Source organism: Furipterus horrens, unplaced genomic scaffold (genome assembly GCF_987537825.1).
Source record: "Furipterus horrens unplaced genomic scaffold, mFurHor1.1.pri manual_scaffold_1, whole genome shotgun sequence".
Classification (NCBI taxonomy): domain Eukaryota; kingdom Metazoa; phylum Chordata; class Mammalia; order Chiroptera; family Furipteridae; genus Furipterus; species Furipterus horrens.
The window spans coordinates 63,267,669-63,556,026 of record NW_028327171.1 but is presented as its reverse complement, the minus strand read 5'-3'; the positions used below and the strand labels follow the sequence as shown (position 1 = coordinate 63,556,026).

Genomic DNA, 288,358 nt, shown 5'->3' with positions numbered 1-288,358 from the left:
TAGTAAGGCTTTGAGAAAAAGTTCATGCTTTACCTCTGTTTACCCAACACTTTTAGCAGTTATTAACTTTTTTATTAACAATCTTATGAGATATAACTCACATATCACACAATTCACCCATTTAAAGTCCACAAGCCAATGATTTTTAGTATATTCGCAGATATGTACAACCACCATCATAGCAATTTTAGAACATTTTTATCACCATCAAAAGAAATCTCATAACATTTACCTATCACCTGCTTTTTCTGTTTTCTCTTTCACCAATCCATTTCCTGTCTCTATAGATTTGCTCATTATGGTTATCGCATATAAATGGAAACACGTAGTCTTTTGTTTCTGGCTTCTTTTACGTATGAAATTATTAAAAATATAATGTTTCCAAGGTTTATTCATGTTGTAGCTTGTATCATAATTTTATTTATTCCTTTTAAAGGTAGAAAACATTCCATTATGTAAATACAGCACATTTTGTTTATCCATTCATTAGTTGATGGGAATTTAGGTTGTTTTCACCGTTTGGCTATTGTAAATAATGATGCTATAAACATTCATGTATAAGATTTTGTTTGAGCACCTGTTTTCAATTCTTTGGGGTTTATAACTAAAGGTGGAATTGTTAAGTCATAGGGGACATCCAAACTGATTTCCACAGTGACACAGTCATTAATTCTTACACAAGAAAGTAAGATAATAACACTTCCCCACACTCTAAAACAGGCTATCCCTGCTTGGTTTTGTTGAGTGTCTAAGCCAAACCTCCAAAGAGGAGAAATGGTAGATATGTAACATAGACATGCAGTCTTTGTGAACTATTCTGCACTTACGGGATTTTCTCATCTGTTTTTTTGTTGTTATTGTTGTTACTGCGGTTGTTAAATGGTTCTTAGGTTGGCTTAGTAACCAAAACATTTTTAAAAGCTTGTTTCTATGGAGAAATGTATTCCGAGTTAAGATTAGCGGTCTAGAAAAAATGGTCACATATAGCACTTGGGCCGCCTGACTAGGAGGTTTCACCTATCCCATCCTGCAGCTTCAGATGCCATTTAACACCTAATGAGGGACTCTACCTATGCTGGAATTGAAAAGGTGACTAGGTAGAAAGGATTCTTCTTTCTTTACCCCCCCCTAATCTAACAATACATGGCTACCCACCAAATAGATGTGTGAAAGTTTATAGGCATACATCTAATTCTGCAGGGATTTCTGTTTCTCTTCCCTCTCCCTCTTCGATGGGATCACATACCATGTGTCTATCTAAGATACTCATCAAGCAAGTGTTCAATAGTGAGGGAGCATCTTGACTCCAAGTGAATTCCTTGGCTTGAGACTACTCTAGTGGAGAAACTGACCAAGTATAAGAGGCCAAGTGATGCCTCCAACTAAAGCAACAACAGCAGCCTAGGCAATGAGGGATCACTGTAGTAACCCAGGAACTCAAGGCCAAGGATTAGGAATATAGTAAAATCATAAATAAAATAATGGCCTTGAGCTTGTAAAAATAAAAAATAAAAAAAAACAAGTTGTGAGACAGAATGCATGTTGGGTCAGAATATGTAGCTTAAGACAAAGGCTATAAGTACTAGGGTGCATTCCAAGAGGGTTTGCCCAATTCCCTGTCCCCTGGTTTATATGCTTAATATAATTCTCTCCTGAAGTGCAGGTGGAAACTGTGAATATGACAAGATATCAGTCTTATAATTAGGTTGCTTTATATGGCACAAGTAAAGGGATTTTACAGATATAATTAAGGTTCCTAATGATTGGCTTTGAGTTAATTAAAAGGAAAATTATTCTGGGTGGGCCTGACCTAATCAAACCCTCAGGCTGTCCTTGAAGAAGTAAGCTGCCATGCTGTGGAGAGCCCTATAGGAGGAGGCCTCTGGCTATGGAAAGCAGCCTCTGGGAGCCAATAGCCATCATTGGTGAACAACTTGCCAAAAAAATGGGGGCCTCAGTAATACAGCTACAAGAAGATGAATTCTGCCAACCACCTGACAGAGCTTGAAAGTGATTTTCCAAGGTGAATTTCCAGAGGAGGATGCAGTCAACTGAGACCTTGATTTCATCCATGTAAGACACTAAGCAGGGAACCCAGCTAAAACATGTTAGACTCCAGACCAACAGGAACTGTGCAATAATAAATTAACTTTATAAGTTGCTAAGCTTGCAGCAATTTGTTATGTGGCAATAGAAAACAAATACAGCCAAAGGCCATAGTGTGTGTGTATATGTGTGCACATTTCATGCTCTAGGAGAACTTAGTGGCTTTGAAACACTGGGCAGGACCTAACACATATTCTTTCTGTAGTTCTCTCAGTCTTTTGTGCACTTATCCTTGACTTACATTTCACATCTAAATAGCTCTTTTCCTACTTATCTTAGATACACATCTTCTCTAATTAATTTAATATTTTTTGTTCTAATCTTGATAATGATGCAATGATCTACACAAAGGATTTGCATGTTAACTTGTTTCACCCTCAAAGGTGGAGTTCGAAACCTCAAAGCCTTGCAAATGTTTTTCTGCTTAGAATCCCAAGTTGTACTTACAAGCAGAATAGGAAGTAGGAGGAATTAGAAACTGACAAAATGAGATTTAAAGTTCCTAGGGAAAAGGTACACCTAAAAGAAAACCTGCAGTTTGTGTGTGTAATCACACAAACCATTTAGATGTGGATGTTATTGTTTAGTTAGGCCAGAATTCTAGAGGGGCCAGAAGTGATTTTATTTTGGTGATTTCAGTGTACAGACTGTATAAGTCTGTATCATTTGATTGTAGTTTGAATAAAAATACACACCATAAGATAGACTCAGAACCCTCTATTTCACTGCAGGGCAAGCACCGAAGCTCCCTATTTCATCCAAAGACAGATGAACACAAATGTCTTTCTGTTATTGGTACAAAGCTCAAATTGAATGGGGTTTATCAGGGTTTTACATCTAATCTCTCTGCTTAAGTGGTTCTAGCTGTTAGCTTTGGCAGGCAAGAGAAGGGGAACCAGAAGTTTGAATGCCAAAGGGCAGAGTTCCTGGGTTAAAAAAAGTTTTAAAATGACATCTATTTTTATGTATTTACTTGTGACATTTTAAGCATAAACATTTCAAATTGATATCAGTGGATTTTAATAATGAATTAATCTAAGTAACCAATTCCTTCCCCTCCAGATAAAGCCAGAATGTGTCAACTAAATCTTTAGCAATAGGCATTTTTGTGCTTATTACTGTCAGAATATGGCAGCAGCTGGACTGCCCGCCTGGACTTTTGACGTATGCAGATGAACCATATGCAAATTAACCTGGACCTAGCCTCTCCCATAAGAAATAAAAATGGACTTTGCTTGTTCCCAGAAGAAATGTAGATGGACCTAGCATGATATATTGACTGGCCTGGTGGGGGAACGCAGGGAGATATAAATAACCTGCTGAATGTGTTAATGGGTAAACTCACCCTAACCAAAATGTATGTTTGGAAAAGTGTTGAGACAGCGCCCAGAGGTACACACATAGGCGATTCCTATGGCCCCTTGTGAGTCACCAGGAGTTTCCACTCCCACTTCCTTCCCCCTTCCCCTCTTCCCATCCTCCCTCCCCATTGTTCTTTCCCCTCCCTCCTTCTCTTTCTCTATTCCATTCCTCCCTTCCTTTTCTCCTAGGGGCCCTTGAGTTGGTCCAGGAGTTTCCTCTTACCACTTTCCTTCCCTTCCTTCAATAAACCTGGTGTAAAATCCTAGACTGTTCTCTGGGTGATTTCTCAGAGCAAGGCTACCTGACAATTACCCCAGAGAGTAAAGCCAGTATTGAAATTTCTAAACAACACTGGTAAAAATATATTCATGGAGTAGAACATTTTTATTTCAAAATTCCCATAAAATGCATTCCCTCCTGGCCATGGGACATCCTTCTCATGAGAGTACTTGCAAAACCTCCAGCTGTTTCTCTCCATTTTTTTCCCCATCAATTCCACACTATCGTATTAAAAAGACCACAATAAGATTTTCTCAAATAATTACCAACTCATGATGAAGTTACTTCTCCAGATTTAAGAACTCCAGCAAATTGGTAGGGGATTACTATCTTATTTTCAAATAGTGCCCTATTCAGATGAAACTACAATCACGCTATAGAGCAACAATTTCTAGTTGTCAATATTTCCAGGAGGTCTTCAGTTATCTTAAAAACTGTCATGAAATTCTAAAAGACAAAATAAATTTGCTCTCATAAAAAAGACTAAAATGTATTCTGTTAACCTTAGGAGTTGGAGTGGAAGATGAGTTCTAAATTAAAAATAGGATAATAAGATCACAATCACAAAGGGTTTGGCTGTTTTAGATTAGGGCAATGACATCAAACCTGGCTGTTCATGAAAATCAATTAAAAACTGCTTAAAATCCATATTCTTAGGTCCACACATACCTCCTAAATCTGAATCTTCAGAGTTTTAACTTATAAAGCAATCCTCAGATATTTCTAATGCAGTTAGTCTATCGATCAGATTTTAAGAACCACAAAAATTAGGAGATATGTCAATATATTTTATTGATTTGATAAAATTTTAATTGTGATATAATGATTGAAAATAAGCTATTCTAATTTAAAATTCAAAAGAAAGATGCTTGGTCTAAATTCATGCATTTAACTTTTCAAGCTCCCAAACTCCCAGTGGGTAACCAAAGGAATTCAAGAATTATGGAAAATTTGTCTTGGCTCTGAAAATTGAGGAAGGAACCCGAACTATTGGAGGGAAAATCAAGAAATTTCTGCAGAATATATTGTAAGCTGACTAAATTGGGAGAATTGCTAGAAAACTCCAATTCAAAAACCTACCCCAAGTACAGACTAGTGGGGCCTGGAGTAAAAATGGGCATTAGAACAATGACAGGGGGTTTGGGGAGGGTGTTGCAAATCTAGAGCTAAAAGTGTTAGATTTCACTGCATAATTTGCTCTAGGTTACCTTTGAAGTGTACAGCAAGCCAAGTCAAATAGGAGCAATGTCACAACCGACCTCTGAAGAGACAGACTGTGCCAGGAAGAGAATAGGAATATTATCCTAGCAAACAAAGAGAGGATAGGTTGCGGACTTCCGGCCAAGATGGAGGCTTAGACGGACGCGCTAGGTCTCCCTCTACAACTAGAGAGGAATACAACTACTTCAAAACAAAGGATAACTAGAAATTCCAGAAAATAAAACTACACGGAAGCCCAACGTATGAAGTTATAAACCAGCGGCGCCCTTTGGGCAGGTAAGAGCGAAAGGGGGCAGTGCTGTTTGCGGTCGCACCTGGGACAGCGGCGGGGAGAACAACCCCGGCTGCAGTCGAACCCCCGGCAGCTCACGACCCCAACGCTGGGGAAAGCAGCCACCACATCGCCTTGAACAGTGAGGCCCAGGGGGGCGGGAGGACGGATCCCGGTCTCCTAGCAGAATAACTGTGTGAATCCATCTTGGACCCCCTGCCCCCAAAGAAAGCGCCACAGGGCTGCGAAATAGGTCGCGGACAGGCACCGGTAGCTGGATTGTGACAACAAAGCACCACAGCACAGCAAGAAAGGCTGCCGAACGGCGGCCGGTCGCTGGGTCATTACGAGTACACAGGCACTGCCCCCTACAGCCGGCCCAAGAAAACAAAACGCATCTGTCAAAATGAGGCAGACAACTATAGAAATCCCGGTGGCACAGCTCACCAGGCAACAGATGGAGAACCTGACAGATGAACAGATAAGAAACCTGTCAGATGATCAGTTCTGGGCCATTGTTATCAGGTGGCTTACAGAATTCACAAAAGATCTGGAAAAAGATGAGAAAGAAGCGAAAAACACTCATAACGAAAGGAACAAAACCACATACGAGACAGATGGTGAGGAAAAAAAATCCAGAGTTCATTTCAACAAACTGGAATATGGAGAAGGAACAAGCAGTCAACCAATGCAGGGAGAGGAAATGGGAAGCAACGATGAGAGGATCAGAAACCTCTGGGACAGCTATAAAAGGCCCAACATAGGAATCATTGGTTTGCCAGAGAGCGAGGAAGATGAACTAGAACTTGAAAAATTGAGTGAAAATATAATAAAGGAGAACTTCCCAGACTTGGGGAAGGGAATAGACTTACAGGTCCAGGAAGCAGAGAGAGTTCCAAAAAAACTGGACCCAGGGAGAACCACTCCAAGACACATTATAATCAAAATGTCAAAAATTAAAGATAAAGAGAGAATCTTAAAAGCAGCAAGAGAGAAGAAAAGAATTATGTACAAAGGGGTCCCAATTAGACTATCAGCTGACTTCTCAAGGGAGACCCTGCAGGCAAGAAGGGACTGGCAAGAAATATTCAAAGTAATGAAAATCCAAAACCTACAACCACGAATACTCTATCCAGCGAAATTGTCATTCAGAATAGAAGGACAGAGAAAGTGTTCCCAGGACAAAATAAAACTGAAAGAGTTCATTAGATCCAAACCACTGTTATATGAGATGTTAAAGGGACTGGTTTAGAAAAAGGAGGATCAAGACAATGAAATCTAAAATGAAAACTGCATCACAAGAAACAACAGAAGCTAGGGAATTGAAACAAAGGCAAGCTAACCAGGCAACGAGAGTGGAAAAAGAACTATAGGTACGGGGAACATATTTGGGGGAGGTCAACAGGGAGGGGGAATGGGGAGAGGGAGGGAGATGATATAGGAATTAAGGATCATGGTAGGAGGGAATGGAATAGACAGAGAGAGGTTGAGAAGAACTGTATGCACAACTAATGGACATGATCTAAAAGGGGGGGGACAACTGGAGGGAGGGGCGCCACCGGGTGGAGGGGAGCAGAGGGAAGGGAAATTGGCACAAATGTAATATTATAATCAATAAAACACATTAAAAAAAAAAAAGAGGGGATAGGTTGCTTTTGGCAGAGGGGCAAAACTTCCTGATGTGGTTGCCTGTGGCTTTAATTCACACCCTACTCTTCAGAAGTAATTGCCCTATAATTTAGCCAAGTAAAGTTAATCCTACCCTTCTTTTTTCTTCCTTCCTTCTTTCCTTCTTTCCTTCTTTTCTTTCTTCCTTCCTTCCTTTTTTCCTGCCAGCCAACACTCCCACCCTCAACTATGACATTCAGAATATTTACTTACATTGCCAAATGTCCCCAGGAAAGGCAAACTCACCCTAACTGAGAAGCACTGCAATAGTTAATAATGTTAAAAATATTTAACTCTACACTCATATAATTGAACATTTGAGTGAAAAAACAATTTTCTAGAAAAATATGCATTACCAAAAATTGATTTAAAATATAGCTTAATACACAAAATACAAAGACATTAAAGTTTTGTTAAATTGTCATTATTCAAAAAAAATGAATTCTGGAATTCCTTTTCTATTGAATTTATTAGGGTTATGTTGGTCAGTAAAATTATATAGGTTTCCAGTGTACAATTCTACAATATATCATCTGTACATTGCATGGTGCACTTACTATCCAAAGTCTACTCTCTTTCTGTCACCATTTATCACCTGTTTACCCTCTTCTACCAACTAAATTCTGCACTTTCAATGCATTATATTACTTGTCTGTCTATTCATGCCCTGGTCTCACACTGTTTTATTTTTTATTTTTATATTATAAACATATTTTATTGATTATGCTATTACAGTTGTCTTAATTTCTCCTCCCGCTTGCCTCTCTCCACCAGGCATCACCTTCCCTCCAGCAGTGCCCCCTTAGTTCATGTCCATGGGCCATGAATATAAGTTCTTTGGCTTCTCCATTTCCTATAATGTTCTTAACACCCCCCTGTCTATTTTGTACCTACCAATGTGTAGTTCTTAATCCCTACACCTTTTCCCCCATTCTTCTTTTTCCTCCTCCAAGCTGATAACCTTCCAAATGATATTTAAATCTATGATTGTGTTTCTGTTCTGCTTATTTGCTTAGTTTCCTTTTTAGATTCAATTGTTGATAGTTGTTGTGAATTTGTTGGTATTTTCTAAAAACTTCTTAAAAGATTTTATTTATTTTTAGAGAGAGGAGAAGAGAGGGAGAAAGAGAGGGAGAGAAACATGATGTGGAGAGAAACATGGTTAATGGATGTATCTCTCGCATGTCCCCATCTGGGAACCTGGCCTGCAATCCAGGCATGTGTTCTGACTGGGAATTGAACCAGTGACCTTTGGTTCCCAGGTTGGCGCACAGCCACTGAGCCACACCAGCCAGGGCTTATTGTCATTTTAATGTTCATAGTTTTGATCTTTATCTTTTTCTTACATAATTCCATTTAACATTTCATATAATCATGGTTTGGTGATGATGAACTCCTTTAGTTATACCTTGTCTTGGAAGCACTTTGTCTGCCTTTCAATTCTAAATTATAGCTTTCCTGAATAGAGTAATCTAGATTATAGGTCCTTGCTTTTCATCACTTTGAGTACTTCTTGCCAATCCCTTCTAGCCTGCAAAGTTTCTTTTGAGAAATCAGCTAACAGTCTTATGGGAACTCCTTTGTAGGTAACTATCTGTCTTCCTCTTGCTGCTTTTAAATTTCTCTCTTTATCTTTAGCCTTTAGCATTTTAATTATGATGTGTCTTGGTGTGGTCCTCTTTGTATCCAACTTGTTTGGGACTCTCTGAACTTCCTGGACTTTTATGTCTATTTCCTTCACCAAATTAGGGAAGTTTTCTTTCATTATGTTTTCCAATAAGTTTTCAATTTCTTGCTCTTTCTCTTCTCTCTCCTTCTGGCACCTCTATGATTCAGATATTGGTACATTTGAAGATGTCCCAGAGGCTCCTTAGCTTATCCTAGTTTTTTAAAATTCTTTTTTCTTTTGCTTTTTTGATTGGATATTACTTTCTTCTTTATGTTCCAAATCATTCATTTGGTTTGTGGCTTCATCCCCTCCACTGTTGGTTCCCTATAGATTTTTCTTTATTCACTTAATATAACCTTCATTTTTTTCCTGGGTCTTTTTTTATGCTATTGAAGTACCCAATGAGTTGCTGGAGTATTCTGATAACCAGTGTTTTGAACTCTGCACCTGATAGGTTATTTGTGTCCATTTTGTTCAGTTCTTTTTCTGGAGTTTTATTCTATTATTTCATTTGGACCGTATTTTTTTGTCTCCTCATTTTGGCAGCATCCCTTTGTTTGTTTCTGTGTATTAGGTAGAGTTGCTTTGACTTCCTGTTTTAGTACATAGCCTATTGTAGAAAAGCCACCTGTAACTAGTGTGGGGCAGGGCCTTAATTAATCAACAGGGTGGGACAACCCATGTGGCCACCCTGTGGCTCTGTGTGGGGGAGGGCTCAGAGACAGGTCATGCTGCTTCCTAGTCTCTAGAGTTTTTCTTGGGAGGAAGCTGTCTTCTGGCACTCACCCTGATGCCAATTACTTCAATTTCTCCCTATATGACACTGGTGCCCTTCCAGCTGTTGCCCTGCTGCTGAATCCCAGAGAAATTGGATCTGTGTAAGTCCTAAGTTCATTGCAGGCCCTTCAAGAGGAGTCATCTATGAATCCCTAAACCTAACTCTAGTCTCAACCTCCACTGGTTTTTACAGCAAGAAGTTATGGGGACTTATCTTCCTGATACTGGAACCCTAGGCCGGGTGGTTTGGTCTGGGGCTGAGATCCTTCATTCCTGGGGTATTACCCCTGATTTTTATTCACCACACATGGACATCAGACCACCCATCCTGCATCTCTGTGCCTCTTCGTGCCACTCTGCATCCCCATGTATCTCCACTCCTCTCCACTCCTCTCCATATCTTCTGCCTTCCTACCAGTCTGGATGAATGTGGCTTCTTTAAATCCTTGGTTGTCAGACTCCCATACAGCTTGATTTTCTGATTTTTATGGGTGATATTTGTTTTGTAGTCTAGTTGTAATTTTTACTGTAGTTGTGTGAGAAGGCAAGGTGTGTTTACTTATACCTCCATCTTGACCAGAACCACACTGTTTTCATTATTGTAATAAATAATTCCTTTCAAACTTCTGAAAACTCTACCATTTATCTTCTATTTAGAATATTATAGATAAAAGTATGCAATAGGAATATACTGAAAGTTACATGTAAGTAATAAAATTGGAAAAATTTTAATTGAATAGTAGATGAAAAATTGAAATAATAATTAGGAATAAAAAATTAGATTTTATAAATGCAATATATCTGAAATATTAGTCCAACATATAATCAAAATAAAAATGAAATATTTGCATTCTTCTTTTCAGGTTAAGTCTTTAAAACCCAGCATATATGTTACACTTACTATCTACTAGATAGCATAATTAAAGAATATATTTCTCAGATTTATTTTTCTGGTGATATTAGAAACATGAGTTTATTAAAAAATATAATCTCATTTAAGATTTTAGATATAAAAACTCCAAACAAAATATCAGCAAAACACTGAGCATTACCTTAAACTGATAATATTTTATTTGTGACCAGGATGGTTGTTCCAGGAATGCAAGATATAATTCAAACCTTGACTCTATTAATATTATTTATTCTATACTATGTAACAGAAGAAAAATCATATGATCATCTTGATACCAGAAATGCATTTAGTTAGCATTTCTAATTTAAATAAAACAACTCTTAGATAGCTCTCAGATACTTTCTTAACAGACTGCAGACTACATTTTAAATTCAAAAGCTGATATCAAAGAAAAAAGTAAAATATAAGTGTCATTTTCAATAAAGCCAAGGCTAAGAATAAAAATATCTTAATGTTTGAAAGATACATATTTTATGTCAATTCTCCTCAAATTAATTATAGGTATTTTTAGGTCTAATGTGTCAAATTATTAAAAAATAAATGAGAGAATGGCAGAGTTTTTGAAAATGTGGTGTGTTTTGGCCTACTAAGTATTAATAAAAAAATAGAAAATAGAAAAATAATTAAAATAGAGTGGAATACGTATAGGAAGAACAGACAGGACAATGAATCAATATAAAGTCCAGAAAGGACTCAGTATCAAGGTGTGGTAAAAGTTATTTTTCAATTCCAGTAGAGAAAAGATAGATTCTTCAATAAAGTTTGAAGATTTAGCTACAACAAATATCTATTGAAACACTACTCATATGTGAAAAATAGGAGACAATAAAAATGCCTAAGACTATAAAATTTGTTATATATATTATGATACATATATGCAAATGAAAGCATTTTGCCCTTTAAATTTATATTGTAGAAAAATACTTAAATATACAAAAATATTTATTACATAGTGTTAATTTAAAATAAAACACTACCAAATATGAAGAGGAACACCCAAATATTTGAAATTATCTTTTGGAGGGTGGGCCCATTTTAGTACAGGCTTCCCCCACTAGGTGAGTGTTCTAGGAACCCCTCTGTAACACTGTACTAATTAGTGTGCTGTGAGAGGCTGTGTTCAGCTTCAGTGAATTTTTTTGAAGATTCTTTCAATGTGTTTGCCCATTTCATGATGGTTGATCTACAAGCACACATTCCCATACCACACTGAGTGTTCAGCAGTTTTTCACCAAAAAGAGCATGAGTCTTATGCCCCACCCTCTCTATTCACCTATCTCACTATGAGCAACTTTTTCTTGTTTCCCTAGATCAAAAAAATTTTCAAAGGGGAATGTTTGGCTGATGTAGAAGAGGTAAAACAAAAACAGCAGAAGCAATAATGGGCATCAGAACTGATGAGTTCAAAAATTGTTTTAAGCAGTGGAAAAAAGTCTCAATAGGTATATTGCATCAAATGGAGAGTACTCTGAGGGTGTCTGAAGTTTAAACATGTAAGAATAAATACACAATTTTTACAATATAAATGAATCTGGTTTTGGGGGGGTCCCCCGTCATAATAAATATTGTGAGGTTCCCAATTTGTATTCTTTCTGGTGTGTGTATAAGAAAGTGAGAGAAGACCAGAAGGATATACACTAACTAAAATAAATGATTAGTTATCTATATATAGTAGACATTTTTAATTTTTATTTTTTCTGTGACTGCTCTATACTTTCTAAATGCTCAATATAAAAATGTATGACTTCTATAATAATTTAAAAGGGGAACATGGAACACATAAAATTATTAATATAGTTTGTAACACAAAGTCTTCTGAGAAATATTGATGACCATTTTTGTCAGTATTACTAGCCAGCAAACTTGCCTGGACAAAAGTTCTGTTTTTTATCCAATGCTTATTCCTATATTTAGAGCACTCTATCCATCCCTGAACTCTACCTGTCAGAATCCTACCCAAAAACTCAAAAGTCAAGGGTAAGGAAAACCTATGAGTAATCGATAAATATGTGTAAAAGTCTTAAACCTTGTTAGTCATTAGAGAAATGTAATGTAAAACTATAATGAAATAATGCAATATACACATAAGAATATTTAAAATTAATAAGACTGACAATACCAAAAGTTGGTGAAGATATGGAGAAACCAGAAACCTTATATACTGCTAATGGAAGAATAAAATAGCACAACCACTTTAGAAGGATATTTGGCAGTTTCTTATAGTTAAACATATGCCTATCCTATGACCCAAAAGCTCCACTATTACCCAAGAGAAGTAAAAGCATATTGTACAAAAGGATTTGTACAAGAAAACTTATAGCATCTTTGTTCATTAATGCTAAAGACTATAAACCATCAAATGGCCATCAAAAAATAATAGATAAACTGATATGATTAGCGTGGAATACTACTCAGAAATGAAAAGGAATGAACTACTGATGGATGTATACAGCAACATGGATGAACCTCAAGAGCATTCTGCTGAGCAAACAATGCTACTAATCATCAGAGAAATGCAAATTAAAAATATAATCAGATATCACCTCACACCTGTCAGAATAGCTGTCATCAATAAATCAACAAACAAAAAGTAGTTGTTGAGGATGTGGAGAAAAGAGGAAACCCTCATGAACTATTCGTGGGAAGGCAGATTGGATTGGTGCAGCCACTGTGGAAAACAGTATGAAGTTACCTCAGAAAATTGAAAACAGAACTGCTTTATAACCCAGTGATTCCACTTCTGGGAATATGAAGAAACCCAAAACACTAATTCAAAAGAATATATGCATCCCTATGTTTATTGCAGCTTTATTTACAATAGCCATGATTTAGAAGCAGTCCAAGTGTCCATCAATAGATAAATAGATAAAACAGCTATGGTACATTTACACTATGGAATACTTCTTGGCCATAAAAAAGAAGAAAATTTTACCCCTTGTGACTGCATGGATGGATCTAGAGAATATTATGTTAAGTGAAATAGTCAGAAAAAGACAAATACCATATGATTTAACTCATCTGTGAAATCTAATGAACAAACTGAACTAACAAGCAAAATAGAGACAGATTCATAGATAGCAGGATGACAGCCTGGGAGAGGCTTAGGAGGGAGAGATTGAGCAAAAAGGAAAAATAAATAACTCATGGATAGGGACAAGGACAACAGTGTGTTAATTGTTGGTGAAGGAAATGGGTGGAGATGGGAGAGGTATAAGGGAGATAAGTGGCAATGAAAAATAAGTAAATAAATAAATAAGTAAATTTTAAAAAAGAAGACACAAAAGAGTGTTTATTTTTCCATTTAGATGAAATTCAAAATTTGTCAGTGATGACAGAAACTGGAATGGTGGTTTTCTCTAGCAGGAAGTAAAAAGATTGGAAAGGGATGTGAGAACTCCCTAGGTGATAGCAGTGTTACATAAGTGTGTGGGTCATAGCTTTGTCAAAAGCTTCTCATCTGCTCTTCTCTCCCCTATTAGTTTATAAACTGTCTTCAGGCAAGGATGCAGGGACTGGGTCTTATTTCCTTTTCTGTTTTTTCTTTTTAAAAAATTCAAATCTAATGTATTTTGCATGGTATCTTAATGATCCAGGCAATAGATGGATGTAAGAAGAGCACTTAACTAATACTGGTCCCAATTTTCTCAACCGTCACTGTTCAAAGGAAGTGCATTCATACCAGTTCTGTGCTATAAGCATTCTCAAGACCCTATTTCATTCCAGTAATATACAGGTTTTTATTGAGATTGTGGCTTGAGGTTGGAGAAAGCCACTCACTGTTGTTCAGAGACACACACACGCATTCACTCACCGCACACATCTCTTCCAATTGCAGTCTGCTGAACCCATGAAAAATTCCCTAACAGCTATTTCATTGTAATCTGCTGAACTGGTGTTAGAAAGAATCTAAACTGGACTGGGATAGTGGCACAGCACTGAAAGAGTTCAGAATATGCCATCCCAAAATATGCTGGGGTACTGGCTATTTTGACTTACAGGCACTGAAGGAACTGCAAATACAGAAAAACTCTCTGACGTTCTTTCTTTTTCTTAAAGGCATAAGATGAAATTCCTATATGAGACATACTTTCCCTGTACCAGAGGAAAATAGCATTCAAGGACAAGAATTTGAGACCTAGAGAATTCTGTTGAAAAAGATCTTGTTAAAATAATTATTACCTTCCTTTAGCTTCCCCACATAGTTCAGTCACTGTCCACAATTGGTTTTCTTTGTGCAGCCTAATAAAAAGCAAGTAGATTTTGCCATTTCTTTCATTCCTTATGAAGGCTTCCATGCCACGTAAAACTTTTATTAAAGGTATATGCTTTTTTCATGTCGATCTCACTTTCATCAATTTAATCCTCAGGCTCCACCAAAAGAACTCTAAGAAGATAGATAGAAAGTTTATATTTCTCCTATTAACCAATGTCACCTCAATAAATTTAGTAAAACAAAAAGTTTAGGGTAGAGATCCAAGATGGTGGAGGAGTAAGTGGAAGCTACATTAAACTCTTCCTAGGACCAATCTGGAATTACATCTAAGTTGTAGAGAAATCATCCAGAATAACCAACTGAACACTAGTCGGAGAGAGGCCTTATAACAACAGAGAAACAGAAGAAACCACTTCACCACAACATAACTGGTAGGGAGAGTAGAGGAGGAGCAAGAGGGCTGGCTGGGCTCCCACAGGTGGCATCTAAAGTTCCAGAGGAATATTTCAGTGACTGGAGGGTTCCCCCTGAGAAGTGTGTGGTCTAAACCCCAAAAGGGGCTCCTCAGCCTACAGCACCAGAGCCAGAAAGGAACCCATATAACCTCCAGCTGTGAAAACCAGCAGGGTTTCTGTCTGCTTAGGAGAGATGGCTGAAGACTCAGTGAGCCTCTTAAAAGTCACCGCATAGTGTTTCATTTGCAGCCACCTTCCCTGGGCCCTGAGAGGGAGGGCAGAGTGTACTAAAGATGCTTGAGGAGAGTCTGGGTTTGGTGGCTCTGGGGAGAGAACTGAAGGAACAGCCTCCGGTATCCCTGTACTGAGTCATTTCCCACACTGCAGAAGTCATCTTTCTCAGGCAGAGCACTCCTCTCCAAATGGCATCAGCCTGAGAAGAACCAATAGCCCCTCCAAGAGGAATCCCTCTACTCTACCCTGTGGATCTAGAGCTGTTGATTACAACTTGAGGCTATATCACTGATTGGTTTAACAACTAAGGCAGATCTCTAGAAGTTCTATGAGATGTCAGCTAACCCTCCCCCTGGGCCCGGATTGATGAAAGCTGTCCTTAGTGTGTAGCCTGGATCTTTATGGACAAAAACAGGCCCAGCAAAGGGAGCCACATGCTGTTGATCACTGATAGCTCCAAACAGGTTGACCAGGGCCAGTCACAAGCATCATCTGACAAAGGACTACACCAGAGGCTTTGCAGATCTACCTAATAAATAGAAGCATATACAAAGAAGCAACCAAGATGGGAAGACAAAGAAACAGACCCCAAATAAAAAAAATAAGGGAATTCTCCAGAAGGAGAGCTAGATGAAATGGAGGCAAGCAACTTATCAGATAGAGAGTTTAGAAGAATGATTACAAGGATACTCAACTGCATTAAAAAAGACATAGAAACCATAAAAAAGGACCGGTCAGAAATAAACAATGCAATATCTGAAATAAATAATACACTGGAAGAAATAAACAGTAGATTAGAGGAAGCAGAAGATCAATTCAGTGATTTGGAAAACAAGATAGAAAAAAACACTCAGGCAGAGCAGCAAAAAGAAAAGAAGAATTTTTAAAAATGAGGAGAGCTTAAGAAACATTTTTGACAACATGAAGCATAACAGCATCCACATCATGGGAATACCAGAAGGAGAAGAGAGCAGGCAAGGGATCAAGAACCTATTTGAAGAAATAATGACTAAAAATTTCCTTTATCTGGTGAAGGAAAAAACACATAAGTTCAGGAAGCTCGGAGTCCCAAACAAGTTAGATACAAAGAGACCTACAATGAGACACATCATAATTAAAATGACAAGGCTTAAAGACAAGGAGAGAATTCTAAAAGCTGCAAGAGAAAATCAGGTAGTTATGTACAAGGGAGCACCACTTAGACTGTCATATTTCTCAAAAGAAATATTTCAGGCCAGAAGAGAATGGTGTGAATATTCAAGGTGATAAAAAGCAAAGATCTACCAACAAGGCTACTTTACCCAGAAAGGCTATAATTTAAAATCAAAGGAAAAATAAGAAACTTCCCAGACAAGAAAAAGCTAAAGGAGTTTCTTAACACCAAATCATTACTGCAGCAAATGTTAAAGGGCTTGTGTTATGTTAAAAAAGAAGATAAAGAGGCAGAAAAAAAAAACAAGAAGTTATAGTCTAACAATAAAATGCCACTAAATACATATCTATAACTAATCACCTTAAGTATAAACAGCTTAAATGCTCCAACCAAAACACATAAGGTAGCTGTATGGATAAGAAAACAAGACCTATATGTATGCTGCTTCCAAGAGACCCATTTTAGATCAAAAGATACACACAGACTAAAAGTTAAGGGATGAAAAAAGATATTTCATGGAAACATAAAGAAAGAAAAAGCTGGGGTAGCAGTACTTATATCCAAAAAAACAGACTTTAAAACAAAGGATTCAGTGAGAGACAAAGAAGGACCTTGAATAATTACAAAAGGAAGCATCCAACAAGAAAATGTAACCTTAGTAAACATTTACACACCCAGCATAGGAGCATTTAAATATGTAAAGCAAATCTTGATGGACATAAAGGGAAAGATTGACAGAAATAATCGTAGTTGGGGATTTTTACACCCCATTTATGTCAATGGAGAGATCATCCAGACAGAAAATCCACAAGGAGACAGTGGCCTTAAAGGATACACTAGACTAAATGAATTTAATTGAATATTCAGAGCATTTTACCCCAAGCAGCAGAATATACATGCTTTTCAAGTGCACATGGAAATTTTTCTAGGATAGACAACATGTTAGGACATAGAACATGTCACAGTAAACTAAAAAACATTGAAATTATACACACAATGCTATGAAACTAGATATCAATCACAAGAAGAATACTGAAGAACATGCAAAAACATGGGAACTAATTAACATGTTATTAAGCAATTAAGGGGTCAACAATGAGGTTAAGGAAGAAATAAAAGGTACCTTGAAACAAGCGAAAATGAGGACACAACAATCCAAAATCCATGGGACACTGGGAAAGCAATTCTAAAAGGGAAATTCATAGCATTATAGGCCTACCTCAGAAAACAAGAAAAAGCTCAAGTAAACAATTCAACTTTATACTTAAAGGAACTTGAAAAAGAAGAAAAAGAGTCCAATATAAATAGAAAAAAGAAAATAATAAAGATCAGAGGAGAAAGAAATTAAATATTCTAAAAAAATGATACAAGTGATCAATAAATCCAAGAGCTAGTTCTTTGAAAAGACAAAGAATGACAAACCTTTAACAAGACTCTTCAAGAAAAAATAAGTGAGGATTTAAATAAATACAATCATAAATAAAAGAGGAGAAATAACAACTGACACCAAAGAAATACAGAAGATTGTAAGAAAATATTATGAACATTATGCCAACAAACTGGACAACCTGGATGAAATGGATAAATTCCTGGAAACACAATTTTTCAACACTAAATCAGGAAGAATCACAGTCTGAATAGAAAGATTACACTTAGTGAAATTGAAGAAGTAATCTAAAAACTCCTAACAAACAAAAGCCCTGGACTGGATGGTTACACACATGAATTTTACCAAAGATTCCAAGAAGAACTAACACCTTTCCTTCTCAAACTATTTCATAAAATTCAAGAGGAAAGAAGAATCCCAAACTGATTTTATGAAACCAGCTTTATCCTAATTCCAAAACCAGATAAATATACTACAAAAAAAGAGAATTATAGGGCAACATCCCTGATGAACACAAGATGTTAAAATCCTCAGCCAGATATTAGCAAACCAAATACAGCAATGCATCAAAAATTTATACACCATAATCAAGTGGGATTAATTCCAGGAATGCAAGATTGGTACAACATTCACAAATCAATAAATGTGATTCACCACATAAACAAAATGAAGGATAAAAACCACATGATCATATCAACAGATGAAGAAAAAGCATTTGATAAAATCCAGCACCTAATCATGATAAAAATTCTCAGCAAAGTGGGATTAGAGGGAACATACCCAAATGTAACAAAGGCCATATATGACAAACCCACTGCCAGCATCATACTCAACAGGTAAAAACTATATGTGATCCTCTTTATATCAGGAACATGACAGGGATGTCTGCTTTCACTTCTTTTATTGAACATAGTACTGGAAGTCCTAGCCACAGCAATCAGACAGGCAGAAGTAATAAAAGGTATACAAATTGGAAGAAGTCAAACTGTCTTTATGTGCAGATAACATGATACTGTACATAGAGAACCCAAAGATTCCACCAAGTAAGTTCTAGAACTGATAAATGAATTCAGTCAAGTAGCAACATACAAAATTAATACCCAGTATTAAGTTGCATTTTTATAGGCCAATAACAAACTAACAGAAAGGGAAATTAAGAAAACAATCCGATTCACAATTTCTAAAAAAGGAATAAAAGACCTAGAAATAAACCTAACCAAGTACGTAAAAGATATGTACTCAGAAAATTCTAAGACACTGAAGAAAGAAATTGAAGAAGATACAAACAAGTGGAAGCACATACCATGTTCATGGATAGGAAGAATTAACATCATTAAAATGTCTATACTACCCAAAGTAATCTGTAGATTCAGCACAATTCCTCTCAATATTCCAAAGATGTATTTCACAGAACTAGACCAAATATTTCAAAAATATATGGAACCATAAAAGGCCATGCATAGCAACAGTGATCCTGAGAGAGGAGAAAAAGTTGGAGGAATCATACTACCTAATATGATACTATACTATAAAGCCATAGTAATCAAAACAGCATGGTACTGGAATAAAAAGAGGCACATAAATCAGTGTAACAGAATAGAGAGCCCAGAAATAAACTCACCACTTTATAGTCAATTAATATTTGACAGGGAAAGCAAGCACATACCATGGGATAAAGGGTCATTTATTCAATAAATGGTGTTGGGGAATTGAACAGATACATGCAGAAAAATGAAAGTAGACCACCTTCTTACACCACACACAAGAATAAATTCAAAATGAATCAAAGACTTAAATGTTAGATGCAAAGCTATAAAAATCATAGAAGAAAATATAGGCAGCATAATCTGAGAAATTGCTTGTAGCAATATTTTATCAGCTATATCTCCCCAGGCAAGGGAAACAACAGAAAAACTAAACAGTGAGACTAAATCAAACTAGAAAGGTTTTGCGCAGCTAAGGAAATCATCAACAAAATAAAAAGACAACAAACAGACTGGATAATATATTCACCAATATATCTGATAATGGGTTAATATCCAAAATTTATAAAGAACTTACAAAATTCAACACCAAAGAAACAAACAATCCAATTCAAAAAATGGTAAAAAAGATCTGAATAGACACTTCTCAAAGAGGACATACAGATGGCCAATAGATATATGAAAAGATGCTTAACATCACTAATCATCAGAGAAATGCAAATTAAAACCACAATGAGATAGCATCTCAAACCTGTCAGAATGGCTATCATCAATAAATCAACAAATAACCAGTGCAGGCAATGATATGGAGAAAGGCAAACTCTTTTGCACTGTTTGTGGGAAGACATATTAATACAGCCATTGTGGAAAACAGTATGGACATACCTCAGAAAATTAAAGATGAATCTGCCTTTTGACCTATCTATCCCACTTCTGGAAATATATTTGAAAGAACCCAAAACACTAATTTGAATAAGCACCCCTGTGTTCATTACAGCATTATTTACAATCATAAGGTCTGAAAGCCGTCCAAGTGGCTAAAACAACTATGGTACATTTACACAATGGAATATAACTAGGCCATAAAAGAAAAGAAAAATTTACCTTTTGCAACAGTATGGATGGTCCTGGAGAACGTTATGCTAAGTGAAATAAGCCAGTCAGAGAAAGACAAATACCATATGATTTCACCAATCTGTGGAATCTAGTGAACTAACTGAACTAATAAGGAGAATGGGGACAGACTCATAGATGGAGAGCAGGATGACATCTGGGGAGGGGGAGGTTAGGGGATGAAGGAATTGAGCTAAAAGAAAAAAAAGGATTCATGGACATGGACAACAGCAGGGGTCAGGCAGGTTTAAGGGGACTAAATGGTAATGAAAAAAATACAATAAATATTAAATTTTTAAAAAGTTTTTCTTTTCCATACCACTATCCTTTTCTCTAGTATACCTGCTAATGGTATCAGCATACCCCACTGTTAACCCAATCAATGGGATCAGACCACCCAATTGTTAAACACTTTATTCAAAATGTGTGGATTTTATAAGTTCCTTAATTGCTCTCATACAACATATTTTTATATTGAAACTTTTTTCTAGTATTTTCCATTAAAATTTGAAGAAACAATATTGATCAAAAACATTTAGGTCCCGGTTCTCTGCTCCTCCAATTCAACGGACTGCTGCGTTTTCTTGTGCAGTGCCAGCCTCAACCCTGAGACACGATGGTGAAGGTAGGAGTCAACGGATTTGGCCGTATTGGGTGCCTGGTCACCAGGGCTGCTTTTTTACTCTGGCAAAGTGGATATTGTCACCATCAATGACCCCCTTCATTGACCTCAACTACATGGTCTACATGTTCCAGTATGATTCTACTCCTGGCAAGTTCAAAGGCACAGTCAAGGCTGAGAACGGGAAGCTTGTTGTCAATGGAAAGTCCATCACCATCTTCCAGGAGCGAGATTCCACCAACATCAAATGGGGTGATGCTGGTGCTGAATATGTTGTGGAGTCCACTGGGATCTTCACTACCATGGAGAAGGCTGGGGCTCACTTGAAGAGTGGAGCCAAGAGGGTCATCATCTCTGCCCCTTCTGCCGATGCCCCCATGTTTGTGATGGGTATGAACCAAGACAAATATGACAACTCCATGAAGATTGTCAGCAATGCCTCCTGCACCACCAACTGCTTGGCATCCATGACAACTTTGGTATCGTGGAGGGGCTCATGACCACAGTCCATGCCATCACTGCCACCCAGAAGACCATGGATGGCCCCTCTGGGAAGCTGTGGTGTGATGGCTGAGGGGCTGCCCAGAACATCATCCCTGCTTCTACTGGCACTGCCAAGGCTGTGGGCAAGGTCATCCCTGAGCTGAATGGGAAGCTCACTGGCATGGCTTTCCATGTCCCCACCCCCAATGTGTCAGTTGTGAATCTGACCTGTCACCTGGAGAAAGCTGCCAAATATGATGACATCAAGAAGGTAGTGAAGCAGGCATCAGAGGTCCCCCTCAAGGGTATCCTGGGCTATACTGAGGACCAGGTTGTCTCCTGTGACTTTAACAGTGACACCCACTCCTCCACCTTTGATGCTGGGGCTGGCATTGCCCTCAATGATCACTTTGTCAAGCTCATTTCCTGGTATGACAATGAATTTGGCTACAACAACAGGGTGGTGGACCTTATGGTCCACATGGCCACCAAGGAGTAAGAGCCCCCTGGACCACCAGCCCCAGGGACAGGAAGAGAGGCCCTCAGCTGCTGGGGAATCCTTGCCCCAAACTGATCCCCCAACATACTGAGGAACTCCTGACCTCTAGTTGCCATCCTAGACCCCTAAAGAGGGGAGGGGCTTAGGGAGCCCTACCTTGTCATGCATCATCAATAAAGTTCACTGTACCCAGCAAAAAAAAAAAAAAAAAAAAATTTAGCTCCCAAACATATACAAAAATAATAATCTCTAATAAAGCATGTATTTGAAGAAAGAATAACCACTATAATTGTGATGTGTCACAGATATTTCAAATAGTTACAAAGTAGAAATAAAAAAGTAAACATACTGGGAACTTGGTGTCAATTTGAGGAAGTAACAGTGTGGCAAAAGTAGAAGTAAGCCACAGAGCTTTCACCCTTTGATTTATATTACCCTAACACTGCTAAACTTTCATTTCATATAATTTTTACAGATTTTTTATTCCTCTTAATAACTTTTCTTTTCATTATTAAATCTCTATTATATAATAGTATCAAATATAAGATTTTTATCCAGTCTTTTAGTCAATTATTTCAATCAAATTTTGATATTTTTATTTCCCTATCATTTTCTTTCCTTAATCTGTTTTGTGACCCTGTTGGCTTTCAGCAAGTTTTATGTAGTCTTTCTTGTTTTTTTTTCCCCATTGTCGTTCAGTAAATTGGGAGGATTTCTGAAAAGCATTTTAGAAGTTATTGCTTACTGGAGAAAGTATTAGCACATAATTTTTATCTTTATCACTACTGGTACCAAGAGCTAGAAAGCTTCTTTTGTCTATCTCAGCTGCCTCAACACCCATTTCCCGATCTGGGAACCCCAATTCTGCAGGGTTTTCAGGATCCATTGCTCTGCTCTAACCCTGCTCTGACTGTGCTGCTCAGTTCTTCACTGCTCTCTGCAGGGGCATCTATAACCCACCAATGGACCTCCTTGTCACCTGTATGCTGCCCTGTCCAATTCAAACCTCAGCCTGAATGACCTTCTAGAATACTGATTGATCATCCCATGTATCTGCTGTCAGGGATGGGAAAAATTCCACCCCTCTACACTTTAGTCCTTGTGGGTAGACTGGTGATAAAACTGACACAAGACGAGGTTATCGGGAGGAAAAAGAATTTAAAACATGCACAGAAGAGGTCATAATTTGATGCTCAGATTATACAATGAGGCTCAAAGAAATTATCAAACCAGGTATCTTTTTATAATTTTCAAACCAAAAAAAAGAAGAAGAATTTTGTAAGAGATTGTCGGGACAAAAAAAAGTTAATGCTTATTAGAAAGGACTCTAATTAAGGTTTGAGTAATCATTAATGAGGAATTTAAACAAAGGAGTAAATTAGAGAAGAAGCAACAAGATTTGTTTATACAAACTTCAGCTTTAAGTCTGTTAACTCTATTGATAAGGGATGTCTTCCAGGTGCAGGGATGACATCTTTCATATGAGAGACTTATTTCCGGAATTCAAGGGGACAAGGGAGGCACCAGCTGCTTATCAAGTAAATTTAATTCAAAGTATGCCATTGTGGGTTATTTTGGGGTATTGATTTGGGCCTTGACACTGCCTTTAGGAGGAAGTGTAACTGTACAGAAACTTTGTTTCTTCACTCTGACCTTTCTCCTCGTCCAGCCTAAAAGTACTCTGACTACCTGCCTCCATCTCCCTTGAACATCCACTCCCTTAATCATTAAGCCCTCAGGTCAGCATAAACAATCTTTAGGAACAAAGGCTTGGATCTGTGGACTATAGAGAGTGATAACATCTAGGCCTCGGTTGTGTTTCAGCTCAGGACCCAGGAAAGCAGAATGACCCCATCAACCACACCCTTGTGAAAGCAGACAGGCAACACCAGGTCGACATCAGGACCAGATGCAACAATCAACTACTCCCTACCCTAGCACTGACCAATCAATACAGACCACAACCCTAACTCCCTTAGTCACCATGATTAATGATCTTTGCCTATGATAACCCATCTCCTAGAAGCCATAAAAGGCCAGGCCTTTGAGGATGAGCTCACCTGTGAATCTGGGCATGACATTTCCTTTTAATTAATAAACCTTTGCTTTCTTGGCTGCAAACTCCTGTTGGCATTTGATTAGGCTTTGATGCATGCAGGCAAATGAACCCCTTTAGTTTGGTAACAAAAGTTAGAATTCCTGAGAATGACCTTTAAGACCTGTAACTCCAACTGACTTTCCAACCTTACCTGAGTTTACCACTCCCCACCTGCCACACAAATTTCCATCTAACTCAGGGAATACAGGACCTTTTGAAGAAGTCCTTCATCAGAGATAAGATGAGATCGGGCTCGTTCAGGGTGGTATGGCCGTTGACAAGAAGTGCTTCTGATAAAACAATTTAAACACCATGAACATTTTGTCAACTATTGTTTTGAAAGCACTAAACATTTTAGAGTGACATTCCATTTTTCACTCAACTATTTCTAAACTTTTTAGTAATAGTATTTTCATCTTTAATTTCTTTACAGACACCAAGTAGTATTAAATCTTCCCCACACAAACATGTTATCATCTTTGTAACTTGTGTGGCCCTTCCTCCCTTCTATATTATTTTCCTTTTGAGAAGAAAGCATGTTTAGTGGTTTTACTCCTATTTTGTTTTTTAAAATGTTCCATGTTTTTAAATAAAAGATTATTCTTCCAAATGACCTATATTCTTCATAGCTCTCTCTCCCTCTCTTTTTGCTTATGATACTACCTCTCTAACTCTGTCACCTGACAGTTTCTTGATATTCTTTTCCACCTAACAAATCCTACATTTTATTTAAGTTGAGGGGTACCAGAACTTGCCATCTCAAATGTGTCTCTTTGGCATGTGGACTATTTTGAGCTAAAGGGAACTGAAAACCAGCAGACCATAAGAAAGCTCTTTACATACTTCAAACTGTCTTAAAAAATAGAGTATAAACTCCCCCTTTTGTAAAGAAAGTTTACATTTATAAAATAAATTTCCATTTGTTGTGATACCTTCATACCAGAAAAAGAGCTACTCAAGGGAGACAAATCATCACCGTGAGACTCTGTTTACACCTTCCATAACTTGTCTCCTCCATCCAGATCCCAAAGCCTCTTTTCCTTGGCTCACTCAGCCCATTATGGTATGTATATAAGCATCAAACATCTGAACACCTCATTCGGCCACATTTTGATTTGCAAAGTCCCATGCATATATATGTAAAACTTGTTTCCCTCTTGTCCCTCTGTCTTTCATCAGTTTTATTTTGGGACCCAGCCATAGAATTTAGGAGGGCAGAGGAAGAAGGTTTCATTCCTCCTCTACAAAGGCCCACTCTAAACATTGCTTCCTTTCCCAAGTTTCTCTCTTTTGATGTTTTTAAGACATCACCTCACACATGAGTAAGAAGTTGGATTTACTTAATCTGTTCATTATTTCTACTAACAGAGGTTCAAAATTGAGGATGTATCCATATAAACTTTTACTAGAAGTAAAAGTTTTAACTTGAAATGGTCCACTTTTGTTCCCAACTTGTAAGTTAGTCTACTTTGGCTCCATTCTTCCTTGTACTCCCTATGCCCTTTGTGACAACTCCCTTGAAATTTGAACATACTTCTTGTCTCTTACTAAACACAAAGCAGGTATAACTCACCAATTACTTTTCAAGCCCTGATTATTATTCAGGGTTTTTGAAAAGAGAAGGGAAGGAGGGAGGGAAGAGAGGAAGGAAGGAAGAAAGGAAGGAAGGAAGGGAGGAAGGAAGGAAGGAAGGAAGGAAGGAAGGAAGGAAGGAAGGAAGGAAGGAAGGGAGGGAGGAAGGAAGGAAAGAAGGAAGTTGTAAAGAAAAAAATGTAGAAATGAGAAACTGTAAGGGAGAAAAAATCTTCCCTCAACCCTCTTAGGGCCCTGGCTGAGTCTGGAAATTAAACTAACAAAGATTAATAGGAGAAAAGCATACAACTATATTTAATATAAGTTTTATGTGACATTAGAGTCTTCATAAGGAAAGGAAGACTCCAAAAAACAATTAGACCCAAGTATATTATGCTAAGTTTAATGAAGAGTGCACAGTCTTGGAAGAACATGACAAATTCAGGAGTGTGAGGTAAATTTAGCAAGTTTGGGAAACTTAGCAAGGCCTGTTTGTTAGGATTCTTCTTGGTGCCCCTTTGTCCTCGGAGATTAGGCTATCCCTTTCCTCTGGGTACAGAGAGGACACCTCTCAAGTGAGAATTTTACAGCCTGTTTCAGGGGAGAGGGATAAAGAGGTGGGGAAGGTCAGAGTGACCTTTCTGCTTCTGCCATTTTCTCAAATGCCTTTAGTTTAAAATATTCAGTATGTCAAAGTGCCATTTGGGGGTAATGTGTCTTAAGCCCCATAAAAACTATTCTATTCAAAATTCTAAATAGTCTATCCATCTAAACTCTGAGTTGAGAGAATAAATGATCAAGAAGGGAAGAAAAGACCATCTGGATATCCTTAAGCTAAAAGTAAATTCCTACAAAGAGGAAAATATATTATCAAATTTCCACCTTAAAAAAAAAAGTTAAATCATTCTCTTCCAAGAAACTTCTGTTTATTAACTAGCAGCAAAATTTTGTATATGGAATTACTCTTAACAGCAGGAAACCTGCTTCTCTACAAACACTGGTTTGTAGGTTCTCTTTCATTTTATTAACTAAAAAGTCAGCTCTGTCAGTTGTTATAGATGTTCAATTAAAAAGAGCTAAATTGTGAGCTCCCTGAGGACAACTTCTCTTATTCAGTGATATTTCCCTCATAAATACTAAATGGACAAGATTACCTACATTTAACCAAGACTACATTGTTGCTAATTCTCTTAAGACAAATGTGCATCCATGTGGCAAAATTGTGGAAAGAAGAACGAATCTCAAAATTGTGAATTTTATGTTTTTTCCTAGCACATGAAAGGACAAGAGCCTCAGAAAATACTCTCTCCTCTGAATGCTATTTGCCTCAGATCAATAATATGCAGAAAATACAATCACAGTACAAATGAAAGTCATCTTGCCTTCAACAACAGCACAAAAGGAAGAGATATAATAATACAACTTTTGTTATTGACCAATCAAACATTGATGTTTCTCTCCCTCTCTTTCTCCTTCCCTCTCCCCTCTCTAAAATAAATAAGTACAATGTTTTAAAAAAGCATTCTCAGTTAAAATGCACTGCTTTGAAAATGCTGTCTTGGCTGCCTCCCACAGTTGTTTCTATCATAGTCTAGCAATGGCTAAGACTGAGATGTTCTAAAGTGAGATAGAATGTTTAGGGAAAACGGACCTAGATGGCCTTATGATCCGTTAACTTATTAAAGGTACTGTATTTCCTGGAAAAACAAAATGAGGACTCTGACATGCTCCTAATGTTTTGTGGTTCATTTGTCAAATTGACTCAGGGCCTCCTTCACTTCTTGCTTTCTTACCCTATGTCTGGCTTTAATCTCAGATTTAGTTTAAGTGGCTAATTGCCTTAGAAGGCTGGTAAATTAGATTTAAAGTTTCTTAAATACCAAATATAAGTGAATTGCTCTCTTAGCCCTTAAACAACCCTTCTGTGGCTTATGTCTTCAGTCCTATTTTTACTTGAGAAAACTAAGAGTGAGGATCAAGTAACACCCCCTACCCTCCTGCCCACAATTTCCAGGAAAACAAATCTGAAGTGGCATATTGAAAATCCCATCTGAGTTCATGATCTTTCCTTGTACCAGACCTACCTCCATGTTGATTCAACCCATAGTACCTTCAGATGACATTTTTTTTTTACAAAACATGGTCAAACTAGGTATTTTTCTTCACCTAACCTCTTCCCTGACAAGAATTCTAAGGTACAAGAGCAATTTGCCTTATTCCTTCAGTCTCCCAGGTGAACCAACCTCAAAAGAGGTCCAACCAAAAACAACTTTATTTAGTTAAAAGCTCTGTGCCAGCTGAGGAATTATATGATCTGAGTTCCATCCACCCCTAACTCTAACTGGCTGTGTACACTGTGCCCAAGGCTCAACTTCTCTTAGCCTCATATCCCTCATCTTTGAATGAGAAGGTTAGCCATCCAATGTCATAGAATATTTTAGTTTGATTTACGATGGAATTCCTAAGAGAGTAGGGATATTTTATAAATTTTTTGAATTAGCACTTAATCAGTAAATCGCAAAGTAAAGACATTGCCTAAGGTCTTAAACAAGAAAGTGTAGTCTCTCAACTAGATCTCATGTCATTTGGATTATGTTCCCCAAAATATTCCTTTTTTTAAAGAATACAATTATTTTAAAAACTCATTAATATGTTTTGTTTATTAGTTGGCATTTGAAGTGTTCTGCTCCTATATTGTAATACCTATATCCAAAACCTATCAACAAAAGAGTACATTCTTTAAGAAGCACAGCAGCACTTTTAACTATCAGACGATAATAAATTGAGAATGACAGATAGTGCTGATCGTGGTGATTTCATGGTGGGAATGGTAAGGGCTTAGCAGCTTCCCATTAAATTAATGAGAATCCCTGGCCTTTCTGCCAGCAGGAGTGAGCAATGCAATGGAAGCATCTGAACACCTTTCAATGACAAGAAAGTTAAGTGTTTGCTTTTCCATGCAGTTTATCCTCTAGATCAGACTGTTACTCCATTAAACCCTCAGCTTCGTTTTCAACATCAGCAGCAGAGAAAACAGCCTTTTTAAGGTATGTTGGGTTGTTTACAGCTTGTTTTCTGAATAAATAAGAAATAAAAGACCAGAAATCCCTCCAGATCTCTAAAACTGCCTAATAAAGGTATCTTTTTTATTTGAATTCATAAAGCGAGATCTTTCTCATTATGGCCTGTCTTCTTGCTTTTACCATCAGCAACTCTTTGGTCTGCTATGTAAAGAAAGGTATCACAGTTAGTTAAAGATAAATAAATAAACAAACAAACTAGAATGTAACTGTGGGTTTTATCTTGAGGTAGGATGCAAAGATCAAAGACATAGCGGACGAGGAATTAGGTGAGTTGTGCTACCAACAACCCGTGCAGCCAGGAAAAACTCATTTCCCTTCTCAAAGCCTCAGCTCTTTGTCCATGATATAATTGATTTGACCAAATTATAAGTTTTTCCAACATTTTGAAATAGACTACTCTCTTTGAAAATAAAAAGAGAGAGTGAGCAGGTAGTTGATACTATTATTGAAAACAAATATTCCAGAACTTATCTTTTGAGGGGCATAGATCCTTTTCTATAAATGGGAAGAGTATTCTATACTACCTATTTTCCTGTTATATATTGAAAAGGAGGTGCACAGAATGTTCCTCACATTGCTGCTGTTAATATTCTTTACCACGACTTGTAGCACCTGTTTAGTCAACATTGATCAACCTACCTTGACATAATTTGCTTGTTTTCTGACTTACTTTAGTCCACAATTCAATTCTCTTAATCCCTTGGGAAAAAATCCTTAGACATCACTTTGAAAGAGTTCATCTTTTATAATCTTTTAAAATATAGACCATGCGGTGACTGCATTTCCATTTAGTGAATTAATCCTCTATGTCTTTTCTAATTCCTTAAAATTCCTTGTCTTGTCTTCTCAATACTTATTAACATCTTACCCAGAGGACAGAAGTTTAAGAAAAACTGTTGAAGATTGAAAATAATTTATATGTTCAGAAAAAAAGTTTTTAAATTATGAAAACCTGTAGCATTAACATTTTCATGAAGAAATATAAAAGGGTTTGCTAGATCTGTATTTTCTATAGACTTCTGAAAGAGTTCGAGCCCCCAAAACTAGTAAAATCAAAATTTAATATGCTAAGTTTCTTTGTAGGTTTTTTTGAAAGTCTACAAAGAAAGAGCAACCTTGAATGCCTACTATTTGCCAAGCATTTTACATGTACTAGCTTGTTTGATCTCACATTAGCCCTAAAAGTGTTATACTATGAGTTCTGATTGAAAAATAAAGGCACTGAAACTAAGCAAGACAACGGAATGAATGCACAGCCTCATAGTCAGTACGCAGCAGAATCAGCATTCCAGCGTTGGTCTTTTATGGCTCTAAACCTGATGCTCTCTTTTCACTGTATATCAGTGCTTCTCCTGAAAAATCCTGTTAGGTAACCCCCTTTCTGTTATGTTTTGTACCTTTCTTTCTCTCTCCCTGTTTAATCTCAAGGTGAATATTTTTATTGCAGCTCTTCCCCACCTGCCAAGACTCTGAAACTAATAATAAAATGTCATTTTATTAATAAAATTAGCACTATGTGGCCTAAGCCTTGGCAAACATTCTATTATTTAATACATGACAGGAGTAGATGCTATAATAAGTGTTCACAAATTCGAAAACAATGGTTTAATAAGATTTAGCAATTTGTCTAAGATAAAATTGTTGAATTTTCTGAAGAAAAAACTTAATCCACATATCTGTCTATTCTGAGGACATCTAAGACTGAAGAACAAAATACATGGTAATATTTAATTTATTTCAAATAGGGTTAATTTAATTATATAAAATTACTATTTTTAATTGTTTTTCTATCTTCACTCTAAAAAATCCCTCTAATATTTTGCTCTTCAAAAAACTGCTTGTTCTAACCCTAGAAGAAATAAAAAATGTCAACCAAACCAAAAGCCACTGGTATGATACACCACTGCCATCCAGTGGCTATTGAAGGAAACAAATTGTAAATGCTTCATGGCTGCAAATGACCACTAGTGCATTTATTTAAATATGAAATAAAACGTCGAGATTGAAGGGAAATGTTTGAATAGCAAAGTTCAATGTTATTACTTATCCTGGACATGAGCTTTTTCAAAGTGAGTAAACTGGCCCTGTGTGTCATGTTGTAATATTAGTGTTAGAGGCCTTTAAACAATTTTTAAAAACTTAAATGAAGGAAAACGAATGCATGGTGTGCAATTGTAAATTTCTCTTTAAATTTTGTCAACTTTTTGGTTCAACACAAGGTTTTATTAGCACATATGTTTCATAAACATCATAAACCAGAGCTTTTGGATTCAAATATGTTTAAAATCGTAAGTTGGAAGAGATCAAAATTATAACTAAACCACACAACAACCATAATTCAGAACCACCTGACCTGGATGAATGGAAGTCCTGCAACTAGAGACTTAAAGAAGCTACCATATTGAGATTAGAAAAGGGGGCAGATATGGAGAATGGGCTGCACCCAGGTCCACTTGTGGTGGTTAAAATCAGGTGGGATATTTAGGCTTCAGAAGTTCCCCCTGAAGAGTGAAGGACCCCAGTCCCACACCAGCCTCCCAGCCCAGGATTCCAGTGTTAAGAAGAGAAGTTCCCATAACCTTTGGCTGTGAAAACGAGCCAGAATTGTGGCTCAGTAAGACTGAGACTTCCAGAGTTCCAGACAGTTCCTCTTAAAGAGTCTGCACATGGACTTACTCAGACTCACTTACTCTGAGCTCCAGTGCTGGCAAAGCAGCTCCAAAGGCTCCAGGGACATAAAAAGATGAACTGAATTGTCAGGCATCAGAGCAAGAACTGGAGGGGCAGCTTTCTCCCAGGCAGAAGTGCTGGCAGAGGCCATTGTTCTTTGATGAGCCCTCCCCCCACACAGCCAGCAGGCAGGCTCCATATCTATGTTTCTATCAACCTGGCTCACCCTGTTTGTCCTACCTTGGTGATTGCCTGAAACCCCATCCCACCCAAACTATAGGCCGGCCACCCAAGCCATTTCCAGTGCCTTTTCCATACAAATGACCTGTCTTGGCTCATGACTCAGACTTTTCTAGCATTTCTCAAATAAGCAGCATCTGACCTCAGCATGCCCCATATCTCACAATGAACCCCAGGCCTGGCACTAGCAGCAATTGGCCTTGGTTCACAGCTTGGCCTCACCAGAGCACCTCTAACCTAGCATAAGTAGCAGCATCTGCAGATCACTTTGTAGCTCATACCTAGGCAACACATAAGTAGCAGATGCACACTCCATGGATGGCTGCAGACCATGTGGAAGCACCACCCAACTACCTCCATAAGTGATACACTCAAGGGGTGAACTCAACAGGCACCAGAGCACTGCTGAAGCAAGTCCTACTTCTTGGGGTGGGCATCTGCACAGCTGATGCTCCGCAGTGGTCTGTGACCTGTGGTTGCAGCCAGTCCTTGCAGCCGATAAGCCCAGGGGTAAACACCTCCCATTAACATTCCAACAGCGATCAAGGCTCAACTACAGCAGGACAGTGCACACAGCTCATACAGTGGGTGTGCCCAGCTTGAATGATCAAGGAGGCTGTGCCACTGGACCCACTATATTGGGTACTCTACCAAGCCCAGGAGGTGTAGCTGCTCTATTTAGTACATTGAAACAAACACAAGGAAGCTGCCAAAATGAGGAGACAAAGAAACATGGCCCAAATTAAAGAACAGAACAAAACTCCAGAAAAGGAACTAAACTAAATGGAGATAAGCAATCTACTAGATGCAAAGTTCAAAATGCTGGTTCATGAGGATGCTCAATGAAATTAGGAGAACTTCAACAGCATAAAAAGGACATGAAGACAATTTTTAAATAGGCAGAAATGAAGGATACACTAAAAAATAATTTACAGGAAATCAACAGTACAATAGATAAAGCCAAGAATCAAATCAGTGATTTGGAATATAAGGAAGCAAAAATAACCCAATCAGAACAACACAAAGAAAAAAGAATCCAAAACAATGGGGATAGGGAAGGAACCTTTGGGACAGCTCCAAGCATACTGATAGTCACGGCTGGTAGAAGAGAGAGAACAAGAAATTGAAAACCTATTTGAAAAAATAATGACAGGGGGACTTCCAGTCAAGATGGTGTCATAGGTAGATATAGCTTGCCTCTTCGCAGAACAATATCAAAATTACAACTAAAATATATGACAGAACCATCAGAAACCAAGCTGAATGGAAGCCTGACAACTATGGTATTGAAGAAACGACATCCATCCAGACTGGTAGGAGGAGTACAGACATGGAATGGGCTGGTCTCTCACCCACATGTGGAGGATGAAAATTCAGGATGGATATCTCAGGAGCAAGGAGTCCCAGCCCCACACCAGGTCCCCCCAGCCCAGGGTTCCAGTGCCAAGAAATAAGTCCCCACAACTTCTGACTGCAAAACCTAGTGGGGATTGAGATGGTGGAAGAAACTTCTGGAGCCCCAAGCATTTCCTTTTAAAGAACCCACACATGGACTCACCTGCTCAGACTCACCCCCTCTGAGCTCCACCACTGGGGTAGCACCTTGAAAGGCACCAGTGGCATACAGGGAGAAGTGTCTGGCATCAAGTCAAGTGGAGGTCATTGTCCCTTTTTGATGGTGGTCAGATGGGAGGGCGGTTGTGGGGGAATGAATGAAGAGGTGAGAGGATTAGGAAGTACAAATTGATAGTCACAGAATAGCTATGGGGATGTAAAGTACAGTATAGGAAATGGAGTAGCCAAAGAATTTAAATGCACAGAAAGATACATGAACATTTATACAAATATATGGACTGTTGTTTGTTTTCTACAAATCTGTTTCACCCAAAATAAGAAAAAATACATAATAAAATTCTTTATTTCTGATATAATAAAAGACTTCCCCTCTCCCCTCTGTTTTCTTCTCTCTCTCTCTCTCTCTCTCTCTCTCTCTCTCTCTCTCTCTCTCTCTCTCAAAATATCTGACCTTACAAAAAGCAGAACTGGAATTTAGATGGCATGAGAAGAAAATAGACAAATAATATCATAAATTTAAAGGGTGCTATTGGAAAAAATGTCTTGTATAAATAAATAAAGAATGCTGCTATGGAACAAATAGGGCAATTTAGCTTTTTCCTTCTAAAACATAAAAGATGTCAGAATGAGAAAAGCAGTAAGTCATCCTTAGAAATTGAACCACAATGAAAATCACCATAAGCATTCACAATATAAGCTCCCTTTGAGGCAAAATATTTAGAGAGAAAATTTAGAGATTTCTAGACAGAATTTTTTTTAGTTATAGTATTCCTTCACTTATCGCAGGTATTATGTTCTAGACCACCCCGCGATAGAAGAAAATTCACAAAATAGGAACCTTACATTTATCTTAGTATTTATATATATTTTAAGGCTTTATAAATCCTTCTCACACACTTATAAACCATCCCCAATCCCTTATTAACCTTTTCCACACTTTCATAAACACTACTTATGGGTCATGAACAATGGTGAAGGATTGCCTAAGGAAGTGGGCGAGCAGGCTGGATGGAGGGGGGCAAAGGAGGAAAATTAGGACAACTGTAATAACATAATCAATAAAAAATGATTCAAAAAAAGAAAAAGTAATGACAGAAAAACTTCCCTAACCTGGTGGAAAAAGGTTGACATATAAGTCCAGGAAACATAGAGTCCCAAACAAGATGAACTCAAAAGGGCCCACACCAAGACACATCATAATTAAAATGCATCTGATGGTTGCCAGATGGAAAGAGGATTAAGGGGATGTATAAAAAGGTAAAGGAATTAAAAAGTACAAGTTGGTTGTTACAGAATAGTCAGTCATGGGATGTAAAGTACAGCATAGGAAATATAGTCAGTTATATTGTAATAACTATGTATGGTGTCAGGTGGGTGTGAAATTTATTGGTGTGATCACTTAATAAGTTATATAATGCCTAATCACTGAGGTGTACACCTGGAACTAACATAATATTGTATATCAACTGAAATTTAAAAATTAAAAATAATTTATATTTTAAAACAAGTATAAGTTGTAGGAGCCTCTGAGTACTTTTTTTAGCCTATATTTATTGAGTTTATTGGAGAAATGCTTCACATGAATAAATACAGCATAATCTTGCCTTCAAAGTAATTACTGTTCACTATAGAAAACAGAAACACAAACATACAAATACAATACAATATTCACAGAGTTAGGAATAGGTAAGGAACAGTGTATCTTTATCCATAATAGGATAGCAAGTGCTTCACATATGGTAAAGACCCAATTGTTGTTAGATGAATGACTGGAGTAGTATAATTGAGGTAAGACAAGGTGTTACTAGAACCTGACTACTATCTGAAAGGTTGTAGAAGGCCATCTGGAAGACGAAACTGGGCCAAGGTGTGATTAGGCATAAGTAGTCAAAATAGGAGAGTGGAGTGAAATGTTTCAGAGAGATCAGTGGGTGGAAAGGTCTGGAGTTGACACTGGAATTATCTAATTCAAGTCATTTAAAAAGTAGAGAAACTACAAGTAAATAACTTGATAAAAGTCACATGATGGACAATGTCACAACCAATTTCAGACTGGGTCTTCCAACCTCTTCCAAAATTTTTTAATTTTAGTAGTACAACTCTAAATTACTCTTTTTTTTGGCAGGAAGAGCAGAAAACAGAAATAAAGGAACTAAAAAAAGTCATGTTAAAGGAAGAATTTACAGTACTCAACTAATAATGGGACAGAGATGAACATTGAGATGTTCTCCTTACAAGTAAAGGGACAGAGAAATGAGAAGAAGCAATGAGAAGCAATCTACAGTACTCAACTAATAATTGGACATAGACATTGAGGATGTTCTGCTTACAAGAGACAAAGAAATTAGAAGAAGCCGAACCTTGAGTGTTTGGCCTGTTACCTATATACCAATTCATTAATGCTACTATGTCGGCAGCCGTCCATCTCGAGAGACGATGGTGTAGCTTCTTAAGAGTCTATCTGCACCGCCGAGAATGGCTGTGCAGTCCGACTCGGGAGTGACACGGTATCTGTCTCCTCCCGTGTTGAATCGACATCTTGCGATGACGCTGGAGTGTCTTCTCCAGTGAAGCTGAAGCTACAGAGCCTGGGCAGGGTGATATGGAGGGTCTGCTGTTGCCCATGCAGCAGACCCCCCCTCTCTTCGCAGCTGAAGGGTCCAAGGGAAAGACGGAGTCAATACAGCTTGGCTTCAGGTGCGCCGCAGGAGTTGCCGGTGTTGACTACAACGTCAAACCGCCTTAGGGACTCCGGCTCCGGATTTTCTGTCGGGGTTTACTCCCTTAGCCTTTCCCCTGAAGAGGTATGCCGCAAGGCAGCGGAGGTTTTTTGGAGTCAGAGTTTTCCTTCTCTGATGTGCCCTGACTGGAAGATCGAACCAGCGACACTTAGCTCGCAGGCCGATGCTCAATCCACTGAGCCAAACCAGCCAGGGGTTAATGCTACTGTAGTTTATCTATTCTTGTACATAACTTTGGAGAGAAGTTCACTGTTGGTGACCATAGGTACTGTTTTCTTACACAGTGAAACATTTTAAAGACTGACTCAAGACAAAACTAGTTGTAAGAAAGTCCTCATAGGAGGACTTAAAAGATAAAACAGAAAGATTAAATTGGAAGGTAAATCACTGTCATCATCACCAAACTGTTAAGGAGCTTCTACTGTGTGCTGGACAATGTGGTGGGCACTAGGAAGAGGAATAGATTAAGTATAATCCACCCTTGATTGCCAATATCTGGTTCGGTTCCTGGATGTGCTCTCCAACACAAATTATATCAACTTAAGCTATAATTTATTAAGGGTGTCTTCTGTGTCAGTCAGAGTTCTACATATTTTACATATATTATCTCATTTAATCTTGGTAACAACTACATAAAATAGATCCTCATTACCATTCTACAGACAAAGGAAACAGAAAGGAAGTATGCAGAAAGTAATTGACATAGCAGGAGTGACTCCTAACCTTTGAAAGGATAATATCCTGTTTACGTAGTTGGTTTTTGGCTATCATAGGCAAACTTGAATTTCAAAAGTGTTCCCACCATTCCCAGAACTGATGAGTGACTTACCATACCTAACTGCTTATACAAAATATGTGGTAGATGTTGAACATCTGCTTTTCTTCTGGAAATCTGAATTTTGGTACATACTAGGCAAAGGGTGCCTACACAATCAGTCCCCAATAAAAAACCCTATGCAATAGATCTCTAAAGAATGTCCCTGGCTGGCGACAATTCACATGTTGTTGCAAGGAGTTGCTGCAGTAAGTTAGCTCATCTTCCCTGACTCTCCTGAGAAGGGACCTTTGGAAGCTTGCAGCTGTTTTCCTCCAGACTTTGACCCAGATGCCCTTTTTCTCTGCTGATGGTGCTTTGCATCCTTTCACTACAATAAATCATAGCTATAAGTACAACTATATGCTAAACCTTGTGAGTCCTAGTGAAGTATTGAACCTGGGGGCAATATCCAGGATCCCCAGGCCAGGAGAAATCTAGACAAAGTTTCCAGAGAATATCACAGTAGTTCATGATCCTTTCAAACGTGGGATGCTAAGAATTAGAATGACTTTTTTGTTGAAAGAGAAAGAGCAGGTGCTGAGTGCTTGGTTGAAGATATGTAACCTAACGCCTCACTAAAACAAAATGGTCTTTCCTTCATAAACTCTTTTGATTTGGATTTTACCTTATGAGAGGTGAATGTGAACCTAGTTTCTGTAGAACATGGTCATATAAAGGAAAAGAATCATGTACTGTAGTCACTCCCAAACGTTAGCATGCATTAAAAACACCTGGAGGAGTTATAAAGACACTACTGAGCCCCACATTCTATTAGTATCCTGATCAGTAGGTCTTACATGGGGCCAAGAATTTGCAGATTGATAAGAATTTGCTGATGCTACTGATTGGTAGATCACACTATGAGATCCATGGATCTACTAATTCTGTAGCATCTCTGAGCACATATTGGCCAAGAGATTATACCCTGCTTTGGAAGAAGAGAAGTTCATATAACAGATGCTTCTTAGAATACAAACCCACAGAAAACTGATTCTGTCCCCAGTTAAGTAGGAACTTATTTATTTGATTTTTTAAATTGGACTTTGAGCCCTTTTAACACAAAACCCTTTTCCAGAATTATTTTCAGATTATAGCATTTGGATGTGGGGTAAGCTTCTAGGAATAAGAATCACTCAAGGAAATATTGTTATTCCTTGATATTGTTTACTAAAATTATTATATATTAAATTTTGCATGTGTGGAATATTTAATCATTCAAACTTCAAATATCAATAGAACTGGTTCTCAAAATCTGTAACATTCTCACTTTTAGTATGTAATCTAATAACTTCAAGTTTGAGGAAATACAACTTAAGGTGAGATATTAAAAATTGGAATATTTTTTCCATTTTTTTTAGTTTCAATGTCTTAAAATTTATAATAAAAGCAAACCTTATATTGATGTAGTTTCCTGATGAGAAGGTTGGAGACATGAGAACTGTCTTGCTTACTTCAAAGGAGCTGCCAAGGTCCACTTGCATGAACAAACCCGGATTCTATCTGACTGAATCTGGGATGGATGATATGTTAAGCCATACCTACAGGAACTGAAATTGTTTTTCAGAAAGAATTATTTAGTGATAAAACTACATATTCCATAAGTTTAACTGAACCCAATTTTTCTACTACTAAGAACCATCCAAGTGAATCCCTGTCAATGATTTGAGGTCATATCTTCAAACACCTTAAGTATTGATGGATGAGATATAGTTTATCACTTAATGTAGGCTGAGTGAGTGACCAGATACAGTGTTTTTCTTCCTTTTGTTCCTTAGGTGCACAATCCTTTATCTGCTCATTGAGATGCTTATTATTCATTAGGTCTACGTTACCCTAATCATATTTGCAAAACCATAGATTTTAAGTTTTATTTTACATGCATTAAAAGTCATAAGCATCCAAAATTGAAAGAAAAAACACTATATTTAGTCAAAATTCTCTCACTAAAAACACAGTGTATAAAAATAATATTCAGAAGCTTTTATGGGATCCACAGAGCTATAAAAAATCTTCAACTTAATTAAAGCGATCTCTCTAACAAGTGCTAGATCCCCCGTTGTATGTAAAGTACTCAAATTCAGAGGAATATACTAAGAGCTTAAACCTTAACTCAAGAAAGTTTATAATCCAGGCTGGCAAGCAAAGTCATCTTGCCTGGCACACTTGCTAACATAATGAGTAGAAACACTATGTGTGTCACACAGAGAATAAATAGAATGATATTCAAGAAAAAGAAGTGATCAAATGGAGAGAAGAGGTAGAAGATGTCATGGATAGACTTGGCTTTGAGCTGACCTTTATTATGGATAGAAGAAAAATGAGCAAACTTGACATAAGGGAGGTTTTTTAAGTCAGAAGACAGCCCCAGCAAGAGGCTCAAAGGCAATCAATAAACAATCCTAGTTTAGGCTCAGCAAAATGAGATGATGTTAAAACCAACATTACCTACATTACAGTATGTAAATTATATTATGTAACTCTTAGCTTTGATCTTCAATGTTGTGGTCATTGTGTACTACCAAATTTAAGAGAGACAAGGGAGGATATAAGAGCTGAGAAATGGGAATGGACTGTACTTCTGGTCAGGTGGGGCTGCATATTTTGAACCAAAATAAAGACAAGGAGAAAAGCTGACTACAATATAAAAGTCATTAGCTAATGGCACTGGAAAGCTCACAGAATGGGTGGAGAATTACCAGGTCAAGACCTATACAGAAAATGAAAGCTCAGAAAGGTAACATCAGCTTTTGGAGCAAATTTTCCTCTGGAAACATTAGCTTCTAAGAGCCATACCAGCACTTCAGATAGCCTCCCAGGCATAAAGATACCAAAGGTTGAAACCTGGCTCACATTTTAGGTTGGAGCTCTAATGGCTATATCCTGAGTCAAGGTCAAGTAAAAACTGCCCATTCGCAGACTATATGGCCCAGCTTCAGAGCATCTAAATCTTTGAAATAGAGTTATGGTGTTCCAGGGCCTACAGCATTTTAGAAATTTTGTTTTTAATTCTAATTCATTTTCCTTTCAGCTGAGTGCTCCTACTGCTGGACAAAGACAGAATCTTGATGAGAAAAGACATCCATGAAAGTACTAAGATAATATAAAATGACTTACCACATTTGCTGTAAAGAGAATTTTACTTGTCACACTAAAATATCAGAGCAAAATGTTGCATCTTTATTCATTATAAAAATAAATAAAAATAAAACCTTTTCATTGACTACAACATAAGTCATTCATATACGTGGTTCTCTTTTGTTATCTCCTTTACCTGACAATCAGTTTAGATGAATTTTTCAGGTGCTTTATGTAACAATTGGTTGTAAGATAGAGAATAAAAATAATTCCAAGTAGCACATGAATTATCAAGTTATATAAGAGAAAAACAAAACAGTTTCTGTGGGAACAATACAGTTACTCTTGTGCCATTAGTTTTGATGAAGCTTGATTTTTATGATAGAAATTTTTAAGAAGTCCTTAATACATGATCTCCAGATAGAACTAAGAGTAAGCTCTGCTAAGCAACAGAAATGACTTGTAACACAGGACAGTATGTAGATATATAATCTGCTACTCAAAATATCCCAGTATATCATCCTGTTTAATTTATTTTTCTGATTCTCAAATATGTCAGAACAAAATGTTCTCATTCTTTTGTTTTTGGGAACATGATTCTTTTTTGCATAATTTTCATTAGCATTTGTCTACTCTGTTCTATACTTTTTTTTTTTTTTTTTTTTTTTTTGAGGGCTGCTGTGTTACATCACCAAGCAAAGCAGGAGCAATCAGATGCTGACTTGTAGAGGAGAATGGACCTAATGTATTAAGCATATTCGGTGGTAAATTCTCATGGCTGAATCTTACATTACAATGTACTGAACAGGAATCTATAACTAGGATATTCAAACTAATTTCAAATACTAAGTAAATCAATTAAGAATGATGACCATAAAAAACTGCAGGAAATTATAACCAGATTAGATACAAAATGTTTTCTCTCCACGCCTTCTTTGATAATTAATTTTGTGGCTCAACTTGGCTAGACTATGGTGTCAAGTTGTTTGGTTAAACAATAGTCTGGGTGTTGCTGTAAAGGTGTTTTTTAGATGTTATTAACATTTGAGTTAGCAGACTTAAGTAAAGAAATTTATTCTCCAAAATGTGGGTGGGCCTTATGCGGAAATACTGAGGTTTCCTAAAGTAGAAGGAATTCTGTCGCCAAATTGCAATACAGAAATTCCACCAAAATTTCCAACCTCCAAATGTAAAATTGCAACATCAGCTCTTAGTTGAATTTCAAGCTTTTCAGTCTACCTTATAAATTTCAGATTAGCTAGCTCCCACAGTCAAGTGAGCCAATTCTTGAAAATAAATCTTTCTCTCTATATGTATATGTATATACCCTATTGATTCTGTTTCTCTGGAAAACTCTATTATACCTTTCAAGATATACAATGAAGTTACATGCAATAAATTTCAAGTAGCCATTTGCAGGACTTTGGGAAAAGTTATAGGATGTACCTAGCATTCATTCTTAGAGTAATATCTTAATATTAAATCCTTATAATTTTTTATACAAGTGGATAGTAACCACTTACCACAGCCAATTTATTATGTATAACTGTTTCATATTCCCCAAGAGGATGTCTTCTTTTTGACTCTCCTAGATTTCTTCCCTCAGTCTTAGCCTACTGTTGCTTTCATACTAATGGTTAAAGAGCATTCAAGTTTATTCTTTGCCCTCCTGAATAAAGGAAAGAATTGTAAGAGTGCATCTAATGGTCCTTTGAGAATTCCAAGCCAATATTTTTATTTCTTTCATGAAAACAACTGCTGTCTTTAATTTTTTTCTATTTTGAAACACAATAAATGACAATATATTTAAATCTACAGAAAGAAATATTGCCCATTCTATAAAGCAGTTCCCAGAAGATTATTATTAAGAGCAATTTACCAAAGGCAGGAGTATAAGGGCCATCTTAAGGACAACTTCTAGGAGTGGGAAGAAAAAATAATAATTTATTGAAAATAGTGAATTAGGAATGGAGAAGTCTGGAAGAAAATTATTTAATGAATGTATGAAAACAAATTTTAATAGTCTTATGCTCAACTCTCTCTTCCCACTGTGGCTAAATGGGAAAAAAAAGAAAGTTAAATAGGAAGAACTCTAAAAGGTAAACATAAACTTGTTCCTTAATCTATTATCTAACCTAGTGAGACAATCTATCACTGATAGTTGTGAAAAATAAATTAAGTGTAGGCAGCTAAGGAGAGGCTATGTAAGGATCAAAGAGAGAACTGTTGACAAAATGTACACTATTGCATAATCTATTAAATTTATAATTTTTCAAATATGTTTCTTTATATAATCACTTGGAGATGAAGATTAACTACATTAGTTTCTTCAAAACACACATGAAAAAGGTTTTAGCAAAGTTACATAAGTACCCATGTTCACAGCATGGCAAGAAACAATTTTATCTTAGCAACTGATACCAGTAATCTAAAAATGTTTCAGCCTTTAACGTGCACCAAAAAATCTGTTCTTATACATATCCTCTAGATTTTTCCAATGTAAATCAACAAGTTTTCTATTCCTTCTCATGGATACAACAGCAACCCAACTGGCAAGGTTTTATTTGTTGTGTATATCCTTCACTATAAAGACACATAATTCTGCTTACAGGTCTGGATAAAGTAGGGTAGGAAGATAAATGTAGGTAATGGGCTTCCTCTTCAAGGAAATTACTAATGTAAGAGAGTAACAGAATAACCTTTAGTCAAGTGAGAAAGAACCATCAGAGGTGAAAAGGGAATCTACTTCTGAGGGCAGAGGATGCTTAGTGGAAGGTGGGCGAAAGCCATCTGTATATTCTATCCCTAGTTCTTGAATTTAGATTTGAATTAGTAATTCCCTTCCTCTAAGCTACCTAATCAGAAGGAGCCAGGCAGCTCTTGAATTCCTGCTACCACACTTTGGTGGCAACAATGCTGTCTCTCAGAGCTTGTTCCCGGGTGAACACAGAATGACTGAATTCAGAGTTTCACTACCAGTGCCATGAATTACTAAATTCCCAGAATATTACAGGACTTTTCACTGGATACATCCAAACCAGATAATCAATCTCATTTCTCCATACTTCCCCAAGGGTATTTTGTTTGTTTTGGTATCAGTTAGGACATTGTTTATAATAAGTAACAAATACATTGTGGCTAGCTTAAACTGACACATGATAGATAAATATTGATATATTTAAGGATATATGAAATCTGTCCAGAAAGTATCCAGCCACATACTATGAGGAAATAGAGGAATTCATTGAAGAAAATGCAAGCTACAAGAAAATTGTACATAGGACAATGATACCTCAGCCCCCCTCAAAATAGGCACCTTGCAACATCACACAGTTCTCCCAGTCACCATCAGCTGCCTTATTGTATTTTCCTGAATCTTACGACAATCTGAAATGTCTTCTCTTTCATAGGTGATTTTAGTTTAAGGAAAAGCCAGAAGTCACAGGGGGGCCAAATCTGGGTTGTAGGGGTCTGATTCATCTGGGTGATTTGATGTTTCACAAAAATCTCTGCATGAGACGTGATGCATAAGCAGGCACATTGCTGAGATGAAGCTGCCAATCACCACTTGCCCAGTTATGGCCTTCTGAATTTTCTGAATAACTTCTGCAGAAGAATATTCAAGCTTAATGCAAAATTTGGTGCAGAGTGATTGCTCTACTTGTTCAGTCATTTTGAATGCAATTGTCACAAAGTACACATGCTCATTCAAGGGAATCTACCACCCCCACTGACTAGTACAGTGAAGTCATCATTGTTCATGCATGCGCATTCCAGTCCACTCTCCTTGGCTGTTAGGTTGCACTGATGTCACGCCAAACATTCTCATTATACTAACAATGGTTGGACTTTTTCTGGACAGACCTCATATATCTGTGCATTTATAGGTACAGATAGATGATAGATAGATGGTGATGATAGATAGATAGATAGATAGATAGATAGATAGATGATAGCTCATCTGAAGGGGCTTTTCTTAGCACCTCATCTGACTCAGACATGGCTACTGCTGTTCACAAGGAATTACTTCTCTCCTTGTATGGCTCATAGAGTAAAGATTCCAAGTCATGTGTGGAAAAATCCAACTGTGGGAAGGAACTACATCATTATCACTACCTGGCTGCCAGGGTCTGCCTCCCAACAAGATTACACACTGAGGGAAATTACTCACAAATTGTATAACAGACAACCTCAAAAGGAATGTGGGTACTAAAGCTTAGGTGTCTTTTTTCACAGCATAGTCTCTACATTGAATAAAATGCACTTTAGCATAACTAACTTGTATATGCTTCTGAGAGTGCTGAATTACTTCCACCCTGGACATGTCTTGGCCTTTTTTTCTCCTAGCTAGGATCAAAACAGATTTTTTTTATTGTAATTGTTCAGTCATCATGAACCTATTAACTTGTATTCGTTTGCAAGGCAGCAGTCAAATGGCTGTCACAATAGCAAAAGCCAAGTCTCCTTTGATCATAAACTCGTCAATAAGCTTCTGTCACTGTTATCTAGCATGTGACAATTACTTTTTACTTTGGACAATCCATCTTAATTGAATTTGTATTTTCCGTTTCCCAGGCATTTTGAGTAGGAGGAGGGTAGACCTTCTCTATGATCTAATGCAGTGATTTGCATCATCTTAATTTGGTTGGAGCCTTACACCCCCTAAATCCTGATTGTCTGCATTCCAAGCTGTGGGGCGTGGCAAACAGCTCAGTTGTTTTAATTCCAGAAACTGCTTGATGAGGTTTTGTTAAGCTGCCTTTATTTTACACCCTCAGGAAGAATGGGACAATTATGAACTCTGTGCTTCAGTTTATGTGCTATATTCATTGATTACGTAAGTGTTCAAAGCACTTTTGTTTACTGAGTTTTAACATTTCCAGATTTCCAGACACTTACTGATCTAAGTTTTCTCAACATGGAGAGATAGAATACCAGATGAATCTTGTTCCCAGTAAAATTGCAGAAACAAATGTTTGAGACATTACAGAATAATAAAGACTATGTGGTAGGTACCAAATGAGTAGTACAGGTACCAATAGGAGCAAGAAAGAACTTTGGTGGTGGTAGTAATGGTGGGTAACTCCTCCCACAAGTTCTGTTTCAGAGAGAGACGGTTTTTGTTTTTTGCTTTTTTTTGTCTTATGTGGTCAGGTATAACTCAACCAAAATTTGTTTTGATTTGTGCTATGGCTAGATAAATGTTTCTGCCTTTAATACCATGGAGGAAGATATTTATTTGTAAACTTATTCTGCTATTTCTAGAAATATGTGTTCTAACCCAACTTTGAGTAAAGTCGTAGCCCTGAAGCTGAATCTATTGCATGTTGTCCCATAGTTGTCTCCTTAAATATGTATGACTTGGCCCCACACATCAGGTTAAGATCTTGGGGGGTAAATCCATGAATTGCTATATCCAAGGAAAATGTCTCTGTATGTAACATATAGAGCATTAAGATTTTTCTGCCCGAAGTCGAACAGGAACTACATGTGTTTTTAGATCGTATCTTCATGTGGTAGTTAATAATTCTTATAAAATGGATGAGTTTATGGGACTATCTGTGTTCAGAGCTAAGCAGAACTGTTGAGTTATACAAATAGAGAAAGAAGCAGCTTTTTAATAAACTGGTGTTACAGGATTTTCCAGTATGAACTCCAAGGTATGCTCTCTATAGCCTCTCTGGGTGAGTTTTATGAGTGTGAAAGTGTGAAAGAATGAACAAGTCCTGTTGAACTGGTTCAACTCCATCTCCAGCACCTAATATATTGCTGATCTTAGGAGATTCCTAAGTGCCAAGCACATAAGCACATAAAGGAAGGGAATTCCTCAACGTGGGGCAGAAACCTCCATTAGGACCAGTACTGGGAAGGAAAACCTGAACTACAATTTTGTGAATACTACCTCCTAGAGCTCTACCAGTTTCTCATGGTGACTAAAGGAGAAAAATACCCTTGCTGCCAGCAGGAAGGGGGAAAAGGTAACCATCAGGAAATAAACCACACCATTCTCTTTTTGTTAACAAAGTCTGCACTCAGGAGAAACTATCTAGAGCCTACCTGCTACCATTCCATCACAGCCTATCTGACCTGAGAAGAGGAAAATACCTACTCTAGTTCACTCTAGTCATTCTGTTTCACCTAAGAAATCCACATTAAATTCAAAGCCATATATAGAATACAAATAAATGAATAGATAAAATATACCACACTAATACTGATTGAAAAAAAAGAGAAAGTCACAATATTGATTTCAGACAAGCAGACTTCACATCAATTAAAGTTACCAGGGATAAAGAAAGGCCTAATATAATGATGAAGCTGTTAATTCTCCAAAAAGACACAACAACCCTTTATATGTATGGAACTAACAACAGAACATTAAAACATGTGGGGCAAAAATTGATAGAATTGCAGGGAAAAATAGATAATTCATTGTTATTGCTGGAAACCTGACTATTTCTCTATCAGAAATCACTGAGACAGGCAGAAAATCAGTGACGGCATAGCTAAGTACGACATCAAACAACTAGATATAATTGACATCTGTAGACTACTTAATATAACAATAGCAGAACACATATTCTTTTCAAGCTCATATAAAACATTCACCAAAATAGAACACATTTGAGGCTGTAAAACACACCTTAACAAATGCGAAAGAACATAAATTATACAATGTCTACTCTCAGACAACAATGGAATTAAATCAGAAATCAATAACAGAAAGATAGATGAAAAATCGCAAAAGACTTGGAGATTTAAACACACACATTTCTAAATAGTACATGAATCAAAAAACTCTCCAGAGAAATTTTAAACTATTATGAACTAAAAAAAAAAAAAAAATGAGAATACAACTTCTTAAAATTTGTGGATATTGCAAAAGCAATGCTTACAGGAAAATTTATAGCACTGAATACACATATTAAAAATGAAGAAAAAGACTTCCAGCCAAGATGGAGGCATAGACAGATAAGCTGCATCTTCCTCCACAACTAAGAAGGAATACAACTACCTCAAAACTAGAAACAAACAGAAGTTCCAGAAAATCAAACTGCATGGCAGTCCAGCAAACAAAGAAACAAAGAAGAAATACTCATCCAGAGAGGCAGGAGGGGCAGAGCTGGGGTGGAGAGGATGCGGTGTGGTGGCAGTGGCAGCAACGGCAGGCTGGCAGAAAGCACAGTTACATGTTTTAAAAAGTCAGGAGGGACACCTGGGGAGCATTCCCAGCTCCTCACCGCACCTCGCAGCTCACAGTCCCAGCACCAGGGAAAATCAAGCCTCATTGCTTCTGACTGTGCAGACCAGTGGGGATTGGGGCAGAGGCAGAAACTGCTGGTCTCTCAGCAGAGTCTGCTTGTTTAAAGGGCCCCCATGGTCCTAGAATGTCCGCAGACCTACCCACTCTGGGAACAACAGCCAGGGCAACAGCTAGAGAGGCACCAGTCCCATATAGAAGTGGGAGAAGTGCCTAGAAAAGGGGCAAGTGCTGGGCAGGCATCATTGTTCCCTCTCAGACCCCTCCCCCACATACAGCGCCACAATGTAGTGAAACAGGTGGCCTTGTACTGACGAATCCCTAAGGCTCTATCCCTTACAATGTAACAGGAGTAACAACTCTACCTGGGATGCAGAGGCAAACAAACACAGGAGCCTGTCAGAATGAGGAGACAGAGAAGTATGGCTCAAAAGGAAGAACAAATCAAGGTTCCAGTGAGAGAACTAAGCGATGAGGAGATAGCCAACCTAACAGATGAAGAATTCAAAACACTGGTGATAAAGAGGCTCACAGGCTTGACAGATATGCTTGAGTATAGCAAACACATAAGAGAAGAAGTGAAGGATACGCTAAGTGAAACGAAGGAAAATCCACACAAAACCAATGGTGAAGGGAAGGAAACTGGGGTTCAAATCAATGATTTGGAACATAAGGAAGAAAAAAAAAGTCAACCAGTGCAGAACGAGGAAGCAAGAATTGAAAAAAATGAGGAAAATTTCCAAAATTTTGTGAAGGAGATGGACATACAGGTCTGGGAAGCAAGGAGGGTCCCGGGCGAGCTGGACCCAGAGGGGACCATACCACGATGCATCATGATTGAGATGCCAAAGGTGAACGATAAAAAGAGAGTCCTGGGAGCAGTAAAAGAGAGGTGGAGAGTTGCCTACAGGGTGGTGCCTATAGGACTATCAGCTAATTTCTCAGAGGACACTTTGCAGGCAGGAAGGGACTGGCAAGCAGTATTCAATGTGATGAAAGGCAGCCTGCAACCAGGATTACTCTATCCAGCAAGGCTATTATTTGGAATGGAAGGGCAAATGAAGTGCTTCCCAGAGAAGGTAAAGCTAAAGGAGTTCATCGTCATCATGCCATTATTATAAGAAAAGTCAAAGGAGTTTACTTAAGAAAAAGAAGGTCAAAACTATGAACACTAAAATGACAACAAACTCACAACTATCAACAACTAAATCTAAAAAATAAAAACAAAATCCAACTAAGCAAGCCAGAATAGGAACAGAATCATAGGTATGGGGATCATTTGGAGGGTTATCAGCTGGGTAGGGGGAGGGGGAGAAATGGGGAAGTGGTGCAGGGACTAAGAAGCATAATCGGTTGGTACAAAATAGACAAGAGGAAGTTAAGAATAATACAGGAAAGGGTGAAGTCAAAGAACTTATATGCACGACCCACGGACATGAACTAAGGGAGGTGGGATTGCTGGAGGGATGGGGGTACTGGGCAGAGGGAAGAAAGTGGGAAAAACTGGACCTACTGTAACAGCATAACCAATGAAATATACTTTTTTAAAAAATGAAGAAAGATGTAAAATCAATAACCTAAGCATTCACTTAGATTATTGGAAACTAGAAAAAGGAGAGCATATTAAATCCAAAGTAAAGAGAAGAAAATAAGTAAGATTTAGAGCAGAAATCAATGTAATAAAAATAGGAAATCAATAGAGCAATCAATGAAACCAAAAGCTAGTTTTTGAAAAAGAGCGATAAAATTTATAAGCCTTTAAAAAGAATAGAAAAAAAAAGAGAGAGAACATAAATTACTAAACCCAGAAACGAAAGAGCAACATCACTACAGATATGCTATAATGCACACAAGAAGGAAGACAATCTGAATAAGCCTATATCTATTAAAGAAATTGAATCAATAATTGTTAACCTTACAAAATAGAAAATACCAGACCTATTGTACTTACTAGTGCATATACCAAACAGTTAAGAAAGACATTAGACCAGTTCTCTACAATCTCTATCAAAAGATAGAAGCAGAGGGAATACTTCCTAATTCATTCTATGAGGCCAACATTACCCTGTTAGTAAAACCAGACAATGACATTACCAGAAAAGAAAACTACATGCAAAAATCCTAAACTAATATTCGCAGTGAACCCAACAATGTATGAACAGAATTATACACCATAACAAATTGGGAAATTTAAATGCATATTGCTAAATTAAAGAAGACAATTGAAAAGTCTATATATCATTCCACCCATATGATATTTCAAAAAGGAAAAAAAAATCAGTGATTATTAGTAGAAAAGGATAAATAGGTGAAGTGCAGGAGAGTTTTAGGACATTAGGACTACTCTGTATGATACCGTAATGGTGGATACATATCATTATACATTTGTCCAAACCCAAAGAATGTACAACACAAAAAGTGAATCATAATGTAAATGATGTATCTTAGATTATAATGGTGTGTCAGTGTAGGTTCATCAAGGGTAACAAATGTGCCACTCTGTGTGGGATGGAGGTAATGGGGAAGGACAGGCACGTATGGGGGAAGGAGGTATATAGCAAATCTCTGTAACTTCCACCCAAAATTACTGTGAATTTAAAACTGCCCTAAAATATAAAATCTAATTTAAAAATATAAAATCTATTGTCTACTATGTACCACAGACCTGGTCCCTGGGGACCATGGATGAAAATTTCTTTAGGTGAACTTTTCATCCATGCATTAGCTTATGGTAAACTGAAGTACTTGAACTGCTGTGCCTATCTCTTCACATCTACCCTTCTTATATGAGTATTACTGAGCTTTCATCAGAGAAGGAAAACTCTGATTCCAAAAAACCTCCGCTGCCTTGCGGCATACCTCTTCAGGGGAAAGGCTAAGGGAGTAAACCCCGACAGAAAATCCGGAGCCGGAGTCCCTAAGGCGGTTTGACGTTGTAGTCAACACCGGCAACTCCTGCGGCGCACCTGAACCCAAGCTGTATTGACTCCGTCTTTCCCTTGGACCCTTCAGCTGCGAAGAGAGGGGGGGGTCTGCTGCATGGGCAACAGCAGACCCTCCATATCACCCTGCCCAGGCTCTGTAGCTTCAGCTTCACTGGAGAGGACACTCCAGCGTCATCGCAAGATGTCGATTCAACACGGGAGGAGACAGATACCGTGTCACTCCCGAGTCGGACTGCACAGCCATTCTCGGCGGTGCAGATAGACTCTTAAGAAGCTACACCATCGTCTCTCAAGACGGACGGCTGCCGACGACGACTGAGCTTTCATGCAACAACTGAAGAGTGAAGAGAACAAAAAGGGAGAGGGGGAAAAGACATAAGTTAAAGTGTTAGGAGCATAAAATGTCTGAAGAAGTAGAGGAGGACCCTCTTCATTTCTCAATGAGTTTTTCCATGAAAAATCCAAGGACTGAGCCAGAAATATAGTGTTGCACCTGAGTGGCTTAAGCTTCTTGGAAAGCATTTCATTACGTAAACCAGAGAGTTTTGTAGCCCTGTGTTGTGGACAGAAGCCTGTGGAAGGTAATACTGGTGACTTGTGTATATATTTGAACTTCTGGACTTGATTTCCACCTGAGACAGCATCTCAGGCCTAGTGAAGAAATACAACTGTGATCAGAACAAGTCAGGTAGTAGTGTTACCAGAGGAAGACCCATCTGGAAATAGATTCTTGTAGTGTCACACACACACACACACACACACACACACACACAAAGCATTTCAGGAACACCCACGAAGGCAGATTTGAGCCATAGTGGTATGATTTCTTAGAATACAAAAGCACAAATGCCCTTGAAAAGGCTGCCACACTCAGCCAGGTACTTCCTCCCAGGTCCTTCTCCCAAGGTCCGGCAGCAGAAGCTGGTCAACTAATCAGTCTGCCCCCAGATGCACCATGCTGCGTGTCTCACCCACAGCCAGGTGGTTCAGCTCCATATCCCTGCAGAAGTCTAGCTTCCCAGGTCGCAGGCCTGCACCCGTGCCCACCAGGCCCAGAATGGTTAGGCCCCAGAGCTGCAACTGCAACGCCATCACCCATGGCATTGAGGTTCCAGTAGTCCAGCTCAGTCTCTGTCCCCAGCTGGCATCAAAATCCTTAGCTGTGTGACTTTAGGCAAGTTTCTTAATTTCTCTGTGCCTCATTTCCTCATTTGTATGCCTACTGCCAAGGCTCCACAGCTGCCACACTGCCATCAGCCCTGTGCTCTGGCCCATGCACAGTGGCCACCATGGAGCCAGGCCATTGCTTTTGTCTCACTACATTTTCTGGGGCTTGAGAAAAAGAGCAGGCTTCATTTCAAAACTACACAATCTCTTTCCTGGCTTTTCCAGGCCTGTGTCTGTACCCTCCCCATAACCAACCTCTTTCTTGGATTTGCCTAGGCTAGTGCCCTCCCCCTTTTAGGGCTGCCTTTTTGGCTCCTACTGCACATAAGCTTAGTAAAGGCCAATTCCCCCCCCACCGCCCCACTGCCAACCTAGTGTGCCCCTTAGAGTCTGCTGGGACATTGGAAGTATTAAGAGGCTTGGCCAGTCGGGGAATAAAGATGAGAAGAGAAAGCTACTAAAATCATATTTGCTATCATTTTACTCTGGCAAGTTAACTAAAAATGAAATAGTTCTAACACAATTGTCTCATCATTCTTGCCTGAAGGTTTTAAAAAAGCCTTTCATCTTTTCCATTTCTAATCAATTTTCTATAATTTTATCTGTAATTATTCTAATTTATTAATAGGATTAGTACCTTGTCATAATAAGCATTCAAGGGTTTGCTGAGTAAATGAAGTTTCCTCTCATGGCTTCTAATTGAGTACAGTAGAGTCCAAATTCCTTAGCATGATGTTTAATACTTGAAGACTTGCTGCATCCTCTTGTTTTCTAAGTTCTTTCTATATGTACCTCTTAACACGTGTGCCTCTTTCTTGACTTTGAGATATTCTCTTATGTTTCAAATGACTTACATGTGCTCTTTTTGCTTTCTGTCTTACCCTTCTTCCTATTCTGTGTTGAACATTTAAATTCCTAGTCAGGGCTTCTCCTCAATGATATCTTCCCTAATTCTAACGACAATTTAAGTCAGTCTTTTAAAGAAGTTCCTATGATACAAACTTGCAGTTAGAAAATGAATAAGTTCTGGGGATCTAAAGCAGAGCATACTGATTATAATCAGCAATACTGTATTATATACTTCAAAGTTGCTAAGAGACTAGCTCTTAAATGTTCTCACCACAAAAAAAGAAATGATAATTATGTATATGACAGAGGTGTTAGCTAAGGATAAGGTGGTAATCATATTGCAATATATAAATGCATCAAATCAGCACACTGTACACCCTAAACATGAAGAGTGCTATATGACAATTGTATCTCAATAAAAAGTAAAAAAACAAATTTTAAAAGTTTCCATTAAACTAGTAAAACTGATTCTGCTTATAGTTGTTTACATATTCATCTCTACCTTTAGACAGTGTCTTTTGCAGAAAGAGATCTTAGCTTGTCTGTGTTAAGGCATGGAGCATGGTGTAACAAATAAAAGTTGTGGCATTAAGAAAGCCCAGATTAGACTTCTAGCCTCCATAATCTTAGTTGTGAGTTTAGTAAAGCTAATTAATTTCTCAGTTTAGTGATCTCATTTACAAATCCAAAATAGAGTTGCCTTGGCTGGGTCAGCACCTGGCAGGTAAAATTTTTGTTCCTGAATAAAATGTAGTGAGAGACAAGCAGTGTGTGTGTGTGTGTGTGTGTGTGTCTGTGTCTGTATGTGTCTCTCTGTGTGTGTATAATTAAAATATTTCCAAAAGATTATTTTAATATTAAAAGATTTTTAGACTTCATTGTCAAAGCTTAGTCCCATTCAAAACCTGTGACAAATGCTGCGTGGACAAAGTCCATTATGATTATACATATTTGAAGTATCTGTAATATTTTGTGAGACTGAAAAACAGTGACTTATGAGATATGCTTTTAGATTTCCTCGAAAATAGCATTTCTAATTGTTCCCCTCCTATCATCTAACTTAAGCCATTTGCTTAACTTAGGGTTTAGAATCAGTAGTTTTTATTTAGAGAACCCACAATTATATCATAGAATCAGCATAAGTAAATTCACTAAGATAGAAAAATGGATATGAACTAAGCAATCAAAGTCAAAATATGGAATTATACTCACTCAATTTAGAGTTAGAATTTCAGAACTTACATATGAACCAAACTTGCGCATGGTCTATAGAAAATAAATTGATTAAAAGCTCATCAAGTTCCCAGAAATTTTTTTTTTCTTGCAAGCCATCCTGTTTTTTTTGTGTTTGCCTCTTTGATTCTTAAGTATGAAAGTCAGGATAATTGGAAGGAAACTAAGATGAGTAAATTATTGTAATCAGAGATTTAAAACTAAGAATTGCATAAAAGGCCATAAAATTCCAAAGCCATTTTCAAAAGGGAAATGTGTTGCCAGGCCCAAGAAAAAGATATTTCAGCTTGAATTCAGTATGCAGTATCTCTTTGTTATAATGTACTTGCAAATCAATGTACTTTTGAGTGTTAAATTCAGAAATTAAACTTAGATCAAAATGTAGAATTTATCTTCATTAAATTCTTTACCTTTAAGTGTTTGAATTTCCTTTTACTCTATGCATACAGGAAAAAGAAAAAAAAAAAAACAGAATAAAAACCAAAGCTCCCATTTTTTAAAAAACACCTCCACAATTTGAAATTTGGTTGTTCTCAAAGGGTAAAATTTCTGCCAAATGGCTGACAAGCTGTTGTTAAGGTTTAATGGGAAGCTTCTGTGGGAGTATGCAGAAATTAATGCACAGAAGCTGCACTGCATTTTGAGTTCACATACTCTTTGAAATAGAAAGAATCTAAATCTCAAAGCCTTTACTCATATTTCTCAATAACTCTAACATTTCTTTATAGACATAAAAATATAAGCTTATGCCATTGACCCTAAAAATGAAAATAGTTTGTAAAGAGATATAGTATTCCCTCACTTATCGTGGTTATTACATTCTAGACCCATCCCCATCCCCCATGATAGGGGAAAATCCACGAAGTAGGAATCTTACATTTATTTTAGTGTTTATATATATTTTAAGGCTATATAAGCCCTTCCCACACACTTATAAAGCATTCTCAGTACCTTATTAACATTTTCCACACTTTTATAAACACTACTTATGTTTTTAAACATATTCCACACTCTTAAACATACATAACTTTAACAACATACATATACAGTACTGCAAAATCCTGCAATATAACAAAAAATCCGCGATAAATAATTAAATATTTTTAAAATTCTCACAATACAGTGAGGCTGTGATAAGTGAACCACGATATAGAGAGGGACTACTGTACTAAAAATTTTTTTTTCAGCACCGTTTTACCATTTTTCTTGAAAGTCTAAAGTAATGTCAATGAAATTAAAACTATATTTATGATACATATTAATAACATTAGTTCCCAAATATTAAGATAATAGGAAGTATAAGTACCAAGGCTTATTGAGCATACTGTGACCAATGACAAAGATTCTTTGCTTGACCAAACTTTAGTCAGGCTCCTAAACCTTCTCCTACGACTTCCGGCCAAGATGGAGGCTTAGACGGACACGCTAGGTCTCCCTCTACAACTAGAGTGGAATACAACTACTTCAAAACAAAGGATAACTAGAAATTCCAGAAAATAAAACTACACGGAAGCCCAACATATGAAGTTATAAACCAGCGGTGCCATTTGGGCAGGTAAGAGTTAAAGAGGGCAGCGCTGTTTGTGGTGGCACCTGAGATAGCGGGGCAGGGCGGCGAAAAATCCCGGCGGCAGTCAAGCCCCTGGCAGTGCGCGACCCCAGCGCTGGGGAAAGCAGTCACCGCATCGCCTTGAACAGTGAGGCCCAGGGGGGCGGGAGGACGGATCCCGGTCTCCTAGATGAATAACTGTGTGAATCCATCTTGGACCCCCGCCCCCAAAGAAAGCACCACAGGGCTGCGAAATAGGTCGCAGACAGGCGCCAGTCGCTGAATTGTGACGCGTACACAGGCACTGCCCCCTACAGCCGGCCCAAGAAAACAAAACGCATCTGTCAAAATGAGGCAGACAACTATAGAAATCCCGGTAGCACAGCTCACCAGGCAACAGATGAAGAACCTGACAGATGAACAAATAAGAAACCTGTCAGAGGCTCAGTTCTGGGCCATTGTTATCAGGTGGCTTACAGAATTCACAAAAGAGCAGGAAAAAGATAAGAAAGAAGCGAAAAACATTCATAACGAAAGGAACAAAACCACATACGAGACAGATGGTGAGGAAAAAAAATCCAGAGTTCATTTCAACAAACTGGAATATGGAGAAGGAACAAGCAGTCAACCAATGCAGAGAGAGGAAATGGGAAGCAACAATGAGAGGATCAGAAACCTCTGGGACAGCTATAAAAGGCCCAACATAGGAATCATTGGTTTGCCAGAGAGTGAGGAAGATGAACTAGAACTTGAAAAATTGAGTGAAAATATAATAAAGGAGAACTTCCCAGACTTGGGGAAGGGAATAGACTTGCAGGTCCAGGAAGCAAGGAGAGTTCCAAAAAAACTGGACCCAGGGAGAACCACTCCAAGACACATTATAATCAAAATGTCAAAAATTAAAGATAAAGAGAGAATCTTAAAAGCAGCAAGAGAGAAGAAAAGAATTATGTACAAAGGGGTCCCAATTAGACTATCAGCTGACTTCTCAAGGGAGACCCTGCAGGCAAGAAGGGACTGGCAGGAAATATTCAAAGTAATGAAAATCCAAAACCTACAACCACGAATACTCTATCCAGCGAAACTGTCATTCAGAATAGAAGGACAGAGAAAGTGTTTCCAGGACAAAATAAAACTGAAAGAGTTCATTAGATCCAAACCACTGTTATATGAGATGTTAAAAGGACTGGTTTAAAAAACAGAAGCTAGGGAGATGAAACAAAGGCAAACTAAACAGGCAACGAGAGTGGAAAAGGAACTGTGGGTACGGGAAGCATATTGGGGGGAGGTCAACAGGGAGGGGGAGTGGGGAGAGGGAGGGAGATGATATAGGAATTGGGGATCATGGTAGGAGGGAATGGAATAGACGGAGAGAGGTTGGGAGGAACTGTATGCACAACTAATGGACATGATCTAAAAGGGGGGGACAACTGGAGGGAGGGGGGCCACCGGGTGGAGGGGAGCAGAGGGAAGGGAAATTGGCACAAATGTAATATTTTAATCAATAAAACACATTAAATCTGAAAAAAAAAAAAAAGAAATAAATAAATAAACCTTCTCCTACATCCACCTGGGTGCACGTCACTGTAAAATTCAGTGTTAGCAAGAACCTTGCTAAGTCAGTGTAACGAGTTCCCCATGCTCCATATATGATCATCCCAGATGACTCATTGGGTTACTGATCCTCCATCACCCCTTAGGTGATGTCTCATCACCCTGGCCTGTCTTCAGCCTGTCCCCTGTCAGGTTGGTTTAGCCAGAATCTCCTTTATCTCTGATGTTTCCTCTTAGTGATTTTTTCATCCACTGTCACCCACTGTGTTGCTTGGCTATAAATTTCCACTTGCCCATGCTGTATTTGAAATAAGCCCAGTTCTATAGCCAGTTCTCTTTTTCCCTATTGCAATACTTCTGAATAAAATCTATTTTTACCATGTTAACTATTGTCCACTTCAGGGTTTTCTCTGACACCAAGAATTGCTAGCGCCTTTTGCATACTTTTATCATTAAATTCTTAGCAACCATAGTATGTTTTATTATTCTCATTTCAAGTTTAAAAACTGAAAAGTAGAGAAATTAAGATTTATTGAAGATCAAATAACTGGTTAGTGCTGGAGACAGAACTCAACCGCAGTGTTGTGGACTTTTTAAAGTCTTGTTTATTGCAAAAGTTGTGTCATTTTTAATTTTTTCTATTGCTTCAAAATTTTTCCCAAATATAGAAAACACAGGAACAGTTATGTTCAACAGGCAGTGTTTTTCAATATAGGAGATATAGACAGCTTCCTGTTTTAAGAGAGCACACATTTATCCTAACATCAACACATTTTGGAAAGAAGCCATCATCATTATACAAGGGAGTTTCCCAGAACTGAACCAAAACAAAGTCCTTGAAAACAGAATCATGTGAACCTTCATTTTACATGCTCTGGGGAAGTAAATGAAGAATGTTCATCCCACATGATAATGCTCCCCGCTGACCATTCCTACTTTGGGAAGAGTCATGCTGCATTCCTAGAATGTTTGAGGTCAATATGAGAGATTGGCTGCATTCCCATCTACATTAAGGAAAATAGTGTTCAAATTTATCTAGCTGGTTATTACAAATGAACCACTTTGTAATACAGAGCTCCCTTTGACTCTTGAATTTACAAAATAGGCTTCAATGTAGTAATAGCCTATCATTAATTTCTATGGACACTCATCTCATTTTGTTGTTGATAATGATGCTATATTACCTGTTAACCTCACAATAGCCAGGTTAAATAATTTAAGAAATTAGCTCACTCCCAAGTTTAAGAATGAGACATTTATCTCCAATATGAGAAGGAAGGTTTGCCTTGAATGTGGGAGTATAACACTATAAAGAGCATATACTTATATAACTTAGGTTGGTTCGTACATGTTTTTCTGATTTATTAGAATTTGTGCTTGAGAAGCCAAGACAACTCATTCCACACACTTTGTTGATTAAGGATAGTAAGTGAAATATTATAGTCTCGTTGTCTAAATCATTAAACATGTTATTCCTATCTCATATTCAGATGGACATAAACATGAGTTTGAGCCATGACCAATATAAGGAAGGAAAAATAAATTCTGTCTCTTCTTAGTTTTCATGGTTGGGCCCCAGAATTAAGCTGGAAAAAACAGATTAACAGGTAAAAAGCATACAAATTTTATATAGTATTTATATGTACACATGAGAGCCTTCATAGTATTAGTGGCAAAACTGCACCAGGTTTTACCAGCACAGTTAGACCTAGGTTCAGCAACCTCGGTACTTGAGTTCAGCACAGAAAGAATTTAGTGCCAAGGAATTCAAATGAAAGAAGAGTTTATTTAAAAAGCCACAGAGATAGAAAGAAGTGAGAGCTGGGCTGTGTGGGCACAGGAAACAAGTTACAGAGGCAAAAGAAGGGCCCTTGGAGCTTGGGAAAAAGAAAGAGCAAAAGTGCTCACCTTGAGGGAAGGAAAAGGGGGAAGGACACAGGCATACTCCTGAGAGAGAAAGAGCACATGCTGGGTCCTCTGTCCTGGGAGTTTTTATCTCCTCTTTAAAGGTGGGAATCTTATGGGAGATCCCAGGGGAGGATCTCAATAGAATATTCATCAGCTTTTTCAGGTGTATTCTTTCAGGGTCACGGCCCTTACTGATTGGTTGGTGCTAGCAGAGAGGTCATTAGCCATTCCACCTGGCTCTTAGGTCAGCCACAATGTCGCTTCATCTGGTTTTACTGTTTTTCAGGGCCTGGAGCTGAAACACAATTGAGGCCTAAATGTCATTCCTAATTTGACCAAAACTCTGACTCTGTGGTCAACAGAACTGAGGCTTTGTTCTTAAGATTACTTGACACTGATCAGAACCTCATTGTCCTCGGGGTTAATGCTTAAGGGGAGTGGTCATGCAAGGGCTTGTATAGGAGTTTTATGAGGCTATTCTCAAGCCCATTTGCTGCACCTCTAAGGGGGTCTACCACATTACCAGTGGCAGGCTAGGGGAGGAAAGTTCATCCTGGGGGTGAGGTCCCATCCTACAATTGTCAGTTGCTAGGTATTCAGGGCTTTCCACCTTGGGTGACCTTCCATACCTGCCCTATCATCTTTGCTCTGCTCATGCCTGACTAACTGCCTACTACACTAGGAAAAAATAAACACCCAAAGAAGCAATTAAATCCAAGAGTTTATATACTTCCTTTAAAAAAAAAAAGATAAATTTATGGAGAAATTACAAGACAAAGGAAAATAGCTAAAGCTTCTAGGGGTGGTAAATTGTCGGAAAGAGACTAGGACATGTACTAAGAAAACTAATGGAAGACAGCAGTTATTTTGGTAGGTTTGTTTGTACAGATTCATTTGACTTCAATTCCCAGACTTTAATGATAAGAATGTTCTTTTCTTTGTACAGGGAGGGTACCTTTCTAATGGGAAATTTTATGACCTGCTTTTAGATAGAAAAGGAGAAGTCAGAGAGGCCTGTCTGCATCTGCTGTTTCTCAAATTCCTTCAGCTCAAAATCATCAATATGCCAAAGTGGTATGTTTTGAGTGGCATGTTCTGACCTTTCACCATCGTTAGTAGTAGAGAATGTATGTACTTTTTGGTCTTGGAGTCTCAGGAAATATCCAAAATAAAATTCTAAGATTTCATTTAATTTATGCACACCATTAAGTAACAGAAGTCCCTAAAAAAAACTGGGGAGATGCATAAATCTCCAGTTTACCAGTAGGTTATGCTTTAATAACTGACCATCTTAGAGCCCAAGAGTTCAAACAAGTGAACTGCATTGCATACAATTGACAAAGAAGAACTTTCCAGAGCATAGATATGTCTGATGGCAAAGAGAAGAAAAAAAGATTTTCACATGATTTTCAACACTTATGTTAACTATTTTAATACTACAGCTCTCAATTTTGTAAATTAACTAGACAATTGCTGGTTGACTTGAGAGCATGTGAGTAACTACTGCCAAGGAATGAGTAAACTGATATGAAAATATTGGCTATAATACACCTACCACAGGACCACCAGTACAGTGCACTATTGAGTAAGTATTTGGTTAAAGACCCAGTGAGAAAATGCCAAGATGACAAAGATGCTCTGGAGAACTATATTTCATATGGAAAAATGAGCACAATTGCAAGACTGAATATGTTAAATTCTGTAATGAGTGTAAGTGGGGTTTTATACTGACTCTAACAAGCTGAACTGGGAAAGACACTTGGAGGCAGACTACTACCTTGAAGTCTTAAATCCCAATTCCAATCTAAAGCCACAAATGTAAACCTTGAGTAATTGATCAATACATCTTCCATTAAAAGGTCAAAGTACATAATTTGCTACATGATAAATGCAAAGTTCTTTATTCCTCTGGCAGTATTTAATTTCAGAAATCTGTTTTAATAAAAAGTAGTTTGATAAGCAGATAAGGCATTTAAACACTTATTGGAATAATGTAAAGAAAACAACGTTATTAAATGAGTTATTAACAGAATATACTATACAACTCTAAAAACATACAACCAAAAAAAAATGGCCAGAGTCAGGGGCTAGTTGCCTGGCATTTGATTCAGATACAGATGTTTAATAATCAGTGAACTCAAGCATGAGGAAGGCCTGAAGCTCAGTATTAAGATAACTGATTCATACCAATATTTCTGGGAATTACCTGCTTGATCATCTTTCAAAAGAAGCATTTATCAACAGAAGTTTCTGAGTAAAAGTATATCAAAATTCTTTACACATCACAGTGACCTTGGGAAAACAGAGTATCTCCTTCCCTTGTACATCAACTTTCTTCATTTTAATAGAGATACATCAAATAAGAATTATGATTGAACTTTTAACACACTGTTTTCCCAAGCTTGTAATCCTTCAATTGACCCCATTAGGGTTTGTGTGAAGAAACACCCATATGACCATATGAAGTCGAGGTTAGGTCACAGCCCACCATCTGTCCATGAGAAATGGACTGGGAGGTTGTCCATTACTGATCAGGCATGTCTGGCACTTAAGAGCAGAAACTGATGTATTCTAAATCTAAGCAGTTTGTGCTGGACACAGGAAGTTCTTTTGACATTAATGTAAAATAGGTCATCTATAGGGGGACATTTTAAATAGAAGTTGCCACATCCTGATCATGTGGTGCTTATTACAGAGAGTCGTCGTCGTCGTCGGCGGCAGCCGTCCGTCTCGAGAGACGATGGTGTAGCTTCTTAAGAGTCTCTGCACCGCCGAGAATGGCTGTGCAGTCCGACTCGGGAGTGACATGGTATCTGTCTCCTCCCGTGTTGAATCGACATCTTGTGATGACGCTGAAGCTACAGAGCCTGGGCAGGGTAATATGGAGGGTCTGCTGTTGCCCATGCAGCAGACCCCCCCTCTCTTCGCAGCTGAAGGGTCCAAGGGAAAGACAGAGTCAATACAGCTTGGGTTCAGGTGCGCCGCAGGAGTTGCCGGTGTTGACTACAACGTCAAACCGCCTTAGGGACTCCGGCTCCGGATTTTCTGTCGGGGTTTACTCCCTTAGCCTTTCCCCTGAAGAGGTATGCCGCAAGGCAGCGGAGGTTTTTTGGAGTCAGAGTTTTCCTTCTCTGATGTACCCTGACTGGAAGATCGAACCAGCGACACTTAGCTCGCAGGCCGACGCTCAATCCACTGAGCTAAACCAGCCAGGGTCATTACAGAGAGTGATTACCATTAAATCATGCATTTGTTTGACTTTATCTTAGAGCATTGAAGTTTATTTATGTCTTTTACTATGGGTCCTAGAGATTCTCTGATTTGTATGAGAGCAAACTTCATATAAATTAATCAAATTCAAAGAAGTTTGGTTTCTATGTTAGATGGTAATATAGTAAATGTGACCTTAACAAGGGCATGTACCAGCACTTTAAAAAAATCCCCAAACATAGTTTCTTTTTTATACAGTCTTTTAGTTTTCTTAAAAATGTAATTTCCCTCATGACATTTCTGTTTATTATAATACCTACTTTGTATTTAAGATTTAACTATCTCTTGAGGGGCATATTTCAAATCATTGACAATATACGGCCTTCCTTAAAAGTTATCACAAAGAGTAGGAAATAAGATAAAAAGTAGAGATGGAAGTGTTGAGTGCTGACCTAGGATCACTCACCAGATAAGGAACTGTCTCAACTCTCATTATGTGATTAAATTCATGCCTCAGTCAAATTAAAGATGACTCCATTTAGTTATATGTAAAATGGTCAAAATCATCTTATCTGCTGAGATTCTACTTGATAGTCATCCACTCTGGACAGTAGATAAGATATTCTTGTTTCCTTACATGCTTGTCTGATATCAATATGAATCATTGTCAGAGTGTCTTCTGTGTTGTTTGTATCCTACTTGTCCCATGTGACATTTCCCTCACCTCTGGCTAATACAACTAACACAACCACCTTGGTTCCACATACTTGATCCATTGTTCTTAAATTTGCTATCTTTACTTTGTCTACCTCTATGATCTAGGCCAGAAGTGTGCTGCTGTGGTTTTTGTTGTTGTTTGGTTTGTTTTTGTGCATTCTATCTCCCAGTCTCCTGACATGAATATCTACCTGCCTGTATCTCATCCTTGCCACTGTCATCTGTGGTCCTGCAAGATGACAATAGATAGATTCAACAGGTTACTTGAACACTCTTGGATTCACTTAGCTCAGTCATGGAATAGAGAAAAACATCATTCTACATGGTTAGAAGGGTCAAGTCAGAAAAGGATTTATCTGCTCACAAATGAGACATATTTAGTTTTTCTCTTGCATTTTTTTATTGTTGTTCTTTTGCAGTTTTCACAATTTTTGCTCCATTGTTCTCCCCTGCCCTGCCCCCACTCCCTCCCCGCTCCCACAGCTAATCCCCACCCTGTTGTTCATATCCATGGGTCATTTATACATGTTCATTGACTAGACCCTTCCTTTTCTTTCAGCAGCAGAACTCTTAAGATTCTATGAATAACAGTAGAAATAATACCTTTCCAATTTACTATGGTCAGGATGGAATGATACTAATATTCACTGAATTCTGAGGGAAGGCATTTTTCAGGAAAAGGGGGGTTGGTTATCTTCTAAGATTAAAAAGTAATTCTTCATACCTCTGTATGTATCCCAGCTCACAAGCTTCCTTCCTGGTATAAATGTACCAGGAAAGGTCGTTGTTAAAGGAACCCAACTTAAGAAGCAAAATGATAAATTTTACAGTTATTGCATTTACTTTGACATAGCTTAATGAATCATTCTTCTGAATCACTAACACTCATTCACCTGGTACTAAACAAATCCCTAGCAAGTTATTTTGATTGTACTTTCTATACCATGTTAAGAAAATAGTTAATTTCTAATACTACCCTTACGAACCTCAAATTTAGTCTGTTGGTATATTTCATTTAAAGTAATACTTAATTCACACCTGCTCTCTCTTTCTCCTAACTTTCCATTTCCACTTTTACATCATTAATATGTATTTGCTTGCTTCCAAACGGTTTGGCATTTTCTTATGTTCATTTGCATTTGTTTTTAAGATGAAAGAACAAGGCATGGAAGAAAAGGCTTTATTTTGTGAACTTGATGTTCTCTCTTGAATAATCAAAGTTCTTTCTACTGATATCTTTAAGAAGAAAAATATTCTAATTATAAAGGATAATTTGAGCATAGTTATGGTCCTTGATTGCTAGACCTCATTTACAAGAAGACTTTACTGAACTCAATTTAGAGCCCTCAAATAGGATAAAACAAGTATGGACTATGATAGCAGATACCCCCTGCAAATCTTATACAAATAATGGCATCACATTAGAAACTCCTATTATTTGTGTACCAAAAACCCCAAGTTAAATGACTAAACCTATGATAGGTATTCAGGCATGGGAAGTTACAGATGATATTTAAGGGGACTGCGTCTACAAATAGAGAGGTCCATAGATTTAAAACAATATGGGATAAACTAGGTATAGGTGAACAGTTAAATTGATCACTAACTCTATGATCTGGGATAAATCTCTTTACCTACATTTCTTCTCCTGCAAATTGAGATCAATGGGCCTCCATCAAAATACCATTGTGAAAAATAATATATAAAAAAGTATTTTTAAAAGTGTTAAACTGTATAAAATTACAAGGTTTTAATAGTTGTATTTTATTATTGCCATTAGCTGTAGGAATAGTAGTATTGTATTATACCATCCTAACAAGGCATATATTTTGAAAACATATACCAAAGGCAGACAAGGAAAGCAAGTGAGAATTTCTGCTTACAATAAGAAAATTTCTTAGAAAAAGAAAATCATAAGAATGCATTTCATAGTGCAAGACTTTCATACTTGTCTAAAATCAGATATAAAGATTAATGTCTCTCATTTGAAAATAAGCAGTAAAAAAATCACTGGCTTCTATCATTTACTCTTATGATATTGAAAAATTATCAAGCAAAATGTTTATTTTCAAAAAATGTATATTTTATCTAGAGTTAACCAGCTTGAATGTGTGGGATGTTTTCATCTTTTTTTATGGTTAAATTTTCTTCTTAATCTTTAGAATGAAAGAGAGGAAATGCAAATTTTTTTTTTTTTGCTAGAAGGTTTTTTTCTCAATCTTGAATTATACTTGAATTCAATTTAAAGAAAAACATGTTTAGACAAAAATATTTTAGCTCTAATATTAAATACAAATAAAACAAAGAATAAATATTTTATACTTATAGATATGCAAAACTATAAAACCAAACAAATTTTCAAGTTAAGTAAAACTAAACAAAAGTATTTAAATATTTAAATTAGCAATGACAGATTTTATTGAGTTTAATAGAAAAATGGTGCCTTAGATCTATTCCGGATTTGATCTGTTTATTTTTACATAAATCCTACAAATGTAATAATTGCCTATTCACATATACATATTATATGAAGTAAAGCAGTTTCAGAACATTACTAAAAATAGTGACAATTTAGTCAGTAAGCCATTTTCAAGTGCCACTCTAACACATGCTGTTGTTTTTACTTAAAGTATTGGGTTTTTTTTTTTTAATTGACATGAAATATTTTTGTATTTTATCAATTGCTGCCAACTAAAAGCAGCAAATTTCTTCATTGAACATTTTTTAACTCTATTTTTATTATTGGCACTATTACAGATATCCTCACCCCACCCGCTTTGCTCACCTCCACCCAGCTCAGCCTCGCCTTCCTCTGGCCATCACCACACTGTTGTCTGTGTCTGTGTGTTACAGGAACAGGGGAGTCCAAAAACAAATCCCAGAGTTTGTGGCTGGGAGATAGGGAAAAGGAAGCAGCTTTCAGGATGCCTTTGCATGCCTGGGACTAGTGGCTGGAAACTTTGTTGCACAAATATCCGCTTTGAAACTTCCAAGACTCAGGAAGATGGGAGGGGTCTTGGACTGTGGGATGGTTTGGAAGGAGCCTACAGAGCCTGCATAGCATTCTATGAATGGTCAGAAATGTTTGCAACACCCACTGCCTCAGAGGACACAGTCAGGGATATATAAGCAGCTGCAGACATTTTAGCGCACAGGCTCCCTCCATGTGGCTTGAAAGAGGGGTCTCTCCTAGCTGCTTTAAGAAGAGGCTCTCACCATGCGGTTTGAGAAGGAGAGGAGATCCACGCAGTTTGCAGGAAGAAGGTAGTTTACAAGGAGGCTGAGAATCCACGCGGTTCTGCATTGAGAGCTGGAGGGCACCACAGCTCAGAAAGGACCTCCCCAATCAGATTTGAGAGATTGGCAGCTACTGGTAAAGCTGAACTGTGCCTAGGAAGTAGGGAAACGGTGTTTCTGACTTTCCTAAGACTGGCCAGGTCTGGGATGGGGAGGCAGAACTATGTGCAAATAAACAATTCTTTTTCTTTTCACGGGCAGTCGGGCCCCTAACTAAACAGCCCGTGGGTTCTGTTTCAATCGGAGCAGCCCAGGGGTTCTGTTACATGTGGGTTATGGATATATGTTCTTGGGTTAATCCTTTCCCCTTCTTTCATCCAGTCTTCCCCACTCCTCCCCTCTGACAGCTGTCAATCTGTTCCATAGTGCCCATTTTCTGTTGCTGAATTATTGCAGGTCACTATTAGAAACATTTGAATAAAGTAGCCATTTGCCAGTGAAAATGGTGTGGTTGTACCAATTTAGTCAAGTATTTTCTTTTTCAAGTGCTGTGAAACCCTTATTGTGTGGTAATTTAGCTTTTATTTTTCACAAATACACTATCATACCCCAACACAGACTTGGGCAATGATGTGACTTGGTGGTCCATTATTATGTAGACACCTAAATGATGCAAAATTAATTGAACGCAGTTTGAGACCCTTAAGATGCCATTTAATGACCTCAATCTGAAAGAATGTGGTCTAAAGTAAATTCCAATTTGTGTTTATATGAGACAAATACATACCGTTTCAAACTATAGTTTCCTTTTGCTATAAAATTAAAATTATAGTTAAGACAGCATAAGAACAAAGTGAGATCTATTTCATTAGAAAAAGAGAACACAATTAATTGACCTAGACATAACTAAAGTGAGAGACAATAGCTAGCTAGCAGACAATATGCAATTTAGACAAATCAGAGAAAACTGACACCTTGGTCTATTGCTAGAATGCCAACCTTTGTGGAGTTGAGGCAAGAAAAAGTGGTAATGAGGTTAATGGAGAGGTTAAAGAAGTATACAAACATATATTTTGTTAAATCTCCTCATTTGTTTTCACAGGTTATTAGAAAAAAAAGACTACAGAAAAAAAAATGGAAAACAGAAAACATGCTTTCCTTCCCTAGAAAATCAGTCTAGCCCTGAAAATTACCTCACAATTTACATAGAACAATGCAGGCATATAGGGGCACTTTCCTTTTAAATACACCCCAAAGAAAACTTAATGTGTAAAGTCTTAAGGAAATGTATGTGTTTACACTGTCACACAGTGAGAGCAGCCATGGAACCATTAATCACCTTTTTTTTTTTACCATCTCAGTCCTAATGGCTTTTGAGAAATAGCTCAGTAATGAGCAAGCACTGTTTTTAAAACCGACTCAGATCCAAGTGATTATACTGACTGAGAAAATAGTATGATCCAGGGAATGAACTAGGCCCCCTTATATCATGTTTGCTTTCTAAATCACTTACTGTCAATAAAAGATTATTATTTTGGAGTTATACCTTTTCCCAAGTGATCAAGTCACTCTGTCAAAAACTGAGGTAGGACAGAGAGGTAGTGAGAGAACTCATGGACACAGATAGCAGCGTGGTGATTGCAGGGTAGTTTGGAGGCAGGTGGGTGGAGGTAGAAGAAGGTATAGGGAGGATAAATGCTGATGGAAAAAAATTTTTAATAATTAAAAAATAAAAACAAAAGTCATAAAATGTCAAGAGTGAAAAAAATAACTGAGGTACAGTATATATTTATTCTTCTGTGAATTTGCTATTTTAAAGATCTCAGTTCTTGGTGGTGGTTGTTTTTTTCAAATCAATGTAAAAAATATCAGCTCGCATGTCTAAGATGATTGTTTTCTTACTAAGTCTTTAAATTTTACCTGTTTTTTGAATAACGATTTTGGTACTAATACTTTTTTTTGTATTATATACAAACTCTCTCCAATGCATATATATGAAAAACAATTATTGAACCTTTCTAAGCCTAAAGTATTTTTTTAATTTTAACTCTTCAATCATCTGAATTTTCGGTTGTGTGACATGCAGCTCCATATCCCATTTTCCCATCTCTCTTTCCTGTCTTGGAACTTTTGGCCTCTAAGTCCTCTACTTTTCCACAAGAGCTCACAGCTGGTGGCTGGCTTATTTCAGCTGGTAAGAATATCAATTCTTTCAGCTTTAGTTCCAACAAGGGATGCTGGAAACCCCAAGTTTCTTTCAGAATTTGTGTACCTTGACCTAAATCAAGATTTTAGATAAAATGGTATCTTTATTTGAAAATACAAGTAGAAATCAAATAAAAAAATACAAAAATAAAAAAAACTGCCTATACTCAGTTGAAACTGTATACTAATTCTACAAAATGTATGGGGGACAGAGTTTGCAACCAGAATGTACTTAATTCTACCTAGTTTATATGGAAAACACTGAGTATAATTGACTCTAACTACAAACATGACCAATTCGACTGAATATCATTTTATTAGAATAAACTATTAGAGCAACAAGTGAAAAGTAGATAAATTGGATTCCATCAAAAGTAAAAACTTTTGTGCACTAATGGACACTATTAACAGAATAAAGTAGCAACCACTGAATAGGAGAAAATATCTGTAAATCACATGTTTGATAAGGAAATGACATCCAGAATAAATACAGAAAACTCAGCAGCAACAACAACAACAAAAACCTGATTTTAAAGTGGGCAAAGAACTTTAATCTACATTTCTCAAAAGAAGCTAAACTGCCAATAAGCACATGAAAATAGGTTCAACGTCCCTATTTATTAAAGAAATGCAAATCAAAACCACAATGAGATACTACTTCACAATGATTAGAATAGTTATTATAAAACAAAACAAGATTATGTATTTGCAAAGACGTGAGGAAATTGGAACCGTTGTGTATTGCTTGTGGAAATATAAAATAATGCAGCTGTTATGGAAAATATAGTGGTTCCTCAAAAAATTAAACATAAAGCCCTGCCTGCGGTGGCTCAGTGGGTTGAGCGTCGCCCTGCAAACTAAGTGTCCCTGGTTTGATTCCCAGTTGGGGCACATGACTAGGTTGCACGTCAGGTCCCCAGTTGGGGGCGCTAGTGAGAGGCAACCACACAGTGATGTTTCTCTCCCTTTCTTTCTCCTTTCCCCTCTCTCTAAAAACAAACAAATAATTTTTTTAAAAAAAGAAGAAGAAGCCTCTCCAGACCCTTCCAGACAGAGTCAATCATTTAAAAAAAAAAAAAAGAAAAATTAAACAAAGAATTACCATTGTTTCAAAATTTTATTTTTTGGTATATACCAAAAAAGCATGAAAGCAGGAACTTGAACAGATTATTTGTACACTCATATCCATACTAACATTATTCACAACAGCCAAAAGTTGAAAGCAATCAAGTGTCTATTGAAAGATGACTGGGTAGACAAAATGTAATTTTTATAAAGGAGAAAGTTCTGACTCATGCTACAAAATTGCTGACCCTTGAAAACACTATGTTAAGTGAAATAAGCCAGTCACAAAAGAATAAACACTGTATGATACTACCTATATACCACTAATATGAGGTTCCTAGAGTATTCACATTTATAGCGACAGAAAGTAGAATGACAATTGCAAGGTCCAGGGAGGAGAGGTGAATGGAGAATTATTGTTTAATGAATATCAAGTTTCAGTTTTGCAGGATGAAAAAGTTCTTGAGGTTGTAAGAAACAAGGAAATAGTGACTCCCAAACCAGTAGAAAGATAGTCATCACCAAACAAAGGAAAAATGGGAGAAGGGAGTTGACAATAGTAACATATTTACAAATCACAATAGGGGCATTTAGATAATCGCATCAGATTGTAACTCCGAAGTAACCAGTAATGGAGAAATGGGGGAGAAGGAGAAGTGTGAGGGAGCTAATAGTGTTAGGGAGGGGGAGCTAATCGCATTACTATGAAACCAGTTTTGTCTACTTGGCGCACACATTCTCCTGGCTGAGGGTGTGCCCGACTCTGCAGACTTGTGAATAAACTCCTCGCTTTGCTGCTCAGTTCCTGTGTCCTGGTTTTTTTTTTGTTTTGTTTTTGTTTTTTTTTAAGTATATTTTATTGATTATATTGTTACAATAGTTCCAAATTTTTCCCCTTTGCTCCCCTCCGCCCAGCACCCCCCTTCCCCGACAATTCCCTCCCCAAGTCCATGCCCATGGCTCACCCTTTCATATATTCTTCTTCTTTTTTTTTTAAATAATTAATTAATTAGTTAAATATTTTAACAATAAAAAAAAAATCCCTCCCTCTCAGACTTGAGACCCTTTACAATCTTATAAAGGACAATGGACGAAGGTCTCGAGCTCCTCTAGCTGCTTCAAGCTGAACATGGTCGTCGTCCTACCTACCCTTGGGTCAAGAAATCCCTAATAAGAGTGGGGGTGTGGAGGGGAGGGTGGCCTTCCCACAAGGGGAAGGATCGTGCAGACTCCAGGTTGGTTGGCTGTCTCTGGACAACGGCATGCTTGGTTTAACAGGCTGGCATCCTTGTTGTATTCTGGGGGCAACAGGGTTAAAGGACATCATTCAATCCGTAACTACTAGATGACAAAAGACAGGTATTAATTTTTCAATGTCCCACATTAGGGAAAAGAAGGGTTTCTTTGGAGGAAGGTATGCCAGGTACATCTCACCTGTCCATAACCCTGTGTCCTGGTTTTTATTGTGAGCATTTCTCACAAGGTGAATAGTGGTGATGGTTGCACAAAATTGTGAATGGTCTTTTAATAGCACTGATCTGTACTCTTAAAAATGGTTAAAATGATAAATTTTATTTTGTGCATCTTTTAACACAATTTTAAAATAAATAAATAATAAAATATTAGAAAATAAAATAAAATATTTGGGACAAAATTTGGGCTTGTAGAATTGCCTGTTTCCATGAGAGTGGTTCTTGATATCTTGTTCTCTCACCTAGAAAATTCTTTAGCATATTCTTGTTTTATAAAATGAAATAGTAATATCAATGCCATTTCTGCTTCTTCCAGAATATAAAGCATTTTACAATTAGTAGGAGATTATAATTTGTTGAAATCTTCTGCTTGAGAGGGTATAAGTGACCAGATTTATGTTTCACTCTCTAGAAATGGCCTATCATGGAAACTATCTTATAATTGGTATTTTTACAATTTAGTCTTCACAATGTTTATTTCTACCTCAAATACCTTTTCATGCAATGCAGGAAAGTTTTGCCAGGTGGTAATGTCTTTACAACATATTCCAAAATGCTTTGTTCCATGCTGAATATGATTATATTCTTAACCACTCATAGATTTATTCTTTTTTCATTAAAAGTGCATTTTCTTGGTTACAAAAATTAAAATTAAGCAAACATCAAAAGTGATGCCCAGATATTTAGGTATTGATAAAATCAAAGTTAGAAAATAGTTATTTTTGTCCATTTTTTACTAATAGCAATGATAGCTATCATCTGTCTGTTGACTACTTTCATAGTGCAAGCTTATGCAAAGCACTTAACTAACATTGTTTAGTATTTTTATTCCTATATACAACAGTTTATCAAGTCATGTCATGAGTATTTTATTTTAATGGATGCATTCTGTGATTATATTCACAACCTCTGAAGCAACCATTGTATTTTACACCCATCTTTATTTTCTAGATACACAAACAATGAGGTCAGATTAGCATCTATTCTTTGAGAGAGAATTCTTCACGAATATAATGCTCCTTGGAATAGAAAGTTTATCATTTTACTCTAAAAAAGAGAGACAAGGGGAAGGAAATTCTCTTGACTTTTCAACTTGAGAGTTGCTACTGCACTGTGCATGTATAACAAAAGAGGAATGTTCTACTGTGAGGAAAACCTAGGTGAGGAATACTTAAAAAGACCTGGGAAACTGTATTAGAAGTTCAAGTGAAGAAGTCCTGGAAGAGAGTGAATAATCCAAGCTCATAGTTTGATCTGGGAGCTTCTCCCTTCCTACTCCTCTGGATGATGAGTCTTTGGGTAGTCATTGCTGCTAACATTCTTCATCATCCTTTGACTTCAGGACGTTGTGTAGTTGCCTTTTGTGTCTCAGGTCTAGTTTAGTATTGAAAATACATGTTCTTCGTTTTAGTGTGTAGAATCTATGCAAACCTAGGTTAGTTAGCATCAATGTCACATTTTTAGGAGGATGTGAATGGCTCTTTGCTATCTTCAGAATATTCAAGATTTTGAGAGCATCTTGACATACATGAAAAATTTCAAATACCGATTGCCGGTGACATGTACTTGGCAGAGTTAAGAACTGGGGAAATCACCAAATGGGATTCTCAAAGATAAATACCAGTACTGACTCTTTCAGCTCCCCTAAGAACACTAGCTACTTAGGATGTGCATTACTTAAATGATGAGAAAATGAATGATCTGGAAGACTTGATGAAAGTTGCATGGTGGAAAAAACCTTGGCCTGGGTAAGGTTTATAAAACTGACTTTTTGTGATGAGTTTAGAGTAGTACATGTATGTTGCTACAACACTGGTATGACTCATGGTGTCAATAGTCTTCTAAACCCAGAATGATCTTTGTTTACACAGAAAAGTCATGACCACCATAAAGAGAGGACAATAATACTAGAGCTAATATTTATTAAATTATGTGTGAATAAGAGAAAATTTCTTTATAAATGCACTTTCCTTCCTCTCTCTTCCAGATGGGCCTAGAAATTCTTTTCTTTTCTTTTCTTTTTTCTTCAATGAATGTTTAAATTTTTTATTGAATTTACAGGGGTGGCATTCATTAATAAAATTACATATGCTTTAGGTGTACGATTCTATTATACATTACCTACACATTGTATTGTGTGTTTACCACCCCAAGTCGAGTTTCCTTCCTAACTGCACTTCTTTTAGTGTGTTTTAAATAGTAACTTTCTTGCAAAATGTTCTGGCATTATTAAGCTTTTTTAAAATACACACCTAATGATACCACAGCAAAATTATTGCAGTAAGGCTGATTCTCCACAGAGATCTTAATTCAAAATTATATAACTCTTTAAAAGCCCAATTTCATACAAATTGTGGAGGTCCTCTAAAGCAACCTCTGCAAATGTAATGGAAAGTCTGCTTTGATACCTACAATGATACACCATGTAGACTTTCAAGAAAATACATTACAAATAAGTAAAATATATATCCATTATTTTTACACATGCCTTCTTGTTATACTTACCTATGATACTCATCTTAACTAAAATTTCCAAGCATACAAGAAATATCCCTTGCTTGTGGCAGATTACTACATGATTGTACTATGTCTAAAACATTTAAAAAGAAAAAGGAGAAAATCATTGGGAAAATTTATTTCTCTAGTCTCCTCTTTATTCTCACCACAGATGTGCCACCAAAGGTTTAAAAAGTGATTTTAGCATTTAAAATAAACCTAATAAAATTTTTCTAACAGCATTATTGAGATAAAATTTACATATCATAAAAATCACGAAGTGGTGCAACCATCATCACAATCTAATTTCAGAACATTTTTATTTCCCAATGTAAATAAGTTTTTAGTTGTTTTTGGTCTTTCTTTATGAATTCTGTATTTTAGGATAAACATAAGAAGTATTTTTTTAGTTTTTCAATGGCTGTATCAAGTTTAAAATAAAGATATGAATAAACAAAAATTTAGACACTTGGCAAGAAGGAGATAATAAGATATAATTATTTTGTTTGTTGTCTTTAGAAATGTCAAGTTTTGGGGGAAGAGTTTTTAAATCTTAATTTAAAGTAATGGAAATTCCAAAAATTAACATATGCCAAACAACAAATGTTATCATTTTATTGTTTTTGCAGAATAATAGGCTGTGTGTATAAGGCAAATTTTTTAAGTCTATTTTATTGATTATGTTGTTACAGTAGTCCCAATTTTTTTCCCTTTGCTCTCCTCTGCCCAGTACCACCCTCCCCTCTAGCAATTCCACCCCTCTTATTTCGTGTCCATGGGTTGTGCATATAAGTTCTTTGGCTTCACCCTTCTCTATATTATTCTTAACACCCCCCTGTCTATTTTGTACCAACCAATTATGCTTCTTAGTCCCTGCACCATTTCCCCATTTCTCCCCCTCCCCCCTCCCAGCTGATAACCCTCCAAATGATCCCCATGCCTATGATTCTGTTCCTATTCTGGTTTGCTTAGTTAGACTTTGTTTTTATATTTTAGATTCAGTTGTTGATAGGTGTGAGTTTGTTGTCATTTTATTGTTCATAATTTTGATCTTCTTTTTCTTAAGTAAGTCCCTTTGGCATTTCAAATAATAATGGCTTGGTGACGATGAACTCCTTTAGCTTTACCTTGTCTGGGAATCACTTTATCTGCCTCTCCATTATAAATGATAACTTTGCTGGATAGAGTAATCTTGGCTGTAAGTCCTTGCCTTTCATCTCCTTGAATGCTTCTTACCAGGCCATTCTTGCCTGCAAAGTTTCTTTTGAGAAATCAGTTGATAGTCTTATAGGCACCCCTTCATATGTAACTCTCTGCTTTTCTCTTGCTGCTGTTAAGATTCTCTCTTTATCTTGAACCTTTGGCATTTAAATTATGATGTGTCTTGGTGTGGTCCTCTTTGGGTTCAGCTTGTTTAGAACTCTCTGTGCTTTCTGGACTTGTATGACTATTTTCTTCCCCAAACTTGGGGAGTTTTGCTTCATTATTTTCTCATATAAGCTTTCAATTTCTTACTCTTACTCTTCTTCTGGCACCCCTATGGTTTGGATGTTGGCAGGTTTAAAGTTGTCCCAGAGGTTCCTAAGCCTCTCCTCATTTTTTTCAATTTTTGTTTCCTCATTCTGTACTGATTGACTGTTTTTTTCTTTCTTATGTTCCAAATCATTGATTTGAACTGTGGTTTTCTTCCCTTCACCATTGGTTTTGTGTGGATTTTCCTTCGTTTCATTTAGCATAGTCTTCACTTCTTCCCTTATGGGTTTGCCAAACTTAAGCATATCTGTCAAGTCTGTGAGCAACTTTAGCACCAGTGTTTTAAATTCTATGTCTACTAGGTTGGCTATCTCCTCATTGCTTAGCTCTCCCACTGGAACCTTGATCTATTCCCCCTTTTGGGCCATACTTCTCTGTCTCCTCATTTTGACAGGCTCCTGGGTTTGTTTGTCTCTGTGTCTTAGGTAGAGCTGTCACACCTGTTACATTATAAGGGGCAGAGCCTTAAGGTATTCATCAGTCAGGATGATATGGTTCACCATGTTGTGGCTCTGTATGTGGGGGAGGGGTTTGAGAGGGAACGATGTTGCTTGCTCAGTACTCGCCCCTTTTCCAGGCACTTCTCCCACTTCTGTATGGGACTGGCGCCTCTCTAGCTGTTGCCCTGGCCGTCGTTCCCAGAGTGGGTGGATCTGCAGGTGTTCTAGGACCATGGGGGCCCTTTAAACAAGCAGACTCCGCTGAGAGACGAGCAGTTTCTTCCTCTGCCCCAACCTCCACTGGTTTGCACAGTCAGAAGCAATGAGGCTTGATTTTCCCCACCTGGGACCATGAACTAAGCAGTCTGTTCTGGTGCTAGGAGTGCTCCCCAGGTGTCCCTCACCACTTTTTAAAACATGTGACTGTGCTTTCCACCAGCCTGCTGCTATCACCACTGCTTCTGAGACCACACCACATCCTCTCCACCCAGCTCCACCCCTCCTACCTGTCTGGATGAGTGTTTCCTTTTTATATCTTTGTTTGTTGGGCTTCCATGCAGCTCGATTTTCTGGAACTTCTTGTTGTCTCTAGTTTTGAGGTAATTGTATTTCTTCTTAGTTGTGGAGGGAGATGCAGCATGTCTATCTAGGCCTCCATCTTGGCCCAAAGTCCTATGAGGCAAATTTTGACATAAGTTTACACAGTCATTGGTTTTAGATCTCCTTTGAAGGATTTGTACTATTCTAAGGTGAAAACAAAGTTACTTAGATTTAATTCTAGCCTTTGGCTCTATCAATTCATATATGTGTGTGTGTGTGTATTAGATTATATATGTATAAACTAATAATAGAGTGTTTTTATAGTGTGTGTTTATATAGAAATGTTTTTATAGTCTGATGCAAATCACTAAAGATGGGATATATGCTATATTACAACATCTAATGGAAGAAAAGCTGTGCATTCATTTTATATTGACCATTTTTATATAATTCTTACTAATTTATATGATTTTTTATAGTTTATTTACTATTATATTTTGTTCCGTTACCATTTATCCTGCCATATTCTCTTCCACCTCCACCCACTCTCTCCTGCACACAATCACTGCACTGTAGTCTGTGTCCATTGTGAGATTTATTTTAAAGTTGGGAGGATTAGTCATTATTTTTTATCATGGTTGTTGCTGCACTGGGTTATTTCTTATAATTTTCTTCAAAACACGACTATATGTGCTTATTCAAGCAACAATAAAGAGTCTTTTATTTCATTTTTATTGTTTATTTTTTTAATTGTGTTTTTTCTGTTACCATTTAGTCCCCTTAGACCTCTCTCCCCCTGCAATCACTACACTGTTGTCCATGTCCATGAGTCCTTTTTCATTTTTGCTCAATTCCATCACCCTCTAACCTCCCCCTCTCTTAGCTGTCATCATGCTTTTTATGAATCTGTCTCTGTTTTGCATATTAGTTCAGTTTGTTCACTAGATTTCTCATATGAGTGAAATCATATGCTATTTGTCTCTCTCTGACTGACTTATTTCACTTAGCATAATGTTCTTCAGATCCATCCATATTGACAAAGGGTATAATTTTCTTCTTTTTTATGGCCTAGTTGTGTAAATGTCCCATAGTTGTTTTATCAACTCACCTACTGATGGATATTTGGGCTGCTTCCATATCTTGGTGATTGTAATAACACTGCAATAAACACAGGTGTGCTTATGTTCTTTTGAGTTAATGTTTTCAGTTCCTTCAGATATATTCGCAGAAGTAGGATTACTGGGTAAAAGGGCAGATCTATTTTTAATTTTTTGAGGTATTTTCTTTTTATTAAGTATATTTTATTGATTATATTGTTACAATAGTTCCAATTTTTCCCCTTTGCTCCCCTCCACCCAGCACCCCCCGCCCCCAGCAATCACCCCCACATCCATGCCCATGGTTCGTACATACAAGCTCTCCTGCTTTACCCTTTCATATATTCTTCTTCTTTTTTTAATAAATAAATGATTAATTAATTATTTTAATAATAAAAAATAAATATCACTCCCTCTCAGATCTTAAGACCTTTTATAATCTAATAAAGGACAATGGGCAAAGGTCTCAAGCTCCTCTAGCTGCTTCAAGCTGGACATGGTCGTCGTCCTACCTACCCTTGGGTCCAGAAATCCCTAATAAGAGTGGGAGTGTGGAGGGGAGGGTGGCCTTCCCACATGGGGAAGAATCGTGCAGACTCCAGGTCAGTTGGCTGTCCCCGGACAATGGCATGCTTGGCTTAACAGGCTGGCATCCTTGTTGTATTCTGGGGGCAACAGATTTGGCAAAAGGGTTAAAAGACATCATTCAATCCATAACTACTAGATGACAACAGGCAGGGATTCATTTTTCAATGTCCCACATTAGGGAAAAAAAAAAAAGGCTTCTTTGGAGGAAGGTGTCCCAGGCACATCTCACCTGTCCAAAACCCTTTTGCCCATTATACTTAGTTTGGGCTGAGGGAAATATTTTAGGTTTCCCCCCTCTCAGACCTCTGGGCCCTTTCGGTCTGAGCCATTAGGATAGAAAAGAGAAACCAGTTTTAAAGTGAAGCCCACAGACCACCCCATACTTCACCAACCCAGCCACTTAAGGGTTCAGCCAAACCATTGAGTCTCAGGAGGCAGCACTGCAGACAAGATTAAGTGAGGCCTATACATACAGACAGTCACTCAGGTAATGAGATCATAGGCTTATGCCCTTTGAAAACAGAAAACACATGTTAATTTATGTAACATAACCCACAAACAAGTCTCTAAATCTGTAAGATTCTCTTCTTGGAAAGACATCCAGTTGCAAGGCATTTGACATTCTTCTTGCCTGTAAATTAAATATCTTTGATGATACCACAGACATAGTTTAACTTTCAAGTGAAAACATATTTTAAATGAAAAGAAACTTTAAAGACGGTTAGCTGCACTACTTTATAGTCTACCACTGATCATTGTGATTTTCCTTGAATCATGATTTTTCTAAGATTACCCTCCTTGTCATTAAAGGGACTACATTAAGTCCATTTTTATTTATCCTGTTCATTTGCATAAACACAACAAGAGCAGCAAATGATCACTTATGAACTTTAGTTCTACTTTGCTGGAACTTACGCAAGGAACATTTAGGGTGACCTTCAGTCTGCCCTTCAGGGCACAGAAGCTGAGCCACATACCTGGCATTCAGCCTTGCCTGTATACGCCTGTCTTTTTCAAGTCCTTCTGGTTTTCCATTGTGCCTTAAGGTCCCTTCTAGCCATCTTTCAGGAAAACAACCTTCACTCCTTCCCTGGAAAGATTGCTGTGGACCGCACACCAACCACGGTACCAGGCCTTTTACCTCATGGGCTTTTATTACCTTCAAAAGTCATTCCCAGTTCCTCAGGGCTTTTTGATACCAACCAGAGCCCAAGCATGTCTCCCTTAGGCATGATATTCCAGTCAAAGACTTGGTCAAAAAAAAAAAACCAAAACCTCTATTAACAACTGGTCTTATTAGTTTTATGCAAAGAAACTTAGGTCATTACTTACTTCTTTAGAATGCCAAACTCTGGAGAGAGCAGATAGGGAGAAAAATATACAACGTGAAGTAAAATCTTTGTCCTTCTAATATTCACTGAACTCACTGAACTGGCATTTCCGTTCTTCATATTTTCATTTTTCCCCCACTAAAAAAGTTTTTGTTTCTTTTTCCATTACAGTTGTCCCGCGTTTTTCCCCCTCTTGCTTCCCTGCACCCTGTCCCTCCCTTTTCCCACATTCAGTCCCCACTCAGTTGTCCATGTCCGTGGGTTATTTATACATGTTCTTTGACTAAACCCTTCCCCTTCTTACCCACTTCTCTCCCTTCCACCTCCCCCCTTGATACTGTTAGTCTACTCCTTATTTACATACCTCTGGTTCAATTTTGCTCATTTGTTTGTGTTGTTCATTAGTTTCCTATAACAGGTGACAGCATAAGGTATTTTTCTTTCGTTGCCTGGCTTATTTTGCTAAGCATAATTCTCTCTAGTTCCATCCATGTTGTTGCAAATGGTAGAAGTTCCTTCTTTCTTTCTGCTACGTAGTACTCCACTGTGTAAATGTACCACAGTTTTTTGATCCACTCATCTACTGATGGGCACTTAGGTTGTTTCCAGCACTTGGCTATTGTAAATAGTGCTGCTATGAACATTGGGGTGCAGAGGTTCTTTTGAATTGGTGTTTCGAGATTTTTCGTATATAATCCTAGCAATGGAATTGCTGGTTCAAAAGGCAGTTCCATTTTTAGTTTTTTGAGGAAATTCCAAACTGTTTTCCATAGTGGCTGCACCAGTCTGCATTCCCACCAGCAATGCACCAGGGTTCCCGTTTCTCCGCATCCTCTCCAGCACAAGTTGTTTGTTGATTTGTTGATGATGGCCATTCTGACTGGTATGAGGTGGTATCTCATTGTGGTTTTTATTTGCATCTCTCTGATGGCTAGTGATGTTGAGCATTCTTTCATGTGTCTATGGACCCTCTGTATGTCCTCTTTGGAGAAGTGTTTGTTCAGGTCCTTTGCCCATTTTTTAATTGGGTTGTCTGTCTTCTTGGTGTTGAGTCATATGAGTTCTTTATATATTTTTGAGATCAATCCCTTGTCTGAGATATCATTGGCAAATATATTTTTCCATATAGTTGGTTTCCTTTTCATCTTGCTGATGTTTTCTTTAGTTGAGCAGAAACTTCTTAGTCTGATGTAGTCCCATTTGTTTATTCTTTCCTTTATTTCCCTCGCCTTAGGAAATATAGCAGTGAAAATGTTGCTATGTGGGTGAGCTATCTGAAATTTTCCTGCCTATGTTTTCCTCTAGGACTTTTATGGTGTCATGGCTTACATTTAAGTCTTTGATCCATTTTGAGTTTATTCTGGTGTATGGTGTAAATTGGTGGTCTAGTTTCATTTTTTTGCATGTCCCTGTCCAGTTCTCCCAACACTATTTGTTGAAGAGGCTCTTTTCACTCCATTTGATGTTTCTTCACCCTTTGTCAAATATTAGTTGACCATATAGACTTGGGTTTATTCCTGGACTCTCTATTCTGTTTCATTGATCTATATGTCTGTTCTTATACCAGTACCCAACAGTTTTGATTACCGTGGCTTTGTAGTATAGTTTAATATCAGGTATTGTGATTCCTCCTACTGTGTTCTTCTTCCTCAAAATTGCTGTGGCTATTTGAGCTCTTTTTTGGTTCCATATAAATTTTTGAAGTATTTGTTCTAAATCTGTGAAAAATGTCATTGGTATTTTAATAGGGATTGCATTGAATCTATAAATTGCTTTGGGTAGTATGGACATTTTAATGATGTTGATTCTTCCCATCCATGAGCATGATATATGCTTCCATTTATTTGTATCTTTCTTAATTTCTTTCTTCAGTGTTATGTAGCTCTCTGAGTACAGGTCTTTTACCTCCTTGGTTAAGTTTATTCCTAGGTACTTTATTTTTCTTGTTGCTATAGTAGTTGGGATTTTTCTTTCAGTTTCTATCTCTGAGATTTTATTGTTGGTGTACAGAAATGCCTTCGATTTCTGAATATTGACTTTGAACCCGCTGGTTTGCCAAATTCACTTATTAGTTCGAGTAGTTTTTTTGTGGAGTCTATAGGGTTTTCTATGTATACTATCATGTCATCTGCAAATAATGACAGTTTTACTTCCTCTTTTCCAATTTGGATGCCTTTTATTTCTCTTTCTTTTCTGATTGCTGTGGCTAGAACTTCCAAGACTATGTTGAATAGGAGTTGAGAGAGCGGACATCCTTGTCTTGTTCCTGACCTCAGGGAGAATGCTCTCAGTTTTTGCCAATTGAGTATGATGTTGGCTTTAGGTTTCTCATATATGGCCTTTATCATGTTGAGGCATGCTCCCTCTATTCCCATTTTGCTGAGAGTTTTCATCATAAATGGGTGTTGTACTTTATCGAATGCATTTTCTGCATCTATTGATATGATCATGTGGTTTTTGTCTTTCAGTTTGTTTATGTGGTGTATTATATTTATTGATTTGTGAATATTAAACCATCCTTGCATCCCTGGGATGAATCCCACTTTATCGTGGTGTATGATCTTTCTAATGTGTTGCTGGATCCTGTTTGCCAATATTTTGTTGAGGATTTTGCATCTATGTTCATCAGCGATATTGGCTTGTAGTTTTCCTTCTTGGTTGTGTCTTGACCTGGTTTTGGAATTGGGGTAATACTGGCTTCATAGAACGAGTTTGGGGGTCTTCCCTCTTCTTGGAAGAGGAGGATAGGAGTTAGTTCTTTCCTAAATGTTTTGTAGAATTCACCTGTGAAGCCATCTGGTCCAGGACTTTTGTGTGCCAGGAGTTTTTTGATTATTGCTTCAATTTCACTAGTTGTTATTGGTCTACTCAGGCTTTCTGCTTCTTCTTGATTCAGTTTTGGAAGACTATATGTTTCCAGGAATTTGTCTATTTCCTCTAGGTTGTCAAATTCCTTGCCATACAGTTGTTCATAATAATTTCTTACAATTCTTTGTATTTCTGTGGTATCGGTTGTGATTTCTCCTCTTTTGTTTCTGATTTTATTTATTTGGGTCCTCTCTCTTTTTTTCTTGGTGAGCCTGGTTAAAGGCTTGTCAATTTTGTTTATCTTTTCAACGAACCAGCTCCTATTTATGTTGACCTTTTGAATTGTTAGTTTAGTCTCTATGTCATTTAATTGTGCTCTGATCTTGATGATTTCCTTCCTTCTACTTGATCTGGGCTTTGCTTGTTGTTCTTTCTCTGGTTCTTGTAACTGTAGGATTAATTTTTTTATTAGAGATTCTTCTAGCTTTTTTAGGTAGGCCTGTATTGCTATGAACTTTCCTCTCAGGACTGTTTTCTCTGTATCCCATAGGTTTTGGGTTGTTGTGTGTTCATTATCATTAGTTTCCAGAAACTTTTTGATTTCTTCCTTGATGTCATTGTTAACCCATTCATTATTTAATAGCATGTTATTCATTCTCCATGAGTTTGAATGCTTTTGAGATTTTCCTTGAGGTTGATTTCCAATTTTAAGCCATTGTGATCTGAGAAGATGCTTGATGTAATTTCCATTTTCTTGAATTTGTTAAGGCTTGTTTTATGTCCTACCATGTGGTCTGTCTTTGAAAATATTCCATGTGCACTTGAGAAGAATGTATATTTTTCTTCTTTGGGGTGAAAAGTTGTATATATATCGACTAAATCCATTTGATCTAGAGTGTTGTTTAGTGCCTTAATATCTTTGGTGTTTCTTTGCTTCGAAGATGTGTCCATTGTTGACAATGGGGTGTTAAAGTCCCCTACTATGAGTGTGTTGCTGTCTATATCTTTCTTGGAGTCTTTCAAAATTTTTCTTACATATTTGGGTGCTCCTAAGTTGGGTTCGTATATATTTATAAGGATTATATCTTCTTGATGGATTTTTCCCTTAAGTATTATGAAATGTCCTTCTTTGTCTCTTTTTATGGCCTTTGCTGTGAAATCTGTTTTGTCTGATATAAGTATTGCTACCCCAGCTTTTTTTTCATGTGTTCTTGCTTGAAATACTTTTTTCCATCCCTTCACTTTTAGTCTGTGTAGATCTTTTGTTCTAAGGTGGGTCTCTTGTAGACAGCATATATGTGGGTCATTCTTTCTAATCCATTCAGCTACCCTATGTCTTTTGATTGGAGCATTTAATCCATTTACATTTAAGGTTATTACCAATAAGTACTTATTCATTGTCATTTTCCCCATTTGTACTCATGTTCCTCTCTGTCTCTCTCTGTTTCTTCATCTTCTTAAAGCAGACCCTTTAGCATTTCTTGCAATGCTGGTTTGGTGGAGATGTATTCTTTTAGCCTTCTTTTGTCTTGGAAACTCCTTATTTCACCTTCCATTTTGAATGAGAGCCTTGCTGGGTAGAGTATTCTTGGTTGTAGGCCTTTGTTTTTCATTGCTTGGAATATTTTTTGCCATTCTCTTCTGGCTTGCAGTGTTTCTGCTGAGAAATCTGATGATAGCCTTATTGGAGCTCCCTTGTATGTTATTAGTTGTTTCTCTCTTGCTGCTTTTAGGATTCTCTCTTTGTCTTTCAATGTTGCCATTTTAATTATGATGTGTCTTGAAGTGGGCCTGTTGGAGTTGATCTTCATTGGGACCCTCTGTGCTTCTTGGACTTGCATGACTCTTTCTCTCCTCATGTTAAGGAAATTTTCTGTCATTAGTTTTTCAAAGAGGTTTTCTATCCCTTGCTCTTCTTCTCGTCCTTCTGGAATTCCTATGATACAATTATTATGTTTCATGTTGTCCTGTAGCTGTCTTAGAACCTCTTCAGTCTTGTTCAGTCTTGTTTCATTTTGTTGCACTGTCTGTGAGTTTTTGTCTACATTGTCCTCCAGCTCACTGAGCCAATCTTCTGCTTCCTCTAGCCTGATTTTAACTCCTTCTACTGTGTTCTTCAATTCAGAGATCGTATTCTTTATTTCCTCCTGGCTCTTATTGATAGCTTCTATGTCCTTTTTCATGCTGGTGTAATTCTCAGTAAGTTCCTTGTAGTTTTTCTGGAGTTCCTTGTAGTTTCCACTGAGCTCATTGAGCTTCTCCATAATCCATGTTTTAAATTCCATATCTGATAGTTTGCTCCCCTCTATTTCATTTAGCACTCTTTCTGGGGATTCTACCTTTCCTTTCAATGGGGGTTTCTCTGTCTCCCCATTTTTGTGACTCCTATTGTTTGTTGGTGCTTCTTAGAATGATCTGCACTTCCTGGATCTGCCCCTGGTGGCATCAGGTCATGTACCAGTCTGGTTCTAGGCAGCCTGTTGGAGATTTCCAGGGACCTACTGCCTTTGTCTGTCTTCTTTAGTTGTTAATCTATTCAATCTGTGATTAGCCATCAGGCTTAAGGACCATGGGTGTGGCAGCTTAATTCCTGTAGGCTGGGCTTTTGCTTCCCCTCAGGCTGATGCCACTTGAAGGGGAATGGTCTGCCTGCAGTACTGGGGGTGAGTCAGCACTGGGACCTGGTCGGCTGCTCCCCTAGTTCTCCCTTCAAAGCCACCGCGCCAAACTCTCCCCAAGTGTCTCCAGTCTTCTCTGCCTTCCCTCTGCTTAAGCGCAGGGTAAGTGGGGGCCAAAATATTTTTGTATGTGATCCACTTAAGAGCTCTTTTCCTCCAGCTGTTTCTCTCCGGCTAGCAAGAAACCCTGTGGCTTTTTGCTTTTCACAGCTGGATAGTATTTTACTTTCCACTCTGTTGCTGTAGTCTGGGAAGCCCGGCTTGGGTATAGACCCTGCCCTTCTCAGGGGTAACCCCTGGCTGCTGAGCTGTTTCTCAGTCCCTTCAGCTGCCACCCATGGGAGCCCAGCCAGCCCTTCCATGTCTCTGCACTCCCTACTGGTCACGTTGTGATGTAGTGGCCTTTTTTTCTCTCCGTGATTATAAGACTTCTCTCCAGCTAGTGTTCAGTTGGTTATTCCAGATGATTTCTCCAAAATTAAGATGTAAATCCAGACTGGTCCTAGAAGGAGGTTAGTGTAGCTTCCACTTACTCCTCTGCCATCTTGGATCCTCTTGAGGTACTTTCATATTACTTTCCACAGTGGCTGCACCAATCTGTGTTCCCACCAACAGTGCAAAAGGGTTCCCCTTTCTCCATGTCCTCACCAGCACTTGATCATGTGAATTTTTAGATATTGCAGAATTTTTTTGATTTTCACATGTTGCCCCACCCACTTGCAAACAAAACACATTTTTAAAGTGTTTTATAAAAACAACTTTTTAAAAAACTTTTTAAAAAGTAAAATTTCTGGTTTAATCTCACCTATGAAACAAAATCCCTGAGTTTAACAGGCTGAGACTCCAAAGTTTTAATAAATATCCCAGGAAATTTCTATTAAGTTATCTTATTCCTTTCTGAGAGAGAAATTTGCAAAAAAACTGGGAAAATATAGTACAGCAGGATCTGGGAAGTAACTTGTCCAGAATTTTGGGCTGTAATATTTCACCTTGCAACAGTTACAGCTGATCTGAGAGATATAAATGAACTCTTTTCTTAAGTATTGTTACATATATTGGATGCATAGGTTCAAGGTCTTGACTACCTGTGCCATAACCTTTAAGCCATCAGTTTGTTTATAACACGTACTTCGTAAGGGTGTGTGATATTCGATAGTAAATTGTATCTGAGAGATACCATGAACTCCGAAGTCAGTGTTGATGGGGTTTTGTTTTTTTTTCTCAAACCACGAAGTCAGTGTTGTGTTCATTTTTTGTTTGTTTGTTTGTTTACTTGCCACTTAAAATGGCTGGAAAAATACATTGATATGATAATCCAAAAGATGTTGAACTTCAGTGAATGCTACTTAAGTTGTTTATCAAAATATTTTTGCAAGTGTTGTGAAAAGTATTTATGCCTTGAGCACAGCAATATTGTTTATGATGACTATTACATTTTGCAAAACCAACTATTGAAAATTCTGATTAATGTTAAAGACATTTTTTGGTTGTATTTTTTAGCAATATCCATGTTTCCATTATTTGAAAAGAGAAATTTGTATTCTTTATGTTTTTATGTTTTTTTGTTTAATAATTTCCAGGTTGTAACAAAATAATAAAACTGTGTGTTCTATTATACAAATATAATAAATGCAAATGTCCAGTGTTTTTATTTATTTATTTATTTTGCATTTCAGCACCTACTAGTAATTAATGTATCTCTCAAATACACATGACCTATGCTGAATTTTTCTGACTGAGACCTCCACAGGATTCAGGACAGAAAATCATTAGGACAAAGGTAGGCACCTTCTGTGCCTCTACTCTCTTTAACTCATAACACCACATCACATACACATAAATATTTGTTCACTGAAGAATTTTCTTTATAGGCAGAGCTCAGATTGAACTTGAAGTCACTTCAGAAAATAGTAGGCATGTGGACAAAGGAATCCAGGGTGAAATGAATATTTTGTATGACTATGTCAGCCAAGAACTCTGATTATTCTAGAGTCAAGAAAATTCTAGACATTTTGGTGAGAGGTCCACCCTGATTGGGTTTACCTTTCCTGGTGTTTACTAAATCAAAAGAAAATGTACAAAGAGACCAAAGAATATGGTGCAAGCTTTTCCTATACCCTGAAATTCTTATTTGAAAAATCAGTTTTTCCAGAATATTTCACAGAATGACAAAAGGCTAGCCTTAAACCCAGTGCTTTGCCCTTGTTTGTTGTAGTTGAGGGAACATTATGCAACACTTTCCTCACCCAGCAATGGTAACTGTTGACTCTCTTAATTGTTTGGGACACAGCCTCCACTCTGGAGAAGATCAGAGAGAAAAACAGAAGGAACAGCACAGTTTGTTCCTCAGACAGCGTGATTGGAATGCTTTCTTAGCTTTTGTGTTCACATAGAAATGTTATCTTAATCTCAGTTGACAAGAGTGTTCTTAAAACAAAACTCAGAGGTAGAAGACTAGAGGAATGCTTCAGGAGATCTAAGAAGAACAAAATGAATAAGAGCTGCACAGCAATTACATTTAGAAACTGAAACTTGTCATTCACAATTTAGATACTAGATAAAGACAAATTGTTCCTTTCTATTTTGGGGTGAAGATTGTAAAAGATCATAATGTCTTTATACATTAAATAATGTTTTTCTGTTTCTGTAAAAATGCCTTAAAGTCAAGAAGGAAGGAAAATCATTTAGTCACACAAATGGGAAAAATAAATAAATCTATGTAGTGGCAATACTTCATTTACTCCTCTATGCAGTAGATACTAAACCTTGATTATGTACCTAGTTTTGGCCTAAGCAGAAGAGGTAATTCTCAGTAAGGCCTCTAAATGAGAAAAGCTCAAGTTATTCCAAAAACTTTTAACTAGGAGGCACCTCCAAAGACCAGAGATGAGGAAAGGCTTCTCAGAAGAGATCAGTACTTGTGAATATGGAGATTTTAAAAATTGAATTTAGAAACACTTTAAAGCTTTATCATAAAATTATCCTATGTAAATTTACCTAATATTTTTATTGAAATCTCTGTGTGTCCTAAGCATATATAACTCCCAAAAGGAGAAAAAGGAGAAGCTCGGTGCTGTGTGTGGGAAAGAGGTATCTGATTTAAATGTTTCTAATAATCCAGGCCTATTAGAATAGCTATTGATCTTCACATGGTTCAGACATCATGCTGAGAACTGAATTTAGGAGAGAAGGAGAATTCTTGAGGACTACCTGGGAAGTGCAACCTTGAATCATAAAGTTTTGTTTGCTTGTTTGTTTTTAATTTTAAATCATCATCATAGGATGATTAGATGATTCACTTTATTTTCTAAGAATCCAAGGACCTATTTTTCTTTCTTCCCACCTTTTCTGTCTCCCCTCTTTTCTTCCTTTCTTGTTTCTTCCTCTCTCTCTTTTGCTTTTTGCGAACCTTAGATCTCTACGAAAGAAAAACTTGACACCATTACTAAGTAAGTTCCCTGACATTGCGGAGGAAGCAAGAATCCCTTAGGCATTGAGTAATGACTCGGAAGGGGTGAAGAGACGGGATTGATATGCAGGAAGATAATCGTAATTAGCACAGAAATGTATCTGAGGAATGAGAGCAAAGAATGTAAATGAGATATATTTAACATCATGTTTTCAATACTGCTGATGCTTCCTTCTATCCTTTCTTATAAGATACATCTTTAAAATGATAAATTGCAAACTATTGATGATAGTATCTCTAAGCTCCTTTATATCCATTTTGTACTGTTCCATCCTAATGATAATACCAGAGTCAGAGGAAATTTTAGGCCACAGGCTAAGAGGAAAAGAATAATGAAGAAAAGGATCTCCATGTGTGGTGAGAAGGGAAAATGCCAAGGTCTTTAAAGCAATGATCAAGACATAGTGCCTTTCCAGTTTGGGACCAGGGAGGGAGAAAGGAGAAAGGACTGCAGCAGAACTAATGATATATCTCCTGCACTTAATTAGTAATTCTCCACTTTCAACGAGTGTTCTCAAACCTCAGTGTTTATGGAATGGGAGGGGTGCTTGTTGAAACTGCAGGATGCTAAACTCCATTTAAGTATTTCTGAAAGCATACCTCTCTTTAACAAACACCAGCTAAGAGATGAAGTACAAGTGTCTTAATACAGAATATAAAGTCCTTTGGGAAACTGAAAGAAGCCAAATTAAGCACTTAACAATCATCAGGTTCTTTTGGCGAATACTGACAGTTCCCAATGATTAAAGGTAGGTTCAGGCAGGCATTCCTCTCCCACACAGCCTTGCTACCCACTGGTATGTCAATAATGAAAACAAGTTTTAGGTTAAATCCTAACATTTCAATAAGCAAGCACAAATAGCCTGTAAACTGTGCTTTGTAAGCATGGGATATGAAGACTGTTAGGAACATTCTGAAAACAGAGTAGCCAACCATGTAATCTGGGTCAAGCATCACTGTTCTCTCTAAAATGAAGGTATGTGACCAAATGGAGCTGTGAACCTAGAATGCTTCTCCGAAGATATCAGCTGTTGCTAGACTTGCCACATCCTTACACCATATCTATGCATGGGTGTTGGTGCCTATTTACTCCTCTGATAAGCATTTGTTAATGGATATTTGTGCAACCAAAGAGTAAGAAGCATTCTCCATTGCTCTGATTTGAAGAGAACTGTAATGATTTCCCTGAAATTTGTTATAGTTCACTTTCTTCTATATCACAGAGCTCTGTGCTTTTTTTTTTTTAATAGCTATTTCTATGAAATGTACTTCTGTACCCTTTATATTATTTTTCTGTTGTTGCTATAACAGATTACCACAAGACATAGTGGCTTAAAAAATTGAAAGTTTATTATGTTCTAGTTGTGTGGAACACAGCTCTGACATTAGTCTCACTGGGCCAAAATCCCTATGTCCACATGGCTACATAGTTTAAGGCTCTAGAGGAGGATCCGTTTCCTTGCCTTTCCCAACTTCTACAGGCATTCCTAGGCTCATGCCTCTCATCTCCATCCTTAAAGCCAGCAGCACTCTGACCTCTGCTTGTATGGCCAAGTCTGCTTTCTCTGACTTTGACTCTCCTGCCCCCCTCTTTCTTTTATGAGGAGCCTTGTGATGACATTGGGCAAATGCAGATAATTCAAAATGATCTCTCCAGCTAAACGTTCTTACTTAGTCATGTCTGAAAATTCCCTTTTAGCCATTTATTATTCACAAGCTCCAGGAATAAAATTTAGGTATCTTTGGGGGACAATATCCTGCTTACCACACCCATCAATTCTATCATCTACGAATTGCCCCAAGGACTAACCATTTGCAAATCATTTTGGATAACTTTCATTCTATGTGATATATAGATATCACTATCCAACAGATTTCTTATCAACCTGTTTTCTGATTTTATATGACTTTGGGGACAAGGGCCAATATGGTAACATCTTACATCCATGATTTTAGCATCCTTGTTCTTAAGAATTTGCTGAAATTTGTGTAACAATTCTAATTCTTATGTTGAGATTTTTGAAATGAATAATCTAACATTCATTGTTTAGTTAATAGCCTTAAGGGAAAGAATTAGAGAAACAGAACTACAATGCCCAAAATTCTACGCCAGTAAAGTGTGGTTTGATAATTTACAAAAATTCATAATTTGCATTATATCAAACTTTGGGGAAAGAATATGCTGTCCACAAAAAAGTCACTGTTGTGTTTCCTAAACAATTGAAGGAAATGATTCATAAGAGCTGCTACCTGTTGGCAGAATGTTCTAACCTTATCTACTCTGGTTTATTTTGGAAGCCAATACCTTCTAACATTCTTTTTCTCAGTGACCAGTATTTTAATTTTTCCCTCTGGCTTCCTATTTTCTATGAGAATTTGGTCTTGCCAGTCAGATTTTGCCAATCGTGGGATTCATCAGCAACACAGATCCTTGGCTAAAAATTGTGGTCCTTTATTTAAGTATGGCTCCTTTTAAGATAAAATGTGCTTTACAGAGTAAAATTCAAAAATCAAATATCTACTAAAGGAATAGTTCTGATTAGCTCAAAGATGTTAAATTGCTCTTATAAATTAGTCCCCCGTCTCCCTTTCCAATGTCATCTTAGTTCTCTGTGCTTTGAATAGCAAGGTGCACTTGCTGGTTCCACTTGGTTTATTGATTCCCCTAAAAATAATTTTAATAATTTAACTAGGCTTGTAAGTTTGGTTGTTTCTATTAGTTTCATTTATAAGTGGTGACATTTTCTCTCTCAAGCATAGTTAACATTTCTAGTGTATTTTGGACTTGGTTTGGTTTTAAAATTGTGAACCTATTTCAATTTGAAACTATTGTTTTTAATCAGTACTAGCCCAGGTAGATGTAGCAGAACTGATACAAATCAGTAAATGTTTCTTGGAATGTTTACACTAATGGTTCACTGAGTTTTTTCCATCACCCAAGGACATATCTCCATTGATTTCAGAGAGGAACAGTGAGAGAGAAAGAAACATTGATTTGGTTGCCTTTTGGACATGCCCCAATGGTGGAGCAAAGCTGCAGCCTAGATGTGCCCTTCACATGGTACGATGCTCCAACCAACTGAACCACATAGCCTGGGCTCACTGAAAAAAAAATTTGAGTCAAAAGAATTAGGTTATAAACCAAGCAGAACTCTTCAGCTAGCATCTAGAAGCAACCAATTATGAACTCTGAAGTCAAACCCAGGTTTGAAAGTGACTTTACCACTAATTAGCAGTTACCACTGTTTATTGCAATGATTTGAGGTAAATTATTTGTTCTTTGTGAACCTCAGTTTCTCATCTGTGCAATCTGAAAAGCACCTATCTTGCAAAAGTGATGTGAGACTCACATGACAGAATATAGGTAAAGCTTTAGGATAAAGCCCAAAGTAAGCATCTCATCAACAATAACTATTATTACCTTAAATGTTTTATTTTGGCTTTAAAAATTTCCATGTATTTTTAAAAGTTTTAACTTATATATGCTGTAAAAGTTGTAATATCTACAAGGAATACACCACAAAAGTTGTAATATCTACAAGGAATACACCACAGATTAAATAAAACAAGATCAAAACAATATTAAAATTAACTCATTATATGAAAATCAAATAGCTTGGCAAGAATATTTTAAACAGAATATTTTTTACTACACTGGCATAGCAGATAAGTATATGTATGTGTTGAAAGATAGAGTTATCTATAAAGGTGCTAGGCCAATAATTTTCTGTATACAAAAGAATAAAACTAGTCCCCTATCCCACACCTTAAAAGTACCAATGCAGATAGGCTATATATATATTTATATATATATGAATAAAAAACTACAATGCTAACCCAAAGTACAAAATAAGTATATATGAATATATTCAAATATATATGAAAATATATACACATGAATAAAGATAAATGCGTAAGTAAATAAATAGGGAAGAGATAAGTTTCCCATGCAGGAGAATTCTATTTACATATATAGGTACTTCTTCCTCAAGGATACCAAGCTTAATCAGCATCACTATTCTTCTTTGTGGGTAACCTAGATGTAGTGACTTGTTTCCAAGAACCAGAGTATGTAAGGAGAAAAAGAGTAACTTTACAGTGAAGAAATCTACAGGTATACTTAACCAAGTGATCAAGGTTAACATCCCCAGAGATGTCTTGTAGATAGGTATGTACCTTGTGATATTCTGGGATGAGAACAGCACTTTATCAATATGATATTTTTTTAAAAAACCCTTAACCTCACTCTAACCATGAGAAAGACATCTGAAAAAATTAGATTCAAGGACACATACAGTATTCCTGGCCAGTATTCTGCAAGACTGTTAAAGTCAAGAAAAACAAGAAAGATCAAGCAATTGTCACAGACTATCAGGGAATGGGAAGAAGTGACTAAGAAATGCATTCTCACCTAGGATTGGATTCTGGAACAGAAAGAGAAAACACTGGTGAAATCCAAATATTATCTGGAGTTCAACTATTAGTAATGTGCTAATATTGATTTCTTAGCTTTCACAATTTTGTTATTGCAATATAAGATATTAACAAAGGGTAGAAATGAGGGAGGGATATATGGGGACTCTCCGAAGTATTGATGAAGTACTTCTATGAACCTAAAATCATTTCAAAATAAAATGCATTAAAGAAAGACTATGAGACTTAGAAAACAATATAAAATATCTTTATATTCTTAAGATAGAATACACTCTTAACCTAGAAAAACAGTGCAGGAAAATATTTATAAATCTGACTACATGAACTTCTAGAATGTCTGTTCATTAAAAAATGCTGCAAAAAGAATGAAAATATATGTCACAAACTGGGAGAAGATATTTACAACAGATACATTTCAATGGCAGAGATCTCTTGTAATGCAAATTGAAAAAGGTAAGACACTGTAGAAAAATGAGGAAGACTTAAATAGGTACTTCAGAGAAAAGGAAAACCCAAAGATTGATGGATATATAAAGGATGTTCAACCTCATTACTAATCAGAAGAAAATCCACAGTGGGATATTGTTTCAAGTTTGCCTGATGAGAAATTTTAAAGACTGAAAATATCAAGTGTTATAAAGCATGGGGAACACCAGGACATTTGTTTATACACTGCAGGTGGGAGTATGAGGCTATATTGTCACTCTACAAACAATTTGGCTGTATCTAGAGTTGAAGTTGTGTCTGTCTCATATATGGCAAAGCAATTGCACTCCTGTGTTTAGACCCTAGAAAAACTTGTCCATGTGTGGATCAAGAAACATGTGCCAAAATACTCTCAGAAGCTCTGATGGTAATAGCAAAACAAACAAACAAACAAAAAACCTTGGCAGCAACCCAAATATCATCAACTCAATGCCACCCAATAATGAAAATAAACCAATAATGATGAGCAACTATAAAGGCGCACTTCAAGAGTCTAAGTTTGGGCGGGGGAGGGGGTGTGGAAAGGAGGCAGGAGAAGAATGCACAAAGCATAATCTCATTACATAAAATTATAAAGTGTAGAACTAAATAATTCAGTGTTTACAGTTACAAACGTGAGAAAGCTATAAAGAAAAACATGAGAATGACAAAGATAATTCTTTTCAAAAAGATTCTATTTATTCATTTATTTATTTTTAGAGAGAAGGGAAGGAAGGAAGGAAGGGGGAGAGAAACATTCATGTGAGACAGAAACACCAATCCGCTGGGGACCAAACTTGCAACCCAGGCATGTCCCTTGGCCAGAAATCAAACAGTGACCTTACTGGTTTTCAGGACAGTGCCCAACCCACTGACCACTCCAGTCAAGGTGGTAAACATCATTCTTCTAGTTATTACCTCTATGGAGGGCTTGGGGAAGTAGTATACAGTGAACTCTGTTTTTAATGCAATGGTGGGCTCATAAGTGTTCATATTTTTATAGTTTGTATATTACATATGATATAAATGTTATTTTATATCTATTTTAAAAATAAATAAAAAGGAAGGAAGGAGAGATGGAGAAAGGAAGAGAGAGATAAAAGAAAGAGGGAGGGAGAGTGGTTTATCATTCCCACCAGCAAGCACACCCAGGAAGCATGGTTACCTGAGTATACAAAGGGATTCCCAAGATTAGAACTAAGTTTGTTAGATCGATATATTTCACTGCCTCTTTTTATGGTTATTCCAAAAGAAGCTCCATTTAAATTAGCTGGGTCCAAAGCACAGAAGTGACAACAGCATCATCCATCCCCTCTAGTTCAGCCTCTTATGACACAGGGTCCCAAGACCTGGCCCCATGCCTGTTTTGGCAGAATCACAGTCCTTTCTTTTTCCTTCTCTCTTTGTAACAACAGAGATTCTAAATGCCCTGTCTATACACCTATGCTCTTCAATGCTGTAATAATAAGCCATTCTTCCTGAGGATTCATCCCCAGAGTCTTTTCCTTCCTTCCTAGGACTTCCTTCCTCTTCATGTTGTCCAAGGCCATGAACACAGTGGTAATGAAAAATTTCCTAATGCAAATCTGGCTAGTCATCACCAGAAACACCTCTCATCTTTTCCAGTCATGCCATCTGTCAGGAATCCCAAAAAAGTGACCTGAGAGAAAAGCAGACCTCTTTTTTTTTAATGAAAGAGTTCATACTAGATTTGAGAAGGTCTTTTTTGCTTAGGATATCAGAAGCAAGTATAGAGGTAGGGAGATTAGTGGACTAATCCAGATAGAGTAAATGGTTTCAACAAAGGCAGTGGATGTGGCAGAGTGGGAATAGAAAAAAGGAGACGTATGATTTGCCTAGAGCCTTGTTTATTGATGAAGGGTTGTCTAGAGGGAATGATGTAAAAATAAGCCACCATCTCTGTGATACAACGGTGGGTTGGTAGATTTAAACCTTTAACCCCACCTTACTGTCTACAATAAGGAAATTAGAAAATTGAAAACATGAAGCTAAATATTATTGGAGAAAAATTATTAATGGAGCATCAAACTTTGCTATAGTCTTCAGGAAATAACAGAATGAAAATTACTTGTAACCTAGTAGAACCTTAAAAAACCAATGACTCCCCTTATTTGTGACTTGCTATCGCTATTAGTGTTATATGTGGATTGAACCAATTTTTAGTATTTTATATGGATTGAACTTATCTTTTTGACAATTCTCAACTGTTCACATAGCAAAAAAAGTAAACAATACTTTGAAAAGCACGAATGTGGTTCATATAATGTTCTTTGGGATGGATAACTTATTCTTTTAATATTTACAAGGGCTTTCTGAGGAAATACTCATATGTGCAAACTATTATGAAAATGTTTGTATAAAGATGATAAAAGATTTGGAGAGAGAAAAGTGTTTTGCAAAAGTCAGTAATTCATGCCATAGACAGAGTTTTTAAAACAAAAATGAATTCCAAAAATAAAAAGAATACTTCAGCTTCACTGTTTTCATCAAGGAGACCAAGGCACCATGTGAACTGTAGAAAAAAGAAATAAGGTAAATTTATTTTATGAGACTGAGTTCATCATAAAAAAGAACTCCTCAACTTTAGGCATATATTTTGTTTTCCTATGCAGAAATATGTTTGATAACATAATTTGGTACATTTTATGGCTAAGTAAAAGATACAAAAAACAATCATAACATAAATAATATTCTAAAAGCAAATTACATGGCAAAAAATAATTACCCAAATATCTATTAAGTAGAACTCAAGTTAATTGTTTTTTTTCTCCTTCTTACATGTTTTTTCACTTCTTAATCCACCCTACATATTAGCTCAAAATGTGTATTCCCTGAACAAAAGTTGTCTTGTAGCCCTGTATATGTCTTGTGTTCTAATTTTGATTGATACAATATCCCAATGCATATCTATATTTATTGCCTTAATTACATTGTATAATTTTTTTTCTTTTTTAGTTTGTTTCTCCTTTACAATGTTCTTGCAGTAAAAACAGAAACTGTCATTTTTATATAGATCTTTTTAGTTCTTTTCATAGTGCATAGCACACAGTAGATGCTCAATAAATATAGAATGAATTGACTAACACACATATAATGTCTACTCTTAGGATATTTAGTATCCCTAAAACTTGTTAGCCTTAATTATGAAGTTAGATAAGTAATACTGACAGTCTCACCTTTATAAATGCTTAATTAGAATCTATAATTATACATACATTTTGTAATGAAAACTTTGACTCATACTTCTAAAATATTATATAAATCTGTAAATCACAGAAAACTTCAGAGTGCCTTCTCCCCATGAACTATAATGCAATTAAATTCTTTTCATATATTTTAGAAAGAGATTATCTCATCTAGGAATATAATGAAAAACCATAAATTTTAAATTTCTGTAAAATGTAGTATACAGGAGTGCAAATCTTCTCTTGTCTCAGATGTACATACATTATCTGCTCTGGATTACTAAGACACACTAAACTTAAAAGTACAGAAATATGATTTGACTTCTTAAAAACAGGTAAGGCAGATTTTTTATTTCTCACAAAACTAGTCTCTGGGGAATATACACAACCTCAGTAAAATTATTTATTTTACTTAAATTAATTAAATTGTATTTGAATATATTTTAATTTTAAATTTAATGCTGAAATTAGCAAAATTATTTGCAAGCATTAACCAAATACCTCTGCCTTTTGGTTTCCCACCCTTTCTTTAGTAGAGAAAAAGCCAGTTTCGTTTAAATGAAAAGTCACTGATTTCAATTTCCACAAGTTGCTAATTCATATTCTTTTCCATTTCTTCTCTTTTTTGCAGAAAAAGAAAGGTTACATCAAAGGACAAAAACCATTTGTTTTGAGGTGAAGTGGTGGTAAAACTGGATGAGGGAACGCCATGTTGAATTATGACAAATTCTTGGCAAGTATATTTTTTCTAGTTGACCCAGATAACAAGGATTATGGATAGCTCTAAAAGATCTAAATTATCCTTATTGTGGAGCCTAGCCTCAGAACCTACCATTTATTTTAAGTTGTTAGTATTTTCTTTTTTTTTAATTTTTAAAATTAAATTTATTGGAGTGACATAGGTTAATAAGGTTATATAGGTTTTAAGTATACAATTCTATGATATATCATCCATATGTTGCACTGTGTGCCCACCACCATAAGTCAAATCTTTCTCTGTCACCATGTATTTGATCCCCCCTTTACCCTTTACAACTCCTCCACCCCCCTTATCTCTGGTAACCACCACACTGTTGTCTGTGTTTTCTTGTTTGCTCATTTGTTGCTTTCAGTTTTATATCCCACATACGAATGAAATCATATGGTTCTTGACTTTTTCTGTCCGACTTATTTCCTTTATCATGATATTCTCAAGATCCACCTATGTTGTCACAAATGGCAGTATTTTATCTTATGACTGAGTAGTATTCCATTGTATATATGTACCACATCTTTTTTGTCTGATAATCTGTCAAAATACACTGCCATGTCTTGGCCACTATAAATAATGCTGCAATGAATATAGGGATGCATAGTTAATGCAATCCCCGTCAAAATCCCAATGACATTAGAGCAAAAAAAATCATCATATTTGTACAGAACCACAAAAGACCCTGAATAGCCAGAGAAATCCTGAGAAAAATAGAATGAAGCTGAAGTATCATATTCCCTGACTTCAAATTACACTACAGAGTGACAATAAAACAGCATGGTATTGGCAGAAAAACTTTTAGTGTTTTCAAGCTGAATGAAACTCATGGCCAATGTCCCTGGACACAAGCCTCACAATCTTGGATAAAAAATAAACAGAGTTGATTTTTTTACAGGATACTGGTCATAAATAGAATGTATGATATATATGTATATATGATATACATATATACGGAAACTTGTATCTCTGAAAGTATGAAAGCAATATACACATAAAATGTTATTAGATCCCTGGACCTAAAGATAAATGTAGATCAAAAATCTCTGCCATGTACTTTTTCCTAATCCCTTAATTTGTTTCTATTTTTAGTCCACATAATATTTCACATTCTTTTTTTTCCTTTTATATCACTGCTTCTTTTAATTCTTTTTTGTAAATCATTTTATTTTTTAGTTTTCAATTATAGTTGACATACAATACTGTATTAGTTTCAGTGATTAGACATTACATGACTTATTAAGTGATCATCCTGGTAAATCCTGTACCCATCTGACACTATACATAGTTATTATAATGTTATTGAATATATTCCCAATACTTAACTTTACATCCCCATTACTATTCTGTAACAAGTGATTTGCACTTCTTAATCCCTTAACCTTTTTCACCCATTCCCCTTAACTCCCCTCCTGTCTGGCAACCATCAAAATGTTCTCTGTAACTATGAGTCTGTTGCTGTTCAGCTCATTTGTTCACTTCGTTTTATAGATTCAATAGTTTATATGTATTTTATTACTGTCTTATGGCTCATATTTTTATCTTTTTTTCTTCTTCTTAAGGAAAATGCATTAACATTTCATGAAATACTGGTTTGCTGGTGATGAACTCATTTAGTTTTTTCTTACCTGGGAAGTTCTTTTTATATGTCCTTCTATTCTAAATGATAGCTTTGCTGGGTAGAATAATCTTGGTTGTAGGTTTTTGCTTTTCATCACCCTGAATATTTCTCCCCATTCTCTGCTGGCCTGCAAAGTTATATTGAATAATTGGCTGACAGTCTTATGGGAGCTCCCTTTGTAGATAACTAACAGTTTTTCTCTTGCTGCTTTTAAGATTCTCTCTTTGTCTTTAAACTCTTGCATTTTAATTATAATGTGTCTTAGTTTGAGACTCTTTGGATTCATCTTGCTTGGGATTCTTTGCAGTTCCAGGACTTGTATGTCTATTTTCTTCACTAAGTTAGCAAAGTTTTCTGTCATTATTTTTTCAAATACATTTACAATTTCTTGCTCTCTCTCTTCTCCTTCCAGCACCCCCATGGTGTGAATGTTGATATGCTTCTAGTTGTCCTAGAGTTTCTTTACACTCTCCTCATTTGGGGGAGAGGGGCATTCTTTTTCTTCTTGCTCTGATTGGGTGTTTTTTGCTTTCTTATATTTTAAGTTACTGATTTGATTCTCAGCTTCATCTACTCCACTGTTGATTCCTTGTAAATTATTCTTCATTTCAGTTAGTATATTCTTATTTCAGACAGGTTCTTTTTTATGGTTTCTATGTTCTTTTTCATGCTGTTGAATTTCTCACTAGGTACTTGAGCATCCATATAAATGTTGTTTTGAACTCTGTATAGGGTAGTTTGCTTGCCTCCATTTTATTTAGTTCTTTTTCCAAGATTCCTTCTTTTCTTTCATTTGGGACCTGTTTCTTTGTCTCTGCATTTGGCTGTCTCATGCATTGTTTCTATTAGGTAGAGCTATATCTCTCAGACTTAATAGAGTAGCCTTATGTATTAGGTATACTGGAAAGCCCAGTTGCACAACCTCCCTAGTCACCCAAGCTGATTGCTCTAGGTGTGTTTCTGTGTGTGCACTGTCCTGTTGTAGTTGAGCCTTGATTGATGTTGTCATCCCTGGGAAGGGTTCACCCCAGGTCAATCAAATGCAAGAATTGGTTGTGACTACAGCAGAGGGGCTGCTGTGCAGGATTCAGCCCCATGGAGAACTTGTTTCAGTGGGTCTTTGGTGCTCACCAAGTCCATCCCTTGAGTGTGTCATTCATGGATATGGTAGGGGTGTAATCTGCTGTGGTATGAAGCTGCTTACCAGGTGCACTGGCTTGGGGCCTCCCAGAACATGTAAGGTCAACCACTGCCTGTACCCTGCCTGGAGCTATCCAGCATGAGCTACAGAGCAGTCTGCAGATGGCTGCTACTTGTCCTGGGCTTGGAGGTGCTCAAGAGAGGCCAAACTGTGAACCAAGGCTGGCTGCTGCTAGTGCTAGGCATGGAACGACTTAGCAAGGGATTTGGGGCACAAATAAGCCAGATGTTGCTTGTTTGAGATGTTTTAGGGAAGTCCAAAGCATGAAGACTTCCTTCATCTTGACCAGAAGTCCTGTACCTCTCTTAATTATTTGCAGAATTTATTTCTTTTTCACTTTTCTGTCATACAGCACTTCCTTTTTTACCTGTGGCATAATTCCATCCCTTTCCTTCTTCCTTCTTCACTACACACTCAGTCCAGGTGAACTTCTTTGCTGTCACATTTCAATTAGTGTCTATATATAAGAGATTTTAAAATGTTTATCTCAATTCATACCTGTCTCTTTAATCCTCTAAATTCACATCTCTAAAGCTATATTTTCAAGTGTGATATTTAAAAAGCCAAATGCATTCTTCATGCTCTATGTCTGCTCCTCCTCTTCTGTTCCTTTTCTATGATTCTTATGACTCACATATTGATTCAGTCAAGTGTCTGATAATAGAAACTTCTAGTAATGTTTCCCTGTTCAGTATAAACCCTCTCTAACTACCTCCATTTATTCATTTGCTTATTTGGTTTTAATAGATAATGCATAAATGAGGTACAAAATACAAAAGATACAAAGTCCCTAATTCCCTTCCTAACAGAAATTATGACCATTTATTGTTCTTTTACATCTCTTTCCAAGATGGTCTTTTTCTCTGTAAAGATATGTGTAAATATATTTGTGTACACATACACACACAAAAACACACAGAAAACATACTATTTTTCATCTTTCTTTTTTGAAAAATATTCTATATAATTAAAAAAATGGTCCCTTGTTTTTTTTGTTTTAACTGTTACAAGTTACTCCATTAAATATGGTATATAGTTCAACATTCCATTAAGTGTAGAAAAAAAATGTATGACTAGGAGAGGAGCAATGGAAATATACAATTGTAAAGTTTTATACTGAACAAAGTATAATACCACATTCAGCTGGATTGTAGATTTATACTATAAACACTAATGCAACCACAAAGATGCAGAAGATATCTCTTCAAACAGGCTTCTCAGAAACTTGCTATAGCCTATTGTATATACCAAATTTCAATTTTAAAACAGTAAACATTGCCTTTGTTCCCTTTTTCTTTTCTAAAACCAACAGTAATTGCATAATGCATTGTCTTTATTTCTTGTTGTCCTCCTTTACTCAGATCAAATCTCCCTGCCCCCTTTTATACATATACATATATACTAACTTTCAGTGCTAACTGCTTTCATGGTTTTATTAAAGCTGACATTTTCTTTTCTACGTTTTAATTTTTATTAAATTCTTAATTGACTTGAGAAAGCAGAAACAAAGGAGAAACCATGTCTCCTATTTTAAAACTTTAAGTGCCTATTTCTCCTTCAGGAATGCCTCTACACAGAAAAACTTTCAAGAGTCTCTATCAGGGATGCTTGTATTTACTCACAGCTACTATGCTTAATGTTTTGGTTTTTATGAATTCGGGGTATTATGTTTGAAAATCTTCATTATCCTTACAGACATAAGACAATTTAATTATACAGGTACAAGAAAAGGAAAAGCAACTGATTCTGTGAGTTATAAAACTAAAAATCATTCTTTTTTTTTTCTTATATCCTCAATAAATCTTTCCCATATTTCACTAAGCAAAATAGCTATTGCCAAGATCAGTTTCAAAAATCTAAATATAAAACATCAAAAATGTTAAGGAAATTAAATATACTATGCATCTGGAGTGAGAGTCTTAGGACAAACATGTGAGGACCTACCCGAGCTGGTCGAACCTACCAGAGCTGCGGATGGGCGAGCGGCAGTCCTTGTTGGGTCCCGCTGAATCAATGAGGGAACATGTGGTTGCTGCCTCCAAGGCCATGAAGATGGGCGACTGAAAAACCTGCCGCAGTTTTTATCATCAATGAGAAGATAAATGGCAAAGTGTGGGGACCTTTTCCCTGAGGCCGACAAAGTCCAAACCATGCTGGTTAGGAAGACCCAAGACGAGTCACTGCGGACCTACCTGTTCACTTACAGCAATGTCTATGACTCCATACTTCTGACATGTTTGAGCTGGACCTACCCACTGTGCACTCCATCATTAGCAAGATGATCATTAACTAGGAGTTGATGGCCTCCTTGGACCAGCCAACACAGACAGAGGTGATGCACCACACAGAACCCACTGTCCAAGAGAACATGGCTCTGCAGCTGGCAGAGAAGCTGGGCAGCCTGGTGGAAAACAATGAGCAGGTGTTTGACCACAAGCAGGGTACCTATGGTGGCTACTTCTGAGACCAGAAGGATGGCTACCACAAAAACAAAGGCTACCTGTGCTGGGGTGCCTACCGTCAGCAGCAGTCTCAAACAGCCTACTGACCACTTCTGTCCATGTGAGCTAGATCATTCAACAGCCTTTAAGACCTAATCCACAACCCAGTCATTAAAGTTCTATTTAGAGTGGTTAAGAGTTAAAAAAGAAGAGAAAAGAAAAGAAAAGAAAAAAGGATAGGAAAGACTTGCCATGAACCCTACAGGTACAGCTGAGGTAGTAAGTGTAGTTAAGAGATTTCTAGTTGGAAAACACAAAGAACTCAGTTCCTTCAAGAACAAATTACAGGATTATTAATGAGGATGCTGCAATTCTACCTCTTCCTGATATTTCAGAAACCTAAACATATGATATTGACATGTTTTAATATAATGTATTTAACAATTGTTTTGTGACAAAGTTAGACTGCTTAAATATCTGGTCCAAATAGATTATAGAAAGATCCTTGAGTATATCCCTAACTTTCCTATTTCACATTCTACTGGGCTTTGTCACCAGAGGTCACTTTGTTCGTCGCCGTGTAAGTGATGACTTCTTATATTTCTGATGACATGATGCTGCCCTAGGAATGCCCATAACACAGCTGTCACCACCATCTGTACATTTTCATTATCTCTGTGAAATATTTTCTCTTACCATATGATATTCTGACCTTTCCTAATTACTCCAGTGGGGTAAAATTTTTTTCCCCATCAGCATTATGTCCTAGTCATCTGGCAGCCTTGACTTATCCCCATAGTTTCTAGTAAAAACTGGTGATCTAACTTTTATTTTATTTACTCTTTATCACAGCTTCTACCTTCCAATGATGAACTGATTAAAAATCAAATTGAGTATCATCACATTATCATGTACTAATTATGAAAATAAATATTTGAATAATATGCTATTCCTTCTATAAAGTATCATTTGGTAAAATTAACCCTTCCATAATCTACATGTCAATCATCTACATTTAGTGTCATCTACATTAACATGTTCAAGCTTTCATCTCAGACAATATTTACTGGCCCTTTCTCTGTGCTCCCTATGATAGCATTGACTATCTATCATTTTTTCTTTACCCACCTGTAATATATGTTTTCAGATGCACAGAAGATCTAATATTTAAGTACTTCCTCTATGCTGGCATTGTGCTACATACTTTTAACTCTCACTGTACTCATTTAACCCACACAAAAGTTTAATGAAGTATGAATTATTATTATTACATTTTATAATTGCAGAAATGGAAGCACACAGAGGCTAAATAATTTGCCCACACAACAGTCAGTGGTGGAGCCAAGACTCCAAGCAGTACAGCTCCAGAACTTGCACTAATCACTAAGGATAACCTGCTTCTCATAATCAAACACAAATGGTTAGTGAGTTCTTAACAAAAACCATACTAATGGACATTTAGGTTGATTGATATATTTTGCTTTTATGAACAGTGTTATAATGTATATATTTGTTAATACATACATTATTTTACACATGAGCATCTATCTATAGAATAAATGTATTGAAGTGGAATTTTAGTTCCATATAATTTCCATTATATATGTGAAATCTAATGAACACAATAAACTAACAAAGTGGAGAGACTCATGGATACAGAGAACAGACTGACAACTGTCAGATGGGAGGTGATTGGGGGCTAACTGGGAAGCATGAAGGGATTAGGCAAAGAAAAAAAAGACTGGTGGAGACACAACAGCATGGTGGTTACTAGAGGGAAGGGGGTGGGGAGAGGTGAAGAGGGTGAAGTGTGGAAAAATGGTGATGGGTAGAGATTTGTCTTGGGGTGGTAAACACACAATACAATATACAGATGCTGTATTGTAGAATTGTATACCTAAAACTTATTTAAATTTATTAACCAATGTCACCGCAATAAATTCAATAAAAATTTTTAATCAAAGAGTTTATACATTTTACATTTGATAAGTATTTCCAAAATGTTCTCCATAAGCGGTGGTAAGAATTTATATTCCAAAGAACCATAGATTAAAGTATGTGAAGTGGGGGGTTAAAATCTGCTTACTAGGACAGTAAAAAAGAAAAAAATACAGTAAAACAATGTATTTTACAAGTTTTAAGTTATTTTTGGAGTGTATCCACCTGCTCTTCACTTTTCATCTTCCTCGGGTTCCCTCCTAGGCTAAATTGATGTGATTATCCAAGGTCTTGGCCACAGAGCATTTTGTTCAAATAGTCAAAATCTAGGCTCTTCTGAAGGATAGGGAAGGATGATGTCATCCGGATTAGATCTGTTTCCACTTTAACTGGGATGTTTAGATTAACAGATATTAAATAAGAGGCAGCCATATCCAAACAATTTTTGAAAGTTAGATCCATATAAAATATAATGTTCATTAAAGAGTAACTTTAAAATATGCCGATTATAAGCTTGCATACCTATTATTAAAACTCAATACTATAGTTACCACAGCAATTGCTTAGAATTCAAACCAGCAAGAGATCTTTTCCTGGCAGGAATATTTTATTATTGACATACTTTGGAGATGCTGGGGCTGGTGATAATAAAAGGCAGATTGAATTTACCCAGTTTTGTTGTTGTTTTTGAAATCTCACCCTGCAGTGCATTCCTTAGTCCCAGTTCTATTCTTGTTTTTCCACTATCTGAAACCTACTATTCTCAACTGAGGTAATAAATATGAAACTACATATTTTACGGTGGTGATTGCAGTGGCGAGTGTTAGTCATTGGCAAAGTCTATCCTTTGCAAAATACACAGAGGCTCCTTTTTAAACCACTTTCAAGTTTAGCACATTACATTAGGATTTTTGTTTGGACTGTGACTTCAAATAGATTTTGACCATTTTTTTAATGACACTATGGATTGTATTTCAGTTTCAAATACATGCTAGATATTAGCTGTTAAAATTAACTAGGTAAAGAAAAGGCCACTCTTCTCATTTTCCTCTTGCTGTAGTACCAGTATAATGAAGACTTAGGAGAGTAGTTCCAAAGTACAGCTTATAACTGAGCTCCTCAATCAAAGTTGTCAGTTTTTTCCCCCAATTTCATAAGCTTTGAGCAGTGTGACCTTGAGTAAATTTCTTAACACCCATAAGCCTATGTAAAATAATTATAGTACCTGCTTTCATAGGGTTGTTGTGGAGATTAAATTGGATAATTTCTATAGAATAGGTTGCACAGTATCTGGGATACTGAATAACAAACATTCAAAATTATTAACTGCTAGTACTATTAACACCAAAATTAGAAAGATCAAACCAAAGTAGTTCCTTATTGCACCCCCCCCATGGCAACCCCCATCCTTCCTCTCCCTAAATTATACATTGCTGCCACCAAAATAGGTTAATTTGTCAGGGTACTTTCTCTTTTTTCCCTCTTTTTCTCTCATCCTTTGCTCTGTGTAGTTTTTTTAAATCCTCTTAGTTTAGTCCCAAAGCAATCCTTTATCACTTCAAAGTGGCAGTACTTGTGTGTGGTGTTGCATACACATGTTGTAGTTTTCCAAAAGATAACACTAATTTAAATATTAAAATTCCAACCATCTTGTCAATGGAATATTATTGGTTATGTACTTTAAAAATCTGACATCTAAGTTAGGTTTTAGGCACTCATTTTTAAGTCAAGGACGTAACTTCTTTTGTTTCTTCCAAAAAAAAAAGACAAACCATGGGTCAGTCTGTATGTCTGGCAGACCAAGACCAGTGTAAATCTCAATATACAATAGCCTGTACTTATGAAGAGTTAGAGCCACAAAAATACTTTTCTAATCCAAAGACTTCAGAACAAGTGAAATATAAATGTAAACATGGTAGTGCACCAAAATCTCCATTAATGAATAATGAAACTGAAAGGATTGCAAACCCCTAATGCTTTATTTGAAAACAAATAACCTCAGCTCGACACCAATAAAACGTTACAGCATATTCAAAAGCAAATTTTGTTCAAAAAGCACTTCACAAAATTACCAAATAAGATATGGGATTGTTGAAGATCATGACAGGGAAACATTTTGATTAGCTAAAAACTAACTGAGTATACCAGCACTGCTCATAACTAGCTTTAAATCAGAAAAAGTTTTATTAGCAAGTGAAGTTTTTTTCACAATAACCTTTTCATTATTCATCTATAATAAGTTATTCATTATCATTAAAAAAAATTAATAACATTACATGTTAATACATTGTCCTCATTTTATATAGCATTGACTATATGTTTTATTAAAACTTTACTTTTGGGGATTCTGGTCAATATGGAGGCATAGGTAGACACACTTTGCCTCCTAGCACAACCATAAGAAGGATTACAACTACCTCAAAACAAAAAACAACCAGAACTGCCAGAAAATCAAACTGTATGGCAGTCCAACCAAAAATTTAAAGAAAAAAATGTTCATCCTGATGGGTAGGAGAGACAGAGATGGGATGCTGGGGTGAAGAGGATGCAGTGTGTCAGAAGCAAAGGGGTAGAGGCAAGGCAGTGACTGCAGCTGGTGGAAGAAGCAGTCCTACATACACATGTGTTGGATAAAAACTGGGAGGGAGACCTGGGGAGTGATCCCAGCCTCAGGCTAGAGCATGCAGCTCACAGTCCAGCACCAGAAAAATAAAGCCTCATAGCTTTTGGCTGCAAAAACCAGTGGAGGTTGGGGCGGTAGAAGAAACTGCCTATCTCTCAGGAGATTTCATTTAGAGGGCCCCACAATCCTAGAATGTATGCAAACCCGCCCATTTGGGAACCATCACCAGGAAAACAGCTAGAGGGATGCCAGTCACATACAGGAAGCAGGTGAAGTAACTAGAAAATGGGTGAGTTCCAGCAAGCAGCATTGTTCCCTCTCTGAATTCTCCCCCGCATAAAGCACCAAAAAGCAGTGAAACAGGTTGCCCTGCACTAACGAATACCTAAGACTCTGTTCCTTACAACATAACAGGTGTTACAGCTCTACCTAATACACAGAAGCAAACACAGAAAATTCCAAGTTTAGGAAACAAAGAAGTATGGCCCAAATGAAAGAAAAAATCAAAACTCGAGAAAAAGAATTAAGCAAAAAGAAGATAGCCAACCTATCAGATACAGAGTTCAAAACACTAATGATAATAATGCTCAGCGAAATGACTGAGAACTGCAAATGCATAAGCAAAGAAATGAAATCTGCACTAAATGAAATAAAGAAAAATCCACATGGAACCAATAGTGAAGGGGAAAAAACTGGAGTTCAAATCAATGAATTGGAACATAAGGAAGAAATAAACAGTCAACACAGAATGAAAAAAAAAGAATTAAAAAAAAAACAAGGGGAGAATAAGAAGATTCTGGGACATCTCCAAAAGTGCCAACATCTCAATCATAGGGATACCAGAAGGAGCAGAGGAAGAGCAAGAAATTGAAAACTTACTTGAAAAAATAATGAAAGAAAACTTCCCTAATTTGGCAAAGTAAATAGACATACAAGCCCAGGAAGCACAGAGAGTCCCAAAACAAGTTGGACCCAAAAAGGACCACACCAAGACACATCATAATTAAAATGCCAAAGGCTAAAGATAAAGAGAGAACCTTAAAAGCAGCAAGAGAAAAGAAGAGAGTTACATACAAAAGGTCCCTATAAGACTATCAGCTGATTTCTCAAAAGAAACTTCACAGGCAAGAAGGGACTTTCAACAAGTAGTCAAAGTGTTGAAAAGCAAGGACCTACAACCAAGATTACTCTATCCAGCAAAGCTATCATTTAGAATGGAAGGGCAGATAAAGTGCTTCCCAGACAAGGTAAAGCTAAAGGAGTTCATTCTCACCGAGCCCTTATTATATGAAATGTTAAAGGGATTTATTTAAGAAAAAGAAGATCAAAACTATGAACAGTAAAATGGCAACAAGCTCACAACTATCAACAATTGAATATAAAAAACAGAAACAAAAGCAAGCTAAGCAAACAACTGAAACAAGAACAGAATTATAGATATGCAGATCATATGGAGGGTTATCAGCAGGGAAGGGGAAGGGGGAGAGTGACAGAAAAGGTACAGGGATTAAGAAGCATAATCAGTAGGTACAAAATAGACAGGCGGGTGTTAAGAATAGTAAAGGAAATGGAGAAGCCAAAGAACTTATATGCATAACTCATGGACATGAACTAAGGGGGCGGAGGAAATTGCTGGAAGGAAAAGGGGTACTGGGTGGAAGGGGTCAAAGGGAAAAAATTAGGACAAATTTAATAACGTAATCAATATACTTTAAAAACTTTTATTAATCTTGCTTGCTAACCATTATTATATTAGAGTATCAAGTGTTATTACATTTAATTTATATTATAAAGTACCTATATAAAGTATGATGTTTAATAGCAATAAATACTTATCTAAAAATATTTTATAACTAGGTATTTGAAGTGTGTTAAATCTCTGATATTGGTGTATTGTTTTATTAGTTATAACACTTGTTAATGGAAAACTGGTATAAATACCAGTATTTCAGCATTTCTCAAAGTAAACAAATTAAACTGCCTCAAGATACAGGTATTACAGTCAATGAATGCATGCTGTCCTAGCTTGCTCTGGAGGGGAAAAAAAAAAGAATATTTAAAATTCAGCTTCAGCTTATCTTCAAACTCAGGTGACCTCATCTAATTTCTGGGTAAGCAAGAAACATGCCATATTGAAGTATGATGATAATTTCTCTTCTGTATTAACCTTTTCTTCTGCTTTTAGAACTCAGTCAATGATTTTCAGTACATTTTGCACAGGACCACTGAGGCAAATTTAAATGTGTCCTGAATATTCACTTGTCTCTGCATATAAAAGTCATCCAAATGTCTCATTTTCTTTTCATTTTGCAAATGAAAATGTGCTCTAATATACTGGTGTTGAAGGAAACAAGAAGGGATTCCATGGAATGTTTTTGATGTCACCTTGACAAAATTGTCATACACCATCTGCTGGTATATTGCGCGTACAAAATGGCAATGTTGATGAATTCTTCTTTAATAAATGACACATATTAACACATCTATATCCTAAAGACTAGAAGTATGCCAAGGTGCTTTGAAATACATCCAGCTTCAATTATCCATAGGTCTTTTGTATTTGTAAAGTGACAAACACTCTAAGTAATCTATTTCATTTTGTGCTGTGCTTCATTTATAAATATTGGTATGACTTTCAATCCAGCTCACAAATGAGATGGTTAATAGTCTTCCCTGTCTTCATTGTCCTTGTGAGTTGTCATCTGAGAATTCTTACTCTGGTAAGACTGTGCAAGCTGAAAAAAGGATGGTCTAGTTCAATGTCAGAAATAATTTAGAAGCCATCCTCTCTGTTGTATTCCTTAGATTTAATAACATTAATGTGGAATAAAAAAGCAATGTAACCTAGAAATGAGAATTATTTCATAAATCATTAAGCTCAAACTCTTTAGTGACTTCCAAACAAGAAGGAAATTTAAAACAACTTCTTAAGCAGAAAGAGTTGGGACTTCAAATGTGGATGATGAAAAGGGAGAAAGCTTGCTAACATAATTAATAAATAATTAAATTTTAAAAACAAAGGAGACTTATGAAACAACAAAGAACATGGATTACTTTAGAATCTCAATTCTACAACTTAGTTTATAAACACATAAGCTGAAAGGCTCAAAAGAAAGGACAGAAATGTGCACTCAATTATTGGCCCCCATTTCAGCATTGCTTTACAATTGATGGTATTAGTCGGGGTTCACTTTAGGAATTGGAATTATTCTAGGTACCTTAAGCAGGAAAGGAATCCAATCAAGGAATTATATAAAATCTTTGGGAGAACTGGAGGCGTGGATTGAAAGCTGGGCCAGATCTAATTTCTGCCCTAATTAGGAAGGCAGAGAATCAGGAATCACTGATAAAATTATGAGGTTACTTAAAAAAAATAGAAGAAAAGAAAAGAAAAAAGGAAAACACAAAAGCCACTGCCAGAGAAGATCTCGCAGCTCCCAGGAAACTGACCCTAGAACACTGGCCCCCAAAACCAGCTGCCTCCTCCAGCACAATTTTCCCCTGACATCTTTAGCTCTACTTTTCAAATACACCTGCTAGCTGCACACAGCGTAAAGCAAGTAGGAGATGTCTTCAGTTCACTTCCTCGTCCCTGAGATCTGGGATCTACGTTAGGGGAAGTTATTTCAAATACAAAACCAAAGATGCAAGAGAGCCTGGATATTGTGGTATTTGGTCTCTTTCAGCCTCTTCAGTACAGAAAGGCCCATGAAAAGAATGCAGACATGAATGTTTTACACCAGTTAACCATATTCAATCTATTTACAAAGTGTTTTCACTGTCAGAGTGGTATGTTCTCCTCATAAAAACCTATTAAGATAAGTAGTGCTATACCCATTTAACAGAAAAGGAAATTTACAATTTGAAGTTGTACCACGTATAAAATTGCAGATAGAGTAAGATGCTAGGAGGAATAACTTGATTACACAGGTTAACTTTAAAGTTCTTTCCATTAATACCACACTGCCTCTATTAGAGTTTGGTAAGTAAAGCCATTATATCTTGATTATAAAACATCTATGAAAGGAAGATTCATTTAGTAAAACTTAAAAAAGAGAGGCCAGCCAGTGCAAAATAACATATATTTTTATAATAAATATGAAGAAATTGTTCTGAAATTAAATAACAGAATTCATTTATCGAATGAAAGAAATAGCTCATCCAAAATTAATTACCCCCAAAAGGAGATGTGAATCAAAAAAATCTGGTATATGGGGAATGTTCTCTTTACAGTAGTTTTAAGTGACAGAAATAGGTTATAAAACACTGTACCATATTATCTCAAGTTAGGGAAAAAAGTATATGAAGACTACATCAAAATTAGATAGCTATCTCTGGAAAACAGTAATTTGAGTGTCTTCATGACATCACTCATTCATAGGGTTGCCAGGAGTCAGAGCTGACTCAAGGGCATGTAGCACACATTTAGTTCCTTTAATATTCTTCTCCCTTTTTCAAACTCATATTTTAATTTTTTAAATATTAAGTGTTCCTCTTAAGACAAAACAAAAACTTTCAAGAGTATGAAAGCATTAATAATTAATAGACATAGGGCAAGGGTAGATAGAAGAATGGTAAGCAGGTAAAATTTTCCAAATAAAAATAGTTGAAGATAAGTTTTTAAATGTGTGACTCATATTAAAAAAGAAAGAAAAATTTCTCAACTTCTTGAGATTTTTTTTTATACAAAATCATAGGAATATTATAGGTTTTCGATATCATAAAACATCACTCATTATTTTAAAAATCCATTTTCATAAATGCAAATTCTCTGATAACAAAACTAAAGCTATATGTCAACAATAGACATTGTGCTCAATATCATATGTATCTTAAGTGACTTGTTTTTTCTTGTTCCTTTAACTCATTTGATATATAATCATTCAAATACAATTTAAATATTATTCAATATTTTGTGTTATCCAACATAGCATTGTTCAAAATAAATTTTACTTTTTTCTATAAATTGTCACTCTAATAAGAAAATAAGTGCTATGTGAATCTCATTAGCAACTTTGAAAATAAAGTTTTGCCTATCCTTATTTGAAAAATGGAAAATAGAAAATAATTTTCAGGCAGGTCAGGTCACCTAATTAAAAGAGAATAGTGATAGTTTTGGCAGGGATAACAGCATCAGGTGGAGTCAGGGGAGGGTTGGTTCACCAACCTAAAACTAGAAGAGAAAGTTTATTTAGAAAGTCACAGAGACAGAAGAGGTAAGTTGTACAAGAAATGGGTTCAGGAAACAAATTACAGAAGCATAATAGGGCCCTTGGAGCTTAGGAAAAAGAAAGGTAAAGATAAAGCATTTGGGGGGCACAGGAGAGGGAAAGGAAAGGCGAAGTCGTGGTCCTGAGGGTTAGAGTACACAGGGTCCTCTGTTCTAAGGGCTTTCAATGGTGGGGATTTTAGGGGAGGTCCCAGGGGAGGATATCAATAGCGTATTCATCAGCTTTTCCAGGTGTGTCCTTTCAGGGTTGTGATCTTTGCTGATTGGTCAGCACCAGAGCAGGGGGTCATTAGCCATTGTAGCTGGTCTTGAAGCAGCTGTGACAAAGCTTTGTCTGGTTTTGTTGTTTTCCTGGGCCTGGAGCCAGAACGAAACTGAGGCCTAAATATTATCCATAGGGGTTAATGCTTAAGGGAGTGGTCGTGAAAGGGCCCCCATGGGAATGGTATGAGGCCACTCTTCAGCCCCTTGTTCCTTCTCCAAGGGTTATCTGTTGCATGACTAGCGACACCCCATCGATATGAAAGGTCAGGGGCTCTAAACCTCATGACCAGCAACATGCTAAGAAAAGAAAGTCACCCTGGGGTGAGGTCCTTGTTTTCCCAGTTTTGCCAGTTGCTAGGTCCTAGGTGCTTTCTGTCCTGTTGATCTTCTGCTCCTGACCTATCACCCCCTGCTCTGCTCCTGCCTAACTGCCTCCCACAAAAGGAATAGAAAGCCTTGAGTCTAGTGCCTACAGTTTTTTAGTTAGTCTCAAAGAGGTAACACGAGACTAAAATAATAGAATACTATATGTAAATGAGCTTTTCAACTACAAAAACGCTGTGATTAAGCTTTTTATTTTAATCAGAACAAAATTGTTCCTACACTACCATTTTAAAAACAGACCATAATCCATACTTCAATTGATGGAAGGAAGAAACAAGTTTTAGTTTTTGTTTAGTTCTTTGGATGAAACTTTGTGGTAAATCAAATATAATTTTGAAATTTTTACAATTGGTAGTTGTCTCTTTTAAGATTGAAAGGCTCCTATTTAAGTTTCATTTGATGCTATGTGTTCAAAGATGAATCACTGACAGTGATATCTTTGCTTGTATTATAATTTCTAAAAATAAATTACAATTATGTGACTTTCCAAGAGGACTCTAGATATAATTTTATTGAGTTAATATGCCTGTAGATTGCCAGTGGTTATCATATATGTCTAGTTAGAAGGTCATTTTATGTTTTCCCTATTTAACTTCAAATATTATTTTTGAAATAAAACCTAAATGTTGAAGTTTATTATTAAATAAAACTAAAATTCTATACATTTGAAACACAGTTCATCTTAAATACTTAGAAGGAGAAAACTTTATGTTTTATGCCAATAAACTAGAACTAAGATGACACATTTCTCCTTCTGGGACCTTGAAAAGCTACACACACATACACACACACACATGCCCACACGTGTACACATATGCATATATATAGCTAAAAAACTCTGGTTCAGGTAATCTGATTTTTTAAAAAATGTCAACTTGGCTGAAGATTATTATACCACTGAGATATAATTAGTCAGTCATTTATTTTCTTCATGAGTATACTGAAAATTAATACTATTTCTCCTAAAAAGACCTTTCAGACTTTATCAATGGACGGTAGCACAGCATGCTCTGCATAGCATTCTTCATACCCTGGTACTGACTTGAACTCCAATTTATGGACTTAAGTCCTCTTGAACTCAATAAATACTGTACATAAATGCAAATCTGAATATTCATGGATAATTTATAGCTTCTACGTCAAATGTTGATGAAAAGCATTTGAGAAGAGATTGTAGATGAAGCAGGGATGAAATTTCAAGAGGATTGAATGGGGATTAGCTGCTACTCTTTTGGAATCTCAGGCCTATGAACTGCTAGACCACTAGACCTCACAACTCAGATATTCTAATCCAACAGATTTTATGGTTATCAGTGCTACTAACCTCAACAGATTATGCCATCTCCAGTGGTACCTCTATATCTGTTTCCCGATGTCTCACTTTTTCTCCCCAAAATATATTCTGATCTCATTCAGGAATAATTCTTATATTCTCCCAAGCTCAGCAGTCTCCTCTCTGACTCTATCCAAAAATGGACACTAGCCAAGACATTTTTAAGAGTTGATTTGTAGTTTCTATTACCATTAACGACAGCATTGAAAACCTAAACGGGTGCAGAAGGCGCTCCTGTGGTGATCGCCCTATAGCCAACACTGCATGAATATCCATGTGGCCCATTTGTTTTGCTTACCTACTAAGGCTCACTTTTTGCTGTCACTCTTCCTTACCCATCCACTCAAGTTATTTACTGCCTGTATTTTCAAGTACTCCTTGTGTATTTAGAGACTTCAAACACATATTTACCCAAGCAAAATATTATCATATTAATCTATAAAGTCATGTCATTTCCAGCACAGAGAATATGGAGATTCATTTATTTATTCTTTGGGGGAAATTTTATATTTGCTTAGAATCATGACATTTTCAAATTGAAAAAAATGTTTCTTCTCTATGTGTTAATAACTAAGAGATATTATTATTAAAGGAATTGAACATAGAAGTAGGTGTGCATATGAACTTGAAACTGATGGGAAGAGTGGGTAGATGTATTCTAAAGAATTCAATTTAAGTAAAATATAAAGCCAGAGATAATGCTTTCAAACCTCACTCAGCACTTCTTCCTTAATTTTCCCTCATGTCTTTTCTGTTCACTTAACTGCCGCCACCACAGTAAAAACCTTCAGTGGCTAGGGTGATACAGATATGCTATGGAAGGAAAGTCTCACTGGGGTGAGGTTGGGGAAGATACAAAAGAGGAGGATGGAGTAAAACAGAATTTTGAGGATTTTGAGGAGAGGCAGAAGGACTCAAGTTTGCTGCCGCTGGCACTCTGACTAAAGGAGTAGCCAGGCCTCCTGTTGTGAGCTGGTGATTTCATTCCGAAAGCAGCCATAACTGAGCTCTTTCCAAAGGAGGGATCGGTAACTGTTTGTATAAAAGGCAGAGTTGCCCAACTGCAATCCCAAGAGAGTTACTTACCTGTTATGAAATGGGCGTCAGAATGTCTGGGGACACCTTCTACTACTGTTAACATCGTTAGCAGATGGTTTGGGGGAGAGATGCTTGACACCCACCTCCCAATGAAACAATTTTTATATTATTAATGTGGAAGAATTTTCAAAAGTACAAGAAACCATCTAAGTCAAAGGTGACCCTGAAGTTGCAGTTATATTTACAATGTGAAATTTTCATTGAAAAAATAAGTATAAAATATACCAATCTAAAAATGGTGTTAAAATATTTTAAAATAGGCACAGCATGGGTAATGACCAGTTAAAATGGACGCAAGCCAGAATGTTGGGAAAGAGCCTTAGGAGGTCTGGGGGTGTGTAGAGGAAGGGCAGGCCTAACTTAGGTCTTAACATGTATTTCATTACTCCAATGACCTGTACAGGCAAAAAACAATGTGTGTACCATTTGAATTATAGCCCCACCTTGATATAATCCAACTGTTGATGACATTCCATTCATGGTCTCTAACTGCCTGATCTTCTACCTAGCAATGAGCAGGAACCTGCTTGTCCAGTGTCACATGCCTTTGCATTGTTTGCTGCATACATATTTTACTCTGTCAGTCGTTTAGCATTCGAACATCGGATAGCTATAGTTTGTTTCTCAGAAACTTAAATTCATATGAAAACAATGTCAAAACAAATTCTGATGCTTTTCACAAAATTTCTAAGAGTTTGGCTAACATATTAATCAAGGGTACTAATGTGTGAAATAATGGAATATATAATCAAATGTTCAGTCACTTATGGCTAATATCAATATAAATACAGCAAATAAAATTTCACATAAAAAATCTGCACCAAAATTTTTTCAATAACCTAAAGGTTAAAGTAAGGCTGGAACTTTAAAAGAATATCAGTATTAAAATGTCCATTCTTCAATTATTTCATATGTCTTCTTCTACACATGTAAAATAATCAGATATGCAGTTCAGTTAGGTAAGTTTTTTATGTGATTATTCCAGCCAATTTACTGTTAAACAAAGTGATTATGGTAAAAATATACCTTTTAGTTAACCAAATTAATAATGTCAAGTAATAAGTAGATAAATAACTATAAGAATTATGTGTATTTTTCCAATGCTTACTAAACCTTTTTTAAATTTACCTCAGAATTTCAATCATTGCTGTATTATACACTTCCAGCTGTTTTGAATTAAGAAAGTAAATGAAACTGAGGGTTTTCTACCTCCCAAGCACTTTTACATGATTTATATTTTAAAAAGTAAAAGTATAAATAATGCTAAATTATTTTTGAGAATTAAGACAATGCCTAAATAAAATAGAAAAAAATTTAAAAATAACCTAAAAATCAGGACAAAATGCTTTTCTAGCTAAACTGGGAATAGTACGCAGAGAGCAATTCAAAGTGAAGACCTGGCTGCCACAGGACAATTCGATATGGAGGAATATAACATACAAAGTTTTACTACCCTGAGTGTTAATGTCAGTTAGAATACTTTCCTTGCAAAGAATAGAAGATCTTACTCAAACTGGCTTAATAATGAAAGAGAATGTATTGGCTCATGTAATTAAAAAACACAAAGGTAGGCCTTGCTCAAGTGAGACTTGAGCTACAGGTACAGGTGCTTCACCAATGATCCAGTTTCTTTGTCTTTCCAACCTGCCTTCTGCCAAGCTGATTTCATGCCGATGATGACTCTTCTTATAATACCGGGATGACTACATGCAGATCCCTGGGACACATGCTTCTTCATTTGCACACTGGCAAAAGCGTGTTTACTCAAATGTGTCAAGATTAACCCTTTGAGTGCCATGCATAATTGCTAAAATTTGTGTGAAAAATGCCAGGCTATTGTGCTGAGAAATGCAGAGTTTATGAAAAATGTCTATAAAATCATTATTATTCATAATAATTTGCTGAAAATTTCATGACATATAGTAACTACACTCTTCTTTTGTAAGCCATTTCTTTGATGCAATTTAACAAATAATTTATTGCATTAAAATTATTTTATTATAACAACTATTTTAGAAAAAAATAAATTCTTTCCTTCAATATGGCTTTTGAAGTATAATATATGGCATAATATAAAATCTATAACTATAATTTGAAAAAATACATAGCAGCATGGATAACAAGCAAGAAGTATGCCAAATATTTTTGAAAAAAAGAAAGAAAACTTAAATAAGTAAAAATTATAACAGAAATACTATGTCAATATTTGGACAAGTGTAAAAATTCAAAATTTGGAAAAACATGAGAAAAGTTTATATCAATATATAATGTGAGGCACAAAAAAAGAGAACAAAACATAAAATATGAATTATTCCATTGTTATTTACATTAATAGCCATCAAAAAAGAGTCACTGGGAGCAACACTGGCACTTTTGGGAAAATTTGACAGCGTCACTCACAGCGATGTTGGCATTCAAAGGGTTAACAATCTTTGTACTGACTGATGCCCCATGCCCACCTCTTGAACCACATCTTGTATCCAGGGAGGTGGAATCAAGTGATTGGAGTTGCCTAGATCACATACTTCATACCTAGAATTTTTCTTTAGCTTCCCTAGAACCATAAGGAACCATAAGGATCACCTTCCCTATCCAACACCACCAAACAAAATTCTGATATGATTGAGAATGGGTGCTGAGAAGGCACCCAACAAATGTCCTACATGGCCCAAAGGTGGAAGAATATTTGGGGGAAATAAAACACAAAAATTGATGTTTTCTCAAAGACTTCTTTGATATTTTGATGTTATTGTGATAGCTTTTTATAAGGGATACACAGAAAACAAAAATCAAAGGCAACATGTATACATAAAGTCAATAATAGCATTCACTTCATTTGGCGCTATGACAAAATATATTACCATCTGTTTTTAATAACAGATGATTTTAAGGGTTTGATCATTGAATATTAAACATTAGATCTGAATATGATGAAAATCTTAATTATGCTTATATTGAAATATTTGAATCAATACAAAAAACAAAGTAATATTTGATTAATAAATTGTCAGCATATTTTGCACTGATTATAATGATTGCTATAAATAAGTAGCATTTCCTTGTACTTATTTTTCTTCCAACAAAAATTCAATTATGAGAAAAAAATGGCTAAGGACTTCTATTTGAATAAGTGTTCTAAAGAATCCTGAAGACTTTAAGTAGAATTCATTTGAAATTAAAAATTTTAAGAAATGTATGAATTTGCAGTAAAACTGTGAATTAAAAATTGTTAACACATTTTAAACTGAATAAAAGAACACAAACCATCTGAAGTCCATATATGAAAATATTTCATAAAAAACAGTTCTTATTTGAAATGGGTTGATAAGTTTAATCTAAAAACAAGAAAACTGTTAATGATAGAACTGGATAATTATGCCAAAAAGGAACCTCAAAATAATTTATAAATTCAAAACACCTCTCCCTTAAAGAAAAAATTCTAGGGGTAGAGGTGGGGGAAATCATAATAATTCAGTGTATAATTTTCTCATCAGAAGAATAGTATACAATTAATATTTATTCCCAAGAATTACTGTATTTTAAAATTATATTTAATTTATATTTGTATGTAATATATATATTTCTATTCTGTAGAATTCAGATGCCATGTTGTAAGGACACTCCATGTCCAGGGTCTCTGAGCTAGAATTTGTATAACTAAAACTATGGAGCTAGAGTATTGTGAGAAGTGAATATAAACTCCTAAAAGACTTTTAATGTTGCTCTCACGTGCATGGATTTTGAACTTCAGTTAGTCTGTGCATGCGGTTTACAAATTTTGTTAAACTTATTAAACACAATGCTTAATTTTATGATTACATTTGGCTGTGTTATTAGTCCAAATTGCACGTGGGTTGCCACAAAGAAAATTAACAACTTATTATAGAAAAATACATGTCTACATTGGTAAAATATAAATTATCATTTTGAAAAAATATTTCAAATGATGACAAATTATATTTCTTGTCAAATATCTCCTTTAGTCAAATTTTAGTGATATGATCTTATCACTAAGATGCTCACATTCTCTATACTGCACATAGTTCTCCTCACATGCCCCACCATTACAAGAATAAAGTTTTTCTTACTTTTCTAAAATGAATGATACAAATAGTCAAACAAACTCTTCTAATATAATCACTGTGCTCTGTCATCCAGAGTGTCCATCCTGTGAAGGGTCCATATGTGAGAAGAATTCCATATTTCCTTCCCTGTTCTCTCTTACTATCGCTTGTGTTCTGTCTTTGGAATTAGGTCATGCTTTCCTCTTTTTTTTCTGCTCAGTTTATTCCTTATGATTTTCTATTTCTCTATATCAAAGTTCTTTGTGTGCATGCTCATACCCAACCTCTCTCCCTAGTTCCAACTTTATCCAATTTTCCTAAAAAAAAATTATCTTTTCCTCTTTCCCTTCATGAGAGAAAATTAATTCTGATCACAGCTGATGTTTACATTGGTGATAAGAACTATGATTTATTACAAATAAAGAGACCCAGGATTTTGTAATAAGGTTAGACTTAAGGAAGGAAGGAAGGAAGGAAGGAAGGAAGGAAGGAAGGAAGGAAGGAAGGAAGGAAGGAAAGAAAGAAAGAAAGAAGGAAAGGGAAAGAAAAACAGGAAGGAAGGGAGGGAGGGAGGAAAGAAGGGAAAAAAAGGACTGGCTCCATTAATTTCTAAAACCTTATAAATAGGGTTCCTTCTGAATTTAGAAAAAAGATTCATCCATTTTCTATTCATGTAGTTCCCAAATATTAGAATTTCAAAAAAAAGGAAAGATATTTTTCTTTCTTGATTTATATCCCAAAAGCCACAAAACAGATATAAACATGTTTGCTTTTGTATTTTTACTATAAATATATTATCTTGTCTAATGTGTGTATTAAGTAGGCTTTTGTAGGCTAGCTTGGGAACTAGAATGTGTACAATGAAGTAACATATTCTCAGTTCCAAATAATCAATTTAGAAGTCTGCTTTTGAAACAGAGCTAATTGATATGTTAAGTGCTTATATCAATATATAGTTGTAAAGGGTGTATATTTATTATAGCATTATAGTACTTATCAACATTAAACAATCTGGATGACAAATTAAGTTCAGTTCAGACCTTATTTACTTATTGTGGAGATTTTTAGCTAATAAACTCTCACTAATGCTGCTTTGTTTCTTCTAGATTAAGTTAAGTCAAAGGCACAGCAAACTATTTTAAAAAATATAATTAAGTTTTATTTGTATCTGGATAAAAGTATTTTTTACCTTTGGAGTATTCATCAATGCCTTCCCCTGCCATCCAGCCCTTTTCCCCTATCTCAAAAGCATTGACACATTCATAGAGGAGTGATTCTGCATCACCCATGTTACAGATTCTCCCAGAGGTACCAGTAGAAGAAGTAGACATTGAGTCCATTTTTAATTTTAATATTAAGTTGTAATATTTCACTCATGATCCATTTTATTTTCTTTACAAATATGATAACTTAATCGACTAAAGATCTTCTAACACAAGCAACCATATGCTTTATCAACTATGGGAAACATTTTTCTTCTGTCTACATCTGTAGATAAATGTAACCACTGCTATCAGACTGCCTTGAATACTTCAAAAGAAATGCTTTCAGAAACAAGGTAGTCCTTTAAAGCTCATTTGTTCTTTACTTTGATTAAGATGAGAGAGAAGGTAGTGATGTAGGTAAACATGGTTTGCCTCCTCGCACAACTGCATCAAAATTGCAATTAAACTAGAAAACCACCATTCAGAATCATCAAGAATTGAGGTGAATGGAAGTCCTACAGCTATGGAATTAAAGAAGAAACCACATTGAGACTGACAGGTGGGGCAGAGATGTGGAAGAGGGTAGTCCCAATCCCACATGTGGTAGATAAAAATTGAGAAGGATTTCTCAGGAGCAAGGGCTGCCAACCCCACACCATGCTTCTCTGCTCAAGGTTCCAGTTCCAGGAAGATAAGTTGCTATAACTTCTGGCTGTAAAAACCAGCAGGGATTGAGACTGTGGAAGACAGAAACTTTTGGAATCCCAGGCAGTTCTTAAGGGGCCAACACACAGACTTACTTGGACTCATTCCTTCTGAGCTCTAGCACCAGAGCAGCAGATTGAAAGGAATCAGAGACATACAGGGAGGAATTGAATTGTCCAGTATCAGGGCGAGAGCTGGGGGGCAGCTTTCTCACAGACAGAAATGCTGGTAAAGCCCATTGTTCCTTTTCTGAGCCCTCCTCCCACAGAGCCAGCATCTGGCTGCTGCAAGCCCCATACCACTCACTAAGTTGCCCCAGGCCTGGCACTAGCAGCAGCCAACCTTGGTTCACAGCTTGGCCTTGCCTGGGCACCTCCAAGCCCAGCTCAAGTAGTAGCCATCTGCAAATCACTTTGTAACTAATGTTGTGTGACCCTGGACAGGACACAGGTGGTGGCTGACCTTAAACATACCAATAGCAATCAATTCTCAACTACAAGAAGTGGTTGTACACAGCTCACACTGTTGGCACGCCTTGAGTACACAGCTTGGGTAACTGGGGAGGCTGTGCCCCTGAATCCTACAGGACACCTACTACATAAGGCCACTCTACCAAGCCTGGGAGACATAGTAACTCTACCTCATATATAAAAATAAACAGAGGGAAGCTACCAAAATGAGGCAACAAAGAAACATGGCCCAAATGAAAGAACAGAAAAAAACTCCAGAAAAGAACTAAACAAAATGGAGAAAAGCAATCTAATAGGTGCAGAGTTCAAAACACTGTTTATAAGGATGCTCAAGAAATACAATGAGGACCTCAAGAGTGTAAAAAAAGATCCAGTCAGAAGTGAAGAATACAGTAATTGAAATAAATAAAAAGTACAGGGAGTCAACAATAGAGTAGATGAAGCTAAGAATCAAATCAGCAATTTGGAACATAAGGAAGAAAAAAGCAACCAATCAGAACAGCAAGAAGGAAAAATAATCCTAAAAATGAGTAAGGAGCCTCTGAAACAACTTTAAGCCTACCAACATTCACATGATAAGGGTGCTGGAAAGAGAAGAGAGAGGGCAGGAAATTGGAAACCTATTTTAAAAGACTACAGAAAACTTTCCTAATATGATGAAGGAAATAGTCATAAAAGTCCAGGAAGCACAGAGTGTCTCAAACAAGGTAAACCCAAAGAGGCCCACACCGAGACACATCATAATTATAATGCCAAAGGCTAAACACAAAGAGAGAATCCTAAAAGCAACAACAGAAAATCAGTTAGTTACCTAAAATGGGGCCACCATAAATCCATCAGCTGATTTCTCACCAGAAACTTGATAGGTCAAAACAGATTGGCAAGAAATATTCAAAGTGACAAAAAGCAAGGACCTACAAGCAAAATTACTTTACCCAGCAAAGCTACCATTTAGAATTGAAGGACAGATAAAGAGCTTCCCAAACAAGAAAAAGCTAAAGGAGTTCATCATCACCAAACCAGTATTATATGAAATGTCAAAGGGTCCTCTTTAAGAAGATGAAGATTTAAAAAATGAACAATTAAATGACAATAAACTCATATCTATCAACAATTGAATCTAAAAATAAAATAAACAAACAGAACAGAAATAGACTCATAGATACAGAGAACATTTTGATGGTTACCAGATGTAAGGGGGGGACAGGGGGATGACTGAAAAAGGTGAAAGGAGTAAGAAAGACATATTTGTATTATAGTTACAGAGTAGTCATGGGGATGTAAAGTACAGCATAAGGGAATAGAGTAGCCAAAGCACTTATACTCATGATCCATGGACATAGACAATGGTGTGGGAATTGCCTGAGTGAGTGGGGTGGGGCCAGATGGAGGAGGACAAAGGGGGAAAATTTAGGACAACTGTAATAGCATAAACAATAAAATATAATTAAAAAGAAGACATAGAATACTTGAACCAAAATGCATCTAACAATGCCAACTCATGCATTAAGATACAAATTATGCAACAAGTATCTTAATGTACAGAAATAGCACACTAATAAAAAGAAAAGTTTCTGAAAAATATAATTTATGTTCAGAGACTCAGTCTGGTTGAACAATTAATATGCATCCATATACAGGAAAAAGCACTTTATCACTAAAATATTCACTACTGAGGTCAAATTTATTCCTTGTAGTTAATTAATTAAATGAGATCATCACAAGTCTTTTTTGAACTATCTCCATACTACAACAAGAAGTTAAGTAATTTAAGGGTAGAGTGGTTTTATTAACACTAATAGAGAATGAAGACTTTCAACAATTTTTTTCTATCTTGATATGAAGAGGAGAAAGTAAAATTCAAGATTAGTTCATTTATGTCTTACATTGACTGATGTTATAATGGCTCTGTATTAGTCAATTAGGGCTGCCATGACCGAGTACCACAAATTGAGTGGTTTAAAACAATAGAAATGTTTTCTCTCACATTGTTGAGGCTAGAGCCTGAAATCAAGGTATTGGTAGGGCAACGCTCCCTCTGAAGCCTATAGAGGTGGATCTTCCTTGCCTTCTCCAGATTCCAGTGGCCTTGGTGTGTGGCAGGATAGCTCCAACACCCCTGTGTCTCTTGTCTCTTTCATAAGAACACCAGTTGTATTGAATTAATGGCCCACTCTACTTCAATGTGAACTTATTTTAACTTAACTAATGAAATGTACAAAAACCCCATTTTCAAATAAAACCACATTCTTAAGTACTGGGAGTTACAGCTTCAACATATCTCTTGGGGGACATAATTCAATCCATAGCAGAGGGTTGCCAACATAATTTACTTGTTTCCCACATGAATTCTAAACTAACTGAGAAATCTAAACAGAAGGCAAATGGTGAGTAAAATGCCAGCTACTGATAATGAAGTTCATTTTGGAGAATCTGATGCATCTGAAGGCAGAAGATGTTCCTAATGCTAGATACTGAAATTACATTTATTTATTTATTCAGTCTCAGATAGTGTTGGATTGACACAGATCTCTTTGTGTGATTGCTTGCTCATGAAGGACATACAGCATGCAGGAGCAGAGCAAAATGCACTCTTTATGCACACAGTCTGGCTGCCTTCCCTGCTCCCAACGTAAAAGAGAAAGAAAAAGGCTCAAGAATGTCATGTAAGTAGAGCTCCTTCCACATTTAAGAAGCATCAGGAATAGGGAATAATATAGCCATGATGATAACTGTATATGCTTATGACATTTTTATTATTGTTAATACAAACAGTAACATTTCTCCTGTAGCTTAATTTTAAAGGTGTTTCTTAATATTTGTATTAAAATGGATAGATAGTTTATTCTACATTTTCTTTAGAACTTTATGTTCTATGCTTTGAAGAATTTTAGCCAAATTTTAAGATAAAACTGTCTATAATACTTTGTGTAATAGAAAATAATTTAGAATCGCACATAATTTTTTTTTATAATTCCACATAATTAAACCCACTCTACATTGAATAACTTAGGGCTTGTCACAGGAAAAGCTTACCAGGAGAGTCATTTGACTGATACTATGAGTTCAGGAAGGATGTTAAGCATTGACTTTAAAAGTGTTTTCTAAAAGTAGAAACATAAAATCATACAGAATTGAAAAAAAGTTATGTGTTCCATAACTATAAAGTTATATCTTAGTGCCAGACCACACAATCTATAGTAAGCAAATAATTGTTATTATAAATCATGGAGTTAAACTGTTGTTGTTTTTTTCTTTTTTATGTATTGACTTGAGAGAGAGACACACATCAATTTGTTGTTCCACTTATTTATGCATTCATTGGTTGATTCTTGTATGTCCCCTGACTGTGGATCCAACCCACAACCCTAGTGTATTGGGGCAATGCTCTAACCATCTGAGCTGCCCAGCCAGAACTGGAGTTAACTTGTAAATTAAAAAAATATATTTTCATCTTCAAAGAGTTAATTTATTTAATGTAAACAGGAAAGGTAAACTACAAGTATATTAACTTTTTTTGGGTAACTTTATTTTTAATTATATATTAAGAGTGTGAAAAAATAAAGGGAAGTGGGCTGACTTTCAGAAACTTCAAAAAATACACAAACTTAAAAGGTTGTTTTTTTGTTTTGTTTTGTTTTTTGTTTTTGAACTGGGGACTTTCTGCTAAAGGGAGGATGTGGCAGGCAACCTGTAAGATGACAGTGTGAACCCTGCCACCTGGTGTTCACCCACTTGTGTGTAATCTTCTCCCCTTGAGCATGAGCTGGAATTGATGACTTGCTTCTAATAAATAGAATGTAGCCAATGTAATGGGGTGTTACTTCCAGGATGTTTTTAAAGACTATGGCTTCCATCCTGTTTGGTCTTTTGTACCTTTTCTTGATTCACGCTTCTTCCAGTAGCCCTACAGAAATACTTATGTCACGAGGGAGCTGAGAAGCAGAATCCCCTTCCCCCAGTTGGGCTTTCACATAAGAGTGCAGCCCCACCAACAGCTTAAATACATTCTTATGAGAAACATTGATCCAGAGGCACCCAGTTGAGCTATGCCCAGGATCCCCAATTCACAGAAAGTCTGAAAAAACAAACTCTCATTATTTTAAGTCTCTAAGCTGCAAATTGTGGAGAAATTTGTTATGCAACCATAGATAACTAGTAAGGGAAAAGAGAAAGGCCAAAGATTTTTCTATTTTAATATAGCATTAAGAACATGGGTTTAGAAGTCAGTTTTTCCAACAACTTAGAAACATTTCATTTAAGTAGTACATAATTTTTTCTTAATCAAATACTAAAGAGGTATAAAGAGTAAACTTCACTCTCTAATCTCCCCAAATTCTGCATTTTTCTCCTGAGTTAATCATTAAGTTATTTTTCCAGACGATTTTTCTCTGATTTTTATATATAATGTTTTATTGCACAGAAATTATATGGAATATTCTGCAATTTCTTTTTACTTAACCAGTCTGAAAGATCTTCACACAGCTGCGGATATATATCTAACTTATCATTTTACTTTCTGTAGTATCTTTATCTACCAAGGTATTTATCTACAACATAATGTCTATAACATAATTTTATTTAACCAGCCCTATACTGATGCACATATGAGTTATTTCTAGTATTTACTCTGACCATAACTGTTGCACTTAACAGACTTGTACTTATCTCTTCATGCTTAAGCACTATTATATCCTGAATATAGACTTGTACATGAGAAATCTCCAAATGCATGGGTATTTTTTTTTTCAGTAGATTGCCCAACTTGTCCTTTTTAATACATAACAATTTTCACTGTCACAACAATATACTGGAGAACTACTTTTCACTCTCACCTATATCAACACTAGATATTTTCCATTTTTAAACACACTCCACCCTCTCCTTTCACCCTGTGAATTAATGATATTTTATATTTCTTCTGCTTTCTATAGTTTTGTTTTTAAATTGTTTAGATCTTTAAATCATATGCCAGTTTTCTAATAATGTTTAATTAACTTACAGATCAAATTTTAAAAAGACAATAACAATAAAAAAACCTCTTCCAAAACTAAAAATAAGTAGTATTTTTAGTTGGCTTTAAAATAACCCATAAAGTGTAAACCCTGATGGATCTCTCATTTTCTTCTCATGCAGTTTTTCTACATAGTTAGTAATTAATAAGTATTGGTCTAATTGAATTAATTAAATTGCCTGTGAGATTTTGTGTCAACTGCCATCAAAATGTACAATGATGACTTAGAGCACAGATCTGGTTTCTAAATACAATGCTCCACTAAAATACATATATATATATATATATATATATATATATATATATATATATATAGTTAGTCAGTTAGTTAGTTAGTTAGTTAGAGAAATGACTAATCCACATCTGAGGCAGGACAAGTACAAGATATGCCTCACTTCAAATGGTCAAACTAGAACAATATAGAAAGAAAAATAAGTGACAGTAGTAACTGATTCAAATCCATTGAATGAAATAAGAATCCACAAATCTATGCTCATAAAATTAAATATTTGAAAAAATAAACAAATGGGAAAAGGGAAAGTTCTTCCTTGAGATGCCAACTAAATGTAGAAGTGTGGGGGCATGCCCCGGCTTGATGGAAACTCTCTGTTCAGCAGAGGTTTCAGGATCGTGAATGAGGAGGAAGGAGTTAACCTAGACACTGATTTCTGTCTGGGAGGAAGAGAGGTGGCAGTTCTCTCTGGAGGAGAAAAGCCCCAAACTCTCTTTTCCTGTGCCCTTTATTGAGAAAAGTATGTATGGGAGCATGCATTCAGGATACGTAAATCACCAATCAGCTTCAAATGGTTGGATTACTATCAACAACTACTGATTATAGATAATAATGCAAGGAGCACAGTGAACATTCTAGATCAGGGTTCAGTGAACATTCTGGCATCAGATGACTACCAGATGCAGGACTTCATATGTTTTCCGGGCTTTGATCTTGGACATTCTATTTATGTTAAGCAACTGATAAGAAAAGCAGAGCAAGCTTCAAGGCATCGTACAAATTCTTTAAGTTCAATTCCCACTGGAACCCTTGGAGTAGTTATCAGGTTATGCCTGCCTTCTAGCCTTCCTAGGTTTCCAGTCAAGACTTACAGGCCTCTTTCAAGGCCTGGCTTGTGGTGAGGTTACGGTTCCTGATACCATACAAAGGGGTCCCCCACATTTTTAGTTATAAGACCAACAGAAAGAGAATATAGCCCTTATGATCCTGCCCACTGACTAGCCTTCATTGAAAACTCTGGGTTTTTATGCACAGTAAAGCTCAGAAAATAATTGTAGAGAAATAACTCATTTTTAAAAAGTTTTAATTTTCATTACTAGTTTGAATGTGGAAAATTCAAACCATAAATATTATTTGTTCAATGGTGTTAATTAAAACATTCTGTGTCTGTGAAACACATTCTGAGTTACACTTTCAAAGATCAAAAATAACAATGGATAAAGAAAATATATTTTCAGGAATGCGGAGTTTGTTGTTTACAAAAGAATAACAGAAATTTTGACATATTTTTGAAAATGGATAGATAATAATATTTGAAACCATGTGATTATGGTTCTGAATGTGAATGCAATTTCTTACATATAATAGTTATTTCATAAAGAATTATACTGCAGTAGAAATATGAAATGGAAATTACTATTCTTTAAACATCATTTACTGCTACTGGAAGTACTTGTGGATTTCTTTAATAGACTTCTAAATTCAATCTCATCTAGGACAATGGTAATGTAAAATTTCATCTATTACATAGATTCTAATTTAGAAAATCAGCAACATGTTAGTGTGTTATACTCTGGTGATTAAGAATCTTAATGTATTTTGCCATTGAAGTAAAACAGGCTCCAATCAAAGCCTAGCATAAAAGGATTAACCATGTTATACAGATGATTTTTGCATATGAAAGCATTAGGTTTCCTAATGTAAGAAAACTAAATGCAGTTGTCTACAAGTATTTTGGATGACTACTTAGATATGTGGTGAAATAAGAACTGGAAAGTTATTCTGTTTTCTAAGTACCGTTTGGTAGTGCTTGTATTTAGATCATGAATTCTGAACTTAAAAATATACATGATACCAAATAGTTTTCAGTTATCTTTCCGTTCTTTCATTAGAAGATAGTTTTGTCAATGTATGAAGTTACCACTTATTTTAGTAAAATGGGTGCCTTAATAAGGCATTTTTGTTATTGCATTTCTTCATTAGCAGTAAGGTGTGTGTTTTTTAAAAGTTATGATAGAATCGTTCTGACCTCTTTTCAATATCTTGGCCTATTTATGGCTAAAGGCAAGTATTGTAAAGATGGTTCACTGAATCTAAAATACTGGCTGAACTCAAAGTACTGCATGTTAACTAAACCTGTGTATGAAATAAACCCATTACTTGAGCTACCACCATAGCCTGCTTTCGTAAAATGGTCTGTAGAGAATGGCAGTTGCCTAAATGGAATATCTTCCTATGTAAGATGCCTGCTTAACTAGGATTTATTTACCATATTTATGTGTAGAGTTGTCTTTTTATTCAAAAAACCTCAATTTCGTGGCTATTGCTCTGACTCAAGCTACTAACATCTCTTCCTTGGACTAATGCAATATCCTAATTGATCATCCTCCAGCTTCTCTTGCCCAATTATAATTTATTTTTTACATAGCACCAGGGTAATATTTTCAACATTACATGACTCCTGCTCAAAACTCTCCTGTGATTTCTAATTGCACTTACATTTCAAACCTACATGATGTGGCCACAACTTCCCTCTGCAACTTTGGGCCATCTGGCTCTCTTCCTGTTCCTCTGAAATGCCAGCATGGTTTCTTCCTTCAGCCTTGTGTACTCTGTGTCACCTCCACCTCCACTCTTCCTCCAACTCTTTGCAAGGGGTTCTTCCTAATGTTCAGGCCTCAGTCCAAATGTCTCCTTCCCTATAAACTCCCTGTCTGGATACATTCTTGCATTGTCTTTATGATATTGATAACTTTCTGTCAATATCTTGTCAGTTTCCCTTAATGAAAATCTAATCTCCATAAGTCTAAGGACATTTGTCCCTAGGATGATGCCTGATAAAAATGAAACTCAATAAATATTTGTTTTATGAATGATTCTTCAAAATCAGTATGATTTTTCTTCTTCTGGCTGGGAACTATTACTTTTGGTGAAACCCTGAAGTCTCACTCATAAAATGCCTCTTGTCTGTACATTAACAAAGAATTTCTTTATGTGTTTATTCTTCTTTAAAATTAAATATATATATATATATATATATATATATATATAGGTAAAGTTCTGTTTTGTGAGTTTAGGGAAAGCATAAAATGTCAGTCTTGTGTTCAAATGCAATTACAATGGAAATGTTATTGCTATAAGGCTGTGAGGTGTGTAGGTATTTTTCTTTAAGCACTTTACATAACACAGATTCTTATCATTGTTGAATTTGTAAACAACACTTAGTTGAGAGGAGGAGATAGCAAAAGGCTGTCTTGCTTCATTACAGTGGAATAATATTTAGTCATCCTGTTGTTTAAAATGTAGAGCAGACAGTTCACACAGGTCTTCATCTTATAAATGAATGAGTTAGATTCTAATTGTTCCCTGACTGCATATTTTCCATTGTAATCATAGGTTTAGACATAAATGAAAACTATGCACAAACTTCTCTCAGGTCGCTTGAGCATTACACAATCAACATGGTCTATGGACTAGGCTTAGCTGCCCAAGAAGAGGAGTCTGCTAGGTCCATATCTACATTGCCCACACCTGGAATAGTTCCTGGTGATGAGTGAACAAATGAACAGATCATATAGATGAGAATTGATCAGCTTATCATATCAGTCATCAATGAATTAAAAAGTTAGTTGTAAAATTTCATTTCCACGCCAGCCATTTTTCTATTAGAAAAATTTTCCTTGGTTCTAATGTTGGCAGTCTAAACAGCCCAGTAAAAAAGCAAATTTTGAATTCACTTCTTCAACAACATTTATCAAATGTTTTTTCCTGTGATAGGAAATTTGGGTATAGTAGTGGTGGGGAACTACCCCTGTGGAACATATGGTCATCCAAGGAAAAAAAGTGAGTTTGGAAAATCACCCAAGTATGTAATTAGGAACTGTGGTAAATACATTTGAAGAAGCTCTGAGAGTGTGTGGCAAGGACACATGACTTAGTCTGAGGAGTCAGAGAAGTCTTTGACATGAAGGTGACTTTTGAGTTGGGATTGGAAAAAGTGGGAATTAGGAATTAAGTAAAGTTAGGAGTTTGGGAGAATTGTATTTCTGAGGAGAGAAGAACATGAACACAGGCCTGAGGTGGGAGGGAGAATGGAATACTATTGAAGGCACTGATAGAATATCAGTGTGGCTTGAAATGAACAATGAAGGAGAAAGATCGGCCCTAGATGAAACTGGAGAGCTGGGCTGAGGGCAGACCGTGAGCAGGTTGTGTAGGTGTTAAGGGGCCATAGCTACATTTTAAGTCTAGATAACAGGATCAGATTTGTTGCATTATTGTTCCAGAAACCTGTTCTATGTGAAACCTAGGCCAATGAAAGTCTTCTACTAAAGATTTGGAAACTCTCTCAGGTGGGAAAGGGAGCTACCTAATGGCATCTGCCTTCTTAACCCAACTGCTTCTTGCTACACAGATTAAAAAGCTCTTATCATAAGATGGAAGAAACTCACTTTGAAACATATGCTTGATGTACACACTTTGGGAAGGGGGGCACAGAGTTTGTCATAATTATGGAGTCATGCTGGCATAAGCAATCACAAGTGAAATTTGTAAACTTAAGCTCCTTTTATGAAATGATTTTCAATTCTAAATAATTTTAAAGAATTTTCTCTTTGATATATAAACTGAGATTTAATGAGTATGAACTTTTAATATGCTTAATCTATAGAAGCACAGAATTTAATCATGAGATTCTACTAGGACCCTCAGGGTCTCCTATGACTTTGCTACTTAAAATGTGATCCAGGGGCCAACAATATCAGCTAAGAACAAATTAAAAAGTTAGAACCTCAGAATCTTGGTCCCCACTGAGGCCTACTCAATTAGAATCTGCATTTTAACAAGATATCCATGTAATTTGTTTACGCATAAAAGTTTGAGAAGAATTGCCATAGAATTTTATTATGTTCAGTATAGAAAGTTCTGTATGAATAATTGAAAGGGTTAAGTTGTATGCTGTTTTTGTTCAATTTCATTAAATGGAATATTCTGCCCTTTCAATATGTACCTATTTAATACTGAGTTGTAAGAGTCAAGTTAGAAGAGCTTGGTAAATTAACATTTTTAAAATTTCCTCTTTCTCAAATTTTTCTTCTCCTTTCCCTTCAATAGACACATAATTTACACGTCCCTATTTAAAATGCACTGTGTAGTGTACATGAATGTATTTTAATATCTTCCTGGAAGAGGGATAATATTATTTCTGGAGTCATACATTGAACAGTGTATTTATGATAGTTACCAAAAATGTCATAAACATTAAAGATCTTGAATATGAGAGGGCTCTTTTCCATTCATCTTAGGAATAGATGACTATTTAATAAAGGAAAGTTTGTTAATATTACTTTTTAATTTGGCAAAGGAAATTCCTAGGACTTGAGTTAGAGCAGATTTTGAGTAAAAAGTAATTAAGATATGTCATATCAAAATGAATATGGCTTTGTTATCTTGACCCTTGTATATGTGTTCTGTTTGCTGTTATAGCAAATTATATTTTTAAAAAAGTTAATGCCTTAAAACAACACAAACGTATTGTCTTATAGCTCTGTAAATTAAAAAGCCAACTCAGGTCTTAGAGGACTAAAGTCAAGATGTCAGAAGGGCTTAGTCTCTAGCTGGAGACTCAAGAGGAGAATGCATTTTCTTGCCTTTTCAGCTTTTAGAGGCCACCAGCACTTCTTGGTTGTGGCCCCTTCCACCTTCAAATCCATCAGTGGTTGCTGTTTCCTGCTTCCCTTAACGACCCTGTGATTATTTTGGATCTGCCTGATTAATTCTGGATATTCTTTGGTTTTTGTTTGTTTGGGGTGTGTTTTAATTTTTTTAATTCTCACCACAGGGTATGTTTTTATTCATTTTAGAGAGAGAGACAGACAGAGAAACAACAATGTTAGAGAGAAACATTGATCAGTTGCCTCCTATCTGCACTCTGTCCAGGGATGGAACCTGCAATCTAGTTTTGTGCCCTGACTGGGGATTGAACCCACAATCCTTTGGCACATGGGAAAAGGCTACAACCAACTGAGCCTCCTGACCAGGGCTATACTCCCCTTGTTTTAAGGCCAGCTGATTTGCAACATGAATTCCCCTTTGTCATGCAATATAGCATATTCACATGTTCGGAGGATTAAAACATAGACATCTTGGAGGGACCACTATTCTGCTTACCACAGTCCTTGCAGGGAGGAGTGCTGCCATGGTATGGAAGAAAAGTAGAAAAGGAATTCTGCAGAGAGATAAGGATTGGGCAGCCCCTGCACAGTGAGGCAGGCTGCATTCTCATGAGAAAGAGATCCAAGTGAGAGTTTCCCTAGAATAAGGATTGATTGTCAATGAGACTTTAAGTTGATTTTTATTGTGGTTTTTAACATCCACTCTGCATTGCTGGTCTGCACATTTCTGCATTTCTCCATTAAGCCCTAATATTACATGAAAAATCTGTTACCTCGGGCAGTATTTTGTAATGAAGAAAGAGGGTGGGTGAAGCCATGTTCATGAAGCCTGGAGTAAAGCCAAGCTCACAGAGAACAGCTGCAGGGAGAACATGATTAAAAGTGAGTCAAGCCAGGAGCAGAGAATCACAGCAGCAGAGGACAGGAGATTATCTACCATCCCCGCACCTGCCACTCACAGTGTTCAGTGGATGTATGCCTATGGCAGTTCATTTTAGTTAGATGGGAGTGATCACTAGTTTAACAAATACAGGAAAGGGTCCTCAAATCCATTTGGCTCTGAGATACAACGGCAAATAAGATGTGCTTTTTTTTTTTTTTTTTTTGCTATCTGAAAGAGGAAATTGACAAGTAAATGCCTGTTATAGGACCAAGTATGCACAGGGAGCATCTGAGAGCACAAGGAGAAACATCCAAAGCAGATTGCACATACGTGCCAAGGAAGGCTTTCTAGGAATAACATTTGAACTATGCATGGAAATATGGCTAGGAGCATATATGTATACATGGAGGGAAGAAGTAGGGCATTTCAGAAAGAACAGATAGCAATATGTTAAAATGTGCAGTTCTAACATAGATATTAGAGATATGCTCCAATTTTATCTTTGTCGCCCATTAATCCTTTCTCACTTTGGTCACAGTGATGTAGGGTTCCTTTTCCTATAAAAATAAATCCCATCTGATCTCATCCACTCTGCCACCTAAGGGTCCCTCTACTACATTAATTTCCTTTCTCTCACTCGAGTCTTCAGCCATTTCCTGTCTTCTGTACCTTTCTTTTCTGTGCTTAAACAAGCTCTCTAATATCTCCTATGTTTAATAATCTTGTCATATCAACCCCAGCCCCACATCTCCATTCTGCTACTTCCTCCTCTCTCTTTCCTTCCCAGCCCGACTTCTTGACAATTCTCTACGAAGTTCTCTACGCTAGATTTTTCAACTTTACCTCCAATTCTTAGCTGAGTTCCAAATGCTCCCTGTAGACCTGCCTAAAACTGCTTTCTCTGAAGATACCAACTTTTTTGTTGAAATCAAATGGTGTTTTTCAGTCATTAATTTTCTGAACTCTTAGACACATCTGACGTGGTTGCTAACTTCCCCCTAGGAACACTCCTCCTCTCTCTTCACGGATGAGAGGATTTTGATATCCCACCTCCCCAAGAGATGCCAAGCCGGCATCTCTTTCAGCGTCCTCTTCCTCCACCTCTCCAATATTCTAGTACATTCATATTGTTTTTTTTTATTTTAAAGGTCATTCAATGACATAGTTTTTGTTGAAAAAGTATTTGATATGTGTCTTACAATTCATTATATTAGGAGTCAATCTAAAAAGAATGCTTTAAATACACAAGTATTGCTTCAGAGGGCTGACATTGTAATTAGGGAAATAAATGAAGTCTACAGAGATTACAAATAACTTTGTTATAAAGAATAGAGTATGGGAAATATGATAGTTTATGCTTGTTCCTGTACACATTGTCTCCCAGAGATTTCTGGTACTGCTGTTCTAGGAGAGAAAATATACCAACCTGATTTGAAAAATGCTGTTCAAGTGTGGGACCAGTGCAGTGTAGTGGGGAGAAGTGGGTAAAGCGACTGTGGTTATGACCTCACTTTGAAATACTCAATGAGGAACACAAGAATAATCAAAAGTAGTATGCTAATAATATTTAAATACAACTGCTATTTTATGTGGATTTTTGTTTGCTTTTTGTTTTTTAGTCAGGGGCAGTTTTTTCAGAAGAAAAATTAAGTTATCAACATCAAATAAACTGCCATTTCTACTTCTTGTCTAATGATTGAGGTTGCCTTTCTAAAATAGCAAATATCCTTTTTAAAAGTCATGACTATTTTTCTTCTGGTACTGAGAAATATTTTACTACTTCCAAGGCTCTATCACAGCCCTCTGCTCACACAAAATAATGATCTTGAAATAAGGATTCATTTTCTTAAGAAAAATAAAGTGCTTAGGCAGACTAGCCAAAATCAATCTGTACCTACAGATTAAATAGATTAAACTGTTGGAGCCATTGGAACTGCAAAAGCACCTTGCACTGGGAATTCGGTATGAATGAATAGAGACCCTGGGCTTGGCTAATACAGCAATAATCTGATGGTGATAGAATTATTCCATGTATGCTAAAGAAACATAGTTTTGTAGATACATCCTTTTAGGTAGAAACACAGTATTCAAATGGTATATTAGCATTTACATTTTGACTTAAATTCTACAGAAAAGTAGCAATCACACTAAAGATAAGTGGCAATTTGCCTAATTGATGTATTGGCAAGTTACAATTATTCTGTGAAAGTCATCATTTTTTGGTGTTCCAGATAAACTCACCTGCACTAAGCTGAATTCTAAGACCCAGGCACTGACTGAGCCCATGTCCATGCACAGCCCAAATAATAGAATCAGTGTCTCTTGCTTTAAAAAAAATAGAAAGAAAAAAGTTCTACATTAGTATATTAGTTCTTATCACTTTAAAATTAAGAGAAAGTTTCACTTAAAGAGGCAGAGTTTGCACTGGGGAAACGCTATCACACTATATTTTTAAAAACAAAATTTAACTATTAAAAATGACTTCAAAACCACCTTTCTGTTTTAGGTATTTAATATCTAGGAAATAATAATACCCAAATGTATACAATGCAGAGGCTTGGGGAGGAAGAGGTTTAATTAGGAGTTCAGTCTTGGATAACCTATGTTTTAGGTATTTGTAGATATCCATGTGGAATAGGCAAATATTAATTTTAGAATTTTTGCAGACATGTCATGAAAACCATGGAACTAAATGTCATTACCTAGAAAGTGAATATACATAGAGAATAAAATAGTTCAGAAGCAGAGCTACTCAGGATAAGGCAGAACTAGATGCCACAAAGACAACAGGGAGGGGGTGACTAGTGAGACAGAAGGCAATCAAGAACGAGGACGGTCATGGCATGTAGAAGAAAGTGTCTCAAGAAGAAAGGGACAATCATTTGTGTCAAAAGTTATTCTTAGGCCAAAAACTGAAGCAATACCAAGACTGAGAATTGACCACTGGATTGGGCCACTTGCAGGTCACTGGTGACCTTGAACAAACAATTCTTATGGAGAGAAAGAGACAGGAGGCAGATTAGAGTAGTTTCAAGAGAGTGTAGGAAAATAGGGATTGTAGACAATGAGTAGAGACAATTTTTTTTAGAGATTTGGTTGTAAAAGGAAAAAGAGAAATGGAAAGTGGAGCTGAAGAAGGTGCAAAATCAAGGTGAGTTTTTTGTCCTTTTTTTTCCTTTTTCTTTTCTTTTTTTTTTAATCCTCACTCATGAACAGTTCTTTTTCATTGCTTTTAGAGAGAGAGGGGGAAAGGGAGAAAGAGAGAGGAAAAAAACAGAGAGATAAAGAAAAACATCAAATGGTTGCTTTCTTGTACATGCTCCTACCAGGGATCGAACCCACAACTTGGGCATGTGCCCTGACCAGGAATCAAACCCATGACCTTTTGGTCTATAGGACAATGATCCAACCAACTGAACCACATCAGTCAGGGTGAATTTTTGTGATTTTGTTTATTTGTTTTTGCTTTTGTATAAGAGGGGAACAATTGCATTAGTGAAGTCTTCAAACAAGTGAGAGGTAATAAGAGGCAGTAGTTGCCATAGCACCCAGGATGATACATCAAGTTTAACTGCAGGAGAAAATACAGGATACATGATTACAGATACAGGTTGCCAGATTGGTACTATTTTCCATGAAATTAGAAACAAGAACATCAGTTAAGAATAAGGAAGAAGGTGGATGTATTGGAGGTTTTTGTAGAGAAGCAAATATGAAATAATTATGAAAGAGTAGGAGATTGAACTGACTCAGAGGAATCTCACAAACTCCCCTCTTAGGCAAGTCAGATACCTACCCAGGAGATTCCCAGACTGATAAAATAGTTTGGAGCCTTTTTGTAGAGTTTCATTCCATTGCAACAGGCAAGTAATTACAATTAGTTTCCATTTTTCAGAAACAGCCTCCAGAAGTACTAAGCTCCACAGTGTACCTTCTTCATTACCCTACAGAATTTCAGGGTTTTAGTTTACTTCCACAAAGAATACAGAGCCACTTAAATTTATTTCTATATATTTAAGCCTATATTAATAGAGCAATTCCACAAGCAACCAAGGTGACTGAGTCATACTAAGGCACCATGCTTCCCAGGATTGGCTGATTGAAACTACAGCCTCAGACAAAGGGTCCCATCTCTTACCCACAATTGGCCTGGAATATGAAACAAGGTATCAAATTATAATAGAGCCACTCACATGAGGAAGTTCTCATCTGAGAAGATCTATTATAATATGTCAAAATAATGATTATTTACATTTGAATAATATTGGTGGCTTCTTACAACATCTGTAAGTGATAACCTCATACAAACCCAAAATAAAAGACAAAAAGATTTTTTTTTTTTATTATCTCTAATGTTGGAAAGGAAAAATATTTTTCCAGTTACCTTTCTAGGTTCCTTGCTGGATCTTTGTAACAATACACAGATTAACAATAGAAAAGCATACAAATTTATTTAATGTAAGTTTTATGTGATATGAGAGCCTTCATCAGAAAGTGAAAGCCAAAGAAGTAGTTAAATCTAAGTGTTTTTATGCTAAGTTTAATGAAGAGTGATAACTCGTAGGAAAATGTTATAGGACAAAAGTGGTGTGAGCTAAGTATAGTAAACTGGGGAAACTTAGCAAAACCTGTTTATTCATTTTCAGAGATAAGGATGCTCCTTTCCTCAGGTATCCATGGAGCACCTCTCACCAAGAGTCACATGACCCACTTCAGGAGAGAAGGCTGGAGAGGCCTTTCAGCACCCTCCATTTCTCAAATTCCTTCAACTTAAAACACCAGTGTGCCATGGTGCCATATTTTGGGGTAGCATATTCTAAACCTCATTAGTAACAATACTTTCCCTTTATTCCAGAGAAGCTTCAATAATCAAAATAATCCTGAGATTGTAACACTACATGTGTTTTAAAAATATTTTAGGTTAAGAAAAATAAATATTTTCATAAATATAAAGTGAAATGATAAACTGAATCAAAGTTTTTAGATATCATGAGTTACTTAAAGAAATACACTAGTATCCAAAATAAACTGACAGAATAAAATAAGAACAAACATTTTCTTGATTAATTGAAATACAAATAATGTAACCTATCAAGAAACTTTCATGAAATTGTGTGATTAGGATTGCTATATTTATTAATTAAAAATTTTTTTAATAAATAAAAACAATTTCATTGTGTCAAAAACAAAAATCGACAAAAGTTAAACACTAAACTTCAACTAATATTAAACACTGACAGCTTTTTAAAAACAATGTTTATGTTTTAACTGTCATTATTTGCAGATAATATGACAGTGTACACAGAAAACCCTATAGACTCCACCAAAAACTACTCAGGAGAATTTGGCAAAATAATGGGATACAAAGTCAATATTCAGAAATGGAAGGCATTTTTGTACACCAACAATAAAATATCAGAAACAGAAACTAGGAAAAATCTCCTTTACTCTGGCAATAAGAAAAATAAAGTACTTAGGGATAAACTTAACCAAGGAGATAAAAGACCTGTACTCAAAAAACAACAGAACACTGAAGAAAGAAATTAAGGAAGACACAAATAAATGGAAGCATATACTGTGTTCATGGATTATAAGAATTAACACCAATAAAATGTCCATACTACCCAAAACAATCTATAGATTCAATGCAATTTCTATTAAAATACCAATGACATATTTCACAGATTTAGAACAAATATTCCAAAAATTTATATGGAACCTAAAACAACCCTGAATAGCCTCAGCAATCTTGAGAAATAAGAACAAGGTAGGAGGTATCAAAATAAATGTTATCACACTACATTACAAGGTCACTATAGTAAAAACAGTGGTACTGACATAAAAATAGACACATAGATCAATGGAACAGAATAGAGAGCCCAGAAATAAACCCAGGTCTCCATGGTCAATTAATATTTGAAAAAGGGGCAGGAGCACAAAATGGAGTAAAAATTGCCTCTTCGACAAGTGGCATTGGGAGAACCAGAATGGTACATGCCAAAAAAATGAAACTAGACCACCAACTTACACCATACACCAGAATAAACTCAAGATGGATCAAAGACTTAAATGTAAGCCATGGCACCATAAAAGTCCTGGAGAAAAACATAAGCAGAAAAATTTCAGATATCCCAAGCAGCAATATTTTTCTGATACATCCTCTAGAGCAAGGGAAATAAAAGAAAGAATAAACAAATGGGACTACATCTAATTAAAAAGCTTCTGCACAGCTAAAGAAAACATCAAAATGAAATGGGAACCAACTGTATGGGAAAATATATTTGCCAATGATACCTCAGACAAAGGTTTGATCTCTAAAATAAATAAATAACTCATATGACTCAACACCAGGAAAACAATCTAATCGAAAAAATGGGCGAAGGACCTGAACAGACACTTCTCCAAGGAGGACATACAGAGGACCCATACGTATATGAAAGAATGCTCAACATCACTAGCCATCAGAGAGATGCATATTAAAAACTCACACCTGTCAGAATGGCCATCATTAACAAATCAACAAACAACAAGTGCTGGTGAAGATGTGGAGAAAGGGGAACCCTAATGCACTGTTGGTGGGAATGCAGACTGGTGCAGCCACTGTGGAAAACAGTATGGAATTACCTCAAAAAACAAAAATGGAACTGCCTTTTGATCCAGTAATCCCACTGCTGGGATTATACCTGAAGAATCCTGAAACACCAATTCAAAAGAACCTATGCACCCCAATGTTCATATAGCAGCATTATTTAGAATAGCCAGTGTTAGAAACAGCCTGTGCCCATCAGTGGATGAGTGGATCAAAAAACGTGGTATATTTACACAATGAAATACTACCCAGGAGAAAGAAGGAACTCTACCTTTTACTACAGCACGGATAGAACTAGAGAGTATTATGCTAAGTGAAATAAACCAGGCGGCAAAAGACAAATACCATATAATCTCACCTATAAATGGAACCTTACAAACAAAACAAACAAATAAGCATAATAGAACCAGAGACATGGAAACAAGGAACAGACTGACAATGACCAGAGGGGTGGGGAGAGGGGAGAGAGGGGGAAAAGAAGGATAAGGGTCTAGTCAAGGAACAAGTATAAATGACTCATGGACATGGACAATAGGTTGGAGATTGACTGTGGGGGCGGGGGGAGAGAGCAGGGCAGGAGAGAGCAATGGTGGAAGAATTGGGACAACTGGAATTGAACAATAATTTAAAAAATAAAATAAAGTAAATGCAAAAATATATAATTTAGTTAAAATTCTAAGGGTTGGAAGAGATATTCAAAGTTGTTTAGTATATCTACACATTTTCCTTAAAAAATTTTTGATTAAAAATACATTCTTATTTTTATGGGATGCCAATAATGTAAATAATCATCAAACTCTTGCTCTCAAGACTACTGCAAATAGAAACAAATAATTTTAACACAACATAGGTAAAGCAACTTTAGACATTAAGTATCATTTGGCTTCTAAAGAGCAATGCAACATAAGTCATATTCAGTTCATATTTTTTATCCCCTCAGCCTGGCTATTTCCTCACTAACTATTGTGAGCCTCCATTCTTCTGGTATTTGTCACCTGAAAGGTTTCCTCCCATCTGTTTCCCCCTTTGGTGAGGGTTGGGTTGGGGAGGGAATGCACTGGCATTTGTTGCATGCTTACCAAACATCACACTGAAATCGGTGTTTTGCATGTTATTTTAAAACCTTTTTATTGTAGTATAACATATATACAGAAAAGTATGACTTTATATATATGTGTTATGCACTTTCATATGTAGAACTCGTTGAATTTTCATAAAGTAAACACACTCTTGCAACCAGCATCAAATCAAGGAGTAAAACCTTACCAGTATACAGAAGACCACTGTACCTCCTTCCAGTCATTAATCTCAGCCCCCTGCAAGAGTAACCATGATCTTGACTTCTACTAGCATAGATTTGTCTGGCCTATTTTTGTGCTTTATATAAGTGGTACCTGTGTTATTTAATCCTCACCATAATTCAGCAAGAAGGTACTATGGTTAGCTCTCCTTTATACATGAGCAAGCAGACTCAGAGAGGTTGAGTAACTTGCCCAAGGTCACACAGGCAGTAAAAGGTGGAGCATGGAGTCAAACCCAGCCTTGTCTGGCTCCAAAGCTGATGTTCTTTCCTCTGTATCTTGATTCTTTCTCCTGCTGTACCCCAGTCCCTTGCTCCCAACAATGTGTGTCTGGGCTGGGAATTTCTGAAGTTATGGGTCCTTATAACACATAAGTGTCTAGGACAATAGTCTTGTCTCCCTGAGTGCCTCCCCACTCAGGACTCAGCAGAATGCCTGGGACTTTCTGGGGGCTCAGTATGTGTATAGTTAATATTTAATTAGGAGAATTAGAACAGGATTCTACATTTTTCACACTCTCTCATAGCATCCTGACCAATTTTTAAACATCTTTGCTGTGTCTTTTTTTAAAATTAAACACCCTATATTCTTTATACTATATCCTTACACTTGCCTACTGCTACTCTGATCCCTTCTGAGATTAAGGATCAGTTGTCAAACATTGGAACTAAAAGCTCTTGTTTACAGCCTTGACTCCTTAGTCACTGGTATTTAACGTCACTTCAGGCAGGGTTTGGTTTCAGTCTAGCTGTTCATGTTTACACATTTAGGTAACTTGCTTCCAAATACACACAACACTGAACTATTAAGGTCAAGTTACTGTTAAGTGGACTTTTTAATATATTGCAATGTCAGAACAAAAATAATGTAGCAGTTTCTTAAAATTAGTGGCTTTTCTTACTTTCATTAACTGAAGCTGGTATTTGAGCTCATATTTACATATTTCACATTTCATGCATGTGAAATTTTGTGCTAGTGTAGTGGTGGCTAAGAAAAGGTGGCCTCTGTCTTTATAGCATGATCAGGGCATAACTGTGCCCTGATTAGAACCACCTTGAAAACTTTTAAAACATTCTGTTATTCAGGCCTGTTTGAAGTGGGAACTATTTGAGTTGGGGCCCAGACATCAATAATTTTTCAGAGAAATCACAATCAGAATTATAATTACTGAACTATATAGTAAGCAAAATATCACACAAATAGATTAGGAAGTGATAGAGAAGAATCACACACACACACACACACACACACACACACTCATGAGATTTCAGAAAAGAAAGTTCACGTACAATGGAGAAATCAGCAACAAAGATTTTAGAACACAATACCTGACTGAGTGGAGATGCGTTTCTGGAAAGACGACATTATCATGAAGATGGTAAAAAATACACGTGACAATAACCTTTTTGAATGATATGGAGAGGAGATGGGCCCAAAGAGAATACTGGAAGGGACTGTAGAAAATAAAATAAGACAAGGAGCAGGGTCTCAAATTGAAAAGACCTCAAAAACTTGAATTTCAGGGTGCTGTCATTATAAAGTATTTCTTAAATAATTTGTTTGTATTATTTAAATATCCAGAAACTGAAGTCCATAATCCTGTTGCCTAGCTTCAAAATTAAACATCATTAAGTCAGTTGAAACCCCTGTATCCCCTTCGCTAGTTGTAACTGTCCCACACTCTGCAGAGCTAATTATCATCCTAAATATTGTGTTTATTATTCTCATGCATTTCTTGATACTTAGATTCATAGATGTTTATATTCCTAAACAAAACGTAATTTTCAAGTTAAAAAGCATAAAGTATGGAAGAAAATAAATATGGCACAATGATAAAAGTGTTTCAGAAGTTGGGCCCAGCTGTAATATACAGGAAGTTTCTGTGTCAGCTGGGTGTATTTGAACTTACATATGAAATTGGGCTTAGAGAGAAAGGGATAAATATTAAGAAATGGAAAGGAGATCTTAGTGCCTTAAATATGGAGAATGAGGAAGCACGATGAGTCAAACAAAGAAACTAAGTAAGCTTTGACTCTCAGAGATTAGACTCATGATATAGTGTTGACAGATTCAGTGAACATGGAGGAAGAACTGGTTTCCAGGAGGTTAGATGTTGTTTTGTCAAATTTAGCCCTGTTGGCCATTCCCTCACTGCCGAAGCACTCTCTGCTCTGGCCTCCTGCCAAACTTCTCTTTTGACTTTGTTTTTACCTCTCCCGTTGTTCCTTCTCAATCTCTCTCATGGCCTTCATTATGGGTCCACCTCTTCCAGCTCATACTTTCCTGGATAGACTCATTCACTCTCAGGACCTTAATACACAACTACTGATGGCTTCCAAATCCGAATGTCAAATAAATGTTTGTCTCCTCAACTCCAGACCTGGATGTTGAATTGCCACTTTCAACTTGTCCAAATTAGTCTCATTACCATCTATTCCCCTTCTACTTTATTCATCCTCTTTATGGTTACTTATTCCCACTCCATTTATTTTCTCTTTTTGCAAACTGTCCCCAAAATGTATCTTCTTACCCAAGCCTTACAGCATGTCTCGCCAAGTTCTTAATGGTGCTTGTTTCAGCCATCCTCTCCAACTCTCTGCACTGCCTCATTCCCAGATTATTGTTGGCTCTTCCCTGGCCTATTATAATTATCTAAGAACTTATCTTCACAGCCCTAGTTCTGTCCAACTCCTACTATCTGTCTTTTACACAGTCTCAGAGTAATTTCCTTAAATATAAAACTGATCATTTCCATCCTTAGGTTGAAAAAAAAGAATCCTCATCACCTTCTGCAGAACCTTTCCATTTTGTTCTTTTGAGCCCTTTTTTAGGATTCTACAGAGTTGACTCAAAGACAACTGCTGGTACCAAGTTAGAAGCTGAAAGGACAGATAATTCTTTTTGGGAGACATAAAAGAGTTGGATTAAAGAACACAGACCCATTTCCTCTCTCCTATCCTGCTGTTAAATAATTCAGTCACCAAATATTTATTGAGCTCCTGCCATATGCTAGACATTCTTCTCAGTAGCATTATATGTTAACTTTTAACTTTCACTACAATGGATGAGATAATATTATTATGCCCATTTTATATATGAGGCATATAGATATTAAATTACCCTAGGTAACTCAATTTGGTGGAGTCAAGAACCAGGACTTGAATGCAGGTAATTTGATTCTACAACTTTCTACTCAAAGTGGGTTACATGGACAAGCAGAGTTGTATCACTTGTTATATTACTAAAACTGCAGACCCTCTGCCCCATTCTATACATTTCTAATCAGAATTTGACTTCCCAAGTAATGTGTACATTCATTCGTGTTTGAAAAGCATTGCTTTTGGGTCTGGGTTTTAAACATTTACATTGTCCCATGTCGTTAGTTAAATTTTTCTTTCTTCTTCAGACATACAGGTTGACTCTTCTTTTTATGGGTTTATCAAAAACAAAACAACAATCCTCCAAACCTCTCCCCTTTACTCTTCACCAAAGGGATGATAGCAAGAGGAACCCCATTTGTATGCTCTTTGTATGCTCAGAAGGTGAGCTCCCTCCTCGTGGAGAGCTAAGCCTCTCTGAGCATTGCCTATTTTTATGGCTGCTTCCTCATGTGACTTGAATCTGGCATCTAACCCCCTCAACACAATTAAGACAGGAAATTAAGGAGATGGAACTTTTCTGGTTAGGGGAAATATGAACCTGTATCCCTAATGGTTATTATTCTAACCAGTTCATGGTATGTTTTAGCACTCCAGAGAAAGAACTAGGGACTGATGTTCAAAATAACCACTGGTCATGCTATGATTGTTCAAACACTTGATATTAACTTAGTACCAGTTGCTAGACAGGTAGGAGGAAGGGGTAAAAGTAGCTATGACTTGGGTTTCAAGTACTTGGGAAAGTGGAGGGTCAGTTGCCATTATAATTTAAATGACATTACAATCACACATCACAATTTTAACAGTGGCTTAAAGTGACATGTATCTTTTAAGTTAATATGGGAGGAGGAGTGGGTTTCAGAATAAACTGAAGATCATTCACCTCTATGACACTCATCATGCAGGTTTTGGGGGTCCAGCCTCAGCCTTGGCTCCTCACCTACCTGTTGTTTCCAGCACTCTTTGAGTTTCTAATGAAACACTCAAAACTCTGCCAAGCAATAATGAGAAATGGATGTTTTACCTAAGATTTTGCAGACAGAGGGAGTGCGTGTCTTATCACATACCATGTGGCAGAAACCTAAGAAAAATCCTCATTAGACATAAGAATTCTTCATGTTGTTCATCCCAATCTAAACAGTTCATTTCCCCTTTCTATCTTTTCTCCTTTGCTCTTTCACTCAGTACTTAGCAAACCACTGTATTGTTACCAGTATCAACTATAACTCCTGAGTTTAAATAATTTAAGCAAATCATAAATGGGAGAGTTAAAAAAAAGAGGGTAATGCATTTCCTAGCTTGTTTCATTAAGCATGGCACCCAACCTGCTTCTCAAGACCCTGCCAAACAAAAGCAAGTCTCTTCCTAAATGAGGAGAGGGATGTCTATTGTTAAGAAGATAACAACAGACTTCCGGCCAAAATCGAGGCCTAGACTGACATGCTCCATCTCCCTCCACAACTAAGAAGGACTACAACTACCACAAAACCAGAAATAACCAGAAGATTCAGAAAATAAAGCTACATGGAAGTCCAACATATGAAGCCATAAACAAGTGGTGCTCATCCAGATGGGTAGGAGGGGCAAAGCCGGGGCAGAGAGATCAAGCTGTGCTGGCAGTGGCAGCTGCGGTGACAGGCAGCAGGACTGCAGTAAGGACAGACACCTGTATTTAAGGGGAGGTGAGAAGCGCCTGGGGAGCACCGCTAGCTACAGACCAGACCCATCAGCTTGCGATTCCAATGCCAGGGAAGGCGAACCCTCATTGCCTCGGACTGCGAGGCCCAGAGGGTGTAGGGATGAAAGAAGAGGCTCCCGTCTCTCAGCGGAGAGTGAACAGCAGAACCCATCTTGGACCCCCGCCCCCACACAAAGCATCACAGTGTGGTAAGAAGGGTCGCCCGGTAGTGATGAGTGCACAGGGCTCTGCACCCTATAGTGTAGGAGGTGTGATAGCCTCGTCCAAGAAGGAAAGGTAAACAAAAATTGTCAGGATGGCAGGGATCATGATAGAGATCCCAATCACACAGCTGACCAGACAGCAAATATATGATTTATCACACCAGCAGATAGATAATCTTTCTGAGGCTCACTCAGTTCAGAGCTGTAGTTATAAGAAAACTTAGAGACCTAACAGCGGATCTTAAACAAGACAGGGAAGATATGAAGGCTAGTCTTGCTGAAATGAATGAAAACACATATGAAACAAGTGGTAGGGAAGGAAACCCAGGGATCAAATCAACAAATCAGAACATAGAGAAGGAACAAACAGTCAACTAGTGCAGAAAGAGGAAACAAAAAGTGAGGAAAATGAGGAGAGGCTCAGAAACCTATGGGACAGCTATAAGCAGGCCAACATCCGAATCATAGGGTTGCCAGAGGGTGAAGAAGAAGAACTAGAAATTGAAAAATTATGTGAAAAAATAATGAAGCAGAACTTCCCTAACTTGGGGAAGGAAATAGACTTACAGGTCCAGGAAGCACAGAGAGTTCCAAAAATACAGGACCCAGGGAGAACCACACCAAGACACATTATAATCAAAATGTCAAAAATTAAGGATGAAGAGAGAATCTTAAAAGCAGCAAGAGAAAAGAAGAGAATTACATACAAAGGGTCCCAATAAGACTATCAGCTGATTCCTCAAAAGAGACTCTGTAGGCAAGAAGAGACTGGCAAGAAATATTCAAAGGAATGAAAAGCAAAAACCTACAGCCATGATTACTCTATCCACCAAAGCTGTCATTCAGAATAGAAGGGCAGAGAAAGTGCTTCCAGGACAAAGTAAAACTGAAGGAGTTCATCAGATCCAAACCACTGTTATATGAGATGTTAAAGGGACTTGTTTAGGAGAAAGAGGATCAAAACTATGAACATTAAAATGAAAACTGTATCACAACAACCAACAACAGAAGCTAGGAAATCGAAACAAAGGCAAACTAAGTAGGCAACAAGAGTGGAAAAAGAATTATAGGTATGGGGAACATATTGGGGGGAGGTCAGTGGGGAGGGGGAAGGGGGTAAAGGGAGGGAGATGGTGCAGGAATTAAGAAGCATAATAGGAGGGAGTGAAGTAGATAGGAAGATGTTGAGAAGAACTATATGCACAACCAATGGGCATGGACTAAGGGGGGGAACAACTGGAGGGAGGGAGGGTCACGAGGTGGAGCGGAACAAAGGGAAAAGAAATTGGGACAACTGTAACAGCATAATCAATAAAACATATTTAAAAAATAAAATAAATAAAACAAAAAACAATAAAAAATTGATGATAGAGAAAATAAAAGAAAATAACAATAGACTTTTTTTCTTACTGCTACATTCTTTTTTTGTTGTGATACTTCTTCATATTTTTTATACAGCTAAATTAAAGCATTTATCTTGTTGGCAGAGGGCTGAGTGGACATGCCACTGTCAACATTCAAACAATAAGGTGCCTGCTCTGTGCATGTACATATTTTTGTGTCAAACATTTCAAACAGGTCTTCACAGCACTACAATGACTTTGGGCATTTCACACTCACCTCAATCAGAGAAGTCCACATGTATATATCACTTATACATTGGGTTTCCACATAATATTTCTAGACATAGTTTTAAAAATATCAAAAGCAAGTGATAGACAACATAAAGTCTGACAAGCTCAAGCACCTTAGCATGGTACAAGGCTCCATGTTACCTGACTTTTTGTATTCTTCTTGCTCCCACCATGCCCACATGCTGCCAGCCAGCACTCTTGAGGTTACCAGAAGGCACATGGTGCTTCAGGTTCTATGCCTCTGCTTATGCCATTTTGTCCATTCACCTTGAGATACAATTTGTGTTATTGCTACTATAAAGACTTTACTGTCTTCGAGTTCTCATTGCTGTAACAAAGCACCATAGACAGAGTGGCATTAAGAAAAGAAATTTATTTTCTCACAGTTCTGGAGGCTGGAAGTTGGAAATGAAGGTGACAACACGGTCAAGTTCTGATGAGAGTCCTCTTCTGGGTTACAGACTGCTGACTTCTCATTGCATCCTATGGTGAAAAGAAGGCTAGAGAGCTCTCTGAGGCCTCTTTTACAGAGGCCCCAACCCAGTCATAAGGATTAGTTCATTCATGAGGGCTTCTTTGCCCTCATGACCTAATCACTTCCCAAAGGCCCCCACTTCTTAATACCATTACACGCAGGATAAAGATTTCAAAATATAAATTTTGTTGAGGGACACAAATATCCAGTCCATCACATTGGTCGTCCCCATTATAAGTGATCACATTGTTATCCTGAACATTTTCATATCATTGCACACATATCACTGTATTTACCTGTGTTTTATCTCTAGTAGGCAATAAGCTTTCTGAGAGCAAGAACTGTTTTATTTATTTATTCTTGAACCTAAGTCAGTGCCTGACTAATGTAAATGTTCGTCGAATCTTTGGACGGATATTCATTTGAATGGTCATTTCCAAACTTAAATGACAACAGACTTTGATGAAAGAAAAATAGTGTAGGTGTATAGTTCACATTAAGGCATAATTCTGCTTGAGAAGAGTATATATATAATGTATCTCTTTTTTTCCACTCTTGGGTTCTATTTTTAAAGTGTCTTGGGTAAGCATACAACACTATTAGTTTAGTCAGAACTAGTATCAATAGTGTATTACAGGATAAAGGTGTGATTTCCAATTAGTATTTCATAAAGTTTGAAATGGCTCACTAAGTATCCCCTGCCAAAAAAAAAAAAAAGATTGTGAATAAATGTGAATGAATCTCAATTTTTAAAAAAGTTTTCTAAAAGTATTCTGTTGACAAATAGAATTGTTCTTAATTAAGAATAATTCCCTATATCCTCAGCTCTAATGTCTGCCTATTGAGAAAATAAACTTATCTACCCACTTTGACTGTTTCTAATGTAGTATCAAACAGAAAGACAATTATCTTCTCCAAGTTACAAAAATCAATTTAAACTTCTAAAATATGGTTTAAATGCCTAGAAAATGATAAATAGTAAGAAAGACTTATAAATTAATTTCTCTTATAAAAAATAAGACATATATTTGTGCTTGACCATATGTCAATAAATATAATGCCTGACAGCACAACAATATTGAGAAAAATGATCACTGTCTTTTTAAAATGAGAACAATCTGAGTTAGGGCAATAAATTAATCCAGACCAGACCACTTATACTGTGTAATTAGTATGGACTTGAATTAAAACTTTGAGATTCTTAGAGCTCTTTTTGAGTTGTACTAAAGTTGAAAAATCTATTTCTAGTCCTGTGATTTATTCATATTCATTCTATGACTCATACTTATAATTAAATTTGGGGCACTGGCTGGATCATCTAGATGTAAAGGAAAGAGAATAAAAATCTGTTTATCATCATAAAAATGGAATTAGTAAAATAACAAATTAAAATGTGGAAAAATGAGCAACTATTAGTATGATATTTTATCCGAAATATGAAAGGCAACTACTTACCTTTGTAAATCCAATAAATGCTGTTTGTGTCTCAAAATATAGGCAAAACATACTCTTTTCAAATACCAGTTTTATGGTCAGGAAAGACCAAAATACTAAAAAACAAAAACCTATAATCTAAAAAATATTTTTACTTCTAAAAATAAAAAAGACAATAATTACCAACTATGTATATTTTACTTGCATTCCATAACCACTTAGTCCAAAAATGAGACAATATAGTAAGTTTTTACTTAGTTGAGTTGAGAAATAAGAATATGTAAAATTCCCTAGATTTTTGGTTATCAATATTCAGTGCATATGTCTTATTATTTGCTTTGAGAATGTCCCTGTGTGCAATTTTTTTGCCATTAAGTTTTCTTTTTTCTCAGTTGTTTCCAAAAAGAATACTAATATTGAAACTCAGAAACCAATTCCAATTTGTTCTAGTGCATGTCTAGGATCAGAGAGGTTTTCGATTTAATATTTAAACACTTTACTAAATATTTAAACAGCAAAGTACTTGTGCTGGGCAAATTCTAACTAAAGTAAGATGGAAACTATTTTACTGTTCCTATGTTACTAACTGTAAATTGAGGATTCTCAGATATGAGGTTTCTTGATGTGTGCATGTATGTTTGTGTTACCATTTTAGTCTATTCAATGTAACTTACCGATTGATTTTGGTTCAAGTTGAAGAAGCAATAAAATTAGTTGGAGATTAAAATGATTCTTCTTAAACTTTTGTCTAGCTATATGCTTTTGAACAAAGTAAAAATTTCAAGAGTAAAGTAAAATCCTCATCAAATCCAAATTCTTAGCTATTGCTATTCAAGTCTGCTTTCATTTATTTATTTGTTTGTTTATTCTTTATCTTGAATAACTGCCCTTAAGCATACATTTTAGAGTCTAAATACTTTGTATTCTTGTTAACTAACTTCATAACAAATATCAAAAGTGAAAGTAACAAGACTAGAATTTTATGAGAGAGAGTTATTTCCCAGATCTGTTAGGACTAATGTCCTGGTGTACTAGCTAGTTCCATAGAATTCTGTATTTTTAATGACAAAAAAAGTTGCAAACTTAGATTGGTAAGTAAGTTTGGGTTGGTAGATAAAAATAAAGAGAATGTGGAGTAGATGTAATCTTTTGAAATCAGTGTAGTTCTAGCACAGAACTGCCCTGGTAGAATATTGGAAGAGCCTAATGCACATTAAAGATTTTTACCAGTGTGTGAATCCACTGAAATGGATTGAAGGTACATGTTTTTAAGGGCATGAAATGGTCTTCAATATATATTATTAAGATAAAAAGAGCAAGGTAAAGAACAGAGTGTGTGTGAAATATCTTTTTTTCCCCCTGGTTTCTACCTGATTGTATATGAACAAAGGATGGAAAAGAAACTGTAAGAACAATTGTCTCCCAGAGGAAAACAAGAGGATTTGATGAAATAAATATTTTCATCTGTATATTCTTTCAAAATTTAAAATTTGACTCTTTGTGCATGTATTATCTATTTTAAAAAGCTACACAGATGCTGGAGATCCAGCCCTACTGAATCAGAGTCTCTGGGGTCTGGCTGAGGTACTTGAATTTGTATAAGCTATAACTCTCTTCTCTGAAGAGATGTTCACATGGCCCTGGCCCATGTGGCTCAGTCGGTTGGAGTATTGTCCTGTAAACTGAAAAGATGCTGGTTCAGTTCCTAGTCAGGGCACATGCCTAGGTTGCATGTTTATCTATGGCTGGGCTCAATCCCCTGTGGGGACACATGTGAGAAGCAGCAGATCGATGTTTCTCTCTCACATCAGTGTCTCTTGCCCTCTCTTTCTCCCTCCCTTTCCCTCTCTCTAAAATAAGCAGTTCTCAGGTGAGGATTTAAATATGTTCACATGAAAATATAACTTTTATTTCCTCCAACTAGAGAAGCACATGGGGTTGAGGGTGAGTGAATCTTATGCCCGCTGTTGACAAGTGTTGTGCATCAGTGCCAACAATTTATGACTGAAGATAGTGCCAGGCTGTGGTAGGCAGAATTCCGAGATGACCCCCAGTGATCCACAACCTTGTATTACCCCTCCACCCCACTCCCTTTAGTGTGGGTGGGACCTTGCTTCTAACTAACACAATATGGCTAAGATTTTGGGATCTTACTCCTGAGATTATGTTTTATGGAAAAGGTAAATGGATTTTGCAGATACAGTTAAGGTCTCTAATCAATTGGCTTTAAAGTTAATCAAAAGGGAGATTTCCTGCATGAGTCTGATCTAATCACATGAGCTCTGTTAAAGAGGTTTAGAGGCTCTCTCTCCTGCTATCCTTGAAGAAGCAAATTACTACAACTTCTACAGCTGCATGAAATCTATTCTGCCAACAGCCACATAAGCTTAGAAGACCCTGGCTCAGATGGGATCCAAGTCCTGATGACTACTTGCATGTAACTATGTGAGACTCTGAGCAGAGGGTCCTGTTAAGGTTGGCCTGGGCTCCTCACTCATGGAAAATTAAGATAATAACAGCAAGTTATTTTAAGCCACTCTGTTTGTGGTAATTTATTATGAACCAAAAAAAACTAATATATAAGTGTATGAAATATTTTAGGCAATTCTTTGTATGATTGTATTACATTTTTACATGTCTGTATTTTCATACACTTCTTGAGAGCTGGACTCCTCTTTGGTTTTCTTTGTGTCTCCCTTCACTTAGCATATAAATATTTCTAAAGTGTTCTTTGAATGAATAAATTAATGGATGGATTCCTTTTTGCAGTACTCTGGTTCTTTTTATGTTCAATTCTACTACTAACAAACTACTCTTTCCATCACCTAGTTTTATTCCTTTTTCTGACTGTTCCCAACTGGAGAATAAGTTATATCCATTAACTAGCCGTGTTTTGGTTATAATTAGCCAGCATTAGCATTGCAAAGTCTAATGTAAGTTCATTCTTTTGGGTTTGGGAGTCCATGTGAGCTACTCAAATTAATGTATCTTTTTTCATATTCAATCATAAAGACATCCTTCCTTTGAGATGTCATCACCTGTCACTTAACAATTGTTAGCACATTCTTAAAATGCATTTTCCATAGAACCTGTCCAATAAGAAGTACCACAAGATACAATTACATTATACATTGTTACTTAGGAAAAACTGGGCCAGTCAGGGTTCCTTGTTAAGAGTGACAAATCAATTTCATCTTTAAGAAAGAAATGTGTTGGAAATCAATCTGGAAGCTGAGAGAATGAAAGAAAAGATAGGAATTTCAACATGAAAAATAAGTAGGAACCAGAAAACTGTGTGGGGAGAGTTAGAACTCCAGCTAACGAGGTAACCTCCAGGAAGCCAGTGCAGAGCGTTGCCACATTTTTGGCTCCATGCTGGACACCACTCAAGAAGCCCTCCACCATCACCTTTCCACCACACCCACTCCTATCACCAGAAAGAATTCTAAATTATCTCTTTATTTGCCTCATTAGCTAAAGATAGTCTGAGCAAGCATGTGATTGGCAGAGTTCATTCTGTGGATTGAAGGGAGCAAGTATCCAGCATATTAGTTTCTGTGGCAGTAGGTGGGGCTCTACCTCTTACCAAGACACAATGGCTAACACCCCAAATGTAAGGTTTAGCTGGTGCGCTACTTCTCCCCAAATCATAGCCTCTGATACATCTGGCACAAAGTGTTGATGTTTTCTAGAAATAGGCTTACTTTGATGACATTGTTAAAAGAAAATGTGAAGCAGATATATGAGTTCCAAGAAAGACTTGACATATAGGCAGAAAAATTTAGAACATCACGGTAAGATTATTTAATGGCCATAAAGAAGGAGCTAACACAAAATGGTTCTGGAGACTTCTCATCTTCGCAGAAGTTGCCACTCATATTCACAGTTCTGGGTAATTCCATTTAAGTGGAATGAGGATTCTACATTGTTCAGGAAGTGTGACTGTCATTCTCAAGGGTGTCCTGCCCCTCTCCCACTCCAGCCACGTTTCTACTCACCAGATTAACCATTATAGAGACTTTGGCTAGAGAATTTCCTGCTCATCACATGCAGGTAATTGGGTCAAACAAACACAATAAATTCTTAATCACTTACTTCAAGTTTCTGTGAAGCAAAGGTAAAGGAAAGGTCAAGTTTTTTGTCCCTTCATTTAATAAGCTAGTACATGAGGCCCATGCTGTCAATTACTTATACTTTATTCGTTCTTCACCAAGGCTTCACCCTCTCTGTGAAACCTAAATTTATTTTCTCAGACTGAGTCCATTTGTCCATTTTTCCTTCCTCTGACTTCCAGTAACTTATAAATCAATTTGCTTATTAATATCTTATATTCTATTGTCAGTATTTCTGCTTCTCCACCAGACTGTAAACTGTGTCAGAGCAAAGACTGTTTTTTAGGCAGAGTTACGTATTCCCTATTCCTTATTCCCTCATTATTTTGTACACTGTGACATTATTTTTGTAGCTGACTCCCCACCAGGCTGTAAATTTTTACTGGGGAGGCTGGGGGCAGTAACAATCATTTGTTTTTCTTTGGACTTTGTCCATGGTACTGAAATTTGAAAGAACCTGTAGCAAAGAATCATTGGTATGTATTAAGTGGACTTGTCATAAACAAGATGTATATTATATTCCTATTTATTTGGCCAAATTATCATCCACATATATAATAGTAATAAAATTGTATTTATTAAATAAACTATGGTTATTGTTCAAAGCCAGTTTCTAACTTCCATAATTCTATTACTACCAAAATATTATAACTTACTACAATTTCATACACTTGAATTGCAATTTACCATTTTCGGAGCACATTCAAATAATTCATTGTTGATTTTTTTAACAGCTGAAAAGGTGGAATCACATTCTCTGCTTTATTCTTTCATCCACACATTTCTAGGGCTCCTCTTTTCTGTATAAGAGTATCCAAATGTAGAATTAAACTAGCTTTGGATTAGCAAGAAGACTGACATTGTTTGACATTTTGCAAATTTATAATGTCTAACAGAAGACAACAGAATTCTCTAATCTGCTTCTGCATTATATCTGTTACCATATATTCTTTGGGTTGAAGTATATGAGGACAATCTGGTCTCACACAGATATGTATGCAGTTGTAAAGGGAGCATCTTGCTGACCCCTCAAAGGTTTTTGAAAACCTTCGGGATTCCATCCACACACTTAGAAATGACTGGACTACAGTGTAAGGGATTTTGATCCAGAAGCTTTGAAATCAGGTAGACCTCCTACCTGGATTCAAACTGATTTGGTGCTTTTGGTTGTATGTTCTTGGCAATTTACTTAAACAATAAGTCACAGATTCTTTCTCTGTGGAAATAGTGTAATTACTCTAACTTTTTATCAGGCTTGAATTTGTGTATCTACTTAAATGCAGATTTATATTGTTTTCCATTTGAGGTTGGGAGTCCATGGTTATGGAGGTTCATTTGTATGCATTAATCTACACTATTTTATATACATATATTTTATTCCAGAGAGAGAGAGATACATCAATGTAAGAGAAGCATGGATTGGTTGCTTCCTATACACACCTCAACCAGGGGTTTAACCTGCAACCTAGGCATGAGCCCTGACCAGGAGTTGAACCTGTGACCTCTGGCTTTATGGGACAATACTACGACCAACTGAGCCACACCAGCCAGGGCTAATTATTCCAACTCATAATTAAATGTTTGAAGTGTAAAGTGCTTAGTGCAGGTTCTGACATTCAGTAAGTGTACAAAAAATAGCAGCTGTCTCTAATGTATCAGAAACTGTTTTTTGTACTCCTCTCAAAATGGAGTACCTGGAATAGTCCTCCCCATTCACCAGACAATAGACCAGTCATAGAGGAAAGGTTCTGAAATTGTAGACAATATATATCACTTTAAAATATGCTATCCTATTGACACTCGTACAAGATTTATTCCCAATCAGCATTCCCATACAATCATGGGTGTTTATAATATAAGAGACCATATTGAAGGTTGTGTTAGATTAGAACAAAAGCATTTAAATAATCTTCACATTTAAAAAATTGTGTGGTTCTTGAAGAAAAACAGACCACATTAATATGCTGAAACATATTTTATAAGATAATACAGACATACTAAATATACTAAAATATTTTCTAAACACTTAGTTGAGCATTCATTCAATATAAACATCATTACCCAGAATCTAAATATGAGTAGCATTTCTATATAATATTTTCCCCTTTTGCTTTGTTCCTACTTACTAATAGCATTCTTTGTCCAAAAACAAATTTCTGATTTACCATACTTCTAGTATGTATTTTTAAAATTAAAGACATTTACATCTGTAGTTTGTATCTTTTCTACCATCCAAGAGAGAACATAAATAATCACAAGGGTCTGAAACTAGTGGTAAAGTAGCTGCCTAGGAATAACTAAGCAAGTTCCTTTGTACATGATTTGATATATGAAACTATTACAGAAATGTCAGTGGAGCAGTCTTAGACTGTCAGATTTTGTAAACTCACTACTTAACTCTGCTTCTTGTCTTGTTTTCCTAGACTCAGAATATTCAGTCTCAGCTGACTAATTCTTCTTGGTGCCCATCTGTACTAGTTTTAACTTCTCAATTAATAGATCACAATAAAGTCCTACTAATAGCAATAGCAAGAACTTCTCATATATATTATGTACATACCTTTTGCCTTACAGTATTCTAAATTCTTTACATGTATTTAATAGCCTAATAAGCAAAATAACCCTATATTATTCTCATTTTATAGATGACAGAACTGACATAGAGAACATATTTCAGTAAAAGTCATGTCAGAAAAACAGAATACTCTCTAAATATTTAAATCAAGGAATACTTAATCCAAAGAATTGGTTATTCGGGTAATGGAAGAGCTGAGAAGTCAAACAAGGGCAGTAAGTTAAACCAAAGTTTAGCAACAGCAAGAATATGCAAGAACTGATTATAACTCTTAATTTGGAGGGATGATGGAAGGAAGCAAGTTTTCCAGCAGAAACTTAAACCGGGGTATACCAGCCTGGTGAGAGCTAGAACCCCCAAAGAAATATAGCCTTAGGAGATGCCACCTAAGGGGAGAGGAAGAAGAAGAAAGAGAAATAGCCTGGTTTCTCCCTTTCCCTCTCCCCCCAATACCACACCTATGCCTCTCACTGGCCAAATCCATCCTGAAGCCAACTGATCTGAGGGTGTGGAATATGCAGGAATAGTTTTCTGTGATTCAAAGAGAAGCAGTTGAAGTGCAAAGAATATATCTGACAGAAAATAGGTAAGGATTGTGCAAAAGGCTTAAGTGAGTTGCTTTAGATCATAGAACTAGCAGTCCCTGGGTTGTTGGAGATTTGTATACAAGTAGTGATCATGTGCTCTAAGTATGAGAGACAGAGGTCTTGGGAAGTGACCTTAGTTATTGCAGTTTTCTCTGTCCGTATGTGCTATAGGGTAATTTTAGGAAAATGTATACCTGACACTATAGAAGAAAAAGAAAGATAAGAAATGAGAAAGAGTACAGGAACTCAAAGCCATTTTCATTGTTGGAGTATGCCTTTGAGCATGTTTCAGGGTAAGGGGAACACGTGATTTATGCAAGAAATCTCCATTTTCATGTTGGCTCTCAGTTGATAAAGTATATAGCTTTTTATCCAAACAGAAGTTGCTTTTAAAGTAGACTTTACAAAAAAATAGTTCACATTGGGCTAATTCCTGTTTTAATTCACAGAACCTCTTTCCCCCCAAATTAGTCTAATTGGAAGTGTCAAAATTGACAGAAAACGCTGAAGTACTATTCTTCAAAGTGTGTCAAAGGATATTTGGTGGCACAAAGGTGTAAAATGTAGGATTTAGTAGATTAAATATGACTGTTATGAGCTGAATTGTGTTCCCTTAAAATTCATATGTTGGAGTCCCAAGCGCTAGTACCTTGGAACGTAACTGTATTTAGAGATAAGGCCTTTATGAGGTGATTAAGTTAAAATGAGACTGTTAGAGTGGGCCCCTCATCCAATATGACTCGTGTCCTTATACAAACTGAAAGAGGTACCAGAGAGGATATGCACAGTGGGTCAACCACATGTGAAGAGGCAGCAAACGGGGAAAGAGGCTACAGAAGAAACCAATCCTACTGGCACCTTGATCTTTGGTTTCCAGCCTCAAGAACTGTGAGAAAAAACAAATTTCTTTTGTTTAAGCCAACCAGTAGGTGGTATTTTGTTATGGCTGCCTTAGCATACAGAAGCAATAGCTGGAGACTCAATGTGTAAGGCACCATTGACTGCTGAAGATACTAATAATGATATGCTTTGTTATATAAAACAATATGGCTTGCTAGAACTGTAAAGCTGCATAATTGGAATGAGAAATTCAAGTTAGACATATACACAAAAGCATAAATAAAACTTTTTTCTCTCCTTCATGACTTCCCATTTAATTCAATAAGCATTTTATTGTTCATATATTAAGCAGATAGTACTCTTACAGGTTCTAATCTATGAACACCCTATATCTAAATGGTGCTATTGTGACATCACACAAAGCTCCTCTTTGAATAATTGCTTATGGTTTCCTTATTGGTGGAAAACATTTATTCCAGAATGTCAATCATCTAAACAAAAGAAAAATTATTCTTATCCTCTTTAAAGTAGATTTAAGAACTACTCTTCTGTCATGTTAATTGTTTAGTTCTACACTATGAATTGAATGTGTCATGTTTTACAAATATGCTTTACAATGTATCAGATTTTTGGTGTCCAGAAATGCATTTTCAAACTCTTTCTAAACCAAGATAAATGAATAGTTAAAACAGAAGAATACCAATTTCCTTGGTTCACATACAAGACACAATACTGAATATTATAAGAAACAATTTTGATCCAAAATAGGAAAATAGACTTGGTATTAAAAACTATATTTTTAATTTTATACTAAATCTGTCACTTTACATGTTTACCTGAATGTCAACAATCCAGAGTAAAGCAACAGTTTAGAAATTGTTAAATAATATCCCTAAGTTATCATGAACAACAAAACTGACATTGCAACAAATTTTTTAAATAAATTAGAATATCTGGCAATGGATTTTATATGCAAATTTATCTCAACCTCAAATTTCCATTTTCTATTTATTCCAGTTATAATCCTTTTAAAAAAGAATGCTTATAATGAAACTTGAAATTTTCTTTTCAAAGTTCTACAGAATAACAATTAAGGTTAAAAAGTAAATAGGAAACTACCAAAAGTAAGTTTGGAATGAATGACCAAAGCGGGCATGTATGCCCACCCTATAAAGAGCTTTATTTGATGATTACCCAGTTAGTACAAGGAAGACAATTTTTTGATGGGACAAAATCTTAACTAAAAGGAACACATTGCCAAGTTCTTGAAACTAATCTTTAGTATCTGGTAATATCTTTTTTTTTTAAACCACTGTACTAGATTTTTATGCTAGAGTTAGCTTTCATAAACTAAAATATCATAAACCTGATAGATTTTCTTTTTAAATCTGGAATACAGAGAAACATGAAGTTGATAGAGAGAAAAGAACTTTGATCCATAAATGAGGGGAAAAAAGGGTTTTAGTATGACTTCTTTGACAAGTCACTCTCTTTGGGTCTTAGCATTCTCATAAAAAGTGTGTGCATTCTTTCAGAATTGTTGCATTATTCCTAAAATACTGAGTTTCCACCATCTCATTTCTTGAAATTCTTCTGGGAAGGCATAAGATACTAATAAAATACAATTTGTAATTGTCAAAATCAAATGACCAAAAAATACGAAGACTTGAAGAAAAGATCTCAAAAAGTGGTTGAAGATAATCTAAGGTGCAAACATGGTTGTAATGTGCATAGATTTGTTACAAAGCCTTAAGGGTTACTTGATCTATGATTATTAAATAAAGCCAAATAATATTTCAATGGTTATTTACCAAGTTTGCTTTTCTTGTCAACATATTAAAATTTATACCAGGATTTGCATATGTGTGTATTGAATTTGTGATAATATGCACTAATTATTTTACCTCTCCCACTGCAGCATCCCCACCTTTGATCCCCAGATTAGCTCATAAAGTTCAAGATTTTTTTTTTTTGCATAGTTTTATCCATGTTAGGTTTTCCTTACAATTACACACACACACACTCACACACACACTTTCCACACAGGGTGGTTAATTTTTTGATGACTGAGATATTACAATTACGTATTGTACCATCTAGGCAGTGATACTTTTGTAATGTCTGTTGCAGAGACCATATTTGATTCATATAAAATCTTCAGGAAATAATGCTTATTTCTCCAGAACCTAGCAGTGACTGGCACATGTTTGAATGAATGAAGTAGACGGAGAATGTCAATATTGATTTATGTAATGATTAGTAAAGCAAAAAAGTACATTGTAGCATAAGGACTTCTGACAGCCGTTTGCTTCAATTACTTTTGACTTTTCCCTTCGGGCAAGTTTATTGCTTGGGAAATTCCTAGAAGTCGCAGGAAGAGGACGGGAGACAGAGAAAGGAGCCGGGGTGCGGGACCCAAAACGTTTTGAGACGTTACCGGACCGAGAGGGAAATGTACTGTCTTGCAGGAGTTCGGAGAGCAGACATTCCGACAAGTACTTGGCTCAGGGAGTAACGCAGCCCTCCAGCCTCGGCTTGGAATTTCGTGGAGCGAAGCGCTGCCGTCGCGTAACCAGCCGCAGGACCGGCTGAGCACTCCAGCCTGCGATGCGCGCCCTCGCCCCGCCTGGGAGCGCCGGGCCCGCGCCAGGAGGGGCGGAGCCCAGCCCGGGGGGCGGGACTCCGAGGCGGCCCCACCTCGCCCCACAGCCCCGCGGGTCACAATGTAGGGTTAGGGAGGCCGGCGGGAGGGGCTCAGCGGGGGCGGAGTCGCCTGGCAGGGGCGGTGACAGTAATTGGGGGAAGGGAGGGGAAGAGGACTCGAGCTGGAGGAGGACAGCGCCATTCTGTCTGGCCGTTCCCTCCGCTCCCTCTCCCTTCCCCGCAGTGGCCCTTGAGCGCCAGCGAAGGAGAGCGCGCGCGCGCGTGACGCGGCCCGGCTAGCTCGCGCCCTCCCGCGTCCCCGAGTCCGCCGCCGGCTCAGGGCCGGGGCCGCGGCGGAGCAGCCGCGCGGAGGGGGCGCCGTAGGGAGTCGTGAAGTCGCAGCCGTGGCCCTCGCTGTCCGCGCCTCCCCGCCAGCCCGCGGTGCCCGCGCACGCCAGCCGCCATCACCTTCGCTCCTGGCTGGCGGGGGCGCTGTGCTCCCCGGTCGTCCGCGCTGCTCCCTGGAGATCGGCGGAGCGTGGCAGGCAGGGCCGGCGGAGGCGCGAGGAGGCGGACGCTGCCGCCGGCGCTGCGGGGGCCATGACCGTGGAGCAGAATGTGCTGCAGCAGAGCGCGGCGCAGAAGGTGAGGAGAGCCCGCGAGCCTGCTTGGCCCCTCCCGGCTCCTGCTTCCGACGTGCGGCTTGCACCCGCCTGGGCCGAGAGCTGCCTGGCCTTCCCCCGCCTCCGCTCGGGCCTCGGTTGCCCCGGACTCCCTCCTCCGCCACCCACTGCCCCTGCCCGTCGCCTTGGGGAGCGTCGCTCCTGGTGCTGAGCTGTTTGTGGAAGCAGGGTGTAGTTAGCGTGTTTCAATCCACTTCCTTCTTGCTGATTGTTTTTTGTAACGGTGCCTGCTATTTATTGAGAGCGACCCTCACGTTTTCACACTCCTCTATGTAGCTTCTTAAACTTGTCCTTAAAAAAAAAGAATCGCCACTTGTCATCCCCTCTGAGCACAGTTTGTATTTCGAAGGTAGGACCATTCCTGGCCTGCTGTATGCAAAGGGGTCTCCTCCAGAATTGAAGTGCCTGCCTGGCGGGGCAGGTACGTTTACCAGGTGTACCCTACGTACAGGGATTTGATTGTTTCCTCTTTCTGTTTCTTTTTCTTTTCTTAATACAGGAAGGAACTGCCCTTTAAGAAAGGAAACCTTTCTGGCCATATTTATTCCAGGAATCTTTTGTCCCCTAAGTTTGACCTTGTTCCATCTTTCACCCTTTACTCTGGCCTCAGTCACACATTCAGATGGTCCCTTAAAATCTTTTTGTGAACCTTCAGATGTTTTATAGTCAGTAACGAGAGACGCTTTTTTAATTCTAGATTTTATTTTCAAAATCTCAAGTGCACTTTCAGGGCTTGAACTATATATCATGAAGAGTAGTTGGCTATGACTTAAATTTTTTTCTTTTTTTGGTCATTGGTGTGAGAAGCATTTTGGGTAAAAGGAAAACATTGCTGTAGTCGTGTTGGAATTATGGGGAGATCGCTTTACTGTGAGCAGCTACCAAAGCGGTGTGTGGTTTATCTGGGTGAGCACGCATGCCCCACCCTGTTGTACTTTTGGCATACCTGTGCTTGGTTATAGAATGAGGCCTGCTGTCCTAAAATGGTCTATGTATATACTCACAGCCTGTTAAGTGTTTGCTTCGAGATTATTTTTAGAATTATATGATAGTACTTGAGGTAATCGAGGATGCTCAAATTTTGGAGAGAAAGGACAGTGCATTGTTATTTTAGGCCCTTTGGAACACTTCTCTTGTAACTTGTGTGGTATGGGTTAACTGTTAGTGGTAAATTTAGAAGGTCATTGCAGACTGCTGTTTGTTTACAGTGAAATAATTCTAGATTTAATAATGGGAGTTTAGAACAGTTTATGTCCTAATCCCCTGTATTCTGTTTTGAATATCTTTAACTTTAGCTTGATGTTTTGGTTAGTATGTGGTAAAGTGTTAATACTTAGAACAGGATTTTGTGGTTATGTATACTAAATTATGTTTCATAGGTTGTACCATTTTTGTTTATAGTTCTTATCAGTGTTGAACATTATAGCCTATTTCAAAGTAGAAAATGTAGCTAATATATTTTTAAATCTCAAATTTGAACAATGGCAAGAAGTTTGTAAGTTTTTAAAATTGATTTTGACTAAAGTACTTCTTTAGCATAGAATCAGATAATACAGATCTGCCTGGTTCAGAGGTTTATACATAAACTTATAGGATTAAGAATTAAATGACTGAAGTGATCTTGGCCATCAAGTCCAATTTTCTAGTTTAATTAACCCTCTCCTTACACGCAGAGAATAGTAGTTAATTTAAAGTATTACCATTATGGTACTATTTTTAATGTATATCAGATTATTTCATTGATACTGGGGAATGTTTTTTAGACTGATAAAATTATTTTTATACTTTCATCATGATATTTATATATTTTTAAAGGAAACAGTATGTTTACTTTCTGTATTAATATACTATTACTTCATTATTTATATTAGAGCTATTTTTAAAAATATTTATATGGTGTGAATACTTTATACCACCTATTTCAAACAAATCGATAGATTTAAATTCACCAAGCTAGTAACTAGGAAGTGGACTTCAAGCCAGTAACTAGGAAGGAAGTGAACTTTATACTTTAGAAGAAACAAAAGTGAAACTCTTTATGTTCACTTTGAAATTTTACGAATTATCAATAAAACGAGAGCTGTCTAGTACATATTGCACAATCATATTTTTAACCTGTTTTCTGCTTTCAAAAAATTGTATGTGTATGTGCTTGTATAACATTAGTTTTAGGTAAATAGCTATATTTTGGTGGTGGAACAGTTCCCTGTATTTTCAAGATTTTTTTTTCTTCCAGAGGATATTATGATTAGTGATAATCTTTTTTCTTTTTCTTTCTTTTTTTTTTTTTTAAGCAGCACAACAGAAAGCTTTCATAGATCTTTTGTTTACCTATAGAGTAGCTTGTCACAATATAATATAACTCAAGGGGCTGTCTTTTCTTCTGATGTGTTCTCTGCTTTATGCTGAAGTTTGGTTATGACAGAGTTATGAAATGTAGTAGTAGTGGAAAGAGCTGCTTTTCTGAGGTTTCGAAGATACAGGTGACGTAGAGTTGGAGGCAGATTAGGTGCTGTTAAATCCTGCCATTTGGTCTTGAACATGTATTTTCACCTTTTATGCTTGATATTTTTCTAAGTGTAGAATCCTTAGAGCTCAGAAATTTGATACACAGATTCAGGTCCCAAGTGAGGATTCTTTAAGGCAGCAATACAAGACTTCCTCCCAGAGAACTAATTAATTTATAGAGTGAAGTGAGCTGGATACTATTTACTTTAAATGTATCCTTCTGAGCTGAATAAAATGTATAAGGTTCATAAGGGCAGGTGTTTTGGCTGTTGTGTTTCATTCATGGTAGGACTTACACATGGCATGTTTCAGTAAATATTTGATGATGAAATAATGAGTGAATGTTTTCTAAAAGGGATGCATCTGCAGTACTTATTTTAGTTCCTTCTGAATCTTAAGATTTAACATGGAGAAACAATGAAAGCTTCAATTAGACAACTGTTGGAATGAATATAGGCAATGTAGTGAAAAGATAGTAGGATGTGAGTAGGTTATAAATTAACTATGACCTTCAGCAAGTCATAAAGTGCCTCTGGATCATCTTTTAAAGCCTCAAAGTTAATATAATTAGACACGAGCAACTTTTTAAGATATAAATGTTTAGTGGATATAAGCATGCATTTATTTTAGATGGGGATAGTAAAAAAATAATAGAGGATAGAAGAAGGAGGAATTCTATGGATCAACAGTCAGCTTTCAGTTAATAATGTTCAGTCTTAACACAAAATTTGATGCAGATTCATTGCTCTACTGGCTCAGTCATTTTGAATGCAAAGGCGACACGTACACATGCTCACTCAACAATGCCTACCACCCCCACTGACTAGTGCAGTGAAGTCATCATTGTTCATGCATGTGCATTCCAGTCCACTCTCCTTGGCTGCCAGGTTATATTGAAGTTGAGCAAACTGTTCTTGTTCTGTTAACAGTGGTTGGATTTTTTCTGGACAGACCTTGTATAAATCACTGTAAATATTACATAAAATGAATATTCTTTAGTACTAAATAGTTGCTTATCTTGCTTTTAGTATAAGACTTGGTTTAGGCAGAGAGGTAGGGATCCAGCTAGCTTATTCTCTTCTTATTCCTTCCCTTTCTCACCTAATTTTCATTTGTATACTAACATTATATTTAGCTTCCTTTATGGATTTTCATCAGTTCTAATAAATACTTGATTAATTTTTTTCAAAATTCTGTTTACAGTATTTATCATTTGCAAATAATTATTATTCTGACATTTTCCATTTCAATATTCACACCTTTTTTATTTACTATTTTATTGCCTTAGCTAAGATTATGGAATACTACTAGGATTACTGTTAGTTTCTGTTATGTATTGTTTCATTATGACATGGAAATTTCCTTATAGTTCAAACATTTTTTAAATGTTTTGAAATCAGATTTAGGATGTTGATCTATCAAATGTCTTTTTTTCAACAACTGCTGTGATATTCAATAAGAATATTGTAATAGATAACATATATGGAATATTTACTATATACTATATTAAGGAATTATGCTAAGAGTTTTTTAAACTTTGTATTTTCATTTGATCTTCCCAACCAACTTATTGGATGAGCACTATTTTTATTTTCCTCTCAGACTATGGTTGAGGAAACAGTATTAGAGAAGTTAAGAATTAGAGAGACATTTCACTGTTAGAGTGTGTTGAGAGTAGGGTTTAAACTTGGCGTTCTGAGGCTTAGGAACTCCTGCTCTTAACCATTATGCTGTATAGCTTTCTGATACAAATCTCATTTAGTCATGGTACCTCCAAATTCATTGTATAAAATTTTAATATAGAATTTGGTAGCAATATTCTTAAATTGGTTACCTGGTTTGCTTTTGTGCATATGGGCTTCCAAGGTAAGGTTCATAAAGTCATTAGAATGCTTTTTGTGTTTTTCTTTGCTTTTGGAATTGTTTTCTGTAGGATTAGGTTAAATCATTCAAAATTGGTGGTATTAAACAAATTTTTATCATTCAACCTAAGTACTTGTTACTTTGAAGTTTTGATTAATATTACTATATCAAGATGACCATTTTGTTTACAATAAGTTTTAAATAAGCTTTTAAAATTTTTATTTTCTTTTAGGTTTTCTGTCTCTTCCAGGTCAAGTTTAAGAATGTTTTATAGATTCAGATTTTATTTCATTTAGATTTCCATATATTTTAGTGTGATACTTTCTTTTAAATCTATGTATATGTAGATGCATCCCTTTCTTATTTTTGTCTGTGTTGTTTTGTTTTCTCGGTAGTGTTTGCTAGATGTTGATCTGTTTTATTGGGCTTTTCAAAATCCAGCTTTTTGTTTCATATATTAACTTTTGTTTGTCTTCTAACATTAATTTTTGCTTTTGTTTTTAATAATTCCACCTCTAGTCATTCTGGTGGTTATTATTGTTCTTTTTATACTTGAATTCACATTAGTGAGTTTCCAATTGTGTTTTATAATGAAAAACATTTTGGGCTGTGGATTTTCATCTGACTTTGTTTTGATTTTCACTTTTTTTTTTTTTTCATTATTTAAAAGGATTTTTTGTTTACATACCGAGGTGTTGCATTTTTTAAATTGTTGATTTTTAGTTTTGATGCATTGTTAGAAATGTATTAAGATGTTCTTATGACTAAGTACACGAGGCTTTAATGAGCATATGAAAAAGATGTGTATTCTTTGAAAGTTATAGAGTTCTGTATCTATTAAGTGAACACTTAGACTGTGATTTGAATATTTAATGTTTTATTCTTTATTTCTTAAATTCTGAGAGATGTTGATGTCTTTTAATGTAATTTCATCAAATTCTCTTTGTGTTTCTTATGGATCTAATCCAAACTTGTGTGTATTTGCTGGTCTTCAGTAGGATTTTATCATCTACATATATGGTAATAACTGATAAATTTAATATTTTGTCATCTGAGTTTTCATATAGTAGTCATGATTTTCCCAGTTTTGGTGGAGTGATCAAGCTTTCATTGTTTCACCTTCCCTACCCTTGCATCTACATCCTGTAATGGTTTGGAAATCTTTCACATTCCTCCTCTTTTAATTTTAAACAAATAGAGCTAAGCACATATTTTTCTGAGTGTCAAAAATTATAATGAGTTTTTCTGCCTTTGGTCACCTATAAGATAAGACTTTTTAGCATATTTTTAGTTACAGCATTCCTGATTTTAGTGGATAATGCAGAATTGTAATTCTAGGTGATACCCTTTCAAATTTCTTAAGGTACACCTTATGTCAAAAATGTTACTTGTGTTACAGACATATTAGTAGTTAATTCATTTTTAAAAATTAGATATTTACTTTTAACTATGTTTTTCTGTATAGTATAATAGTTTGATGTTACTTTTTAAATTTTACATGTGTGTGTATCTTTTTTGATTTGAAGATTTTAAGTATTCTTTTCAGTAAAAAGATACTTCAAAATTATTGTTTCTACTCTCCTTTTTTTGTCCTCTGTAACTACATTATTTGAATATTAGATATCATTTATCTGTCACTTCAAATTTTGTCATTTCTCTTTTTTTGTCCTATAAGCTGAGATAACTTTTTAGTTTGTCTAGCTTATTGTTTTTATAATGCTGATTTTATATTTACTACCACCTTAGGTGGTCACATATTTTTGGATAGTTTGTGAAAGTAATATACATGTTAGTTGCTTCTGAAGTGCACAGAATTGAATTAATCACAAACATTGGTTCATGATCAATTGTATACGCAAATGTTTTATGATATTGCTTATTAATTTTCAATAATAAACACGTGAACCAACTACTTAAAAGCTAGAACTTAGAAAGTAACTTATATGTAAACATATAGCCCCCTCATCCCACCGCTCTTTTTTCACAGGAGATGGTAGTCATCTTGAATCTTGTGTTCATTTTCCCTTTGATTTCTTTTTTATTGCATCTCTATGAATTCCTGAAGGTATATGTTTTTAATTTTAGTTCTTTTAAATTAGGAACTTTTTCCCACCTTAGTATCTAAAAGATACTCATCTGTCTTTTATATTAAGAGTTTTTAAAGTTATGTTTGCAATATTTTGACCTTCATCTGATTGTAATTTTTGTATATGGTATGAGGTAGGGATCCAATTTAATGTTTAGTGTATATACATACAAACTTATATGATTTTTTGTTAATCTTACCTTTTCGAAAAGTTAAATTCTCTCTCGCACTGAACTGACATGCCATGTCTTTCACATATGGAAACATTATGTAAAGTGCTTTTTCCTTCCTGCCATATTTTGTTCTGTTGTTCGTTTTGTGAATACCATCCTGTCTTCAGTGCTCTAGCTTCATAATGATCTCCAGTACTAGTGAAGTCAGTTTGCTTCTTTTCTTCTAATGTGCCATGGCACTTTATTCTTCCTTAGAAATTTTAGAATAATCGTACCAATTTCTCTGAGAAATCCTTCTTTGAGTTTTTTATTAATTCCCTTGAATCTGTAGACTAATTTGGCCTCAGTAACACCTTTATGATATTGAGTCTGTCCACAAACCGGGTATACTTTTTTATTTTTTATTTATTTATTTCTTTCATATCTCTTAGTTTATAATTTTAACTGTAGAATTCTTATATATTATTTGTTCTAGATAGTTGATAATTTCTGGTAACAATAATATGTGGTGCTTTAAAATATTTGTTATTTGTTACTGGTAGGTACAAATGCAACTGGCTTTTGTACATTAATTAATGTTATATCCAGCCACCTTGCTAAGCTTTTCTATTTTAATAGTTTTCCAGGGGTATTTTGGACTGCATATGTAAAAGATGATATGCATAAGTCATGATGGTTTTATTCATTTACTTTTAATTTTACGCCTGTAATTACATTTTTTACTGTTGTTCTAGGCAAGACTGCTAATAAATGAAATGTTCATTAGAAGGAATGATAGTGGGTATTGTTTTTGTTGCTGATTTTAAAGGACGGTTCCCCACTTTAGTACGTAATGCACTTCTAAAATATTTACATGTGTTAGCTGTACAAACATGTTACAAAGAGTGTTCTGTTTCTAAATAACTAAAGGTTATTGTGTTATTTTAAATTTTTATTCTTGCATGTACTTTTCTCTTTGAATCCAAGTGAGTCTTGTGAAAGTTTTCATTCCAGACATCCTGGGAGGTGGGGGGTAGGGGTGGGAATAGGTTGTTTGTCAACCACTTCTTTGTCATTCTGTGTCTTGTCTTTTGGTGTTGTATGTGTATGAATTTTTTCTGAAAGTTTTTTAATGTTTGTGCAGCATATGAAAACTTAAGTATACTTTAAATAAATATAATAAAGTTACTATCCTTTGTACTACCTGTACATGAAATAGAATATCTTATTATTCTAGAAGTTTCCATTGTGCCTCACTCACACTGTCCCTCTCTTCCACGTTCCACTAGCTGCTATCTTGACTTCTTGAAGTTAATGTCAGTGATGTAATTTACAAAAAAAATGAAAACACCCATTTTGAAGTATATAATTAGATGAATTTTGGCATTATAGAATAGCTCTGTCATTCCAGAAGATATGTGTCACCCTTTCCATTTAGTATCCACACACTCCCCATTCCATATAACTATAAATCTGATTTTTATCACTATAGATCAGTTTGGGCTGTTTTAGATTTTCACATAAATGGTTTGGTCTCCGGTCCGGGTGTGTACGACAGGCAACCGATCTATGTTTTTCTCTCACATGTATGTTTTTCTTCCCCTCTCTCTCCTTTCTTTCCCCTATCTCTAAAGTCAATAAACATGTCCTTGAGTGAGGGAATAAATAAATAAGTAAATAAATAAATAAAATAAGCTTAGTGTGATATCTAGATGAATGGAGTTTCTAATAGTCAGTCAGTGTATTATGTATGTGTAATTAGTATGACCAAAACTATTTTTATTGGTTTTCAGTAATTGTGATACGTATAGCTGCTAGGAATTATATAGATTCTAGTTTGGAAGTTCTAACTTAGAGCATCTTTATTTTGTTTTATTAATATAAGGGATTTTATTTTTGGCCTGCAAGTGAATTGTGAAAATTTATGTAAAGAAACTAGAGATACATAAGTATTTAATTGGACAATAGAGAACTATATTAGGCATCAGTCATATTATTAGCATTAAGACAAGTTAAATACATATGTTAAGTAAACAGAGATCATAGTTAAAAGATATGATTTGATTTACAACTTTTAAAAAATATATATTGATTTTTAGAGAAAGAGGAAATGGGGGAGAGAGAAAAGCATTGATGTGAGAGAGAAACATCAATTGGTTGCTTCCTTTACATGCCCCAACCGGGGATCAAACCTGCAAATTAGGTATTTGCCCTGACTGGGAATTGAACCCACAACCTTTCAGTGTACAAAATGGTGCTCCAACCAACTGAGCCATGCCAGCCAGGACAATTCATGGAAGTTTAGTTTAACCACATGTTTTTCAGAATATAGCACTCTAAACAATACACACACACACATATTCCAAAAGATTTTTTTTGCAATTGGGTTTTCAGAACTCAAAATGAAAGTTCCCATAGAAACCATGTTTCATGATGTTGGTTTCTTATTTGGCCCAGAAAATATTTAATTCTGTTAGAACTCAGTTTATAGTGCTGTAGAACAGTATTTGGGGGGAAAATTGCATGTAGAGTTTCTACTTATAATGCATTTATTTTGGGGGGATTCCTTTGGGGGCGTGGACATCATGCACATGTTAGATTGGTTGAGGGTTGGGTGGCAAGTTGGGACTTGAGCTCTGAGATGAGGAAAGACGGAAACAAACATTTATTGAGGACCATCTATGTTCATTGCTTTTTGCTACTTGGTTCCCTTAAAGTATCCCATTAATTTTTTTTAATTACATGGAAGCTTAAGAATATTCCTCTAGGAGTCTGTGAAAAGATAGGAAAGGACTTTTTAAATTTAGAATTTCTGGCATTTCTAAGCCTAAATGTAAATAGAGAAGAATAAAAAAGTATACCTTCAGATTTATACACCCACAGAGGTATGCGATTAATATAGCGCTTAAAATACCGTTAACCCAAAATGATTAAGATAAGCCTTGAGTCTGTGGCAGTGGAAAATATGAGCTACCCCGACCAGTCATGGGATTACTGTATAGATTATGTATTTGGGAATTTCAACAATACTGTACATACCATATACTCAAAGCAGTATTGACAGGGACAGAACTAGGAAATGAAGCCTATGAAATTTTAGCAAAGATGTAGAAGAGTATAGAATGTTTGCTTATTAGTAAGTGGGCTTGATTTATGTATGCTTGTTGTTCCCATCTCCAATAATTAGTTAGTACCTCTTTCCTGTGGATGAATCCAAGCTTTGTGATCCGACCTACTCCAGGTCACCTCTGCAGAGCCTGTTATATTAATTTTTCAGTCGATATTTTTTGAGTGTCTATCATGTGCCAGACACTGTATGACTTAACCAGGAATGCATCAATGAGTGAAATAGAGGCTGTGCTTTCTTTGGACTTACTGTCTGGTCAGGAACCATGGTATATTATTAAAATCTGTGGTGCCAGGAGACCCTCTAACCTTAAGAGAAGGCAGTTGAATATACTCATAATCAATCAATCAATCAATAACCCTTTGAATTAGAAAGCAGAATGGTATTTTATACCGAGAATGAAAGTCAGAGGGAAGAGGAAGACAAGGTGAGGCTAGAGATAGCTATGGCATGTGAAGGGCCCTTTTAAGCCTAAGGATTGCACTATAGGAAAATTCCTCAGAGGTCATAGAGTATTACATATGAAAGGAAAGGAAGGTTATGTTGTCGCCCATAAGTTACAAGATTTAAAAAATACCGGTTTATGAAATAGAAGTTCTTATTAATGTGTGGTTTGGGTTTTTGTTTGTTTCTTTGGTTGTTTTTGTTGTTGTTTTGAGGTAGGCTTGGGGCTTACATGAGGGGCATATTATGGACTTGAAATGATCTTTCAGTGAAGTTTGAAGATTCCTTACTATGGTAAGAGATAATATGAACTAGGGCAGTTTATTGTTATCAGGTAGATGCAGAAGGTATTCATGAAAATAGATGTGTGTATGGTTACATACCTTAATGACAGCAGTATAATTAATTTTTTCATTGACAGGTAACATTGAAATGCTTATCCTTAGTGCCTAGCAATGCTTTAGTCCACATAATTCTGAAGTTTCAGAATGCCTTGGAATTTTCTGTGAAATTGGGGTTTTTCCCCCCACCTTGAAAATTTGAACTCTTTCTCAGAGGTCATAGTAAGAGTTGGCTTTTGTCCCCCCTGAAGATGGAAATCTTTGACTTTCTTTTTCTCTGCACTAAACCCAGTTTTATTTATATTTGGAAATTTAGTTAGAAGAACCAGTGACTGACTTATGAGTCATTCATCCCTTAACTCACAAAGCTTTCCTGCCTTGTAATCAGTGACACATCACTTTTTTATACCATTATCTAAGCTTTACATCAACAGAGTAGTGGAATTTGGGACTGAGTTTTCTTTTTTCACTGAATCTTTAATCTCCAAAATCAGATATAAAAGAATAAATATGGAAAGAACGTGGGCTGTGGAATTTGAAAAACCTATTTTTATTCCTGACTGTACTTAATAATCTCTTGAGGTCTCTTAGCTACAAAATGAGAGTAACTTCCTAGAGGGTATGTATGAGTGAATGCATGCATGTATTAAATGAAGATTATATACTGGAAGCACTTAGAACACTGTCTGGCACACAGCAAGAGCATAACAAATGCTTGTTCTCTTTCCTTGGCCTAAGCCAGTGATCATTTTTTGCATCCTCAGTAAATTATACCAATGTTAAATATGTTGTAACCTTTACTGAAACATATTTAAAACAGACGCAGCATTAGGTAGGGTTAGCTGGAAAGGAAAAGAATTTTTATGAAACCCTCTGATCCTTGATTTATATTAAAACTATTAATATTTCCTTTTCCTTGTGGTGCTTAATACTATATTTTGCACAGAGTAGGCATTTAAGGATGTCATTGGGCAATAAAAATAACATTGAGAAGGAATCTGAAGGCCTGTATATAGTCTTGGCTTCTTTGCTTGTTGATTTTTGTGATTTTTGCAAGCCCCGACCCTCTTTGAACATTGCTTCTTGACCTTCTTGGTCCAGCAGTGTGAACGGGTTGCACTGACCTCATACATTAGGAGATGGAAGTTTATACAAGGAAGACCTCAGAGCTCAGAAAAGGACCTCTAGAGATGGAAGTGGTTGGATCCATCTTGCATCCAAAATTGCTAGTCAAGGAGTAGAGGACCATGTGCAGGACTTTTTAGTTGAGGATCAGGGTGTATCACTGACCAGAAGTTTGGTAAGTGGAGAAGTGCAAATCTTGAAAGATTGACCAGGATCTTAATCACAAAAGAAACAGCAGTGGCAAAAACATATGCTTGCAGGGAATGATGGTGCAGGTTTTCAAAGACAGAAGCACATCTGGAAGATGCCAGTAATAAAGGGGAAAACTTGACAAAAGGGGTGGCTTCCATACCATACTAGAATTTTTCTTAGAGCTCACCTCTTTTGATCTTTTTCCCAATTCTAGCTAATTTATCTAAGAAAATTCTTGCACCTTTTCTTTTTTTTTCTCTACCCCAATGCTTTTCTCTTCATTGTTTCATTTTCAGTCAAATTTTATAAGATCATAAACCATGCTATGCCTGGGCTGTTTTTTCTAGGGTACATAGCAGGCTTTATTGTGAAAGATAAACAAAACACCAAGCCATAACCACATTCCAGAGAGGTTGCTTTTCTTATAAAATACTCAGTATTCTTATTGCGCTCTGTATTAGTGAACTCTCACCATAACAGCCACTCCAAAAGTTAGTAGCATACCAGAATGTTATCATTATGTTCACAGATTTGCAAGTTCATTGCATGGCTCTTCTCCACACGTACCTCATTCTTCTGGGGCAACTGGGCTACCTAGGTCATGTCTTTTTAGGAAGTTGCAGTTCAAGAGGGCCAGCCCAACCATGCAAACACATTTCATGTCTGCTCCATATTGTCTGCTGTCATTGGTCAAAGCATGTCACATGGCAAGTCCACCCTCAATGCAGCAAAGAAAGACAGCCTGTCATGAGAGGAAATGAAGATAGCAAAAAGTGTGGTGGATACAGAGATGGGAGAATTGGAAGTCTTAACATAGGCTCTGTAATCTTTTTAGGGCTTTATATTTGTGTTTATGTTATACCTTGTAGTCTAAAATAATGTGTATATATGAGGTCTATCCAGAAAGTGTCCAGCCATGCAATATGGAAAATAGAGACTTTTATTGGAGAAGATACAAGAAACATTGTACATAGGACAATGACGCCTCAGTCCCCTTCAAAGTAGACTCCTTGGGACCCCACACATTTTGCCCCATTATATTTTCCTGAATCTCATCAAGGGTCTGAAATCGCTTCCCTTTCAAAGGTGATTTTAGTTTTGGGAAAAGCCAAAAGTCCACAGGGCACCAAATCTAGGCTGTAGGCGGGCGGGGCTGAGTCACCTGCGTGATTTGATGTTGCGCCAAAAGCCTCTGCAGGAGATGTGATGCATGAACACGTGTGTTGTCGTGATGAAGTTGCCAGTTGCCCTTAGCTGAGGCCTTCTGAATCATCTGAATAGTTTCTATTGAGAAATGTTCAAGCTTAACGCAAAATTTGGTGCAGATTTGTTGCAGATTTGTTGCTCTGCTAGCTTAGTCATTTTGAATGACTGAGTACACATGCTCCCACTGACTAGGACAGTGAAGTCATCATTGTTCACGCATGTGCATTCCAGTCCACTCTCCTTGGCTGCCAGGTTACATCGAAGTCGTGCAAACTGTTCTCATATTAATGATGGTTGGACTTTTTCCAGACAGACTTGATATACTATTTTGAATTCCATCACTTTAGCTTAATATGATTTTGTAATATATAGTATTTGCTTACTCAGACTGTACTTCTAGGTCCATCTGTATCAAAATCATTTGAGATGCTTATGAAAATTTTGTGGGTGGGGCCTAGTAATCTTCATTATGAAAAACTCATCAAGTCATTCTTCTACATATTGCAGTTAGAATATCTTCCTTAGTGGAAGGATGTTTGCACTGTTTCTTTTTTTCCAGCATTATATATGGTAGCCAACAACGTTTGTACAAAAGACTAATTTGGGGGAGTTATTCAATAGTCTCTCCCTGACCCATGATTGAGTAATTTGCATTGAGGAAAATAATATTTGGTACAAATAATAGAGTTTGGAGTGCTGGTGAGGGTGAGATTACAAACATGGTTTAAAATCTTTAAAGCATTTTATTATTACTATAATAAAACATTGAATTAGATGAGGTGAATTTCTGTAATATTTTTATACATCTTTAATTTGTAATGTTGGCTATTGAATAGTCATGGTTCCATTGCTAGTTATTGGTAATTTTTTGAATGAAAGTAGAAAAGTTAACAGATTTAAAGAGAATTTTATTTTTCTTATATTTAACTTTGTAAATCTGGCATTTTGATTCTTCGTGACATTTTAGATTATCTTGGTTATCTTGGCTCTTTAAGAGTTTTATAGCAAAGAAAATTAATTGATGGCATGACAGATACTGTATATTTGGCAGATACAATACTTTTTTGGCAGATACAGTACATACTTTTTTTCCTTATAAACAGAACCCTATTTCATTTTTAGAGCAGGTTTTTGTCTAGTTGAAAAAGTATATTTCCCAACCTCTTTTACAACTATGATTGGCCTTGTGACTTTGCTTTGCTCAGTGAGGCTTTAAGTGGAAATTATTTGAACAAATGGGTTGTGTTACGAAGGCAGAATCATTTTTCAGAAACCTTTTGTCCTTTGCTCTTTCCTTCATATTTCCTAAAACTTGGACAAGATGCTGGAATAGGAGACGTGGAGTAACAGACATTTTATGACTCATGTATAAGAATGCCTAGTGAGAAGGTAGGAGGAGCTTAGATATCATATGGGATGTTCTTATCAGATCTGGACTACTCACCTCCAGTCTACTTATATTAGAAAAAAAAGACATTGTAGTATGTTATGTCGAAGCTACTATTTATTGGGACTCTGTTACATGTAGCTGAATACAAGTTCTAACTTATACATGTGGTTTCTGTAAAAGATATTTAGACTAGGTTATCTTAAACTAGACTTTAAAATCGCTTTTATGTTTAATTTTGAAATTTGTTTAGGACTTCATCTGAATATATACACATTATGCACATTTAAATTATCAAGCATGTTTTGAAATGTACATTTTGCAATTCTGACATCAATAAATCTGCATGCAGAAACTTAAAACTTTTGAAGTAAATTTAAAGTTAAAAAATTATTATATAAAGAACTTTAATAACTTGTTTTTTTCTGAACCATTTGAAAGTAAGTTGCATGCCCCTTTACCACTTAAATGCTTTAGGTTGTATTTATGATAGTACAGTTATCCAATTCATGAATTTAATATTCATACAACATCGTTACTAAGCAGTCCATATTCATATGTCTCCAATTGTCCCAATAATATCCTGAATGCTTTAGTATGAGAAGCAGTCTGGTCTCTCACATTACATTTGGTTGCCATGCCTTTTTGGTCCACTTTATCTGGAACCTCATCCTTTGTCTTTCACGATGTAGACATTTTGAAGATTAAGGTCTCTCAGTTTGGTGTGACAAAAGCATGTCTTTTTCAAGTATGTATTCCTAGCGACTGGATGCCGGCTTACCCAAGAGACAAGGAGAAATGACCAGAACTGCCTGGTTTCAATCAGTAGTGCCATCGTCTATTGAAGTAGCCCAATGGGTAGTTCTTCCTGGGCTTAGCCATCATGCAAATCATTCCTTTTCATCTTGGGAGCCTTAATGAGGCTGTGAGGAATAGGCCAGAAACTTAATTCAGTAAGACTTATTGTTGGGGAATAATGTAAAAGTTCCCTTTTGGTGGAAACATGAGAAAGAATGAAGTTGGTTCTGTCTCTCTCGAGTCCTTTTTTACTCTAGATTACTTTGCATTTTCTATCCTTCCCCAAAATGTCATTTATATGTTCAGATTCAAGAGTATAACAATTTTGTTTTTTCCCTTCCTCTAGCACCAGCAGACGTTTCTGAATCAGCTGAGAGAAATTACTGGGATTAATGACACCCAGATACTACAGCAAGCCTTGAAGGTATGACCTCTGTTTTATGACATACAGTTTGTGTTATACCCTCGTTTCTACTGCCTACCATATTTGAAAGTTGAGCTTTTTAGCTATACCATGTGGCAGTAGTAGAGCTATCAGAAAGAATTTTTTATGAAGTGAGAACCTTACTTAAGATGACATAACTATAATTTGGAGCATGTTAGCTTTCAGCAATGTTAATTCCAAGGAATCATGGAATGACAGATAACTCTCTGCATAAGAAACACTTTCCATAAACAATGAAGGGGTGCTCATAGTTGGTTTTACTGAAGAACTATAGTTAGAGTTCAAATGGGGGTGAAGGGTGAGGTTAGAATATTCAACATCAAACTGTTTAGTATATGCAGCAAATAAACTGTGTCATTTTGGTTGTATTTTATGACGTACCCTCATTTCCACATAGAGGCCACCCAGATGAGTCAGATCACATGGATAGGCACATTGAAGATCAAACATGTGAAAGATATTTAAGAACTAGAACTGCATTTTAAGCTTACAGCATCCGTACCACTATAGGCCTGAACACAGCTTCAATCCTTATGTAACTTTTGATTCTGAGCCCAAAGGTTTTCATGTATTTCTAGAAATAACTTATAGTTTAGATGAATGTAATCATAAACATGGTAGTGATCATAACTAGCACTTGTTAAGCACTTACAGTACTAGGTGCTATTCTGAATACTTTATGTGGCTGACATTTTCCTAATAACTATGAGGTAGGTATTATTTTCATCTCCTTTTAAAAGATAAGGAAACAGATTACAGTGACTTGTTCAAGATCACACAGCTAGTATGTGGAGGAGCTTAGAATAGAAACCAAGCATCCTGATTCCAGGGTGCCACACCTAATTTCTACTTTTACTAGAAGCTTGCTTTAGCTTCTTTTCCCCAGAAAAATGATGAAACAGTATTGTTCAGAGCATTAATGCAGGGTTTATGAAGCCAATGTAAGTATTTGGAGAGCAATCAAGTGTCATACTGTAACAGAACCCTTGGGCTGCTCCGATTGAAACAGAACCCATGGGCTGTTTAGTTAGGGGCCCAATTGCCCGCCGCCAGAATTATAACTCTTAATACCAGAGTTTGGTGAAAAGAAAAAGAATTGTTTATTTACACATAGTCCTGCCTCCGCCTCCCAGACCTGGCCAGTCTTAGGAAAGTCAGAAACACTGTTTCCCTACTTCCTAAGCACAGTTCAGCTTTACCAGTAGCTGCCAATCACTCAGTTCTGATTGGGGAGGTCCTTTCTGTGCTGTGGTGCCCTCCAGCTCTCAATGCAGGACCGCCTTGATTCTCAGCCTCCTTGCAAACTGCCTTCTTCCTGTAAACCGCTTGGATCTCCTCTCCTTCTCAAAACCGCCTGGCGAGAGCTTCTTCTTTAAGCAGCCTGGAGACCCCTTCTCCAAGCCACATGGAGGGAGCCCACAAGAGCCAGAGAGTGAGGGCGTGAGGGCCAGAGAGAACCTGAGAGAGAGAGCCTCCTACAGCCAGAGCCAGCCCAAAATGTCTGCAGCTGCTTCTCTCTTCCTCCCTGCCTCCTCTCTCTCCCTGTGTCCTTTCACGCAGTGGGTGTTGCAAACCGCCCTGACCATTCACAGAACCCTAGGTAGGCTCTGTCTGCTTCTTCCGTACCAGCCCACAGTCCAAGATCCCTCCCATCTTCCTGAGTCTTGGAAGTAAAGCGGATCTTTGCAACAATGTTTCCAAGTAAAGCGTATCTTTGCAACAATGTTTCCAGCCACTAGCTCCAGGCATGCAAGGGCATTCTGAAAGCTGCTTCCTGCTTCCTGCTCCCTATCTCCCAGCCGCAAACTCTGGGGTTTGTTTTGGGTCTCCCGTTTCTGTAACAATACCTCAGTTTTTATAATTATGACATTTAGATGATTCCCAGTTTCTTCTTTATTCTGATAATATGACTAAATCACCCATGTATATTTTCAGGAAGTATCTTTCCCGTTCTGTAACACTGAGTGTGAGTCTACAACCTATTACCTTGTCAGGGCAAATTTAGGGAATTTACTTTTTTTTAACTTGGGAAACGTAGAATATGTTTAATTAAATAAGAACAAAGAGTTATTTAAATTCTTGTTCACATTTTCTTTGAGGTAAGTTATGTGACGATCTTTTTTTTTTTTTTTTTTTTCTTTTTTTTTTTTTTTTGTTAATATGTTTTTATTTGACTTTTGTTTCAGGTACCAGTAGCTGGGAGGGGGTGGGGAGAAACAGTGTGCTTAACCTCAACTGTTGCCCAGTATAAATTTGTAAGATGTTTAATAATGACTTGAGTCAGTTATATACTGACAAGTAGTTTCCTTTTGGAAGCCACAGTGTATTCCATTCCAGCACTTTTATTTAATTTTGAGTATTGATTTCAGCCCTCCAAAGTTAGTAACCTTCAGGTTGTGTAAATCCTGGTTGCACTCAGTTTGTTATTGTACAAGGTAGAATATGAAAACACTTAGTACATTTCTTGGCACATAGTAAGTGCTCAATAAATGTTAGCCATTATTATTGCATATTATTTTACAGCTAGTTTACTTATCTAACTATAGAATATGTTATGCCCACATTTTGGGCGAACCATTCATTTAAGAATCTTATAAGGGATGCTTTTCAAACTGCACTGTGACTTTTTTCTCTCCTCACTAGCTACTAGAATTGGAGATGGGGTAGGTTGGGGACTTCATTCTTCTTTGCTCAGGCTTCATATCTTGGAAACATCCTGGTTTTCCTGTCACTCTCACCCCGTATTTAATATGATAGCAGATGGTACTGGACTCTGCTGCTGCCCTTTCTGTCCTATAATCTATTCTCAACACACAGCCAAAGTGGCCCTTTTAAAATTTAAGACATACCTTGTCATTTCTGTCCAATACTCTCCACTGGCTTTCTGTTACAATTCTCATGTATGGTAAGGTTTTTACACAGCTTTATGTGTTCTGGCATTCTGTTGCAAAGGTAACTTCATTATTAATATCTGTATTTCTTAATGTTGTTTGAATCAGTTGTCATAGAGTTAGTGCTATATTGTTATGTGTACAGAGAATATAGAGCTATAGCTGGGTAAATCATTATTTTGTTGTTTTAGAAATTCTTAGTTTCCTGGCATCTGCTTTTTTCTAAATTAATGTTAGAATAAAATTGTGTCCAGATATGATTTTGATGAGAACTGCATAAAATTTATAAGTGTTTATAATTTGGGTAGATTGTCCTCTTGTAAGTATTGAGTATTTCTGTCTAAGGAGTTCTGCATGTCTCTTATACTTCATAACACATTTGCTGTTTTCTTCCTACAGGCCTTTGACATTTACTTGCTAAGTTTGCCTGTAGGTATACATTCAGCATCCTTATTAATGGGAATATCTTTTAACGTCCTTGTTTGCAGAAGTGCTGTTATAAATATTCTTTTTTATCACTTTGTATGGCATACTCCAGAAAATGTTTTTAATTTTTTTTTAATGGTTTAAAAGTATGTTTGTGATTGCTTTTTGTTAAGCAGATACAAAAGTAATGGAAAACTAAAGGATTCATTATAGAATTGATTTTTACATTATATGAGCAGTTTTAATTATAGGAACAGGAATTACTATTGATGTAGTATACTTTGCTTACAATGAAGTTTTAGTACAAAATTAGAATTATAACAGTAATTTCAAATCTGAAAATTATTTTTGCTATTAAGTGTTAGCTGTGGAGAAAACTACATAAATCATTTGAAGATGTGTAGAAATGTTTCAAAACATTTGATGTTCTGTTCTTGATATTTGAAGGACAGTAATGGAAACTTGGAATTAGCAGTGGCTTTCCTTACTGCAAAGAATGCCAAGACCCCTCAGCAGGAAGAGACAACTTACTATCAAACAGCGCTTCCTGGCAATGACAGATACATCAGTGTGGGAAGTCAAGCAGACACAAGTAAGTTTGCTTTCTCTTTCTTAATATTTTATTAATAATGTAATGAAAAATTTCCTTGGGGATATATTTGTGTAAACAAAGGTGAGGGGCAATCAAATAACTAATTTAAACTTGGTTCTTTTTAGAAAGGAGCATGTGGTTTTATTAGTAGCATTACATTTTTTTTTCTAGTTTAGGAGTAGAAGATTGTATTTAAGTTATTTATCCTGTCATACAGCATTCCACATAGTATTTGTTGTTTTGAAATAGGAAACAACTATAGGTGTTATTAAAGAAACAAACTTTTCTAGAATTTTAAATGGGAACAGTAATTTTTTTAATGGGTTGTGTTATTAGAAGCCTTAAGATTATTTTTGAAGATAAAATTTTCTTTCCCTTAACCCCTGCCCCTCACCAAAATAAAGATTTTGGGAAAAGGTTTATTACCATGTAACAAAATAAACACATATGCACACACACATACACACATACATACATATGGAAAATTTTACATGGAATTTAAATTTTCTTCATAGTTTGAATACTTTATGCTTATATAACAATGAGCTTTTAAAAATATGTTCAGTTTCCTCCATATATTATTATGGTATAATTACTGCACTCTGTAAAATGTAGGTAGTTATTTTTATGTATTCTAGATTTGAGAAGTTTGATTAACTTGTACTTGGTATTTAAAGAGAATTTCTGATTTTGTTTATAGACTTTTATAAAGTTTAGAAAGCAAGCAGGAAGAACCCATTCACATAGATGTTTGTAACTATTGATTGGGATTAAACACTGCTTAGTGTTTATTAATAAAATATTTTCATTTCTAATTTTCAAGGTAATCTTTATATTTTCCTTCACAAATGATCTTGGGTTAGCCAAAGCTGGAATACTCCTGCCTTACACAGAAAATAGGTGATGGGAGAAGTTTTATACACTTAAAACAGACCTTGCTTATGTACAAGTTCAAGACAAACTGTGGTTTGACCTCTGTCTATATCTCTAACTTCATTTTCTACTGTTTTCCTCCTCTCACTTTACACTGTGATAATATAGAATGGCTTGATGTTCTCATACACCCAGTGCTATTTAATGTGTTTTGTCTTTACATTTGCTGTTCCTTCTGTCTGGAATCCCCTCTAGCCTTTACCTCCAGCCTCCTTTTTTCTGGTACGTGTCCTTTGGCCTCTAGGTTGAACCAAGTGCTTCTCTAGCACTGAGAGCATACTTTAGTCTTAAAGAGTAAATCACAGCCTGTGCCTTTCTTGCTTACCAAACTGGAAGCTTAACAAGGCAAGAGACCATTAATGTTCCCGCCATCATACTGGAGTGCCATAGTTTCTCAAAAAGTAATGTGGAATTATTTTTATATGTGTAAAAAAGCTCTTTCAAAATTGATGAAAGGAAATGAGCTTATTACAAGATAAAGAGAAAAAAGATGATTTTTAAAAAGTGAAAAAAGAGAAGTGTATAAATAGAGGAGGAATTAGTATGTGAGAATAACATGTCTTTCAAGATTCTAAGACTTGGGGGAAAACACAATTATGTGGAAAAGGAAAAATAAAATGATTTTGATTGAAGGCAACTGCTTAAAGTTAAGGAAACAGCCATGGTTCAGTGTTCTAGTAGAGAGGATGAAAAGATTTTAGAATCAGAGTTGTGAATTCTTAATATAGATGGTAGACTTTATGACATGAGATAGCATATAGGTATTCAGGGGAATTAGGATTATAAAACTGTTGTAAACAAAAGAAGGTGTCTTAACTTGCTGTGAGAAAGTCAACAAATATTGTTTAAGCCAGATATTAACACCTGTTTAAGACTTTTGTCAAAGAACAGCAAAAATGTTATAGATAAAAAGAGAGATTTGAATAGGTGCTCTGAGGGAAAAGGCAACCTGATTTCAGAAGGCATGTGTGCCATTTACCCATAATTGAAAAAAGTTTTTGTGGGTGTGTAGCTCCTGAAAAATATCCACTAAGTAATTTTATATTCCACTTGAAAGAAATGGTAGAGAAATGGAATTTCTGGTTTCATCTCAACTTGCTGCTGTTGTTTCTTTATTGATAAAATGCGCTATTTTTCCAACCAGATGCTAATTCATATTTAATAATTCAGTAATTTGGCTGGTTAGTACATAAAGTTGGATTGAGATTATTAAGAAAAAAACTGTTGTTGAAATATAATGTAGTGATTGTATTATTAATAGCACCAAACTGGGAAAAATAGCTGGTGAGGTAACGAGTCTTTTCAATTTAAAAGATTTGTACCATATATTATAAAGTTTTAAGAACCACAGCTGCCTTTAGGAAGTAGTCTTGATTCAACATTTTAATTTTGTAGTGTCATCATGTTACATGGTTTAAAACTAAGAAACTAAGGAGACATCATGCATTCAGCAAATTCTTTAAATTACTATGCTATTATTGCTACAAAGAATCAAAACCTGGGTACGAAAAAGAAACAATTACAAATGAAAATGTATTCAAACATAAGCCTCTATTGAAAAAACTGCATTAAGTGCTGAACGAATGTTATGGTCTCGGAGTGATGAGAGTGTTAGGAAGTTTTCCTGGGATTGTTCTAGGTAGAAAAACCCTTTTTGAGCATTTTCTTGATTTTATGTGAAATTTAATGTTATTTGAAAGCTGACCGTAGTTTAACTTATTTCACTTATTTCTTTCAAATATGATGAGGGTTTTAATTTTTTTTAATTTTTATTTTTTAAGTATATGACTGTTACAGCCAGGGCTAAAGCATAAATTAAGCCTTGGTAACTTTAAGTATGTCATCTATAATAACAGTGTGGGCAAAATATCTATACTTTGAAATAAAGTCTCTAATGCAAAATATACATGATTCATTGTTGATATAAGCTGGAACATAACTTTATAACTATGGGTCTCCATTATAAGGAATAAAATATAATTTTTTTAGTGACTAGAAAAATTTAGCTTTTTAATAACCCATAGAAGTCACATTTGGAGCTTGTGGGGAAATTTTCATTTGTGCATGCCTGGTGTACATCAGAAGATAAAGTAAATCATTCCATTTGATCTGAAGAACGCATTATTTGTGAACCTTCACTTAATACTGAAGAAATAATTACATTTTCAATAGTTAAAGGACAATGATTGGCCTTTTAGTGCTTTTTTTTTTTTTTAAGACTTTATTTATTTATTTATTTTTAAAGAGGGGAAGGGAAGGAGAAAGAGAGGGAGAGAAACATCAATGTGTTGTTTCTTCTCATGCACCCCCTATTGGGGACCTGGCCCGCAACCCAGGCAGGTGTCCTGACTGGGAATTGAACTGGTGACCCTTTGGTTTGCAGACCAGTGCTCAATCCACTGAGCTACAACAGCCAGGGCCTTTTAGTGCATTTTTACATTTCATCTTTTTTATTTCTTATTTTATTGTTGTAATATTACAGTTCTCCCAATTTTTCCTCCATTGCTCCCTGCTGCCCCACCCCTCCACTCCCACAGACAATCCCCACCCTGTTGTCCATGTCCATGGGTCATTTACATTAGTTCCTTGATTACTTTTCATTTTTGAGAGAAAAAGCAAACATTTCAAGGAAAGCTTATTCTCTGCATATCAAGGAATTAAGAAGTAGTGTACCTGGTGCTTTTGTATTGCTTTGATAACATTCCATATTATAATTTAATACTATAGTGAATTCTGGGAAAATGCCTAAATCATTTGCAGTGTTACTAGGAAAAATTTAAGACACCTTTTTTTTATTGCTTGGCTCTCCCGTTCGGATTGGATATTGTGGATTTTCAGATTAGTACCTCTCACCTCCAGTTTAAATTTTAAATAAAATTGTCTTGGAATTTTGCAATTAAAAATACTAATGTAAAGGGGCCTGGGAAACAATGCAAGATATTCAGATATAAAGGAGAGATTCTGTGAAGTTTTTGCGTCTTGACAAACTCTGTCATAGACATGACTATACACAGCTGTAACCCAAATTGAAATCAAATAGTTATATTCTTTTATGACCATTAAATTCTTTTGAACTTTTTTAAAACAGGAAAAAAACAGTATATGCCTACCAGAAGGAGATGTGCAATTGAGCAATCAAAGTGTGGATCAAAAGATAAGAGAGATTTAGGTAGGTAATTTTAACACAGAAAGTAAATCCACATACTGGTTTAAGTTTTAGAGAACTTGGTGTAACACATTGGAATACTTGTTAAGTGGTCAATCCTTCACCAATTTAGCATCATTGTATTCCTCTGCCCCACCCCAAGGAACTTGAATACTTTGTAAGGATTGCCTCGAATGTGAGAAAAATGTTGATGCTAGCCTGGAGCTCCTGTCTTGGCCTAAAAGTGATTTACAGCACAGGTGATAAATAGATCCAAGTCTAGTGCTATCATTCCTGCTGAGGGTAAATCCCTTATGTTAATCAGTGTAGGCTCTTACCAATTGAACACTGATATTTTTCCCATTCTCCAAATTTATTAAATAACTGCAGAGAAAAAGAAAAAACACAGTTAAAGTTAAATCTCTTTTTATCAAGATCTCTTATACATAAAAGTATTTTGAAGATTTACCAAAAATCCAGGCCAATCTTAGAAATAAGATGCTATAGTGATGTGAAGTTACTTGTAACTGATTGGATGTATATAGGCTTGCATTCTATTAGACATGCACTATCAAATGACTTGTATAACTTTATGAATTTTCTCTAATTTTAGGGCAAAATGATAGTCATGGTCTTTGTACTTTTTGTTGACTAACATAGAATGTTAAAATAATTTTTTTCACAATTGAAGTTGGAAAACATGGTAAAATTGATGACAAAACTCAGCAATGGCTCATTTACTATTTATTTTCCTTATCAGTGCTGCCATTATAATTTTAGCAGCTATTATTAAAAACAGAACAAGACTATTTAGAGCTGAGCTGTTCAATATAGTTATAAGTAGTCACATGTGGCTCCCTGGCCAGTGAGGCTCTGTTGGGTGTTGTACCACAAACTGAAAGGTCACATACAGGTTCAATTCCCAGTCAGGGCACATGCCTGGGTTGCAGGTTCGGTCCCTGGTTGGGGCATGTATGAGAGGCAACAGATGGATGTTTCACTCTCACGTTGATGTTTCTCTCCCTCTCTTCCCTTCTCTCCAAAAATAAATAAATAAAAAAAATTTTTTTAAATAGTTACATGTGGCAACTTAAATTTAAGTATAAATTAAAATTAAATAAATACTAAAACCCAATTCAGTTTCTTTGTTCACTAGACACATTTTAAATGCCCAATAGTAATCGCATGTGACTGGTGGCTACTGTATTGGACAGATAATAGTGCAGATAATAATAGTTCATTTCCATCATCACAGAAAGTTTTATCAGACATCACTGTTTTGGAGATCTGATGAATTCAACAGTGAGAAGATTGGAAAAGTAGGAACATCTTAAGAGAGCTGACTGAAGGCAGAGGAGAGCGGGACAGTGGAGTGTAAAACATAGTTGACATTGCTTATGTCGTCCTCTTTTAAGTATTCTCTTAATGTGATACCTTACTTATTATGCTATTAGTCCTTTCACTTACTAGAAAAAAATTTTAGATAGATAGAGCCTATGTTCTGAAGTCTTCTAATTAGTTCTTGAAGATGCTTTACTAATTTTTAATCTCTATTCCACAGTCCCTAGATATTTTTATTTGCTTTACCAATATTTATCATTTGCCAAATATGTATCAGGTACTTTACTTTTTTAGGCCATTAAAAACACAAAGAGTCTCAGTTTTTATAGGGGAAGATAGACAGTAAATAAATAATGTCAGGTTGGAGAACATTAGAACAGGGTAAAGGGACAGATGGTGACTGGGGCACAGTTGTAGGTCAGGCATGGGATATGGTGTTTTAGATACAGAGCCAGTCAGGAATGTCTCTTGGGTGAGGTCACATTTTTTACAGATCCCTAAGTGAAGTGAGGAAGTGAATGAACCTCATGGATGTCTGAGGGAAGTGCATCTCAGGCTAGATCCTCAATGCAAGAGTGGGTTTGGCTCAGAAGATGAATAGTGAGGACGCAGCCGTGGTTGAGCAGAGTGAGTGAGGGGGAGAACCGTCATAGTCTCAGTTCCAGTTTCCTGCTCACTGTCCCTGTGCTCACATTTGCCTTTCTCCTAAGGTCACTCCCATCCTTCTGGTGTCCCGGTGGGGTTTGTTTGTTCGTTCGTTGTTTTTTTTTCTTTTTTTACAGCTCCTCCTAATTTCTTAAAACAACCAATTAATTTGCAGTTGTATCAGCATTTGTGTGTGCATATATATTTTTTCTTTCAGTTGTTCTGCCCTGGTACATATTCTTATTACAACTCTTCTCAAACTCTTGTTCAAACCTTTTAACTCCTAACTCCCAATACAGAGTTCTTTCTAGTAATATCACTCCCCTGCCTAGAAATTTTTGCTGATGGTAAATATAAATTTGGCTTTTTAAAAAACAAAAAGGATTTTTCCCAGGTTTAGCCACATGTAAATAGGGAAAACAATGGAAAATTTTATTTTTTTCTTCTGAAATCAAAATCTTTATAAACATTGTAGTTCAGCTAGATTATGCATTAAATTAGCTTTTGTCAACTAATGTAGATGCCTTGTTGTCATTGAATATGTTATTTTCTTGGGGAAATGAATTATGAGTTTTAACAATTGCATACATTTGAAGTCTAATTTATTGGTAAGTTGATGACTGCTGATCTTTTGGAGTTAGAAACGTTTGGTAGTTCAAGCTTTATTCAAATGGTAATTCTTTGGAAGGTGAAGGATTTATTAGGGTGAATGTTATGTTTTTGTATATATTTCTGAATTTATGGAAAAAAATGGTTTAATTTGGGCAGTCTTGAAAATGTTGGAGATTACTGTTTATCGGGTTTGTAACGTGATTTTCTACAGTGTTATTCAACTAACACTAACATGCTTGTGCACCTGATTGGGTTCACACTAATATCGGGTTGGCCAAAAGGTTTGTTTGTTTTTTTCTGTAAGATGGCTCTAGTAGAGCATAGTTGTCTTTAACTTCATTCAAAACAATTTAATTAGATTGTATTGTGACACCTGTCACATCAGCATGCATTTAAAAAATTATCAAAATTGGTGACTTTTTATGTAGCTATTTTAATATTGAAGATGGAAGAAAATACGCAACATTTTCAGCATATTATGCTTTATTATTTCAAGAAAGGTAAAAATAGAACTGAAATGCAAAAAAAAGATTTGGCAGTGTATGAAGAAGGTGCTGTGACTGATCAAACATGTCAAAAGTGGTTTGCAAAGTTTCATGCTAGAGATTTCTCACTGGAAGATGCTCCATGGTTAGGTAGACCAGTTGAAGTTGATAGCAATCAAATCAAGACATTAATTGAGAAGGATCAATGTTATACCATACGGGAGATAGCCGAGATACTCAAAATACCCAAATCAATAAAGTTATTGGTGAAAATGAAAAATCTATGTTTTATTTTACAGAAAAAACCATACGGACTTTTTGGCCAACCCAGTACTAAAGAGGGAGGGTTAGTTAAAACCAAGTTTAGTGTCCTCCCTTGGCACAGATATAAAAATATTCATAATACTTTGGGATTTGGATAGAACTGTTACAAAGTCTAAATTTTTATAACTGACTTTTGCCAATTAGGAATAGTTTATAGTCAAGCTTACTCTATGCTGTTTTGTGTGTAAGCATATAAAAAAATCATAGAGGGCTAGTTTTCATTGTGAAACTGATAGGTCTTTACCTGTTTTATGGAAATCATCCCACTAAATCCAGAAAAAGAAGAAATTAAAATTTAACTTTTATTGAAAAAAAAGTTTTTATTTAATATCTGTTCTTATTTGTATTTGGTATATGAGTAGGTTATAATAGTCTTCTTTCAGGATTATTGAATTGTTCTAAAATAGCCTGTGGAAAGAAGCTTTTTTAAGTAATGGTAATATAATGAATAAAATTATTATAGTTATATTGAAGGTACAGTCAGATAATAAATAAACCTTCTTCGTTGCTTAAAGGAAGGCAGTCCCAGCTTTTCAATTGAAGACCAGTAGTTTATTGTCAATAAACATTTTTGCATTAATGAATATTATTACTTGTTTCTTTCTCTGCTTCTGACACCAAATATGTAAGTTTTTTCTCCATACACAACCAATTCTCCAACAGTAGCTGGGTGTCCTACAATTTAATTTAATTCTGAAACTATCTGCAGGTTAAGAGCCTGGTCCCACAAGAATGCTATCACTTCTTTAAGTTTGGTAATTTGCTGCAATGGCTCACAGAACTCAGGGAAACACGTATATTTACTGGTTTATTATATAATAAAGGATATGATAAAGGATAAAAATGAATACCCAGGTGAAGAGGTCCATAAGGCAAGGTCTGGGAGAGTCCTAAGCACAGGAGCTTCTTCTGCCTTAGAAAACCCAGAGGCTCTCTAAACCCTGTATTTTAGTTATTTTTCTGGAGGCGTCATCAGAGAGGCATGGCTGATTACTGACTTAGTCTTATGCCTTCTCTCTTCCCTGGACAGTAAGGGCAGTTCTAAGCTTTTCACCAGGGCTTGGTCTTTCTGGGGACCAGTGTCCATTCTGAAGCTACACAGAAGCCCACCAAGAGTCATCTCACTAGAACAAAAGATGCCTCTATCACCCAGGAAATTTCAGGTGATTTAGGAGCTCTGCGTCAGGAACCGAGGTCAAAGACCAAATGTTAGAACAAAAGTTGTTCCTAGCATCTTTATCACTTACCTTGCTCATTGCATGGATTGTTTACCCTGTGCATGATTTCATAGCACCATGCATTGAAATTTGGGAAATCTTTCCTTTCAAATATTGGCGGAATCTATACATTATAAAACAAATTGAAATTTTTAGCATCTCTTGATTTCATCAGAAAAGCTTTTAAGTACTGGGAAGATACTAAGTTTGTAATGGTGGAAACAAGTTTAACAAAGTTCGCTTTTTCCTTGAAACTTTCATATTAATCATTGACAACAAATACTCTTATTTGTTCCCTTCCATGTGACAGGCTCACTTTGTTTATGTTTGAGAAAATGCCTTCCAGATACTGAAGTCTGAATACTCATAGTTTGTAGTTTATTGATTTTTTTTTTTTTTTTTTAGTGAAAATAGCGTTCTGTGAAAAGTCAGCCAGTTGAACCTGCATCTCAGGCTTTGCCCTAGCGCCTGCTCTAAAGCAGCAGCCCTTTTGCATACACAGCCAAAGTACTTCCGACTTTGTGAGACTGTTAAATAACGTGAAAGTCAGTGTTTCAGATTTAATAAAACTTTCCCCTTTTTACCAAGGAATCAAGAAAACTAGACCCTCTCTTGACTAGTGCGTGTGCGTAGTTGTGAGTAGTACCATGAATGGCGCACACAGTTGGTTCTGCTGCTCTGATTTGTGCTGAGCAGCAGCAGTTTTAGGCACTTGTTTGCATCATCAGTGCAAATGGGACCCCAGTAGAATAGACAATAACATGTTAGTAATACTGTGAGGATATTTTTTATGTAGGGAACCCCCTTTTCTCATAGGGTTATGGGGATCCCCAAGTACCCATGGAGCACACTTGGAGAACTGCTAGTATGCAAAGGGACACTTGATTTAATAGTTAGAAAACTGAAATTGAAGGTTGTCTGCGTTCTTTTTTCTTATAATGTTATACTTCATTTTCACAACTTCAGTTATCTCATTTATAAAATAGGGTTAAATACATCTTGCTTTATTATTTTCATTTTTGTTGCTTGAATTACAATTGATAAATTATGGACAGCTCTTTAAGTATGATCGCTGCTATTCTGATTTAGTTTTCTGCTCTAGCTAGTTTGGTTTACTGGCCAGTCATGACTTAGTAAACACTCCTGATTGTTTCAAAGAAATTTAAAATGAGAGTTTGGGTCTTCAGAAATCAGTGAAAAGACTTATAGCTCAGGCTTCTGAAAGGACTCCCAGATTCTTGCAGGACTGGCCAGCCAGAGAGGCTACTTCCTCTGCCACAGTCAGGATAGGTGTGAATCAGGAGGCTGCGTCTGGAACTGCTGAGTTCAGGAACATGCCTCTGTGGTTGTGGCCCAGGGAGCAGGCTGCCAGGATTAGGTCACAGCCGCCCAGCTGTGCCTGGACATTGGCACGCAGAGTCTGGTTGTCACTTCTCTATCTCTTGGCATCCCTTAAACTGGAAACCGGACACTCGAACAACCTACATCTGTCCAATCATATTGGAGAAAACAGCCAAAGCAGCAGGGTAATGGTTTCCCCTCTCTTCTGCCTTCCAAATCCCTTGTTAGTTTGGTAGTCTTAAATTTTACCCAGAACTTTAACCACAAGTGAATTGGGAAAATAGGTTTGTTTGTTTGTTTGTTTGTTTTAATCCTTACACTTTTCTAGTTGAGGAGAGCACAGCAGGATGAAAGAATGGAGTCTGAGGGCTAATTGATCATATTCACTAAACCTGTTTTTCTGCTTCATAGTGCTCTGTAAATTATTTCCTTTACTTCCAGTATTCTTTCTTTATTCACACAAGTTGTAGTCATTACTTAATGACTCATTTTTATAGGCCATTTCATGCCTCTCTAGTCATACCTTTTTCTTCGTCAGTATTCATACTAGATGGCTACACCCACGAGACATCCATCTGCAGTTGTGGTCTACGTGGACTTGGATTTTGTAAGCCAGACTTAGGAAACATTTGGATGGCTGGTATACATAGGCATGCTTCATCATTTCACTTAACCTTGCTGTATAACTGTGTTCCACATTTTATTTGATGGAATTTTTTTTTTTTTTTTTGGATCCTACTTACTACATTTTTGTGAGATTTATTATACTAAGGACATTTTAAAAAACACCTTCCATAGCTAACTATTATTTCTAATATTTTTAATATTCTTGTTTGGAGAAAAAAGTGTGGATAACAGTAGAAGTAGGCTTTTGAAACTGTCAATATATATTATTTCTTATTAAGTGTGGGATATTCTTTTCTAGTATCTGTATAAAACCCTTTAACCAGATGGTAAAATGCAGGTACCTTATTTCCAATGCCCTACTTTATTTTTTTTGTCTCTTGTAAAATTCCAGGATTACACAGAAAAAATTAATTTTTAACATATCTCAAATGAATATAATACTTGTTCAAAATATCAATATGCATAATCCCAGCCATGCAAAGCTGAGATAGTAATAGCTATACTTCTTTCTCTTTCTCATCATATTCTTTTGTAAACCCCTACTTAGCAACACTTTATGGCTCCTATCATTGTTTAAATGCTAATGGGAATATTATTAGCATCTTTTGGGTTAAGGAAATTGACCAGTTTACATTGGCAGATTGGATTAAGAAGTTTTCCAAAGATGGTAATAATTACAGTCTTTACTTTTTGGATAAAGGACACATATATTTTCTTTTATTAGGAAAGAGAATAGTACTATTTATTTGTATATTTCTTTTGGTGAAATAAAATCTTTCTGTTAAATTTAAAGGACTCTGTGTTTATTAAATACTTCAAAGGGTGCAGAAGTGCTTTTAATAGAAAATAAAAGATCCTTACACTTCCTTTCTCCTTAACCTCCGCCTCCCCCTCAAAATTTACCACTGCTGGTAGTTTGGAACATATTTTCAGACTTTGTATTTTATTTTATTATTTTTTTATGTGTTTTATTGATTATAATGTTACATTTGTCCCAATTTCCCTTCCCTCTTCTCCCCTCCACCCGGTGGCCCCCCTCCCTCCAGTTGTCCCCCCCTTTTAGACCATGTCCATTAGTTGTGCATATAGTTCTTCTCAACCTCTCTCAGACTTTGTATTTTGAATGTACATGTTTGACTCTATAGAGAGTCAGTTTCTGAAACATAATTTTTGAGAGCTCGGTTAATTATTATCCTATGGTAGATAATATCTAGGTGGTTGTGTATGTGTGTATTTGTGTTAACTTTGGAAAGCATAAATGTGAATGTTTATGTTGATTTTGATTTTTGTTAGTAATGAAACTTACTAGCTTTTAATCAGAGATGTTGTACTAAATACTGAGATTCCACTGCAATGAAAAATATTTATGCTATTATTGTTTCAGGTATATTTTAGAGAAGATCACTAAGTTTTGGAGTATACCAATTTATAATTGGTTTTCGTCTCTTCAGAGAGGCTCTTATACATAATTAAGTTGGTACTGCTTGTGGTTTGAAAGGGTATATTGGGTATAAAAATCCATGATAAGAATTACCTTTCATTTTGTTTGACTTTTAATTTTGAGTAAGATAGTTTTGCTTTTCAGATGTGATTGATCTCACTGGAGATGATAAAGATGATCTTCAGAGAGCAATTGCCTTGAGTTTGGCGGAATCAAACAGGGCATTCAGGGAGACTGGAATAACTGATGAGGAGCAAGCCATTAGCAGGTAAAAACATAATTTGTATAAAATAGATATAAGTACTATTTATAGTAGAAATAATGATTGGCTTTAATTTCAAGAGACACAAAGATATACTTTGTTATTCTAAATAAACTATTAATATACTTCAGTATTGTTTTTATATTTTATATAACCAAAAACTTCATATTCTAGTTCCAATTGCATTTGAAGCTTAGATTTTGGGATTTGAAGTTGTTAATATGGGCATACATTTAGGTGAATATTTTAATATTTCTTTGATTTTTCTCCTAATCCCTTTTGTGTACATTGTCCAATTTTATTTAAAGTCATTTATAGCTGGAGTCAGCAAAGTTTTTCTGTAAAGAGCCTGTAGTACATATTTTAGGCTTTGTTGGCCATATAGTTTCTGTTACAGTTACCCCACTCTGATGTCATAGTGCAAAATCAGCCACAGATCATACATAATTTATGAGTGTGGGTGTGTTCCAGTAAATCTTGATTTCCCAAAACCGGCTGCCAACTGGATTGGCTCATGGTCCATATTTTGTCAACCATTGAGCTGTAGTATGATGGCATAAGTTTTTCTTTTCTTTTTTTTTTTTTTTAAAGAAATTGACAAGATCCCAAGATGTGTGATGGAATGATATGATGCATCTTTTGATTTAATAATAGCCAAAACTTTTTAGTTTGAAAAAATTTGATCCACTAAATAAATAAATTTGATTTTATCACAAAACAATTCTAATTTTTAAAAAAACCTTATTTAAATTATAACTAACTATAATCTATATAACTCTCTTACTGAAGGAGAAATTTATCTTTTAAGAAGTTAAATTACTTTCCAAAGGTACACTTCTCAGATGGGTCTTATGACTCCAGAGATCTTTTCCCTATAACATGAATTGGTAACAGAATATACCAGTCCCAGATAATTTTCATTGACACAATATCAATAGTATACTTCTTTCTAAGTAATCTGAAATTACTGTATAGTAGGAGATGTCTCAAAATGCTATGTTTATGCTATGAATGTAATTTTTCTTAGTAATACTTTTAAATGTCTTTAAATGTTACTTTGGAAACTACCTTGTAAAACATATTAAAATGTAAAGACTGACTTAAAATTCATTAATCTCTTTAGTGTGGCTAACAACATTTAATACCAGTAATTTTAAATGAAAACCAAAAATACATAGGCTCTCTTTAGATATTTTAGTTAGGATTATTTTGTGAAGGATTTGGAGAAATTATAAAACTAGTTTTTGTCTTAAAAAATAGATTGAAATGAAGTAGTTGAGTAATTATAAAACTTAACAGTACTTAAGCTTTGATAAGAAATGTTTTAAACATTAAATACATGAGATAGCTTTCATATTTAAGGGGAGTGATGATCTATTATGTGAAAAGATGTAAAATAGCATCAGCAGTTTTATGTCACGTGTTTTCTAATTTTAAAATAATATGTACTAATTAGATAATAAAAAGTAGAAAGGATTTAAAAGGTAGAGGTTTAAGACTATTTCTAATCTGTTATTAAATTCAACCAGTATATTACATATTGTTTTAGATACTCATTTTTGTCCAAATTGAAAAAAAAAATTAAGATAATGGTTAAGATAATGCTTTTTTAAAATTCTTGGTCTTTTAATTTTTAGTGTACTTCTGAAATAGTAGATATTTTATGAATACTTTCTATTGTAGATAACATTACAGAGGCTTTAGAATAGTGTTAATTTTACATAAAACTAAACTCTGTAGAAGTAAAATGTCATTAATTCACTGTTGTGAAATTACTTTTTTCTTGCCCTGTGTAGATTTTATAATTTACAGTTTAAAACGTTAAATGCAAAGTGTGCAGTTAATAAACATGTATACATTTTATAATTTACAGTTTAAAAATGCTAAATGCAAATTGTGCGGTTAATAAGCATGTATATAAATCACATTGTATCAGGAAAAAGGGAATGTGAGAACTCTAGCTAAACTTTCGGCAGATATACTTATATTTCAGTAGACAAACTTTAATATGAGTTCACACATTTGGGACACTACATTATTGGGTATAATTAAATGAGGTAAAGCCTATCTTTTTACATATTATAATCCAGAGTTTAGGCACCCATAGATTTCATGGTATAATTCTTTTAAGTTGATTATTTTTATTTTTTATTTTTATAAGAAATTATGCTGTATTTACAAATAAACATTTATGTATAAATTTATAATTACACATATCAACTATTGTGTTATATATGTCACTTACAAATCTGTGCTTACATTATTAAAATGTACTTCTTAATATAATTACTCCTGTCAGGATTGGATGTATTTTTAATTGTCTCTTGGTTGTGGGGAATACGTAGAATGTGGATAGTTGAAATTTGCTGATAAACTGCATTGTGACTGGTTTAGGTCTATGGCATATTTCTTATAAAAATGGCTCGCCTCATGAAATTACTTTGAACTAGCTTGAAAAGGCTAGATTCTAGTTAGAATTGTTAAAAAGAGCATACTTCCAACTGTTTCAAGAAATATTGTAGACTAAGACACATTTTCTAGTGGAAACAACCAGAACGTGTTGTTTCTGTTGGATATAAAATTTAATAAGATCTTCTTAAAAGTATTACAGAATTGGTAAGATGGTAAGACTAAAAATCAAAGTGAAAGGATCCCAAAAAGTAAGTTTGAACACTGAAAGTCATTTTGAAATAATGAATGTGCTTGTGTGTATAAACTTGAACTTTATGATATCATTTAGAACATGGGCAAAGTAAGTTCAAGGCCATTGTCTACGTAAAATGGGAAGCTTTAATAGGGGCTCGTTCCCCTCATTAAAATGGTTATGCCAAGGATGACATAGTCCTAACAGGGGCGAAATAAGAATCACCACCCCCACCCCACCTCTGCTTAAAGAGCCTTGAGCACTGTAAAGGTAGCTGCCTTGGCTCTGAGTAGTGCCAAGTAATGGAACTTGCCCCTGGGGAGCTCCATCTTGGTTTTGAAGCTGAAATCTGTGTTACTTTAATGGTCCAATAAATCTTAACTCTGGAATTTAGTTTTAAAGGGTGTTGGATTTGTGTTGTCTCTAGTCCATAGCAGAATGAAAAATACATTCTCTATTTAGGAAGGTGTCTTTATCCTTGGCCTCAAAGAACTCCTTTCAGTAACTTTTGAAGCTCTATAAGCCCTACCAGTCAAAATTACCAAGCATACCTGAAAAAAAGTTATGCAGCAAAAATGCACTCATTTTTTAGATATTGTGATTAATTGAATTATGCTTTAACTTTAAAGGAAATAAGGAGTGCTTAAACATATTACATAATATACTTGAAAAGAACTGAAAATATTCTTTGGAAATGAAAATTGGAATTACTAAAATAAGAAAAAATACAATAAAGGTTTAATAGCAGATTAGAAATAGCTAAAGAACATATTAGTAGACTGGAAGAAATTATACAGCCTGTAACAGCTGTAAAGGTGGAAAAAGAAGATATGGAAAGTAAACTGAGTAGGTCTAACGTATATTAATTGGTGTTATAGGAGAGGAGAGAGTGAGTCAGAGGCAATGTGTAGAGGTAATCACTAAGAATTTTTTAGAAGAAGAAAACCTGTAATTTTATGAAGCCCAATAAATCCAAATCATGAAAATTTAAAGAAACCCATACTTAGATTCATTATAGTGATACTCCAGAACACTTAAGACTGAGAAAATCCTAAAACTACTCAGAGGAAAAGGTGGAATTATCCTAAAAATTGTGACAATGAAAGTGACAAATGATATAAATTGATACAGCAAATAAGACCTACGAAAATAATAAAATGATTTGCAGTGAATGAAAACAAACTACCAAAACTCTGCACTGGGTGAAGCAGTGTGGCTAGTCTCACCATGGCATATTTCTTTGTGAGGAAGGCTCCAAGGGCAGTTCTGAAACACAAGAGTTACTGCTCTTTCTCCCACATCTCCCACACCCCCAGATGTGGGAGTTGTGCCTCAACTGCTACAGAATCAGTGTGTCTCATTTCAGTAATAATTTCACCTTTCTTACAGCAATTTTGTTCTTGCACCCCAGCTTTCATTCAGAAGTTCAGGTACAATAGAAACAAAAGTATTTTTATAAAATTATGGGGACCATTTGTGCCTCCCACTGGCCTACACGGGCCACTGATGAGGAACTGGATGAGTAGTGTACTAAATGACTTTTATACTCAAAGACCATTCAGTCCAATGAGGAAATCCCGCTGTTTAAACTGTAATTAAGTGTGGGAGCACCTGGAGAGTTTATCAACCAGAACAGCCTAGGGGAATGGAAAGGGTGGAATTCTGAATTTTTAAAATAGATGTCTATAATTTCCACCCTTTTCATCCTGATCATTACCTATGAAGCAGCTGTAAGTGGAAGTGCCATAAGGAGATGTGTGGAACCAGGAGTAGGTGAGGAAAGCAATTACAAATTACTTTTAAGTTGATTTGTGAGGATGGTAGGGAACATAGAAGGTCCATCACATATTTTGACTGTTGTTCTATTTTTGAGTGGTTTTTATTTAAAAAGGTATATCATTGTCAAATTACAAGTGGTTTCTAGAAGTTGAAAATATGAAACCGATTAGTTTCAAGGGCCACCAGGGTGTAGCCAGAGTTGGCTGATCAGACTTGAATAGCAGTACTCTTACTAGAAAAAGTGTCGACAACTGTTAGATACCACTGATAGTCCTAAGAAGGGTTGGAGGGGATGGGGGAGGAAATGATCAAAGGTCCAATGTGGTCAGTCTGCCAAAAGTGGGCAGGAGCCACAACTCATACAATGTGGCCTTCCTCGCTGTGAAAGAAACAGGCCATCTTTTGGCAGGAGTCATATGTCTGAGTGCAGTGATAGCCTCTGGGTCAGAAACATGAGTCCCTTAATTTGTACTCAGTATATAATTGTGGACATGTTGCCATCTTGGATATGCTGATAGATTGCAGCCATGGTGGCAGTCTGGGTGGTGCAAGCTTGATGAGTCATCGTATTAAAGAACAGACACCACTGTGCATCACAATGACTTAAAGGCTGATAATACTAAGTGTTGATGAAGCATGTACAATAACAGCATGTCAATATATTGTTGGTAGAAATGTATACTGGTATAACCACTTTGGAAAACTGGAAATTTCTAATTAATTTCAACATGTACTGTGCATTTCCATTCCTACGTATAGACCCTTGAGAAAGGAGTGCGTTGTAGCTTTATTGATAATAAAAAATGTTTAAAAAAACCCAAATATTCATAAGAGCAGAATAGTAATCAGTGGTGGTATATTCATTGAATAGAATGCTGAGCAAAAAATGGAAAACATTTTCCTGGTACATGGAAGAATGAGCAGGAATTATTAAAGCAACACATTGAGTGACAGAAAGTAGACAAAGGAGAATAACTGCCGTGTGATTCCATTTATGTGATGTTTAGAAGTCAGAATGGTGATTATCTGGGAGATGGAGAAAATGCTACTGGCCAAAAAGGGCATATGAGAATTTTATGAATAATGGAAATTTTCTATATCTTGATCTGGGTGGTGGTCACATGGGTGTGTACATATGTAAAAATGTCACTGATCTGTATATTTAATATTTATATAACTATATGTACATTATTTCTCAACAAAGTATTCTTACCAAGAAAAATGTATTTAGCTATGTTAATTGAAAATCACTATATAAAAATTATATTTCTGTAAATAAGAACAACTGAGAAAGTGACATTTTTAAAAAGCTATTGTTTATAACACAAAAGTATTAGACTAAGAATAAATTTATTAAGAAATGTGTAATAATTTCCCAGAAGAAAATTATTAAATATCATTGAGACGGAGTAATGAATATTTAATAATTGGAAATATATTTTATTTCACAAATTGGAAGGCTGAACACTAAAATTGGTCAGTTCTCCTTAAATTGTTTAGTGTGGTCCCAGTAAAAATACCAATAGATTTTTTTTCTTTTTTTTTTAAGGAAATCAACATAATTTCTCCCTCTCTCTTTTCTTCCCTCCCTCCTTCCTTCCTTCTTTTTTTGGGTTGGTCTATACAGCTTAAATGAAATGCAGGTTTTCCAATGTGATGCTTCCTCAGAATGAACTTAGATGATCTAAATGGGATGTTTTCAACATCACTGCTATAATGCAATTTAAATAACAAAACAAAATAAAACAAGAAAACAATGACCCACAATTAGTACAATGAAATGTTAATAGGAAGGTGAACATTTATCGTCAATAGGTTCTTTAAACATTCAGTGTAATATGTGGAAGGAAAAGAGACAGCAAACATTTTGTCATCTTTTTATCTGTTTATATTACCGAATACCATGGTTATGGCCAGTGTTGGGAAGACAAAAACACGTGTGAAGTGTGGTGGGGTTTGGGTTTTGATTTGTGGCTTCTGGGATTGCCTTTTGGCATGCTATATTTTGGTATAAGCTATTTCTGAGCTGTTTGAGATTGGCAATGTTTTCCCCCATCCCCGTCTCTCTCTCTACTGGCAACCTTAATACCTGGAATGTAGCTGTTGCATACTTTAAACTTTAAAGCCTGGATAGTACAACTGGCTTTATTTCTGTGAGGCCAAGAAAGGTGCCCTCAGGTAGAACTTGGCTTTATTGAAAGTTTATGTTCATTATATCAGTACTGGACTATAGAAAGGAACAAAGGATTTGGGAATAGGGTAGTATTGGGGCAACAGGTTGGGCTTTGGCTTAAGAAAAATAACAAAAACGTGATCTTAATCATCCATTTACTTTAAACCCTTCTTTAGCACCTACTTATCTTGTGTGTTCCTGTGATGTACTATATATTTCTACCCTCCAGATGCTGAAGAGATGGGTTGATTAACAAATGTTTTTGGTGTGGTGTGATAGATGTGTCTATTAAGTCCTTTAGGAGACAGGAGGAGGTAGGAGGAAGAAACCTACTGAAGCATCTTTTAAGCCGCTGATGATACAAAATTGGATGTGTGTTAATAATCTCTAAATCAAAGAGATTACAAAGTCATAGCATTCTTTCATTCACTATCTTTTAGTACCATAATTCTACTATATGTTATGGCTAAGGAATATTATAATAAACCTATTTAAGAACAAAATGACTGAGGATATCTACCCTATAGTGGAATTGAGAGTTACATGAATATTTACTTTTTCTGTATGATACCCCAAATATAAATATAACTTAGGAAATGGATATTCTTTATATCTTAGGTGACTTTGAGGAGCAATGAACATGTATTTCTTGAACCCTAATCAGTTATTACACTTTGTACCTAATTTTACCTCTGTAAAGAAAGGTATATAGGAATGCTGAGAAGATGAAGTCTTTCTCTTCCAATTTCCTCCATGGAATAGTAACACAAATGGCACAGGCAAGCTTCCTGGAACTAGAAAGTATGCTTGAGACTATACATTCTCCGGAGTCCTGTAAGGGAGAGAGTAGGCAAGGGAACTAAAACACTTTCATTACATTAAGGTAACATTTACATTATATCATTTGTATGTACACATACAAGTGAAGAAGTGAATTGTTTTGGTGGGAGAGGGGCAGAAGAGGTTGAGGGAATTACTGTATGGAAACATGGGTTTTAGTAATTGTAACCAGATTTGTAATAAGAATATTATTACCTCAGCGCAGTCTAGATGTAGATTTGGGGTGCGTTGGTGACCCTTACGAGGAACATGAGCCTAGTTTTACTCATCTGGTCTTGAGGCTGAATCTCACTTTGTTATTACATCATGTAACATACATAGACATTTTAATTTTTGCAGATTGCGTGTATTTGGTAGAAATTAGGTATTCTCAGGTTTTCTACAATGTCTGTGTGACCCATTGCCTAATCACTTTGATAAATGTGATCTGGCTTGTTGTTGGCATTAAGAAGGGTTTGTTTCTTATTTGTATTTTATTGTAATTAGTAGTTAAAAATGTATAATGGTAGAGGTTCAGCCACCAGGAGATTTCAGGATTGAGTGTAATTCTCCTAGACTTTTGATCAGTTTATACTTTAAGTATAAACTCTAGAGTCCTCTATAAGTGGTTATTGTACAAGCCAGCTAGTACATGTACAATTGCTAGATGCCTCTTCTGTCTCCTGTATATGACCACTGGTGCTAATTCTCTTCTGTTTGTGGTATCACTGCTAGTTTTCCCAGAACTCATTGCTTGTTTTAGTTCATTCATCTCTAATTACCAAAATGGTAACCAAAAAGGTTTCCTTCTACTTCTAAATACAGATATGCATTACAAAGGGCACAAAAATTTCACAAGAAAACGCTCCCATTTATAGAAGTCAGTAAAAAATTAAATATACCACCTTATATACAGCAGTCTTTTTGTGTTGTATTTACCTTTTGTATATTATGCACTAACTTCACTCCCATTTATGTAAGTCAGTAAAAAATTAAACATATCTTTTACAGCAGTCTTTTGTGTTGTATTTACTTTTTGTATATTATGCACCAACTTTCTCTTTTGAGTATAAATTAGTTGCCTTTTACAAATTCAGTTTGTTCCATTGATTATTATTATTGTTGTTGTGTTATATTATGTTGAACTGGACTACCTTGAACAGTTGGAGGTCTCAGTTGGTTCTTTGACTTTTTATCTCCCCCTTATGTACTTGAAAGCTTGTTTCTGGTAACAGTGGGATGTTCTAGATAAATTTTTATTTTCTTCTGCCCCAATTCATCTAATTAAATACCTTCCAAGGGTTATGGTACCTTTTAGTGGTAAATAGTTTGAGAAAAAGCCTCTAGCTGCTGAGGTTGCATTTGAGAGTTGATATTATGCAAAGCCTATTGCTAGCGTTTGATCACTCTTAATAGTGACAGAGATGTAATATGTTTATTTTTAAATACGTGAGTTTACTTTGATTTTTACATTTTAACATGTTGCTACTTGTTTTTTAAAACTTATTGCCAAATAAGGACTTTATCCTATATTCACATGTTATTTTAAGTAATAACTTGGAACCTTACTTCATTGTATCTAATGTCATGTTGCAAATAATACTGTTGCAGATAAAAAAATCATTTACTTTTCCCCCAATAATTAAAGAATATAGTTATATTATTTTGACATTAATCTGATAGGATAAAGATGATGAACCCCAGAAGTTGGAAAACATTCTTGCTGAGGTTTCTGTAATTAACAAAATACGATAAGACACTTAAATGTTTTATTTGCTTATTTAGAACAGTAAGTAAAACATTCTTTGAGCAGGCAATATTCTTTATTAGATCATATGTGGGAATTAGGGTTTTCCTGCATGCTGTTGAAAGAAGACATCATTAAGCAAGGTAGCATTGCTTTTGCCATGTTTAGATATATTTAAGGTATTCTCTAGGTGAGTTTATTTTGAAGAGGTTACTCTTTTATTATTCTGATACATCGATATTTATTTCCCTAGGGTTTTTTTCCCTAGTCAAATTTTTGGGTAAAGAAGTGAACACATAATAATTCTCTTCCTGTATTTAGCTATCATTGAGTAATGGGTCTCTAGAACTGAAAGAAACTCTAGAATTTACCTTAACTTTCTTTATAGAAAAGCAAATTAATGGACAGAGTCGTAAAAGTGCAATTTTGTTCAGTTTTTAGTATTTTCTTCATGATTAAAGTAATTGTTATAAAAACTAGTCAGTTTGTTATATTGTAAAAATGAACTTATATAGTGATTTCTCAGAATACTTATCTAGGTGCTGTAGTCCTGGTATTAAGCCTTTAATTTATTGAAATGTAATTTAACATATTTCCTACTACAAACATTGTCTTTACATTTGAATTTTCTTTTTCTTAGGAAAAAAAAAGGCTGCATGTCTCTGGATCATTTGGCATTGCCACTGCTATATTTTTAAAGAAAACTAACCTCTCCTGAGTAAAGATAGCCCTAGATATTACTTCCCCAAATATATTATCTAAAGCTTAAGTAATTAAGTATTCTTAGTTTATGCTATTTCCTAGAGTACAGCACTAAATTAGTACTTTTTTTTCCCCCTTATTTTTTCCCTATCGCTTTAAAGAGTTCTTGAAGCCAGCATAGCAGAAAACAAAGCATGTTTAAAGAAGACACCTACAGAAGTTTGGAGGGATTCTCGAAACCCTTATGACAGAAAAAGGCAGGACAAAGCTCCTGTCGGACTGAAGAATGTTGGCAATACTTGCTGGTTTAGTGCTGTTATTCAGGTAAGGATCTTCATGCAGATCTTACCTGGCAGGCATAATAGCAGTGGAAAGTGAGTTGGGTTGTGTTTCTTTTAAGTTATGTACTAACTGCATGAAGGTTTCAGTGTGCTTTTCCGTCTAAGGAACTAGTTTAGAGATAACAGCATTCCTCATCCTTCTCTGTTCCTTACTCCCATGATGGAGTTTTAATGGTAGGGCATGACCTATGCCTTATTTAGAATTATTTGGAATTAATTTATTATTTGAAACTAATTTCTTTTCCCTCCCTGCTGTTAGGAATTTTCATCAGAGTGGAAAGAAAGTATTTCTGTATTTATATCCCTGCAAATTTAGGGAAAGATGTAACCAAGATTTGAAACCAGTCAATCAGATTTATTTGTATATAACAGAAAATGTTTTTCATGGAATTATTGTCTTTTACATATTTTTTACATAAGGGGGGGTTTATTTGAGGAGGGTATAGATTAATAACATTCTTTTCTAACTTGGAAAGCCCTTAAATAAAGTGTTTCCGGAGCCCCTTACTCTAAAATGAAAAATGTACGCATTGATATCCATGCTTTTCTTAATTTTGACTAGTTTTTATTTTTTTAGCTTTTGTGTGATATGACCATTAACAAATTCTTTACTATTCTCAGACATTGATAATGTTATCCATTAGGTTGTAAAACCTTAAATTAAAGAATCTCCGTAAATGAAATTATCTGTAAATAATAACATTCTCTTAATTTTTATTACCCTTTAAGAAAATTAATATTATGTGTTTATTTTCCTAATGCAGTTGAATTACAGCTTATTATTTAGTGTTCCTAAATCATTGGATTTGTATGCCATTTCTTTTTATAGTCAAAGTATCTCTTCATTTTGTAGCTTTCCAAACCTGTAAAATAACAGCATAAACTTGTATACAATGTTAAAGCAACTAACTGGTTTTTACATTTTATACAAGGTTGTTAATTGTATTTTCTAGGTAATTAATATTTACTTTTAACTTTTTTTCTACTTCAGTGGTATAATTTTGAACTCCCCCCCGCCCCCTGCCTTTTGCTTCTGGCACATAATGCCATACAATTTGATTTCCATTGGTTTTCTGGATTTATGCCTCTTTAATATACTATGGTATACATTAGTTAGTGACTAATATACTGTTATTTGTTTTCCAGGACATTAAAATATTAAGAAATACCTGGATTAATATAAATCTGTACTAATAATACCTTTGTTCCTAGCCTCGATTATGTATTACTTAGCTACATGCCAACAGTATCTAAAATTTTATTAGCTATTTTAAAGTTTCTTAGAGTAGACTGTCTTGACCTAAGCTAGGCTTCCAACCAAGATGGAGGCATAGGTACACATGCTGCATCTCCCTCAGGACTAAGAAGAAATTTACAACCAGTTCAAAACTAAAAAAAAAAAAAAAAAACAAAACAGAAGATCCAGAACATCAAACTACATGGAAGTTCAAAAACAAAGAAAGAAAGAAGAAATACTCAGATGTACAGTTCAAAACACTGGTGATAGCAATGCCCACAGACTTGACAGACAAGATTTAGTATGACAGGGAAGACGTGAAGGCTATACTAAGTGAAACAAAGGAAAGTCCACACGAAATTAGTGGTGAAGGGAAGGAAACCAGGGTTCACATCAATGAATTGGAACATAAGAAAGAAATAAACAGTCAACAAGTACAGAAGTGGGAAACAAGAGTTGAAAAAAACGAGTGGCTTAGGAACCTCTGCGACAACTTTAAACATGTTTGAATCATAGGGGTGCCAGGAGGAGATGAGGAAGACCAAGAAATTAAAAACTTATGTGAAAAAACAATGAAGGGAAACTTCCCTAATTTGGTGAAGGAAATAGACATATAAGACCAGGAAACACAGAGAGTCCCAAACAAACTAGACTCAAAAAGGACCACACTAAGACACATCATATTAAAATACTAAAGGTTAAAGATAAAGAATCTTAAAAGCAGCAAGAGAAAAGCAGTTAGTTACCTAAAGGGGAGTTCCCACAAGACCATCAGCTGATTCCTCAAAAGAAACTTTGCAGGCAAAAAGAGACTGGCGAGAAATATTCAAAGTGATGAAAAGCAAGGACCTATAACCAAATTACTCTATCCAGCAAAGTTATCATTTAGAATGGAAGGGCAGATTAAGTGCTTTCCACACAAGGTAAAGCTAAAGGAGTACATCATTACCAAGCCATTATTATATGAAATGTTAAAGGGACTATTTTAAGAAAAAGAAGATCAAAACTCTGAACATTAAAATGACAACAAAATCACAACTATCAACAACAGAATCTAAAAAATAGAAACAAAAACAAACTAAACAGACAACCAGAGTGGGAACAGAATCAGATATGGGAAGCATGTGGAGAGATGTCAGCTGGCAGTGTAAAGGGGGAGAAGGGGGAAGTGGTGCAGGCATTAAGAAGCATAGCAGGAGGGTGCAGAATAGACAGTGTGGTGGTAAGAATAGAATAAGAAAGAGTAAAGTCAAAGAACTTATATGCATGACCCATGGACATGAACTAAGGAGGATGGGATTGCTGGTGGGAGAGGTGATGCTGGGTGGAGGGGAGCAAAGGGAAAAGAAATCAGGACAACTGTAACAGCATAATTAATAAAATATACAAAAAAAAAAAAAAAAAAAAGCAAAAGGCCCTGGCTGGTGTAGCTCAAAGGATTGAGCGCCGGCCTGCAAACCAAAGTGTCGCTGATTCTATTCCCAGTCAGGGCACATGCCTGGGTTATGGGCCAGATCCCCAGTTGGGGGTGCATGAAAGGCAGCCACACATTGATGTTTCTCCTTCTCACTTTCTCCCTTTCCCTCTCTCTAAAAATAAATAAATAAAATCTAAAAAAATACAGAAGCACCTAATGTGACACTGAATTTCCTGAGCTCTTGAACTGTTTCCAGTTCATTGTATTCCTTTATAGTCCTAGGGGCTTAAAAATAATTTGTATCCTGACTGTCAGTTCCCAAAGATCTTTTCTTGGATCTGTAATCATATGTACTCAATTGTCAATTTAATAACTCCAGTTGAATGTTTCTGTATAAACATATGCCGCCATCTTCTAACCCCATTAAAAAAACAAAATAGACTATCTTGCTTGACTTTACTTTCACTATTAGTAAGGCTTTTGCATTTCATCGTTCAATCTAAATAACTTAGGATCATTTTAAAATAGGAAGCACAGTTTTATTACTATGATCTGAGTGTTCATGAATATCCTTTCTTGCCTGTATTTGGACAAGCAAATGCTATTTCTGCACTATTATGGCCAGTAAATGAGGCTCATTGATTACAAGCTTCTCTTAGAAAACTGTAAAAAGAAAGAAAGTACTTGCAAATAAATCAGTATTTGTTATTTAGAATAGGTGCTCTTTATTTCTCCTCACACGTATTATAAGAAAGACCCATTTGAAATGATAATTAAATTACTATTAATAGATTTGAGGAGAATCTTTGTTTTCATAGGATACATTTCTCTTAGTTTCTTAATTCAAATTTGAAAGAATTGTTCAACTATTTTTACTTTGAGTGGTGTTTGCTGACCTTAGCTTCTGCTTTCCATTTCAAATTTTGGGTGGGTTTTTTTGGAGGGGGGCAAAGGGGGGCAGTTGGGAAGGGTAATGGACTGGGAAATATCTTGTTTTAAATAGTTGAGGTAATTGTAACTAATTTAAAATTTTATCTGCTGCTTAATTGGTAGCATGGCTTTACAGCAATCCTAGGCAAGTATAGGACACTTGGGCTTTTTCTTCTTTTGGAGAAATCTAGATACCTAGAAGTAACTTCTAACCTTGAAAAAGTTGAGTTATAATTAAGTATTAAGGTACTGATTTTTAGAGGTATGGGGAAACATTAAGCTTTAGACTTTGGAAAATTATGGGTGGAAAGAAAACTTTGTCTAGAGATCACTTAGAGTTTTGGGTTTTACTGTAATTTTAAAGTCTATTCTGTTTTAAGTAGCTTTTCATACTCACCATACTCATAAATCATGTAATTTCTGGTTGACTAAAATACAAACATCCTGAGGGCTTTGAACGCATCTTCTAGGTTATTTTGTACCAGAATATAGTACAGTGTCTGATACCTTGGAGGAACCCATTATGTAATTACTGAATGAGTGAATGAATGAACCAAAAAAGGAGCATATATTCTTTATGGTATAATTGAAGACTGAGGAAGCCTCTATCACCCTAATTTATAGGATTGAAAAGATGCTGCAAGTTTTCAAAAAAAAATTCAGGAGATCATTTAACATGTTTATTTACATCACTTGCTTTTATTCCTTTAATTTTCCTCAAAGAACCCAAATACATAGTTCCATGAGAAAACCAAAAATTTCATAGCAGTAAAAAGCTTACAGTGAAAAACAGCAGTAATCTGTCCTAAACATGCCTACCTAATAGCTCTGTGGCAATTACAACCAGTTCTGGCTGTTTCTCCTGTTATCTTCATTTTTATAAATGACATGCCTTCCTGCTGAGATAGATAAGGATTTAGCTCTTCCATTTCACCTATCTAGAATTACCTTCTCTTTCATCTACCAATGAAGTTATAGCAAAATTTAAAAATCGTAGTCAGTGTTTACATTTTCTGTGGCTTTGTAAATATTACAGTGAATTACTCGGACTGCCATTCTGTAATCCTTTGTTTTCTTGGAGTTTGCCACCATTTTTTTTTTTTTTCTATTTTCTATATACTTGTTTTAAATTTTTTCCAAATGCTCCAACATCTCTTAATGGTCTTATCAATAACATAGTCTATATGCTCAAGTGTATTAGCTCAATTTTTTTAAGTCTTTTACCATAGAAGATTTCTCCACCTCAAAATCAGACCAGATTCTGATTCATTGTGCTTAAGTGTGGTTGCTAGCTTTCCAACAGCAGGTCTGAAGAAAGGGCATTGGGAAAGGATCGGTTAGGGGTCTGTTTGCATATTTTGACTTAATATTCCTGTTTGTAGCTCTGAATCTCATCTCTTCTTTTTATCCTGATACACACTATGACTAATTTTGTAAAGCTGAGTTAGTTCAGTTCAGTAATATTCAAAGACTAAATTTTCTGTATCCCAAAGAAGGAGGTAGTAGTTGTCTGGGAATTTAATTGCTCTGTATGCAGGCTTCTGTCTTCTAATCATTCCAGCTGCTTTCCTTACCTCACCCTGAAATTTATATGATACCATTCTATTTTTTAAATAATCCACCTAGGAGAATTTATCTTCTCCTCAGTATCCTCTGTGATAGCCAGTTTATAGATCCCTTTGCTCTCGTCATCAGTCCTTTTGTTTTACGCAAATTATTTGACCTTTCATCTCTCATAGCCATGTTATTTGCATGAATCTAGCCAAACTCCATTTTAGCAAGTGCTCTTCAAAATTCATGTTTTAGCTTTGGAATGAATACAAAGATACTTACTTTCAGTGCATCAATCACAACACAATTAGACAGTAGTGACAATTACCCATTTTGAAGGAATATGTTGACCAATATCATTATGACTGTGATTTAGGGTATAAAGTGTTTGGGACTTCAAAAAATTAATTTCTATGTTGTGTCATAATGAACATTAAGTTCTACTTTGGTAATAGCTTAGTAGGTTGTTTTAGATCACCTACCTGGTCATATTTTGCTGGAACCCAAAATAAAACAAAGCAAAAATCAACTTTTTGAAGGCATCACATAATTATAAAATGGAGGAATTTTGAGGCTAAGTACTGAGAGAATGGGATGTTCAGAGAATAAGCTTCCCATTTTGGGGCTGATTTTTATCTTGAGGCAATTCCAAAAGGGGCTGCTGAGTGGCTGGGAAACTAAGCACTCGGAACCCTAGTAAACACCTCAAGATTTTCAGAATACTAAAGGGATAGAAGAATCTGGGATTAACTGAAAAATAGTAATAATATTTTTGACTGAAAATAGTAAAAAATTATAAAAAACTTCATAGTGTTTGATTTCTAGCTTCATCTCAGAGTTGATTAGATTAAGTTGATCTGGGATTTCAAATGTTCCCAGTCTTGTTAGAAGATAATAAGAACTTTGAATTTCCTCCAGTTCTTCACATATACTGTTTAGCACTCAAATCATTCATATTGAATCATGCGAGGAAGTAAGATGTGTCTAAAAATTAAGGGAAAACAGTGGGCAATAGAAATATACCTACAGAGAAACATGAAAATTGAATTGTTATAATTATTAATATGGTCAAGGATTTAAACGCAAGATTGAGAATTTTGATAGAAAACTATAAAAAGAAGAAAATAGGAAATTTAGGGCTGAAAATTACAATAAATAAGAAATCAGCACATTAGACCCAACTGAAGGGAATTAGTCAACTGGACAACTGGTTTTAAGACTGTTTTGAGACTGAAGCCATGAAGTGCAAGTGAGAGAATTTGGAAATGGTGACTAGTATGACCAGCACAGTGTATTTGTGGTTCTATAGGGAGAATGGGGAAAGGGAAAAAACAATATTTGAAGAGAGAACAGTATTCCAAACTTGATGAAAGAGATCAAGCCACAGATTTAGGAAACAATAGAAATCAAGTAATATAAACATAAAGAACTCTGTACCAAGGCACATCATGATAAAACAGAAAAAACAATAGACAAAGAGAAAATCCTAAAAGTTGCCAGATGGAAAAGATATACAGTATTTCCTCACTTATCATGGGTATTACGTTCTAGACTCCCTCGCAATAGGTGAAAATCCACGAAGTAGGAACCTTATATTTATTTTAGTATTTATATATATTTTAAGACTTTATAACCCCTTCCCACACACTTAAAACCATTCCCAGTCCCTTATTAACCTTTTCCACACTTTTATAAACACTACTTATGTTCTTAAACATATTCTACACTCTTAAACCTACATAACTTTAACAGTATATGTATACAGTACTGCAAAATCCCACGATATAGGGAAAAATCCACGATAAATAATTAAATATAATATTTTTTTAAATCCCACAATACAGTGAGGCCGCGATAAGTGAACCGCGGTATAGAGAGGGGCTACTACTGTATCACCTTTATAAGGAATAAAAATAAGGCTTACAGCTGACATTTCAACAGAAATGCTGTCTTTAACGTACTGGAGAAAATAACTGGCCATCTAGAATTCTATAACAAAAATCTTACCAAAATGAAGAGAACACAATTTTCAGTCAAGCAGAAGCTGAAATAATTCATCACCAGCAGACCCACACCAGAGGAGATTCTAATGGATGTTCAGAAAGAAGGAAAATGTTCTCCAGTGGGAGCTCAGCACATAGAAGCAAGTTCTCTTTCCTATTTAAATTCCTCTGAGGAACAGTCTATTTTTGTCTCCTGTACTTATATCCCATTGCTTCAGTACTCATTGCTGCTCTTTTTCATGTACCATTCTAATGAAAAGTAACTTCCCAAATGCCAAATCCGAAGGTGGTTTTCCTGCCCATACCTTGTTGGAATGTGGCAACCTTTGTGAGAATTTCTAATCTTATTCTTTAAATTTGCTAGTGATTCTTTGATGAGAATCTTCTGTGGTATTCTATATCTTTGTTGAGAGGCCCCTGGTGTAGGTATTTTTTTTAAAGCTCTGCAGCTATTTTAATAGTTAGCTATATTTGGAAGCCCTTGCTTTTCTACTCCGTTTTTTTCTGTGATCTCATACTCTACTTCCTTACTGTTCTTATTTTGTCTTTCTCATAACTCTTTTTTCCTGTAGCATTTAAATGCGTCTTTTTCCCTAAGGTTGTGATCTTGATATACTGTTATTGTAGTCACATTATTTCTGATTTATAACATCTACTCTTCATTGTTTTAACCTGCCATCACAAGATTGTAATCTCCACAAGGGCAGAGAATTGATACATTTTTTTCTTTGCTGCCTGTCTCCTTTGCGTATAGTGGGTGCTCCATAAACATTTGTTGAAATAAATGAATAAATGTATTATCTTATGTGCTCATATTGTTTAATTAAGAACTGTTTCCAGATCACAAGATAACCAAAATATTTTCCAACATTTTCTATTAGATTTATAGTTTTATCTTTCATATTTAAGTCTTTAATCCACATGTATACTTATATATCTATAACTATTATACTGCGCCACTTTTCTCAACAGCTACCCCGCCACCCCCAATAAAAACAACTTATGTTTTCTTACTGATTTGGATACCACCTTTATCTTCTATCAAGTTGGCTACCCATCTTACTTAGATTTAATACATGATCAGTTCTTGTATGTGACTTTCAAACTTTATAAACTGTGACTCACAAAAGGAATACATTTTGCATTCCTTTACACATACACATGTATGTAAATTATCTACATTGAAATTTATAAAAATTCTCTGGTGAATTTACTGTATATGATGTGTTCTGATATTTTCCATTTAATTTTTTAAACAAGTGTTTGTCATGATGACGTTACTGGATTATAAGCTGTAGTTTAAAATCAGCTCAGGAAGTCTTTCCATGGGTACGTTTTATATGCTGTCATTATACACTGTGTGAACAGTTTTACTATATCTTGAAGTTACATTTATATTGTTATGATTATACATCTGTCTTCCTTCTAGGTTATATATCTCCTTGAACATAGAGATGATATGTCATCTCTTTGTGTCTCCATCACCAGGCATATGACCCATAAATTTATTTGTACTATATCTAGAGATAGAATTGATATCTCTAGATAACTTATAGTGAACATAATATATTTTAAAAGTTATAGACTTTGTATTTGTATACCTTTTATTTTGAGGAAACTACCTGTTAGGCACAGAATAACATAAAGAAAGCATTTAATGTATAGTATGATTTTTGAGTTGTCCATGTATAATTTCTGCTTTACAGTACAATATATTTGTTAATGATCAAGAATAGTATTTCCAAATATAAGTAATTTGACTTTTTCTATGGGGGAAAAATAGGCCTTCTTGCGCCAGTAGCAACAATTCTCTGATAAGGTGTATAGTTGTCAAAAATAAATCTCTGAAGTGCATTATTTTTTTACAGTTCTGTTAATAGAATTTTTCCTTAAGTTTCTTAAATTGTTGTTCTTTTCAGTCATTATTCAATCTTCTGGAATTTAGAAGATTAGTTCTGAATTACAAGCCTCCGTCAAATGCTCACGATTTACCTCGAAATCAAAAGGTAAAATTAAACAAAGGATCTTAATTTTTAATGTGTTTATTTTGGTGATATTTGCCTCTCATCATATCTGAAAGTGTCAAATTTTAATATTAACGCATTAATCTCAGTTATTACTGCAGTAACTTTATGTTCTTTGTCAGTATATTTTAAATATGAATTTTTCTCCACCTGTGTGTCAGTATTATTCCATTACTTTTGTATAATTTTAGTACTTGCTTTTTTTTTTCTTTTTGGACTAATTTCAGTAAACTTTATAGGCTGCAACTTACAATTCAAGATTTTTCTTTGTCTCCTGAAAAATTCTATTGAAATCAAAAGTTTTTTCACTTGTTTTTCCATAGCCTGGCCCTTTAAAAGCTTAGTTTTACACTGGCTGCCTTTGCAGTGCCAGTCTATTTTGTAAGTTAATATCGTTGGGTAATATAATGTGACAGCACAGACAGGAAGGCCTAGTTCTGCCTGTGGACCTAAAGCCAGATAGCACCTTGCTTGCTCAGTCTCTGCTCAGTTTCCTTGCCTAAAAAGTATAAATAATAATTGCAATTATTTTTATCAAATTGCTGTGAGAATTAAATGAGATAAAACATGTGAAGGGCTTAGAAGTAAGTACCTGGTACATAGCAAGTACCAGTTGTTAACTTTTGTTAGTTATTATAGTGTTCATATTAGCTTTTCAAAATACAGGACTGATTTGCATGCGGAGATTCATGCTTAATGGAAAAAAAATTAATTGTGGAGATAATATGCTTGAGTGTTGGTCTTCGGTGATCTTCTCATAAAGATACTGTATCCCTAAAGGGAACTAGGTTTCATTAAAGTGTTAAACTTTGTGTGACCTATTGTTAGTAGTAATGATAAATTACTAGGTTATTTTTTCTTTTAATGTATAATTTTGAAAATTACTTCTTCTGCAAACATATGAAATATTTATAATGTAAGCTGATGGGAATATAGCTTGATTTATAACCAGGTTTTCAGGCTATAATCTTTAGATTATAAAGTATCAGGCTGATAAGCCATTTTCAAAAGGAAACGAAGATCATCTGACAACTTCTCATACCTCCAGATGAATTAAGCAAAACCCCTTCTGTCTTTACAATTTTTACATGAGGCTTTTGGATTATTGCTTCCCTTTATCGCAGTTTGTTAATATGAGCAGCCCTGTCTTTTGATGTGTCAGTTGGAGTATTTTTATAATTTATGTAACATTTTCTAAAAATATTACTTTCATTGACATATTGATATATATATTGACCTTTTTAGTTCCTGGATTTTAGTGCTTTACAGGGTTTGAATTTCTTTTATTCTTCAAAGTGTTGAATAAAACCAAGTTGCTTTTCTAATCTTATTTAGTAAACAATTGTGATATCCATGCTTATGTACCAGAGCTAGTTTTGGGGTCATGAGAATGTTCAGCTGAATGCCAGAGAAATATATAGGTCCAATTTTTATCCCCCTTCTAGAGAAATTTATTTCTTGCAGTGGAAGGGTCAGCATGTCCAGGTGTACGTTTAGCTTAAGGAATGAAAAGAATCTCTACTTCTATTCACAAAAGACATTTACTTAGAAGCATACTGCACAGTTTTGTAAAAAACTGTTTGACAAATGAGGTTATTCTTTAATTTGGCATGGTAACAGCAATACATACTATAACTTGATGTCTTTGAAGCAAACATGGGGGATTTATAGGTAGTAATCAGCCACTGATTGGTGCTATATTCAGTTGAGGTGATAAAAAACACAGGTTTTTAAAAAGGTGTCTGTAAATTTTGTCACTTATTATTTAATAATGAATTTACATTTAATTTATGTTTACTGCTGCTCTGAGTTTGAAACTAATGTGCTAAGATACAGCGTGCCCTTGGGGAGCATTTTGATCAAATCACAGAGATGTCATTTGCTTGTACTGCTAAGCAGGATATTTTCTTTTATCAGCTTTTAAAGGTTACCACAAATACTGTATTAACATACGTAGTGAGAGAAAGAGATGGAGTCTTTGAAATTAGTTTGTATTTTAGGTAGACTTCGTTATCGTTCCTAGAAGTTGAAACTAATTTTATACATTCATATTTATTTGTATTCACGATTTTAATGTCTAGGAGAACTGAGGTACCGGGAATTGGAAGATAGATTCTCACTGTACACATCTCACCCTCCCCACCTTCACACATGTTCTCTTTGACTTAAGAAGTCAAACTGATGGCAAAACATATATTAAATGTTGACAACACAAAGATGCATAAGCTCACAATGTTTAGAAGTAATCTCTATATAAATAGCTAAAGTTTTATTAGCCGTAGGTTTATATTACTTAAAGTCTTGATTTGTGGCATTTTCCAAATAAATAGTATTTCCTCACTTTTCACTACTCACAAGTGTGAAGCATATGAGCCATATTGTATTAGTACACAAATACCTGAAGGATTTTTGAATTTTACAAATAAAAGAGGCATTCTGGAATTTCTGTCTTCATCCATGATGAAGTAAGAGACTGGATTTACAAGTCTCTGAATTTTAAAGGAGTCAAAGCATAAAAAATGTTTTCTGACTATAGTAAAATTAAGTTAGAAAACCAACAAGAGGATATCTAGGAACTCTCCCTGATAGTTTATAATGTAATAATATATCTTTAAATAATATAGAGGACAAAGAAAAAATCAAAAGGGAAAGCTCAGAATATTCTGAACCAAATAAAAATTGAAATGTGACATATCAAAATTAGAGGGATGCAGCTAAAGCAGTGGTTAGTGGAAAGTGTATGAAATAAGAGTGATTTCAAATTAATGACAACTTAGACATCCAGAACTTGGTGGGGAAAAAGAATTAATTTGAAAACAGAAGAAAGGGAATAATAAAAATAACATAAATCAATAAAATAGAAATCAGAAAAACAATAGAGAAAATTAATGGAATCAAAAGCTACTTCTTAAAATTGGTAAAAGTGATGAACCTCTAGCTCAACTGAGCAATAAAAAGAAAGAAGAAATGAGTTATCAATATAAAGAATGAAAGGGGCATATTACTGCATACTCCATAAATAATGAGAGAATAATAGAATATTATAAACAGCAGATAAAAATCTTAAAAACCACAAGCTATCCAACATCACTGATGAAAAAAGATAATATAACTATTCCTATATTTTAAAAATTGAATTTTAGTTAAGAACCTAGCCACCAAAAATTTAACAGCAAAATAGTTCACTGGTGATTATACTAAACATTTAAGAAAGAAAGAATACCAATTCTTTAAATGTTTTTCCAGAAAATTGAAGAAGAGGTAAATCTTCCCAATTCATGAACACAGTGTCACCCTGAAACCAAAAGTATTATAGAAAAAGACATTCAAAGAAAAGAAAACTACAGACCAATATTTCTCCTGTATATAGAAACAAAAGTTGTAGGAAATTTTGGCAAATTGAATCCTGCGATTTATAAAGGCTAATACTTTATTGGCAGGTGGGGTTTATCCAGGAGTGCAAGATTAGTTATGTGTTCAAAAACCAGTGTAATTCACCACATTAACAGATTAAAGAAGTAAACCATATTATCATCTTAGTAGATTAAGGAAAGGGGTATGACAAAAAAGTAACATCTATATTTCACAAAATCTCTCAAAAACTAGGAATAAAAAGGAACTTTCTTACACTGTTAAAGCTCAGTTTTGAAAAATACAGTACACAGCTAATATACTTAATGGCGAAAGACTGAGTGCTTTTTCCCAAAGATCAGGAAAAGTCAAGGATGTCAGCTCCTTGGATTCTTCAAGGATGTCACTTCTGTTAAGCATTAGACTGGAGTCTTAACCAGTTTTGTAAAGCAAGAAAAAGAAACAAGCATGCAGATTGGAAAGGACGAAATAAAGCTTTGTGTGTGTGTGTGTGTTTTATAACTTTTCTAATGTAAAAAATCCCAAGTACTCTACCAAAACAAAAGCTAGAAGCAGGAAATGCATTATTAAGGTTGCATGATACAAAGCAAGCATACAAAAGTCAATTATATTCCTAAATACTTACAATACACAATTGGGGATTTAAATTTAAAAACTACTTATATACAATAGTGTAAAATATAGACTTTTAGGGGTAAAGTAGACAAAAGGTATATATAGAAAACTGCAGAATATTACTGAGAGAGCTCTGGCTGGTGTGGTTGTGTGTTGAGCACTGGCCTGCGAACCAAAAGGTCACTGGTTTGATTCCTTGGGGGCTCATGAGAGGCAAAGCAATCAATGTTTCTCTTCCCTTGCTTCCCCTCTCTCTAAAAAAATAAAATCTTAAAAAAGAACTTTAAAACTTATTTAAAAAAAGAATATTACTAAGAAAAATTAAAGAAGTAAAGAGGTATATAGCATGCTCATGGATCAGGAGATTCAATATTGTTAAGGTATCACGTGTCCCCAATTTAATCTCTTTATTTGGTGCATTCCCTGTCATAATCCCAGTAGGCTTTTTGATAAGAATTAGTATACTGATTCTAAAATTTATATGGAGAATCAAAATAGGTAGGATAGCCATAGCAATTTTTAAAAGACAATTTTGGAGGAGTAATTATCGGGCGACAGTGATCAAGGAACTCTGTTGGCAAAAAGACAGTCATATAGACCATGGAGCAGAATAGAGAGTCAAGAAATAGACCTACACATATAGGGTGAATTGATTTTAACAGTGTTACCAAAACAATTCAATAGGCAAAGAAAAGTCTTAAATTAATGGTGTCATAGACAGAAAAATAATTCTCAATTCTTACAGGATATTATACAGGCCTTCCTGCTTTAGAAATCCAAAGAGGGTTTTTTGCTTTTAGGAGAAAAAACTGTTTCAGTACTAACATAGGTCTTTTGTAAAAGTGAAGTGGCATAACTAGAACTTTTAAGAAAGCAAGGAATGCTCCTCACGTTACACCATTTTGACTTAGGAAAGTTTTATGGGAACACTCTAGGTTAGGATAGTGTGAGAATCCTGTATATGAGAAAAAATGATAATATTATAGATATAAAAGGAAGAACTAAAAGTATAAAAAGTTTTGAAGGAAACATAGAAAATTTTACTGTTTGGGTTTAAAAGATTTCTTAAGTAAGACAACAAAAGTACAGATTATAAAAGAAAAAATGATAAATTAGACTATTAAATTTAAAAACTTGTAATCTTTGAAAAATATACAGAAAGAAAAGACAAGCCACAGACTTTGACAAAATATTAACAAAACATGTATCAGATAATGTATCTAGAATACAGAACTTGTGTAAGTCAGTAATAAGACAAGTAACCTATTACTGTATTGGGAAAAATGTTTTAAGATATACGTTACCAAATAAGATAAAACCACATGAAAAAATGTTCACATTATAAGTCATCTGGAAAGTACAATTTGAAACTAAAGGTTATGTGTACCTGCAAGAAGAACTCGAGTTAAAAACATAACTCACATGTAAGTGTTGTAGAATGTGGACCTAGAACTCTCATTACACTGCCAGTGGGAATATAGTGTAATGCCTCTGGAAAACAGTTTGATATTTTCTTAAAAACATCCATACTATGTTAGCCCTGCCTTTCCAGGTTTTTACTCTAAAAGAAATGAAAGCATATGTCCATACAAAGACATGTACAATAATATCCACAGCCCTGGACCATGTTAATTGATAAATAAGTGTGGTATATCCATACAATGAAATACTATGAGCAATAAAATGAAATGTATTATTATTAATGCATACAGTTACATGAATAAAGCTCAAAACAACAAGTACATAGTGTGTGGTTTGATTTATATAAATTCTACCAAATAAAGAGTGATCATGGTTGCCTAGGATGATTAGGAAGCGGAATGAGGGATAAAGAACATTTGGAGAATGATGGGTAGGTATGCTGTATTGATTGTGGTGATGCTTTCATGAATATACATGTCTGAAGCTCATAAAATTACACACTTTATAATGTACAGCATATTGTACATCAGTTATATCTTGATAAATGTGTTTGAAAACAAAGAACAATGTTAGAGTAATTTTTATGTGGTATTTTCATAATTTAGGCAAATGCAGTAGCTGCTCTTAACATCATTTCAGTTTTGCCACTTGAAATTCAAACATATTTTCTAGCCACAGGAGTTATCTGAGAGAAAAATATTTTATTATATTAAAGTATTTTATTTTTCACATATGCTTTTCAGCAGAATTCCACTTAATTTTCAAAAGTCTTATTTTATCCTTGCTACTTAGCAAGGAGTGTCTCAAAACACTGCACTAATTTTAGATATAGAGATAAATGAAGGAATTGACCTCAGGAAATTAAGGATGTTTATGGAAATTATGAATTTAAATTTGTAGTATTTACACTTTTAAAACTTATTTATATAGGACAATTATAGAGGAGTAGGAAGTACCACAGAAAATTATGGATTAATTTTCTATCTCATTTCAAACTTTTACACTTAACTTTTATCATCAATGATGGAATTTTTTATACTAAAGTAAAATACATGTTTTCCATAACTTAGCATTTTTATGTCAGATAGTGCACTTTGTGATTGCTAAAATGGTATATATGATAATTTTGGATCAAATGGCAAGTATATTTGGAATCAGTTTTATTCCCTTACACCTATTTCCTAGGATTCCTTTTTTAATGCATTCTGAAAACAGCTATTTCTATATTGTTTATGTTAGTCTGAAAACAGATGTACACATATACACACATTTTATAATGCTGAGAAGTCCAACTCTGCATACTTGGAAAACTTTTCTAATGCTTAAATTGTGTAAGTTTTATCTGTTAAAATTGTTACTGCAAGAGCTAACTGTAGTAAGAATTACTTTTGTTGCCATAAAGTATTTTTTTTACTAACATGTGAATTACATTCCTTTTAAATTTCCTGTTTTAAAATAAATTGCTCATGATTGATAATATTGGGTTATTTCTTTTCTTTGATTTAACCAGTAAGAATTGAATGCGTGCGTTGTGTAGCAAAAAGTTGTGGAAGAGATACAGAAGTTCTTGGCTCTGAGAACTTTATAGTCTTATTAAGAAACACAAGTAAGATTTCAAATGAACACCAGGTGTATATTACATTAGTCTAATATTAGGATCTAGTCAAATTATTAGACTAATATTAGTCTGATAATTAGGATCATCACATGACAGTGGCAGTTGGTGATCCATTGTTGAATGAAACACGTTCATTTTTATTACCTGTAGAGTTTGAGGGAATTAATGACTTGGAGGGATTTGGGAAGGTTTCATGGAGGAGGGATTTTTGCTTAAGTGGCCTTATTGAAGTAAAGTACTTAAAAACAGTGCCTGACACATAAGTCAGTACTCACTTAACGGTCACAGTTGTTACTGCCGTCCTCAGCAGCATCTGGGCCTTGCTGAATGGAACGGATTATAATAAACAGACTTGAATGAGGAGGATATTGTTGGCTGGGTAATGACGTGATTTGCTATGAATATGTGGCATTTATGCTGAAATTGTGAGCTTAGATTAGATCCTTTGCTGTTTTTGTGCTTGACTGCTTTGAATCTCAGTACCAACACTTCTTTAATTATGATGTAGGAGTGCTGGACTCATTCCTAATCTGTATTACTTAAATTATAGTTAATTTTAAAATGAATATGTTTACCAGTAGAGGTTTTGTTAATCTTCATTTAAAAGTTTTTTTCTTCCAATAGGAGCATCGGAATTTGCCTTTTATGCGTGAACTGAGATATCTATTTGCACTTCTTGTTGGTACTAAAAGGAAATATGTTGATCCATCAAGAGCAGTTGAAATTCTTAAGGATGCTTTCAAATCGAATGACTCCCAGCAGGTAGCTGTATTGTGCTTACTTGTTTATTAATCATTTGTATTTTACTTAATGTGATTGTTTAGTCAGCTTTTTAAAGATTCATGCAATTGAAGATGCTGTTATTCATCTTTATTAAAATAAGCTCTAGCCATTTAAAACATTAATTTGGAAGATTTTTTAATTAAGAAAAAAAGGTATAATTTATATTATGATTGATATTGGTAAGGTAAAACAATAGGTAAAAGTAAAAATGCTCTAAAATGTGTAATTAAAAACCTTCACAAATATATGATAGCCCAAGGCCAATGCAGTGTATCTGCTTTTGATATGACTGGGCTGGCAGAGAATAGTTTTCTTTAAAAACTTGGAAGAAGTTTCTGAACTACATTAACTTTTGTTATTGTTACTTTTATTTTTCCAATTTGTATGTCAAACTGTTACAGAGTGAAAGGGGATTCTTTCATGTGGCGCCTTGGTGTAAAACCCAACAACTAGTGTTGAGGAAAACAGGTCTTTATTTACAATATTCCAACCTGGGGAGGGCAGTGAGCACTTCAGCTCAGAGCCCTGGTCTCCCACGGGACCTAGCACGTCCCTTGCTCTTCAAAAGGCTGGAAGCCAAAAGCATGCCCAGAAGTTCCCCATCCCTTATCTGTCAGCTGTCTCCTTCAGGATTTGGGGTACGATGTCATCAGCCTCCATATAATAGTCCAGGAAAACATGTGCCATGTTGCACTGGATCACGCATGGTTCTTTCTCTGCCCTTTCAAAGCCGCATGGAGTTCCCCTCTGCCCTCCTTGCGAACCATGTAGAACTCCTCTCCTACTCTCAAAGCTGCATGGAGATCTTTCCTTTCAAAGCTGCATGGTGTTCTCATCTCAAAACTGCATGGAGAGAACCTCCTTCTAAAATGTCTGCCACTTATTTTTAAACCCCTGACTGCGTCCTCTGATGCAGTGGGTGTGGTGCCCAGTTCTGACCATTCACAGAACCTTTCACAGGCTCTATGCTCTTTCCACACCATTCCATGGTCCAAAACCCCTCCCATCTTCTTGGGGCTTTGGAAGAACCAAATCCATTTGCATAACTGAGACACTAAGCTTCTAGCCATAGTCATGCAAAGACATCTTAAAAGCTGTTCCCTTTCCCCCATCCCCCAACCCACAGGCTCTGGGGGTTTTTGGACACCCCTACTCTGTAACACAGCTGTTTGATGGCTTTTTATTCACTTTTTAAAAAGAATATTGGGAATATTTCTATGAAGTAGAAACCTCTATAAACAAACCATTTTCACATATAATCTGAGAAGTCAGAAAATTAAAGAAGGAAAACAAGAGAAGCAAGTAGCAAAGATCATAGCAGCAGTGTTGGAAAACATGACAATGAAGAGGTAATGGGCAGAAATAAAGCATTTCATAAAAGTCACTACACTTACAGTGTAGTCTTTGTGAAACTGGAAAAGCCGGTGCTCCTGCTGCCTGTCACCTAACAGACCCAATAAGCAGAGACAGTGATTGAATCTTTATGGGCGCTTTATTCAAATGGTCGGTGATCTGAGAAGACAGCGGGTTTGTACCCTAATAGATTCTTAAATTCCAGTATAAAATGGGCCCTTTTATAAGGAGAAGAGTAGGTAAGGGGGTTGGAATTCAGGGAAAAGGTTAATTGGATAAAAGTTGCAGTGTCCTTTCATCTGTGTCTTGGGCAGTGGTCCCTGTGCCCTGGGCTGTGGTCTTTGTGTCCTGGGGGGTGGTCACCCTGGAGTACAATTGCTCAGATACAGTCTTGAGTGCTTGCAGTCCTCCCGAGGCACAAAGGTGGAACTGCTTATGGTTTCCTGCAATCAAGGTGGGTCGTATCTCCAGTTCCTGAAACAATAGCTTTTTGCATACATTGATTATTAAACCCATTAGCTGCTACTTGAAACTAAAATTTTCCAACATTTGAGTGCGCCATCATTCGTAGTACTTGGATGTATCTCCATGTGGAGAGGGTGTTGGGGGAAGGGATCTGAAAGATCTGAAAGATGCATGATTCTGCCACTCTGCTACCGCCTTCCCTCTGCCTTATTTTATTTTATTGTATTTACATTTTATGGCAAAGATAAATGAACAAAAATAGTGCTCATGATGTTGTTGGGGAAATGAGGTCTGTACACGGAGTTGTCAGAAAAGCGTTTTAGGGACCCACGTATGGGAGGATGAGGTGTAGTGGTAAGATTTATTGGGGTAGAAATAAAAGACTGCCCCCAGCTTCCCGCTGTTTTATCTCTGTCCATCGTGCTGTGGAAGAAGTTCAGCCTTGTCTTCTCAAACCCAGAAGAAAGGCCAGGGTTTAGAAATTCTGTGCCATTGGTTCAGTCCATGCCAGACCTTAGTCCAGTTCAGTCTCTGTCCCTGTTCCAGCTGTGGCCTCTGCCTGCTGCGCTGCTGTTCCCAGGCTTGTGGGCTGTTGAGCCCATTTGGCTGCTATAGAGTGAGACCACGCAAATGGATGGGCAACCGAACATATTACCATCTTTGTGAAACTTTGATTATATGTTAAACTTTGATTATATTACCTTGAGCTTTCAGATTGACCAGTCTCTTTCCTAGTCATTCCCAGGCTTGTGCTGGGTCCTACTCCTAACAAAGCAGATCCTCTTCCCAAACTAGATTTCTCCCCCTTGTGGTTGCCATTTTGGCTCCTACTGCACATGTGCCCAGCAGAGCTCCCCCCACACCCCTTCTACCCATGATGATCCTCTTACCCAGCCAGTTGTACCCTGGGAATATTGGAAAACCAATCCTTTCTCCCTGTTAAGGAGGGGCGGGCACACACAAAATGGTATAATGCCCCACCAGTGCCTGTTAGATTTAGTGTCTTAGCTCTTACAACAATGCTTAAATAAGTCAAAAGAAATAATATTCCTAAAAATGATCTCAAACCACCATTTTAGGGCACTCTGGTTCTAAGTGTGGAGTGGGTTTTTTTGTTTGTTTTTTATTTTTTGTAGTGTTATTTTCTTATTTAGTATATGTACTCTATTTTCTTGTGGCTACAGAGGATACAGTTAAATTTGAAAAGTCACTACCATTCCTTGACTTATTTTTTCTTCTGGAATTGTTTTTTCTTTGTCTTTTTCTTCATTACTCTCCTCCATGTTGAAGCTTTCTGCCGACGTGTAGTGCTCTTTAGGTATCTTTTCATGTTTAAAATTGAGGCAACACAAGCTTCATTGGGAACCTTATATGTGCATAGGTAGACTCTGGTTTTGTTTGAGGGGGAGGAGACGACTAGCTGTTAATGCTGTGATGTGCTCCAGAATGCCTCGGCGTGACTGCCTCTGCTTGGGGCTAGCAGTGTGGAATAACTAGTTTTCTTACTGTAAATTTTTTTCCCTACTATGTCTTTTAAAGTATTTGCACATCAGTTGAGGTAGATAGATTTGATTCTCTTCTTAAGACACTTGAATCTGAAGTGCACATTAGTGACATAGTGGAATGAACCTGTAAGTGAAATAAGCATTATGTTTTTTTTTAAGTAAATTTATACTTACATTTCATGTTCTCTCTAATTATATCATATTTTGAAATATGCAGGTGTCTTGGGATAACCTTTGGGATATAGTACTGCCAATTTTAATCATAATTATAACAATTTAAAACTAAAATGTTATAATAAAGGCTTCACCTTTTTTTGTCTTGATGAAAGGTAGAATTATTTTATAATTGTAAATTTTAGATTGATTGCAAAAAAGACAGATTAATTTCTTCTGAAGAGTACTATGATAACTAGGAAACATTTGTTTTCTTGTCAGATAACTTTGCAAGATAACTGAAGTTATAGAAAAGTTATGGAATGTTTTAAGGTGCTATAGATTGCTAGGACAACTGTAACAACATACCAAGTGACTTCAGAACAGTAGAAAATTGTTCACTCCATAGTTCTAGAGGCCAGAAATTCTAAATAAAGGTGTTGGCAGGGTTTATGCTTCCTCCAGTGGCCCTAAGGGAGAAAAGCCTTTCTTGCCTCCGTCATCTTCTGTTGGCTCCTGGTGTTCTTGTCTTGTGGCAGCATAGCTCCATTCTCTGCCTGTTCTTTTTTTTTTTTTTTTTTTTTTTTTAAGCAGATATAGAGACCAAGCTTTTCTTCTTTTTATTTTTTTTAAATTACTTATTTATTTGTTTGTTTGTTTACTTATTTTTAGAGAGGGGAAAGGAGAAAAAGAGGGAGAGAAACATCACTGTGTGGTTGCCTCTCACTTGCGCCCCCAAATGGGGACCTGACGTGCAACCTAGTCATGTACCCTGACTGGGAATCGAACCAGTGACACTTGGCTCGCAGGCCAACGCTCAATCCACTGAGCCACAGCAGCCAGGGCCTCTCTGCCTCTTCTTTACGTAGCCTTTTCCTCTGTGTGTCTGTGTGTTTGCTCATTTTCTGTTTTGTAAGAGTACTCGCTTGGATTTAGGGCCTATCCTAGCCCAGGATGATCTCATCTTGAAATCTTTACCTTAATTACATCTGCAAAGACTCTGATTCTAATAAGTTTATATTCTGAGGTTCCAGGTGGACATATATTTTGGCAGGTCAGTGTTTAACCTACTACCGATAGTATGGAGGATGTTTATAACTGGATTTTTTTTTTGCTGAATTTAGTTGTCTTTAACTATACAACTTTGGAGTAATTTATTCAATCTTCCTAGACCTTAGTTTCAATATTTTAAAGGTGTTTAGTTAGATCTAGATGTTCTTTAAACAACTTTTAGATGGAAAAAACATGATAGTAAGTTTGTTTTATATTTAGGACTATTTTGATAATGAAAGACAAATTGCTTACTCTGATTTATCTGTTTTTGATGGATGTTGTTAGTAAGAAGAGAAGGAAAACTCTGACTCCAAAAAACCTCCGCTGCCTTGCGGCATACCTCTTCAGGGGAAAGGCTAAGGGAGTAAACCCCGACAGAAAATCCGGAGCTGGAGTCCCTAAGGCGGTTTGACGTTGTAGTCAACACCGGCAACTCCTGCGGCGCACCTGAAGCCAAGCTGTATTGACTCCGTCTTTCCCTTGGATCCTTCAGCTGTGAAGAGAGGGGGGGTCTGCTGCATGGGCAACAGCAGACCCTCCATATCACCCTGCCCAGGCTCTGTAGCTTCAGCTTCACTGGAGAGGACACTCCAGCGTCATCGCAAGATGTCGATTCAACACGGGAGGAGACAGATACCGTGTCACTCCCGAGTCGGACTGCACAGCCATTCTCGGCGGTGCAGATAGACTCTTAAGAAGCTACACCATCGTCTCTCGAGACGGACGGCTGCCGACGACGATGTTAGTAAGATTGATTTATTTTTCTCCTAGGTTCTATATGAACCTATTTTCTATATTTCAACTCATATATTTGAAAGAATTATGGTAGTTGATAAGTACCACTACTATTGGCTATTCCTGTTTTTCTCTTAGGGAAGGAAAGGGTGACAAAAGGTGATAGATGTGCTAGTTCTGAGGAGAGGATTAGTTTGAAGTTCATGAGATAGTAGACTCAATAGTTGGGCAGTCATGAGTGATTGAACTCAACCTAAATTAACAGATGCTTTAGTTAAGTAGATATCATTTTTAAAACGTGAATAAGAAAAGTATGTCTTCCTTCTAAAAGAGAAGCCTGAATAATCCTTTATAAAATTGAGGACTTTTTGGTGATATGGGTCCTTTTATAAAGATTCATTATAGAGCTTTTTTGAGAGAGTAATAATTCTTTTTAAAAATCTCATTTATAAGTTTGAATTTTTTTTCCTAAGGTGAAATACAATCACAATGGTTATCAGTATAATGCTTGTTTTTCTCAAATACTGATCTTATACTCTGGTTAAGTTATAAATGTTTCTTGCTTTTGATGTGAAAGATTTTATATGATACTTTTGTGAGTAGTCAGTAGTTATACATTTGGATGTCTGGCTGTAAGTTTTATGTTGCAATATTTAATATTTTTGTTAATAGGCTCAAAAATTAACGACCTTTTTATCTTTCCACAGCAAGATGTGAGTGAGTTTACACATAAATTATTAGATTGGTTAGAAGATGCCTTCCAAATGAAAGCTGAAGAGGAAACGTAAGTTACCATGAAATTCATTGATGGGGTTTAAGAGCTTCATAAATAGCATTCATTTTTTCCCTTGTATGTATTCAGTGTCAACAGAGAAATAGGAATCTCAGATATACACTTGAGAACCCAAATGTTATCTCTGTATTATTGACAAGCTGTTTTGAATTTATGGCCACAAATGCTGGTAGATTTAGATTTCCACTATAAGACCAGAATCGAGCCAGAAAGATCTAAAAATTGATCCCTGAAAAGGCTATTCCTATATACCCCTTCTTTTCCTTAGATTCAATGAGGACAGGGAGATATTTGAAGTAAGACTTAAGGTTTCAGAAGAAATGGAAAAGCTCTAGGCTCTTTTTAAAACGGTTTTAGAAAAGGAGGTGATAATCTGTTACTGGGTCAGGTAATGTGACTAGGACCCAAAGAAAAGTAACAAAAAATAAATAAATAATATGCAAGACTTCAAAACCAAAATAGAATGACTCCTTCAGAAGAAACAAGGATTCAGGAAATTGTCAAGTGGCACTCTTCTAAGTCTCTAGGGAGCAATGTGTTGAAGATGGGACACTATATGAAGTGCTTACAGAAAATCTTGATAGATTTCAGAGGAAGAACTAGGGGTTTAAAGTAAAACATTTAAAGAACTGCTGAGAGCCCTGGCCAGTATGGATCAGTTGGTAGGAGTGTTTTATTCATAGACTGAAAGGTTGAGGGTTTGATTCTCGGTCAGGGCATATAACTGGGTTGGAGGTTTGATGCCTGGTCAGAGCACATACGAGAAGGCAACCAAATGATGTTTCTCACATCAGTGACTTCACTCCCCCACTTCCTCTCTCTCTCTCTAAAAGCAATAATTTTTAGTATTAGAACCTTTAAGAAAAAGGAACCAGGGTGGACAACCATAGATCAAGTACACATAGGCTCTCCATTAGCAATGCTGGTAGAATCCTTCAACTTAGAAGGTGGACAAGGTATGTTTGATTAATAGTGGCTTTGCCCTTCCCAATAAGTCCAAATAAGCATATATCATATGAGATGAAAGTCTGAGATTGAAATGTATAATGATAATAGAAATATCAGGCACTCATGAGCACAGACTGTGTCAGGTCCTCTTGTAAGGGTATCCTGCATAGTAACTCATTTTAACCTTTCAAATAGCCTTGTGAGTTTAATGACAGTTATTATCTTCAGTTGTCAGGTGAAGAAATGGAAGAATAAATTTAAGTAGTTTACCCAAGGTGACACTAAATAGAGCTGAGTGCATAACATACATTATTTTTCTTTTAATGTTTTCTTTATAATTTACCATATTTATAACGATATTTATGTTTCTTAACGTGCTTTAGGGATGAAGAGAGGCCAAAGAACCCCATGGTGGAGCTGTTCTATGGAAGATTCCTAGCTGTTGGAGTACTTGAAGGTATAGTTACATGTTTGCTTTTTATTACAATAGAAGAGATATTTTCTGTTAGCTCCTTTTTCTTGATACTGACTCTATATTTGTTGAACTGTTGTTCATTTTAGTTTGACCTACTCTGTCTAGAATACCTGTTACACTGCTACTACTAATCATTTATATACAAAGCACAGAATGTGTGACGAAAACAAAGGTACAGAGTTATTTTGTCACATGCTACTTGATACTTAATATTATCCTGTTGTTCTTTCCCTAGGAAGGCTTATATAATTGGTGAATTATTGGGATACAGAGATCAAGGGGGCAATTGTTGGTAGATCTTTTGAAAATAATATTGTAGTCGAATACTGTGTTTTGGACTATTATTACTGTTTTTGAGGGTTTCGAGTCTATGATATTGAAAGCTGCATTTAACAATTTAGTATAATCAGGATATTACAGGGGTTTTTTTCCCCTTTTTATTGAATTTATTAGGGGTGACAATGGTTAACAAAGTTATACAGGTTTCAGGTGCACAATTTTACAACACTGTATTGTGTGTTAACCACCCCAAGTCAACTCCTTGTCCATCACCGTTTGTCGCCCCCACCATCCCTGCTCCCCCCAGAAATCACTATTGTCCTGACCAAGATTTCTCTTTTTTTTTGGTTCAATCCCTCCATGACCCCCACCCAACTCCACTGGTTGCAGCTGTCAGCCTGCTCTATATGACTTTGTCTCTATTTTGCTTGTTAGTTCATTTTGTTCATTATTTTCCACATTTCAGTGAAATCACATGGGACTTGCCTTTCTCTCACTGGCTTATTTCACTTATCATAATCTTCTCCAGGTCCATCAATGCTGTCGCAGAGGGTAAGACTTCCTTGTTCTTCATGGCCAAGTAGTATTCCATTATGTAAATATACCACAACTTTTTATCCACTCATCTACTGATGGACATTGGAGCTACTTCCCAATATTGGCTATTATAAATAATGCTGCAGTGAGCATAGGGTGCATATATTCTTTTGAATTGATGTTTTGGGTTTCTTGAGATAAATTCCCAGAAGTGGAATAGCTGGGTCATAAGGCAGTTACACTTAAAATTTTTTGAAGTAACTCCAAACTGCTTTCCACAGTGGCTGCACCAATCTGCATTTCTTCCACCAACAGTGCAAAAGGGTTCCCCTTTCTCCATATACTTGCCAACACTTGTTTATTGATGTATTGATGATAGCCATTCTGACAAGTACAAGGTGATAGCTCATTGTGGTTTTAATTTGCATTCCTCTGATGATTAGTGACATTGAGCATCTTTTCATATGTCTTGGCCATCTGTATATCCTCTTTGGAGAAGTGTCTGTTCAGGTCCTTTGATCATTTTTAATTGGGTTGTCTTTTTATTTGGTGTTGAGTTTTATACGTTCTTTATGTTTTGGGTGTTAACCTTTTATCAGATGTATCAGCGAATATGTTCTCCCATTCAGTGGATTGTCTTTTTATTTGTTGATGGTTTTCTTTGTTGTGCTCTTTTTAGTTTGATGTAGTCCCATTTGCTGTTCTTTTGTTTCCCTTTCCTGAGGAGCTATATCAGAAAAAATATTGCTACAGCAAATGTCCTAGATTTAACTGCCTATGTTTTCTTCTATAATTTTTATGGTTTCGAATCTTAACATTTAAGTGTTTAATCCATTTTTAATTTATTCTCATGTGTGGCGTAAGTTGATTATTTAGTTTTATTTTTTGCATGTACCTGTCCAGTTTTCCCAACACTATTTATTGAGTAAACTATTTTTACTTTGTTATATGTTTTTGCCTCCTTTGTCAAATATCAATAAATGTGTGCATTTATTTCTGAGCTCTTTCTTGTGTCTCACTGATCTGTGTGTATGATTTATGCCAGTACCCAAGCTGTTTTGATTACTGTGGCTTTGTAGTATAGTTGGATATCAGGTAGCATGATTCCTCCAACCTAGTTCTTTCTCAGAATTCTTGTGGCTATTCAGAGTCTTTTGTGGTTCTGTATAAATTTTTGGAATATTTGTTCTGGTTCTGTGAAATATGCTATTGGTATCTTGGTAGTAATTGTGTTGAATCTATAGATTGCTTTGGGCAATATGGACATTTTAATGATATAATTCCTCTTATTTATGAACCCAGTATATGCTTCTACTTGTATCTTCTTCAGTTTCTTTCTTCAGTGCCTTATAATTTTCTAAGTATAGGTCTTTTGCCTCCTTGGTTAAATTTACTTGTATTTCTAGGTATCTTTTATACAATTTTAAATGGCGTTATTTTCTTTGTTTTCCTTTCTATAAGTTCAGTATTGGCATATGAAAATGCAACTAATCTCTAGATGTTAATTTTGTATTCTGCTACTTCAGTGAATTCATTTATCCATTCCAATAGTTTTTTGGTGGAATCATTAGGGTCCTTTATATATACAGTATGATATTATCTGCAAATAATAATAGTTTTAACTTGTTCCCTTCCAATTTGGATGCCTTTTATGTCTTCTTGTCTGGTTCCTATGGCTAGTATGTCCAATACTTGTGAAAGCAGAGATCTCTGTCTTGTTCCTGATCTTAAGGAAAACTCTTTTAGTTTTTGCCTATTGACTATGATGTTGGCTGTGGGTTTCTCATGTTTGGTCTTTATTATGTTGAGTTATGTTTTCTCAATTCCCATTTTACTGAGAGTTTTTATCATAAATGGGTGCTGGATTGTATCATATGTTTTTTCTGTATCTATTGATATGATCATGTAGTTTTTATCCTTTGTTTTGTTAATTTAGTGTATCATGTTTATTGATTTGTGGATATTATAACCAATGTTTCACCTCTGAAATAAATCCCATTTGATCATGGTGTATCATCTTTTTGATGTATTGCTGAATTCTGTTTTCTAATATTTTGTTGAGGATTTTAGCATCTATGCTCATCAGGAATACCGACATATAATTTCCTTTCTTTGTAGTACCTTTATCTGATTTTTGAAACTGGTATAATGCTGGCCTCATAAATGAGCTTGGGAGACTTTTCTCCTCTTGAATTTTTTGGAATAGTTTGAGAAGGATAGTTGTTAGTTCTTAGAATGTTTGGTAAAATTCACCAGTGAAGCCATCTGGTCCAGGACTTGAGTTTCTTGGGAGTTTCTTGATTATTGCTTCAATTTTACTGATTGTAATCTGTCTATTCAGATTCTCTGATCCCTCCCGATTCCATTTTGGAAGACTGAATGTTTCTAGAAATTTATCCATTTCATCCAGTTGTCCGATTTTTGGCATATAGTTGTTTGTAACATTTTCTTACAATATTTATTATTTCTTTGGTGTCAGTTATTGCTTCTTCACTGGTTTCACTGATCTTTTGTATTATTTTAGACTGTTTTGTTTATTTTTGCTCTGATCTTTATTATTTTCTTTCTTCTGCTCACTTTTGTCTTTGTTCTTTTTCAAGTTCCTTTAAGTGTAAAGTTAAATTGTTTATTTGAATTTTTTCTTTTTTTTATTATAGATAGGTCTGTAATTCTATTGATTTCCCCCTTTAGGACATCTTTTGCTGTATCCCATAGATTTTGGGTTGTTATGTTCTCATTTTCATTTGTTTCAAGGTATCTTTCATCTCATTGTTAATCCAATCATTGTTTAATGACATGTTATTTAGCCTCCCTGTCTTTTTTGTTATTCATATTTTTTCTTGTGATTGATTTTTACTTTCAAACCATTATGATCAGAAAAGATACTTGATGATTTCAGTCTTCTTAAATATATTGAGACTTGTTTTGTGTTGTAAAATGTGGGCTATCCTAGAAAACGTTCCACGTGTGTACTTGAAAAGAATGTTTATTCTGCTGCTTTGGAATGAAATGTTCTGAAGCTGTCAATTAAATCCATCTTATCTAGTGCATCATTTAAGGCCATTGTTTTTTGTTGGTTTTCTGTCTGGAAGATCTATCCATTGATGTCAGTTGGCATTAAAATCCCCTGCTGCGGCTTTATTACAGTCAATCTCTCCCTTTAGGTACATCAATATTTGCTTCGCATATTTGGGTGCTCCTAGGTTGCATTCGTAAATGTTTACAAGGGTTTTATATCCTCTTGTTGGATTTCTCCTTTTATCATTATGTAGTGTCCCTCTTTGTCTCTTATTATGGCCTTTGTCTTATAATCTATTTTGTCAGATATAAGTATTGCTTCCCCAGGGGTTTTTTGTTTGTTCGTTTTTTCTTCATTTCCATTAAATATCTTTTTCCATCCCTTTACTTTTAATGTATATATATCTTTGCTTCTGAAGTAGGTGTCTTGGAGACAGCATACATGGACGGGTCTTATTTTTTTATACATTCAGCTACTATATGTCTTTCGATTAGAACATTTAAGCCATTTGCATTTAAAGTGATTATTGATAGCTACATATTTATTGTAATTTTATTCTTTTAACTATGCTTCTCTTTTCTTCTTAAAGCAAGCCCTTTAACATTTCTTGTATTGAGGGTTTGGTGGTAACAAACTTCTTTAGCTTTTTTATTGTCTGCAAAGCTGTTTATGTCACCTTCATTTTTAATGATAGCCTTGCTGGGTAAAGTAGTCATGGTTGTAGGTCCTTGCTTTTTATTATGTTGAATATTTCATATCAATTTATTCTGACGTGTATTGTTTCTGTTGAGAAATCAGCTGACAGTCTTCTGGGAGCTCCCTTGCAGGTAACTGCCTGTCTTTCTCTTGCTGCTTTAAAGATTCTCTTCTTGTCTTTAACCTTTGCTGTTTAAATTATGATGTGTTTGCTTCTTTGGCTCCATCTTGTTTGGGACTCTCTGCACTTCCTGGGCTTGTATGTCTTTCTCCTTCACCGGGTTAAGGAAGTTTTCAGTTATTACTTCTTCAAGTAGGTTCTCAATCACTTGCTTTTTCTCTTCTCTTTCTGGTACCCCCCTATGTTGTGGATATTTTTACTCTTCATGTTGTCCCAAAGTTTCCTTAAACTGTTCTCATTTTTTTCAATTCTTTTTTTCTGCCCTGACTGCTGTTGTCCCAGAAAGTAAAAGGTCACCAGTTCAATTCCTGATATTTATATAAATGATACTTGCTGCTCTGATTGGGTGTTTTTTTCTTACCTTGTCTTCCAAGTTCTAATTTGATTGTCTGCTTCATCCAGCCTACTGATTATTCTTTCCACGGTGTTCTTCATTTCTGACTGGTTGTTTTTTATGATTTCTGTGTCCTTTTTCATGCAGTTGAGCATCCTTATTACCATTAATTTTGACTCTATACTCTGTATCTGATAAATTGCTTTTCTTCATTTCATTTAGCTCTTTTTCCTGTTCTTTTATTTGGGGCCTTTTTTTTTTTTTTTTTTTTGATCCTTTTTGGCTGCCTCTTTGTGTTTGTTCCTATATATTAAACAGATCTACTATGACTCCCAGACTTTGTGGGGTACATCTCCTGTGGGGTGCAGTGGTACAGTGTCCTTGATCACCTGAGCTGGGTGCTCCAGTAACATCCCTTGTGGGTTATGTGAGACCTCCGGTTGTAATTAAGTCTTGATTGCTATTGGCTCATTTGTGTGTGGGATCAACCCTCAGACTGGCTGACTGTGAGATTCAACCCCGACCACAGTGCATGAGCTGCTGTGCAGGTGCTGACCACACAGAGTAGAATTTGCCTCAACATGGTTTGGTGCCTACCAAAATCTCCCTTTGGATATGCTGCTTGTGAAGCTTATTGGATCCTGTTCTGATGTCTGAAGCTGGCCACTGGGTGTGTTGGTTCTGGGCCTTTTGGGAGGGACTCTGGTGTAGGCAAGGGTAAGGTGCTGTCTGTGACTGGCCCTTGGCAACCTATTTGGAGCTACAAAGCAATTCTTTAGACTCTACTTTTCAAGAAAAGAGTTGACTTCTATCTTTTGAAAAATTAGTTAAAAGCAATACTACTCTGTCTACCCTAAATACTTATTACTTAAAATCTGGGCCTAACCAGTTCCTCTTTGATTTTCCTAACAAGGAATAGAACTGAGTCAGTAGATATACCTCAAGTAATAATACTACTAAGTCACAAAACATAAATTTTTGAGAACTTGTTTTTACTGAATGGCCTAATGCATCAACTTTTGGAAGTTCACCCAAAGTATAAAATTTGGAAAATTGGTTTTCCTTTTAGGTCTTAAGTAATGAGTTCCCACAAAATTTTGTTTGAATATAGTTTTATAATTTGGAGGAATATTCAGTCTTATATTAACAGGCCATTTAGATATTTGAAAAAAGCAGACACTAAGTAATTGTTCAGTCATTTAAAGGGTTATATTAAGGTGTCAGTATATTTTTATTAGCTTCAAATGTTAAGTATTCATTATATAAATAGTGGAATAGTTTACATAGTACATTCCTTTCTAATTTGGGATATTCATACTGTAATACTGATTTTTATTTGAAGAAGAACACTGTATCTGAAGCCAGAGAGTAGCTCTAATCAGGTTGTGACTGGGCACTACTTATAATACCCTTCGTGAGCATTTCTATCTGTATTATCTTGATTCTTAAAAGTGATTGTTTTCAATATATTTAGTTTGTCAATCAATGTTGAAGTCTTTGTACTTAGTAATTTCTTCAAAGCTATTTTGCTACATAAATGTGGTTTTAATACATTTCCATGTGAACTCTGTGTTTGCTTCATCAAAAATAATTTATTTTAGAGCTCTTTCTGGTCATTTTTACATGTATCTTCCTAATGCTGGGGAAAAGTCGTTTAAATGAGCTAACTATAGTGTATCATGAATTTGTTGTAGATACCAAGCTTCACTGGTCCCAATTCTCTCACTTATCTGGCAATCATATTTGTTTTGCTAAATCACTGTCTTCTGTCCTGTTTTCTGCATTAACTATTTCCATCTTTTCTACTTTCAATTTAACTTGTTTCTTCATTGTCTGAAAAACACCTTATCTTAAATTTCATAAGTTTACTGTGAAACTAATGAAACCTAACTAATCATCCTAAGGCCCTGAATCTAATTTTTTTAAATAATGTTGTATCATAGTTCTTAAGTACAGTATCATCAAATATATGCATTTCAGACTCTGCAACCTGGATCCATTCCTAATGCAACTGCATTTATATTTGTTTCTCCAGATAACAGAGGAATATTCAGTCATATCAACAGGCTGTTTATGTGTTCTTAGAATCTCGTTCCTTCATGCTTGCACCCAGACCTGATTACTTACTAACTTTGGGGTAGTTTTTCGTTGCTGTTCTTGTTGTTTGTATCTTCAGCTTTTCCCTCTTTAATGTGTCTTTCTCACTGATAATTTAGACATGGTCTGGTATCGCATATCTTTAAAAAACTTATCCTCACACACTTTCCAGTTAATCCCATTTATAAAGTTAAACTCCTTTAAAGAGAGATTTGATTTCACCTACTAAGTCTCCATTTATTCCAGTCATCCCACTTTCACTTCTGGTCCAGACCTCTTCTAAAAGGAATCTTTTTAAGGTTATGGCATTGATTTTTTGCACGGGTTCAGGTTCGTTCCCTCTCAGTTCTCATATTGAACTCTTACCAGCTATTAATTCTGTTGATTCTGCTCTTTCCTCTTCTTTTTTTTTTTTTTTTTTCCTATTCTTAAAAATGCTTCTCTGACTTCTATGGCACCATATTTTGTTAGCTTTTTAAAAATTTCTGTGTGAGTGCTTCTTAGAAATTATATTTATAGTCTCTTGTATCTAAGGTAGAACATCTCTGGGAGTCAGCTTAGGGCCTCTTCCTTATCTTGTTTACTAATTCCCTAGGCAGTCTCATTTACTCCCTTGATTTCCTGCTATCAGTAAGCCAGCAATTCTCTCAATTATAGCTTCAGACCAGAGGATTAATCTTACAGGCTCATATATCCAACTGTCTTCTCAAGTTGAAATCTCTTGGGACATTCTAAAACAATGATGGCCACTACTACCTTGAAACAAAAGGGGAAAAAATCCACTGTGCTTTCTTTAGTGGTTCCCTTTCAGCACATAACACCAATCCAATTCTTGGTGCGAAAAATCTGAGTCTCATTTTTCATACCTTTCTTACTCTTCTGTCCACCATCCTACCTAGCAGCCAGTCAATCAAGTCTTGCTGGGGCCCCCTCTTGTATATATGCATTAATGTGCGTATGTGTAAATTTGTCTTTTTTTACACTTTAGCTAGTAATACCCCCACACTACTTTTGTTTCTAAATGGATTCAGTAGTAGTCTTCTCATAGTCTATTGCCCACTTAACACAGAAGTCAGGAGGATTTTTATTTATTTATTTTATTCTTGGTCTGTTCCAATTATCCCAGTTTTACCCCATTGCTCTCCACTGCTCCACCCACTCTCCACTCCCCCAGTCAGTCCCTACCCTGTTGTCCACGTCCATGAGTCATTTATACATGTTTCTTGACTAGACCCTTCCCCTTCTTTCCCCCCTTTTCTCCCTTCCCTCCGGTCACTGTCAGTCTGTTCTTTGTTTCCATGCCTCTGGTTCTGTTTTCCTCATTTGTTTGTTTTGTTCATTAGGCTCCTGTTACAGATGAGATCATATGATATCTGTCTTTTGCCACCTGGCTTATTTCACTTAGCATAATACTCTCCAGTTCCATCCATGCTGTTGTGAAAGGTAGGAGTTTCAAGAGGAAGTTTTAAAGACATAAATCTGGCCCTGTTATTCCTAGATTTCACAATTCAGTGACTTTCTATATACTCAGAATATACTGGAGAAAAATTCTTAACGAGGGGTGTTAGACTTTTTAGATTTTGACCCAGCTATCTAATTTTTCATTATCATCTTCCTATTGGTTCCTCAAGCTATACTGTTCTCTTCTTAGTTCTTCAAACATGCCAAGTTTTTTGCTGCTTTAAAGTCTTGCATGTGCTATTCCTTGGCCAAGAATACTCCACAGTTCCCTGACACTCCGACGTGGCTAACTCCCACTCAGTATTCAAGTCTTTGCATAAATGTTCTTTTGCTGTGGAAGTCTTGTCTGTTCTACATTTCAGCCCTGTTCTACTAGGGTAGTTCCTCCTTTTTGACCCTCTCACAACAGTCTGTCTCAGCACACCTTTTATAACACTTATAACAACAAACAATTATTTGTTCAGAGTTATATGTGCAATTAATGTATATAATGTCTTTCTTCCAAAGAGACTGAGAGTTTCCTCTGCTCAGGGACTATATTTCTTTCATTTACTCTTCTACATATTCTCAGTGTTTAGCACAGTATTTTGCCTTTAGAAGGTACTTTTTGAAAGAATAAACAAATAAATATTTAAATATATACATACACATATCCACACACATACATGTGTATATGTAATTACATAAATACATATATATGTATATATGGGTTTGAATTAAATATCTCTGGCTGGATGTGATGTACGTATGTACATGTATAAACCAAAAGGAAAATTATACAAAATCACAACTGTCTGGAACATAGGGTTACAGTTTTCAGGTTCAAGAGATGATCCTATATACAGTTAGTAGCTAAAAGGCCACATTGAGGAACAGTAATTTAATTTTCCCCCCTCCTGTAGGTAAAAAATTTGAAAATACTGAAATGTTTGGTCAGTACCCACTTCAGGTCAATGGATTCAAAGACCTACATGAGTGCCTAGAAGCTGCTATGATTGAAGGAGAAATTGAATCTTTACATTCAGAGAATTCAGGAAAATCAGGCCAAGAGGTGAGTTTATCATTTACATCATTCCTCTCCCTCAGGTCTTCCTTACAGTGCTGTGAAGCACAATTTAAGGCCCTATTTCTATAGCTACCTAATAATTGAGAGAGAATACTCTGAATGTGTGTTTGCATTTAATGATGATAATTTAGAAATAGTTGGGAAGCCTGCACGGTTAATATAGCCTATAATCTATAGTAAATTGTCACAGAGAGTTTTCTCAAAATTTTCTGTTAAAATCTTCCTTTAGGACATTTTTCAGTCTTTTTAGACTTTTAAATTAAGCTACCAGTCATTACAGCAAGCTACTCCTGGAAGTAAAGAAGGAAAACACTGATATTAGGGTGGAATTCCATATAGACATTATGTTACTTGTATTAAATGTTGTTGGAATTTATCCAGGCCTCAATAGGCAACACCAGACTCCTTTTCTTGTAAAATAGCTGTGTAATTGCATGAAAGGCAAATAGAAGAACTTGTTTACTACAAAAAGAAATGATTTACAAAATATAAGCCTATTTATCTGTGTCCACTGGTCTCTGTCTTACCACCCAACTTTGTCTCTTCAGGTCCATCTATCTATATATGTGTTTATACATCAGGGTGGGGTAGTACAGTAGAAAGCAAAGGACAGACATGTGTCTCTAAAATAAGTCATCGTTCAACAGTTGTGAGTGGTTGTCTCTTTGTAAGCTCCATACATGAAGGCAGGATCTTCATATGTGCCATTCACTGCTGTGTTCCTAGTGGATAGTACAGTAATTGCAAATAGAATGGCATAACATTTATTGACTGAATGGATGAAATGTCTTAGTGTTATCAAAAAAATTCCTGAGGTCTTGATCCCTGAAGAGGTGCTTAATAAATATTAAGTGTTGCTATCTCTGTGTTGTTTATATAAAATGGGACTGGGTTCTTGTATCTTGAGAATGAATTGATTTTATTCGAATTGTGTGATTTTTAAAAAAAGATATAATTAACGATCTTTTGCTCTAACACCTTTTCTTCCCTCAAGCACCCAAACAAAAACAGAATAAATAATATTTATTATTTTGGGTTTTTTTAAGAGGGAAAGAAAGAGAATATTTGAAATAATTTTTTTCTCTATATCACAGATTCTCTAGTTCACTAATTTGCAACACATGCCTGGGCCCCACTGCAAAACTGTCAAATCAGAATCCAGGAGAGGGATGTAGTACATTGCACAGGAGCTCCACAAGTGATTCTGTGATATAGGCCTATAATTAAGGATATTTAAATAAAGCTTATTTATTTTGATTGGGAAAGAGATCTCCAAGGATTGCAACTTTCCCAGGATCCCATAAGGGAGCAAAAAAGCAGTCACCCTTGAAGTGTGGTCTGCTTTCTGTTATTAAGTAAAACGATGATGGATGGATGGGTTCAGGCAGGGCAAGGCAGGATGACATATTTCTTACTTTGTTAAAGTAGCTTATAAGCGAAATACACTATGATTTATTGATAAGTAAACTTTGTCACACATTCCTAGCTTTTAAAAATTTTTTCTTACATTGAATCTGAACTTTGTTATTTATTTTTAAAAATCTAGTTTGTCCTTCACCTTTGTCTCATAATCTAATGCCTTACACTGTGTTATAGCTTTCTGCCCAGGCTTTTCCATCTCACCTATGGAATACAGTGGTTGTCATCCTCTCTAAATTCAGCAGTTTCTAAGCGGTCTCAATAACAGTAAATTTAATTACCTGTGATTTCTGTTACCAATTGCCTAGATTTGCTGAACATAGTCGTTTCAATAGCAATTCACCCTGGTTTAAAAGAATCACCAGCTAAAATGGACTTACCTTAAAAGTTTTTAATAACATTTTAAAATTTTAGTCTTATATCATTATATCCTTCAGAATAATTATTTCATTTCTTCTTGAGTTTCTACAAAGACCAGTGAAAAACATTTTAGGCTTATTTCTAAAATGACATAATGCTTGATGATAATACCTCTTAAACTATTTAGTAAAAATTGTTGACTTTATTGACACAGAAAACATCTTTTTTGCTGAAATAGTTGTGATAAGTTAAATGGGAAAACCTTTAGTGTCCAGAATCACCATGTTAAAATATTCAGTAGGCTGTAAGATTTTAAATTTCTGGAATGACATAACAGGAGACAACTGAATAAATTAAAAATGATTATATATAATATAAATACTTATAAACTATGTTTCTAAAATATATTTTTAAGGAAAAAATGCAAATGAGTGAAGACAATTGAATGACCAAAACTATTTTTTTAATTGGAATATGAAATTTTTTATTCTCATTTTTAATTTACATCTTGGCTTTGTTTGGTGTTCTAGGAGGGATTCAAAATGACAAGTTTGTTTTTTCTGGCCCAACCCCCACCCCCACATAATGTAATCTCACAAAAACAACTATAAAGCATTAATAGAAAGATTAGCTCTTAAAACTTATTAAAATGACTATATTCTCTCTAGAATATATTTCTGGTAATAGATCAGATTTATAGTCAAGATAAATTTAGAAGTACAGTTTAGAAGCACCTTTGTTGCCTATGCTAATATGTAAATTTTTATTCATAACTTGCATTACTCTATTACTTCTGTAGGTTTATTACATAAATGTAAATATAATAAATATGTTTAGGGATTGGAGAATATAAGCATTTTTACCTTTAATGACCTATGTTTCACAAGTATTGCATACCAGTTATTAGATTAAAGAAGTAAATATAGTTTTTTATTGCATGGAAAAATAATATTTTAAAAGAAAAAAGTAATTCCTTTGTTATTTTTTATTGTTATAAAAAATAATTAATTAATTTAAAAAATATATATAGGAAAGGGTGAAGCCAAAGAACTGATATGCATGACCCATGGGGTACTGGGCAGAGGGGAGCAAACGGGGAAAAAATTGGAACTATTGTAACAACATAATCAATAAAATACACACCAAAAAAAGAAAGAAAAATATTTCACTGTCTTATTTAATATTCTAGTTATATGCTACTGTACTTACAATCCTGAAGTTACAGAGCTACAGATATCCATAACATTTTCTAAAATGAATTTAGGGAATGTCTGTCTATCTCTCCTTTTTCTTATCAGCTTCAGAATGAGAAAGTGAAATGCTTCTATTTCTGTAGTAGGAAAAACTGACCCTGGTGTTAGCAGAAATGCATTCACAACAAACGCATATTACATAATGTATTATGAACATCCTTTTGTAAGGTGTGGAAGCTATTTTCTGGACTTCTTATGGTCTACAGAGAAGCATATTCCCAATTTAGGTTATTTTATTTCCATCAGCTCTGGTAGGTTCCCATGAATTAAGGTATATTACTGTTTTATTTTAATGGTGAGTGTTAAAGTGTTGCAATAAAATATGAAAGTAATAGTTCTTGAAATCTACTTATATACTTGAGTATAATCAAATGGAATAGAGAATGATATCCTAAGACATCAAAATATCACATTTCTTTGTGATGTGTAAGCAGTATGCTTTATTTATTTATAATCTTCACCTGAAGGACTATTTATTGATTTGTGAGAGAGAGAAACATTTTTGTGAGAGAGAAACATCTATCGGTTGCCTCCCATATGCACCCTGACCAGGGATCAAACCCACCTGACCAGAACTATTTTAATTTTTTTTTTTACAAGGTTACTTTATTTTATTTTATTTTATTTTTATTTATCTGATTTTAGAGAGGGGAAAGGAGAAAGAGAAAAACATCAATGTGCTTTTGCCTCTTACACACCCCCAACTGGGGCCCTGTCGTGCAACCTAGTCGTGTGCCCTGACTGGGAATCGAACCAGCGACACTTGGTTCGCAGGCCGACACTCAATCCACTGAGCCACAGCAGCCAGGGCTTTATTTTAATTCTTAATAGTAGTTTTTGGTGTGGATTAGAGCTAATAAAAATTTTTGCTGATGCCATGTAAGAAAAAATTAATATGCAAATCTGTTCAAGAAATTTTAAAACTTGAAATATTCCTGATATTAGGTCTTTCATAACTTCCTCTAGTCAACTCAGATAATATCCATACATAAGATAAAACAAATATATTAAACTTCAACTTGTGGTAGAAGATAAACCAAATCCATCTCAAGAAATCTTAATTCAGGTGATCGTTAGCATTTGGGGAGGCAGAAATAGTTTTGAAAAACCATTAATTTTTATAAGTTTTATTTAGAGAAAAGTAGCAACTTCCAAGATTTTAGTTAAATCCTGTTTGCCAAATGTACATTATTCCTGATTCTTTTGGATGTTTGGATTTAAATTAGTGTGCTCTCAGCTTATGGACATTTGTGTGGTGTCATTTTTTGGCACCTGAAAATATTATGCATAATTTAGTATGAACCAATTTTTATAGTAGTAAAAAGCTGTGCATTGCATGGCTTATAATAAGCACTTTAAACACAGTTTTTACATTATTTTGTACTTCTGTATTTGTTGATTCACAAGTTTGTTCATATTTTTTTCTCTTTAAGTAAATAATGTTTATCTGAAACTTGAATCTGTTTTATGAAAATAATTTTTTGAAGTTTTTGTTGTATTTCATGCTTAACTGAGCAGTTGCCACGTTTGTGGAGGAGTTGGTTCATAGCAATGAGGCATTTAATTAATTAAATACTAGTCATTTTAAAAATTTTCAAATATAGTTACCATAAGTATGAGCTCTATGTTTATTAGTAATGATCTTTTTCTTAAATTAGTCAAAGTTCCAGTAGCAAAATTGAATTTAAAACAGTTTTTAGTTTTTAGTATGAGAATTGTGATCATATATGCCATAATTCTCTTTTTCTTTATGTACTACATCTTGCAACTTGGTCACAGGTTTTTGACAATATGATTGATTAAAATAAGTATGTACTATTTATGTTAGTAATAGTGATACAATATTGAAGAAGTCAGAAGACTTGAGCTACTAAGTTATGATTTTCACCAATAGCTTTCTCTTTGGGTTAGATTCTAATATGAAGAATTATCATGGAAGGGCAGAAGATTTTCTTTTTCCTGGTTATATATTATCCTCATCTTCGAAATTTTCAAGAGATGTGAAAATTTTTAGGAAGAAGTTGAGTTTTATCTAAATTTCATACCTAATCAATTCTTTGTGATGTCAGCTTCGTGATGATACCTATAAAAATGCCATTGCTGACTTCCTGGGCCTGAAAGTAGAATGGAAAAAACAGAAAGGTGATACTAAGGCTTTTATTTATTGTTTTCTTTCAGCATTGGTTTACTGAACTACCACCTGTGTTAACATTTGAATTGTCAAGATTTGAATTTAATCAGGCATTGGGAAGACCAGAAAAAATTCACAACAAATTAGAATTTCCTCAGGTTTTATATCTGGACAGGTATGGTTGGTATACAGTGTGACTTAGTTTTGAAACAGCTTAGTGACCATGTGAAGAATTACTGTGTTTAGAGAAGAATTTTGCTTAATTTCCTTGGACTCTTTACTTTTTGCATAATATATCAAGTAGTATTTGTCACAAAAAATGTAGTTCATTTCTATTTAGTAAGGTATAGTTACTATAAATAATGTTATAAGGAAGTTTTATAAAAGATTATTTTTTGTATTATAGTTGTCAGAATTTTCAAAATTACTATTTTGTACTGTCTGATATTTAATTATAATATTTTGAATGATTCGATCTTCTATAGCAGTGGTTCTCAACCTTCCTAATGCCGCAACCCTTTAATACATTTCCTCATGTTGTGGTGACTCCCAACCATAACTAAAGTATAGTGATTAATCACAAAAACAATATGTAATTATATATGTGTTTTCCGATGGTCTTAGGCGACCCCTGTGAAAAGGTAGTTCGACCCCCAAAGGGGTCGCGACCCACAGGTTGAGAACTGCTGTTCTATAGTATTGTCTAGACTTAATACTGTATCTGTTTCCATGATATTTAGAAATACTAATGATTGCTATTTTTCTTTTTCTTGATAGATATATGCACAGAAACAGAGAAATAACAAGAATTAAGAGGGAAGAGATCAAGAGACTGAAAGATTACCTTACAGTATTACAACAAAGACTAGAAAGGTATTGTAACTTTTACAGAATGATGAGCTACTTACAGAAATTTATTTTTAAAGATTACCTAGAATCTTAATTTTAAGTTTTTCTTGTGTAATTTATGATTCTAGGAGTTGATAATCATTCTGAATTGATATATTTGCTAGTATAGTTTAGTTTTAAATTCTGTTACAAACTTAAAATAATTTATAGTTGGCATTAGAAGATTATTTTAGTATTTAAATTTAAATATTGTCACCAACAACAGATAAAGCTTATGGTGCTGAAAATAGTTATAAAGACAAACTAATTTACAATTGAGATTTCTTCTTTCATGAGACTAAATTTTACTCTTGAAATTTCCATTAAGATGAAGGGTGACTGAGTTATCCTTCTTAACACAGAAGATACAGTCAGAGGCCTACCAGGGCCTCATGGAGCCTTTATAAAGAAGGGAACCAAGTCAAATATAAGTGGTGGGCAAGGGGTGCCTAGGGAGCAGCCCCTGGTAAGGGTGTGGCTGCCATCCACACTAGTGGGTGGTGTCATGATAAATATCATCTCAGGATCATCTAGAGCGTCACGTTGTTTCCAAAAGAAGCCCACATCTAGATTGTCTGAAGTTCTGTATTTCAGATACAAACCCACAGGCTGAAACGTGACTGAGAGATGCCAGTTTGCAACCTCTGATCTAATCTTTGTTCCCTTGTTTTACTGTTAATTTAAAAATTAATACCCTAAAGTGTTTTTTTAATAGAAAAATAATGTATCATATTTCAGTAATTCTTATTCTTCAAAGATATATGTAATTTTATTGAAAAAAAATCAGAGGTAAAAAAAAAAAGGAAGATAGTATTAGTCACCATGAAACCAGATGACAGATCTAAAAATAAAAATAGTCTCAGGGGATGAAACTGTCCATTTTCATTTGCCTATTGAGTTACAATTAGAGCAGCCATTTAAAATTTGGTAGTGTATACACACATTCAGTCATAATCAACTTTGGTTCCTTTTCTCTGGAGAACATTTAATTTACTTCTTAAATATATAATTGGTCTTATTATCTTCATTTGAAATTTAATTTCATGATTGAGAGAGATTCATTGAAATATTTGTATCATGTTTTACAAAAATTATTGAAAAAAACAAATTTTCTTTTTATATAAATTAAAGCATTCATGCATTTTATGGTTAACAGATATTTAAGCTATGGCTCAGGTCCCAAACGATTTCCATTGGTCGATGTTCTACAGTATGCATTGGAATTTGCCTCAAGTAAGCCTGTTTGCACTTCTCCTGTTGAAGATATTGATGCTAGTTCCCCACCTAGTGGTTCCATACCATCACAGGCATTACCAAGGTAAAAAGTCTTTGAAACAAAATACAGCTGTGCTATCTATATTACATAATAATGTAATTGATGCCCTTTGAAGGTTTTATAAGCATGTTGTCATTGATTTTAATGAACCCTAAGAAGATTAGATACACTGAGAGCATTGTACATCTTCTGGGTGCTTTCTGATTTAATTGTTTCAATAGATTTTCTGGTTATGGATTGACTTTTTCATATTTTTTCTATTCATAGTTGTATTTTAGGTTGTTTTATCATGTAATTTGTTAAATTAGAATTTTCTTCTATAATATAGACTAGTAAGGATAAACAAAGGAAGGGCTTTATAATTTTGGTACAGATAAGATTTGTTGTTTTTTTTTTTAAGTAAATATGATCAAGCCATTTTTACAATAAAGTCACAATATCTTGCCTATAATAATGTAGTCTTCATATGTTAAGGATCTTATTAGGGTATTAGGTTAATCCACATCTCTTTTTTTTTTAAGACCTTTTCTCTTTGAAATTATAAGCCAATTTAATGCTGTATGTTTGGCACAGTTTGGGTCCAGAGTTTCAGTTTGGAAAGTTTAATAGTATTTTATGCTTTAAAAATACAGCACAACAGAACAACAGGGAGCTCCTTCTTCAGAATTGCCAAGCACATCACCTGCATCAGTAGGTGCCATCTCATCAAGATTGGTAATTCACAAACCATTCACTCAGTCTCGGATACCTCCAGACTTGCCCATGCATCCAGCACCAAGGCACATAACAGAAGAAGAACTCTCTGTGCTAGAAAGCTGTTTACATCGCTGGAGGACAGAAATAGAAAATGACACCAGAGGTAAGAAGGTTCTCGTAACATAGTTACTGTTGCCTCATGGATATGTAAAAAGATAAAATTGAAAATGGGAATTGCTCTGGATTTTATATGTAAATATTACAAAGTTTTTTGTTTTTTGTTTTTTTTCCCTAGAAAGGGTTTTCTAAAAGATAAACTAGTCTGGCTTCCCATTGTTATGATCTTATTATCAGGTTCAGAGAGACTGAAAGATTTTCCCTGGATTACTTAGCTGATTAATGATATAACAGATGGTCTGATTCTCTAATTTAGTGCTCTCATTTTGTATCAAATTGGTATTCACAGCCACCCCATTGGTGAAACATCATACAACATTGTATTTTGTACATGTAAATTATGTGCTTACCCTGATGTTGACACAATGAAGTTCAAGTGATAAAAATGTTCTCTGTGCTTAAGAATTATAAATGTGAATTTTAATTTTCAGTCTGCTCTAATGAGATTTCCAAATATGATATGAGCTCAGTGCCAGCCTATATGTAATGAGTTTTAACTGGCATGTAGCAAAATAAGAAAAAGAAGGACAGTGCTCTATTGGGGCAGGGTGTGTGTGCATGTGTGTGCTGGTGTTAAGTTGCAATCTGTCCCTTCTTGGAAGTAACTCTCCTTTATTCTGCAATTATCGCCTTCCTACCTTACTATTGTTCGGATGTCATTCTTTTGTTTTTTGTTTTTTAATTTAATGAAATAATGTTAATTATTTTATGGTAGGTTTTATTGTAACTTTTTCTTACATATCAAAAATATAATCCCCTTTACTGTCCCCAGTTTATCCCAATATTATTGATCTATGATAAAAGAAAATACTAGGATTTTAAAATTAAAGATTTAAATTTAAAAATTGCTAGTGTTGGAACTATATTCAACAATATTGATTGTTAGGTTTTTTTGTACCCCATTTGGTGTTTTATAGACAGTATGTCAATACAGAACAGTCCTAATTTAATAGTGAGTAAATAGGATACCACGGTGACTAACAGCATTAGTAACTAAAGATTTCTCTTAGTGTTTTTCATATATAAGGGATTTTTTAATATTTTAATTTATTAGCACCTTAATTAAGCACATAGGTTTTCCTGAACACTGTGTCAAGTTTGGCTTAATTTTCTACTGCTTTTGGTAGATTGTGTTTGTTTTATAAGATTCCATTCAGAAGGATGGAAGCTAGGAAGCTTTTGACACCAAGGCGTAGCATTGAGGAAAGAAAGAAATGAACCGATTTGAAATACTCTTTGGAGACTACAGACAGTAGTAGATCATTGACAAGCGGGGAGGGAGAAATCAAGGTGATTCCCACAGTCATTCATAATGGTATGAATAAATAAATAGATAGAATGCACTTAAAAAAAAGGCAGATGAGGGTGAGCAGGTCTCCACCTTGGAAGAGGAAGTGAGAATGGGATGAGTCCACTCTGGGCCATTTTAAGTTCTAGGAATTTGAGAGAGATTCATATGATAAGATTTGGACCTATAATAACATAGATCAGATAAGAAGATTTTTCAAGGACTGTTTTGCCCTTTTTTTTTATCCCTGTTGATATTAGTTGTTAGCATTATTTTTTTAAACTGTTGTGTAGTATTTCAACATATAATGTGATGTAATCTATTTAATTTTTCTGTCGATACTGCAAATAGTGCTGGCCTTCTGCATTCATGATTACACACTTTTATGAGTACAATATAGTCTTAAAATTGCCATATCTGGTCCAAAGTGTATATATTTTAAATTTGACCGTTTTAAAATTGTCCCCCCAAAGTATTGAACTGGTTCACATCTCCACTAACGGAGGTAAGAGTCTGTCTCTCAACATTCTCCCCAGTCCTGGGCACTTTTTAGTCTGGTAGCCTGATAGTTGGGAGAAGAAATGGTATTTTGGTGTCTCGCATTTCTTTAATTATGAGTGTAATTTTATTTTTCTGTAAATTTTTTGTTTGTGACATCTGCCCATTTTTTTATTGAACCATTTGTCTTTCTCTTTCTCTTACTGCTCAATAGAAACTGATATCATGGGTATCAACTTGTGGCCTGAAATGTATGCTGCAGATAATCTTTTTCCTGTTTGTCGTTGAATTGTGACTTCCTTTATGTTGGATTTGCATTGTTTTTATAATCTAGATTTTCTTAAGTTTGGGGAGGGAATCTTTTTGTTTATGGTTCCTTAATTTTCTCTCAGGAGTAGGAAGGCCCTTACCCACTCTAAGGTTACTAATATTTTTTTGTAGTCTTTCATGGTTTGTTCCTGATTCTTTTCAACAGATTCGTAGTATAGTGTAGTTATACCATTATATTATAATTAACCATTCCCTATTGACGGATATTAAGGTTGTCTCCAATTTTTTCAATTATATGGGCAATATAGCTGTGAACATCTCTGTGAATAATTTTGTAGGATAAGTTACTACTAGAAGTAGAAATAATGAGTAATAGGAGTCTCGGAATTTATTTCTATTGATGATTATAGTGGATTTTTATTGATTTACATGTCTATATAGGATATGTGGGGAAGTTATTTTATTTCAGTTTAAGTTTTTCTGTTTTATATAAATATGTAAGGGGTTTTAGCTTTTATTTTCATCGAAGTTTTTTTCATGTATATGAACAAAATTTAGTTTTATTGGTTCTGCCCATTTTCTAAAAGAACCATATTGTTTTTATTCTTAATTATGAATTTGTGCTGTATCTTTTATTAAGAAGAACTATACATATTTATTTTTATACAGACTCCAAATAATAATGTTTTTAAGAACTGTTGTAGGAAATTTTTTGCTATTGTCATACCATATTGGTAGGAAAACCTTTAATCTCTACCTTATAAATCTCACTAGAAATATACTTAATGTTAATCATTGAATGACATCTTCTCTTCCTAGATTTGCAGGAAAGCATATCCAGAATCTATCGAACAATTGAACTAATGTACTCTGACAAATCTATGATCCAGGTAAGTTAAATTTTGAGCTAGTAAGCATTATAAAAATTATTTACATATTTTTATTTATCTTTATCTTAACCAAGTTTTTCTGATATGTTTTGTTATAAAATTGCTGAACTTAAAGAATCATATTAGTATTTCTCCAATTAAATTATATTCTTATACTGTATTTATTGCTTAGTCTTTTTATTATTTTACTTAAAAATTTATCAGAAATTTCTTTAATATTTAAAATTATGACAGAATTATAAAATTGTTTAAGGATACTAAGGTTATGGGAAATAGTATAGGGCTCAATTACATTTTAAGTTCTGGTATACTATAATCCATTTTTAAAAGAAAACTCAGATATCAGTTTATAATTGTTAAGATTTAGACAAATTATGTGCTGTATGTAAAAATATTCATAAGTTCTTTATTCAAAAGCAATAACTGAAATAGGTCAACAAATACATGTTCAGTGTTTTAAAAATCACTGTATTTACACACCTGTCTGCTTTCCATGTCTTTAGCTTATTATCTTCTCCTTTTCTTACTCAACAGTTTTTTTTTGTTTTTTGTTTTCAAACTTTTAATCTCAGCCAATTTTCTCTTGTTAGGAAACACATGCTCTCATCGTGTCCTCTAGTAACTTGTTTTGTGGGTTTCATGGATTGTCATATAATAGGCTACTTGACTGCCGTTTAACTCTTCTGTTTTCATATTCAGGTTCCTTATCGCTTACATGCTGTTTTAGTTCATGAAGGCCAAGCTAACGCCGGGCACTACTGGGCATACATTTTTGATCATCGTGAAAATAGGTGGATGAAGTACAATGATATTGCTGTGACAAAATCATCATGGGAGGAGCTAGTGAGGGACTCTTTTGGTGGTTACAGAAATGCCAGTGCATACTGTTTAATGTATGTAAATGATAAGGCACAATTCTTAATACAAGGTAAGAATATGAAATATTTAGGGTGGTGTATATTTTTAAATAAGTAGCCCTTTTATGTGACTGGTCTCTGGCATAATTAGTTAGATAAAATTCACCCAAAAGGTGATAGACTTGAATAGAAAGTAGTACTGTTGGGTTATTGTGAGTAAACTGGAATTGAAAAGTAATATGATCAGGGCTGAAATTTGGAATATACTTTGCATTCAAAGTTAACTAGTAACTATCATAAAATGTAAATCTGATGGGTTTCTCCTTTCTTAAAATTCTTTAATGACTACATCACACATTGACTCATATTCAAGTTCCTTGCCCTGACATACAAGACCTATTTTTTGGCTTCTGATTGTCTCTTCAGCCTCATTTATGACCACTTCAAACTGATATTTGGACTTCTTGTATTCTGCTCACACCAAATCACTACATTCACACATCTATATTTATATGTTCTTACATTTTTGTTTTTATTTTTTGCCAGTAATGTTCTTATTTCTTGCTTCTTTTGCCTTATTGCTACTCATCTCTCAAGATTCAATTTGTGTCATTTGCTCTCCCAAGTTTTCTTTATATGTCAAAAAGGAACCAGCCTTGTGTTTTCATAGCCTACCTCTCTCAGGCACTTACTGTCTGTTGGAGTTGTGTGCTAACTGTTCTTTCTCACTTCAATCTTATCTGCTCAAAGCCAGGGACCATGTCATACTACGTCTTAATCTTAATTTTTATATTCTAATATAGTCTTTGCATATAGAAAACACAAGTTTTATCAAAACTGATAAAATTAACTTTCCTTTTGTATTTAATCATTCAGCAAATTAGGCAATCCACTTATGATTGAAAGCTAAAATTTATTTTGTGTATGTGGAGTATAAGCTGAGTAACTCTGAAATAATATTTATGCAGTGCTTTAAAAAATCTTGCTATGTTGATTAGTTTTCAAATTGCATATAAATATATTGCTACACTTAACTGCCTCAGACAAAAAAGAATTTTAGTTCTATTTTAAGCTTAAGGTTATGAGCTATTTCTTATTTTGTGATAGGTTTTATTTCATGAATAATCAGAAATCTGGTATTTTCTTTTAACAGGAAAAATAGTACTATGTCAATGTTTGAGTAGCAATTTTGGCATTATAACTTGTTGCATTTTTTTACTCTTCAGATTAAAAATTAAATCTGAGAACATTACCTATAATGAATTATAAAATATTTGCATTATAGTTTTTCAAAGCACTTATTTTCTTTTTAATTTTTAGGTAATACTGATATGCTAAATGATAATAATTCATACTTTAAATCCCATTTGAAGTGCATTCTATTTTGAGCTTTGTGGTTTTCCTTTAATTCTATTTTGAACTTTGTGTTTTTCCTTTAATTCTTAAGTTTATATTAGTTTTTTGAAATATAATTTTCAGAGGAGTTTAATAAAGAAACTGGGCAAGCCCTTGTTGGAATAGAAACATTACCGCCGGATTTAAGAGATTTTGTGGAAGAAGACAACCAGCGATTTGAAAAAGAACTGGAGGAATGGGATGCACAGCTTGCCCAGAAAGCTTTACAGGAAAAACTCTTAGCATCTCAGAAATTGAGGGAGTCCGAGCCTTCTGTAACAACAGGTTAGTTCATTTTATTAAACTATATTTCATTACCAATATCACATTTATTATTGGTATTTTATTAAAAACAGGATTATTGAGTGAAAAACAAGCTTTATTTATCTTAAAGTATTAAGAAGCTAGTAAAAATGATCTGAAACTCCATCACTCAGAGTTAACCACAGGTCACAATTTAGTTTACCCATTTGAGAGACACCACTGTGTTTATATACAGTTGACCCTTGAACAATATAGGAGTTAGGGTGCCAACTGCCTCTACAGTAGAAAATCCACACATACTGTTACATTTTTTTCATGTTAAATGAGATGATTTTGCAAACTTTTCCTCTGCCTATCCTGTCTCTTTAACTGGGCTTGATCCTTCTTGGCAGGAAGTTTGGAAAAGCTGTAAAACCGAAAATAACGCAAACCATTGTACTAAAGCTATCAATAAAATGAACTCTCGTGATCTTATATTTGAGCAGAGTAACACTACATATATATCTTGTGTATTCTCAAATATATATACTTGACTTTTTTATAATTCTTAAAACAGAATTAGCCAAAACTAAATATTTAATATATCCCAAATAAAAATGCATAGACCTATAAAACAAAGAAATAAATGTATAAAAATATAAATATTTAAAAATACTCTAAAATTATTAGCTGATGAGATCAATAAAATACTTAGTGTAAACACAACACATAAATAAAGAAAATATCTCCTAACAAAATTGAAAATAGAATATCTTCTGATTTTTTTTTTTTTAAAGATTAATTTCATCATCACTGAATTGTATGTTTTAGGACAATATGTTTCCTACTGTAGAAAAAGTGCTATTTTTCTAGTAGTTGGGGAAATGAGAAGAGATAAACACTTTTCTTACACTCATTTGTCTTTTTTTTTTAATAACTCAGGATGTTTTTGAGTAACTTTTTTTTTTGGTAAGGTGTGTGTGTTTTCTTTTTAGTTGTTAGGAATTATTTTAGGTATTTGTTTAATTTCTTCTACAGACAAGTTACCATTCAGCATTATCTAGGGTTTTAGCATTATCATTTGAACTTTAGAAGGAATTATTCCTTCAATGGGAGATTCACAGTACCACAATATGCTATTGTGACTGATGCAGGTATGCACAGCTCTATTCAGACTTGTAACTTATTTTTATAAAAATTGAATAATTGAGTTCTTGATCTTGTTATTAAGCGGCATTGATTTAGAATTTTTAGAAGACCAAGATAATGGTAATAGACCAGCAAAGATACCAAAGTTTTGATATGTAAATGCAATACTGTGTGTATCTGAATAGCACCTAGTAACTGCATTGTATCTCCTTTCAATTTCAGGCGATTCCATTCCTTTGTGACTTACTTCCTTATCTTCTTTATATACACTTCCCAGCCACTCCCCTGAACTTGCCCCAGGATGTAGCTACTGTGTTATTCTTTCCTTAACTTTTACATTCTCCATTTGCATGGGGCTATTCCCATTATCAGTGGGATAATGGGGCTGCATAATCGGCATAAATGATAATGGTACTTAAGGACTCAGATGAAGGGGAATCCTCCATTCATTGGTTAATACGCAATTCTGTTCTTGGTTCATCTATATTTTATGGAGCCAAAAGTATTAAATTCTATATGAAATGCTAAATTCTTCAGGTCAGTTTCTCACAGGACTCTAAATTTACAGATTTAACACATTTTTTCTACTAAGTCAAACTAATACATATTCCCACGTAAGTAGACAGTATTAATTCCTACCTGACAGAGCTAGCCAACTTTGCCCCACCATTTACGTTTGTCATCTTCTGTTTTCTCGGTATAAAAGGCCACGTCTGTATGCCCCACATCCTTTTTTCTTGATTAGTGCATCCTAGCATAGACTTTATATGCTGTTCTGTAATTAAAAAAAAAAAAATCAGTAGTAGGTATTGGACATATTTTTTAGTACTAAAAAATAGAAAGAAGAAAAAAAAAAAAACTTGCCTGGCTGGTGTGGTTCAGTGGATTGAGCACCGGGATGCAAATCAAAAGGTTGCTGGTTCGATTCCTAGTCAGGGCACCTGCCTGGGTTGTGGGCCCGGCCCCCAGTTGGGGGCATGTGAGACGCAACCTCTCTATGTATCTTTCATATGTTTCTCTCCCTCTCTTTCTCACTCCCTTACCCTCTCTGTAAAAGTAAATAAATAGAATCTTTAAAAATTAGAAAAAAAAAACTTGAAGAAAATGCAGATATTTCAGAGAGGAGCTAGGATAACTAAAAAATAAAGGCCAAAATGGTCAATTCACATATAACTGTTCCAGTTATCTTCCAGACTGGTTTTTAGAAGCAGTGGCAATACTGCCTTAATAAGAAACATTGTGTCCTCCGTGGAAATGCTAGAAATATGCAATTCGTTTGAATTAGTGGAAATATAATGTGCCTAACTATAAATTGGGGGTATGAGATTGTTGTTTAAAAGATTGGTTTCTGTTACTATATTATCTTTTATATCATATTGAGAAATTAATTCTGTGTTGCAGGGGAATTTAAGATATCACAGTTGAGTAAAGGAATTTATTATAATGTTTATTGGAACCCCTTATCTACTATTTTTAAATAGACAAATTTACTTTAATGCCCATGTTATCTTTTCCCATTTCTCTTCACAATTTTCCAAGTAATTTGTTTAATTTGGTATAATACTTTCAGAATATTAAAGAAAACCTGTATTTAAGTCTCTCAGGTGTGCCCTAGGATTATGAGTGACTAGCGAATTAATACAAGGATATCTTGAGGATTAAATCCATCAGTGATTTTCTTCCCTCCCTGCAAATGCTCTCAATAAAGTTGTAACATAAGAGCTATTAAAATCCAGTTTTTCCTGATAGTTCAATAAGAATATAACATATAGTATTAATTAAATCAGTATTTTGTTCCTCTTCTGCCAACATGTGAAATCCATAGGCATCACTTCTGTGGTATCATTTATTGTCTTATTGCAACAAAGTAGTAAATGATGGGAAAGCATTATTTGATTTATCTCATGCTCCCTCCATACCTGCTTACTGCAAAGGAGAACTTACCCCAACCTTTACGTTCGGAGATCTAGCCAACAGTTCTTTATTATATGTGTATATAATACACATATTCTGAATATCAATAGTATAACCCACCTAATACCACCTAAGACTTACTGTGATCAGAATCTCTAAAAGAAGGGTCCAGAATATGTGTGTTTGTTTGTTTGTTTGTTTGTTTGTTTATTTAAAGATCCTCAGATAACTCAAGGTGTACCACTGAGTAAGCAGCATAGCTCTCAGCTGTATTTATAAAAACAAAGAGATTAATCTGAAGGAGAGAAGAGCTATGCCTGAATTATTATTTTACTTGTATTACTCCTACTTCACTAAAAAATTATTTGATGTTCTTACAATATATTTAGCATACTCAAATCTAATAAAAAGAAACCAAACAAAAAAATAAGGTAAAAATGTTTAATATTGGTATGAAGTGTGTATCATAAGATTTCATAAATTTGTCTAGAGATATTATGCAGAATTGGCCCTGGGACTTGACTACAATAACTATCTAAAAGTTAAAAACAAGCAGATGTTCCAGGGAAGTCCAGCTTATTTCTGAGAGTAAGCCCTGGTAGAAAGGGCAATGCTCTTGTTATTCTCAAGTTCCTTTAAACAAGGACTGTGCAATGTTCCTATTTAAACCTCTAGAAATCTAGCACAATAAATGACATATGGTAGATTCCCTTTGCATGTTTTCTGTATTGAATTCATTTCCAAAGGAGAGTTCAATAATGAGTTTCCTAGGGGTGATCCTTAGTGAATGGGAATGCCAGCATTTTATAACTATAGGCAAAACTACTATCCATTAGGGAAGCAGGCTAAAAATGTGTGGTGCAGATGTAGCTCTGCCCTGGATAAATTTTAGGTTTAACGAGTTTTTAAGCCTCTGCCCCATCCCTGCTTCTCGAGATTCTGTTTGTGGTGGTACCCAGGAATCTGAAATTTTAAAAGTTTCTGGTGATTCCATGTAGCCATCCTAAGATGGCTCCTTATAGAACGCATTTGGGTGTCTCATAGATTTTTAATTACATTTCTAGAAATTAATGGATTGCATGTCTTTGAAGCATTTCTCTAAATATCCTTCTAAATGTGAATGAGTGTAATGAGTATGACTCATTAGTAAGTCAAGATTTTAGATACCTAAGGAAAATATGAGATGTTGCTTTTTTAAGTCCATTAAAGAGCAGATTTATATGCTTGAACAGAAAACCAGTTTCTTGTTGAATTGACACTCCTCTTAAAACGTTGAAGGGCACAACCAGGAAATAAGCTTGAGTCGAACACTTCCAAGCCCTTCCTAACGGCCCTACCATTCATACAGGCCAACAAAGAGGAAGCTTCTCTAGGGCTACAGGATGAAGAAAAATCGTATTTACACACACATAAAGCCAAACTTTTTGTTCTATTGTTGTTTTTAACGAAGTAATCAAAACTGCCAAAATATATGGTAAGACAATAGTTTCATGAGCCCTCCAGACAGAAGAACACAGTATAACCAATAAAGTTTATATTGACACAAAAATAATGTTTATTATGTTCAGTTAAAAACAGTATATATGGAAAAGAGAGACTGTTGGGTTCATTCATGGTTAAGGTTTTGTCAGATAGGTATGGAAAAGGATACTGTGGCCAGAAAAACAGCTGGTGTGTTTTCTTTGGAAACCTACGCCAGGATTGTTGTACAAACCAAATTTCTTTTTTTGTTTTAATTTTGGTAGAATGCTAGTAGTTTTCCAAAATGAGATTTTGGTACTTATGGCAGAAAAATTTACTGTGAATTCTGTGTTATAAACTATATAATAGGTACTTTCTTTGGTAATTATTTGATTACTTTTTATTTCTATTTTTTATTTTTGGTAAATTCTGGGGTGCTGTGTGCTGAAGGGTATATCACTTTAAATAGAACAGTAAATTTGATTATTGCCTAACTTTGAATTAGAAATAAATAATAGAGTCATCTTAGTATAGATGCTCTGATTTTATTAGCTATACAATTAATTCTTTTTTCATAAAGGACAAGTGGGAGAACCAGAATATCTAGATCAGCCATCAAGAAGTGATTTCTCAAAGCACTTGAAAGAAGAAACTATTCAAGTAATTACCAAGGCATCACATGATCATGAAGATAAAAGTCCTGAAACAGTTTTGCAGTCGGTAAGAAATTTTCTTTAGTTTTCTGAACCTAGCCGTGTTCCCAACATGTCCCAGCCTGTGATGGAGAGAGGTCTGTCTTGCAGTCAGGGGAACAGCGCAAGGGAAGGCTCTTCCGTCCACATGTACAGTGACTAGGGTGTCACCCAGTTCCCAGGCTATAATTTTCTCAGCTGTGATTTAAAAATGATTCTTTTTAAAAATAATTTTCTATCTTCCTGTTAGAGAATTATGAAAAATTACAGTCATAGTCTAAATTGGTCATTTGATTGGGAACTTAACAAGAGAAGCAGAACATTTAGCATTACAAGTTGACCCTTGTACAACTTTGGGATTAGGGGCTCCAGCACCCCAAGCAGTTAAAAATCCACATATAACTTTTGACTCCTCACAATCTTTTCTAATAGCTTACTGTTGACCAGAAGCCTTACTGGTAAAATACACGGTCAGTTAACAAATATTTCATGTTATATGTATTATATACTATATTCATAGAGTAAAATAGAGAAGAGAAAATGCTATTGAAAATAACAAGGAAGAAAAACTATATTTACAATATTTATTGGGGAAAAAAATCTAAGTACAACTGGACCTGCACATTTCAAATCCATGTCATTAAAGGGTCAACTGTGTTTCTCCCTTCCCTCATGCCTCCCTCCGTCTCTAGTCCTATTGCATTGGAATAGTTGGAACTAGGGTGTAATTTTCATTGTTCCATGGAATGTGTTTAACAATGAAGTACTAGATACCCTAGGTTAGAGTTGTATTAAGATAAATATGATCTTACAATATGATTTATGCATATTTCAGTAGTATCCTATTCAAAAATTGTCACTGTAAATCTCCTGTTGGTAGTTCTCAATTGTGTCTTTTTACAACAGTAAATTGAGCACATTGGTACTGCACTATGTATTCAATGAATAGGACATTCTGGAGGAAGTTATTTCAAAAATTTAGTATTGTAAAATCATTTAGTTGCTGTAGTCTTATTTTATTAGTGAGCACAAGCACCTCAAATGCAGGTTTCATGATAGCTTCAAATACTTGAAGTATTTGAAGATTCCCCTTCTAGAGAACTAAAGAGAACAGGAGATAAAATTTTTCAACACATTTTCTATTTAGTATGTGAACTTAATTCAAATAACTGAGGTTTTTAATATAAGACCTTGATTAACCTAAATGTCCAATTAATAGGGTATTGTTATGTTTTGATGAATGAAATAACCAGAAATTGCTTTTCTTCATTTTTCTGTGTGAATAATTTTGGTTATATATCATCTTGCTATAAAAAAGTGTATTAATATAGTTTTTTTTAATCCAAATTTTGCAAATACTGCATAGAATCTAAATGAGCTGGAGATGAACACTTGCTAACAATGAAGTACTTGTTGGAAAATGCTTCTTTTAATATATACAGGATGTCTGGTTCTTAGAGGATAGTAGGATAGGAAAACTGAGGGAGGCAGAAAGGACAGAGAAGTAGGTACAAGGGGGAAATATTTTTGGCAAAAATAAAAAAATTAATTTGCCTGGACCTTTGCTAATTAGGAGATATTTATTTGTCAGGACTTAACATTCTGGTTAATAAATATAATCCTTTAAACTGATCAGAAAGCCAAAAAAGCATTTCCTAAGTTAATGTAGAATCATGGTTCCTTTTTCATTTGTTTATTTGTTTTGCTAATCATGTGTAATTTAAATTTACATAAATCAGCACTTAAGTTTTGATTGCATAAGTTTATTAAAAAGGATAATACCTCATAAGCTACTGATATACTATTCCACCTTTACTTGAGAAAGGAGGATAGCATGGACAGGATATGAGAGACAGCTAGCATAATTTTCTTTCCATTTGGCTTATGTTCTGGAACAGCACCAACATTTGCCCCTATTGTCTCTATAAATCCTCCAACATGTCTAAGAATATGTTAATCGTGGCTGTCTGAATGAAGCAGCCTGTATTCTTGGTCTCATGGTCAGTTGCTTAGAATCATGGTAACCACTATTGGGTTCTCTCATTTAAAGGTATATTGCATAGATAAAAAGAGTCTTCAGACTTTGAAATTAGGTAGTCCTGATTTTTGAATATTGGTTTTACTTCTTACTAACTGTGCAAACTTGAACCAGTTGATTAATTTCTCTACACCTTCGTTTTCTTTACATTAAATGGAGGCGATTATGGGATTAATTCATATCTTTTTTTTAATGTCTAGCATGTCGTGTAGGCACTAAGTTGCTGTTAGTTTCCTTTGCTGTTCAAATCCTAACCATTTCACAAATACACAATATATTAACCCCCAACATTAGTATAAAAAGAAATCCCTGAAAAGCTTAGAATATCAGAAACTATAGAGAGATACTCTCCAAATGTTTAAATAGCTTTCTTTTTAGAAGATATCCTTAAATAAAAAATTTTAGGAAATTTGAAATGTACAAAAAAGTAGACTCCGAGAAAGAATTATGCGTAGTCCCGCTATCCAAAGTTAAACACTAGGAATGTTACTATGTTTTCTTTCATTCTTATTTTTATATACAGGTTTGGAAATTACCTTTATAGTTGAGTCACTACTGCATATAAAATTTTATATCTTAATTTTTTAATCACTTAACATTATAATATAACCATTTCCCATGTTATAAACTCTTTAAAAAATATATTTAATGGTTATTATTCCATTGAGTTATTAAGTTCTTGTTTACTTCTCTATTCTCTCATTGTATATTCAATTCTACTTGTACATTATTCCAAATAGGCTGCTAGAAATGAAACATTTTTCATATTTTAGGTTATTTCTTTAGCTTCCTCATAGTTGAATTATTGAGTTAAAAGATATCATATTAAGAGGCCAAAAGGGATGTAGTTATATAGCTTTCTAACCACCCTTTTATGTGACCACTGTTTTTTAAAAAATCCTACATTTAATAGATTTCAGGCCATCAATAAAAATCTTTGTATTTTCATTATTTTCCTCAACTTATTAATTGAGGAACTTATTTTTAACTCCTTTCAAATTTAGCCTTTGTTAAGGTGTTCTTACAGGGCCTAATAGTAATCAGAAATGATAAATATACATCTACTTTATCAGTGAACCCTTAAATTCTTTATATGAAAATTTTTTATAGTACCTTAGGATATCTAAACTTTAGAAAAATACTACAGAATTTTTACATGCCCCCAAAGCTTCTTCTAATTTTCAACTTTCACTCATATAATTAATCAGCATTATGCTCTTGGAACTCATCTGTGATAACTGGAAAGGTTTGTAAAACATTAATATTTTTTTCTAAGTGGAATTTTTTTTCCGCAAAGGGAATTTGTTGTTTTATAAAGATCAGTATTCTAAGAAATACATTTCCCAGTTGCCACTGGCCTTACATTTATATTTTCTCTTCTTAAGATGGTATGTTTTGGATTGGATTTCTTGTGAGAAATTTTTCACAACAAAGTCCAGAGAGATTTCTTAATTTATTTGCTATGTTTCATTCTTGTAAATGTAGACCTAAGACAATTATTATTCTCTTAAAATGCTATAAGAATTTAAAATTCTTAATTAAATGCCATGGGCTAAGCATACCTCTAGGATATTTGTCATGGCAATATCAGGTTAGAATTATTCAAATATAAGCAACTTAAAATAGCATAATAATATAATAATATTGGTAATGCCTGTCATTTATAGAACAACAGTTATATACCAGGTATTGGGTTACCTGAATATTATTTCTCATGATCATGGTAAAAATGCAAGTTGCTTATTTTCTTTTGAAAAACTGAGGAGTCAAATAAAGTAAGGAAACTTTTTCTAAAAAATGTTAGTTTAAAAGTGCCGGTGTTGGCCGTTAGCTTTATTTTATCGTTTAATTAAATTATTTCTGCTTATGTACTTCCGTACAGTCAGAATGTGTTCATATCCCTAAAATGCACCTATATTTTAAATTGAAACAAAACCCCTTATTTTATCTTTATTAAAGTTTTCTGTTTATTTTACATCAAAACTAAAGTTTATCTTTGCTTAGGAAAACTTTTATGGTGCAATTTGAAATTACTCAAGCAAGCAGCATTGACACATTTTCAGTACTTTTGAATATTGCTTATAGGTAAATAGTGAATATGCTAGTTATAACTGTATAAGTGTTTTTGAGTGGACTTTCCTGGATTTTGTGCTAGCTTCCACTCTATTAGCATAGATTAGTGAAATTTGTAGAACTTGTTAAAGAAATAAAACTAATTATATTGTTAAAAACGGTATCACTTTTCAGCAGCTTTAAAAACAATTCATTGGACATATTATGTAAATATATGCTATGAGGTCATAAGGCTGTAAGAGTGAGTTAAGCATAATGGAGTATGGATATTAAGTGGATATACATTTGATTACTAGACAGGATAGAAAAGTAAACTTATGAGAAAGAAAACCTATGTACTCTCCTGAGTTCAGAGGAAGGCTATATATTATTTTGATACAGATAAATCAAGAAAGGCTTTATGAAATTATTAGAATGTTTTTAACAGAATCTTTAGCTATGAAGATAGCAGTTGGAAATACAACTCCATTGTTTATTATTTTTAAGGATTTAAGAGTCCAAGATGCTTTGTGGGGCGGGGGGTGGGGGGAAATGGAAACTTAATTTAGTGTTTGATATGTAAAGGGAAAGCTGAGACCTTGTATTATCACTTGATTAATGCATTTGCTTCTAATGCTTAGTTTTAGGTGATTTTATTTTATAGTAAGCAAATGCAGGTATTTTTAAAAGACCTGAGAATCTCTGCACTTAAACTGGTGCTTCCATTGTTCTCTTTTCTGATGTTCATACTAATGGTTTTCTTCCGCAGAAACCTGAAGGTACTACAAGCCAACCACCTTCTAACCAGCAAATTGTAGAGGTGGCGATTCCCCATGTCGGGAAGTTTATGGTTGAGTCAAAGGAGGGGGGTTATGATGATGAGGTACCTGTGTCATAGCACTCTGCACTATCCGACTTACTTTTTGCCGCTTGATACAAGTACTCTGCGCATGCGCGCACCTTCACACTTATGTCTGCTGCTGCAAAACACACAGCTTTGCCGCCCCTGGTCTGAAATTACCTTGCCAATTGCTCACAGAATTTTGAATTTCAAATGGAAATTTAAGCAGAAAGCTTACGGAATTTTTCAAAATAATTTATGTTTTCTAGTGTTAATTCTTTTATGCAGACATAGGATTGGTTTACTCTCAGGTTGATTACAATAAGGTTTGTTTAAATAGCACAAATTTTTAACATTTAAAGATAATGTTTGTTTTTCTTTGCAATTATACTTGAATTATTTATTATAACCCTTTGCCCACCATTTCCTGCCAGAAGAGCATACATCCTGATTGCAAAGTGATAATTGATATTTTTGCTTCTGCCACCTCCGTGTGACTATGAATTGGATGATTCATCAACACTGCTGAATGACTACCGGTGTTTTATACACAGTGGGACCTCCATCTTAATCTCTTCTTACCTCTGCACTGTTAATTCTCATCTCTACTTAGTTTTCTAACAGTATGCAGGCATTTTTTCTTCTCATGATATGGTTTTTGGGAATCCAGACGAAAATTCGCTGTATTCTGGTCCCATCATAGTTTTCCCTTCTCCTCTACTTTTCTCTTAAGACTCTTACATTTTGATATGTTCCATGTTTCAGGGAGTGTCAGGAGCCGCTTCTGCATAACAATAGAGAAGACCTTGGATTCTCTCATTCGTTAGTTTTTACTGGCATAAATGAGAATTAAGTCTTCTAGACTTACTCCAAGGTTATAATTAAACTGTTATATAAGAATTAAAATGTCTTTATGATACTAAAATCAGGTGTCATAAAGACATTAATTTTACTGTGTCATTGTAAGAAAGCGTAGCCATAATGATAATAAGAAGCAAGTTTGTGAGATAGGAACTGGTCAGAAGAATTTTTCTCAAGAACTTACTGTTATTGCAATTCTCAGTATATAATCCAAAATAAATACTATGAGTAACAGTTTCAGTGAATCAGAGGAGATAGATGCAATCTCTTCATAGCTCTAATATAATAGCTTCATAGTGCCTTTAATTATTTCATTTTGCAGATATTTTAAAATGTAAGCAGCTAAGAATAAGCTATTATGAAAACAAAGAATATAGTTCATATTTAGTACTTAATAGCAATATGTTGTTCAAATTATTTTAATACCATATTGGTACTTGAAAATTATGGAAACTATTGTTTTTTAATAAAAATGCTAGTTTTTTTTATCAAGCTTTAAACTTGTTTTAGGGTGAGCCTTTTGGCATTTAAAAAAGATAGGGTTGCGATTAATCATTTAACAGTCTTTTGTGCAATGCTGATGCTACTGGCAGAGTTTTGCTTTGTTTTTTAACTCACCGGAGTGGCAGTTTAACAGTGCATGTGCCTTGGAACTAAGTCCTATGGATACAGGGCTACTGCTTATGGATGTTCAGGTTGTACGGTTTTGCAGGGATGCCTAGCCAATGGGTGGAAGTAGAGTTGAAGCTGAGCTTATGCTGACTGAGCTCCCCACGCCTTAAAGAAGAGGCACCTTTTAAATAAAAAGATGGTTGCTGGTTCTATACAGTGCTCTTACTTCCAGAGCAGCACATTTTTCTAATTTGTCAAGAAGGGGGTGCCTTTTAAAAATTATTTGGTTCAGAGAAGATGCCTTTTTGCATTTTGCACAAAGGCACCACATAAACTAGATGTGGCCCTGTACAGATGATTTTGAAATATACTTACATGCATATTGGATCACATTTGCTATAGCTATAAAAAATAGAATATTTGATTATAAATAGTGGAAAAATAATGGAATTCTAACTTGCATGTAAAGAATTTATTTTGGTTTTAATTTTTTTTTTTTTTTTTTTACATAACTCATTCAAAAACTCTTACTTTAAATCCCTTATGGCAGATCATGATGACACCGAACATGCAAGGTATTATCATGGCGATAGGTAAATCCAGAAGTGTATATGACAGGTGTGGCCCTGAAGCAGGGTTCTTTAAGGTACAACAAACATTTTCATTTTCTCATTTTTTAAAATTAGATTTCTTAAAATGTTTTATTTACTTGAATTAATTTGACTTCCTATGTAATTTTTCATACCATAGCCACAGTCACCTAATGTTCAACAGGTTTCTTTTGTGCATGAATCTAAGACTGCTTATTGATTTCTTTTAATCCAGATAATTCAACAAAAACAAAGCATTTTACCTGAGTTACCGTATTGTACCTCTGATTTGTTAGCAGAAATTTGAATTGTGTTTTGTGTTTTTATTGTATTTGACAAGAATAAAAGGTATTGATGAGCAAAACTAAGAACTGAGTAACTTTCTGATAATAGTTTATTTTTTCCTCATTGTTAATACTGTTAGTCAATCTTCTGATATTTTTCTTTAATTTTATTATCACATGACACTAAGTTACTTTTTTATTGGGTTGTTTGTGAAATGATTTATTCATATATTATCTTTTTATTTTTCTAGTCACTTCTGTTTTCCCCATGGTTAATTTTTGATATCCTAGTCATTTCAAGACATCTGAGACCATAAAACTGTTGCATTATTCCATGACTGAATCTTTTTCCCCTCTAAATCCAGATCCTTATAATGTTTTAATTACAATATTAGTTGCTATTACATATTTGAAAATGAAAACACTGTATATTTGTCATTTTAGTTAGATTAACCAAAAACCTACCAGGATTTTTCCACTCCTATCACCTTATTAGTGTTTGTTTATTCTATCAAAAAAAAAAAAAAAGGCAGGGTTATTGAAGTATAATTCACTACAGTAAGCACATGCTCCTTTACTTGACATTAAAAAATCTAAAGTTTCCTCTTAATTTTTTGTACTCTCCATCAGCAAACTCAGTCTTCAAAAAACTGCTTATTTTTCGTATTTCTTTCAATATATAGCACAAAATAAAGGCCTTGTGCAAAATAGCCTATATCAATAAGCACCTTTGAACTTGTTTGGGTTAGCATGATCAACCATCCTGGTATGTGCAATGCTGTGGGGAATCCTGGGAGACAGGAACTTTGAATGCTCAACTGTAGAAGTTCTGCAGAATGCTCCCAGAATGAGTTGATCACCCTGATAAGGTCTCTTAAAAAAAAAGGTTGAAAAGCTAAAAAAAACATTTTACATTTAAAAATGCATCCTTATTCCTGGGTAATCTATCTACATTCCTTAAAAAACACTGGATATATGTCTTCTGACGTTTTCAGGTATTTCTTGTAGAAAAGTTATCTATCGTTTACAGTGCCATTGTCATTTTTTATCAACTTGGGTATCTTTATGTTGAATTGTAAGTCTCACTTTTATTAAATTAATCTCTGCATATAATTTAAAGAGCCCACTAATTATACATACACTCACCCCACCCCCTTCCCCTATGGTAACAACTTTCAATTATTTTATCTAGTCCTTTTGGCATTATTTCCATAACTTTAACTAGAATGCTTGTTGTTTTGTTTTGTTGTTTGGGGTTTTTTGGCTTTTTGTTTTGGGGAGGGGGTTGAAATTCTTAGTTTAAACATTTTCTTTGAATTCCCTCCTATGGGATGTGAACAATGAGCCCTCTCTCTTATCCCAGCACACATACAGTTCCCATCCCTCCACCTACACTGTCTACCCCACCTTGCACACAAATACACATAAAATCTTGTCATGTTGATTAAATCAGAATTCTTTATATTATTTCTGTGTGTGCTACTCAGGATTGAGCTAAGTTCTAAATATTATTACTTTTACTTTTTTTAACCTCAGCTTTTATTTTCCTTGGAGGTAGTTTTGTTTATTCGTTTGCTAATTTTTTATTCGTATCACTGTTTCACTTCTAAAATCTCCACCATTTGCTTAAATCTCCTCTTACTCTGTTCTTTGTGACTTATCTTCTTGGGGAAGCCTGTTCTGGCAGTTCATGGCCTGCACTGGCTTTCCTTTACCCTGGGACCTCCTTTCACCATCACCCAGGGGTGCCTTTTGCATCTTGTCTTGCGTGTATTTTCTATGTCTCATATATTTCTCTTTTTTTGGTTTACCCTCTAATTTTTATGCAGCAACAAATTTCTAAAGTTTATATTTGTGTACATTTTATTTTTACACATTTGTAATTGTGGAATATATATGCATATAATTTTATGTAAACATTATCATTTGTTTATAATTAATGTATATTTTTGGTACTGTAAGTGACTAGAATTTGGAAAATTCTAGCTGATAATATATAATTTTAGGAAATCTGTTATGTGAATTGCAAAAGTAATATGTGCAGTGTGCAGTCATTCAGTAAAATAGAGGTGTCCAAAATATGCACATAGCACATCTTTGTTGGGTTTATTTTATATTGGCTTTTTAGCTAGAAGCTTTTCAGCTCTGTGCCTCAGTACTTCTAGATATGGATTCCCTATGATCAGACTAATTGTTAAGTGTTATTTATGTTTGTTGGTCGTAAAACTGATGGAAGTGTTACTCATAAAAATGTAATTTGCAAAGTTAAACTGACCTCAGGCTGGGTAGTAGACCTGGGAATTGAAAGTTACCAACCCAGTCAGTCAGTTATTGTGTCAGCCTCCCACAGCGAGCCTGCCCTGTAAACATATGATTTGAAAGAGTTAATAGGCAGGCAGGTCTGGAAAAATAAATGAGGAAAAATATTTACCTAGATCCTTCTCCCAATTAGACTACTTGTTAGGATTAGTTTTCATTGTTAACAGAAACCCCCCCCCCAAAAAAAAAGAAACAATAGTTGCTTAAAGATAAGTTTGTCATACAAAAATGAAATCCAGAGAAAGACAGTGCAGAACTACTATGATGAGCAAAAATAAAAGTCAGACAAAATAAAAGAATAATATTCTCAAAGTACTAGTTGGTGGTATGTGTGTATGTGCAGGGGTGGGAAGTGAAGATAAAAATTATAACTGTGGGATTAGTTTAACTTTTTCATTTACTTAAGAGACATTAAAATTTGTTTCATATATTTCTGTACATATTAAACTGCCCTCAGAATTTTAATGAATAACATTTTTATATTATGAAAAACTTTAATAATTATTTCATTGCTTCATAGCAGTTATTTCCAGTTGACCTAACTTTCTCACTCTTTTAATTTTGAAATGCCTATTATTATTACTCCTTTGTGTCTTCAATAGATATAAAATATATCTGGAACAGAGAGACCCAAACAGACCCAGTTATAAATGGTACTAATAGGTGATAAAGATGATATTTCAATAAGTGTATAAAGGATGCATTAGTCAAAATTTTATGTGTGGACTGTTTGGATCTTTCTCTATTTGGAGGAAAAATTCCATATTTAGGAATCAAAACGAAAAAGTAAGATCCTAAAACTAGAATTAAGGATATGTGTAATTTTGGAAGTGTTCATACAGGCCCAATCTATGAAGAAAACATTGCTGTATTTTATAATATATTTAAAATTCTACACAGTAAGATACTGAAGATAAATGACAAAATACAATTCGCAATTTATAGATGAATCAAATTTCTTAGCAGGCAAATGCTCATTTTATTTAAACAAAAAATCCTTAGAGGTTCCTTATTTTAATGAGAATGTCTCTAGTATTTTATTATTAAACTATATTGTTTTTTTAAGATTTCTCTTACAAATACAAAAGCACTGTTTTAAATTCATAATGAAGAGGATTTTTTTAACTGGTGTGGGAATTTAGAAAATTTTTAATGCATCTATTTGAGATGCTGAGCAAGTTTCTCTTTAATTCTTAATCTTGAAAATGTAAAGACCTTAAAGCTGACATTTTAAAAAAACATTATAAACACCATCTATTCTTATATATTCTTTTTGTGCAAAATGTAGTTTATCATAAATGAATATGGATAGTAAGATCAATATTCACAAATAAATTTAGTTTTTATTTTCATATTCTTTAATTTTTTATTGTATTTTTTTCCATTATCATTTAATCCCCTTAGATGCTTTCCCCCGACTCCACCAGTCACCACACTGTTGTCCATGTCCATAAGTTATTTTTCCGTTTTGCTCAGTATCTCTATCCTCTAGCCGCCTCCCTCCTTAGCTGTCATCCTGTTTTCTATCTATGAGTCTGTCTCTCTTTTGCTTGCTAGTTCAGTTTGTTCCTTAGATTCCACATATGAGTGAAATCATATTGTATTCGTCTTTCTCTCACTGGTTTATTTCACTTCGCATAAAGTTCTCCAGGTACATGCATATTGTTACAAAGGGTAAAATTTTCTTTTTTTTTTCTTTACCATCAAGTAGTATTCCATTGTGTAACTGTCCTATAGTTGTTTTTTATCCACTTATCTGCTAATGAACATTTGGGCTGCTCCCATATCTTGGCAATTGTAAATAATGCCACAGTGAACCTAGGGGTTGATATTTAGATTAAACTAGCCTTTTATTCTAGAAGAGACCAAAGAATAAAAAACAGAATTATCTTCTGGAGGGCAGGCCCTTTGCAGTGCAGTTTTCCCCCATTAGATAGGTGTTCTAGGTACTCATCTGTTTCAGTGTACCAGCTGGTGGTGGTGTGAGAGGATTTGTTCAGTTTCAGCGAATTTTTTTGAGGACTCTTTCAATGCATTTGCCCATTTCATGGTGGGTGATTTACGAGCACACCTGCCCCACACCACGCTGAGTATTCAGCAGTTTTTGACCAATAACGGCATACCCTGTGCCCACCTTCCCTATTCACCCAGTCACACCCTGTGCCCCAAGTGACTTTCTTTTTGTTACCCCGGATGGAAAAAGCCCTCAAAGGGAAAAGTTTTGCCAACGAGGAAGAGGTAGAACAAAAAACTTCAAAAGCACTAAAAGGCATCAAAATTGACGAGTTCAAAAACTGCTTTGAGCAGTGGAAAACAACTGCTTGATAGGTGTATTGCATCAAATGGAGAGTACTCTGAAGGTGACTGAAGTTTAAACCTATAAGAATAAATACACAGTTTTTTATAAATAAAATCCGGTTTTTTGGGTGCCCCTCCCCCCTTGTAATCATAAAGGAGACTCTTCCATGTTTCAGGTTTTGGAGCAATTTAGAAAATGATAGAAATTATTTTGTCCTTAAATATTTGGCATAACAGCACAGCTCTAAAACAGTGTGGGCCTGATTCCTTTATTGGGTACAGATTTTGGGCAACCTTTTCAGTTCTGTATTTCTGCTGGGTCTCTTCCGTTTTTCTACCTCTTGAAGCAATCATGGTAATTAGTAATTCAGTAGATGATCCTCTGTTTAATCAAGATGTTATAATTTATTGACATAAAGTTATATATTCTTTTATAATTTTTAAAAATTTTATCTGTATTTTGGGTATTATCACCTTTGTTGTGTATGGTGTTGAGTTTTCTCTCTTTTGGGGGGGGGATTTCATTTAGTTTTTTGGAAAGAAAAAGCATCGATTGTGTCCAATTGCCACATTATTTTATTTCTTCTAATTTATTTTGGATTTTTTTTCTTTCCCTAGATATTTGAAATTGTTTTTATTCTTTTATAAGTTGGAATTTTTTTTGACCACCAGTCTGACTGTCTTATATATATTTTGATATCATATTCCCAATATTAATATAATTTTGATACTTTGGGCCCAGAATTATTTAAAACAGATTTTTCAATTCCTAAGTGTTTAGTTTGGGAATTATCTTTAGTTTTAATTATATTTGTATTGTATTGTGGTCAAAGAACATAGCCTACATGGTGCTGATCCCTAGTTGTGAAGTAGGTTTTTTTCATCTCTTGGTACAATGTCAGTCTTTAAAAATAGTCCATAAACATTTTATATATATGTATTTCTTTATATATAGACACATTCTTTCTCTATATGTAACTAACATTATTTTACAGATACAAGCATTAAGACTTGGAGAATTATTTGACTGGTTTTATGTCACAATTAGTAAATGATATACTAACTTTCAAATGTTAGTCTAGCCAATTTTCCCTTAGATCTTACAGCCTCCAGAGCATACCGTATGTTTGTATATTTGGTATATTCTAGTATATGTTAGTTATGTCTAATTCAGAGTCTCTAAGAAGTTATAAATTTAGAATGATTTTATAATTGATTTAGAAAAGTAAAAAAAAGTTTAGGTAGAAGTCATTTGAATCTTTAAAATTGAAGATTTCAAAAGAGAGTTAAACTGGTCTTACTGAATGAGTCATCTGTGGATAGATGGGCAAGGAACATGAAAAGACATCATGCATGTGGAGAACTTAAGAAACAAAGGCACTTGTGCATCAGGGGAGCCGAGCCTGAGCTAGGTGGATGGAGGGAGGTCTTTGTTGAAGAGTAAAAGGAAGTAAGACTAATTAGGTAACATTGGGCCTGATTAGTAGGACCCTTTTAAAGGACTGGTGAAAAGAAGTAAAAAATTAAATGCAAAGCAGTTCTGTCACTTATTGACCAGTGTCACACTTCATTTTATAAATTTGTGGTAGTTTCATTGCCGTATCTGTGATAATTCACTTAAGTGATGTATGGAAAGAACAAACATAATTCTGAGTATAAAGGATTTTGAGGAATTAATAAGAGGCAAATTTAACAACAATATTAACTGTGTAATGATGGATTGAGTAGAACCCTACTAAATATATCAGCGTAGTAATCTGTTGACAGTTCGAAGGAATAGATATGACTGAAGTATATTTTAAAAGTTAGAAAACTAAAATTAAAAAATGAGGAATGTATGCTGGTAAAAAGTGGTTTTTGTGTGTGTTTTTGAAAAATTACTCCTAGAAATTAAAACATAACTTTACTGGTTTAAACACCTATAGATTGTAAATTTGGCATTTACTTGTGAAAATTAAGAGGATCTTAAGTTGAGCAAAATCAAGAAATAACCATAATCTAAGTAAAAGAAGATAATATATATATATATTCCAGCTCTCTTAATAGAAACTATTTACTATTTGTAATCACAGTCTATTTTGAAAGTAGATAGGAAAATGGATAACCATGTAGTGTTATTATTTCTGTCTCTAAACCATATTATTTTAACAGACTCAATACAAATTTAATTTATTTTGGCATACTAATTTTGGGATATTAGAGGCTACATCAAACTGCTACTAGAACGCATAGGATAAGAGATACTTAGTATCTCAGTCTTAGGATACCTCCAGATGGACTTTGACCAGGCTTTGATATGTGTTAACAAAATTATCCACATAGTAAACTTCAGATGTTTTATTTCTATAATGAAGTGATAAGACAATATCCCTTTGAATGCAATAATAACTAAAGTTATAATATTGGAAGATTTAATTGTTATTATTAACCAAAACTGACATTTTGTTGCATTTTCTAGGCAATTAAGTTGGAGTATTCAAGGTTGGTTAAATTGGCCCAAGAAGATACCCCACCGGAAACAGATTATCGTTTACATCATGTAGTGGTCTACTTTATCCAGAACCAGGCACCAAAGAAAATCATTGAGAAAACATTGCTAGAACAATTTGGAGATCGAAATTTGAGTTTTGATGAAAGGTAATTTAAAAATACAAAATATCTAATTCATATACTCAAATTGTTCTTGTTTTTATAGCTCCCAATGCAATAATTGAATGTTTATTTTACTCATATACAAAGACATTTCAATAAATAAAGCACAAAATTAGACTTTATTTCATTTGAATAGCTGTTTTGTAATTTATCTACAGTTTATAACCATGACTTTTAAAACCTTAAAATAATTCAGATCATTTCAGGACATTTTAATTGTGAACCATGGTACTGAGCTAAGCAATATAATGATACACAGAAGAATATACTATAATCACTGCCTTGTGGGACTCAATATTTTAGATAAAAGAATTTCTCAATCTTTACACTATGAATATTTTGAATCAGATAATTGATTAAATTAATTCTGGCTTACCAAAAAATGTTTTCTCTTAGAAGCTTCTTAAAAACTATTCACTAATGTTAAAATTTTAAATTTAACCCAGTTAGAATGAATACTGTTTTTAAAAGGTAGATCTCAGGTAAAGATAAAAGTGTTGGAAGTTAATTTAGAATATGAAGACATTTCTGCTGTCTTGGAGTTCATTGTAATCGTATTTTAATTCTGAAATGTAATTACCTTATGACAGTTTTAAAAATACTGAATGAAAAATATGTTTAGCAGAAACTATGAGGAGAAACGAACATCTAGGATTAATTCTTCTCTCATCATGGATTAAGTGAAATAGTACAAGTAAATGATTTTGAACAATATCTGGTAGATAATGAGTCCTCAGTGAGTGTTGGCTATTTCAGTTTTAATAGTGGGCATCATTTATTTTGTTACATATGACCACAGATAGCTCAGAAGTATGATTGATTATGACCCTTATTATCTATCTGTTAATGCACTGTGTTCCAGTGAATATGTGCTATTGAATTTGGGGAAGAGATCTATGGAATATTCATATTGACTGCTCATTCTTTTGTCATTATTTGTCTTGGAGACTGCACATAGTTCATTTGTTTTGATAACCTAATTTCTCTTGTGCTTGAACGACAGTAAGATGTATGTGGTAACTATATATATATTGTGGGTTTTTCTTAAGCCCTAATTCTGATCATAAAATTTATTGGAATGTTTCCATTCTTACCTGAAATGATAGGCACATTTTGGATTCTTTTTTACTATTTGCAAATAATGCTATTTGGGGGAAAATAAAATTTGATGTCTGTTGAGCTTGCTACATAAATATAAATTATTTTTAAAAACAGATTTTTACATATGCAGTCATTAAACACCATACATAATTGTAACATGGTAAACTTGACTTAGACTGATTGAGGCTGTCAAGTTATTTGGGAATTGTTCCCTCAGTGACAGTGGATTTCCCGTGTGTTGGATAGTTTAGTTTTGTATAACATACATTTTTCAGTTGTTATGGATTTTACTTTTGATTTAGGAACATATTTTTTCTATTTAAAGGTGTCACAACATAATGAAAGTTGCTCAAGCCAAACTTGAAATGATAAAACCTGAAGAAGTAAACTTGGAGGAATATGAGGTAACATGCTTTTTAGAGTTTGAACTGTAGATGGATAAATTCTGGGGTTCACTGATCCTCTTTCATTTTAGCACAGCCAAATGTCTGAGAAAATGAGGCAGATGGTGGTGAAATAACCTAGCAAAGCTTTTCTCAGCTAGTCAGTTACACCTTGGTTAACAGAACCTGCATTCTTCTTTTTTTCCCATGAGTTCTTCCTCTTTTTTTTTTTTTCTTTTTTGCTCAATCCCTCCACCCCCCAACTTCTCCCCAAGAGCTGTCAGCCTGCTCTCTGAGTCTGTCTCTATTTTTCTTGTTAGTTAGTTTAGAACCTACGTTCTTTTTTTTTAATTTAATTTTATTGTTTTTCTATTATAGTTGTCCCATTTCTTCCCTCCAGCCAACCCACGCCTTATCCCACAGTCATTCCCCACCCTATTGTCCATGTCTGTGGGTTATAGAACCTGCATTCTTAAATGCTATCTTTACTGAAGCCATGCTGTATTTTTTTTCTTTGTTTCATCACATATTTATAGAATGTTAGAAATTTATTTTAATCATTGAACCACACATATATATATATTTGTCATTATTAGACACTCGTGTGTGTGTGAGAGAGCACACACGAAGACTGATATTGTGCCTGCAGTAACATTTGTGCACAAAATTCTCTTTGTCTTAGCTCTGGCTTTAAAATGAATACCTTTTTTTTTTTAATTTACAAATTTAAATAGTAGTTTTCAAACTTTAAATTTATACTATATATTATATATTTATATTATACTATTAAATGTAACATTTAAGTTTATAAATCCAGTGGAGTTTTAGTTGTTTTTATGAATGCCTTTGATTAATGTTTGGTCCCACTTAATATTTTTAGATTCCCATAAACAATTACGGTAATTTGCCATATTACAACAGATAAAAGGAAAGATTCAGAAAACACTCATTTTTTATGATAATCCTTAGCTAACCTGGAATACAAGGTAACTGCTTTAAACTGGTAGAGTGCCTCAAAGAACAAAAGCAAAATTACAACAAGCAGGTAGAACTGTGGATATTGAAAGCTTTCCTTTTGTGCTCAGGAAAAGGCAAGGGTATCTGCTATTATCACTTCTACTCAGAATGGTACTGAAAGTTCAAACAGCAGTAAGGCAACAAAAAGAAGCAAAAAGTAAGAGATTGGAAAAGAAGTAACAAAGTTATCATTATTTTCAACTTTATACCTGTATAATACAAACAAAACCTACAGATAAATTAATTGAAACTAATAAGAGAGCTTTGCAATATGCAAACCTGTGTCAGATATCAGTTTTATTCCTTTATAGCGATAACAATCAGAAAATGAAATTTTAAAAAACGACATCATTTACAATTATCAGCCAAAACTATGGAACACCTAGAAAGAAATTTAACAAAAGACGTTCGTGACTTTAGGAGATATTAAAGAAGACCTAAGTTAATGAATAATATGTGTCATGTTCGGGAAACATGATATTATACAAATGACAGTATCCCCTTAAATGGTGTATTGATTCACTGCAGTTTCTGGCAAACTTTTAGCAAATTGTTTTAGGGAGCTTGATACACTGATTCACAAATTTTATTGAAATGCAATGATCTCAGTCTAGTCCTGACATCCTTGAAGAACAAAGTAAGAAAGCTTATTTTACTAGAAGTAAAGACATAATACCTTAACTATTATGTTTGTAATAATAATAGCTTAAGAATAGATAAATTAGAACAATAAAGCATAATAGAGGATTTAGGAACATATCCCCAAATCAGTGGACATGTGATATACAACAGAGGTGGCAAACAAATTGGTTGCTAACTCTGCCTGTTCCCAAAATTCAGGCTACATGGAACTTAATTTTTAATTGTGATTTGATTCTACAGTTCCTCCCCAAGGTTGCTTCATCAGATTGGATTCAGCATATTTTCATTCTGAAAACTTTGTATTTTTTCTAACTGCAGAGCCATTAAGTTTACAGGTATTCACATAACATGTTTTTGGATTCTCTATATCTCTCACATCCTTGTCTTGCTCTAAGTTAGGGATCAGCAGACCTTGGCCCAAAAACTAAATCCAGCTTACCATCTATTTCCATAAACACAGTTTTATTGGCACATAGCCATTTGTTCATGTATGTTTTCACATTACAGTCACATAGTTGAGTACTCTGTAAATCCTAAAACATTTAATGTCTAGCCTTATTTACAGAGAAAGTTTGCCAACTCACAACTTCTGCGGCAATTGAAATGACAGTAGAGTGGCAATTTGAATACTTTCCCAGGAAGGCTAACATTTTACTTGCAAAACAAGTTTTGTCTTTATTTGTTATTAAGGTGTATGAAAATCATGCCTCAAAAACTTAAAATTAAAAATTAAAATGGTTTATATTCAGGGAGAATACAGTTGGCCAATAACTGGTTGATATATTCTTTACTTTGCTTATAATAATGGGTATACAAGAGCTTTAACACTTTGATTATCAGTATCTCTTTTAGGTTAATCTTATATTGTATTTTAGTTATGGTTTCCCTTGAATCAGTTTTTGTTAAATAAGTTAAGAAAAAGTTATTACTTTATTTGTTTTCTAGAGTTATAGGACATCAGTTCTGAATTGTTTAGTCCTATTACTTGCCCTATAATTGGCTTTTTGGAGGTAGGGCAGTGAAATTGAAATGCATCTCTCCTTTTCACTATATCTCAGATGAATAGGCTGTTCACCTGCCACATTTAAAATCAGATTTAAGTCTTTAATCCATTTTGAGTTTATACTTGTGCATGATGTAAGTTGGTCTAGTTTTATTTTTTTATTTTTTTATTTTTTATGTATCTGCCCAATTTTACCAACATCATTTATTGAAGAGATTCTCTGTACCCCATTGTATGTTTTTGCCTCCTTTGTCAAATATTACTTGACCATAAAGGCACAGATTTATTTCTGGGCTCTCTGTTCTATTCCATTGATCTAAATGCCTGTTCTTGTGCCAGTACCATGTTGTTTTAATTATTATGGCCGGGTAGTATAGTCTGATATCAGATAGTGTGATTCCTCCAACTTTGCTTTTGTTTCTCAAGATTGCTGAGGCTATTTAGGATCTTTAGGGGTTCCATATAAATTTTTGGAATATTCTAGGTCTGTGAGATATGCCATTGATATTTCGATAGAAATTGCATCATGAAACCATATAAAACCCTAGAAGAAAACATAGGCAGTAAAATTTCAGACATTTCTCATAGCAGTATTTTTGTTGATGTATCTTCTTGGGCAAGGGAAAGAAAGCAAAAAATAAAAAAAATGGGACTATATCAAATTGAAAAGATTTTGCACAGCCAAGGACCATCAACATAATGAAATAGGGAACTCACTGAATGGGAGAACATAATTGCCAATAGGATATCTGATAAGGGTTAATTTCCAAAATGCAAAAAAAATTTATACAACTCAACACCAAAAAGACAGATAAACACAAATGAAAAAAGGACAATGGACCCAAATAGACTCTTCTCCAAGGAGGACATACAGATGGCTACTAGACATGACAAAATGCTCAACATCACTAGTCATCAGAGAGAAGCAAATTAAAACCACAATGAGATAGCGCCTCACTCCTGTCAGAATGTCTATCATCAATAAATCAGCAATCAACAAGTGCTGACAAGAATGTGGAGAAAAGGGAACCTTAGTGCACTGTTGGTGGGAATGCAGACTGGTGCAGCCACTGTGGAAAACGGTACAGTTTCATCAAAAAGTTTAAAATGGATCTGCCTTTTGACTCAGCGATCCCACTTCTGGGAATATATCCAAAGAAACGCAAAACACTAATCTGAAATAATATATGTATCCCTATTCATTGCTTCATTATTAATAATGGCCAAGATCTGGAAACAGCCCAAGTGCCCATCAGTAGAGGAGTGGATAAAAAAGCTCTGGTACATTTAGAGAGTGAAATACTGTGCAGCCAGCCATTACAAAGATTCCACTTATATATGAAATCTAATGAACAAAATAGAAACAGAAACATGGATACAAGGAACAGACTGACAGATGTCAGAAGGGAGAAGGGGTTGTATCTGGATAAAAGAATGTGAAGGGATTAAGAAAAAAAATTATATATATATATATATGTATATCTATAACACATAGACACAGACAGCAGTGTGATGATAGCCATGGGGAAAGAGGGATGAGAGTAGGTAGAGGTGGGCAAAGGGGAGAAAGGGGGACGGAAAAAGAATTTGCTTTGAGCAATGGGTGCACAACGCATTGTGCAGATGATGTTCTGTTGAGTTGTACAGTTGAAACATGTACAGTTTTGTAAAACAGTGTCACCCCAGTGAATTCAATTAAAACAGAAAAATAAAATAAAATTTAACAAAAATTTGGCAAAATTAAAAGGTTAAATAAATTCATTATAAGATTTTTTTAAGTTTAAATTCTGCATTAAATAGTCTTCAAGCTTTGATTCACACTAGAATCATAACTTTACCTCCTCCATTCAGTGTGATGTAGATATATAATACAAGGTGGGACAAAAGTAGGTTTAGAGTTGTTTGTATGGAAAATAACACAATAATTAATAAATAATAATACAAAAATAAACTGGTTTGTATACTCACGGCTGTAAGCCTACTTTTGCCACACCCTATATTTTCATAATTGCTTTTTATACTGAGGAATTTTAGGGAGAGAGAGAGAGAGAGATAACCAGATTGATTATCCTGCCTTGTACTTCTGTTATCTTTGTTGTTTTATTTTTCATCAATGTCTAATAATTTTTGTTTATTATTTTATTAATAAAATCTTGTTTGTCAGAAATTAAAGTCTTGATTTTGAACCATTTGCTTCTGTTAATTCATCAGAATTACTTTATGATGAGTTTTCATTGTAGTTTTAATATCTTCCTGTGTAAACCTTTAATATGTTCTTTCACCTACAGGAGTGGCATGAGGATTATAGGAAATTCAGGGAAACAACCATGTATCTCATAATTGGGCTAGAAAATTTTCAGAGAGAAAGGTAAGGAAAAGTGGACACACCTGAAAAGAAGAGCTTAATTTTTGTACTTAATTCTATTCAGATATGACCTTATCTATAGAAAGGATTTTATTCACAATATATATTTTTAATAAATGTTTTATTTTAGAACACTTTTAAGTTTACAGAGATATTTCACAGTTAATAAAGAATTGCATATACTCCGCATACAATGTATTATTTATTTTAAATTAAATCTGTAAGGTTGGTGTTAGTGTTTTGTTTTTATCAGCTTTGAAATACCACAGTTGAAGTTTATGATGAGGTAGAATTGGGTAGAAGCTTAGAAGTCTGCTGGAGATTCAAGAAGCTAGTAGCCCAGCACATGGAATTAGTTGTATTCCCTAACATCTGCCTTCAGGCACCTGCCGTTTTCATATTCTTCCTGAGTCTAATCCTGACCTCCATTCAGAGATAGTTTTTCCAGTCAATCTCTTTGCCTGAACTTTCTAGGACTATAAAAATTATAACTGTAGAAAACTAAACTGATCTCTTATCTTCTAAGTATTGTGACTGCAAACATATTTTATATTTTTTTATTTAAATTGCAAATGATTTAAAAGTATGTCTACTTAAACTATAACATTGTTATTTATTATTATTTTTATTGTTACCAGGAAGGAAGGGTGGATATTGGTTTATTTACCATTACAGATTATTTACTAGTTTAAATTTACTTATTTCTCCACATATTTCTTAATATATCCTTTAACATGAATTTACTGACTAGTGATTTGTTTTAAGAAGTGCTGTATTTTAAATAGTGCCATATTGCAACCAAGTTAAAGGTATATTTAATTCTTTCTTCCTTCTCTTCTCCTTTCCCTTCCCCCTTTTCTTTCTTTTTCTTTTTCCCACTAAAAATTTAGTTTCTCAGTCAGACTAGCCACATTTTGAATGTTCAATAGCTGCATGCAGTAACTACCATACTAACCAAGATATAAAGCACTTCCTTCTTTACAGAAGTTCTGTTGGGCAGTGCTACTCTGTTGGACAGTGCACAATATTATTATTTCTACACTTATGACAATTTTAGAAGTTATTACACAAAAGTAAAAAGTAATACTAATTGGATGCAAGTTATTAAAGCCCTAATTATTATGTAATTTATAACGTAATTCACATATTTTGATAATAGCTCAATTTTATAAGTTATTATTTCAGTCAAGGTTTTATTTCTTTAGTAGAAATATTTAAATTTACATTAGGATTTCTCAGGTTTATTCTGATATAAGAAAAATATTAATATGATGTCACAATTCAGTAGAGTGTCTAAGACCAAACTGGTATTTTACAGAAAAAGAAAATAAGCTCCCCCGTGCAATAACTTTGTCAATGTCACACAACTACCTAGGGAGAGAAAAATTAAAATAGAGACCCTGGTATTTCTGGATAATTTAATGAAATCAGATAAGCACAGAAAAGTATTATTCATTTATTTCATTCAAAATTAAAAAGAGGAAGCTGTCACTTTCTAGTTATCTGCATATTGCCTACACTAACTCTTTTTAACATCCGTTAAAGGTCTTTAAAAAGATATAACTTGGAAATATGTTGAAATTTTATAATTTCCTTATATCAAATATTTGTTCAGTAGTCAGTATTATAGTATAACAAATATTAATTAAATTGGAAGTGGTGACTGGAAAGTTAGTAATAGTGACAAATAATTCTGTTTATAGAATATTGTAAAAAGAAATGTTAATTTTGTCATTTCAGATATAGCAGTTACCATAGCTAACAACATATAAAATATTGCCAATACGTTCTGTCAAACTTGTTTTTAATAAAAACAACACTTGAAAGCCTTGAAATGGAATATTTATTAATAGGTCATTATCAATTCTGCGAGTAGTGAAATAAGATCATGTTTTTAGTAACCATAATTTTACAGTAGTATAAGGAGTATAAGTAAAGATAAAGTCCACCTGGCTATGTGGTCTTATTTTATCTTAAATAAGAATGTGGTAACTGGACTGCTGACTCTTATTATGATTCATTTAAAAATATATTTATAAACTTTAAAAGTTGATAAAATATGGAACATTTCATTCACCTCAGTAGAAAACTGGAACAAGGTCGTGATTTCAAGGCTGTTCTCAGAGAGGTGGCTCAGATCTAGGAGGCCACATACAGATGTCATTCTGGGGAGGCCTTTGTAACAGGGAGTGTAATAGCTATAAAAGAAAAAATAGATGTGCCAGCAAACTACTGCAACTTAGTGGCATAAAATAATATTAAATATTACTGTCACTTCTTTTTTTCATAAATAAAGCAAAAAAATCTTTAGATGGAATTGTTTCCATATTATTTCAAAATAAAGTTTTATAATTTTAGGTTTTCTCAAAAACAAATTCTTGGAACAAACCATTTTTAATAAATGTATAAAATAACTTACTTTTTCAAGGCAGTTTCATGTGTGTAATTTAATTGGTCACAAATGCGTACATTAGTTTCCAAATAATCCTACATTTAACCATTGATAGAATTGATTTATATCTGAACATATGAAATTAAACAATAAACAATAACATTGATTAGCAGTTTACCGTAGCGTTTTTCTTTATAATATTTTATTTTTTAGGATGTTCCATTTTCCTGAATTCATCTATACAAAGATGTGTTATGATTGGACAAACTAACACAATGGAGATATCTTAAAATATCTTTTATTGTTCAGTTTTAGGAATCTATATCTATGTATTTTTTTCTATAGCATGTTAGGAGAAAGGTAATTAGTTTAAAGGCAAATACAGCACTCAAACATTTTTCTCTCCTCCCTTTATTAATACTAGTTTGAACTTTATACTATCTAGACTTAATTATCATTACAAATTAATATTGTATTAAATATTATACAAAGGTCTACCCTTTCAGCCTTTTCTTATGTTTCTTTGCATCTTACTAGGTTTCCCAGATTTAAAAGCATACTTTCCCTTTTTTACTTACCCCATCTCCCTTAGACATTCTTCCCTCTGTCTTTAAATTTTTCTCAGAATGACTAGAACTGTGCCTGTGGAGTAGGAAAAACCTGACCAACTAGTCAGTGAACTGGATGATGTGATCAAAAAACGAAGTAACACTACCTTTCATACAAAAATGACATCACGTTAAACAAGTCATTTATTGACTTTCATGTCAGTCTTAATTTTGAATTTAATTGAAAGACATCAGGAAAATAAATGCCAAAGCAGACAAAAGGAACTCCCTGAATTCATCAGTTATGGCCTTTTCTCCCAGTTTTTTTTTTTTTTCTTCTTTGTTTTGTTTTTTGAGTTTTATATTTCACTATTAAGACGTAACTATCTCCTGGGTTCAAATGTTTGTTTTTAAAACAGGACTCTAAGGCTTACAATGCATCAGATGATAGTTTTTATTATAATGTTCCAGATAATCAAAATGTAAATGTTTATTTTAAATGTTTTATAATTAAAATTGACTTTTTATATGAAATACTAATGCTATATGTTTCTTTAATTTTTAAGTTATATAGATTCCTTGCTGTTCCTTATTTGTGCTTATCAGAATAACAAAGAACTCTTGTCTAAAGGCCCATACAGAGGACATGATGAAGAACTGATATCACATTATAGAAGAGAATGTTTACTAGTAAGTTGAATGCACATAGTATTTGTTTATCTTTTTGTTTTAACATTGAGCAAAGTGTTAGAGTTGTAGATAAGTGATTGACTATAAACTGATGGGGTAAGAATCATAATGATGTCTGTAATCTGGGTCTACTCCCTTATAATGGGAGGATACACTCAATTCTTTGTATCTTCTTTGTGGAACCTAAGTATTGCATCTGATAAACCATAAATGTTCTTAAAATAGAATCAAAATAATTACATGTTTATATTTAGATTTCTTCATCACTCTGCCACTCCCTTTTCAGTGGGAGAGGAGAGGCTGCATAGAGCATGAGGAATTATTATGACTCCAGAAAAATAATAGAGTCGTTCTGAGTTTTTATAACTAGCAGTTTACTTGGTATACATAAGTCAAAGGGTCCTTGTGGTCATTGTAATACATAAGGATACATTGTATTTTTGAACCCAGTCATTAGTAGTTTTTTCCTCAAATATTTACTATCTTTGTGCTCAAATATTGCTATTTTAAAGTTTTAAAAATCTTTATAGTTGTTTTTTGGTTTTGTTTGCTTTGGTTTTCAAACCATATTGGATGAGTGGGAAAGAGAATATAGAGTTGTCAAAGCTCCCTGACTTTCATTTATTTCACTATTTCCTATACCCTCTTCTTCATACCCATTATTCCTTTGCCACGATTGAGGCTCTTACCCTCTTGACTTCAGTCACTACTTGCCAGTGTATCCTCTAGTGTATACTACTGCCAGAATTTTCTGAAAACAAACCTGATCATGCCAAACCTAATGTTAAATTTTAGAATAATAATAACTTAACATGTCTTAAAATGCATATGATAAAAATTAGAGTATTGTAGATTCTTAAAAACTTACCTCATTTAATCCTCTCAATCACTATGTAAGGAAGGTAATGGTATCCCGTTCTTCAAATAAAGAAACTGAAGCTAAGAGATTACTTATTTGCTCAAGATTAGATAATTAGTTCTCCCTGGCTGGTTTGGCTCAGTGGATTGAGCGTCGGCCTGCGAGCTAAGTGTCGCTGGTTCGATCTTCCAGTCAGGGCACATCAGAGAAGGAAAACTCTGACTCCAAAAAACCTCCGCTGCCTTGCGGCATACCTCTTCAGGGGAAAGGCTAAGGGAGTAAACCCCGACAGAAAATCCGGAGCCGGAGTCCCTAAGGCGGTTTGACGTTGTAGTCAACACCGGCAACTCCTGCGGCGCACCTGAAGCCAAGCTGTATTGACTCCGTCTTTCCCTTGGACCCTTCAGCTGCGAAGAGAGGGGGGTCTGCTGCATGGGCAACAGCAGACCCTCCATATCACCCTGCCCAGGCTCTGTAGCTTCAGCTTCACTGGAGAGGACACTCCAGCGTCATCACAAGTTGTCGATTCAACACGGGAGGAGACAGATGCCGTGTCACTCCCGAGTCGGACTGCACGGCCATTTTCGGCGGTGCAGATAGACTCTTAAGAAGCTACACCATCGTCTCTCGAGACAGACGGCTGCCGACGACGAGATAATTAGTTAGTGGCTTAGTTAGACTTTTAACATAAGCCTTTCTCCTAACTAAAGATAAATTGCACACGAATGATATAAACATAAGAAATAATATAATTTTGTATTTGAAATTCAGCTTAAAACTATGATTATTTAAAAATTATATTTATTGTGCTGTGAACATAAAATTTCAAACCTAAATCCTTAAATATTATAGCTCTTCCTTCACCTGTATTCTTTATCTGTTTCTTATGTCCGTATTTCCTATCTTAAGAATTTCTCAGTTCTATTAGATTAGGGGTCAGCGTACTTGACCTGCACTCCAGCCTGTCACTTGTTTTTGTAAATCAAGTTTTATTAAAACACAACCATGCCCTGCATGGATCTGGAAAATATTATTCTAAGTGAAATAAGCCTATCAGTGAAAGACTACTACCACATGATCTCACTTTTATGTGGATTCTAATGAACAAAATAAACTGATGAACAAAATCAAAACAAAATCATAGATACATGGACCAGACTGACAGCTGTCAGGGAGGGAGACGGGATGGAAGATGGTGAAGGGACCAGCCAAAGAATTATTTATGCATGGCCCGTGGACCAGGACAACAATGTGGAATTGACTGAGGGAGAGGAGGGTGGGGTGCTGCATGGAGATGGGCAGAGGGAGAGAAAACAAAGTGGGGACAACTGTAGTAGCATAAACAATAAAGAAACACAGCCATGCTTATTTATATATTATATATGGCTGCCTTTGAAACAGTGGCAGGGTTGAGTAATTGCAAAGGAAACAATATGGCTCTCAAAGCCTAAAATATTTCCTATCTCGTCCCTTACAGAAAAAGCTAACTGGTCCCTATACCAAATGGTAAGCTCATGACAGTTCTCTGTATTGAATACACCTGCATCTAGAACAATTTCTGGCACATGGCACATAGCATAAACTCAATAAGAATTTTTTGAAGGGATAAATGAATTATTTGTTCACCTTTATATTTTTGTACCAAGTAATATAGCCCTTCTTATTCAGTTGACTTTTATGGAGAATATAATGAATATTTTTTTTTAATTAATATGAAGTTTGAATTTCTTTATTTTTAAAATTACTTTCAATGCTTATTAAATTTTAGTATTGGGGGAAGTTCAGCCCTGGAAAATAAATAAAAATTGGCCCCTGTAGTGATGATCAATATAAGCTGAACATGAACTTTAAAAACATAAGAATAGTTTCCCCACTACATTTTTCTTTTATTTCTGTTGTAATACACAGCTTTTTCTAAGAGGTTTTCCTGCTAGCTAGAATGGGCTGAGATTATTTGTTCTGATTGCCATTTGTTCTAACACTGTTTGCGAACATACTTATTATATTGGCTTCAGTATTTACACTTACAGGTAGTTTTATTTCATTAAAAAAGGAAACCTGTTTTGTTTTTCTCATTGTATTAAGAAATTAAATGAGCAAGCTGCAGAGCTGTTTGAATCTGGAGAGGACCGAGAAGTAAACAATGGCCTGATTATTATGAATGAGTTCATTGTCCCATTTTTGCCCTTGCTATTGGTGGATGAAATGGAAGAGAAAGATATACTTGCTGTGGAAGATATGAGAAATCGATGGTGTTCTTATCTTGGACAAGAAATGGAGTGTAAGTTTAAACAATGCCAGTGGAACCCGAGTTGGTTGTAATTAAAAGCAGTTAGAATTAAATGTTATTTATTTGTATCATGTTTTATATTCTGTAATATTCATGCCATTTTTCTTTTACCTCTTCCTTCAAAATGGGAATTGCTTTATATATTTTTAAATGAATCACTTTAAATTTTATAAATCATGTTGAGGATGATAATTTCTCTCACTCGCTCTCTGTGCTTAGTTACCTCTGTTTGTATTTGCAGCACACGTCCAAGAGAAGCTGACAGATTTTCTGCCAAAACTGCTCGATTGCTCTACAGAAATTAAAGGTTTCCAGGAGCCACCGAAGTTACCTTCCTATTCCACGCACGAACTGTGTGAGCGGTTTGCTCGAATCATGTTGTCCCTCAGTCGAACTCCTGCTGATGGAAGATGAACAGCACTCACTTTCCCTAAACACACTGTATAAACTTTTTTTTAGTTTTAAGCCTTGCCTTCCTGTCACAGGATTTGCTTGTTGCTGCTATCATTTTAAATATATATATTTTTTATTTTAATGACTGCAAATACAAAATAGCTATAAGATTTTAGCCAGACTGCAAACAATAAACCTGAGAATCGCATGGCGCTCAGACTGTGTTTTAACCAGAACTCATGTATAATTACAAATCTGATTGATGTCATTATGGCAAAATTATGTTTTTGCCACCTTTCTGTTACAGTATTACTTTGTTTTTATCTTTATCTACAGCTTTCATTTAGTCTGGATCCTTCCATGACTACAGCCATTTAAGTGTTCAGCACTGTGTACAATACATATTTGGTAGCTTGTAAATGGAATTAAAGAATAAAGTTTTATTTATGGCTACCTATGTGTTTGTAACCAGGTATATTGCATATTAGTGTATGATTTTAGTTATAATATGTAAATGATTTGGGGGGATTAAGATTGGGTGTTGAATAGATTAATACAAACTTTTAATTTTGCTCTAATGTTAGCATATTGGAAATTTACTAAATATTTGACACAAATATATATATATATTTTTTACTAAGTTGTTAAACTTAATATGGCACCTAAACCTGTTTTGAGTTCAAATCAGGTTTTCACTGAAGTGAATGGCTAAGCCAGCCACATTGAAACTTTTAACCTCTTCTTAGATGAACCTTTTATTTTTTTATGTATTTACAAATAGTATAGCAAGGTGATTATTTCAAGAGATACCAGAAAAAAAAAATACTTGAATAAGGGCTATTTAATAGTGTGAAACGTGTAAGAAATATGTATATGTATATATACACATAATACACACATGTACACACATAGGCACATATTCTTCATAATCAAGGGCAATGTCTTGCATTATATAATCATTTTATTTTTGTAAATTGTATACCACTTTAATTGAAAATGTTCGCTACTAATCAGTGCTGTGAAATGAAGTTGATATTGTTTACCTAGAACTTCTGAGTATTTTACTTGCTTTTATTTACCTCCTTTTCAAAAAGGAAAAAGCTGTAGAACATTTTATAGATGGAACTTCTGTTTAAAATTAATGAAGTAATATTGTGAATGAAAATCAATGCTTTAAAGGTAATCACATTACCAACAACCTATTTTTGAATTTATAAAAATTTCTTTATAAACAGTATTTTGTCAGCATAGTAAAATATATCGTTATATTACATGTATGTTTGTTATAGTGTCGCCAAAAGTGCTCTTTATAAGTGCCTCTCAAAAGATCCTGGATAAAGGAGAAAAAAAATTAAATTGTTATATGATGCTCCTTGTAAAGGTATCAGTGTTCTGCTAAGGTATTGATGACAAGGATTTGATACTATTCCTGTTGTAAAAGTAAATTTTGCATATGGTAGCTGTCAAATTGTGTTTGGGTTTAGATTTCATATTCTGCTTTAGCAGAATTCGTATTCTGCATTGGTTTTTAAGTTCTGTCAAAATTTTAGAACCTTTATATGTATCATCAAAGCTTTTATAAATTATTTTCAGTATTTTGTGATATTCTACCATAACAGTAAAGTGGTTTGTGTTTATATGTGTAACTGACTGCTGAAACACAAAGGACTCAAACACCATATGGAAAGTACTCCTTTTACAAGCCACATCCAGAGAATCATATGTGGCTATTGTGCTGAAGGTAAGTTTTATTATTATATATACTTTGCACTTAAAATCCAATTTATTCATTCCCAGTAATGAACCTGAAGTTACAGAAGTAACTTTTTACAAGACCTGGAGAAACTACTTGTTTTTATATCAGCTTTATCCTAGTCTTAAGGTTTAGGTCAGTAAAATTTCCTTATATTATTTACTAGGTTAAATATAATTTATAGGCAGTAATTTAAAACTTGGAACCTTATAGAACTGTTGTCTGTGGAAGATTTTACTTTGATTTAAATGACTTATTTTGATTATTGTAGTCTTCCCTTCCTGCCCCCTAAAAATTATATTTTGAAATAATAGAAGGTGGAATTCAAATAGGACTTAAGACTTATAGGAACTTATAAACACAAGGCTTAGAGAGACTGTAGCAATGAGTGAACCTATGAGACCTCACTAATACTTTTTGGATTCATTCAAATACTACAATGACCATACACTGAATCATTAGTTCTCAAAATGTGGTCTCACCTCAGCAACACCTGGGTACATGTTAGAACTGGAAGTTCTGGAGTCCCACACCAGACTACTGATTTAGAAACTCTTCAGGCGATCTATGTTTTAACAAGTCTTTTGGATGATTCTGATGTCTGCTGAAGTTTACAGCACTAAATAAAACTATCAGTAGCATTTTATGCATCTTAAATTAATGCTGTTTCGTTTCCATTTACTTATGATCCTTTGTTGGAAGATTTTCTTAGTTCCTTCACTTGTAATTTCAAGGAATTGATTAAAAATTATTTTCCTTAGTTACATATTTGAGACTAAAGTGGATTTTCTCCGTTATCTAATTCTCCAGGTCAGTGTCTGTCTTATGAATTAGAATTGTTGACTTCTGCCTCCTGGTCTGCCTATCCTTTTCCAAAAGTACAGTTACTCCGATGCTTGAGAGAAGAAAGTAGGGATACCCTTGTGTGACCATTTTTTAAAAATATATATCATCAAGCAGATTAAATATCATTTGTTATGCCCATGATACCTTTTTCCAAAATATATGTATTAGTTTACTAGGGCCGCCTTAGCAAAATATTATAGACTGACTGGCTTAAAAAACAAGTTTATGTTCTCACAGTTCTGGCGGCTGGAAGTCCAAGATTAAGGTGTTGACAGGTTTAGTTTTCTCCTGAAGCCCCTCCTTGGCTTGCAGACCACCTTCTCTCTTTGTCCTCACATGGCCTTCTCTCTGTGTCTGCAAGCAGCTCTGGTGTCTCTTCCTCTTATAAGGATACCAGTCATGCTGGATTAGAGCCCACCCTGATGACCTCATTTATTCTTAATTACCTCTTTAAAGATTGTACCTCCAAATTCAGTCACATTGTGGGTAAGGGCTTCAACATATGAGTTTGGTGGGTATATGGGAGACACAATTTAGTCCGTAACAATATGTGATGGCCCAGTTCATGTATCTCCTTTCCAAAAAAAAAAAAAATATGATTGTTAGCCTCTTTAGCCTCAGGATTATAGTTCTGTTCTTATACCTGCTTTATTGTTTTCTTTAACTTTGAGTTTATGCTAAAAACTAGATTAGAGTTAGAGCAGATCAGTTAGAAGCTGCTCAGCATGTGTTCATCTAATCAGTTCAGTGTGTTTTTATTGAACAAATCTTTGTCAAATGAATGCAGTAGTCCATGTTGACTCATCTTTGTTCATGTGTTTATTTCATTAGTTTTACTTAACATTATATCATGGACCTGTTTCTGTTTTGCTAGTGTTTTTATTCTTACCTACTCCAAATCCCTTTTCCATTCCCCACCTCACACGCAGCCTGGAGGTACTACTATTAACCATGTGACCACATATGTTTCCATGTTTGGATAATGTTATACAGTGAATAGACATATGCAATAGGGGGGTTTTTGAGAGGGGGGATGGATTGGGAAGACAGAGTCGTTGCTTTTACAAAAATGTGATACCATCTATTTTACGTACCTTTTTTCCTTCCCCCTCCTGTATTTTCTAGCCTCTAGTACTTTTTCTAATTAACTTTGATAGAGGTGACTTATAATCAAATAATAATAAATACTGCAACACTAAAATAAGGCATGTTTGATAACTATGTACACAATTGAATACACACATGCACACCCACCAGAATTTCAAAAATCCTCATTCATTCCATACACAGTTCTTCTCAATGACTATTTCAAACCTTCACTACCGTTCCAACCTCCTGTTCACTGCCAGCTCCAGTAAAAACAGGATGACGTTTTCTTTGCCTTACTAAGAAAATTGGGAACATTGAATAGGATCCTCCCCTTCAACTTTTCTTGTTCGTACTTGTGAATTTACAGGTAATTATTAGTTAACCAGGATGTGATAAGGGGATTGACATTATTGAAAACCCAATGTTATGGAGAAAATATAAAAATTAACAAAATGAATTTTTTAATTACATCTTATTTTGGGACAAGTGCTTTTCTACAAAATTAATTCAAAAAGTTTACTTTCTTTGCCTCATACTAGCCCAAGGCCTGTATGACATCAGTTTGTCTTTTATAAAGTGGTCCTCTCACTCTAGAGCTAGGCTAGTATTCTTAACCCTGTTTGTGCATCAAAAGCATGTGAGGAGTCCTATCTTGTGGGTTCCTAAGACTTTAAAGTGAGGACATTTAGTAAGTACTTCTTCAACTTTACCTGTGGCCCTACCCTGAGAGAATACTTGAACCTAGTCAAAGCATTCAGGTGTAGAAATTTCCTTTTCATGTTAATCTACATCACACCAAAAGGCATTGGTTCTCAGCCATAGAGCATACTTATTTTGGTATATGTTTCAGCCAAAGCTGCACTCAAGTTTCTCAGTCTTTAATTTACTGGACTCCTCTCTCTCTCTCCTGAGCGGTTTAAGAGTGCAGGCTCTAGAATTAGACTGCCTAGGTCCAGATCCTGGTTCAGCGGCATGTTGACTGAGTGAGCTCAATCTTTCTGTGC

General features: G+C 35.3%; 1 protein-coding gene and 1 pseudogene across 6 annotated transcripts; both read left to right on the top strand.

Annotated features, from left to right (window-relative positions):
• Positions 1–20,921: 20,921 nt before the first annotated feature.
• LOC150021241 (glyceraldehyde-3-phosphate dehydrogenase pseudogene) lies at positions 20,922–22,096 on the top strand (annotated as a pseudogene).
• A 137,702-nt stretch (positions 22,097–159,798) lies between these two features.
• On the top strand, positions 159,799–284,109 carry USP25 (ubiquitin specific peptidase 25). Of its 6 annotated transcripts, XM_090275869.1 has the most exons (27): positions 159,799–160,258; positions 175,872–175,949; positions 179,735–179,879; positions 183,901–183,981; positions 192,135–192,258; positions 202,278–202,440; positions 211,515–211,601; positions 219,271–219,408; positions 225,401–225,477; positions 226,818–226,891; positions 236,416–236,564; positions 241,790–241,917; positions 242,520–242,615; positions 243,787–243,948; positions 244,539–244,765; positions 247,655–247,725; positions 248,425–248,653; positions 250,062–250,262; positions 255,325–255,464; positions 260,296–260,409; positions 262,391–262,486; positions 269,790–269,968; positions 271,410–271,488; positions 276,418–276,497; positions 280,001–280,124; positions 283,069–283,264; positions 283,515–284,109. In XM_090275869.1, exons 1-27 carry the CDS (start codon positions 160,214–160,216, stop codon positions 283,685–283,687), a joined length of 3,456 nt encoding a protein of 1,151 aa, XP_090131995.1. In that variant the 5' UTR covers positions 159,799–160,213; the 3' UTR covers positions 283,688–284,109. The 6 variants fall into 6 exon arrangements, with proteins under 6 accessions (XP_090131995.1, XP_090132001.1, XP_090132015.1 ...); XM_090275875.1 differs by lacking the exon at positions 260,296–260,409; XM_090275873.1 differs by lacking the exon at positions 183,901–183,981 and having other exon boundaries at positions 159,803–160,258.
• The last annotated feature ends 4,249 nt before the right edge of the window (positions 284,110–288,358 follow it).

Bases quoted from the DNA above. Each gene is read 5' to 3' on its own strand.
- USP25 (XM_090275869.1), top strand. From the start codon at position 160,214: ATGACCGTGGAGCAGAATGTGCTGCAGCAGAGCGCGGCGCAGAAG. The intron at 226,892-236,415 runs GTATAGTTACAT...CCCCTCCTGTAG, and splicing joins AGCTGTTGGAGTACTTGAAG to GTAAAAAATTTGAAAATACT. The intron at 276,498-280,000 runs GTAAGGAAAAGT...TTAATTTTTAAG, and splicing joins GAAAATTTTCAGAGAGAAAG to TTATATAGATTCCTTGCTGT.